The sequence below is a fragment of the Bufo gargarizans genome, chromosome 2 (assembly GCF_014858855.1).
Source record: "Bufo gargarizans isolate SCDJY-AF-19 chromosome 2, ASM1485885v1, whole genome shotgun sequence".
Classification (NCBI taxonomy): domain Eukaryota; kingdom Metazoa; phylum Chordata; class Amphibia; order Anura; family Bufonidae; genus Bufo; species Bufo gargarizans.
This window is the reverse complement of record NC_058081.1, coordinates 42,159,518-42,447,875: the sequence shown is the minus strand read 5'-3', so window position 1 is coordinate 42,447,875 and position 288,358 is coordinate 42,159,518. Positions and strand designations below refer to the sequence as shown.

Sequence of the window (288,358 nt, the reverse complement as noted above, 5' to 3'; positions counted from 1 at the left end):
ACTTTGCAGCCCTTGCAAGAAAGGTTGAGATTTTCAGAAGCGCACTTCCTAGGAGTAGGCTCTTCATTAGAGATCCTGCAGTTGTACAAAATGACCACAGGGAGGCAGAAACACACTAGTCAATAAATAGGGAGCGCACATCAAATAGAGAAACGCTCAGCGAGAGACCCTGTCGGACTGGGGTGCCTAGGGCCCACCAGTAAAATTTATTTTGGGGGCCCACTGTACGGATACATTCAAATATTACCTGCTCACACAGCAGCAAGATGCTACCAGATGGTTGAATAAGGGGGTCCCTGCAACAACTTTGAGAAGGCCCTAGGGAGAAGAGGACACTGGTGTTTTTCCTCTATACCTAGAAGTCATCTCAGCTCTGATCGTGTCTATAAGTTTCTTTAATCATCTTATCAAGTTTTTTTTTATATGAACACAGGCTGGTTGTGGTGCTGTACACTGAATATATGTATGTAGTGTAGTAAGTCTACTGTGTTAGGTGCCACTTGTGCAGGGCGTGGAAGAGGCCCACCTTGATCAGGGGCCCACCGAGGGATTCACCTGTATCTCTGTGGGCCAGTCCAAGCCTGGTGAGAGATTTGACTGAGCCATATATAACCCCGAGCAGTCTCCCGGTGCTCAGACTGGATTGCTCGAATGAGCTTATGTAACTTTTCAGTGTCCAGCAGCTGAAGCCTTCTGCACTAGAGGGGTCTCAGTCAGGTCACTCCCGGGAATATAGCTGATTTATAGAAGAATTTATTGTCTAGCTGGAACTTGTGGTGCCTTTATCAAGGGCCTTAAAGCCATCTCTAATTTCATTAATAGAACAATGGATGAAGTCCTTCACTGACACGACCACATCTCTAGTAGAGGGTATTATTAGAAAGAAGTCAAGGAACACAGCCATGGCAATATGAACAATCATAGCCATCTGGAAGAGGAACCTCACATTCCCTAGAGGCCAGATGATGTTCGCAGCTCACAGGTGGAGAAATTCCCATATGTTGTGCTGCTGTTGGGGGACGTAATGGAAACTCCAGTCTATTCCTCCACACACATGCACACACAAAAAAGAGTGATCCTCAGCCTGAGAGGTCTCATAGCAATCGGTACAGCTAAAGTTATGCCCATGTGGCAGTACGGCAGAATCTGCAACTTCTTCCCCGCTCATACCAGGTCTAATAAATTTGGTGAGGAAGTCGCGGGCCGTTAAGCCCGTCTAATTCATAATTTTCTATGGCTGGTTTAGGCATAGAAAATGGTCTTAATTTAAGACAGCAAGGAAGCTGTCTTACTTTTAGAATCGGTGGTGGATACGCCAAAGTTATGTAGAGGCTGGCACCCCTACATAACTTCAGCATATCCAGCGCCTGTCTTAATGTAAGAGCTTCCTTCCCCTAACCACGCCCACTTTTTTAGACCTGTCGTCAGCAGGGAAAAGTCACAGATTGTGGCGCAACCAATGCGACCATCAGTGCTGGGAATTCAAGATGGTAGCTGCTGCATACTCACAGTGCGAGTCCGGAGTTTGGAACTGCCTCGACTTAATGGGGCTAGAACCTGAGATCTTTTGATCCCTTGTCCCATTTACCTTAATAGAGATCTGTCAGGGTGAATGGGATTTTGATGCATTCTAGCTGAGCTATGCCTAGTGCACAGCTTAGCAGGAAGCTTCCCATGGCAGGCCTGGGGACCTTCAGCAAGGCCCAGGCTGTCATGTTAACCAATCAGAGCCCCCTGATTGGAAGGCAGAGGGAGCCGCATCCCTCTGCCTTGCCTCACAGGTGCTGCATGTTGATTGCGGCATCTGAGGAGTCAAGTGACGGGGTGTGGGATCGCCGTTCCTCGTTATGTGGCCGGGTGCCTGCTGTATTATACATTCGACATCCACTGCGTCTGGAGCGGAAGCAATGCAGCAGCATGCTCCATACAAGCCTACAGCCACTGTGATGTATGGGTACGTCACGGTGGCTGAAGGTTTTATGGTTCAATTAGTTTTTATTGAAAACCATATGCATTTGAATATATGCAATATGAGAAAGTTACATTGAGCATATGCAATATGAGAAAATTACAAAATTACATATTAAATCAGCATACAGAAAATAGATTCAACAATCATCAATACCAGATGAATGGGGTAGGAGGGGGGAGACAAGACAAAGGATCCAGGGGGGAGGGCGAGGAGGGAAGGAGGGGGAAGGGATTGATCTAGCAATCCATACAAGATATAATTGCAGTCAGACTAGACAGGATACTTTAAGTAGTAGAACCTGAGGACCAGGGCCGGCCTTAGGTGTTCAGGCGCCCTGTGCGAGCTAACCTTGTGGCGCCCCCCCCCAAAAAAAAAAAAAACACTGCTTGTTGCTGGCATCATGGCATAGGCTGGCTGACTATCCAACCAAGTAGTTACCAGCCCTCACACCCCAAAGGCCGGTGTAATGTTATACTTCCCTAGTTCGTGAGATTTCCCTACCCTCGTCACTTCCGGTCGCACCGGACATGACGTGAGGAGGTGTGCAGCGCCGCGCAGGCGCACAACGACAGGTTAGGGAAATTTCACAGCAGAGTGCGCATGCGCCAGGAGCCTCGCCGACGGTTAGGGTAGGGAAAAACTATGGGCCAATGCGCAGGCGCAGTGATCGGATGGATGTTCTCAGCTGAACACCGGCCGACACTGCGCATGCACCGGGAGCCTCACCAGCGGTTAGGGAAGGGAAAAATTACGTACGGGCCAGTGCTTTTTCCCTACCCTAACCGCTGGTGAGGCTCCCAGCGCATGCGCAGTGTCGGCCGGTGTCCAGCTGAGAAAATTCGTTTCCAATGTAGTATTAATAACTAAACAATTAAATAATAAACATATTGCATTGTCTACTTACCACCAGGACAATAAGATGATCTGGACTCTGGCTGCAGTCTGGCTCTGGGGACTCCATTGTCACTCTCCCCCCCCCCCCTCCCTCTCTTGTCACTCTTTCCCCCCCCCCTTCCCTTGTCACTCTCATTATCCCCCCTCTCCCTTGTCACTCTCATTATTCCCCCCCTCTCCCTTGTCACTCTCATTATTCCACCCGCCCTCCCTTGTCACGCTCATTATTCCCCCCCATCACTCTCATTATTTCCCCCCCCATCACTCTCATTATTCCCCCCCATCACTCTCATTATTCCCCCCCCATCACTCTCATTATTCCCCCCCCATCGCTCTCATTATTCCCCCCCCATCGCTCTCATTATTCCCCCCCCATCGCTCTCATTATTCCCCCCCCATCGCTCTCATTATTCCCCCCCCATCGCTCTCATTATTCCCCCCCCATCGCTCTCATTATTCCCCCCCCATCGCTCTCATTATTCCCCCCCATCACTCTCATTATTTCCCCCCCCCATCACTCTCATTATTTCCCCCCCCATCACTCTCATTATTTCCCCCCCCATCACTCTCATTATTTCCCCCCCCCATCACTCTCATTATTTCCCCCCCCCATCACTCTCATTATTTCCCCCCCATCACTCTCATTATTTCCCCCCCCCATCACTCTCATTATTTCCCCCCCCCCATCACTCTCATTATTTCCCCCCCATCACTCTCATTATTTCCCCCCCATCACTCTCATTATTTCCCCCCCATCACTCTCATTATTTCCCCCCCCATCACTCTCATTATTTCCCCCCCCATCACTCTCATTATTTCCCCCCCCATCACTCTCATTATTCCCCCCCCATCACTCTCATTATTCCCCCCCCATCACTCTCATTATTCCCCCCCATCACTCTCATTATTTCCCCCCCCCATCACTCTCATTATTTCCCCCCCCCATCACTCTCATTATTTCCCCCCCCCATCACTCTCATTATTTCCCCCCCCCATCACTCTCATTATTTCCCCCCCCCATCACTCTCATTATTTCCCCCCCCCATCACTCTCATTATTTCCCCCCCCCATCACTCTCATTATTTCCCCCCCCCCATCACTCTCATTATTTCCCCCCCCATCACTCTCATTATTTCCCCCCCATCACTCTCATTATTTCCCCCCCATCACTCTCATTATTTCCCCCCCCATCACTCTCATTATTTCCCCCCCCCATCACTCTCATTATTTCCCCCCCCCATCACTCTCATTATTTACCCCCCCCATCACTCTCATTATTTACCCCCCCCATCACTCTCATTATTTCCCCCCCATCACTCTCATTATTTCCCCCCCCCCATCACTCTCATTATTTCCCCCCCCCCATCACTCTCATTATTCCCCCCCCCATCACTCTCATTATTTCCCCCCCATCACTCTCATTATTTCCTCCCCCCTCCCCCCTCCCCCCTTGTCACTCTCTTTCTACTCCCACCTCCACCTCTAATGTAGCGTGGCCGAGCTCTGTTCGATCCGCGGTACAGGAGCATTTGTTTCCTGTACCCGGCCGGACTGACAGGAAGTGCACACTAAGTGAGCACTTCCTGTCAGTCCGGCCGGGTACAGGAAACAAAAGCTCCTGTACCGCGGACCTAACAGAGCTCGGCCACGCTACATTAACAGGCGCAGGCAGGATTCTTTAGAGCGGCAAGCGCTCAGCCTCAGCCACTCAGGCGGCGCAGAATGAGGGGCGCCGCCAGCCGCCCCGAACTTATATAAGCAACTTTTTTTTTTTTTAAACCGCAACGGGCGCCGGGCGCCCCCTGCTGAATACAGGTGGGGGGGGGGGCCCGCCCCGTGGGAAAACATAAGTGCCGCCTCGCCTGCCCATATTACATTGCGGGCTGTCGGCCGCCCGGCGCCCCTGTTGCTATGGCGCCCTGTGCGGCCGCACAGCCCGCACACCCCAAAGGCCGGCCCTGCTGAGGACAACCAACCCGAGAAACCTGGAGATGCACGAAACTGGTACCAGGCCTCCCATTGTTTAGAGTGAGCAACTCCAAGACCCTGGTCTTCTGCACCCAGCTCTTCCAGGTGTGCCAAAGAGTCTAAAGCACCCACCCAAGTGACTCTGAGGGGGCTATCTGATGATCGCCAAGCTCTGGGAATTATTTGACGCATTGCTATGACAAAAAATCTAAGGATACCCTTCCTAACTATCTTAATTCTGCCCAGAAAAACTGAAAGGAGAGCAATCTGGGGCGACATAGGAACATGGATTTTGTATAGATATTCGTATAGCTTGAAGATGTCGTTCCATAGTGTTGCTACTCCCGTACACTCCCACCAGATGTGCAACATAGTGCCCCTATCTTTCGAACACCTCCAGCACGTGTCTGACACCGAAGGATAGAACTGGTTAAGCTTAACCGGAATCCTATACCACCTAGACCAGATCTTATAATTGAGTTCCTGAATCTTACAGGAGATCGAAGACTTATGGATGAAAAGGAGAGATCTCTTCCATTGATCAGGTGTAAGAGGGTATCCCAGTTCAGATTCCCATGAAAGCATAATTTTCTTAGTTGGGGAAGAGAATTCTTCTGTGTCATCCCCGATCTCTCCCGAGTTCAGAATGGCATATATAAGAGATATAGAATGCCCAGGAGCAGAAGTAGCTAGGCATAATTTCTCAAAATCAGATAATGAGGACTGTAGTTGCATACCGGGTGCCAGAGATCCAGTGAAACTGCGTAATTGTAAGTAGTGAAACCATCGCCCAGGTGAGTCAGGGATAATATGGCCTAAATCTTTAAGATCTTTAATCCCTCCTGCCGAATATATATCTTTGACCCTGATCTGGGGCCTGGAGTATAAGCCGAGAGCCGGTAGAGCTAACAGTGTGGCTGGCATCAACGGATGACCAGATATGTTTGTGAGAGGGCCAGGGATTGTAGCCAACCGGGTCGTGGAGGCAAACTTGGTCCAAATGTGTACTAAAGAAGATAGGAAAGGTGATGACCTTTGAATAGGCATCTGGGTCAGTGTATTTGTCGGAAACCAGAAAACGCTTGGGATAAGGCCAGGAGCTAGAGCGTGTTCTAATTCAACCCAAAGCTTTCCCTCAAGATTATGGATTAGGTCAATCACGCAATTGGCGACCGCCGCTCTGTAGTATGATAGGAAGTCAGGCAATCCCGTGCCTCCATGTTCCCTGGACCTGACCATAAGATTGTAGCTCAACCTGGCTTTGGATCTACCCCATATAAAACGGGAAGCGAGTTTCCTTAGACGTGCAAAGTAAGAGGCTGGGATCCGACAGGGGATTGTCTGGAATAAATAAAGAAGTCTGGGCAGAACGTCCATCTTTAAGGTGTTTATTCTGCCAAACCACGAAACATTTAAAGCTGACCAAGCTTGTAAATTATTTTCAATGGTGTGAAGTATAGGGAGGTAGTTGAGCTTGAACAAGTGGGAAGTGTCAGAGGAGACGTAAGTTCCCAGGTGTTTAAGCTGACTTGGGGCCCATTTAAAAGCGAATGCGTCTTTGAGTGCAGTAACATCTCAAGAGGGGAGAGAGATATTTAAAAGTTCAGACTTTTGGACATTGACCTTGAAGTTGGATAACGTCCCAAAAATCAGAAATTCCTTCAGTACCGAGGGGAGACCAATTCTAGGGGCTGTTAAGTACATCAAAAGATCGTCGGCAAACAGTGACAGTTTATGTTCTATATTGCCAATGTGTAGGCCTCTAATTGCATCATTGGCTCGCAAGGCATTCGCTAGGGATTCCATAACAAGAATGTAAAGAAACGGGGAGAGAGGACATCCCTGCCGCGTTCCATTTGATATAGGGAAGGCATCCGACAGGACACCATTGACACACACCCGAGCAGTAGGGCCAGAGTATAAGGCCATGATTCTATTTATCGTCTTGGGACCCAACCCAATATGAATCAAAGTCCTTTCCAGGAAGTGCCAACTGACCCTGTCGAATGCCTTCTCCGCATCCACCGAGAGAAGACACATGGGGATCTTTAATTGTTTAGCTTTAGAGATCAGACTTATAGATTTAATGGTGTTGTCACAGGCCTCTTGTCCTGGAACAAATCCTACCTGTTCTCTATGAATACATTTCGGTATGTGGGGGTGTAATCTTAGGGCCAGTATTTTGGCATTATTTTCAGGTCGATATTAAGAAGGGAGATGGGCCTATAATTGGAGCAAAGGGAATGGTCCTTGTCTGGTTTGGGGATGACCGAAATATGTGCTTGTAGGGTTTGAGAGGGGAAGGGGCATGTGGCGGATATAGAATTAAATGCATCTAGGAGTATGGGGGCCAGATCCTCCGTAAAGTATTTATAGAAACGAGCGGACAACCCATCCGGGCCGGGACTCTTCCCATTCTTGAGATCCTTAATGACATATAGAAGCTCTGATGAAGAAAAATCTTCCTCCATACCAGTAGATGCATCGTCCGGGAGAATCGGGGGACCAAATTGAGATAGATAATTTTGCACGTCTTGGAATGACGATCTCCGGACAGATGTATGTGTGTGATCTAAATTATATAAGTCCGAGTAATATGACCGGAACTCACGGGCGATTTCAAGTGGGGCATGTATCTGGCCCCTCGAGCCTCTGTTTAATGAGGGGATATGTGTGAGAGGAATACGCGGATGTAAAGCTTTCGCCAGCCATTTACCACATTTGTCGCCAAACTCGTAGTAACCTCGCTTAACTTTATCTCTCATACAAAGAGATTTCTGATCTAGGATTTTTAATATCTGCTGCCGAATGGAGGAAAGTTCAGCTTTAAGAGAATCTGATGCAGAGGCTTTATTAATGGACTCCTTGGCTTCAAGTTCTGTAAAAAGAGCAGCTAGCTTATGCGTCCTCTCTCTTTTAAGATCAAGGTCCAAGAAGCTCTGCGATACGAAGAGATGGTCCAGTCTGCTGTATGTGTTATGTGCCGCAGAGTAGTGGCTGTAATCTCTGACACCCGGATGCAAGATCCTCCAAAGATCAACCAACCTGAGGGATGTGAGTGCTGTTCTGAACTTACGCAATGAGGTGAGAGAGATCGTGGACTTACCCACCGAAGAATCAAGCTCGGGATTCATTGTCATGTTGAGGTCACCTCCTAAAATAATACGGGAACCCTCGGCGAAGCCAGCTAATCTTCTCAACAACTTGGTCCCAAAGGAGGCCTGGCCCTGGTTAGGAAAGTACATATTAGCAACAGTAAATACTTGATCATTAAGTGCAAGTTTAAGAAATATAAAGCGCCCCTTAGTGTCAATGTCAGAGGCTAAGACCTTGGGTTGGAAGGCTTTGTGGAAAGCTATGGAGACTCCACCTGCTTTTTTATCTGGATGTGGACTATGGAACCAGGCTATCATGATCCTCTTTTTATGAAATCGGTATAAGATTTGACTGCGTTTCTCAGGTTTGTTAAGGCCCCTGGCATTAAAGGAGCTAAACGATAACAATCCCGCCATGATGAATGGAAGGAGTAAGGGTTAAGGATGCAAGGAAAGACTACACGTAGGGGAGAAGCAGGGGGAAGACGTAGGACAAACAGACAATACAATTAGGGAACACTGAGGTTTCAGTGAACAGATAATGATAATCTATGAGGTAACAGGAACCAAACAATCGGTTCAACGGGCACTAAGTAATGACTATTCGTCATATACAACACTCAGTAGGTGTTGTAGAATCTAGTGGGGGTAAGAGAAGACAAGGGCATCGCGGCTGCCTGACTTGTCTCCGGGTAAGTAATGGAGTTAGTGGTTATAACAGGTCACAATTAAACTGTCAGAACATTTGGTAAAATATTAGGAGCATTCTAAAGAGCCTGTGCAACTAGGCTTCCTTAAAGAGAAAAATAAATCGTAACTAGAGGCTGGAACCTCTCAATAACTAGACAGTTCATTCTGTAGGTGAACGAGAGCTTCTAGGTGGTCTCTGTTGTTTTGGGAGCGCCGTCTGCCAGGGGTCTCTGCGCGGAACAGGAATCAATTCCCTTTGTCGGGGCCAATCCGGAAGGCTGACAGTTGGTAGGTTGAAAATGTCCAATATCTTCTGTAGGTCAGTGATGTTCTTGAAAGTGGCAGACTTCCCATCTTTTCTGGCGAATAGCTGGAAGGGATAGCCCCAGCGGTAGATAATATCATTGTCCTTAAGGAGGATCAATAAAGGTTTGAGGGCTTTCCTCAGCATGAGTGTACGCCGAGCCAGATCTGGTAAAATGAGTACTCCAGGATAATCCGGAAGACTGGACGATATATTTCTTGAGGCTTTAAGGATCTCTTCCTTCTCTTTGAAGAAATGAATTCTGCACACTATGTCACGCGTGCGAGCTGGATCTGAAAGTTTCGGACCCAGAGTTCTGTGAATTCTGTCAATTTCGACCGGGGTATCTGGGCTTCTGTTAAGTAGCTTGACAAATAGATCTTGAGCCCAATGTTCCAGGTCCTGTGGGAGAACCGATTCTGGGACTCCTCTTATGCGGAGATTATTTCTCCTGTTTCTGTTTTCAGTGTCATCAAGATGACTTAGTATGTCCTGGATCTGACCTGTATGGTCTTGCAGGATCTGCTGGTAAGACTCCAATGTCTGGAGGGTCTGTTCTTGAACGGCTTCCACATCCTCCACTCTATGGCCCACTTGCTTGATATCTGTATGTAAGCCAGCAATATCTTGCTTATGCGACGCTTCAAGCTTAGTGAAAAGAGCATTCAGCTCATGTTTTGTAGGCAAAGCTTTAAGATGGACCTTCCAGTCCCACTCCTCCTCCTGTGAGGATGGTGTCGCCTGTGTGTCAGCGCCTGGACGCCCCGGTGAGCGGTAAGACTGAGGTGAGGAGCCGGGTGAGGAGAGCCTGCTTTCCGTCATGGCAGGTGAGGATGGAGCCGCCGAGGACGGGCTGTGAACCGCTCCTGCATATGACTGAATACTCGGTGCATCAGGCGGTGATCTGCTGGGATCAGGGGATGTTGTTGCTGCGGCGGCCGGCGCTGCTATCTTCTCACCATGAGGTGCGTCCGCCATCTTGGGTCGCGTGGACGTCTTGGCGCCACTCGCCGGCTGGGAGCTGGATGCTAGATATCGCTCCATGGCGCCTGATTTTCTGTCCACCGGAGCTGGCGTGGACGAGGTTCTTTTCCCCCTGCTTTTCATGGTGGAAGGTGAGTCGCTTGTGACCTGGGCTCTGAAAAACTACCGGAGATGGTCAGGAGCTCTGAGTGCGCGCTGCTCACTCGGCCATTGGCAAGCTCCGCCCCTGAAGGTTTTAAAAGAAAATATGTTAGACAGTCTGCTAGTCTATCTGTCCTGCCAACGTTAGGACAGAAGAAAACGCAGTGTGGGTGAAGCTTGGGGATCTATTAGGCCCTGTTCAGACAAGAGAGTGTCTGACAGCATTATGTCAGTGTCACTGTCATCTGATACATTCCAGAACTGTAAGGGTTACACAGCATCTTAAATCAATATAATGTTATGTGACCCTGGCAGTGGTGGACGTTCAGGCCGTGTTGTGCTTCTGTTCCGGACGTAATGGAAACTCCAGTCTATTCCGTCGCACACACAAAAAAATACGGGTGGTCCTTTCAGAGTCAGGGGCCTCGTAGCATTGCTACAGCTAAAGTTCTGCCCATGCTGTTATCCTGTGTGTACCACTGACCGCCTCGCTTTCTGTGTCCTCCATGTAGTAACACACCTTGTTGCAGTTCTTTCTCGCCAGCCATATGGAATAAGTCAGGGTCTGCTGATGGTTTTGCACGCAAGTTGAATCAGTTTTGTCTGCAATTGTGTCAGAGTTTCAGTTTTTTCCACCCAGATGCAGTTTTTTATGTTTTTCCCATGCATAAAGAAAACTGAAGAATATCACTAAACATCTCTGAGCAACCATCAGTGAAAAAACACATTTCACAAAAGCACTATTGATTTCTATGGAGCCAGGTCTGAAAAACGCCAAAAATAGAACATGCTGGGAATTTTTCCGGAAAGTAGAAATGATCAATGATAAACAAACCCATTAAAATGAATAGGCCAGAATTCAGTCCGGAGCTCACAAAACACATTGCAACCGGACAGAAAACTCACTTGTGCAAAAAAAAAACTAATTGTTCGGCCGAATGCACACGACCGTGGAACACAGACGTGAGCGGTCCGTGGTATCCCGGCCTAGCATTCTGCTGAGAGCAGGAGCGCACGGCGTCATTGTTTGCTATGACGTTGTGCGATTCGTGCTGCCGCTGCACTACAGTAATACACTCTTATAGATCATACGAGTGTATTACTGTACTGCAGTGGAGGCACGAAGCGCTCAACGTCATAGCAAACAATGACGCCGTGCGCTCCTGCTCTCAGCAGAATGCCAGGCCGGGATACCACAGACCGCTCACGTCCGTGGTCGTGTGCATTCGGCCTTCTCCAGAGGATGTGTAACCCCTCCTTGTTCAGAGGTCAAATACAGATCACAGTATACCGCGGAAACCTTATATCTCGGGCAGGATGTCGGCCTGTTGCCTGAATGATGCGGCGCCTATCAGAAAGCTGTGTCATTGTGCTGCTGTACAGTTACATTCAGTTACCATTTCATTCCTCTGTTTCCTTGATAGTGTATCATAGGTTTACCCGTACTCTCAACTATTGTTGAGCGAATCGAAGTTGACTAAGTGGAATTCGATCCAAATTCCAGGAAAAATTTAATTTGTCACGAATTGTGGTAACGAATCAAATTTTTTTCTAAAATGGCTGCTGCACATGTTACAAAGTGAAAGTAGGAAGTCCAGGAATGAGGGATCACCCATAATGCCGTGTGGATAACCAGCCCCTGTGATGTCACAGTCCTATAAAAAGCCTCATCCTGCCCGGTCTCCACCATTATCATTAGAAAAGACTTTATTTGAAAAATATTAGTTTTCAACAGTTCCGGGAAAGCACATAGTGTAGGGAGATAATAGGGAGGCTTTATCCACACTATAGGGAGAGAGCAGGGGCCAATAGGAGAGTGTAAAGCTTGGCTAATAGGAGCGATTCTATTACACCTTGCTGGACTAGTTGGGGCTTACAAAGCGTTCTGATACGAGATTTTGGGTGTTCACGTTCTTTTATACATAAGTAAATCCGTTAATCCTTAATTCTGTAATTAGGGTGAAATTGCGGCCTGATACTACTGATTTTGCGGAGAACAGGTTCTGTAGAAATCTAAATGAAATCAGCTGACGGTGTAAAAGTAGTGCGCTCTTTCACTCTATAGTAGAATCTTGGGCCACTGGACGGTTCTTTATACCTGACGCTAACATGGACCTGTAAGGCTGAGTACACACTTGAGTATTTCGTCAGTTTAGGACCCGTAACTGCCGAAATAAGTGAAGTGATTCTAAGGCTACTTTCACACTGGCGTTTTGGCTTTCCGTTTGTGAGATCCGTTTCAGGGCTCTCACAAGCGGTCCAAAACGGATCAGTTTTGCCCTAATGCATTCTGAATGGGAAAGGATCCGCTCAGAATGCGTCAGTTTGGCTCCGTTCCGCTCTGAAGGCAGACACCAAAACAGTGCTTGCAGCATTTTTGTGTCCGTCTGATGAAACCGAGCCAAACGGATCCGCCCTGACACACAATGTAAGTCAATGGGGACGGATCCGTTTTCTATGACGCAATCTGGCACAATAGAAAATGGATCCGTCCTCCATTGACTTTCAGTGGCGTTCAAGACGGATCCGTCTTGGCTATGTTAAAGATAATACAAACGGATCCGTTCTGAACTGATGCAGACGGTTGTATCATCTGAGCGGATCCGCACCAAACGTGAGTGTGAAAGTAGCCTAAGTGTGACGCCTGTCATACTGACACACAGTAACTGTTTCACTACCACAGCAGACTCCCTATGCAGGTTTCTGCAATGCACAGTGTTGTACACTGATATACAGGCTCTCTGCAGCCAGGAAATAGCTGTTTTTTCACACACTTTGTTACTAATTAATTCAGATCAAATGTAATTTTTTTTTTAAATTCGGCAAAGCGTCCAAATTTAATTTTTTTAAACTTTGCTCATCTCCACTCTCAACAGTCCCCATTTACACAGATGGGCTTGTGTACATTGGTGTACCTTCAATGTAGGCAGACCATGAAACTGCTATGGGGCACGGGTGAAGGGAATGCCTGACGCTAAACTCCTTCCTTTTTTCTGGGTAACAAAACAATGTTTTTTTTTCATGTAGTGGCCACTAGGCGGAGCTCAATGCAAAGAGATCAATGCTAGGTATATAAAATCCTATGCACTGAGCTCCCACTAGTGGTGGCTACAGGCAAACAGCTTTTAATAGAGGAGAAGCAGATAGTGAGAAATATAGTGCTCAGAATGAGCCCCATAGTTGTGGAGCACCCATTCCACTTTTTCCACCATAAAAGCCGGATTAAGCGGAGGTCAATGTTTTTTATTATAATTTTTTTATTACAATTTTTTTCCCTGGGAGTGATTGACGCACACGTATTGGGAATCTGCATGAGGCAGGGGACCCAAAGTAAGTTTTGCTATGGGGCCCCGTGAGATCTGTGTATGCCCTCGCTTGCATACTTCTGGAGTTATTTTTATTTTAACCATACATGTTGCACTAGATCAGCTCAGTAATTGTATAGATTTATCACTCACTTAATTTTCATAAAATGAAATATCAAGGGTTCTGCCCTGTCAGGCCCCATATACTCAACTATATCGAAATACAACTACAATTCCCTGCATTCTGTGGTGTGGACTTTTATGCCTGTGTTTTTACTCTCTCCCTGTATGTCTCACTATGCTCAAAAGGAGGCAAAGGGGCTTGAGTTAAACGAGATGGAAAGAGAACCCAGGGAATATACAGATGAAATCACACAAAGCTTGTAATCTGATAAAGGAGACCAGTAGACCAGATTCAAGCTGTATGAGACCTCAAGACAGGTTGTCCCAGCCCTGACTGGTGCATGTGCAGCAAAGCTGGCTGTACTTGCCCTAGCTTTAGTGTGCATGCAACAGAGGCCACCGATTTGTCAGAAGAGTAATAGAACTAGAAGACAACGATGCATGGGCAGCATTTGAGACCAGATTGTCATTATGTACCTTGTCTTCAGGGACATCAACTAAGCACTTTACATATTACAAATACGTGTGTGTGTGTGTGTGTGTGTGTGTGTGTGTGTGTGGGGAGGGGGGATGGGTGACAAATCGTGTGGTGATTTTTCCTGTTACCTCTTGTAAACATGAAATATTTGGGGCTAAATCAACATTTTTTTTAAACAAATTTTTCATTTTCACAGCCAGGAAACATCTGAAAGGTCAAATCACTCATGACACCCCTTGATAAATTCCTTCAGGGGTGTAGTTTCCAAAAGAGGGTCACTTCTTGGGGGTTTCCACTGTAGGGGTAACCTCTGAGTCTCTTTAAAGGGGTTGTCCGGGTTCAGAGCTGAACCCGGACATACCCTTATTTTCACCCCGGCAGCCCTCCTGAGCCTGGCATCGGAGCATCTCATGCTCCGATGCGCTCCCATGGCCTGCGCTGGATCGCGCAGGGCACAGGCTCTTGTGTTTACAATAACACACTGCCGGGCGGTAACTTCCACCCAGCAGTGTGTTCGGTGACGTCACCGGCTCTGAGGGGCGGGCTTTAGCTCTGCCCTAGCAGTTTTACTGGCTAGGGCAGAGCCAAATCCCGCCCATCAGTGCCGGTGACGTCACCGGGGTTCCTGTCAGCCCCATAGAGAGCCCGATATGTCACCGGAACTCAGAAAAATGCCTTTGCCCTGCGCGATTTAGCGCAGGGCAAAGGAGAGCATCGGAGCATGAACTGCTCCGATGCTCATGTCAGGGGGGCTGCCTGGGTGAAAATGGAGGGATGTCCAGGTTCAGCTCTGAACCTGGACAACCCCTTTAATGATACATGGTGCCTGAAAACCATTTCAGCTAAATCCAGCCTCCAAAAGCCATATGAAGCTCCTTCCCATCTGAGCCCTGCAGTGTGCCCATACAGCAGTTTACAACTACATATAGGGTGTTTCTGTAAACTTTAGAATTAGGGTCATTAAAGGGGTTCTTCAGTTTGTTTGTTTGTTTAAACTGATGATCTATCCTCTGGATAGATCATCAGCATCTGATATCTGATTAGTGTGGGTCTGGAACCCGGGACCCCCGCCAATCAGCTGTTTGAGAAGGCAGCGGCGCTCCAGGAGCGCCGCGGCCTTCTCACGGTTTACCGCAGGCCCAGTGACGTTGCGACTAGTATCAACTGGCCGGGGCACAGCTAAGCTCTGTTCACTTGAATGGAGCTTAGCCGCGCCCAGGCTAGTTGATACTAGTCGTGATGTCACTGGGCCTGCGGTAAACAGTGAGAAGGCCACGGCGCTCCTGGAGCACCGCTACCTTCTCAAACAGCTGATCAGTGGGGGGTCTTGGGTGTTGGACCCAGCCGATCATCAGTTTAAACAAATTGGAGAACCCCTTTAATATTAAGGTTTGTTGTTAACACTTGCTGTGTTACAGGCAAAAAAAAAAAGTCTGAGAAAGTTAATACAAGGCACTTACTAATGTATTGTCCATATTGCCTCTTTTGCTGGCTGGATTCATTTCTCCATCGCATTATACACTGCTCATTTCCACAGTTGCGACCACCCTGTAATCCATCGCCGGTGGCCGTGCTTGCACAATATAGGAAAAAGCGCAGGCCTCTCTGGTGGCTTGGACCATGAGAGTGCGCATAGTCCAACCTTTTTTTTTTTTTTTTTTTTTTTTTATATAGTGTGCAAGCACGACCACCTCTGCTGGATTCCAGGGTGGTCGTAATGGAAACAAGCAGTGTATAATGTGATATAAAAATGAAACCAGCCAGCAAAGAAGGCAATATGGACAGTCACTGTACATTAGTAAGTGCCTCGTATTAACTTTCTCTACATGATAAATGCCACTTGGCTAAGCGAGACAACCCCTTTAATTCTTGTGGAATACCTAAAGGGTTAACACAGTTTCTAAAATCAGTTTTGAATAGCTTGAGTGGTTTAGTTTCTAAAATTAGGTAATTTATGGGTGTTTTCTATTATGCAAGCCGCTCAAAGTCATTCATTCTCTATAGGACTGCTGGAGATGGCTAGGCGCTGTACAGTACAGGCTTCAAAAGGTGCCCCAGGTATATAAAAAATGTGTGCATGCAGAACACAAACAATAATGTCAAATCCTGATGAAGCAGCCTCCATAATAAAGACATTTACAGCGATGAGTAAGAAATCTTCTCCTCGTTATGAATCCTCGAGTCACATATCAATGTGAACAGATTGGGGAAGGGGAATAATATGAGATCACTGCACGTGGCACCACGATGAGATCTCAAAACATTAGCTCTGATGTCTTACATGTAGTACAACCCTCCAGCACCCTCTAGTGTCACATACAGGAGAGTAATTCTGGTGATAAAGCGATGTGGGGATGTGACACGTGTGAAATAATACAGTATATGGAAAGGAAGATAAAAGACTGAACAGAACTGAAATAAAAATTTTAGGCTACATGCATCCGATGCATTTTATGTGTGGAAAATCCACAGTTAATCCACTACTAAAATAAAAATCTAATTTGCACAGTGGAGAAATTTTTACATTTTTCATTAACATAGCCATATGAAGGCTCCCTTTTTGAGGAGCAAATTGTGTTTTTAATGGCATTTAATTTACCATAGCCTCTTTTGGAAAATGGGAAAATTCTTTGTGGGGTAAAATTGAAAAAAAAAAAAGTTCTCAAGCCTTTTTTTTTTCTTTTGCTTCTATGGCATTCTCACTGTGTGCTAAAAATGCCTGGACAACCTTATTCTGTGGGTATGCTGATATAAAAACAATTGTATCATTTTTTATTATGTTATACTACTCTTAAAAAATAAAAATAAACATTTAACAAAATTAAAATTGTATTTGCATCGCTATATTCTGACAGCCATAACTTTTTATTTCCATCTACAGAGCTGTGTAACGCTTCCCTTACGTCCTAACCAGCAGCACAAGTGGGGACCTAGCAAGTAACCCAAAAAATTGGGAGGGCCTTTCCCAGGTATATAATACCATGCCCCCTTTTTTTTTTTATGAGAGGGCGGCAGACAGAATGGTACGTCCGAATGTTACCCCCTCCGAACACCTAGAGTCTAGGCGATAGTGTCTAATGAAAGTGCTGTGGGAGCTCCAGGAAGCCGCAGCACAAATCTGTTCAAGTGGAACGAGATTCCTTTCTGCAAAAGAAGTAGATATTGCCCTCGTGGAGTGGGCGGTGACAAAGGATGGAGGAGCCAAGCCTTGGGATAAAAAGGCTTCCCGGATTGCCTCCTTTACCCATCTACTTAGAGAGAGTTTGGAGGCTTTTAGACCTTTGCTTTTACCAGAAAAGGAGAGCAGCAGGTGTTCCGATTTCCTAAAGTTCGCAGTCCTGTCCAGGTAGATTTTTAGATTTCTGGAAATGTCCAAGGAGTGAAGGGCTTCCTCTTCAGGAGATGATGGAGTAGGACATAGTACCGGCAAGGAGATGGTTTGATTTCGGTTACCGAATGAGGGAACCTTAGGAGCAAAGGTTGTTAGAAATCTCAAGAGGACAGAGTCCTGGAGAAAGAGGGTATAAGGCTCAGTGGCGGCTAGGGCCTGTAACTCTCCAATCCTTTTGGCCAATGTTATGGCCAGAAAAATGTGACCTTTAAGGACAGAAACTTAAGGTCTACATTCTCTAAGGGTTCAAAGGGGGGAGAGGATAGCCCCTTTAGAACAATGGATAAATCCCATTTAGGGATAGGTCTCGGGATTCTAGGTTTTAATCTTTTGGCTCCCTTGAGGAACCTCCTGAGTAGGGGGTCTTGAGATAATGGTCTACCTAAAGAGCCAGAGAGAGCACTGATATGGACTCTGAGAGTAGACGGGCTTAGACCCTTGTCCAGGCCGTCCTGCAGGAATTGTAAAATAGCTGAAAGAGGAGAATCTGAGGGTACTACCTCTTTACCAGCACGCCACTGAAGAAAGATCTTGTGAATTCTTGAGTATGCCTTGTTTGTAGACTCCGCACGGGAGTGTGAAATAGTTCTCAAGACCTCCGCAGAAAGCCCTCTAGCTTCTAGTAGGGGCCTGTCAATCTCCAGGCTGTCAGATTGAGTTTCCTCAGATCTAGGCAGGGGCCTGTGTCCTGATACACAAGGTCCTGCATTAGGGGAAGTCTCCAATATGTGCCCTGACTCCTCTTCATGAGCTGGGTGAACCAAGACCTCTTCGGCCAGAATGATATTATTGCAATGACCGGGGTCTGGTCTTGTCTGATTTTCGTCAATACCCGTGGTATCATGGAAAGTGGAGGGAATATGTATGCCAGCCTGAACCTCCATGGAATGGACAGAGCGTCTATCGCCAAAGGGTTGTCCTCCTTGTAGAGGGAGCAGAACTTGTCCACCTTCGTGTTCAACCGGGTCGCCATCAAGTCGATCCCTGGACTACCCCAACGTAGAGTGATCTGGGAGAAGATGTCTCTGTTCAGTGACCATTCGCCTGGAACTGGTAGACCCCGACTGAGTCGATCTGCAACTATGTTGAGATCTCCCCTGATGTGAACAGCGGATAGGTGGGATAGACTGAGCTCTGCCGAAGAGAGAACTAGACCAACTTCGTGGAGAAGAGGTTGAGATCTCGTACCTCCCTGTCTGTTGATGTAAGCGACCACAGTCGTGCTGTCCGAACAGACTCTCACCGCCTTCCCGCGGATGAGAGGAGCAAAGTGATAAAGAGCTAGACGTACATCTCTTAATTCTCTCATATTGGACGAGAGAAGCCTCTCCTGTAGAGTCCAATTACCTTGTACTGGACTGTCTTCCAGATGGGCTCCCCAACCTAGAAGGGAGGCGTCTGTGGTCAACGTGATCCAACGAGGTTGAATCAAGGACCTCCCATCTGACAGGTTCCTCCACCATTTGAGTGAGGACCGGACTTTGACAGACAGGGAGTGAGTCTTGTCCAACCCCTTTGGGTTGTGGTTCCAGACTGCTAACACTTCTTGAAGTGGACGGAGGTGCCAAAGGGCCCAAGGAACTGCTTCTGCAGACGCTGACATGTGGCCCAACATCTTCATGAAGCGACATCTGATGAACACTCGACGAGGTGCCATGAGAAATTGAGCGGCTCTTATGACTCGGTCTTTACTTTCTGGGGAGAGAAAGAGAGTCATCCTTTGAGAATCCACTATAAACCCCAGGAATACCCTGGAAGTGGAAGGCAGGATCTCAGACTTTTCCCAATTTATCTGCCAGCCTAACTGCTGGAGAGTCTGAAGAGCCAGATGAAGATGGGTTTGAAGAACGTCTAGAGACGCAGCATTTAAGAGCCAGTCATCTAGTTATGGCACGATTTCTAATCCTTGAGCCTGAGCTTGGCAACAACCGGAGCCACAACCTTGGTAAAGGTGTGGGGAGCGGAAGAGATGCCAAAGGGTAGAACAGCAAACTGGTAATGCTTTACCACACCCCTTATGGAGACCGCAACTCTTAGGAACTTTCGGTGAGTTGGATGAATAGGGACATGAAGATGAGCGTCCTTTAGATCTATGGTGACCATGAGGTCTCCGGGATTTAGAATATTGATTAAGGAACGGATGGTCTCCATTCTGAAGCGCTTCTGCCTTATGAAGCGATTTAGGTAGCGCAGATCTATTATCATGCGCCAGTCTCCAGAAGGCTTTGGGACTAGAAATATGGGGGAATACACCCCCCGCCCTCGTTCGTGGGAGGGAACCTCCTCTAGGGCTTTTTTGTGACGGTAAAGGAGGACTGCGTCCTCCAGGATCTTTTGTTTGATTTGGGGTAAAGGTCGGGTTAACATAAATTTTTCCTGAGGGGGTCGCATAGAAAATCCGCTCCTAAAAGGAGGGTCTTAAATTGGTCCAGAATGTCCGTTCTGGCCACTCCGGCCTCTAGGTCAGCCTGAATTCTTAGGATGCGGGAACGTACAAAGTCCGCGGTCTCAGAGGAGGCGACAGCTACTGACGCGGAAGCTGCTGCAGCAGAATAATTGCGCCTTAAGGTGCATTCACCCTTCAGTCTAACGGGTCCTGGAGATTACTACTGACAGGACTAGGGTCCTTTTGGACAATTTGGATATCGCCATGTCAACCGTTGGAGGCGGTACCCAAAGGTCAGACTCAGATTTATGGAGGGGAAACATGAGTTTAAACCTCTTGTTGAGGACTGGACCCTTCTCTGGATGTTTCCATTCCGTAAGCATGAAACGCTTAAGATTTTCATCCACTTTGAAGGTTCTTAACCCCCCTAGAGGTGGACGGCCGGAGCTTCCCCTTGCTCAACATCACGATCCCTTGACCAGATGGAGCGTAAAAGCCTTTGAGTTTTTTCAGCTGGGAACAGGAACAGTGAGTCTTCGTCGTCCGAGGAAGAAAAAGAATGGTCGTCCACGGAGATTGCTTCCAGCATAGGCATCGGACCCGAAGATGATTCTCTTGGTCTCTTTGAGGCGAGGGCGCTCTTAATTTCAGAAATGGAATTTCCCATAAAGTCCTTCATCCACCCAAACATGTCGCTTACAGTGGGTTGCGACGGAGGGGGACGACCTAACGGACACCGATTGTACTCATAGGAGTCCGGCATTGGCATCTCGCAGGAAGCGCAGACTAAATGTCTCTGCTTGTGGGCGGATTTGCCGCGCTGATCACAGTTAGGGGACGCCATCTAGAAGAAACTTTCAGTTTAGTAGTAATAGCCACAGACTGTACCCTTAGCTCTCAGTAGTAGTAGCAGCAACAGAACTGTAGCCTTAGCTCTGCTCAGAAAGAGGAAGTACTCCTTTTGTTGTGGGCTTATATAGGTGGAATAGCTCCACCTCTGACCTTAGCTCGGTCCCCTCTGCAATAGCTCCGCCTCACTTAAACCTTTCCCTGAAAGCCTAGGAATATTAGCTTTTAAAACATATATATATATATTACATATATCCTAAATTCTGGAGCCCAAGGGGGTCATATTACCAAAATACACCTGCGTTAGGATAAACAAACCCGGCGCGGAAACCGGAAGTCTTCGATGACGCACTTCCTGTCGGCCGTGCAGCAGGAGCCGGCGAAGAGACACCGGCGATCCAAGCCTTGTAGGCGGACAGAGTGCCGATAGGCTCCGCCCCTGTAGCCTGGAACTGCCGCTACCACAGGTGCAGCATGCGGCGGATTGCAGACCAACGATACCGTAGGCAAAGGGGACCGAGGGCGACTTTTGCCCAGGAGCTTCAGTCAAGCGGTAGGAAAATCTTTATCAGAAACTAAAAAATAAAATAAATTAACAGGCAGCAGCCTGACCCCGTCCTACTGTCCACAGGGACAGAGAAAAAAAAAAGCACTGAATTATGGGCAGCGTGCCCTTTTATAGGGGTGGGTTTTCTACTAATTATTTAATTATTACTTGGTAGGAAATGTATTGTCATAAAAAATTCCACCTGTCCTAGTTTCACAGGGGAGAACTCCCCACTTGTGCTGCTGGTTAGGACGTAAGGGAAAGGACGGTCTTCACAAAAATGAAAAAAAAAAAAAAAAAAAAAAGAAGGACTTCCTACATCCTATAATATATTTTTGCAGAAGCAGGTTTCCTATCTTTTCTCATGGTGCGGATTACCCTGTCAGAACACCCATGGCGCCTCAGGATAGTGGCCTCAACAACCACGCCGTTAAACGTAGTGACTCTAAACGCTGGTGGAATACAGGCCCCTTAGAGAGAAGATCGTTTCTGAGTGGCAGGGGCCACCGAACATCTCCTAACAGAGGGACGTGGTCTGTGTACCACACTCAACTTGGCCAATGTGGAGTGATGACAATTGTCGGAATGTCCTCCATCGTGATCTTGTCTAGGAGTCAAGGCAGAAGAAGAAGAGGAGGAAAGAAATACAGAAGATTGAAGCCGTCCCAAGGAGCTACTAGGGCATCTACTGTACAGTACATGCTCATGGGTCTCGCATCCGCGACCTGAAGGTGGGGAGCTTCAAGTAAACATCTGGATGGCACCACCACATATTGCTCAGACGCAGAGACCACTTGCCTGGGTCTTTCCTGACCGAGAAGGTCCGCTGTCCAATTTTCTACACCAGGAATGTGGACAGCCGACAAGTCTAACATTGCCTGACTGAACCCAGATTGGTAACCAATGCAGGAGGGGAGTACAGTGCAGTGCAGTAGAGACGAATAGATGGCTCTCAGAGTTCCAAGATGTTGCTTAGCAGTTTGGATTCCAACACTGAGCATTTCCCTTTGAGTATCCGAAGAGGGGGCGGGGAAGACTCTGACACACCCATGGAGACTCTCGTCAGTGGTGATGACTGTCTACGAAATGGGGAGCGCTGGATGGGGCGGATGAGCAATCAGGAAAATGAAATTGTCTCGATGGAGGAGAGCATCGCTCCCAAGATCTGTATGTAGAGAAGGATCGACAGGCATTTCATTCAGAGAAGGAGCTTAACGTTCCGTTGGAGAGACAACCATTTGTCCTAGAGGAGGAAGACTTTGCGTGGTGAAGGACATGCCGAGGAAGGTCATCAGCCTGCAGGGATGAAGCAATGACTTCTCAAAATTTACCATCAAGCCAAAGTGTGTCAGGATGGTGCCCAAGGTGATGTCTCTGTTCTGTGAAAAAGTTGGAGCCTTAATGAGAATGTGATCCAGATAGGGGACTAAAGATATGCCTCTGGGGCGAAGGAGAGCTAGAAGGGGGGCCAGAACCTTTGTGAAAATGCACAGAGCCGTCACCAAACCAAAAGGTAAAGCGGCAAACTGGTAATGAGACACCACCACGAAGCAGAGGAAACAATGATGCGCTGTAGCAATGCAGATGTGCAGATAGGCACCCTTGATGTTCACAGAAGATAGGAATTCAGCCCTTTTCATAGAGGCAATCACGGAGCAAGGAGACTCCATCCTCAAATACTGGACACGTATGAAACGATTTAGCAATTTCAGATCCAGAACTGGATGGAAGGACCCATCCATCTATCCTGGGGACAACAAATAAGTTTAAATAAAAATCCATGAATTGTTCCACTGGAGGGAACAAGGAAATGCAATCCTGAGAAATAGCGAAGGCCCGAGCCTGAACCTTTGGGGGCTGGGACACGAAGAAGCAGTCTGAAGGTATGGAAGAGAACTCAATCTTGTAACCAGAGGTTATAATTTCAATCACCCAGACTTCCGAAAAGAGGAGTCTGCCCCCTACCCAAGACGGTGGGGGCACCCCTTCATGAGGAAAATTGCCTATTAGAGGTATTGCGCAAGGGATGGAACTGGGGCCATCGGGCAGGTTGGGATTTGAAGGGCTGCTTCTTAAGATCCGTTGCTGATGTCCTGGAGGGCGTCCCTCCCAAAGGCCAGGAGCTGAGGAGGCAACGAAAGGACTGGAAGAGAGTCCCAGAACTTTTGAGACTAGATTGGCGTCTAGGCTTGTTTTAGGGAAGATGGGTACTTTTTCTGCCTGTGGCCTCAGAGATTTTTTCGTCCAAACTGCCGCCAAACAGATGAGAACCTGAAAAAGACAAACCTGTAAGGGAACTCTTAGAGATAGTCTGGGCAACAGATTCTGTGAGCCAAATCTCCCAGCGCATAGCAACTCAAAGCGGTTAAGCGGGCAATTAGAGCGCTCGGGTCCAGGTAGGCTTGACAGAAGTATTTGTCAGCTTGTGAAATTTTCACTTGTAAATGAACACAACCTATAATAGGAAGCTGGTCACACTTGTATATAATGACGCCCAAAGTATATAAACGTTAATTGAATTATGGATAGTCTTAAAAGATAAGTCTTTAATTAGGTAATATTAAAATGATAGGCTCAACAATTAGATGTGTAATAAGACAGACCTCTCATGGAAGACAAAAAGAAGAAAATTATTCCCTGCCAACTACAGTGAACTGGTCAGGTTTGAAAAAATGTGGAGCCAGGAGGTGTGAACACTGGCCCACTCGGAGGAGTGAGTTGGAGAAAAAACAAAGGTGATAGATATATAGAGAGGGAGACAGATGCTGGGTCTCAAACCCTACATTTATCCCTGTGTTCAATCATATGTACTCCTACCGTCTGACCCTAGATGGCCCTCAGACCTAATGTTTGACTGCCCAGCTTCGTCGGACGTAAAAAGGACCAGTCACTTCTAGATCAGATGCAAAGAAAAAAATGACGACAAAAGAAATTTGTCCCTGTCCCTACGCGTTTCACTGGCTTGCGCCAGATCATCAGGGGACTCAGATATCACCAGGACCTCCGGTGAATGGTGACAGGCAGTATGTGCCTATCTCACTTGCACTTGCCAAGGACTGCAGATCAGTAAGGGGGCACTCCAGGGGAAATGTCCTGATGAAGACAGAGCCCATTCAGAAACCGCTTTAGCAACCCAAGGCGAAGTAAAGATGGGACAAAAAGCAGAGTCTCCTGCTGCAAACGTACTTGGCAAAGGAATCCACAGGATCTTGAAAAGAAGCCACATCTGCAACCAGTATAAGCGGTGTGTTTGGTAAGGCGCACAACCAGAGGGTCCACCTTTAGATGGACTGACCATTTGGCAACCAGATCCACTAAAAAAGGATATTGGAGGTTGGGGTGCTTTAAAGGAGGTAGAACGGCTATTCAGGGCTACCATGTTTTAGCAATGCCAACTGAAAAATCATCATGTAGGGGAATAGCCTTAGGCCTCTTGCACACAAACCTTTTTTTTTCCATGTACATTCTGTTTTTTGCGTTCCGTATATGGAACCATTCATTTCATTTAGTCCACAAAATAAAAAAGGAATGCACTCCGTATTTCCGTTCAAAGATAGAACAGTACTATCCTTGTCCGTTATGCGGACAATAATAGGACATGTTCTATCAGGGGCCAGCTGTTCCATTTCACAAAAAACGGAATGCACACAGACGTCATCCATATTTCTTGCGGATCCATTTTTTGTGGACCTCTGAATACTGAAAAAGCCATACGGTCGTGTGCAAGAGGCCTTAGGAACAGAGAAATTCTGGTGGCTGGTCAAGGGGAAGTTGTCCTGGACCAGAAAAGTGTTGCGAATTGCTGCAACTAAGCTGTCCAACATAGAAACAATCTATTGTTGGGTCAAGGATTGCTTGAGGGTCAAGATCCGAATCAGAATCCAGTAGTTCTCCTTCGGACAAAATCTCAACTTGAAAGGAGATGTCCGAATAGACTTCTGGCAAAGGTGGAGTCTGCCTCTGGGTTGGTCACCTGACGAGAGAGCTAGTTGTGCGGGTGGTGTTTGATCAACCAGCCGACCCATTAGGGTGATGGTAGACTGAGACTTTAGATAGGTGGTCACGGCTAAAGACAAGTTATGGGCCCATTCCAGTTCAACTGCTCAGGTGGAGCTGGTGGCGGTCTGGGCACATGGCACGCAGGGAACAAGGGGGTCTAGCTGACCGCAGGGGAACTTGAGATCACACTTGGTACAGGCGTAATGGATGGGGGCAGATGCTGGGCCAAGGTATGGATATGGCCGAGTGATAGATCAATAAAAAACTGCAGAGAATAGTAGCTAGCCATAGGAACAGAGGGGGGCGGCAGGAAGAGGAAGGAATGATACTGTTCTACCAGGAAGGAAACTAGAGAAGGCAGGCTGTATCCAGGTCCCCCAAGAAGATTATGATGCCTCAAGCTGCAGATGGAGCGAGAGGAAGAAAAAGGAACTGGCCCCTCACTGAAGCCCTGGGAAAAAGATGAAATTCCACCCCCAGGGAAGGCATCATGGCAGGAAAAAGTGGAGATCCCACTTACAGGGAATGGCCCAAGGGATGTGGCCTAGCAGGCTGCAAAAGCCGGGGGCTCGATTAGTGTGGCAAGGCGACCGGAGGGCACTTCTGGTCAGCTGGAAGGAGTGGGCACAAACGGAGTGCACATTATGGAGTAGGCCGCGAGGTCAGGGGCTCAGTTTGTCAGTGGGGTCGATTGGAAGTGAATTACCATTGGCCCAGATAGCAATGGGGGAGAAGAAGTGGGGTGGGCATTATAGGCCAAAAAAGCCTAGGCCTGTAGTAGCCGGCAGGAGCCTTCAGGGGCAGAACTTAGATACACACCTTCTGTTCAACAATGAAGTAAAGCCATGTAGGAGTGAATTCACATGCAGCAAATCTGTAGCATTTATCATTTAAGCATGGCTTGCAGGAAGCCATGAGCTTCCTGCAGAAACAATTCAGGTGTATGGAATGGATTTTTAGTTGAAGAAATTTGAGCAACAATTCTGCCCTGTGTAAATTCACCCAGAGGGTACCCAGACATGGTGCAGGTTTGTGCGCTGTAAAGCAGCACTATTTATAGCAGTCTTTGTGCGTTTTTTCTGTTGATTAAAGGGCATCTATCATCAGATTTGTACCTATGGCACTGGCTGACCTGTTACATGTGCACTTGGCAGCTGAAGGCATCTGTGTGGGTCCCATGTTCATGTGCCCGTATTGCTGAGATAAATGAAGTTCTAATACATGCAAATGAGCCTTAAGGAGAAACAGGGGCATTACCATTACACCTAGAGGTTCAGCTCTCTGTAACTGCCACATTCTCTGCGCTTTGACCGCACCAGCAGTGGAAACTAGGGATGAGCGAATAGACTTCGGATGAAACATCCAAAGTTGATTCGCATAAAACTTCGATCTAATACAGTATGGAGCAGGAGCTCTGTACAGTATTAGAATGTATTGGCTCTGATGTTTCATCCGAAGTCTATTCGCTCATCCCTAGTGAAAACGTCAACACTAGAGATGAGAAAATTTCAGGTTATGAAATTCGTTCACGCTTAGTTTGGTTTTTAAAAGCCAAATTGCGATAGATTCCGGTATCACGGACCATAACTAAAAGCCTTTAGAGGCATTCTGTTATTCATTCCGTCATAATAGAAGTCTATAGGCTGCAAAACGGATGCATCCCATTTACGTTATGCAGCCTATAGACTTCCATTATGACGGAATGAATAACCTTTAGAGGCATTCCGTTATGTATTCCGTCATAGAATTGCGTTATGGTCCACGGTAACAGAATCCATAACGCAAGTCACCTTTTACCAGTAAACAAATTTAAAAATATGAAATTTGCTCATCTGTAGTCACACCTGGTCCTGTCAAAGTGCAGAGGGTGCAGCAGCTGCAGAGAGCTGAGCCTCAAGGTGTAATATAGTAAGGGTACTTTCACACTAGCGGTTTTGTTTTCCGGTATCGAGTTCCGTCACAGGAGCGCAATACCGGAAAAAAAACTGATCAGTTTTATCCTAATGCATTCTGAAAGGAGAGAAATCTGTTCAGGATGCATCAGATGTCTTCAGTTTAGTCACTGAACGGCGTTTTGGACTGAGGAAATACTGCAGCATTCTGCTGTATTATCTTCGTCCAAAATTCCGGATCAGTTGCCAGAATGCTGGATCCGGCATTAATTTACAATTAAATGTATTAGTGGCGAATACAGCATTAAAAATACCGCAATGCCGGAGCCTGCGCAGAACCGGTAATAAAAACGTGGGATAGATTATAATATATATATATATATATTTTAGAAACCGATCCATCTGTCCGTATGACAAACAGAGAGACGGATCCGTTCCTGCAATGCATGTGTGAGACTGATCCGACTACAATGCTGTCCGTTTGCATGCAGATTGCCACAACGGAACTGCTTGCGGGATCACTCTGCCACAAAGTGCGAAAGTGGCCCAACGCCCCCATAAAATTCACGTCAGGTCAATTTCCACATGGAAGATGAAAGCAAAGTGTACATAAAATTGGTCAGATCTTTTCATTTTGCTGGTACTTTATTACAAATGTGCGCAGAAACAAATGCACGTGATCTGCATAGTGTGCCCACAGCGCCATGCACTGCTCACGTCTTGACTCCCCTCCTCCTGTTATACCAGAATGAAGACAGACGGCTCGGCAGCTCCGCTCTTTACGAAGACTTCATCATTTTATTTAAATTTTGTCCCAAGACATAAAAAAAAAACAAAAAGGAAATGTGTACAGAAAGATACAAGTCAAACTGGGCGAGGTATTTCATCTGGTTTTAATTTATAACTGTTTGAAATCCAGTGACACTGACACACATACATACAGCTACCACTGCCGGGCCCCTCCCTGTGCAGTGCGAGAAGGGGGGAGGGGGGCGCGGCTTTTATTTTGACCTGTTTTTTTTGTAAAATACAGTACTAATGAGTGGATTGCTACCTGCATGCATCCACGGCTGACACTACAGTGATTCCCATACTGTAACTCAAACAGTACTGCCATAATAAAAAAAAAATATATATTTATATATAATTAAAAGTCAGATTCCTCTTAACCTATCCTGAGAGGCCTAGTGGCGCGGCCAGATAGTTAATGCTCTTAGAAGATGCTACAGGCGGACACTTCCCTACACTTATATAAATATGGAAGAATTTTATTTTTGTACAGTTCACTACATTTCAGGCTACCCGTTAGCGTCCTACGGAAAGAGAAGAGGGTGAAGGGGGGAGGTGGCGGAATAGGCGCTCAGGTGGCACGCAGTGGAATGAGACATGGAGCGATACGTTGGAATGTTCGGTATCAGTCTTCTTCAGTGCCGCTTCCAGAGCGGTCCTACAAAGAGAAGAAAAATAATAATTTTTTGTATTAAGAAAAAATAAAAGTGTGGAGCATTAAAGGGGTTTTCCAGGCTGATCTAATTAGGGTACTTTCACACTTGCGTTGTTTGATTCCGGCAGGCAGTTCCGTTGCCTGAACTGCCTGCCTGATCAGGCAAACTGTATGCAAACGGATGTCATTTTTTCTGACTGATCAGGCATTTTTCAGACTGATCAGGATCCTGATCAGTCAGAAAAATGCCTGATCAGTCAGAAAAATGCCTGATCAGTCAGAAAAATGCATTGCAATACCGGATCCGTTTTTCCGGTGTCATCAGGCAAAACGGATCCGTTTTTTTTTTTTTTTTTTCATTTTTAAAGGTCTGCGCATGCGCAGACCGGAATGACGGATCCGGTATTCCGGTATTTTGAATGCCGGATCCGGCACTAATACATTCCTATGGAAAAAAATGCCGGATCCGGCATTCAGGCAAGTCTTCAGTTTTTTTCGCCGGAGATAAAACCGTAGCATGCTGCGGTTTTCTCTTTTGCCTGATCAGTCAAAACGACTGAACTGAAGACATCCTGATGCAAACTGAACGGATTACTCTCCATTCAGAATGCATGGGGATATGCCTGATCAGTTATTTTCCGGTATAGAGCCCCTGTGACGGAACTCTATGCCGGAAAAGAAAAACGCAAGTGTGAAAGTACCCTTAGCGCGGCCGACACCCCATAACCATCACTGTGAATGGGGAGAGAACCACAGCTCCGTTCAACGTTCAGTGGTTGTGCTTGGGACAAGTTAGAACAGGTCTTATTCTTGTCAGTTTTCCCACAAGGGTTATGCACATGGCCAGGACCCACGATTTGTGGACTAAAGGTGTTGTCCAGGATTTAGAAAACCATGGCTTCTCCACAGTCCGTGGGTTGTAAACTGGTATTGTAGATCAGTTCAACTGACATGAACGGATCAGAGTAGCAATACCTCACTACTGTGGAAAGAAAGCCAATCCTGGACAACCGCCCCCTTTATGCTTTAGACAAGATAGATTACAGCGCAGCGTTGTGCCCAACAATATAGTTGCAATAAAAAGTATGTGAACCCTTTGGAATGATATGGATTTCTGCACAAATTGGTCATAAAATGTGATCTGATCTTCATCTAAGTCACAACAATAGACAATCACAGTCTGCTTAACCTAATAACACACAAAGAATTAAATGTTACCATGTTTTATTGAACACACCATGTAAACATTCACAGTGGAAAAAGTATGTGAACCCTTGGATTTAATAACTGGATGAACCTCCTTTGGCAGCAATAACTTCAACCAAACGTTTCCTGTAGTTGCAGATCAGACGTGCACAACGGTCAGGAGTAATTCTTGCCCATTCCTCTTTACAGGACTGTTTCAGTTCAGCAATGTTCTTGGGATGTCTGGTGTGAATCGCTTTCTTGAGGTCATGCCACAGCAACTCAATCGGGTTGAGGTCAGGACTCTGACTGGGCCACTCCAGAAGGAGTATTTTCTTCTGTTTAAGCCATTCTGTTGTTGATTTACTTCTATGCTTTGGGTCGTTGTCCTGTTGCAACACCCATCTTCTGTTGAGCTTCAGCTGGTGGACAGATGGCCTTAAGTTATCCTGCAAAATGTCTTGATAAACTTGGGAATTCATTTTTCCTTCGATGATAGCAATCCGTCCAGGCCCTGACGCAGCAAAGCAGCCCCAAACCATGATGCCCCCACCACCATACCTCACAGTTGGGATGAGGTTTTGATGTTGGTGTGCTGTGCCTCTTTTTCTTCACACATAGTGTTGTGTGTTTCTTCCAAACAACTCAACTTTGGTTTCATCTGTCCACAGAATATTTTGCCAGTACTGCTGTGGAACATCCAGGTGCTCTTCTGCAAACTGTAAAGGGGCAGCAATGTTTTTTTTGGACAGCAGTTGCTTCCTCGGTGGTATCCTCCCATGAAATCCATTCTGTTTAGTGTTTTACGTATCGTAGATTTGCTAACAGGGATGTTAGCATATGCCAGAGACTTTTGTAAGTCTTTAGCTGACACTCTAGGATTCTTCTTCAGCTCATTGAGCAGTCTGCGCTGTGCTCTTGCAGTCATCTTTACAGTACGGCCATTCCTAGGGAGAGTAGCAGCCGTGCTGAACTTTCTCCATTTATATACAATTTGTCTTACCATAGACTGATGAACAGCAAGGCTTTTGGAGATACTTTTATAACCCTTTCCAGCTTTATGCAAGTCAACAAATCTTAGTCGTAGGTCTTCTGAGAGCTCTTTTGTGCGAGGCATCATTCACATCAGGCAATGCTTCTTGTGAAAAGCAAACCCAGAACTGGTGTGTGTTTTTTATAGAGCAGGGCAGCTGTAACCAACACCTCCAATCTCATCTCATTTATTGGACTCCAGTTGGCTGATACCTCACTCCAATTAGCTCTTGGAGAGGTCATTAGTCTAGGGGTTCACATACTTTTTCCACCTGCACTGTGAATGTTTACATGCTGTGTTCAATAAAAACAAGGTAACATTAAATTATTTGTGTGTTATTAGTTTAAGCTGTGATTGTCTATTGTGACTTGGATGAAGATTAGATCACATTTTATGACCAATCTGTGTAGAAATCCATATCATTCCAAAGGGTTCACATACTTTTTCTTGCAACTGTATATCATTTTATGACAACTCCAAATAACGTCTGTAGTATTGAAGTAAATAAAACCATCTCACCACTAGGGGGAGCTTAGCGGTATAGAAATTCTACAGTGAACTCCAAAATACAGCAGTAAGCTCAAACTCCACCTGGTGGCGGGTCAGCTCCATCTATCTGAATGGGGTTGTTTTGGCATTAACAACACACAGGTCTATTTATGCAAGTCCTATTCAGATAAATGAGACAATTACAGACATGTAACTATATCCTTATGCTCCAGAGCTGCATTTACAATTCTGCAAGCCTGTCAGACATGGCCCTAAAAGCTGCAATCACTCTTGTGTTTTTTTTTTATTTAATCTATACTGTACTCCATTTTTAAAAAGTGATGAATAAATCTAGAACAATCCAGCAAACCCCTTTCTAGATGACTTCTGGGAAAGCCATCCCTTCTGTGCGCCGGCCGGAGAGAACACTCATGTACAACGCGCTCACCTCTTCTTGGTCCTCTTCACTGTCATCATCGCTGACTACAGGCTTGGCCCTGCAACCTCGGCTGGTGCGCCTGCGCCCCTTCATACGCTCCTGCATCTTCTCCTTACGTCCCAGTTTAATTTTCACCTTGACTGAGCGAGCTGTGTGACAGGAGATGTGGGACATACATTACTGCATATAAACACAAACTTAAAGGGGTTCTCATTTTGCAGTTGCCAAGCAGAAAAACTAAGCTCTGGCCACCAGGTGGTGCTCTAAGCAGGCTACTCTAGTAAAGAGTGCTATGTTGTTTTCCAGCCACGGCAGCATGAGAAAGCCCTTTAATGGCCTGAAGAATGGTGGCACTGTATGGGAAGCATGGTCCAGAGGTCAGGCCACATGCACATTTTCCATGCCTCAGGATCATCACTATGATACTGCACAGACAAATGTATAACTTAGACAGTTAACATTCACCAGAGGGCAGCACTCCAATAACAGCTGTGTTCATTGTCTGCAGCCTAAAGGAAACTTTAGGAACAGGGCACTTACACTCAGATTCTGACCCTTCCTCCTCTGCCTCCTCATCTTCCTCACTCTCATCCCCCTCACTCTCCTCTTCTTTCTCAATCTTCTGCCTAACACTTGTGAAGACTGACTGCAGCACGATGGAGTCTTCATAGATCTGCAAAACAGATAGGATCAATATGAGACAAAGCAAAGACCCCGAGGTTCGTATGGACAGTACTTAAAGGGCCAGCAGACCCCCTGGAACACCTCGTGAGGCCTGAAGACATATTAAAAAGCAGTAAATGAGGGCTATGCACATTAGAACATAGTACTGCTTAGCTGGGGCTTCCACAGAAGAATGAAGATATTATAGGGGTTCTCAATGAGTGAAACATTGGGGTTCCGCTGTAGTATAAGGTTCAGGAATTACTGACAGACATTGGTTTACACATCATCAGCTCCCAGGTTATGGCAGTTACGGAGACAGCTGAGTTTCGGCTGTTCGGCCGTTTCCATTAACTCCGCCTACTCGCCCGACGCTTCTTGCGGATATTTCCCTCCGGCCATGAAAGGCTGAGACGGGCCAACCCTTTAACTAGGCCTCATCATTAGGGGGTTACACAGCAGGGCTGAGAGAGAGAGAAACTCACCAGAGACCCCTCCAGGTTGAAGGTCTGTGCGTTTTGACAGAGCAGCATAACATCCTTCTCCAGATCATTCAGACTGCGGTACTTGTGATTCCTGATCCTCTCCTGAAAAAAAAAAAAAAAAAAACAACATCTGGATTATATTCATCTGCTGGCAAGGGGGAAAACAAAAACCGCAACAGTGACCAGGGGGCTCTTCTGCTGACCTTGATCTTTCTGAAGTCCACCGGCTTCCGGATCAGCTCGTAATACTCTGGGAGTTCTTTACGGGATGGAAGCTGGATGAAAACTTCACTCAGCTGGCGCCCACTGCCACTAAAAGGAGAAAGGCATTAGGTCTGCTATATTTCTTGATGTACCCTAGTAAAGTTGAAGAGGATAAAGTCCTCACCTGTCCTTATATTTGATGACTGCATCTACGATTTTCTTCATTTTCTTGGTCAGGTTGGGAGGATTGGGGGACAACTTTTCTGCCGGAGGTCGTCCTCTCTTTTTCTTTCTGCCATCATCCTCCTTCTCCTTGTGTCGTGTAGTGGAAGTTGAGGTCCCGGGGTCCACATCTCGTTTCCGCTTACGAGTGGTCTTCTTCTGACGTACCTCTTCCTCAATCTCATCCAACGTACCTTCCTCAATGGCCTGCGGAAAATAAATGACTACGTTATGGACAAATGAAGCGGCAAATATTTGCTCAAGAAGAAGTTGCTGGAATGGAGTGAAACTTCATGTGTGTGACTCATGACGATAAATGGAAGATTTCTCGTTCACAAAACCACTGCAAATAAAGCCCAAAAAGGTGGCTGGCTGTCAATGGCAGGAAACGTAATAGCACCATGCACCAATTTCCTTCTGCCAAGTTCCTGGAATAGGTCCAGAAAGGGGTGTAATGACCAGTAAATCGGGGGTCTGACTGGGCTGTCCGCAGCCCGCTTGCCATGTGCGTATACCCTCACTTAATCACTACTCCCACCACCACCTAACAGGTCAGAGAGGCCGAGGAGGAGGGAAATTCATCCAAACTGCCATCCTGCTTCTCAGTCCAATGATATCCCCCTCAAAGTCTGTCAACTGTGCAAAATGTCGATGGTGTCATAAGGGCATAGCAACACCCAGTGTCTAACCAGACCACACCTGTAATCATTTACATATCTGTCCGACAAGTTTAGCAGGACGAGTTTTGTGGCAATCCATTTCTATCTGGGTGCGTTGTTTTTTTTATGAGGAGGAGTAATTTAGTCAGTATGCACCTTGTGCTCAGTAAACCATGTTGCTTAGGCATTAAAGGGAACCAGTCACCAGGATTTTGAGTATAGAGCTGAGGACATGGGTTGCTAGATGGCTGCTAGCACATCCGCAATACCCAGTCCCCATAGCTCTGTGTGCTTTTATTGTGTAAAAAAAACGATTTGATACATATGCAAATTAACCTGAGATGAGTCCTGTACGTGAGATGAGTCAGGGACAGGACTCATCTCAGGGTAATTTGCATATGTATCAAATCTTTTTTTTTTTTTTTTTACACAATAAAAGCACACAGAGCTATGGGAACTGGGTATTGCGGATGTGCTAGCGGCCATCTAGCAACCCATGCCCTCAGCTCTATGCACAAAATCCCGATGACTGGTTCCCTTTAAACACTGTAAAACATACAACCCAGAACAAACCTTCAGCCACTGCTTCTCTGTGAGGGAGTCACTGTAGTCCACTTCCTTCCGGTTACGGGACCCACGACCAAACATTTTCTCCTCCTCCTCTTCACATGTCAGGCGCTCAACCTCAGCATCGTCTTTAATGATCCAGGATGGAAGCTCATCCTCCTCCATTAATCGGGGTTTGCGTTTTGGATTTCGGGCTTCTTCTCGTCGCCTGTCTAGATCCATCCTCTATAGAAAAAAATAAAAAAACATTACCATTAGAGTTAGAGAACCCCTTTAAGATAAGGGACAGAAGCCCCAGAATGATGTCATAACTGAAAATTCAGTTTTCGACGATCTACTGCTAGCAACCTCTAGGTCCTCCGATGAGGCCGCGAGTAAAGGGGCCACAGCTCTGATTCAGCGCTACGTCCCTTCAGAGCGGCACTCCTAGCCACTTGGCTGTGCAGTACAGCTGGCTGCGATTCCCCTGCACAGCAAGTAGTCAGGTTCCATTGTAGAAGAAAAGCTCGATCAGTGCTATAGACCCTTTATTCTAAAGATTGGCGAGGAGCCTAGAGGTCAGACCCCACAATCATAATGTGATTGCATATTCAAGCAATATAGCAGTCCTTCATGAGATGGGAGGCTCAGCTGCACCCAGGAGGTCGCGCTATATTTTTTCCGGAAGAGTAAAAATATACCCCTCTTACCATTTTTAAGGAGTTTTATTTTTTTAGCCGATGAGGAGTGCAAAAGTTACAGCAATTCAAATAGTTAATATGAAGGCCTACATAACATTAAGGGGTTGCTATTTATGCAGGGAAACCATTACTAGTACTCCAGAACTGTCTTCCATGCATAAATAGCAAATTTAGACAATTTTAGAAAAATTTAGCTGACACCATATACTAAAACATAAGACCACTGCCACTTAAACCGTGCCACCAGTTTTTGCCGGTATAGATGCGAACAGTAGACTCCGTATTAGTTATTCCTCCAACACCTAAAGCTGGGAACACATACACTCAGCGGAAATGGAGTTTAGGGGCAACTTGGTACAAAGCACCGCGCACATGAGAGCTTCCCCCTCTGCAGCAGTCTCAGATTGCATGCTAATGCTATGTAGGCTTAGGGTGGCACAGTATGAGGCTATGTAAGCTTGGGGTGGCACAGAAGGGCTCTGCAGGGTCAGGTTGGCACAGTAGGAGGCTATGTAGGCTTAGGGTGGCACAGAGCTCTGCAGGGTCAGGGTGGTAGGCTTAGGGTAGCACAGTGTGGTAATGTACTTTATGTAGTGCACATAGTGGGGTTGTGTACTGTTATACTACTATACTATTATAGTGTACATAGTGACACAGTATAGAGCAGGCAGCCTCAAACTGCGGCCCTCCAGCTGTTGTAAAACTACAACTCCCACAATGCCCTGCTGTAGGCTGTTCGGGAATTCTGGGAGTTGTAGTTTTGCAACAACTGGAGGGCCACAGTTTGAGGATGCCTGGTATAGAGTACTATAGTGTCCTGGACTATAGTGCACATTGTATAAGTGTACGGTATATAGTGGGACAGTGATCCTTTTCCTTGGCCATTACTGTGTGTGAACCCGACCCTACCCCTCATGCAACCTCCTGTTTCATGGTGCTTGCAGCATCCTCTTGTCTCCCCCTGCCATCTCCAGGATTTGCATTGGCAATGAGAGTAGGGGTATCTATAAGTCGGTCATGCTGGGACATCTGTGTATCAGCCAGGAAGCTTGTGTTGGGCCCCGCACCGGGTACACAGGCACACCACACCGGGTACACAGTCCTTTATTTTCCTGGCTACGGGACAATAGAATGACCTGCCCTGAGGGTCTCCCTCCCGTGTCCTCGCTGTCTTGCAACTGGCAGTCAGACCCAAGTCTGAGGTTGGTGCTGCTTGCTGCTGGTCGTCTCCTGTTGGCGTGTCCAGCGCCAGGACCCCCACTGACTTCTATAAGCAGGAGTCTGAAGCGTTCAGCCTCTTTTCCTCACTGCTGAGCGAGGTAGTGAAGACGGTCCCCTAGACCTTCTAATGAGGCTGTCTTCAGTACTGCACTCAGCAGGGAGGAGAGACCGCGCTCGGCTGAGAGCTTCAGACTCATCATTATAGAGAAAAACAAGGCGCTCAGATCCGGGACCCCTGCTATATTTCACAGCAAGGCCACTTACCCCGCCAGTGACGATCGTGCGCCTCCTTCCATAAGCTCTGTCATTACGCTCAAACTGACCAATAGCTAAGGCTCCTTACTGTAAGGATCTTTGTTATTGGTTGTTTCAGGCAGCAGAAACATCGCTGCGCTGCCTGTGCCGTTCAGAGCTCACTGCGCTGATGAATGGCAGATTAAAGTCTAAGGTGTATTGGTACGCTTTAGACTTTTTCCAGGGAGCAAAATGGCCTGTACAGGCGTCTATGACGCGTGTACAGGTGCACCATTCTACTGACATCACCCTTCATCTAATGCATCCAGCATATAGAGTATAGGAAGCATTAACAATTGTCATGTGACTTACCATAAACAAATCAAATTCCTCCTCGCTTCTTGCAATCATCTGATTGACCGTTTCATCATCCGGTACCTCATCTTCCTCCTGTCGGCAAACAGAATACCATAGTGGCTGAAAACAAAGACTTGGCCTCCTTTTACTCTGCATGACCCTAAAGAAGTCGATAACACGCCAAGGCCCTATTAAACATGACCTTATTTTTGGTTCGCATCCTATCCTCATTTTTGGTCAGATTGGATGCGGACCTATTCATTTCAATGGGTCCACCACAAAATGCGGGCAGCACACAGTGCGTCAGTTCCACAGCTCCGCAAAAATGATAGAACATGTTCCATTCTTGCCCGTTTGCAGACAAGGATAGGCATCATTACAGTGGGTCCACAAAAAACCGGATGCAACACAGACGTTACCCGTATTTTCTGCTGACCGCAAAACACATATGGTGTATGCACTCTAAAGATAATAAAAGGTTCTATAATCTGTCAAAAAAGGGAAACCCACCATTCCCTTCTCATCCGTAGTGGTGACCTGGAGCTCACATTCCATCTTGCCGCCCCTCACCTCATCCTGCTCCTCATGCTCCAAGATGGCCTGCAGGAAGGCTTTCCTCTCGTGGCTGGAGGATTTCTGGTCGAACATTCCAGCCTGGATGACTTTCTGGTCCACATTCAGCTTGTACTTGGCTGCTGCCAGAATTTTCTCCTCCACGCTGTTCACTGTGCACAAGCGCAGCACACGTACCTCGTTCTGCTGTCCAATGCGATGAGCGCGATCCTGGGCCTGCAAATCCTACAAGAGCAGGTGGAATAAGCCATTCACAAACAGTCATGCGTAGAGGCAGCCAGTTTGTTATAGAATGGTCTTGGGTACGGTACCAGACTGAGCCACACATGTATTGCATCGTGTAACCATAGACATGGCCTCCTACCTGATGTGGATTCCAGTCACTATCAAATATGATAACTGTGTCTGCAGACTGCAGATTGAGACCCAAGCCACCGGCACGAGTACTGAGCAGAAAGATAAAGTATTCTGATCCCGGCTCGTTGAACGTCTTCAGTAACATACCACGGTCTTCTGCTTTCGTGGTTCCTGGAGGGAGTAAAAATAAAAAAACTGTGTAGCCCATGGGAGAAAAACCACTGACAAGCGTGCACATGAGCAACCGCAAAATGTAGCAGCACTGGGGCAACAAAAATACTGCAGCCTGCTGAGGGGCATACACAGGGTCGCGTTAGGACTATTAGTAACGTGTCTTATTCAGAGGTTACTATTGGGTCAGTACACGAGCTGCACATATCCGTTACCCCAGCCTCCACCTGTCACGGTGCTACAGCCTGGTTTAGGTTCACGCACCATCTAATCTGAGGTATTTAAAGCCACGATAAGCAAAGTAGTCTTCCATGATTGTCATGAGTGTTGTCATCTGACAGAAGAGCAGAACTTTGTGGTTGGTGGCTCGGAGCTTGGGAAGGATGCGGTCAAGTAGCTCAAACTTTCCAGAGGCCCGGTAGAGGTCCTGCCTAGGAGTGAGAATGAAAAATAAAAAATAAAAAAAAAAATGAAAAAAATAAATAAAAAAAGGGTCAAAGTCTAATAGTCCAGATCTATGTAATACAATAGAACCTTATTGCGTGTTATACTCACCCCTGCACAATGCCTCCTGTGAAACCCAAGTGTTCAGAAAAGGACTCCTAGGAAAGAAGAAAAAAAAACAAAAACAAAAAAAACTGTAAAATAAGTGCCTTCTACTGGCCGACTAATTCATCACGCACACAGCTGTTGTGCGGCCGTCCCATGCACGGGCAATATCTGTGCGGCGGCCTGGACAGATTGAGACCCATTCAACTTAAATGGGTCCGTGATCCGTTCGCACCGTAAAAAAAAAAAAATAAATAAATAAATAAAAATATAGAACATAAGTTGCAGAGGCATGGACAGAAAACACCACGGGAGCACTCTTCTGCACCACACCTCCCGGATTGCGGAACCATTCAAGTGAATGGGTCCACATCCGTGATGCGGGGTGCACACGCCGGTGTCCGTGTATTGAGGACCCACTGTATGCAGGCCGCAACACGGCAACGACCATGTGCATGAGGCCTAAGACTGTAGATTTCCAGCCACAGGTACTAGTACAATAAAACATTGGAAGATATTGGCTTAAAGAGGTTCTTCACACTTAAGTTGGGCATACACATTGACAGCCAGCTCTCGTGACTATGTGCATTTAATGGAGAGAGGGGAGAAGGCTGCTTCAAGACACCTCTGGCGGCAGCTTATCTCCTGGGAGAATAGGATTGGGCAAAAAATATCCATTTTGCTCCACCTTCTGTCAGATTGAGGAGAGTCGGAAGCTCCCAATGCACATTAAACTGTTGGCCAAACTCGCTGATCTCGGCAGGTTTGGCCAACATTACGTTAATGTATTTGTTGGCCTTTACTACTGATAATCTATCCTCAGGATAGGCCGCTAATATCTGATTGGCGGAGCCTGATACCCTGCCAGTCAGCTGTTCTACAGTAGCTCCCTGTGCTGGACATTGTAGTGCGACTCCTACTGACGAGACTCCTACTGGAACAACTTAAACAACTGCTTGGCGAAGGAGGGGTGTTGGACCCCAACTGATCAGATATTGATGGTCTAGCCTGAGGATAACCCATCAGTGGCGACGGGATGTACATTTACGCATGTTAACTGAATACATGAGTGGCATGGTAGTCAGTGCACCATGTACTATTACGATCAGGTGATCATGCAACTGCTTCCACTGGCGGAAGGGCGATTTTAATACATAGCTGTTCTTCTGCTTGGATCAGAGAACTGATCCTGGTCATTAACCACCCCAATGCCACGTTTAAGCATCAAACCAGCACTGAAGGGGGAGGTGTGAGACCCCCTTGTCGCTGCGATCACCAGGCACTTTCATATGATCGTTGGGACCAGCATCACTATCATGTGTTTATCATACAATTTCACAAGTGACCAGATTCTCTAGCGCTTACATCAGACAGCTCACCTCTATGTGCTGGAACATGTACGGGTGGTTGCAGATCTTCCTAAGCTGCATGATGGTATTCATGAGGGTCTTAGTACCACCTTTACCCTGTGAGATGAAGAGTCATACAGCCCATCAGCATCACACGGTGCACATCTATGTACGGATAAAAGCACAGAGGCAGAACACTTACCTTCTTATCCTTCTCTGATCCGTCCGTGAGGAGGATGCCCTTTGCCTGCATGTGTCTGTATAAGACCCTTTGTAACGAAGACATGTCACATTTGATCACATATTCCACCTGAAGAGAGAAGACGATAGTCATCCATATACAAATGCCTCTAAAATCAGATCCTATTGATTATTAATTCAGCACTAACAATTCTAGAAGACCTGGTAGAGCGCGGACACATGGGACTGGGATTACGCTGATGCATTAGAGGAGCTGCCTGGCTTGGAAACCCTTTTGAGAAGATGCACAGGTGCCCCAGGGCTTTGACCTCACCACCACATGATTGTAGTAGTGACTGTCACACATACGGTTTGCGATGGAAAAAATGACTACTTACCTTCTCTGGCAGCTGAGCCTCCACCTCCTTCTTGAGCCTCCGCAGCAAGAAAGGACGTAGGACTTTGTGAAGACGACGAATGATCAGGATGGTTTCTTCTTCATTTAAATCCACCTGGAAAACAAGAGCTGGGGTCAGCCAACCATATGTACCCATATCAAACGCCTGTGTTTTTATACGGAGCAGCATCATTTTCCCTTCATACTTCGACAGCACGTGCCTCTTGACCAATCGACAGCACAGAAAAGGCCCACCAGTACAAAGCAGCAGTCTACACTATATGTTCTGTCCACCCCCGTAATTCAGGACTCCTGGGTCCTACTAGGGCATGTCTGGTCACAAGTCTTGGTGGATAATGTCCAGATTTGAATGTAATTCTTGATGCAATTCAGGTCATATGGACTCAACTCTCAGAGGAGCCAAGATGTCGCCAGTGAAGCGATCACCGTCATTGCTGCTTACAGAACACCGAGCCTAATTGAAGACCAGGAGCTGATCATAGGGTTCAGTGCTGCTCAGGAATTCTGATGCTTGCAAGGAGGGCCTCTCATATAAGGCAAGTACACTATGAAAAGCCCTAAACTTTCCAATATATTTAGTTTCAACTTTCACCGAATTCAGTCCTGGATTCTAGGATCATTGGGCCCAATCATAAATTTCATGTTTTCAGGTGACCTAAGGCATTCTATACAGAAGGACATTTCCTCTGCATTTTCAGCATTACAAAAAGATATAAGCCAGATCGGAGAAAGAACTTCCCATATTGAACAAAAGATGGAAGAATTCACCAACGCCCACAACCAGCTAGTGGACGCCCACAACGACGCAGATGATGAAATTTCTGCCCTAAAACTTAAACTAGCGGACCTTGAGGACCGTTCAAGACGCAACAACCTAAGATTTAGAGGAATCCCAGAAACCGTCGAACCTGACAAAATCAAGGACTTCCTCACAGATTTCTTTGTGGCCCTAATGCCAGAAGCGGAACAGAAAGATCTACTAATTGACAGGGCGCATAGGATCCCAAAACCTAAAAGCGCCCCTAACGCCGCTCCCAGAGACATCATCGCCAGACTGCACTTTTATCACTTCAAAGAATTAATCCTCAAGACGGCGAACTCAAAACAAGATCTCCCGGATCGTTTCAAAAATATATCAATATTCTCCGACCTCTCTGCAGTCACCTTAAACAGACGCCGAGAATTCTCAACCGCCACTAAAATCCTCAGAGACCACAACATCCCTTACAAATGGGGATACCCAGTGAAACTCCTAATCTTCAAGAATGGGACAACACACGTAATCACGTCTCCAAGCGACTCGATGAAGCTTCTCCAGAAATGGTCCCTAGCTACGGTGGACGAAGACACCATCTCACCGCAGAAGAAAAGACCCCCTACCCTGATCAAAGAGTGGACCTGAAACTTCTTCCTGCAAGAAAAGAGCACTCCTACCCTCCAGAAGGACATATCCTTTCTACTGTGCAGGGTCACTAGACTGCTATAAATGTTTTACATTTTGTGCCGCAGGTTCTCTACGGAGATAACTCACCTGCTTTTCTAACACCACCCCCAAATTACCTGGATAAATTTTGGTATCCAGTTGGTTCTCTTTGAACCGGACTTTGTTGTTTCTACTTGTTTTAGATAAAGTGACTTAATTTGGTTTTACTTTATCTAACCCCTCCTATCCATCCTCCCCTCTATTTCTTACTTCCCTTACTCCCTCACACCACTATTACCACTTAAGTGACAAGTGAAATTGTTCTTCCTGTATCTCTATGTGATTTATGCTGAGGAGCATCTGCGGTGTCTCATTAAGACTGCGCGCTCTTGCTCTACAGCATATTCTACAATTTACAGCTTTATCTAACCTGCAACTTTTCATTACTGGAGATGGTCATAAAAATCTCTTCACTCAATGTTAACGGACTAAATAGTCCAATTAAAAGATCATTACTTTGGAAAGAAGTACTTTCTCTCAAAAGTGATGTGATCTGTGTTCAAGAAACCCACCTGAATGAGTCTGATACATATAGGCTTAAACATAAGAAATTCACTAACCTATTTGTTTCACCGGCTGTGAACAAGAAAAGAGGAGTAGTCATTGCTATAAAGGACTCCCTCTCTTTTCAACTAATTCAAAGTATCAGTGACAGTGAGGGGAGATATGTTATTTTAGTGTGTAACATTAATAATGCTCTATATACACTAGTCTCCCTATATGCACCAAACACAAACCAACTCACATTTATAAAAGAAGTTTTAACGTCTGCCTTAGCCATTAAACAAGGATCACTGGTTGTATGCGGGGATTTTAATTTACCTCCTTCACCAATAATTGATAAATCTAACCATGTCACCTCTCAATCTCCCTCACAATTTGCACAATACTTGCTATCTGAGGATTTATATGATACATGGAGAGTCCTACACGCATCAGAACGTGACTATACTTTTTACTCTCATCCTCACAAACAATATTCAAGAATTGATTTGATACTAGTGGACAAATGGACTCTTCAAAATGTCACATCCTCTAATATAGGATCCATAACATGGTCCGACCATGCCCCAATATCTTGTCAAATTTCAGAACGTTTCAACCATCGCTCTTTTATTCCTTGGCGTATCAATAACTACCAAATATCCCTACCTTCTACTCAATCACAAATTACAGAAGCACTCCTGGAATATTTTAAACATAACTCTACTTCAGACGTCCAGCCCACCACAATATGGTGCGCCCATAAAGCCTTCATAAGAGGTCATCTCATTCGTATTTCATCTTATATAAAAAAGCAAAAACGCATACGTACAGAACAGTTATGCGCAGAGATAATACGGTTAGAAACTTTAAACAAAGCAAATCCTTCCCAAACTATTAGTAACCAACTCAGAGACCTAAGATTCGAACTTTACCAACTCTACCAAAATACATTTGAACACAATTTGAGACGGTCAAAAGCGAAATTTTATGCGCAAGGAAACAGAGCAAGTAAAGTACTAGCCTACAAAGTCAAATCCCAATTAAATAGGAAAAAACTACCATATGTATATAATTCCAATAAGGAAAAGGTAATTAACCCTCAAGGAATAGCTAACACTTTTGCCAACTACTACTGTAATCTATACAATCTTAAAGACCACAAACTAACTCCGCAACCAACTCCGGATTTAATCGATAAATTCCTAGCGGATATTTCATTGCCCAAACTCTCCCCAGTACAACTAGAACAGATCAACAAACCAATAGATATCAATGAAATACTGCACGTTATAAAATCATCCAAAAGTAATAAATCCACAGGCCCGGATGGACTATCCAATGAATATTTTAAAACCTTTGGAAATATTTTATCTCCTTTCCTTTTAAACACATTTACCCATATATTGTCCACCGGAAATATACCTCAAGAAATGCTCCAAGCTACTATTGTAGCTATACCCAAACCAGGGAAATCTCCCGATGTCCCAGAAAATTTCCGTCCGATCTCCCTTTTGAACGCCGACCTCAAACTTTACTCAAAACTACTAGCCAATAGATTATCGTTACTTATTCCCCATCTTATTCACCATGATCAAGTGGGTTTTGTCAAGTCAAGACAGACCCTAGATGGCACCAGACGTATAATTGACCTCATCTATTTTTCCAGGGCAAATCGGATGCCTTCTCTGCTTCTGTCTCTAGATGCGGAGAAGGCATTTGACCGAGTGCATTGGGGGTATTTGAGAGCAGTCCTAGCTAAGTTTGGCATACATGGGCAAATTAACAAAGCAATAAGTGCATTATACTCCAAACCATCCGCTAATGTCCTTATAAATGGAATGCTGTCTAATCAGTTCTGGATTAACAACGGAACAAGGCAGGGGTGCCCCCTATCTCCCATCATTTTCGCACTTGCTATTGAACCCCTAGCAGAAAGTATCAGGACCCATACACAAATAACAGGTATAAAAATTGGAGAAACAAACCACAAAATTGGTTTATTTGCAGACGACATAATACTGGCACTAACCAATCCAACAACATCCCTGCCTATTGTCATGCAAATATTAAAATCCTTTAGCTATATTTCATACTATAGCTTGAACGTAGCTAAATCTCAAGTCCTCAATCTAGGGCTAGAGGCTTCGGACCTTAATTCGCTGAAATCTAAATTCCCCTTTAAATGGAATTCTGAACATATCACTTACCTCGGAATTAAACTAACCCCATCACTCTCTGATCTCCTAACAGTAAACTATAACATCCTAAAAGAAAAAATCAAATTGGACCTAAACAAAATGAAAAATTGTGAAATTTCTTGGATGGGAAGAATAGCGGCCCTAAAAATGTTCATCATCCCACAAATACTATACCTATTCCGCAACCTCCCAATCTCTATTCCCATAAAAAACTTAAAAGAAATCCAAACACTACTTCTTAAATTTGTATGGCAAGATAAAAAACCAAGGATTCAGGCAGATGTAATGTATCTACCCATTGCCAAAGGAGGACTGGGATGCCCCTCTATAATCAAGTACTATAGGGCGTGTATTTTAGAACAACTGAGATACACTTGGTTAAACCAGACTAACAAGCACTGGGTCACAATCGAAAACTATATCATGGGTGTTAAAAACCCCCAATTATTTTTCTTCTCCAACTCCCTATTGGGAAACATTCGCATCCCAAATTTATGTCCCACAATTCAGGCCGCTTTTGAACTCTGGATCCTATTGACGACAAAACTAAAACTTATTAATGTCTCATTTACAGACATCCCCTTGGGGACATTGGAGAGATGTATCCCACACTTAAGGATCTCTAATTGGACCGACCTAGGGATTAAGAACCTAAGTCAACTCTACACCAATAAGACTTTAAACTCCTTTACAGACCTGGCAGGAAAATTTAAGGTTCCCCATAGAGATTTTTATAAGTATTTACAAATCAGACATTTTTTGTCTGGGGTAACCCTCCCCACTTCCTCTGACACTTGTAAAATAGTGGGAATCTTACGAAACCCTCTAAGTACCCTCAAGGCCCTATCTCTCAGCTATCACCTTATGGCGGAGAGATCGGACTCACCACTGACCCCTTTACTAAATAAATGGGAATCAAAATTAAGCTTGAAGATTTCCTCAGAACAATGGGAAACTGCATTCTCTATTATACGGGCTTCTTCTAAATGTATTAACCATCTTGAAAACTCCAGGAAAATGCTTTATAGATGGTACTATACACCCTACAGATTATCCAAGATGTACCCTCTATCATCCCATGTCTGCTGGAGATGTTCTGCAGCTGAAGCCGACATGGAACACATATGGTGGGAATGCGGAGACATCAAACCGGTCTGGAACTCAATTAATCGTATCCTTACTCAAATATGTAATATCCCAATCTCACTATCTATAGCTCAGGCCTTACTCTCCGTGGATTTAGACTTATTTCCTCATACTATTAGAGTAGTTGTTACTCATGTAATTGTGGCCACTAGAATGAAAATTGCCTACTTTTGGAAGAATCCAAACCCCCCTCCACTAGCGGAAATTATAAATGCTGTTAATAACAACTGTCTATGTGAGATGTTCAATGCTTCCATATCCAATAAACGAGCCAAGTTTAAACTTGCATGGGATTGTTGGCTTCACTCCAAATTTAACACAGTCCTAACAGATAGGTAAAGCTCAGATGTACTTAACACTCCTTGTCACTCCCCCCCCTCCCCCCCCCTTACTCCTTTATATCCATTTCCTTTCCTCTATTCTCCCAATGTTACTTATAGTAATGTTTATATAACCTGCTCTGTTAATTATTATGTTAAAAATGATGACACCATACAGAGTATATTAGAAGATTTATAATGATTCTTAATGCTGCAGACAAAACATACATTTTGGGCTCTGTATGTGACACTTACCTGTTCTTTTTCTTCTGAAAACAATAAAAATTATGTTCATAAATTTCATGTTTTCTGCAAACTGCAGGGGGGGCCGCACTGAACACACGAGCAGGGGGCCGCACCGCCCCTGAAATGAACAGAGCGTCATAAAAACTCTTGGGCCACTGCAGCCAGTGACAGCCTGCAGAGGCGACGTGTCCCCAATGCATCATGTCACTGCTAAGCTCTGCATGTGACCACATAGAAGTGTGGTGCCTAGTGTACCCTATTAAAACGGACATTTGTATCTGCAATAGTATGGTGGGAAAGTTCAGGCCGACTTGTTAGGAAGCAGAACAGCTTCTCCCTGATATGGTATAGGTCACTCCTACCTTCTCTCCAGTCATTGCAAAGGGGGCGTTGAACCACTGCTCAAACGTAGTGCAGCTTTTGAAGATGGTTGGCAGCAGGAAGTTCAGAAGAGCCCACAACTCCGGGAGCTTGTTCTGCAGGGGAGTCCCGGTGAGCAGCAAGCGTCGCGGGGCGACATAATGGGTGTTTAGGACCTGTGTCAGTTTACAGTGATGGTTCTTCATGCGGTGACCTTCATCCACAATCATGTACTTCCAGCGGATCTATACAGGATGTAAATGTGAGGATCCAAGTCATGAGAGAAGGACACTTTCACGCAGGCACATTTTTGCGTTGTACTACGACCGAGCGTCCTAGCCTGATCGCAGCTCTAATTTGCAGCTAAGGCTACTTTCACACTAGCGTTCAATCGGATCCGTTCTGAACGGATCCGATCGTAATAATGCAGACGGAGGCTCCGTTCAGAACGGATCCGTCTGCATTTTTTTAGCATATAAAAGCTAAGTGTGAAAATAGCCTCGTACGGATCCGTCCAGACTTTCAATGTAAAGTCAATGGGGGACGGATCCGCCTGAAGATTGAGCCATATTGTGGCATCTTCAAACGGATCCGTCACCCCATTGACTTACATTGTAAGTCTGGACGGATCCGCACGCCTCCGCACGGCCAGGCGGACACCCGAACGCTGCAAGCAGCGTTCAGCTGTCCGCCTGTCCGTGCGGAGGCGAGCGGAGGCTGAACGCCGCCAGACTGATGCAGTCTGAGCGGATCCGCATCCATTCAGACTGCATCAGGGCTGGACGGCTGCGTTCGGGTCCGCTCGTGAGCCCCTTCAAACGGAGCTCACGAGCGGACCGACGAACGCTAGTGTGAAAGTAGCCTAAACCGATAGCATTATATGGAGATATGATGCTGTTAGTTCAGATCATTAGACCCCGCTGTCGAGCTAGGACACTTGACCGCAACGCACTTGTGTGAAACTGGCCTATCACAGCTGAAGCTATGAAGGTTTTCCGACACGCGGCAGCATTTACCTTGGCCAGGATGTGCTTGTCCTTAATAATGTATTCATATGTAGTGAGGAGAACGTTAAACTTGCCACTACGGAGCGTAGGAACAAAAGCGCGGCGAGCAGCGGGAGACCCCTAGAAGCAGAAACAGGAGGTTACTTCAACCTATGGACCAGCAGTAGATGGCATGTAAAACGCTTGGACAGTCTGAGTTACTGACCTTGTATGACACCTTGACCACTGATGGCCCCCACTTGTCAAACTCATAAACCCAGTTAGACAGTGTTCTTAAAGAGAAAAGAAAAGCAGAAATCAGTGTGCAGAGTTTTACTTATCAGTCCCATCAGCTGATGGCTTCTGTGAAGCCCTCTCTGATTGTGTGAGGTGTAGAGGTCACAGATAAGGCTTTACATGAGCCAACTCAGGAGCACCAACTTGCAAAGACTTGTAACCCTTGTATCTCAAAAACAGCTGAACATTTTAAATAAAGATAAATAAAAAAATATTTTTTGCCCAAAAGGAGAAAAAACGCAGTCCTAAAAAAAATGCCCCAAAAGGAGTCTATAGCCTTAAGAAGGGTTGTGTCACTTGAGCAAATAGCATTTATTATGTAGAGAAAGATAATATTGTGTATTGTGACTGTCCATATTGTTCCTTTGCTGGCTGGATTCATTTTTCCATCACATTAAACACTGCTCGTTTCCATGGTTACGACCACCCTGCATTCCATTAGTTGTGGTCATGATTGCACACTATGGGAACACACACACTAGTCTATGTGCGGTGCCGCAGTCCCAGCCACCAGAGAGGCTGGCACTTTTTCCTATAGTGTGCAAGCACGACCACCACCGCTGGTTTACAGGATGGTCGTAACCATGGAAACGCAAAGTGCACTGCGGTTTTTGCTGCTCCGGATTTCATTTTCTGCGAAGGTTTGAAATCCGCAGGATAAATACACATGCTGAATCTATCAAGTCCTCACCGCAGGTCAATTTATGCTGCAGATTTTTTACGCACTGTGTATTCTTAAAGTCGTATCCACTTTGCCGGCACTGGATTTGCTGCACACAAACCCACAGCGTATTTGCCATTCATACAATTAAAAGGGAAATTCCAGACCTTAACATTTCACCTAGCCACGGTATAGGCCAGTGGTGGCAAACCTTTGGCACGGGTGCCAGACGCGGCACTCAGAGCGCTCTATGTGGGCACCCACACCCTGTAAAAAGTCTACGGCGTACCAATATGCCTTTGACTTTTCCTGCCATTTATCAGCTCAGGGCGCACTATGAACGGCACAGGCAGCGCACTGAATGTAGGTAGGATATTGTAGATAAATGATAAAGTACATGGAAGATATTCTAGATTGGACTGTAAGATTCAGGTTAACTTGCCGTGTTGGCACTTTGCGATAAATAAGTGGGTTTGGGTTGCAGTTTGGGCGCTAGGTCTCTAAAAGGTTCACCATCACTGGTGTAGGCTATAAACCGGAACCTCCGCCAATCACTATATTGAGTAACCATCTTCACCAGGAAGGCTGCAGTGGGAAGCCACAGTATTGAGTGCCATACGCCCTGCAAGTCATCTCCATATTTCCCACAGAGTTGTACAGAGCAGATGCCTGCATGTTCAGCAGCGCTCTACCACGACTAACCTGGTGGAGCGCTGAACAGCCAGAGCCGCTGAGCTAATATTTCTCACGTGAAAATTTGAGACCTACACGGTGTAGACTGGAGAGGATACTTGTAGATAAGACAACTACTTACGACAGTGGCACTATGATGAGGAAGGGTCCGTTGATGCGCTTGTGTTCCATGAGGTATGTAATCAGAGCAATGGTCTGAATAGTCTTCCCCAGACCCATTTCATCAGCGAGGATCCCATTCAGGTTATTGTTATACAGAGAGACGAGCCACTCCAGACCCTTGATCTGAGGAAGGATAAGATGTGCGGGAGGTCGGTGAGATCAGGAGCAGCAGAGCACGTACTGTAATGAACCCTCACACCGATTTACCTACCTGGTACTGTTTGAGGATGCCATTCACCAGCAGAGTAGACTGCTTGTCCACCCTCTCAGTCACAGCATGCGCCACAGCGTAGTAGGACCGCAGGCCGGCCTCTGCCTGCGATATACTGTACTCGTCATCCACATCCTGCCTGGCATTCCTGGGCAGCGGGAGAGTCAAGTCATGAACCGATGCACAGAAAACAACAAAAACACTAAACCCCTGCAGAAAGTGGCTGCTAAATATCCCTGGACGTATCCTGCCTGGACAGAATGACCTTTTCCTGCAATCTGCACAGTAATTCAACCCTCATCAAGCCTGGCCTCACTAACCAGTCACATAGACGTATTCGCCACTGCAGATGACTAGGTCAGAGATAGCCATGTTGCAGCCATACTTGAATCCTGCACGTAATTATCACTCCACTGAGGAACTAATTTAATGTGGCCAGCAGGTGGCAGCATCACACTGACCACGAGAGGAGATCTGCAGAGAGGAGGGGGAGCGTGTGGCTGGGACAGTCTATGTGAGCAGGTAGCCATCCTAGTAGAAGGTACCGTGGCCACGACGCAGCATCCTCTATGTCAGCGTTTCCCAACCAGTGTGCCTCCAGCTGTTGCAAAACTACAACTCCCAGCATGCCTGGACAGCCTTTGGCTGTGCGGGCATGCTGGGAGTTGTAGTTTTGCAACAGCTGGATGCACACTGGTTGGGAAACACTGCTCTATGTGACAACTATGGGGAGCTACATAACCTCAAAAGGCAGGATTACATTTCAACCCATCGTGTTGTGGGCTCGCGTTCTGCCGTTTCCATACCATGCATAATAATGGACGACGATCAGGAGTGACCTGGCCACTACAGAGTACACCACGGTCATAAGATCCCACTGACAGAGGACTAACACCGCCATGTTACAATGCAAGACGTAAGACTCACTCGATAATCTCTCGAGCATAAATTTCCGAAACCTCATCGCTATCTGGGTCAGGAATCTTCTTCTCCTCCACTGCAGGTAAACTGGCCACAGGGGGCACTGTCTGCTCCTCCTCCTCTTCCTGGAATGAGAAAGCAAATTTATCTCAAACTGCAACATGAAAGAACAAGGAAAAAAATAAAAAATCTCTTACACACAGAATAATTTCATCTCTCACCTCCTCTTCCTCATCTGATCCGCTCTCCTCGCTGTCTGATCTCGGCGCAACTTCATATCTATTTAGAATAAGAAATTTATCAGCGCATATTCTGAGAGAAAAATACCAAACACTCATGTGCGTTCTATGGTTAAAGCCTCATGCACACAGCCTTTTTCCCGGCCGTGGCTGTATTGCGGCCAGCAATCAGTGGGTCCGCAATATGCTGAACTTTGCAGTGTGGACAGATCACGGACCCATTCAAGTTGAATGGGCCTCGATCCTTCCTGTCCGCTGCACGGATGTTGCCCGGGCATTGGGGACCGCAATGCACGGAACGGCAGCACAACAGCCTTGTGCATGAGCCCTAAGGCTGCCTTCATACATAGCTGCATCTTCAGAACCTGAAGATTTTGTGCCAAGTCAACCTCAAGGGAGGACCAGGATCAGTGGTTTATCTACCATACCACAGCAGATACGGGCAGCCACCACTAAGGGGAGATCACTGCATGCGGATATAGCTCCCACTGTACTGAAAACTAGCTGCATACAGCCATATGCAGGGAGCTCCCCCTAGTGGTGTCTGCATTCAGACAGACACGGTTTATCAAGTTTCCATATAGATATAGGCGGAAATTCATCAGCAAAGGATTTTGGGTGTAAAAACAGAACGGTGTAGTACATTAGGGAAGTGTGTACTGAGAACTGGGGTGTTGCGGTAGCAGTGCTCCATGAGCTATGCCGGCCCCTCGGTGCTCCAACTGCCTGATGTGCATGAAGATAAAAATCCTCATATCTTCACAATGCTGCAAGCAACAAAGAAAAGATACTGTTTTAATCAGCATGATCAACCCTACCAGTCAATATGCCTGCTTTAATAGGGTTGATCGTGCTGACAGACTAAGTGCCACTTAGGTATAATGGCTGAGAAAAATTAAAGCAACAAGCCGATTGGTTGCCAGGCACTTTTCTTTACTTTAATAAAGCCGCCACCACCTTCAAACATACCCAGGATTCATCTCCAGCCAGGTGTCCAGCTGTCCTGCCTTCGGAGCATCTGCACCGGTTAAGATCTTCCCGCTCTCTACATGGATAACTTTGACCAGAAGGTCGCTCATCTGACTGGTCTCATCCAAAGGCTGTGGAGGAAAGAAACTGTTACCCCATGATAAACAGGAGATATGTGGATGCCGCAACATCCTATAGACGTCTCCTGTCCTTACCTCGCCATCTGGCCCAAGTGTAGGCTGCTGTCCTTCTGTGTTCTCCTGTGTCTGGAACATACACGACATACGGTATAACATACGTTTTAGGACACATTTACAGTGATTGTTTCTCAAGCACCTGGTCTCACCTTTTTCTTTTTCCTCCTCTTCTTCTCCTTTAGTACCTGGGCCGCCTTGTGCTGCCTCACCAGCTCCGTCAGGTTTGCCACGTACTCGTCCGTCTGCTGCAGGAGATAGGCCAAGCGCTTGTCCTTCTTCTGGTCAATCAGCTTCCTGTAGCCCTCTTCATCTTCTGCCTGGAAGGAGAAGAAAGAAAGCACCCATCTTCAAGATATGCATTACTGAAGCTACATGTGTTTAACCCCTTGGTGACCAAACACACACATTCTGCATACATGGTGCTTTAACGGCCTTAACTTTTGTTTGTTGGACTATAAAAGGGGATTTGCTAAATTTTTAATTTTAATTTTTTATGATGACCTATCCTCATGATGAATAGGTCATCGGTATCTGATCAGTGGAAATACAACACCCCCACACATCAGCTGTTTGATAAGGCACCAATGCTCACAGTAGCGTTGTGGCCAGCTTTGTCTAGGCCAGTCTAGGTCACATGGTCTAGGTGCAGCTCAGCCCCACTGAACTGAATGGGGCTGAGCGAGATACCAAGCATGGCCACTATACAATATACGGAGCTGTGCTTGGTGACCTCTGAGCAGGCCACAGTGATCACAGGAAAACAAAAACTCTGGGAAAGCCTATTTAAAGAGGACTTTTCATCGGTCCAAACATTGTGAACTAAGTATCATGACATATGTAGAGCGGCGCCCAGGAATCTCACTGCACTTACTAATATCCCTGGGCGCCGCTCCGTTCTCCTGCTATGTCCTCCGGTATCTTCGCTTAGTAAGTTATAGTAGGAGGAGTCTGCCCTTGTTCTCCTGGGAGTCTCCTTCTCCTAGGCTGTGAGCTCTGCGCTGTGATTGGCCAGCACTACAGCCTAGGAGAAGGAGACGCCCAGGAGAACAAGGGCAGACTCCTCCTACTATAACCAAGTGACCGAAGATACCGACGGGCATAGCAGGAGAACGGAGCAGCCGATGAAAGGTCCTCTTTAATCTTTGTATTGTATTTGGAAAAAAAAATAAAAAGTTCTTTATATTTGCAATTGACACTACAATAGCTCATTAGAATGGGTTAGCAATTTTGCTTTTGGTTGTTTGACCATTAAATACGTATAATCTTATATCTGTAAAGAATAAATCAAGGCAACTGGACGTAATTTATTCTTTACAGATATATACCATGACCTGGATAAATGAGAACCTTCACAGACACGTTTAATCTTAGGTAAAGACAGATTGAGTTTATATGAGCTATACCTTTTTCTCCTCTTTTATATATATATTTATATATTTTATGCTTTATCCTTTCACCATTTTTTTATGGGTACATCAACAATTGGGGGGGGGGGGGGGGGGTACCATCAACCCCGTACCCCAGAAAACTGGCATAAAAGTTGTACAAATTGCTATTTCAACACTGCCTTTGCCAGATTTTAAAAAGGGGCAGGAGCATGGGTCAGACCATCAGCCCCCAGATCTATCATATCGCCACTTTTCTGGTCCAGAGGGCACGCAGTTGCAGAGAGCAGAGCCTCTAGGTGTAATGGCAACGCCCCTGTTGATCCTAAAGGCTCATTTGCCTATATTAAACACCACTTTTCTCAGCAATGCGGACACATATGAACATGGGACCAACACAGATGTCTTCAGCTGCCAAGTGCACATGTAACAGGTCAGCCAGTGTCATAGGTACAAACCTGTTGACAGATTCCCTTTAACTGCCTTGAAAGCAAAAGCGGTAAGACAGATCACCACAGACAACATGTAAAGCAGCAAAAACACTGGCAAAGGTCAGAAACTACCACGGCTACGGAGAGGCAATAAACCTACCATGAGACGACGCATTCTCTCTTTCTCGATCCTCTCATTCTCCTTCTTCTGTTCTCGCTCGGTGTTGGCGTGATACGTGGCCACAGCCTTAGTCAGTTTCTGGATCTTCCCCGTGACAGAGCGGTGGAACTCCTTGAAGTCCTTGGCGTGCTGGAGGATGCTATTTAGGTATTCCTGAAGACAGAGGGCATGCAGTGAGAAACCCTGGTGCAGCCACCTGAAAAGTGACATCTGATGAACCTCTCCTCACCTGGTGCTTCTGCCGCCTCTTGCGTTCCTGCTCAATCTTCTGCTGTTTCTCCAGTTTCTCTGTGATCCTGGCCTCACGTAGAGACTGGCGTTTGCTGCGTTTGTAAGCCTTGGAATTCAGAGCCGTCTCCAAGGCGGTGTCTCTCCTCATACAGACTACAACCTCTTGTCGGAGCTGGAAAGAATTCATGAATGCTTTGGGTCTGTCCAGTCAAGGAAACGCAGTCACCTACAACAGAGGTCTCCGCTTAGGCACCTACCTGTCTCTGGAAGTTTAGGAGTCTAAGAGCTTTTAGTTCTATAGTAGCTTTGGTCCTAAGGTCACCAGCTAAAGAGCCTGGGAGGTTCTCCAGTTCCTGTATCCTGTGTGCAATTCGGGCCTGAAGTCTAATATGGAAAAAAATAAATATATATGGAGACATGTTCTTGCCTGTATTAAACTGCAGCTCCCCTTTAAAGAGCCAGTCAGGAAATGGCGTACCGATATTCACGCTCTTGTAGCACTTCCACAGGATCCAGGCCCCTGGGCTTTTGGATAGGAGTGATACGGTTGCCTTTGGGATGATACTGGACCATAGGTGGAGGTTGGGCAGGCTGACCAGGTGACTGGGTCTGGGGTGGCATGACAGGAGAAGCAGCAGGTGGCACTGAAGGAGGTGCAGGAGAAGGGCGACCAGTTGGTTGTGGAGGAATCAGCTTCAGAGGTGCAGTTGCTGGAGCTGCTGCATTGGCCATGGGACCTGAGAGAAACAGAATAAAAAGGTTATTCTCATGTCCTTTTCAGGATGACTGACGTGCTTTACACGAGACAGTACTGCCTGCGACTCAACTAAATGTCATTGTCTTAAGATGTCACCACACATGACCACTAGTCAAACTTAATCGTTACATACGGCAAATGTATTTTTAAAATCAAGATCCCCAAAAAGCTCTGCAAATGCAACCTGCACATGACCCAATGAAGCTACACATGGGGGGATGTATCACCACTGCAGCGACCATGTAACCAGCATAAAACAAGATGTTCACTCTTGGGGACCCGAGTGAGGCCACCGCAGGGGGTGGGAAATGAAACCCAGCGGCGGGGGATCAGGTAAGTATGCTTGCCTCCTCAGGACTGACCACATGGAGGAGTCTTGCAGAAAGGCCACCCCTGAAGATAAACAAGCCCTTTAAAGTTTACCATAAATGAATTAGTTATGGCACATACAAAGGGGCTTACACTAAACAACTCCGTGAACCTTAGTCCCCAGGCGGGCAGTATAGAACTGTCAGAAATGACAAAGGGATAGCCCTTCCCATGTCAGCACTATGACCTGCATTGATTATGGTGAACATAGGGTTAAAAGGGTTATCCGAGAATTTAACACTGATGGTCTATCCTCAAGTGCATGCTGGGAATTGTAGTTTCACAACGGCTGGAGTGGAGTGCGACAGGTTGCCCACCTCTGTCCTAGGGGCTGCTTAGTCCCATTCAAGTGAATAGGGCTGAGCTGCGATTCCAAGTACAACGTACAGCGCTGTTCTTGGTAAACTACGCGGAGACGGAATGCTAAACGGAGCTCTGGCGAGTGCCATGGACCCTTCAAAAGGCTGATCAGCGCCGGGAGTTGGACACCAAATACCGATCTGATATTGATGATCTATCCTGAGGATAGGCCAGCAATATCAAAATCCCAGATAACCCCTTTCAAATAGCCAGGATCAGAGATTTCTCCACTGTAAGCCATCGGAGGGTGCTGTCAATCACAGCCGTCCCGCATCAGTCGATCACGTAAACATCACGCGCGCGCTGATTTACAGGAAAGGGGTTAAGGATTGCCAGGTGCTGTTTTATCCAATACACACTGCGAATAGTCATAAAATCGCCAAATCATACACCTTATTGAGGAGTGTGACGGCATCCTAGATCCGCAGTCTTTGGTCTTAATATAATGGCACTTTAAGATTACACCCAAGACTCCAAGCATGGAACACAGTGGTGTACTAATGCATAGCATCACGTTATCGCAAAATTACCTTCAGGCCAAGGTTTAGGTGGTGCACCTGGGGGATGACCTGGCATTACAGGAGCACCCGAAGGTCCTGGAGGCGGCATGGCTGGTCCAGCCATTCCTACAATGAGAAGGAAACATCAGTCACAAAGCACAGGACATTGAGTATAGAGTCCTGAGCTTATACCGAACCTTCCGGCCAAACAGAACAGTGGGCAGCAAATGCCAGTAAACGACCACTACAAATGGCAGAGCCCTAGGTTTAAGGATTGTTCTCACCATGAGGTCTGTTGTAGCTGGGTGGTGCTGGCCCTGAGGCAGGCACAGGTCCAGTCCCGGAAGCTGCAGGTGGAGGTAGTGTTGTCATCTGTGGCTGCATGCCTGGCATGGGCCTCTTGCCTTGTACAGCCATCTGTAGTTGATCGGGTATCGGTTGCCCTCTGGCCAGCATCTTGTACGCCATTATCTGTGCCCGTAACTGATGCAGCTGATTCTGATTGAACGGCGTGGGGCTGCGGCTCGTCTGCTGGGGCTGCTGCTGCGGCGGTGGCGGCTGCTGCTGCTGAGGGTCTGCATTCTCCATGTTCACCCCTCCTGAACCAGATGGCATTGGAGGTCCGGAGGGTGGGCCATTAGAGGGCACAGGGCTTTGTACATGTTCAGAGCTGCCCAGGGGTGAGGGGTAACCTGTGGGGGAAGAGGAACACAATATACTATGTAATGCTTTCCCAACAGGAACAGTGCAGCCCAATTGGATTTCTTCTGTGACCACATACCTTGTGAGTGCTGGTCCATCGGACTCGGTGGAGGCCCCATTCCAGAAAGACCACCAGGCCGCATAGCCATACCCTTCATCTGGTTATAACGGGGGTCATCCGGCATAGGCTTCTCAGGCATGGACTCCATGGGCTGCAGCATGAAAAGAAAATATCTAATAAGCCACGAGCAACGTGTAAACCACAAACCGGGTCCTTTTTATCACAGACTCCATAATACTTTTTCAGTAAATAACCACCTTATGCATCTGGTGCATGTTTTCAGGAGGATATCCGCTGGGTCCTTGAGGGGGAATCGGTGGCCCAGGGCTTGGTCCCATCATGCTGTGTGCCGATCCAGGAGATGGTCCAGGACTAGGGCCCAGCATAGCACCAGGGGAAGGGCCGGGCCCAGGGGACTGGACAGGCCTAGGGGTGCCGCCCATAGGCGGATCAGGGGTGGACATTGCTTTTGGTCAAGAGGTTCACTCAATGCTGATCTCTGAAAAAGAAAAGTTGCCGTTAGTCCTATACGGGCACTAAACCAGCGATCAGCAACCTTCGGCATTCCAGCTGCTGAGAAACTACAACTCCCAGCAAGCACACTTACTTGGCTGCTCTTGTAACTACCATAGAAGTGAAATGAGGATTCTGGAAGTTGTAGTTTCCGAACAGCTGGAGTGCCGTAGGTTACTGATCCCTGCACTAAACCATCTATACCACAGGCAATGCTCAATCCCAACGTCGGGGATACCTGGCCCTGATGGCAAGAGACACGTATAAACGTGGCACAGGGGCCACGCCACACACAGTCACACCACATAAGCAATGCCCAATTACCCCTCCATTAGACAACATACGGGCTGCAGAGCATCTACCGTCAGGCCGCAATCCCCTGCGGGGTTTCAGAAACCAAGTCATAAGACCACGGAGGGAAAAATCATTAGAACTGCTGCAAAGGAAGGATGGATTCAGCTCGCACAGGGGCGATATTTAACATTTAAAGGGGTTTTCCGAGATGTTAATACTGATTACCTATCCTCAGGATAGGTCATAAATATCTGATTAGTCTGACACCCGGGACCCCCTGCCGTTCAGAAGTTGAAGAGAATGGAGATGTATGGCGCTGTGTGAGCTGCGAGAAGACCGTGGCACTCACAGGAGCGCCGCTACCTTCCAAGACCCGGGACCCCAGCCGATCAGCTACTGTTGACCTACAGGTCATCAGTATATAAATCTCAGAAAAACTTTTTAAGGCTACATCCACGTCCATAACTTTTGTTCTTCTGAGTTTCCATGGTAACAGACAAACAAATCCTCTGTAGTCTGGTGGGCGCACTCCCTTTCTATTCGTCCCCTACTTCTAGGTTGGCCTAAGCTGGGAACAGATGACAGAACGATCATCAGACTACACCGATTGTGTGTTGTCTGTTACCGTGGAGATACATGGGTCTGCACAGAACAGGAGGTCCTAAAACAATAGCGAATGTTTAGATTTTCAAATTATTACACAATAGGACAATAAAAAATATTGTGAAGGCAGACATAACTCTTAAAGGATCGATCTGATTGGCTGCAGTGGACGCCGCATAACCCGTACCACATTATACAGCAGCGTACTGACCACACGTACATGAGACCAGAGAGGACCCATCTCACAGACAAGCTCTCCGCAGCCGCCGGGTGCTCCTACAATCTGCACCGTCAGCGTTCCTAGAGGAATATAATTGACCTTATTCCATAGTACATGGACCGCTGCATCACACCGAGCATACAAATCAAGGCAAGAGAACAGAAGGCAACAGCGACATCCTCTGCCGCAGCCACGCCCACGTAGAGAGCTGGCCATACAGGTATCCGTTCTGGGGTCCGCAAGTTCCCCGTTCAGCACATCTGCCTGATGCTAAAAATGCCTATTCTTGCCCGCAAAGCGGAGAATAGAAAATGTTAAATTTTTTATTTTTTTTTGCAAAACGCACATATGAAGGCAGACTGGACAGTGTGCTGTCTGCATTTTTTTTCGCAGCCCCCACTGAAATAAATAGGACGACAAAAAAAACGCAGATCAGCTGCGGACCAAAATTACAGTCATGTACATGGGGCTACTTTTACACTTGCGGCAGAGTGATCCAGCAATCTGCATGCAAACGGACAGCATTTGTAGACTGATCCGGATCACATATGCATTGCAAGAATGGATCAGTCTGTCAGACAAACAAACAGATCTGTTTCTATTTTGTCTTCTTCACATTTTTAAAGGTCTGCGCATTCGCAGAACGGAAGGACGGACCCGGCATTGCAGTATTTTTAATGTAAATGAATGCCGGATCCGTCATTCAGGCAAGTGTTCCACAATTTTGGACGGAGATAAAACCGTAGCATGCTGTGGTATTTTCTCTGTCCTAAAAAAGTCAAAAAGACTGAACTGAAGACATCCTGAACGGATCGCTCTCCATACAGAATGCACGGGGATGAAACTGATCAGTTATTTTCCAGTATTGAAAATATCAGCGAGACTGACCAACTAACGCAGCGATGGCCAACCTGCGGCTCTCTGGCAATTGTGAAACTACAACTCCCACCATGCCCTGCTGTAGGCTAATAGCTGTAGACTGTCTGGGCATGCTGGAAGTTGTAATTTTGCAACAGCTGGGGGGCCGCAGGTTGGCGATCCCTGAACTAATGTGTATGTCTGCATCCCAGCCCCCACATTAGCAGATCAGGATGGGGCAGCTTGATTTCAACATGCCTGAACCGTTTAATAAGCCCCTGCCCGAGAGGCTTGGAGTGGGAGCAGCTTCCTCTCCTCCATCTGTTCAAGACACATGCATGCTCGTCCCAGAACGCATGCATATTAATACGTCAGGACAGATAACAGGCTGACGGCTATGCGATCCGCGTGGCCAGCCTTACATTCCTATTTTTTGTCACTCCTCCTGCGCATATAACACAGGTTGTCTACTGTAAAGGGCACCACAAACCCATCACCAACTTAGGCCTCATGCACACGACCGTATGTATTTTGCGGTCCACAAAAAAAACAGTCCTGCCAAAAATACGGATGACGTCCATGTGCATTCTGTATTTTGTGGAACGGAACAGCTGACCCCTAATAGAACAGTACTATGCTTGTCCGTAATGCGGACAATAATAGGACATGTTCTATTTCTTTGCGGAAAGGAAATACGCGCACACGGAAACGGAATGCACACGGAGCAACTTCTATTTTTGAAATGAATGGTTCCGCACACAGTCCGCATAAAAAAAGAAAAGAAAAAAAAAAAAAAAAAACACAGAAAGAAAATACGTTTGTGTGCATGAGCCCTTACAGTCCATCGTGAACCCCTGGCCCAAAAGAGCCGCCGTATACGGGGGCACATTAGATTGTCGGTGGTCCTGATAAAAGTGTGGGTTCATCCGATGAGAATATGGGGGCTTTTAAGATGAGCAAACCCACCGATCCCTGTAGCAGCAGCTAATTCTCCCTCATGCCGCTGAAATAAGCATGCATGCGCCGGTTAAGGCCTCATGCACACCCCGGTAAGATGCGGACCCATTTATTTCTACACCACGTGCTGTCTACATCTGCATGGCCGTTCCGCGTCCTATAGGCATATGCAGAGCGGGCCTGCTAAGGGGAAAAATGCCAGATGCACCCGGCTGGTATCCAAGTTTTGCAGAAATGAAACTTGCAAAAACGGATGCAGGACACCTAAGGCCTCAAGCACAGGGCCGTTCAGTGCATTGGGGACCGCAATTTGCAGTCCCCAATGCACTGGCAACATCCGTGCGGTGGCCGGGACGGATCGAGACCCATTAAACTTGAATGGGTCTGTGATCCGTCCAGACCGCAAAAAAATAGAACAGCTTAGAGCTTCCGTGGGGGTCCCGTGCCTCTGTTCAGTGCATGAGGCCTAAAAGGCAGGGTTACAGACGGTCTCCATGGTAACAGACTACAAACAAACCCTCCGTAGTCCGATCAGGCGGCCGTACTCTTCCACTACTTCCTAACACACAGTCAGTGGATTTTAACAAGGATGAGAGACGGGGACACGACTGCAGAGCAGACCGTTACCATGGAGACGCATGGCTCTGCATGAATGCTGTAGACGCAAAATGATGGATTTTTTTTATTAATTTTTTTTTAAATCAAGACAAAAAGCAAGTCTGCTCCTCTTTATGTGCAATGGAGCCGTAACAGAGGTTGTCACGCTATTTAGGCGACCCCTCCGGGAAAACATCGCCTATGGCAATCAGCCTGACTTTGCCGGGGAAGCCGCAGCCAGTCCAGCGGAGACATGTAGTACCGCATAGCGGTTCGATACCATGAAGGCTGGAGTCCTCCAGAGCGGCCCAGCTTGTGAGGAGGGCGACCCCCTTCTATATGATGTCCAATAGCCATCAGAAGACTGATCACTCCCATCATGCTCTATTCACTTGTATGATAGCTCCATAGATGCCCTGCAAGTTTACGCTGGCTCACATTGCTTCGATTCATTAGACATTACCGCCATCTAGGCACGCCACCGTATTTTTGCACCGCGGAGAAAATATCTGCATCCACAATGCAGAGGTGACAAATTAACCCAGAACAAAATAAAAAAGGAAAACGATGGAGGCAGAAAATGAAATATAAATGGAGCTGTCAGGTTCCATGCAGACGCCCACGCCGTAGACCGTCAGAGGAACGTTTCATAGGTGCGGGCTGTTCTCCGCCAGCAACGCTAGAATTTATGGCGCGCGGGGGGGGGGGGGGGTACGCTTCCTGGCAGCTCCTTTTAAATGGCACAGAGAGATTTAATTAAAGCAAAGAATCTGATTAACGCCTCGCTATGGCTGTAGCGGGAAATTACTTGCACTTTGATGTCTTGCCTGCGTTAATTACAAGGCCAGGCCGGCCGCGTCCAGGTACAGCACCAAATAAATTCAATTAGGATGGAGGAGAGAGATAAAACGCAATCTGCTCTTCTCAAGGAGAGCGCGCCAGGCATTTCTAGGACAAGACGCCTGTTTCCCAGATGAAGAGGGAGAAAAAAAACGAAAAAAAACATAGAAGGAGCTTCAAAAGCAAAATGCATTAATTATTGAAGGTTTTTCATCTGTGCCACGGAGAGCGGCAGCGCTGCCATCAGACTGCACACATCACATCTAATGTGTATGGGGCCCCCAGGTCAGCAGAGAATAGGATCAGGCTGCTTGATCTCAACATGCCCAATCCTCTTGCTCCTAGCCACCACTAGGGGACGCTCAACCGCCACGTCCTTTCTGCCTCCCTTTCATCTCAATGGGACGCAGTGCTGAGAATCTCGGAGACGGGTGACTTATAGACGCAGCCATGCCGAGAAGGGACGCGTCTTCCCGCAGTCAGCGCGACTCCCATTGAGAGGAATGGGAAGGAGAAAGGACGCGGCCGCCGGTTGGTTTTCCGAAATTCCACAGTAAAACTCACCGTGTGTGAAAGGCCCATAAAAAGGTAATTTCCCACTTATGGACTAAACTAACTCACAGTATTGTGATTTATAATGCAGCGGTCTTCCTGCCGGACCTCGGCGGTAATAAGCTGTACTGACGGCATTGTGCGAGTACAATTCAGTAGAGTCGAGGTCGGGCAGGAACACACTGCATTAGCATTATAAATCACTGGGCGTGTCACAGGAGCAGCGTTCAGTCCGAGAAATACTCCGCACATTTCATAAACTGGATACACATGCATATGGGGGACTTTAGCAGGGAAAGCCGCTCATCTGGCAGCCAAGAAACACACAGAACCTAACTGGGCCACATTCACATGAATTCCTAGTGTCCATGTATCTGCAGACCACCATTCGCCCAACGCAGGCCAAAGAGTTTCCTTTTTGGCTTAGGTCGGGACAGTAGACATTGGTATGGTGGGATATCCTCCACGTGGGATATATCCCACTGTACGGCTCCCAGGCTGGAGAATGGGTCATGAGCTCCACAAATCGGCATTACCATACAACGTTCAGCCCATGGTGACCAAATGACACCACCAATGCGAGAAGTGTGGCCATCTGCACGTGGCATGGACATCTTTGCATATGAACGACCACGTCGGTCTGAGAGCTCTACCTGCCCATCCTGCACAGTGGAATACAATCCGGTGCTCCCTGTTATCAGCCACTACATGGCGGGTGGTGGTCCTCTGCAGGATGTCTAATGAGAGACCACTTGAAGAAAAAAAAAAAAAAGATTTGCGGATATTTTAAGGGAAACTCCGTGATGGAAGAAGAGCGGACCTGTGCAGTATATGGCAGCTAGCAAGAGGCAAGCAAGTTATCCCTGGCACTAAGGATGTTTCTATCTGGCAATGGGACACAGAGGCTGCGGAAAAAACAAAAAGTGCTCAGTCCAGAGGTGGCCATAATACAAGATGATCTCAGAAAACCGGCGCCACCACCAAGATGGCAGACTGCCTCCGTGTACAACCTTCTACTGTTCAGAAAGACGGACACTTGGCTGGAAAAGAAAAGGAGGAAGACAGTCTTTCCCATCAATACAGGACAATGGTCCCATTGTCCCAAAACCAGCTCGGTCACCTCCATTAGTCATCCTCAGGGATTGCTTTCTGTGAACTTCGAGGACACGCAACATCCAAGGTCTACAATGCTGGCACGTGTAGTCCAGTAATTCTCTGTGCACGCCTGGAAAGGTTCCAAGCACATGGGCACATAGGATGAGCCTGACCTCTGGGACCCCCATCAGAATGGAAGGGCCCCATCACTGATTTAGCGCTGCACTCCCTTCACAGCAATGTCACCCACCACCCTGCAGCAAGGTCCCATTTAAATGAATGCACATCAGTGAAAATGTGGAAGGGGGCACGGCAACAAATAATCACTGCAGACCCTCCATTCTGACAATCGGTAGGGTTGCCAGAGGTGAGACCCCCCACCATTCATCCCGCTGAAGAACCACCACTGGAAATATATAGAGTCTTATGAAGAAAGGCAAGATCCATCAGCATTACATTGCCATCAGGTGCTGCGGGAAGGGAAGAAGTTTCCCCCTAACCACATCTTGATTTTGAGAAAGCGTCTAGGTCAGGGCTGTTCAGAAACTACAACTCCCAGAATGCTTCAATCACTTCTATGGGAGTTAGAAGTGCAGCCGAGCATGTTTACATGCTGGGAGTTGTGCTGTCACAGCAGATGGAGTGCTGAAGGTTGCTGATCCCTGGTCTAGATAGTTCAGATCAGAAGACAGCACTCCACGTCTAGTCCGAGACCTTTAGAAAACAACTCAAAAAGTTGGGCAACAACAGCAAACTTCTAGGCACCTGTCCGCAAGGAGTGGCTGGATGAGCAGGGCGCTAACAATCACTATGGACAATTTTTGGTCAAACTAGCGACCAGCAGAAGAGGACAAGAACAAGGATGGGGTCCTGCAAGAATTTTGGCCAAATGCCAAAAGCAAAATCATAAGGATAATCGGTCCTGTGCTGCACCTGGCAAGAACGTCACCCGAACTCATGCCATCTGATGCCTGAAGCCACCACAGGCCGATCACCAGATTATTATGGACTTTTTTTTTTGTTGATTTTCATTCATTGGTTACAGAGGACAATATGGGCATCAGGCAGGCAAGACACACTCAGACTAGGGGTCCAGATGCACAGCAGAAGTCAATTGAACTCAGAAACCATGAGGAACCATCTATGATCCTCTTCCAAATTCCAACTTGGTTGCCAACAGCATCATTGCCAAGGCGCCCCCAATACCCCTACAAAAGGTGGAAGGCAGTCAGGCCATCCCTTTATACCAATCAGTGGGTCTGAAGTACCACATGGCATACAACACGCATCACTTTCCTGCCCCCTTACCGGGGCTTTACAGAGGGATTCAGTGCTCTTCAGGTTAGGCACATCACGGGAAAGATTTCTATTAGTGCTGCCCATTTAACGTTAGCTGTCAACCTAATGTGTAGAGGGGGCTTCCTGTCTCCAGGACGTCCAGTGCGGGGGATAAACCAATGACACCCGTTTCTCGCTGAGGGTTGCTCCCCTCTCTCCTTAATAAATCAATCACTAATAAATGTACATGGGGTAGGAGAACGCTCCCAGATCTGAGGGTTTGGCCCATCAGGGTCAATCCTGTGACTATAACATATCCCCCACACCGGATCAGCCTGATAACTGGTCACTATACAGCAGTCTAGGCTGCCCCCGATCGGGCCATATATTGTACCTCCAGGTACAGAAGCATCGATATTAGCAATGTCAGCAATGTGTATGGGCATCAAGGGAAACCCAAAAACGTAGGGACCTGCAGCAAATTTCAAGATTCATCATCAATCACCTGGTCCCTGGGCTAAAGCCACAAAAAAGACTGACCCCCCTGGAAAGAGCGATATCCAAGTGTGACAACAGTACCAAGTAGCCTGCCCCCTGTGGGCATCTGCAGAAAGTGGCACGATGCCGCCACATGGAGGGGATCAGTCAATTCACATGGTCTGTAGGCAAACCATGACCACCTTTCTCCTGAAAACAAGTGCACAGAGCAAGTGTACCCCAGTATGCCACAATCCTGTACAAGGTATGATGGAGGACCAGATGGCAGTGCCACGCGGGGCATCATACAGAAGATGAGCAACGACGCATCCCATGTTCAGAAGCATCCTCTGCGCCATCCCATAAACAACTTCATGCCAATCAATGCACCATTGAAACTTCCTAGGATGTTCCCACAGCCTCCTATCAGTTTACACCTGCCATATTTAGACTTGGGGTCCAGGAGGTGCCCGGCAATGTCTTCCTACCAAAAAAATCCTTACCCAGTAAAATGCCACCATGCCTCATTACCACAAGCTGCGAGGACTGGCTGCCCGGCATGAAGACACCAACCTCGTCTAATAGATGGCGACCCTGGCCGGGAGCTCCACCTGATCTAGTCGGTCTCGCCAGCCTGTGCCCACGGGTCTAGACCGGACAGCAAGTTATAGAACCGTACCCCGGGGGGCAGCATACATCTTCCCATTCATGAAGCACAGGCTCACACTGGCACTGCCACATGCCACCTAGAACACAATCACTGCACTGTGCCCAGAACCATACTCAGACAGCTGGCAGACCTATGTACCCAATAACAGGGGTCCATCCATTGACACCCACAGTAGGGCGCTCAGCGCCAAAGTGACCATCATTAAAAAAAAAGTTTGGCCAGGGAAGGGGAACATAGCAACTCGCCCAAACCTAAGGCGAACCGCGGAAGACTACGATGTGACATCTGAGGTCAACATCCACACAAACACCATTGACTTCTATGGTCGCCCATGAGGCAGGGGGTGGCACAGTGCCTCAGGGTACCCACCTGCTATGCCCACACCCAGGGGCTGGACTACTCCCTGGAGCACCCCCGCCCCTCACAGGTCACAGCCCGCACCCCTCCACTGCTCCCCCCCAGCACCCCAATACCTGGAGCTCCTCGCTGCTATCAGGCCCCTTTGTCCCCGCTGCGCCTCCCACTACCCGCCCACTTCATTCAGTGACTGCCCGCTCCCCTCCTCCCCTATGCCCGGGCTCCCTCTGGCCGCATAGCTCTCCCCGCCACCCGTCCTCACCTCTCCACACCTCCGGCCGCCACCGTTCTCCGGGACTCAGCCAAAAGCAGCCCCTTTCCCGCCGCCAACACTGCTCAACTAAGCGGCTCTCCCCTCCCCCTCTGCTTTATATACTCCAAATGCGGCATGGACGTCGTGACGTCACGGCGTGGCTCCTTCTTTGTCCTATGGCAAAAGAATGAGCTTGAGGGCTCCTTGGGTTGTCATGGAGACGGCTGTGGGGGGGGGGAAGGAGCCGCCATCTTTAAAGAGGGCAGATGCCACTTTTTGCATGAGCTAGCTGCTAGCGTCTGTTTATGACTGCAGTCTGTCTTCTGCGGTGATTTATTAGGAAAATCAGTAATTAATTGTGTATTATTAGTCACTAACATGTTCAAATGTGAGAACTGCATGGTATTTGGTAAACTTGAGTCACATGAGGTGATTTTTATGTCGTTCGAGAATTCTGCATATAGATAATTGTTCACACATGAACAATTTTTGGTGTATGTGTTTTTTTTTTTAGTTCCACTCATTTCTATGGTGTTTATGCAAGGCTTATGGAGCATGTGTATCTTACTCTAGGACTGAGTGTCCTGTCGCTCGAAACGTGTCAGCGGAGTGCTTCCTAATTAGCTTTTTCAGCTTGTGTCTCTTGTTTAGTGGTTTTATGGCCTTGCAAGGGACTACAGCTGGCCCCACACACCCAAATCGGGCCCCGCCAGGGTCAGACCGGTCCACCAGGGTGCCTCCGATGGGCCATAGTGGGCCCCAAAGGTCCAGGAGAAAAATCCCATTTGGAGCCAGTCACTTGCCACTTTGATTCTAAACTTTATTGATGGCGTAGAGGTTTGGCCCCTCTAGGGGACCCCAGTCCGACACCGAGCCCCTCTGCAGATGATCACTCAGTGGTTGTCAGGGTGGAAGGTGATGGAGCACTAAATCAGCACTGCGACCCCTTCATTGTCAGGATCGGTGGTGGCCCCAGAGGTCGGACCCCACAATCATAAAGTCATGGCATATCCTTGGGCAGGCATCCTCAAACTGCGGCCCTCCAGCTGTTGTAAAACTACAACTCCCACAATGCCCTGCTTTAGGCTGATACCTGTAGGCTGTTCGGGCATGCTGGGAGTTGTAGTTTTGCAACAGCTGGAGGGCCGCAGTTTGAGGATGCCTGTCCTAGGGATATCAGATGGACACACCCTTTAAATGGGTTGTTCAGAGGACCTGCCTGTGATCAGCTGGTTGCTGCAGGTCCTTCAGCTAAAACCATGGGTCCGGGACTCTTGCGGGCCGCCGCACAAACGGTATGTCATGAGGCTCATGCCGTATAATACACGGTCGTCCTCCAGGGATGGCAGTAAAATAGAAAAGGGTAAGCGGCCATTTTACACCAACTAAAAAAAGGGTCCAGTGGCGGTTTATGTGTCGGTACCGTGAACCCGTGTAAACACCGTCATGCGTCCGTTTTTAATTTTTGACACTATTCATCCCTTTTAAAGGGAACCTGTCACCGGGATTTTGGGTATAGAGCTGAGGACATGGGTTGCTAGATGGCCGCTAGCACATCCGCAATATCCAGTCCCCATAGCTCTCTGTGCTTTTATTGTGTAAAAAAAACGATTTGATACATATGCAAATTAACCTGAGATGAGTCCTGTCCCCGACTCATCTCACGTACAGGACTCATCTCAGGTTAATTTGCATATGTATCAAATCAGTTTTTTTACACAATAAAAGCACACAGAGCTATGGGGACTGGGTATTGCGGATGTGCTAGCGGCCATCTAGCGACCCATGTCCTCGGCTCTATACCCAAAATCCCGGTGACAGGTTCCCTTTAATGTTTTATCAGCACTTATGTATAATTATGACCCTCCCCTGGAGCTAGTTCAGAAGTGAACACGTCTTTATTGCAGGACTGTGCCTTGTGTTTCTCTCTTTCACTTTTCCTCCCATCACTTTTTTCTTTGTTCCCAGATAGAATGGACCAGCCGGCCTTACCAAGATGGCGGCGCCAGCCTCAAAGGCGCGGGTCACGTGACACCGCTGGGCGGGCCGAAGACTGGCGATGGGAGAAAAGAGGGGGCGTGGTCTCTCATTCAGTCGCCGGATGCGGCGTCTCAATCTCGGCGAGGCTTGAACCGCACTGGGAGACAAAATAAAAATAAATAAAAGGGCGGCGCGTGCGCAGTAAGTGCTCCACTGCGGCGGACGGGGATCACGTGACCGGCCTCCTAGTAGGCATTGCTTGACATGATGGAGCGAGCTGCGCTGGGATAGTTCCTCCTGGCAGCCGCTGTGAGCTAACTTCCATGAGTTGCACCCCACTTTTATTTTTTATTTTTTTTATGAAGGTCGTAAGCAATCAAGTTATGCCAAGGGCATCTTTATTCTGGGTGCACCTCTGGTGCCAGCTTCAGCCATTCACAGTACTTGCTTTTTTGCGGAGCGCAAAAATGAATTATACACCTTTGCTCTGTGAGAAAGGGAAAATCACCAGTACGTACCCTAAAATGGCGTCCATTCTGGTTGTTGCCTCCAGTATCCGTGCTCTGAGTGAGGTGCATAAAGACATTTTGGGGTCACTTAATAAGGTACTTGCGACTATTCCGTTTTTTGACCGAGCGGGCAACCATATTTAGTTGCACTGCCCATTTTACGCTCTGTTTGACATTTGGGTGTGACTGTGACAGGGGCGGGAAATTTACTAACAGTTTAGGTAGAAAACTACTCCGGACAGGGGCCGCAGCCGTTTTTACACCAAGAGCATGACTGCTGTAGATTTGCCTAATTTATGAGGAGGCGCATGCGTAGAGGGGGATCTAAGACCAGCATAAAAAGCCATTCTTAGAGACTGACCCCCATGGTGTGATGAGTTTAGGTGCTGTTCACATCTGCGTTGGTTAGTTCCATAGTCCTGTTACCGTAAAACAATGGAAGCGTGCAGCCCTGACGTGACGGACCCCACTGACTACAAGAGGGTCAGTCCAGCTATAGGAGGGGTGTGTTGTCCTGCAATTTGTGATGCAATCTGCCATGCGGGCTCCTAAGGCCGCGTTCACACGTGTCAGTGTTTGATCAGTGATTGTGAGCCCAAACCAGGGTTGGAGCTCCCACAGACATAAGGTATAAGGGAGAGATCTGCGCCTGTTCTGTTTAGAGCCGCACCTGGTTTTGGCTCAAAATCACTGACCGAACACTGACGTGTGAATGATGCCTAATGGAGCCTCCAATGCAGATGTGACCGCAGTCTTTCAGGCCTCTTTCACGCAGTCAGTGTTCGATCAGCGATTCCCTGGATGGAGCCTACACAGAAATATGGTAAAATGGAGAGTTGGTAGGAACACTCGTTAGTGGTGTAAAGGTGCGAAACGCTCGTTCATCGGGCAATCACATCTTTCATGTGGTCACAAAATCGTTTGCTGGCAGCAGATTGTGCCATCTAATCATCTGCTGGCAACAAATAATTCTGTATGGGGATTTGTGATGGCATTAGTGATCACCGCTCCTCACACTGTGGAGGAGATCACTGCATGTAAGTACCGAGGTCTCACTGACGAGCAGGCGAGTGTCGGGAAGGAACGCTTCCTTCCAGACAATCGTCTGCTAAATATAGCAGTGAGGATGAGCTCAAGAAGCTGCAGACAGTTCTGACCTCATCCCCGTCCAACAGCTTAGGCCTGTTCACTGACACTTGGGGACAGGACATTGACACTGACACGGGGTACAGGATAATGACAGTGACACTTGGGGACAGGACATTGACACTTGGGTTACAGGACAATGACGCTGACACTTGGGGTACAGGATAATGACGCTGACACTTGGGGTACAGGGTAATGACGCTGACACTTGGGGTACAGGGTAATGACGCTGACACTTGGGGTACAGGACAATGACGCTGACACTTGGGGTACAGGGTAATGACGCTGACACTTGGGGTACAGGGTAATGACGCTGACACTTGGGGTACAGGGTAATGACGCTGACACTTGGGGTACAGGGTAATGACGCTGACACTTGGGGTACAGGGTAATGACGCTGACACTTGGGGTACAGGGTAATGACGCTGACACTTGGGGTACAGGGTAATGACGCTGACACTTGGGGCACAGGGTAATGACGCTGACACTTGGGGCACAGGATAATGACGCTGACACTTGGGGCACAGGATAATGACGCTGACACTTGGGGCACAGGATAATGACGCTGACACTTGGGGTACAGGATAATGACGCTGACACTTGGGGACAGGACAATGACACACTGACACTTGGGGACAGGACAATGACACTCAGGGTACAAGATAATGACGCTGACGCTCGGGGTACAAGATAATGACGCTGACGCTCGGGGTACAGGACAATGACACTTGGGGTACAGGATAATGACGCTGACACTCGGGGTACAGGATAATGACACTTGGGGTACAGGATAATGACGCTGACACTTGGGGTACAGGATAATGACGCTGACACTTGGGGTACAGGATAATGACGCTGACACTTGGGGTACTGGATAATGACGCTGACACTCGGAGTAAAGGATAATAACACATTGACACTCGGGGTACAGGATAATGACACTGACTCTTGGGGTACAGGACAATGGTACTCTGACACTTGGGGTACAGGATAATGACATGCTGACACTTCCTCCTCTCTGGTCTGCTTCTCAGGGATTATGATCCTGAACACAGATGATAAAATCTTCAGTTGAATCTCATGAGAAGACATGAAGTACAGAGAGGACGGACAAGACAGACTGTGGTAATAGAGACTGCATACAAGTGCTGCTGCTCATTACCACAGTCCGTCCTCTCTGTACTTCATGTCTCCTCATGAGCTCCTTTCCTACAGAGATTCAGCTTAAGATCTTATCATTTGTATTCAGGATCATAATCCCTGAGAGGAGAGGGGGTCAGGTCAGAGAGGAGGATGAGGCGGCTCTTTACCTCCGTGTCCTGAAGTAACTGCTGTGTGATTAGGACAGGTTTTGTGTGTACTAATAGGACGGCGGCCTTTTTTTTTCTCCTAATGATTGCTCCCCACACAAAACAAGACGTTATTACTAATGAAAGGTATTTGCGAATATATTTATAATAATGTAATGTTTAAGTATTTTCATGTGACGTGTACTGATATATGACATACATGTGACGTGTACTGATATATGACATACATGTGAGGTGTACTGATATATGGCATACATGTCACGTGTATTGATATATGACATACATGTGACGTGTACTGATATATGACATACATATGATACTTAATGCCCAGAGGTGGGGGCTGATAATGACTTTGAGGCGAGTTCCAAATGTAGCAGTACAATGGCCGCCGAGATACATATCACATGCTGTAAACCTGTGTGATTTGGGATACCTGCTCCATCAGAGGCTTTTTCAATATGATGTCTAATCAGGGTCACCCTGGGGGGGGCGCTAGAGCCGCCGCTGGACAGCTCCCCACACTGGAGCCATGGTGATTAGTCAGTGAGTCACTTCCCCAAAGCGTCCCTTTTAGTCGGACACCGGGCCCTGTGCACGGCCCAATACAATCCCATACAGGGGATCCATGGTGCCCGTGATTAACCCTATATAGCTGTCTCATGATAGAGCGGCACAAAAAAACAGCAGAACCAGATTGGTTGCTAACGGCAACAGCAGATTTTCCTCATGTTTTCTATGGGCAGGGCGGTGTCCTTCGATCCGGAGCAGGGATGGCACGGACGATAGACAGGACCGATAGCGTCACTCGCAGAACACAGTGTACACGGACACCACACAGAAGAGGCTGTCGTTCTGGTACACGTGCGCTGCGTAATTGTCAGCATGGGGGTCCCAGAGGCAGCGGCTAACCACTTTAATGTCTTCCTGACCTCTCTCGCCCATCGTGGCCACGCAGAGCGTCTTGTAGCGCGCCGGCAGGACCTTCTTCACCTGGCTTTTGATCTCCTCGCTGATCTCCTTCACTAGCAACGGAACTTTCTTGGGGTCGTAGGTGGTGTTCTCCAGCCGCAGCGGGAGGTAGCCTTCCAAAATGTGCCTTATGGCGGAGAGCTGGACCTTCTCCGGCGGCCGAGAGGCAAAGGATGGAGGCTGGAGGAACAAAAGAGGTCAAAAGTATAAAAAAAAAAAACACAGTAGAAGGAGAGTGGAGCGGCTGACATGTTGACAGCCACTCCATTCTCTGTAATTGAGCAGATCACATTACAATTAAATATCCATGTTCCCGGGTTTTGGGGTGTATAGGTCCGGGCACCCAGACTTGGCTTGGTTCACCGTGGCCCCATTAAACTCTTAGCAATAGGGTGTTGACGTGTAGCAGCGTGGTTGTCACCCGTCAGCCCCAGCTCGTCAGTGTTTATAATAATGGGGCCCTTTAAATGAAATTTGAATGTTTTCTTTTCTTCCCATCTGCAAAAAATGTCCTCCCGGTTACGTGCTGTTGTTGCCATGACAACAGGACTTGATGAAGCTGTAATCAGAACGCCAGCACATCCTGTCACCATGGCAACGGCAGCAAGGGCCCGGGACTTGTGCAGCATGTACCGTGTCAGCGGTCATAGAAGCGTTCATAACACATGGAATCAGGCAGAAAAAACATGTCTGCACAGTCTGAAGGTGTACGAGTCCTAGGGCCAGGCGGGGGTCTGTGGAGGTCTGGTGCTGTAAGGAATGGTGGTCACGTGTGGTATCGAATGTGGGCGCAAAATCATTCCTGCACCCCTCATCCATTATACACCCCCAAAATGGCCTCGCTCACCTGAGGCTCCACAATCTCTGTCTTCTTCACCAGCGCCACCTTCTGGGCTCTCCTCTCCTAACGGGACACAAGAGAGTGAGTGTAAATGGCAACTCAAAGACTTAGGATCTAAGAAGACATTTTTTAAACCTTCCTATAAACAGTGCCAGTCAAAGAGTGCCCCCATGAGCAGTAGTATGCCCCTATAAATGGTGCCAGAGTGCTCCTATAAACAGCGCCAGCCAGAGAGTTCCCTATAAGCAGCGCCAGCCAGAGTACCCCATAAAGAGTGCCAGGCGGAGATTGTCCCATAAATATTGCCAGTCAGGGTGCCCCATAAATAGCATCAGCCATAGTGCCCCATAAATATTGTCAGCCAGAGAGTGCCCCGTAGTGCCAGCCATAGTGCCCCATAAACAGTGCCAGCCAGAGAGTGCCCCATAAATAGTGCCAGTCAGAGAGTGCCCCATAAATATTGCCAGCCATAGAGTGCCTCATAAACAGCACCAGCCAGAGTGCGCCATAAAGATTGCCAGCCAGAGTACCTCATAAATAGTGCCAGGCGGAGATTTTCCCATAAATATTGCCAGTCAGGGTGCCCCATAAATATCATCAGCCATAGTGTCCCAACCCGAGTGCCCCACAAATATTGCCAGCCATAGTGCCCCATAAACAGTGCCAGAGAGTGCCCCATAAATATTGCCAGCCAAAGAGTGACCCAAAAATATTTCCAGCCAGAGAGTGCCCCATAAATATTGCCAGCCAGAGAGTGCCCCATAAACAGTGCCAGCCATATTGCCCCATAAATATTGCCAGCCAGAGAGTACCCCATAAACAGTGGCAGCCAGAGAGTGCCCCCTAAACAGTGGCAGCCAGAGAGTGCCCCATAAACAGTGGCAGCCGGAGAGTGTCCCATAAACAGTGCCAGCCAGAGAGTGCCCCACAAATAGTGCCAGCTATAGAGTACCCTATAAATATTGCCAGTCATAGAGTGCCCCATAAACATTGCCAGCCGTAGAGTGCCCATAAATAGTGCCAGCCATAGAGTGCCCCATAAACAGTGCCAGCCAGAGAGTGCCCCATAAATATTGCCAGCCATAGAGTGCCCCATAAACATTGCCAGCCGTAGAGTGCCCATAAATAGTGCCAGCCATAGAGTGCCCCATAAACAGTGCCAGCCAGAGAGTGCCCCATAAATATTGCCAGCCATAGAGTGCCCCATAAACAGTCCCAGTCAGAGAGTGCCCTATAAATAGTGTCACCAATAGAGTGCCCCATAAATATTGCCAGCCATATAGTGCCCTATAAACAACGGCAGACATATAGTGCCCCATAAACAGTGCTGGCCAGAGAGTGCCCACATGAGCAGTACTAAAGTGCCCCATAACCAATAGTTGCCAATATGTTTTAGTAAGGACAAAAATAAACAATTTCCCCTAGAAATAGGTGTCACGTGTGCAGCCGATAAGCGGTTTTTCACACGGTGATACTATTTATTGTACCGGTGCACAAAGCAGTGAATATGGGCGCAGCTCCTGCACCTCTATGTAGCAGGTTCGCAAGTAAATGTAGCGCCCCCTGCAGATGTCTGTCACCCCATGTCACTTGTGTCTACAGCGACAATATATTATTCATTTTATGTGGTAGCTCGTGGCATTTCTATATCAATGTTTCTTTATTTTTCTATTTTATCTCTTGCAGGTGTCGCTGTTTCTAAATGGAGTCCTGGAGAAACTGATTGCCTGTAGGCAGCAACTGACCCCTAGTGGTGGCATGGTGGTATTACAAGGGGGAAAATGAGTATCATTAAATGTAATATAGGTTGAGTAATTGTTTATTTTCAGATGCTCGTTATCAGTGAATGGAAGCATCCAGAGGCTGTAAACCCGATCGGGCTAATGTCCCGATCTGATACTGCTGACCTATTCTGAGGATAGCCCATCATTCTCTAATTAATGGGAAATCCCTTCAAACAGGATATCCGAATGTATATTGCTTTACATCAGTTCTTTTAGAAAACTTAGGAATGACCTATTTTTTTTAAAATCACTTTTTATGTAAAAAAAAAAAAGTTTAAGGCTAGTTTCACACTAGAACCAGACATCTATAATGTGGATCGGCAGAGATCCGGCCGCAACTCGGCAAATATGCTGAGAATTGCCGGCACAACTTCCAGTCCAGGTAACTTTTCAATAGCCGTTATCGCCACAGGCAGAATTACACCTCTATTAGAGAATATTAGATCCACCATTCACAGCAGGTGATATCACAGCTTATCTGCTCCCTCCTGACCTCTTCCCAGGTCACAGAGCATGCCTAGAAAAAACTCTCCTATAGCAGTCAATGAGCTCCCCTCCTGTCCTTCCGGTCTGTGGACCATGGAAGCTGCTCTTAAACAAGCATATTTTAGACCTAGTGACCATGTTGAAAACAACAGGATTTTATACATATTTACATGAAAAAATTTAATAAAATAAATCACCAAAAATTCTAAATAAACGTGTTCAACATAAAATATTATTCAAACAATAGGTCATTTTTGGATGACTCATTCCCTTTAAGGGGGGGTTTCTCCAATTTTGTTAGTAGGACATGCCACTGATGAGATAACCACGAGGTGTCTTGATACTGTGGGCCTCAGCGATCAGCTGCAATCTAGCAGAAAGTGCTTGTTTTCCCTGCAGCGCCACCACAGTGGAATATGAAGTATTGCATTCAGATCCACTGGGTGTCCATATAATGCACGGACAGCCCGGGTCCTCCAGACCGAGAGACACTCTTACCAGCTGTTCTTTTCTCTGGCTAATAGATGAGGATTCTGTACGGAGGACCCCCTACCCTTATAAACCCTCTTCTATTTTGGACGCAGGATTGTATATGTTATTATAGCATACGGTAGCCTCCGTGTACTACATACATACATACAGGACTTACCTTCAGGTTCTTGGTCATCCTCTGGGCAGCGAGCAGACCAGATAGACTCCAGGAGGCTTGGTTACTGATCGACACGTTACCCAGAGACGGCTTACTTCTTATAGGCTAGACATGGGAGAAGCGCTGCATTATTATACATTATAACTGCGGTGCTCATATCACCAGATGAAAGATCCACTAATTATAATTTATATCGCAATGTGGTCGTTATGGATGTAATAAGGTGATAATGCTTCAGTAGTACATTCTGGTCTATCTCCAGCAGCACTCAACACGAATCTGGTGTTTTGCACCCTTAATGTGTGATATGATTATTATATGTAATACGGTTATAATGCTATAGTATTACATCGTAGTCTCTTCATTACCTTGTAATGGTTTGTATTGCATTCGGTTCTATTATTATTGCTGCACTCTGCGTGTTTCTTAGATGTTTATGCTCATAATTTGCCTCCTCAGTCCATTGTTACCATACTGCATCGCAGCATGCGTGTAATAGGGTTATCAATTATAATGCTACAGTATTGCACTGTAATAAATGATAATATATCTCTGTCATCAACCTAAAAATGTCATCAATATTTCACTGCAATCTTAAATATTACAACATGCTGTAATAAGGTTAGAATGCTCCGGTACTGCATTATATTATAATATAGCTCCAGTAATCTGCATCTTTCTCCATGTAATAAGGTTATAATGCTCCGGTACTGCATTATAATATAATATAGCTCCAGTAATCTGCATCTCTCTCCATGTAATAAGGTTATAATGCTCCGGTACTGCATTACATTATAATATAGCTCCAGTAATCTGCATCTCTCTCCATGTAATAAGGTTATAATGCTCCGGTACTGCATTATAATATAATATAGCTCTAGTAATCTGCATCTCTCTCCATGTAATAAGGTTATAATGCTCCGGTACTGCATTATATTATAATATAGCTCCAGTAATCTGCATCTCTCTCCATGTAATAAGGTTAGAATGCTCCGGTACTGCATTACATTATAATATAGCTCCAGTAATCTGCATCTCTCTCCATGTAATACAGGTTAGAATGCTCCGGTACTGCATTATATTATAATATAGCTCCAGTAATCTGCATCTCTCTCCATGTAATAAGGTTATAATGCTCCGGTACTGCATTATAATATAATATAGCTCTAGTAATCTGCATCTCTCTCCATGTAATAAGGTTATAATGCTCCGGTACTGCATTATATTATAATATAGCTCCAGTAATCTGCATCTCTCTCCATGTAATAAAGTTATAATGCTCTGGCGTTGCATTATATTATAATATAGCTCCAGTAATCTGCATCTCTCTCCATGTAATAAGGTTAGAATGCTCCGGTACTGCATTATATTATAATATAGCTCCAGTAATCTGCATCTCTCTCGATGTAATAAGGTTATAATCCTCTGGTACTGCATTATATTATAATATAGCTCCAGTAATCTGCATCTATCTCCATGTAATAAGGTTATAATGCTCCGGTACTGCATTATATTATAATATAGCTCCAGTAATCTGCATCTCTCTCCATGTAATAAGGTTATAATGCTCCGGTACTGCATTACATTATAATATAGCTCCAGTAATCTGCATCTCTCTCCATGTTATAAAGGTTATAATGCTCCGGTACTGCATTATATTATAATATAGCTCCAGTAATCTGCATCTCTCTCCATGTAATAAGGTTATAATGCTCCGGTACTGCATTACATTATAATATAGCTCCAGTAATCTCCATCTCTCTCCATGTAATACAGGTTATAATGCTCCGGTACTGCATTATATTATAATATAGCTCCAGTAATCTGCATCTCTCTCCATGTAATACAGGTTAGAATGCTCCGGTACTGCATTATATTATAATATAGCTCCAGTAATCTGCATCTCTCTCCATGTAATACAGGTTAGAATGCTCCGGTACTGCATTATATTATAATATAGCTCCAGTAATCTCCATCTCTCTACATGTAATAAGGTTATAATGCTCCGGTACTGCATTATATTATAATATAGCTCCAGTAATCTGCATCTTTCTCCATGTAATAAGGTTAGAATGCTCCGGTACTGCATTACATTATAATATAGCTCCAGTAATCTGCATGTAATAAGGTTATAATGCTCCGGTACTGCATTATATTATAATATAGCTCCAGTAATCTGCATGTAATAAGGTTATAATGCTCCGGTACTGCATTATATTATAATATAGCTCTAGTCTGCAGCTCTCTACAATACACAAGATAACATTACAGCTTAGAAAGGTTTGTTACCATTTTCAGTGCCGATTTGTCAGGGGCGTCCAGGTTTATCCGGACACTGGCCACAGAAGCTCTCTTTCCACTGGTCTTGGAGGTCATGGTGGCCGAGATGAGGCGACGCTGTGTTGGAGGCACGGGCTCCAGGTAAATATCTTTGTTAACTGCTCCAGCGACCGAGCTGTGTACCTGGACGAGGAGAGTTTGTCATGTGTCACTTGTCCAAAGGCAACTAAGCCTTTATGTCAATACATAGAGTGCAGAAATGTGGCGCTCGTATAGGTGTGTTCCATTCACTGGGGAAAGCCCAGGACTACAAAGGGTAACCCGCCCGCCCGAAGCACGAAAGAAAGGTATATCTGTTCCTGGGAAAGCTGGGTCACAACCAATATGGCCGACGTTCCTAGATTTCTAAGCGGAACATTTGCCTAGATATGTCACGATACATGATGGGAGAACAGCCATCTCATATGTATCTATCTGCACTTATTTGTCTCAGGCAGATATGTAAATTATTACAGGTGTGGTCTGATTAGACACTGGGGCTTGCCACAAGAGGGCGTACAAGTGCCCCCCTCTCTGCCTTATTAAAATGCCCTCAGAGGCTACTTTTGGGTAGTGTACCCCTTGGTGAGAGATCGTCGACTACTAGACATGCCTCTACAGTGCCCATTATATGTCCTGAGATTGACAGCCAACCACCGTCTCCTTTGTTTGCAGTGGAGCCATGGACGAGAAACCTGGACTGCTCCGGAGTGGAACCTGTATCATCTTAAGTGATGAATCCAGGTTCTGTTTGGAATCCAATGATGGTTGGCAGGGGCGGACTGGCCATAGAGTCTACAGGGAAATTTCCCAGTGGGCCGATGCCCAATGGCCTACGGTGGGATAGATAACGGTCTTATGCCTTCAGCATTAATTAATGCTAGGAGCATCTGGTGGTGACCTCCTGAATTCAATTGTATCATCGTCCTCCAGACAGTGACACAGCTGAATACTGCGGTGGTGCCAATATTTTGTGCTGCACTGTGGTATTTGGTTCTTCTGGGGCGGTATATTGTTCTGCACTGTGGAATTTGGTTCTGCTGGGGCGGTATATTGTGCTGCACTGTGGTATTTGGTTCTGCTGGGGCAGTATATTGTGCTGCACTGTGGTATTTAGTTCTGCTGGGGGCAGTATATTGTGCTGTACTGTGGTATATGGTTCTGCTGAGGCAGTATATTGTGCTGCACTGTGGTATTTAGTTCTGCTGGGGGCAGTATATTGTGCTGCACTGTGGTATCTGGTTCTGCAGGGGCAGTATATTGTGCTGCACTGTGGTATTTAGTTCTGCTGGGGGCAGTATATTGTGCTGCACTGTGGTATATGGTTCTGCTGGGGGCAGTATATTGTGCTGCACTGTGGTATATGGTTCTGCTGGGGCAGTATATTGTGCTGCACTGTGGTATTTGGTTCTGCTGGGGCAGTATATTGTGCTGCACTGTGGTATATGGATCTGCTGGGGCAGTATATTGTGCTGCACTGTGGTATATGGTTCTGCTGGGGTGGTATATTGTGCTGCACTGTGGTATTTGGTTCTGCTGGGGCAGTATTTTGTGCTGCACTGTGGTATTTGGTTCTGCTGGGGCAGTATTTTGTGCTGCACTGTGGTATTTGGTTCTGCTGGGGCAGTATATTGTGCTGCACTGTGGTATTTGGTTCTGCTGGGGCGGTATATTGTGCTGCACTGTGGTATGTGGTTCTGCTGGGGCAGTATTTTGTGCTGCACTGTGGTATTTGGTTCTGCTGGGGCAGTATATTGTGCTGCACTGTGGTATTTGGTTCTGCTGGGGGCAGTATATTGTGCTGCACTGTGGTATATAGTTTTGCTGGGGCGGTATATTGTGCTGCACTGTGGTATTTAGTTCTGCTGGGGTGGTATATTGTGCTGTACTGTTGTATTTGGTTCTGCTGGGGCATTATATTGTGCTGCACTGTGGTATTTAGTTCTGCTGGGGTGGTATATTGTGCTGCACAGTGGTATTTGGTTCTGCTGGGGCAGTATATTGTGCTGCACTGTGGTATTTGGTTCTGCTGGGGCAGTATATTGTGCTGCCCTGTATTATTTGGCTCTGCTGGGGCAGTATATTGTGCTGCACTGTGGTATTTGGCTCTGCTGGGGCGGTATATTGTGCTGTACTGTTGTATTTGGTTCTGCTGGGGCGGTATATTGTGCTGCACTGTGGTATATGGTTCTGCTGGGGCGGTATATTGTGTAGCACTGTGGTATATGGTTCTGCTGGGGCAGTATATTGTGCTGCACTGTGGTATATGGTTCTGCTGGGGCAGTATATTGTGCTGCACTGTGGTATATGGTTCTGCTGGGGCAGTATATTGTGCTGCACTGTGGTATATGGTTCTGCTGGGGCAGTATATTGTGCTGCACTGTGGTATATGGTTCTGCTGGGGCAGTATATTGTGCTGCACTGTGGTATATGGATCTGCTGGGGCAGTATATTGTGCAGCACTGTGGTATATGGTTCTGCTGGGGCAGCATATTGTGCTGCACTGTGGTATTGCTGGCCCCACCTACTTTTCTTACTCCACCTTCTGGTAATCTGAACCCATCTACAATATATTTTTTCCCAGGACCACGGTCAGGTATGGAGCCTGGTACTTCAGTTCTGCCATTGCTGTGGAGTGACACATTGCCCCAGCTGCTGTATGATGATCTGTGGAGCCATCACATACGACAGTCGGTCACCCCTAGTGGTGATACGAGGGACACCCAGTGATCTGTGCAGGACATCCTGCCGCCACATGTGCTCCTCTCATGGCAGGGCTTCCAACTGGCGTCTTTCAGCAGGATAATGCTCACCCAAAAACAGCAAGGGTTCCCCAGGAATGTCTCCTCCAGATTATAACACCTCCTTGGCTGCCGGTCACCAGATTTATCATCGATCCAGCATTTATGGGACAAGCTGGGACACCGGCTTTACCAACCTACGAGTGCCCAGCATCTACAGGCTGTAACATCTGTGGGCAAATGTGTCCCAGGAACCTGTATGCCTCCATGCCCAACCGTATCTCATACGGCACCCAGGCTAGAGGCCGTATCTCATCGTGTACCCAGGCTAGAGGCCGTATCTCATCGTGTACCCAGGCTAGAGGCCGTATCTCATCTCGTACCCAGGCTAGAGGCCGTATCTCATCTCGTACCCAGGCTAGAGGCCGTATCTCATCTCGTACCCAGGCTAGAGGCCGTATCTCATCTCGTACCCAGGCTAGAGGCCGTATCTCATCTCGTACCCAGGCTAGAGGCCGTATCTCATCTCGTACCCAGGCTAGAGGCCGTATCTCATCTCGTACCCAGGCTAGAGGCTGTATGTTGTATTTAGACTAGAGGCCGTATCTCATCTTGTATCCAGACTAGAGGCCGTATCTCATCTTGTATCCAGACTAGAGGCCGTATCTCATCTTGTATCCAGACTAGAGGCCGTATCTCATCTTGTATCCAGACTAGAGGCCGTATCTCATCTTGTATCCAGACTAGAGGCCGTATCTCATCTTGTATCCAGACTAGAGGCCGTATCTCATCTTGTATCCAGACTAGAGGCCGTATCTCATCTTGTATCCACTTGTACCTCTTGGGGTGACTGATTTGTGCCCCCCCCCCCCCCCTTCGGGTGCACACTCCATGGACTGCAGTAAATGGTAACGGTTGTGAGCACACGATAACCTGAACAAACAGTCCTGTCCAGGCATGACCTGGATAATCAGCAGAGATCAGAGCAGAGATACGGCTGATCTGCCGAACAACAAGCTATTCACGCAGCGGGATCTACTGTGCCTGCTAGTAATCCCGGCCTGGACGGCCCGCCGCCGCCGCTATGGACAACCTTAACATAACGGGCGGGGGGCAGCCTTACCCACTGCTTACATAACATAACCCCCACTGATAGATCATACACTGTAGTCTAGGATTAAGCCCTATCCCTGCATAGTGGAACCTGTTCATCCTGTGCTTCCTGGTTCATGCAGAGAGCTCCAGAGAAGCCCAGCACAGACAGAGACGGGAGGGAAGAGGCTGAGGGGGATGTGTCCCTACGACAATGCAGATATATGGACCATTCCGATGGACATTATCCGAGGTCACACTTAGGGATTCAAGGTGGGCAGTTCTCTTTAAGGAGTGTCCTATTTACTTCATCTCCCTAGTCTGTGTCTATGACAAACCTGCTGTGACCGATGGCTCATTTTAAGGCCATGTCCATTAACAACTCATTTTTAATGTTTCTATCCACTAAAAATTTAAAAACTTTTCCATAGTCATCAATATTCAGCTGTATGTCTCCACGGTAACAGACTACAAACAAACCTTGTGTAGTCAGACCCTGGAACTGTGCTCTCTTCCATCTGTCCTCTACGTCATGTGGCGCAGTAGCGGTGTGACACAGGAATGTTTGACGGTTTCTTGACTCATTAAAGGGTCTCGCGACCACCACTCTGCAAGCCAAGTCCCCTGGGGATGCCACATACAGTGGGAGACTCACCAAAGGGGTTACCCATGCCTGTGCCCATTTTCCTCCATTAACGTTTATGGGGCATTCAACGCGTTTTGAGTTGCTTCATCATTCTCTTCTAATCTCTCAAAATCAGGCCATGGTTTGCAACCCGTGGCACTCGCATGCAACTTTTAGCATATGATCAAGGCATGCCAGTGTTCCGTGATATTTCCGCGGCCGCGTCACAACAGAAAGTGATGAGGGTAGGGAAATATCACGAAACACCGGCAGCCAGGAAACCTAAAGTGGCCCTGGGAAAAACTCAAAGAGGCCCCAAGTTGTAGGCAAGTCCAAATTGACAGAAGGCAGGGCCAACACAAGTAGGCGGAGCCAGCGTTACCATATTGCGGCAAATAATACCGCACTATTAGAGCCAAATAGCACAGTGCGGCACAATTTACTGCCCTGCAGAACCAAATACCACAGTGCGGCACAATTTACTGCCCTGCAGAACCAAATACCACAGTGCGGCACAATTTACTGCCCTGGAGAACCAAATAGCACAGTGCGGCACAATTTACTGCCCTGGAGAACCAAATAGCACAGTGCGGCACAATTTACTGCCCTGGAGAACCAAATACCACAGTGCGGCACAATTTACTGCCCTGGAGAACCAAATAGCACAGTGCGGCACAATTTACTGCCCTGCAGAACCAAATACCACAGTGCGGCACAATTTACTGCCCTGCAGAACCAAATACCACAGTGCGGCACAATTTACTGCCCTGGAGAACCAAATAGCACAGTGCGGCACAATTTACTGCCCTGGAGAACCAAATAGCACAGTGCGGCACAATTTACTGCCCTGGAGAACCAAATACCACAGTGCGGCACAATTTACTGCCCTGCAGAACCACATACCACAGTGCGGCACAATTTACTGCCCTGCAGAACCACATACCACAGTGCGGCACAATTTACTGCCCTGCAGAACCACATACCACAGTGCGGCACAATTTACTGCCCTGCAGAACCACATACCACAGTGCGGCACAATTTACTGCCCTGCAGAACCAAATACCACAGTGCGGCTCAATATACCGCCCCAGCAGAACCAAATACCACAGTGCAGCACAATTTACTGCCCTGGAGAACCAAATACCACAGTGCGGCTCAATATACTGCCCTGCAGAACCAAATACCACAGTGCGGCTCAATATACTGCCCTGCAGAACCAAATACCACAGTGCGGCACAATATACTGCCCTGCAGAACCAAATACCACAGTGCGGCACAATTTACTGCCCTGCAGAACCAAATACCACAGTGCGGCACAATATACTGCCCCAGCAGAACCAAATACCACAGTGCGGCACAATTTACTGCCCTGGAGAACCAAATACCACAGTGCGGCACAATTTACTGCCCTGGAGAACCAAATACCACAGAGCGGCACAATTTACTGCCCTGCAGAACCAAATACCACAGTGCGGCACAATTTACTGCCCTGCAGAACCAAATACCACAGTGCGGCACAATATACTGCCCTGCAGAACCAAATACCACAGTGCGGCACAATTTACTGCCCTGCAGAACCAAATACCACAGTGCAGCACAATATACTGCCCCAGCAGAACCAAATACCACAGTGCGGCACAATTTACTGCCCTGGAGAACCAAATACCACAGTGCGGCACAATTTACTGCCCTGGAGAACCAAATACCACAGAGCGGCACAATTTACTGCCCTGCAGAACCAAATACCACAGTGCGGCACAATTTACTGCCCTGCAGAACCAAATACCACAGTGCGGCACAATATACTGCCCTGCAGAACCAAATACCACAGTGCGGCACAATTTACTGCCCTGCAGAAACAAATACCACAGTGCGGCACAATTTACTGCCCTGCAGAACCAAATACCACAGTGCGGCACAATATACTGCCCCAGCAGAACCAAATACCACAGTGCGGCACAAAATAATGTCCCAGCAGCATGGTCAATCTCTCTGAACATGTGTCAATACCCATTTCCCCTCCCCATTAGTCTATTCTTTAGGGAAGGGGGCTGTTCATTATAGGACCCCCCGACAAGCAGAGACATGAAGAGCGGGCACTGTGCACTCACCAGCCTGGCGGCAGCAGACCCTTCCTGGTTCTCCTGGTGTTTGCAATGAATATACAAGATGTTTTTTTTTTTCTTCTTAAGCTTGTAATTGGCGTAATTAATTACTCCTAATCTAATGACATCACCTGTTGCCGCGGTAACGCTTTGTCCACATTGTCCAGCTCATTACAGGCTTTTCTTGCTCAGGTGCCGATCACGTCATTGTTCTGAGGTATCAGCCATTTCAGGGAGAGGGCGGTCTTGTTCTTCTGTGGTACTGGGGTGAATTCACATGGAGCAGAATATTACACGGGGCGTCCTGTGGCTGGCATGTTGGTATGGGTACATGGACTGGCACTGCTGCAGCTGACACCTCTGCATGGGTCCTGCTATGGCTGGCCAATACCTTGCAATTCTCAGTGCCCGCAGAAGTAACATGGAATGCATGGGCGCTGCAGACTGACTGGCACAGTAAGAAGGTAACATCTCTGCGCTGGCACCCCTATTTGCTGTGTATTACTGCATGGGCACCACAGTGGGGAGTATCTGCAAGCTGGCAGGAAGGTGCAATGTGGCCATTAACAGTTGCTCAATGCAATTTGGCATCTTCCATAGTCACTAGTCCTGGCATCAGGCAATTACACTGTGAAGGCGCCAACTCTGGTACACAACATATGGTAGCTGCCATGGCACTGTAAGAGGGAGATTTATATACATTTTATATTAACCTTTATAGGTGCCAGCTACAGACTGCCCTCTAGTGGTGAGAACAAGTAGATTTCTATAAAAGTGCCAGTGTTACTATTCTGCAGCAAAACTGATAGATGAGGGGTAAAAGGGGCAGCTGTTTATGGCGGCCTGCAGGTGTCACTATCAGAATACAGGCTGCCATAAACAGCTGCCCCTTTTTTGCCCACGTCTATTCCTACAAAGATAACATAAGGCTGCGGCTACACTGCACCAATGAATACTACAAGCGACCATAGATGACGGTGGGGCGCAAGTAGTGAAAGTGAACCGACCATGCGGGATTTCCTGCGACCGTCTGGTCACATGAGCCTGTTCACTTTAAAGGGGGTTGCCAGACTCCAAATCCAATGCCGTTTCAGCGCCAACTCCAGTCCCTGCCAATCTTTGAAATTTTTTTTATAAAAAGACATTTTCTTCACATCGCCAGAGCTGTAGGAGGACTTGTTTCTTGCGGAGCGAGCGGTTGTTTTAATTGGTATAATATTTGGGCGGGTACATATGACTATTTGATCACTTTTGATTCAAATTGGGAGATGGACCAAAAGGTGAGCAAAATAGTTCGTAATAGTTATTTTTTTCTGACCCAACAACACCAATGATCTCTATTTTTATATGTTACATCGGGAAAGGGGGGGGGGGGGGGATTTTTTTTTTTTATATTTGTCCATGTGATCCTCTGATCGCTTATACCATAGACTGCAATACAATGCTATTGCAGTCTATGGGATTTTCACAGGCTGTGCCTCAAGCCTGACTTACTAGGACAGGCCTGGGAATCTTCACAAGACCTCAGGCTGTCAAAGCAAACAAATCGGAGCCCCGTAATTTCCCATGGGGTACGGAAAGGAGGGCAGAGGGAGCCCCCACACCTCTGTCTACCTCCTCATGCTCATGGCATCTGAGGAGTTAAATGACCGGGATTAGAGTGATCTGATCACGGTTATTGCAGCCAGGTATCCAGAATTCAGGTTTAGGGCTCATGCACACGGCAGTGCCCGCATTACAGCCCGCAAGCATCGGATTTGCAATACCGTCCATGTGCTCATCGCATTCACTTGAATGGGTCTGCAATCCAGAAGGTGCGGTGCAGAAGGGAGGCACAGGACCCCACGGAAGCACTATGGGCCCCCACTTTAAAATTGCGGTCCCCAATACACAGAGAGGCGGGCACACGTTTGTGAGCCCTTAAGAGGCTAACTACTTGCAGTGCTGGCTGTGCCGTCCCATGCAGCCCCAGCCCAAATGTCTCCTGTCCACACCATTTGAGGAACGGGAGAGCCACAAAACTTACTACAACAAATCTGCCGTCTCTCAATTCACCTGACACAGAGGTCGCACTAGAGTAAAAATATATCCTCTATTTTTGAGGAGTATTTTTAGCAGAGGAGAACGGAAGTTGTAGTTATTCATATATATAATACGTAGGCTTATATAACATTAAGGGGTTGCTATTCATGCAGGGAAACTATTACCAGTCTTCTCTATAATGTCTTCCGTGCCCATTTTAAGTTTCTCTCAGAAGACCAAATCCCTACCTTTCTTTAAGCACCAAATCTGTCACGTAGGGATCGGAGCGGGAGACTGTGCAAAACTCAATGCAATAAGAATTGAACAGGGACGCCTGCTGGTTGTGGCAGGGAGCAGTTGACGTCTGGTGGTTGTGGCAGGGAGCAGTTGACGTCTGGTGGTTGTGGCAGGGAGCAGTTGACGTCTGGTGGTTGTGGCAGGGAGCAGTTGACGTCTGGTGGTTGTGGCAGGGAGCAGTTGACGTCTGGTGGTTGTGGCAGGGAGCAGTTGACGTCTGGTGGTTGTGGCAGGGAGCAGTTGACGTCTGGTGGTTGTGGCAGGGAGCAGTTGACGTCTGGTGGTTGTGGCAGGGAGCAGTTGACGTCTGGTGGTTGTGGCAGGGAGCAGTTGACGTCTGGTGGTTGTGGCAGGGAGCAGTTGACGTCTGGTGGTTGTGGCAGGGAGCAGTTGACGTCTGGTGGTTGTGGCAGGGAGCAGTTGACGTCTGGTGGTTGTGGCAGGGAGCAGTTGACGTCTGGTGGTTGTGGCAGGGAGCAGTTGACGTCTGGTGGTTGTGGCAGGGAGAAGTTGACGTCTGGTGGTTGTGGCAGGGAGAAGTTGACGTCTGGTGGTTGTGGCAGGGAGAAGTTGACGTCTGGTGGTTGTGGCAGGGAGCAGTTGACGTCTGGTGGTTGTGGCAGGGAGCAGTTGACGTCTGGTGGTTGTGGCAGGGAGCAGTAGTAGTCTGGTGGTTGTGGCAGGGAGAAGTTGCAGTCTGGTGGTTGTGGCAGGGGGCAGTAGTAGTCTGGCGGTTGTGGCAGGGGGCAGTAGTAGGCTGGCGGTTGTGGCAGGGAGCAGTTGTAGTCTGGCGGTTGTGGCAGGGAGAAGTTGCAGTCTGGCGGTTGTGGCAGGGAGAAGTAGTAGGCTGGCGGTTGTGGCAGGGGGCAGTAGTAGGCTGGCGGTTGTGGCAGGGGGCAGTAGTAGGCTGGCGGTTGTGGCAGGGGGCAGTAGTAGGCTGGCGGTTGTGGCAGGGGGCAGTAGTAGGCTGGCGGTTGTGGCAGGGGGCAGTAGTAGTCTGGCGGTTGTGGCAGGGAGCAGTTGTAGTCTGGCGGTTGTGGCAGGGAGCAGTTGTAGTCTGGCGGTTGTGGCAGGGAGCAGTAGTAGTCTGGTGGTTGTGGCAGGGGGCAGTTGCAGTCTGGCGGTTGTGGCAGGGGGCAGTAGTAGGCTGGCGGTTGTGGCAGGGGGCAGTAGTAGGCTGGCGGTTGTGGCAGGGGGCAGTAGTAGGCTGGCGGTTGTGGCAGGGGGCAGTAGTAGGCTGGCGGTTGTGGCAGGGAGCAGTTGTAGTCTGGCGGTTGTGGCAGGGAGCAGTTGTAGTCTGGCGGTTGTGGCAGGGAGCAGTAGCAGTCTGGTGGTTGTGGCAGGGAGCAGTTGCAGTCTGGTGGTTGTGGCAGGGGGCAGTAGTAGTCTGGTGGTTGTGGCAGGGGGCAGTAGTAGTCTGGTGGTTGTGGCAGGGGGCAGTAGTAGTCTGGTGGTTGTGGCAGGGGGCAGTAGTAGTCTGGTGGTTGTGGCAGGGGGCAGTAGTAGTCTGGTGGTTGTGGCAGGGGGCAGTAGTAGTCTGGTGGTTGTGGCAGGGGGCAGTAGTAGTCTGGTGGTTGTGGCAGGGGGCAGTAGTAGTCTGGTGGTTGTGGCAGGGGGCAGTAGTAGTCTGGTGGTTGTGGCAGGGGGCAGTAGTAGTCTGGTGGTTGTGGCAGGGGGCAGTAGTAGTCTGGTGGTTGTGGCAGGGGGCAGTAGTAGTCTGGTGGTTGTGGCAGGGGGCAGTAGTAGTCTGGTGGTTGTGGCAGGGGGCAGTAGTAGTCTGGTGGTTGTGGCAGGGGGCAGTAGTAGTCTGGTGGTTGTGGCAGGGGGCAGTAGTAGTCTGGTGGTTGTGGCAGGGGGCAGTAGTAGTCTGGTGGTTGTGGCAGGGGGCAGTAGTAGTCTGGTGGTTGTGGCAGGGGGCAGTTGTAGTCTGGAGGTTGTGGCAGGGGGCAGTTGTAGTCTGGTGGTTGTGGCAGGGGGCAGTTGTAGTCTGGTGGTTGTGGCAGGGGGCAGTAGTAGTCTGGTGGTTGTGGCAGGGGGCAGTAGTAGTCTGGTGGTTGTGGCAGGGGGCAGTAGTAGTCTGGTGGTTGTGGCAGGAGGCAGTAGTAGTCTGGTGGTTGTGGCAGGGGGCAGTAGTAGTCTGGTGGTTGTGGCAGGGGGCAGTTGTAGTCTGGAGGTTGTGGCAGGGGGCAGTTGTAGTCTGGTGGTTGTGGCAGGGGGCAGTTGTAGTCTGGTGGTTGTGGCAGGGGGCAGTAGTAGTCTGGTGGTTGTGGCAGGGGGCAGTAGTAGTCTGGTGGTTGTGGCAGTAGTAGTCTGGTGGTTGTGGCAGGGGGCAGTAGTAGTCTGGTGGTTGTGGCAGGGGGCAGTAGTAGTCTGGCGGTTGTGGCAGGGGGCAGTAGTAGTCTGGCGGTTGTGGCAGGGGGCAGTAGTAGTCTGGTGGTTGTGGCAGGGGGCAGTAGTAGTCTGGTGGCACTGGGTGGGGTCTGGGACGAATGTACAGGAGGCAGTTATAGGACAGTCTTATACACAATATATCGGACTGTTGCACAGTATAATGTACCCTATAGTCTTCTCTGTGATCTCGGGAAAGTGTGCTCCATACGGGAAAATAGACCTCTGGTCCAGGGTACTTACATAGATAAACTAATAGCCAAGAGGCTAAAGAAAACCCCGATTCTGACCCTTATGTTAAATCATAACTTTCATTTATTGCTCCGATACCTAAACACCAAAAGGAAGACAAGAATTTTAAAAACCTGCCGTTTCTCTAGACGACCTTATGTTGATAGTAGTGTTAAGAGCGTCCCAAAGGCTTATAGAAGTAGGGTACCTGCTTTTATAGACCCCTGAGACTCTCTTAACACTACTATAAACATAAGGTCGTCTAGAGAAACGGCGGGTTTTTAAAATTCTTGTCTTCCTTTTGGTGTTTAGGTATCAGAGCAATAAATGAAAGTTCTGAAGTAACATAAGCAGCAGGGTTTCCTCTAGCCTCTTGGCTATTAGTTTTCCATTGATAAACCTCCACATGGAGCAGCAGATAGACGCCCGCAGGGCACTTCTGGTGTGGCGTCACCTGGGCACAAGCCTGGCACTTCTCTCATTGTCTTTGCTCCGCAGAGGCTCCATTCCCGCCATGCTTTCCCTTCATCAGCAGCCGGCAATGGCGCAGAATGGGTGCCGCTCTGTGTTCAGCGCGCGGGAGAAGGGGGGGTGTGAGAGGATCGGCCAATGGCACGGCAGCCTGTGGATACTGACAAATCAGCAGCCTCCTCTCTAATACCAAAGCTTTGTACTGTGAGGAGCTTTGTGATTGGATGGCTGTGCTGCCTGTGCCGTTCACAGCGCTCATGAATGGCAGTGAAATCATTGTGCGTATTCATACGCATCAGGGAGTAAAAGTGTCTGTGCAGGCGTCTATGACGCTTGTACAGGCGTTATTGCAACCTCTGCCTGACAGCAAGCAGAGATTTTGTAAATCGCAAAGAATGGAAGCAGAGTATATAAGAACGTTTCAAAACGTTTCCTTTTTGTAAGGACTCTTTATAAGGACCTGCAGGGGTCTGCCGACACTGGGGAGCCATCATGCAGTGTCCAGCATGGTGGCATGACACCAGTGTGAGCAGAGCCTTCCATGTACAGGTCATGTCACACTGGCACCGACACAGAAGTATACAGCAGTCCCTCCTATTCCAGCTGCTCCTCCGACAAGACGACCGCTTGGAACTTGCTCTCATAGAGTCTTTCATTCTCCTCCGAGTGCAGGTCGTTACGGGAGATGATTCTCATACTCGGAGAAAGCTGGCTGAACTCGTCTTCATTGATATCAAAGTCTTCCATCTTATTCTTAAGAAGCCACCACTGTCCTAAGAAGCCAATGTCCAGAAGCCGGCTAGGAAAGTCCACCACGCGCGGCTGCAGGTGCGGGCACTGGGCGTTGTACAGGTCACAGTCCGGGTCATATGGAGCCTCATACACTACTGACAGGACCAGGAGGTTGATGTACCGCAGACGGCCCTGGTTGCTCAGGTCAATGAGTCGCTGCACGTGACGGTCAGATGTCCCGCTCCGTGTCCAAGGGGAAAGCAGGAGAAGAGAGGCCGAAGATTCCAGGACAGAACAGCGGAAGGAGTCCTCAGATGGGGCCCTGGACGAGCAAACCCCCACACCTCCCAGCAGGGAGAGATACAGGCCGGCCTTCACAGGATGCTCCTTGGCTCCCACCACAATATCCTTCACCGCTTCCTTATAATCATGCAGGAGGCTCTTCATCCAGACAACTGAGGAGAAGGAAGAGGACACAACGTAATGGACGGAACATTGACAGATTATATAGTACATGGGGGGGGGGGGGGGGGGGCAGTATTATAGTAGTTATTTTCTTGTACATAGGAGGCAGTATTATAGTAGTTATATTCTTGTACATAGGAGGCAGTATTATAGTAGTTATATTCTTGTACATAGGAGCAGTATTATAGTAGTTATATTCCTGTACATAGGAGCAGTATTATAGTAGTTATATTCTTGTACACAGGAGGCAGTATTATAGTAGTTATATTCTTGTACATGGGAGGCAGTATTATAGGAGTTATATTCTTGTACATAGGAGGCAGTATTATAGGAGTTATATTCTTGTACATAGGAGCCCTGTTATAGTAGTTATATTCTTGTACATAGGAGGCAGTATTATAGGAGTTATATTCTTGTACATAGGAGCAGTATTATAGTAGTTATATTCTTGTACATAGGAGGCAGTATTATAGTAGTTATATTCTTGTACATAGGAGGCAGTATTATAGTAGTTATATTCTTGTACATAGGAGCAGTATTATAGTAGTTATATTCTTGTACATAGGCGCAGTATTATAGTAGTTATATTCTTGTACATAGGGGGCAGTATTATAGTAGTTATATTATTGTACATAGGAGCAGTATTATAGTAGTTATATTGTAGTAATACTGGGTGATAGTATTTTTGGTATTTGGTGTTACTTTTCTGAGCTGAGACCATTCTGATCCCTGGTAGAGCCGAGTACTCACCCTGTAGGGTACTATAGCCCTTTATACATACAGACTAGGTGGACAGCGCCCCCTATGGGAAGGCAGTGACTTGTCAGTGACCTGAGCTGTCAGCCTCAGCCGAGCCCCCCGTACTAGATCACACACCGCCCCTCTATGCACTCACCCATCTTCCTCTCCTTCATTCTCTCCCAAAACCCCGGCTTCACCTCCGCCGTCACCTGAGCCGCACTGCCGGAGCACGACCTTCGCAATAAGACCCTCACACACCGCCCGGCCATGGCTGTCCTCCAGCACTACTGAAGCCACTTCCGGCTTTCTGACGCTGAATGGCTGCAACTTGAAACCTCTTCCCTCTAGGAATCCGGGCTCCTGCTAGAGGGTTCCGTTACAGAACTTCTGACGACTGTACCATTACATAATGGAAGAAGGGGTGACTTTGGAATGATCTATTGTGAATACTAAGAAAAACCTACATTGCTTCCACTTACAGGGCAGGAAAGTATCTGCTCAATATGATGTTTCTAATCACAGCTAAGTTTTCTGGAGGCGGCGCTCGTGGTCTGGCAGTAAACCGCCCCTCATGCAGTTGGTACAGTCCGGCGAGTGGTGACGCGGCCGCTCTGTGCTGGCGGTGAGGTAGTGTCACTGTCCGGGGGTCACGTGATCCGGGAGATGTCGCTCCGATGAGATGGCGGCCACCGACCAACTTCAGTTCCAAGGTAGGTGTAATGTCGCAGGGTAGACACTTACCCCCTGTACACTCAGGTAGGTGCAGTTCACAGGTTCCCCTCGTTGTAGTGGCCCCTGGTGACTAGAGAGGGGATAACACCTCAGGCTTGTACAGGACATTGCATAAGTATGTGAACCCCACCAGTCATTCCACAGTGCAGGGGTTTGCACCGTTTTCCAGCTGTCGTGTGACCGCGTCCTATTGCGCGACAAAAATCCTCAGCGTATTCCGTGGGCGATCCTGCGGTGGGTTTTCACGGAGATCCGCTCTAGGTTTATCTCCAGGGAACGGCGTTAAACTGCTGTGACTGCGAGGGGGTCCTTGGGGTAACCGCACAGGTCCATGCTTGAAAACCGCGCAGCCTCCCATTGAAAACAATAGGCGGTGTTTTCAGCGTAGATTTGGCCTGGTTTTCGGCTTCGAGTCCGCGTTGAAAATCTTCCATGTTAATGGGATTCCAAATACACGTCAAAAATCTGTGGTGTGAACAGGACCCTATACAGGTGATCCCTCACGTTACAGTATTGGTTCCAGGAGTCCATTACTGGTAATTGGGTCAAAAGCCCTAAAATATCCAGTTCAGTTTCAAGTTTTAAACGTAGCCACACGCGACGTCACAAATAACTAACTTCGGCTCCTCGGAGCCCATCCATTCTAATACAGTACGGAGACGGATCTCTATACAGTTTTATTCTGAAGTTTTGAACGAAGAGACTTTGGATGTAGTATCTGAAGCTCTCATGACAGACAATGGGGGGCCTGTTGCTAGGATATGCCCCCGTTGTCTTACAGGTGTGGGTCCCACCGCTTGGACCCGCACCTATATCAAGAACGGAGCCCCGAAAGTGAAGGAGGCTGCACTGCGCATGCACAGCCACGCTCCATTCATTTTCTATGGGGCCGTCAAGCCCCTAGGGAGCGGAGGCCGGTCATGCGTGGTGCTCTCCCATTAACATGTATGGGCAAAGCGCTTGGTGGTGGCCGGACCAGAGTCCTCCAGCCACCACTATAGTTGTGGGTGACCCAGCAGGACCTGCACCTATCAGACAACGGGGGCATAGCCAAGCGATATGCCCCCATTGTCTATGATGAGACAAGCCCTTTAACACTATTGTTGACCTATCCCCAGGATATCAGATCGGCGGACTTCCGACACCCAGCACCCCTGCCGATCAGCTGGTTGAGGAGAAGGCACAGCTTTCCCTTCATTGTTTACCCGCTCGCCGTCAGCATCGCAGCGGTGAGCAGGTGTAAGAAGCCGTCCCATTCGCTTCTATGGACGGCTCTGTAGCATACACTTCTATAGGAAGGAGCCGCCCCATAAGGGTCCATTCACACGTCCGTAGAATGTGTCCGCACCCGTTCCGCAATTATCCGCGTTCCCGTTCATTCTCTATGGGGCAGGAATGGATGCGGACAGCGCACAGTGTTCGGTTCGCATCCGCATTTCCGGAGCACGGCCCTGAACTTCCGTCCTGCAGCTCCGGAAAAAGAATAGGCAGTTCTATGGGGGTGCGGGCCCGGTGTATTGTGGATCCGCAATATACTACGGACGTGTGACTGGGGCGGCTTGTAATTGCACCTGCTCACTTCTGCAATGTCGAGCAAGTAAATGAAACGGATCGCGGCCTTCTCTTCAACTGGCTTATCGGTGGGGGTGCCAGGGTCTGATATTGATGACCTAACCTGAGGATAGGTCATCAATAAAAAATATCCCAGAAAACCCCTTTAACAGTGGGAAAGACCATGAAGATTTGGTGTCCTGAGGCCATTGTATCTACAGAGACCGCTGTATTTGCAGTAGGACCTGGAGTTTTCCACATGGCTCCCAATCCCCTGCCTGGGCATAGCAAATTCTGCCTGCCTGCAGCCACCACTAGAGGGAGCTTCCACTGAGCTCAGTAGTCAGTCAGTTGTTTTCAGTTCCCCCTAGTGGTGGCTGCCAGAATTCAATTACCAGACGTCCTACCTTCCACATTGCGTCATTGGCTCCCATTAAACACAGGGAAACGCTCCTGATGTGTACATTAAACGGAGGCTGTGACGGATGCGTTTCATCTGCCGGCCATAGATTGTGGGTGTGGTGTCCATAGGTCTCACACAGGTTATGTTAGCACCATTTGCAGGCTATGACCAAACGTCTTTACTTCAGGACACCCGATCCTGGTCTATGGTGACCCCAGGGACAGCAGAGACTTTCCTAGATCCATCCGGAGCAGAGCTCGGTGGGTGTGGTGACCCTCTCTGTGAGGATGACCCCCCCCCCCCCCCCCCCCCGAGGACCAATGCTCCACCTTGCACTCAATGTTAACATAGAGCTCCCTTGAGCAGTGGCTGCGGGCACTCAGGACTTCATTGTGTATTATTTCTATACCTGCGCAGGGGATTTGGAGCTTTGTGTTAGAAATTTAGAACCCCGGCCCCTATGAGGATATATTGGGGAATTACATGGTAACGGTAATTGTGAAGGGGGTGACATGTGCAGACAGAGCTGCGGTTGTACGTCCGCTTAGGAGTGTCTCTGAAGATCTTGCCCTGTTCCTCTCCGTGCAGAGTTTGATGAGGCGGCGGACCTCCTTGCTGCCACTCCGAATGCCACCACAAGGAGTGTGACCGAGGAAGGACGACCCCAGCATGCCACTCTACAGATGGGCGGTGACAGCGAGGGGGAAGAGGGTGAGACGGATCAGACTGAGGTAGGTAGCTGCCTAGGTACCACCCTGATGTAATGAGCACACTGCATATATCAAGGTGATCATTCTCCTCCCTCAGCTCCTCGCTCCTCAGAAGAAACCCTCTGGCTTCTGGACCTTCCAGTACTACCAGGACCTCTTTGATGTAGACACCTCCCAGGTGAGTCCTCTAGTCCTGTAATGAGCGGACTTCTACATTGGACTGCAGAGCCTGATGATAAAGGGGGTGCTTGTTAGACCACCCCTGTAATAAATGTACAGTTATTAAAGGGGTTATATATTGATGACCGATCCTCTGGACCCCGTCCAATCTGCTGTCGCTCCGTGAATGCCGTGGCCTATTCCTAGGCCACGTGATGCCACCGTACATCGGTCACATGGACTAGGTGCTGCTCAACCCTGTTCCTCTGTCCATGGCATCTAGGATTGCTCCAAACAACATTTCATTGTATTGTACATTGTATTGTACAGTGACAATAAAGGCATCTTACCTTATATCTAAGTCAATGGGGCTGAGCTGCAATACCAAGCACAACCACTATACAGTGTACGGCGCTGCGCATGGAGAGCTGCTGGTGCCGGCCGATGTGATATTGATTACTTATCCTTAGGATAGGTCATCGTTATCATTTCCTGGATAAACTCCTTTAGAGCAGAAACCATGTCCAACCTAATAAGGCCTCTTTCACACTTGCGTTGTCCGGATCCGGTGTGTACTCCACTTGCCGGAATTACACGCCGGATCCAGAAAAACGCAAGTGTACTGAAAGCATTTGAAGACGGATCCGTCTTCAAAATGCGTTCAGTGTTACTATGGCAGCCAGGACGCTATTAAAGTCCTGGTTGCCATAGTAGGAGCGGGGGAGCAGTATACTTACAGTCCGTGCGGCTCCCGGGGCGCTCCAGAATGACGTCAGAGCGCCCCATGCGCATGGATGACGTGCCATGCGATCACGTCATCCATGCGCGTGGGGCGCCCTGACGTCACTCTGGAGCGCCCCAGGAGCCGCACCGACGGTAAGTATGGTGCTCCTCGCTACACTTTACCATGGCTGCCGGGACGCTATTCAGAAAAAGCTAAACGTTGGATCCGGCAATGCGCCGAAACGACGTTTAGCTTAAGGCCGGATCCGGATCAATGCCTTTCAATGGGCATTCATTCCGGATCCGGCCTTGCGGCAAGTCTTCAGGATTTTTGGCCGGAGCAAAAAGCGCAGCATGCTGCGGTATTTTCTCTGGCCAAACAACGTTCCGTTCCGGAACTGAAGACATCCTGATGCATCCTGAACGGATTTCACTCCATTCAGAATGCATTAGGATAATCCTGATCAGGATTCTTCCGGCATAGAGCCCAGACGACGGAACTCTATGCCGGAAGACAAGAACGCAGGTGTGAAAGAGCCCTAAGGTCCACAAAGGGGCCCCGCACTAACTCTTCTACTGTATTGTTCAGGTGCTGGACAGGATCAGAGCTTCCTTCATACCAATGCCTGGAAAGAACTTTGTCAGACATCACCTCCGAAACAATCCAGATCTGTACGGTAAGTGAGCAAGACGAAAGAAGAAACAAAGTCCGTCTGCGATCTTATCATTTATCCTGATAATTAAGTGATGTCAGTATTTATAATGCCACAAGTAATAGACCCCAGTATTCTTAATGTGACACAGATAGAGTTCCCCTTTAAAAGGGCATCTGTCAGCAGTTCTGTACCTATGACACTGGCTGACCTGTGACATGTGCACTTGGCAGCTGAAGGCATCTGTGTTGGTCCCATGTTTATATGTGCCGCATTGCTGAGAAAAATGATGTTTTATTGTATGCAAATGAGCCTCTAGGAGCAACGGGGGCGTTACCATTACACCTAGAGGTTCAGCTCTCTCTGCAACTGTCGCGTCCTCTGCATTTTGATTGACAGGACCAGGCAGTTTAAACATGATGTGGCAGCTGCAGAGAGAGCAGAGCCTCTAGGTGTAACAGTAACGCCCCCATTGCTCTGAGATTATTTGCATATATTAAAACATCATTTTTCTCAGCAATGCAGACACATATGAACATGGGACCAACACAGATGCCTTCACCTGCCAAGCGCACATGTCACAGGTCAGCCAGTGTCATAGGTACAAATCTGCTGTCAGGACATAAGGCCCTCGGTTTGTGGGGTCTGCGTCCTGTGACACGGCTGTCATCTCTTTCAGGACCTTTCTGGATTTGTGCCACGCTGGTGATCACTGTCACAGTCGTGGGGAACCTGGCGACCTTTATTCAGCTGCACGGCCGGGCGGACTACAATTACAGCCCACAGTTCCACAAAGGTCAGAGTAATAAATGATGGGGGGTAGGGGGACATCACCCTGTGCACTGTGACTGACCCCTGTCCTTCTCTCCTGCAGTTACAGTGGCGGGCATCGTCATTTACAGCTATGCCTGGCTGGTACCTTTAGCCCTGTGGGGCTTTCTTCAGTGGAGGAAAGGGGCGAGCTCCGCAGCGGGCAGCTACAGTTTTATGGAGACTGTTTGTGTCTATGGATATTCCTTGGCTGCATACATTCCTTCCACGGTGAGTACCAGCTAGACCCTACATAGGAGTATCCTAATCATTGGCTGCAGCGGAGCATGTGTCCATACCCACACTGCACCGCACACAGCACTGCGGGGACTGCTTGACAAATGTCATCTTCCGGGAGAACCTTGGATGTGATGCCCACTAGTGGCTGTAGCCAGCATTGCAAAGCTATTGCCCAAACATCTCCAGAGAGGATCTTGTATTATCCATGATTGGAAATGTAGTTGACCATTCTGTCCAGAAGGGGGCACAGTTTGTTTTAGGCTGGGTTCAGACCTGAGCGTACTGACCTGAGCACTGTGTATGCGCGATTCTCCGGCGTCTCACATACGCGGCTCCGGTAGTATGCGAACGCCCATTGTCGCGCGTTCCCGCTGAAGTCTATGTACGGGAACGCGTGACAAGACGCCCCAAAGAAGCTCCTGTACTTCTTGGGGCGTCGGGCGTTTTACAGCGCGATCGTACGCGCTGTAAAACACTCAGATGAGAACCATTCCCATAGGGAATCATTGGTTCTTGCCTGTTGAGCGTTTTACAGCGCGTAGGAACGCGCTGTAAAACGCTCAGGTCTGAACCCAGCCTTAAGGCCAGAGGCGAGCTTGCATTGTTCCTGCTGTGTAGATTAATGGAAAGGCTTGGAAATTGATAAATTATTAGGAGCCATGGATTTTGAAAGTTGGTCAAAACGGATGATTGGTGGAACCACCAAAAATGTCAAAGTGACTGCTCGCTGAAGACAGAAGATCCCTTAGATGCGGCAGTTCCAAGTGACTGCTGAGGAGTTTGACAGAGGGAGGGCGCTCTCTTTTGTCAACCCACATCCCAAAAGCGAGATGGCAGTGGCCTCGATGAGTTATCCTGGCCTAACAAGGGTTAGACAGAAATGTCTGATATTGGTTGGAAGAGCATGACCAAGACTTAAATCCAGTTGAGCATCTGTTGGACCACCTCAATGGTTGTGTTCGCTCTATGGATTCTCCCCCCATGCCCCCTCCAGCAGCTGTGGGATGAACTGCAGTCAGCATAGCGCCACATACCTGTGACCACCTACCAGGACCTTACTGAGTCACTCCCAGCCCGTCTCAGAATAATGGGGCTCCACTGTGTAATAGCAATGAATAGGGCATTACAATTGAATTATAATTGTAATAAATTTGTGGGGGCATGACATACTACATTCTATACAGAGGAGGAAGAGGTTAACAGGCGCTTATTGCCGTGTATCCTGGGAGATGCAGACGCTTGATTCCCATGTGATGAGCTTCTGCCCACCCACAAAAAGGGCAGAAAGTCCTTCACGTAAGTGGGTAAAAAGAGTTTTCAGTTTGTGGCATAACCCCTGTAATGTGTTTCCCCTGCCAGGTCCTGTGTGTGATTCCGAACGAGATCTTCCGCTGGATCATCCTCCTGCTGGCCATGTGTCTCTCTGGCTTTGTCCTTGTCCTGGCCTTCTGGCCACACGTTCGACGAGATAACAAAATGGTGGCTATTGGCCTGCTAGCAAGCATCGTCCTGCTGCACGTGCTCCTGGCTGTGGGCTGCAAGGTATGGAGAAATGCCACCTCATGCAGTTACACTGGTGGTGGTAATATGGGCACTAATCCAGGGCCGACCACGGGTGTGACGATTACTTAGTCCGAGTCATGAGACCCGCAGTCGGGCCAGAATTTGCGGCTGTAATATGGACATTGTACGGCACAAGACTGCTTTCATACAAGCTTATTTCAGGTTTGTGCTGGAACTGTATAATTGGCATACAGGGTGAGATTGGAAAAGGTCCAGTCCGATGCCATCCTAGACCACACAGCTCCAGCACAGTACCCTGATGTGAACCCAGCCCAGTCCTGCAGAATGGAGTAGGTTGTAGCGGTACAGCCCGACTTACAGGTTACAGTCACATGATGACCAAACATTTCCTCCTAAATTATATATGTTTTTGCTGTGTGTATATCGCTTACATACAGTCCTTAATGGTAGAACTGCCTAGATAGATATTACTCGAAAAGGGGAGCGTAAATGGGTAAGCGGGAAGAAGGGGAAAAATGAAGGGAGGGAAAAGGAAACTGTGTTTGGAATAAAGGACTGGGTAGGAGGGGCGCAAAGGATGCCAAAAGCAAAAAAAAAAAATAGATGGATCGGATGCTTACACTCAATTGAACCAAAAGGTTCATACAGCGGCCCAACTAGCAGGTCTTGTGAAAAAGAACTGGTGGAGCGCCAGGGTATAGAGAGGAGGAAGGCAAGAGATAATGGCCCTCAGGAGTCTAGGGTCTCCCTAAGTGGCGTAGAGGCAAAAGACCCATGTGAGGAATCCAAGTATTAGACAGGACTGAAAAAGTCCACAGTATGGAGTGATCGAGATAATAGGTGGGGAGGGGGGCCCCTAATGAAAACAGCGGGCGGGATAGATATACAAGTGAAGATAAAAACAATTACATCGAACTGATAAATTGTGTGGAGGTAAAACCCAGTAGGGTGTATACACACACTTTACCAGGGAGGTAAACAAGACGGGTTCCACTCAGAACAGACCTCGCCAGGGTCGACCAAAGAAGTTGAGTGCCCGTGCTCAGCGTCCTATCCAGAAGTTGTATGAGTGCTGCTGGCATTGCTAGAGAGGTTACAGGGGTGGGGGTCAGCCTGTCAGTGCTCAGGCCATACACTGCACCACACTGGTCTGCATGGCTGTCTGAAGCCTCTTCTAAGTTCTCATGCACACGACAGTTGTTTTTCTCGGCCTCCGTTCCGTGTGCATGAGGCCTAAAGATGATACACAAGAAAGTGCAGAAACAGTTTGCTGAAGACAAGCAGACTAAGGACATGGATTACTGGAACCATATCCTGGGGTCTGAGGAGACATAGATAAACTTATTTGGTTCAGATGGTGTCAAGTATGTGTGGCGGCAACCAGGTGAGGAGTACATAGACAAGTGTGTCCTGCCTACAGTCAAGCATGGTGGTGGGAATGTCATGGTTTGGGGCTGTATGAGTGCTGCCGGCTGTGGAGAGCTACAGTTCATTGATGGAACCATGAATGCCGACATGTCCTGTGACATACTGAAGCAGAGCATGATCCCCTCCCTTTAGAAACTGGGCCGCAGGGCAGTATTCCAACATGATAACGATTCCAAACACACCTCCAAGACGACCACTGCCTTGCTAAAGAAACTGAGGGTAAAGGTGCTGGACTGGCCAAGTATTTCTCCAGACCTAAACCCTACTGAGCATCTGTGGGGCATCCTCAAACGGAAGGTGGAGGAGCGCAAGGTCTCTAACATCCACCAGCTCTGTGATGTCGTCATGGAGGATGGAAGAGGATTCCAGTGGCAACCTGTGAGGCTCTAGTGACCTCCATGCCCAAGAGTTAAGGCAGTGCTGGAAAATAATGGTGGCCACAAAATACTGACACTTTGGGCACAATTTGGCCATTTTCCCTTAGTGGTGTACTCTCTTTTGTTGCCAGCGGTGGACACTAATGGCTGTGGTGAGTTATTTTGAGGGCATAACAAATGTACACTGTTAGGCTACATTCACACGACCATATGTGTTTTGCGGTCCGCAAATTACGGATCAGCAAAACACTTATACCGGCCGTGTGAATGTAGCCGGCCCTATGATAGAAATGCCTATTCTTGTCCGCAATTGCGGACAAGAATAGGACATGCTCTATCTTTTTTGCGGGGCTCGGAACGGATCTACGGATGCGGACAGCACATTGTGCGCTGTCCGCATCTTTTGCAGCCCCATTGAAATTAATGGGTCCGCACCCGTTCTGCAGAATTGCGTAACGGATGTGGAGCCAAAAATACGGTTGTGTGAATGCACCCTAATACAAGCCATACCCTGACTACTGTACATTGTATTAAAGTATCAGATCTTCAGTGTGGTCCCAGGAAAAGAGATTTTTTTTTTTTTTTTTTACAAAAATGTGAGGGGTGGAGTCAGTTTTGTGAGATACTGTATATATACACACACTAGAGGACAGTATACTGTGTGTGTGTATATATAAAAACGGACAGCACATCCAGTAGAAAAAAGGTAGAAATGTATTCAGCCACAGTGGCACAGGGAGGCGACGTTTCGGCTCAAAACACAGAGCCTTTCTCAAGCTTGAGAAAGGCTGTGTTTTGATCCGAAACGTCGCCTCCCTGTGCCACTGTGGCTGAATACATTTCTACCTTTTTTCTACTGGATGTGCTGTCCGTTTTCATCTATATTTTCATGGGTAAGCAGTGACAACCCTGGACATAGCACCTGCTACGCCTTTTTTTTTTTTTTTTTTTTAATTGGTGCTGCCACACTCTTCCTTAATATAATATAATATAATATATATATATATATATATATATATACACACACACACACACAGTATACTGTGCTCCGTAAAATATATATATCTACATCGGGGATGAAAAATCTGAAGTCGATTCGTATAAAACCTCACTTCAATACTGTATGGAGCGCTCGCTCTGTACATTATTAGAATGTATTGGTTCAGATGAGCCAAAGTTATTGCTTTGCGAGACTTTACGTAATAACTTCCTAAATTGATTTCTACTGTAAAAAAAACATTTCCCGAATTTTAAACTGGTTTTCCACTTTTTAAATCAATGACTGAAGTTATTCAACGAAGCCACACGCAACTTCGTGAATAACTAACTTTGGCTCATCGGAGCCCATACATTCTAATACTGTACGGAGACTAATCCAAAGTCTGAAACGAAGAGACTTCGGAAGAAGCATCCACAGCTCGCTTTGCTGAACACTAAATATTATCACGTTTCCTGTAGTAAAATGATATCAGGCCTCATATGTTTATTGGCATACAATTTCAGAAATGTTCTGTACATATGTAATGCACTAGGCATTTAATAACTGGAAAACGCTTTTCTCCGGGCTGAATGTAACCTGTGGAGGGAAGTAATGGCTCTTTAGTACTTACCTTCCACAGCGCAGGCGTTTCCAGGATCCTCTTTATGATCATGTGACCTCTTCCTGCAGCATTTATAGGTCTTCAGCAGGAGATGGCTTGTCATCAGTGACGATGCCTGCGCCATAGGATAACACTACTATTGTGCATGCACGGGGTCATTGCTGATGTCGGTAAACACGCTTCTGTGTGAAGCCTGTGCTTTATTGACTCGGGCGCAGTATGATGTAAGTACTGTGTATGAATCAATGGTCCGCCTCTATGCTGGTGATGCCACTGTGGGGCATTATAATGGCATTATGGAAGTCAATGCGCAGTATAACGGGACGTTCACAGAACTGATTTTTACAGCAGAATTTTGACCCAAACAGCCGCGCTAAAAACTCACAGCAGAGTCCTTTCTGCATCGATTTTTTTGGTATTTTGGTGCAGCCTAGATACATACCAGACACTGTGAGGAAAGAGCCTGTGGACCATTACTCTGGGTTCACACCTGAGCGTTCGCGATGGAGCGCTCTGTATGCGCGATTGTACCGGCGTTTGCAATTGCGCATACAGAGATAAGCGAACGCCCATTTTCACGCGTTCCCGAAAGTCTATGTACGGGAACGCGCGACAAGACGCCCCAAAGAAGCTCATGTACTTCTTGGGGCGTCGGGCGTTTTACAGCGCGATCGTACGCGCTGTAAAACGCCCAGGTGAGAACCATGCCGATAGGGAAGCATTGCTTTCTCCTTGTTGAGCGTTTTACAGCGCGTAGGAACGCGCTGTAAAACGCTCAGGTGTGAACTCAGTGATGTGATACAGCAAGAGACAAAGACTACACTAGCAGGAATCATATATGGGTGTAGTAACATGGCCACAGGAGTAGTGTTGAGCGAACTTGTGTCTAAAGTTCGGGTTATCCCGTTATGGATTGTAAATTCCGTTATGGTAGCGGAATCCATAACGCAATATTTCGATAACCCGAACTTAAAACACAAGTTCGCTCAACACTACACAGGAGGTGTAGCTGCTGGTGCTGCAGGCGGGGTCAGGCAAACAGGAAGTGCTGAATGTATACAGACCTGCCATAAAGCCCAGACAGGGGAAGGAAAGAGCAGACATGAAAAATTTATTTTTGTGGGGTATATATATATATATATACACACACACACACACACACGTTGAGGGGTGTTAGGAGCACACACAAAGAATTTTGATTTTGGGACCAGACATCTTTTATAATTTGTCCTCAGAAAAAAAAATGTATGTGCTGGAAATGCAGCAAATCATGTGCAAGTCTGAATGGGAATAAAAAAAAAAACCCAGTAGCTGCCATGGGTGTAACTATAGCACTTGCTGTGGGGCCTAAAGGTTGAGGGGCCCCAATTACATGTAAGAACATTGTACCTTTTTTTTGGCAGAGAATACTAATATGGTGGCTTTTTGCTATAATTTGGTTTTCTGATACATGGTTCTTTTATATATACCTTTTTAATTACTGCTGTTTATGTTAATGTTTTATTACACTAGTTAGTGGGGGCCCCATCCTATTTTGGTATGAAGTATATTTACGCCCCGGTATACTCGGCGCTTGTCATATAAAAGTTGTCTGGGAATAAATAACCTTTCAAAGCAGCTGGCAGCATGCCTCCACTATGGAAAGATTCATACTTACCTGCAGCTCCAGTGCTGTGCACTGGCTCCCATGTGTCCATCTTCTGGTCTGTGGCTGGTTTACTTCCTCTCCACCATAGTTATGATCGGCTGCAGTGGAGCAGATGCCCATGCTGGTGAAGATGGACACATGAAAGCTGGTGGGTATAGGAAGGTATGAATCTTGCCATTGCAGAGACAGGCTGTGGACTTCTGTGAAAAGTTACTTTTTTCCAGACAAACCCCTTTAAAGGGGGTTTTCTCCTCTGACAATGGGGGCATGCCCGCATGGTCTTAGAGGTGTCCCGGACTTCTATTGGGAACAGAGCCTTGAAAAGTGGTGGCTGAAGGAGGCAAATTCGGCCACCACCAAGCACTCTCCCCATAGAATGGGAGCACACTGCACATGACTGGCCACTGCTCCCATTCACTGCTATAGGCCCGACGGAAGTAGCCAAGCCAGTGCTCAGCTATTTTCGGTGTCGCCCATAAAAAATGAATGAAAGGAGTCTACGCATTAACAGGGCGTCCTTCGCCACTTTTGGGGCTCCGTTCCCAATACCTGCACCTATCAGACAATGGGGGCATATCCTAGCAATATGCCCCCCATTGTCCAAGATGAGAATAACCCTTTAATACTGTCTTCCTGTTCTGTCTGTCTAGCAGTTCTGAAAGAAGCGTAGGTATACCCAGTAGTGAACTCCCTCCTCTGGTCTTCACTACTGAGCATTTGCAGCACAGTTTCAGGCATAGTCACTATGGGCCTTGGAGCATCATTCAGATACCTAGTATAATAGGACAGGAGAGAACTGATTATCTATCACCACTAGAACACCCTGCCTATCACTGTTTATAGTTTAAGGACAGGAGAGAAAACACAGGAGAGGTGAGAACTGATTATCTATCGCCACTAGAACACCCTGCTTATCACTGTTTATATTATACAGACAGGAGAGGTGAGAACTGATTATCTATTGCCACTAGAACACCCTGCTCATCACTGTTTATATTATACAGACAGGAGAGGTGAGAACTGATTATCTATTGCCACTAGAACACCCTGCTCATCACTGTTTATAGTATAAGTAAATGAAGAACAGACCGTCCCTCACTGATCGATGCTATAGTGCTGTGATGGCTAACCTTGGCACTTCAGCTGTGGTGACACTACGACTCCCAGCATGCTCCATTTATTTCTATAGAGTTCTGAGAGCAGCCAAGCAAGGGGGACATCTTGGGAGTTGTAGTTTTACCACAGCTGGAGTGCCAAGGTTGGCCATCACTGCTATAGTGTATTTCTTTATTGTCTGTTCTGCATATATCTGTGGGGCACCTCTCCTAGACGCGAGCACCACATCTCATTGATACCGGAGAGCCGACCTATCAACACTATATGTGTATAGTATAAGGGCAGGAGAGGTGGGAACTGATTATTACCACTAGAAAACCCTGCTTATCACTGTGTATAGCAGGGATGCTCAACATGAGGCCCTCCAGCTGTTGCAAAACTACAAATCCCAGCATGCCCTAAAAGAGGTAGGCTGTCCAGGCATGCTGGGAGTTGTAGTTTTGCAAAAGCTTGAGGGCCGCAGGTTGAGCATCCCTGGTGTATAGTATAAGAACAAAGAAGTGAGAACTAATTACTGTATCTATGATCACTAGAACACCCTGCTTAGCACGGTTTATAGTATAAGGACAGGGACAGGAGAGGTAAGAACTGATTAGCTATCACTACCCTGCTCATCATTCGCTTTGATAACTAAGGGGCTCAGATTGATAGAACATAAATATATTTTTAACAGTTCTACCCTTTTCTACATTTATATCAAAGTTAATAAATTTAAAGGGCATCTGTCAGCAGATTTGTACCTATGACACTGGCTGGACTGTTACATGGACGCTTGGCAGCTGAAGGCGTCTGTGTTGGTCCAATGTTCATATGTGCCGCATTGCTGAGAAAAATCTTAATATATGCAAATTAGCCTCTAGGAGCAATGGGGTGTTGCCGTTACACCTAGAGGCTCTGCTCTCATTGCAACTGCTGTGCCATCTGCACTTTGATTGACAGGACCAGGCAGTGAAAACATAATCACTCCTCGCCTGGTCAAAGTGCATGGGTGCAGCAGTTGCAGAGAGAGCAGAGCCTCCAAGTGTAACTGCAATGCCCCCGTTGCTCCTAGAGGCTTATTTGCATATATTAAAACTTTTTTCTCAGCAATGTGGGCACATATGAACATGGGATCAACACAGATGTCTTCAGATGCCAAGCGCACATGTAATAGGTCAGCCAGTTTCATAGATGCAAAACTGCTGACAGATGCCCTTTCAATTTTAAGCCACAGTCAGTACTGTTCTATCACTTCCAACTCCACAGCCCTGGTGTTAATTCTTCAGTTTTTTCCATGCCCCTCTAATTCTCCTGTCCTGTAACAATACCAGATAGATAGATAGATAATATATATATATATATACTTACCTGCGTCATACAAAAAAAAAAAAAAAAAAACTTGTATAGTCATGGTCACTAGGGGGTCTTACTTCCACCTAATTTACAGTTTACTGTCTGTTGTCAGGTAAGATCAGTCTCTGGTAACACTGGAACTGGGGCGGTGTCAGAGCTAGCAGTGATCCTGGTAAAACAACTACTTCTACGCTACTACTGAATTCACAGGAGCCTCCGGCCTTTCTGCAAGTGTCATTTCTCTCTCCTTATCTGTTCTGTGAACTTCAGAGCTGAAGACAACCATGATGGGAAGTAAGGGAAAGGACGTCACATCAGTACAGTTGTGGCAGATTCCACTGAAGGGAGATTCCACTGCTTTTGAGAGAAATGCATGTAGCTGTGCAGCTGGAGGCAAATTAGGCTGAAAAAGACATTGGGGAAGCTCAAAAAGGACCTATTGCTTCACAGTTATGATTGTACAAATGAAGCAAAGCCCCTATGCAAACTTATTTTTTTCTGTAAATGCACACTTTAAGTGTACCTATACTTTTGTCAGAATGTGAAATAAAGTTTTGGCTTCTAGTATAGAAGGACCTGTAGGTTTAGAAAGAGGTGTTGTCAGTCTTACCTTTTTCTACTTACAGTTCAGTTCTGGGGACCTGTCCTCAGCATCTCCATGAGGTTATACCCCACTTACTGTCCAGCTCATGGCATAAGGAGAGCCCACCTCTGTCATGTCTGTACGTAGACAACTAGATAATTTTGTACTCCGCACACCTTTTAGATCCAGTGTGGGTGCCTGTGAGAGTGGTTTAGACAATATAAGTTAAATCCACGGCACTCCAAAAGTTTTTTTGCAAAATAAAGTTTCACATTTTAATTTTCAGTATACAGAATATCGTTCATGTACATCCAGTGCAATTCATAGTGCAACTCATTTATAAATGGCAAGTATGTGCCATATCAGAAAATTCCCGAACGTTTCGGTCTGTACGACCTTCTTCAGCGGGCTCTAGAGAAATATATAACGTGCATATGATGTAATTACAGTAAATTTTGGAGTATAATAGATATTCTGTAGGATCATAGTCATTTAGGGAGGAAAAACATTTAAAAGAGGGAATTTTTTAATTCGTTTGAGTCCTAAAGGGGAATATATAATGGAAAAAGGGGTGTAAGAATCACAGGAAAGGGTTAAAAAGCGAAAATCCTATTGCCCAGTTGATTGGCCATGAGAGATATGGTGAGGTCGGTGCCATAGTTTAGAGAAAGTCTGGTCCAAGGGGATACATATCACTAGTAACGTTTCAGTCATGTATGGTAAATATTCTCTAAGTCTCAATGGGTATAGGCGTGCTGGCATATCTATAGGCAGGGTCAGGAGGCCGGCGCAGAGATATGGTTAAGTAGATGTCACAGTTGAAAGAGACATATCACTAAAAGCGTTTCAATCAGATATGGTAATTATACTCTAAGTCTCAATAGATATTGTATCTCGGCGTACTGGCATACCTGTAGGCAGGGTCAGGAGGCTGGCGCTGGATGTCAGTGTCTCTGAGTTTTGGCGCTCTATTTATGGTACTAGACGGCGCTGTAGTGTGACGTGCTGGGAGGTGGATGCACGCGCCGGAGGTGAGCAGTCAGGCCGGGGCGCTCTATGATGACGTGAGCATGTCACGTGTGTATGAGGTGAGCGCTCCTAGCATCACGGCCATCGCGAGGAGGTGCGTGCGTCATGACGTAGTGTGCGCGCATGCGCTCTCTGCCTGTAGTTCCGGTGATGGCAAAAATTGTGGGCAAAAAGTGAATGAGGTGCCAAGGAGGAGGGAAGCACAAACGGGGGTGGTACATATCAGAGGATGATAGTGATGTTCTGGACAGATGAGGGTGGTTGTGATACTGTGGTTTTGGGACATTGCTCCGTTGGATATGTGCAATTCTGCGGTTGTACAATCTAGTGTTACATCATACAATAATAACATCAAGGGTCAGAGTAAGAAGGCATATAAATACAGAAGGAAAGATATCATAGTGAGCAATGACAGATGGCAAATCAATTGAACTTATGATCTGGAAATAAGATTCTGGAAAATATTTTTGCTAGCATGGGATGAGATGGGATAGGGGGAGGTAAGGGTGGGGAAAGGTTAAGGGAGGGAGGAGGGAGGGAGGGTAAAGGGGGGGAGGGGAAAAAGGGAGGTTGAGGGTTTTTTTGAATCTCACCCATGTTCGCCTAGTCCTCATTAGCGAGCCTGGAACGGAGAGACAAACAGTAAATTATAATCATGTTAGTATACGAAAGTCACATTCCCTATTAAGACCTTTCGGTTCAAGTGTGTCCAGTTTATGGATCCAATAAGACTCTCTTTGCTGTAGAAGTGCAATTCTGTTCCCGCCGCGTCTTGGTTGGTGTACCTGTTCAATGACCTGGTACCGGAGTTGTGCGATTTGATGTTTGCATTTTTCAAAGTGTGCCGGTAGCGGTAAAAGTAATTGTTTGGTCCGTATTGTCGATTTATGTTTACAGATGCGATCACGGATGTGTTGGGTGGTTTCTCTGACGTAAACTAAGCCGCATGGACATTTTATCATATAGACGACAAAGGATGAGTCGCATGTGAAGTAATCCTTAATGTGGAACTGTTTACCCGTTCGTGGGTGTGTAATCCGGTCGCCTTTCAAGATATTGGAGCACTGACCACAGTGCAAGCATGGGAAGGTTCCATATTTTGGGTTCTGTAGGAAGCGTTGTTTGGGGGTCTTTTGTATCCCTCCGAAGTCCGCCCGAATGAGTTTATCCCGTATATTTGGGCTTCTTTTATAACACGTCCGTGGGGGATTTTTGAATTCTTGTACTGTTGGATACGCATTTTGTAGAATGGACCAGTTTTGGCGCACTAAACTGTGTATCTTGGGCATGAGAGGATGGTATGTGGTGACACAGGGGATGCGAGGTGTGTCTATCTTGGATGTTCTTAGTAATGGTTTATTTTCCTGTTTCGTTAACTCCGGTGGGTATCCCCTGTTTGTGAATTTCGTGCTCATTTCAGAGACTCGTAGTGAGCGTGTTGTTGGGTCTGAGACTATGCGTTCGACCCTCGTGATCTGTGATAGTGGGATCGCTTTTTTTGTAGTGTGGGGATGGCAGCTAGAGTAGTGAAGAAGACTGTTCCTGTCGGTTGGTTTTGTATATAAATCGAATTGGAGCTGATTGTTGGTGTCTTTTTTTACTAGTGTGTCCAGAAAGCTGACTTCATTGTTGTCAATGTGTATAGTGAAACCTAATTCCGGGTAAATGTTATTAAGATGGTCGTAGAGTGTTTCTAGGTGGGTTTTGGGTCCATCCCATACAATGAAAATGTCGTCTATAGGATTTTCGCTTTTTAACCCTTTCCTGTGATTCTTACACCCCTTTTTCCATTATATATTCCCCTTTAGGACTCAAACGAATTAAAAAATTCCCTCTTTTAAATGTTTTTCCTCCCTAAATGACTATGATCCTACAGAATATCTATTATACTCCAAAATTTACTGTAATTACATCATATGCACGTTATATATTTCTCTAGAACCCGCTGAAGAAGGTCGTACAGACTGAAACGTTTGGGAATTTTCTGATATGGCACATACTTGCTATTTATAAATGAATTGCACTGGATGTACATGAACGATATTCTGTATACTGAAAATTAAAATGTGAAACTTTATTTTGCAAAAAAACTTTTGGAGTGCCGTGGATTTAACTTATATTGTACGTAGACAACGACCGCTCAGAAACCTGGTGCATTCTCCATCTTTGTTATGGGCAGTGCAAGGTGTTTGTATTCAGTAAAAGCTCACTGAAGTCCCAGCACACACCTGTATTGTTTCTGGAGATTTACTCTGCAGTGGTGGGTGCAATAAGACAACCCCTCACCTTCCAAATCAAAGACCCGCCTCTGCCGCTAGAGATGTATTTCACCCAACCAGCAGTGGGCAGAAACATGGCAAGAAGGGCGCAGCTTAGCGGCATCAGATGAGCAGAGAGTTACAGTGACCATTTAACAAGTGAGAGAGTAATAGACAGTTTTTTTTTTTTCTTGTGCAGGAATATTTCTTCTGGAGAGTGGAAGAAGAGCACGGACTACCACCTACCATCCCTACAACTACGAAGCTCCAGAAAATCTCCACACACAAGGCGTGATCTGCCTGGAGGCAGGGACTGGGTGATCCTGGCCTGTTGTAAGGTCAACGATGCTATGCCCGGGAGGACTGGCACGGTTCTCCTCTGGTTATTGATAGAGATTATTCCCGGGTGAAGTGAATTATTCTTCTCGTAATAAAGAGCTATTCTTTTTCTCTTGTACATCTCGGCTTTTAACCCTTAATACTCTGCTTTCAAGAAGCTCCAACATCAACCACAGAGGAGCGAGCCAAGGCTTTATTCAGACTGCAATAGTCCAGGCCACACTACAGTACTACTGCCAACATAGTAGACCCCCGTGATACTGTTAGGATATGGAACCGCAGCTTGTCTTTCCAAAACCAGGGGACGTCCCTTTTCCACACACATTGGGACTGATCTGGGAGCGACAAACCATATCCACACCACAAAAAAAATGTCAGCCAAAAACTTCCGACCCTACCCCAACAGATGATGTCTGGGAAGACAAGGATCAGGAAAAAAGGAATTATTTTCACCTGATCCTTCTGTTCTGCTGAGAGATAAACCATCCATAGAATGGGAGACCTAGCTATTGGCTGACAGCCGTTAAATGTGTATGGGCAGCTTTAGTTTGGGTCACAGACACAATAAGTCATTTCCTGATGACATATCCCCGTTAAGCTGAGCAGTAGAATCACAAACACCCCCTTTAGCCTATGTTCACATAGCACCGAAATCCACGTGGCTAAGAATAATAATGTGGCAAATCAGTGAAAACGTTAGCAGAATAGGGCGAGTTCACCCTTCTGTCCTTATACTATACACAGGGATAAGCAGGGTGTTCTAGTGGTGATAGATAATCAGCTCTCACCTCTCCTGTCCTTATACAGCACCACCATCTACTTCCATCAGAGGAGCAGACTAGTGGAAGCGCCAGATTCCGCACATAGAGATGAACAGGGCTGATCACTGACTACAATGGAGTCTGTAGTTTCTGTTCAAGATCTTGTTTTTTGAACCAAATAAAAAAAAAAAGTTTGTGCTTTTTGGTAGACTCTGTGACAGAGGCCCTTAGTGCCATCGAACAGAGAATGGGAAGGAACTTAAAGTTGTAATTCAATCAATAAAACCAAAATTGCAGGAAGTGGGGTCCGTTCACTTTAAGTAATGTCTAAAAGAGAAAACCGTGCTGCTCCTAATTAGGCTACAGGCACAGGACTATGTTTTTTGGGGTCCACCAAAAATACAAACCCTGTCCTAGTGACATCCGTTTTGTTTTTTGTTGTTGATCCTTTGTAACAATGCCTATCCTTGTCCACAAAATGGGCAATAGGACATGCTCTATTTTTGGCGGGGCTATGGAACGGACACAAAATACGTTTGTGTAAATGTAGCCTTATTCTGAGCAAGTCTTTCCAGGGTGGATACCACATGAACTCAAAGATCTTTCCCGTGTTGTAATCAATCGATTGGTGGCAGACCAATGTCTTATCTTGATACGCTTGACCTTTTCAACATTTTGTAAGTCTAATAAATCTGCTGGATAAGGATTTGCAGTGCTTCACGATCTGTGCACCATCCCCAATCAGTTCTAGAAACGAGGCCGGAGATTTGGGCAGAAGCATGTGTATGGAGCAGAGATCACACCACAGGAAAGATCTTGGAGTTTGTGTGGTATCCACCCTGAAAGACTTGCTCAGAATAATTAGGAACAACAACGCAGTTTTCTCTTCTGGACATTGTGAAAAGTTGTGTTTTTCCCTAGACAGACATGTGCTGCAAATACATCACAGTAAAGGATTGTTCACACAGCTGTATTTTCAGTCTCGAACCTGTCGCCATGAAAATGCAAATTAATCTGCAGGCAGCAGGTTATAGAGCAGGAGGAGCTGAGCAGATGGATATATAGATTTATGGGAAAAGATTCAGTACAACTTGTGTTTTATTCATTTATATCTCTGCTCATTCTGGGCTTTGTAGTCCAGGAGGCGGTCCTATTAGTGATTGACAGCCTGCCCTCTATGGCTGTGTATACAGAGAGCTGTCGATCACTGATGGGACCACCTCTTGGACAGAATGAGCAGGGATATAAATTACAAGTTATACTGAATATCTTCCCACAAAACTATACAGTTGCAAGAAAAAGTATGTGAACCCTTTGGAATGATATGGATTTCTGCACAAATTGGTCATAAAATGCGATGATCTTCATCTAAGTCACAACAATAGACAATCACAGTCTGCTTAACCTAATAACACACAAAGAATTAAATGTTACCATGTTTTTATTGAACACGCCATGTAAACATTCACAGTGCAGGTGGAAAAAGTATGTGAACCCCTAGACTAATGACATCTCCAAGAGCTAATTGGAGTGAGGTGTCAGCCAACTGGAGTCCAACCAATGAGATGAGATTGGAGGTGTTGGTTACAGCTGCCCTGCCCTATAAAAAACACACACCAGTTCTGGGTTTGCTTTTCACAAGAAGCATTGCCTGATGTGAATGATGCTTCGCACAAAAGAGCTCTCAGAAGACCTATGATTAAGAATTGTTGACTTGCATAAAGCTGGAGAGGGTTATAAAAGTATCTTCAAAAGCCTTGCTGTTCATCAGTCCACGGTAAGACAAATTGTCTATAAATGGAGAAAGTGGCCGTCCTGTAAAGATGACTGCAAGAGCACAGCGCAGACTGCTCAATGAGGTGAAGAAGAATCCTAGAGTGTCAGCTAAAGACTTACAAAAGTCTCTGGCATATGCTAACATCCCTGTTAGCGAATCTACGATACGTAAAACACTAAAAGAATGGATTTCATGGGAGGGTACCACAGAGGAAGCCACTGCTGTCCAAAAACAAGATTTTTGTATAACTTGCCAGTAAAATCTTTCTTGCTCTTCCTTGGGGGACACAGAAGACCTTGGTATAGCTCAGCTCCCTAGGAGGCATGACACTAAGTGAAAACTGTTAAGCCCCTCCTCCAGCAGCTATACCCTCAGCCTGGAGAGAGAGACTGACAGTTGCATGTCCATGTAGTGAGAAAAGGCAATGTCCAACAAGCCAACTACCCAACGGGGTAAACCAAGTCCGGAAACCGTGTAGAAAAAAAAAAACAATGAATGGGTGGGTGCTGTGCCCCCCAAGGAAGAGCAAGAAAGAGATTTTACTGGTAAGTTATACAAGAAGCTGGCTTTCTCACCAATTTTCATTGGGACGTCCGAGAGCAGTCCAAGAAGGGGAAGGGGGGGACCACAGCTCCAAGGCGTAGCACCCGAAAGCATCAAGGAACCGCCGCGGCCCAAGTATGCACCCTGTAGAACTTGGTAAGGCGTGGAAGGAAGACCGGTGGCCGCCTTGCACAATTGCATGGCCGAAGCCCAATTCCTCTGGCCCAGGAGGCACCGACCGCTCTAGTGAACTGAATGGTGACACCAAAAGGTGGAACCCTGCCCTTTGTGCAGTAACTTCAGCAATAGACATTCCGATGAAGCGGAGGAAGCCACCCTGGAGGCCGTCAAACCTTTGCACGGACCTCCTGGAACCACAAGAGACCGAGCGTCGACAAGAGTTGGAGATCTCCAAGTAAAACTGCAAGATCCAAACAACATCCAATCGGTGAAGTGTCCATTCACGGGGGTGGGAAGGGGAGGACGATAGCCTCGCTGAGATGAAAGGCAGATACCACCTTCAGAATGAAGGAAGGGACGGGATGGAGAACAGCCTTGTCCTGGGGAAGGACAGAAGGCTCGGAACAAGAAGGGCCGCCATTCAGACACCTGTCTGAGAGACACAATGGCTACAGAAACTCAACCGTACAGGACAGAAGAAGGAGTAAAGAGAACATCTGTAACGGCTCCAAGGGAAAGCTTGGAGCGGCGAGAGCTCAGTATGTAGTTCCCAGGGTGGTACCGGGTGACGATACAGAGGAACCAAAGAGCCACTCCATAGGAGGTCTTAACAGGCCCAAGAGGGGCCAGGGAACGCTGGAAGAGGATGGACAGCGCCGACACTTTAAGGAACAGAGTCCCATTCCCAGGCCGGACTGGATAAAGACAGAACCATGGAGAGAGAAAGGCAGAGTTGGGGAAACTAAGTCTGATAAAAGGTCCTGGACGAAGCACGGCCAGGAGCGAACACTAGCGTGCCCGCTGGAATCGCCTGGGCAAGCAGGAGAAAACCCAATGTGATCAGGCGCAGACCAGTAACACGGGCAGAAGAGTCAGCAAAACTGGTCCCGTCGACCCGAGCAATGTCGTCCCGTATCCACCCGGAGTGGGGGAGCAGAAGGACAGACTGGAGGAACCGAAAGGGTCCGCCCAGCATCCAACAGATGCCAGGACAAGACAGGCTAAAGTCCATGTCGATGTTGCCACCACAGGAAGGGGTTCTACAGTCCCGATGTGGGAGATCTAAGGATAATCTTGACTGAGGGGTAGTCCTCCAGTTACCGAGAAGGTAAGTCCCCAGCAGGACCATTGTCTAGAATGGAAAACGCAATCTGCACCCAGCGGGAGGACAGAACGTGGTAGACCCGGTAAATAGGCACACAGCTACTACAGCCAGTGTGAACGAGGGAGAAAGTACGAGGCCACAAGGAACACCAGAACCATCCATGTGAACAACCATGCTCTCCCCAGAGGGAAGGGCAGTGAAGGAAGAGCCCCAGAAGCCTGGCCAGGGCAGAAGCCCCATCGGAGATATATGCCCCGAGTGGGAGCCAAAACAGAGTCGGCGAGAAAAGGCAGTCGAGACAGAGGCCAGCATAACACCTTCCAACCGAAAGGAGGAGTGGGCAACAGGGAAGTCCTAGTAGGACAGCCCAAAAACAGAACACCCGCTACTCTGTGAGACGCCCGGCTTTCCGCCTCGCAGAAGGCGAATACCTTGAAGAACCCAAAGTGGACATCCCCCGGACCTGGATAATCGAGCACCTAAGAGAAGTTGGGTGACCTTTCAGAGAAGAGCGGCCCGAACCTGGTAGCAGAGCAGAACTGAAGCGTGGAGGGCGCCAATAGGAAGGACTCATACCACACTGCATCCGAAGAGGAGGAAATGGTAGTAGGCGAGGGAACCGTAGTCCCGCCAGAGCCTAGAATTCAAGGGGCGCTGCAGACAGCACTCTCGTCCATGTGACCACTTGCACAGGGAAGCAATGCCGCGGGGGGACGAATGGGTACGCATCTAGGAACCACAAACGCTTCCCAGATGGAAGGGCCAACGAACATGGTGGATACCGTCACAACGGAACCGCAATATACAATAAGAACCCGAGAAGGAGTACCACCTAGCTCGGTGCAGTAGCGAGCAAGTAGAGCCCGTCCGGGTCAGGTGGACAGAATGATCTCTTCAGAGAAGAGTGCAAGGCGTGCAGCAAGCATCGTATCCAAAGAGAAACAAGTATGTCGCAGGAGGAAGGGAGGCATATGTACGAGCAGCCCCGTAAGAAGTGAGAAGGCCAACCCACCTACGGGAGGAGAGGGCATACACGGCCCAAACAACGCATAGAGCGCACAAGAATGTCCGCTCACTGCAAAAATAGTCACTCAGCTAAGGAGGCCAGCCACAGAGTCCCGCAGTATCTATGGAAGAGCAAAGTGCCGCCTGAAAGGGAGTTATGCACAAGACTAGTACGGCATTCGATGGAACGCAAGCAGTCCGCCCAGAAAGGGGGGAAATGTACCTGGCAAACACTGCAGTCGGCAAGAGTGCAAAGGCCCGCCCCAAAAGAGGGTGATGCCCAAGGCCAGTAAAAACTTCAGAGAAGTAGGACATACCATATTCCGCCCAGAAGGGGGCCATGCACATGGCCGCACAGTATCCAGCAGGGACGCAGGGGGTCCACCTAGTGAAAGGGGAACATGCACAGGGTTATCCTAGCATTAAGCGATTGTGCAATAATCCACCCAACACCGAATTTCGTGAGTGCAACTACTCCGCCATGTACGAGTCCAGCACAGCATATTCAAGGACAGCTGTGAGAGTCTTGTGAGCGTGCAAAATTCCACCCATGGAATGATGGGTGATCATGCACAAGGCCAGCACTGTATCCAATGGGAGTACAAGCATTCCACTCCATGTTTGAGGGCCATGCTCATGGCCAGCAATGTATCCGGTGAGAGTGCAGTATGCAGCCCAGAAAGGGGGGGGGGGGTCATGCACATGGCCAGCATCGCATCCAGTGTGAGTGCAAGCACCCCGCCATGGATGGGGGGTCATGCATATGGCCAGCAACGTACTGGCGAGAGAACAACCACATTGAGCGAGTATGTATGCTGCCTGAGGAAAGGAGGCATGCCCATGGCTGGCAGCGAATCCAGTGAGTGCAGCACACCGCCCACGGAAGGGGGGGGGGGGGGTCATGCACATGGCCAGCAGTGGGTCCAGTAAGAGTGGAAGGGGGTCATGCACATGGCCAGCAACTTACCGGCGAGAGAACAACCCCAGTCAGCGAGAGTGTATGTATGCCATCTGAGGGAAGGAGGCATGCCCAAGGCCAGCAGCGAATCCAGCGAGTGCAGCCTACCGCCTATGGAAGGGGGTCGTGCACATGGCCCGGCAGCGAATCAAGTATGAGTGCAGCATTCCACCTATGGAAGGTCATGTATATAGCCAGCAGGGAATCCAGAGAGTGCAGCATTCCGCCTATGGAAGGGGGTCATGCACATGGCCGTCAGCGAATCCAGTGAGTGCAGAATTCCGCCTAAGGAAGGGGATCATGTATATGGCCGGCAGCGAATCCAGTGAGAGTGCAGCGTTCCGCCTATGGAAGGGGGGGGGGGGGGGGGGGGTCGTGCACGTGGCCAGCACCGTATCGGTGAGAGTGCAGTATTCCGCCTAAAGAAGGGGGGGGGGGGGGGTGTCATGCACAAGGCCAGGCGGCAGCCAGGGAGAGTGCAGTATTCCGCCTAGGAAGGGGGGGGGGGGACATGCACATGGCCAGCACCATAATTGGAGAGGGTGACGAAATCTGCCTATAGAAGGGGTGCATGTACTTTGTCAGTGCCGTATCCCGGGAGAGGGCAAGAAACCGCCTAGAAGGGGACAACATGCCGCCTATGGAAGGGAGGCATGCGTACGGCCAGCACTACTGAGATCAGGCTGCAAGAAATCATAATTATTATTTTTTTAACAGCCTCTCTGAGACAGGAAGGGGGCCACCATACAGGCCCATGGGAAGCCTAGATCCGAGAGGGTCTCCTCTAGATGGAAGCCGGCCAGTACCCAAAGGGTTAACAGGGATCCGGCCTGGGGGCGGCGCTGCGATCCAATGGGGGCAGGGGAACCTCCAGGCGGGAAGAATTCGCGCCTTGAGAAGTTCCCGCCCCCCCAACCAAGGCCGGAACTTTGCGGCCTAGTAAGTTGCGAAGCCGGGGCCTAAATTTTTGCAGCGCCCAGTATCCGAGGTACCGGCCGGGACCTGAGCCAGAGTGGCGCTGTACATACCGGCCACGGGTGCCCACCCCGCAGGCCAGAGGAGTCAGGGGGCCGAGAAGGAGCGCCAGAATTGCGGCACCCGGCCGACCGGAATGCCCCATGCTGGCCGCGGGTGCCCACACTGCGGGCCAGAAGAGTCAGGGGCCCGGGAAGGAGTGCCGGAGTTGCAGCTCAGCAGGCCACAAAGCCTGGGCCAAAATTTGCGGCGCCCTGCCGTCCGGAATGCACTGACGGTCGGCCGGGGCCTAGTATGCCGCCCAGAAACATCAGGAGCGGGCCCCTGGCCCTGAGCAGCGCACCGGTAAAGGGATGGAATACCCTGAAGGGGGGACCCTGAGACCGGGTGGTCGTGTTGCGGGACAATAACAATGTTAGCTAAGGATAATATGTCACCTCCCTCACAGGGTAGCAGGGACTCCGGCAGGAGAAGGGAGGAAATGCGGCTGAACCTATTCTGCAGCTAGCAGTGGGGAGACAGCCAGCTGCAATGTCCTATGGAGGCCAGGAGGGGAGCAGATTCTCGCCCTGCTGCACCCCAGGGGCCAGCCTAGGTCCAGAGGCACTAGTATGGGGTCAGGCACGCAGGAGACCGGGAAGGGGGCGACGTAGGGCTGGAGAAGCCACTCTCTCACCATCAGCCGTCTTCACCCTCGGTCCGTTCCAGCAGGGTCGCCCCTTCAGCTACTGGCACCGTAGTGGCAGGAAGCTGGAAGAGGGACTTGGCGTGCGGGCGACCCTTGCGCTGCCGGGATGCAGGGGAGCTGGGCTGCCCTGGTCCACCTTGCCTTCTGTGGGGGAGGCAGCAGTGCGGGTGACCGCAAGAGAACTTAAGGCCATCTGTCCACCAGCTGAAGCTCAACAGAAGATGGGTGTTGCAACAGGACAACGACCCAAAGCATAGAAGTAAATCAACAACAGAATGGCTTAAACAGAAGAAAATACGCCTTCTGGAGTGGCCCAGTCAGAGTCCTGACCTCAACCCGATTGAGATCCTGTGGCATGACCTCAAGAAAGCGATTCACACCAGACATCCCAAGAATATTGCTGAACTGAAACCGTTCTGTAAAGAGGAATGGGCAAGAATTACTCCTGACCGTTGTGCACGTCTGATCTGCAACTACAGGAAACGTTTGGTTGAAGTTATTGCTGCCAAAGGAGGTTCAACCAGTTATTAAATCCAAGGGTTCACATACTTTTTTCCACCTGCACTGTGAATGTTTACATGGTGTGTTCAATAAACACATGGTAACATTTAATTCTTTGTGTGTTATTAGGTAAATAAATAGGATAGACGGCTCTACCACTTAGGCAAATGTTAGAGGTGCAAGACTGCTTGATCTGACTCACCCAGTCAGGAGCATATAATCACAGGGAAAACAAGGGTAAGCAGGCACACTCTAATCTGGGTACAATTAAATCATTTATTTATAGTTGTAGGATGGGTAAATATAGAATAAAATAGGTGTGAAAATTTAATAGTAAAAATGTAATTAAAGGAGTATTTTAATAGAATGGTAAAGATGTACTTGAAAGAGTAGTATTTTAATAGAATAGTGGGTGATCACCACTCGGTAGTGAGTACACTAAAAATAACAAAAATATATATCAAGGAAAAAATCAAGAGAAAAAATGGAATAAAAAATCTGGAAAAAATGAGTCTGTAAAGTCTTTCATAAACTGTTTTCCATATAATGGTGGCCACTGTTTAAATGATAAAATTAATAAAGGACAAAGGACTACCTCATCATACAAGATACCTTTATTAATTTTATCCTTTAAACAGTGGCCACCATTATATGGAAAACAGTTTATGAAAGACTTTACAGACTCATTTTTTCCAGATTTTTTATTCCATTTTTTCTCTTGATTTTTTCCTTGATATATATTTTTGTTATTTTTAGGGTACTCCCTACCGAGTGGTGATCACCCACTATTCTATTAAAATACTACGCTTTCAAGTACATCTTTACCATTCTATTAAAATACTCCTTTAATTACATTTTTACTATTAAATTTTCACACCTATTTTATTCTATATTTACCCATCCTACAACTATAAATAATGTAATTGTACCCAGATTTGAGTGTGCCTGCTTACCCATGTTTTCCCTTTGTGTGTTATTAGTTAAGCAGACTGTGATTGTCTATTGTTGTGACTTAGATGAAGATCAGATCACATTTTATGACCAATTTGTGCAGAAATCCATATCATTCCAAAGGGTTCACATACTTATTCTTGCAACTGTACATCAATCTGCTCAGCTCCGTGTGCTCTATAACATGCTGCCTGCAGCTCAGACTCCATTTTCTACATGATACATTCCCTTTAAAAGGAACCAGTCATCAGAAAATGACCTATTGTTTAAATTATGTTTTAAACTTTTTTTTTAAGAATTTTTGGTGATATTCCATTTAATTTTTCATACCTAAAATCCTGCCGTTTTCACATCAGCTACTAATCCCAATAGGTGTCACTTATTGGTCTGTGCAGAATGCTTTTGGGCAGTCATCTCCTTATTACAGGCAGGAATACAATGACAGATATCACCTGTATACAGATAAGCTGTGATATTGCTTATTGTGAATAGTGGATCCAGTGATATCTTCTCCCTCCTGACGTCTGCACAGATCACTGAACGTGCCTGGTCCATTTGTGTCTATGGCACCTGCTGTAAGGCATCTCTCCATCTTGTCAGGATAGGCCATCACTATCTAATTGGTTGGGGGGGGGGGGGGGTTTGGAGCCCCACCAATCAGCTGTTCTGTATAATGTATCATGCTGTGGCCAGAGGTGGTTACTGCAGCAGTGCCTCCACTGGAGCGAAACACATAACCAGATAGGTCAGCCATAGCGGGTGGGGATGGCCCAACAACCTTGCAGATCAGCTGTTTGAAGGTGCCTCCTCCTGGGCCTGTGACATCACCTCCATCAGTCACATGGTCTTTCTGCAGCTTAGTCCCATCCAAGTGTAGGACTGAGTTATAATACCAGACACAGCCACTCTACGATGCATGGCGCTAGGCTTGGTATACCAAGAAGATGCCTCAGCGGTCATCTGAGTGTTGTGGTACCTGCAAAAGGCCAATTTCTGGGGTGCCAGACCCCCACCAATCTGATGTTAACTATCCTGAGCAGGGCAGAGATACACTCACCGCGGTCCACACTCCTTGCGGTGCTTGATGCTCATAGGATAAAAGGACCTGTGATGAGGTCATCACTGTGACCAGTAACATCCACTGGTCATATAACAATGACATCATCACAGGTCCTTTATCCTCCACCATCCAGGAGGATATTGCTGCAGAAGTTTCCTGCTGTTTTTACATGGAGCAGGTCACAGATACTGCTGTATTAATGTGAGGAACACAGAGGTTTAAAATTATTAACATCATGTGCCTCACATTAATAGTAACCCCATCATGTACCTCCTCACATAATAGGAAACATGGGGTTAATGTGAGGTACATGATATTATTAGTGTGGGGCACATGGAGGTCCAAACTGATAAAAACCATGTGCCTCACACTAAGGGTCCGTGGTGTATTGCAGATCCACAATACACCTGGCCGCCTGCGGGGCCATGCTCCGGAAATGCGGAGAGAACATAGTGTGCTCTCTGCATCCATTCCTGCCCCATTCAGAATGAATGGGTCCGCACCCGTTACAGATATTGCGGAACAGATGCAGACATGTGAATAGACCCTAATAATAAGCAACTTAATCATGTAACTCCTTGCATAATGGGCAACACGGGTTTAATGTGAGATACATGAATGGGTTATATACTATAATGTAAGGCACATGGTTTTACTTTAGTGTGGCGGCCAGGCCCCGTAGTGCGTCCGCAGTATACAGGCCCCGGCCATTTGTGCACGGCATCACAGATGCGGACCTATTCACTTGAATTCGCTTCTGTGGGGTTTTTCTCCGTGCCTCCACACTGCAAAAAATAAAATAAAAAATAGAAATTTTTTTTTGCAGTGCGGGCAGATCACGGACCCATTCAAGTTAAACGGGCCTGCATCTGCCTGTGGCAACCAAAAAGATGTTGCCCCCGTCCCCAAATCAAGGAACGGCCGGCACATATTCATGTATCTGAGCCCTAACAGTAAAAACCCCAACATGCCTCTCACAGCGCATCAACCCCATGTGGTCCAGTATGTGAGGAGGTGGTAGATGGTGTTCGTATTAATGTGAGGCACGCGGTTTTATCAATGTAGACTGCCATGTGCCTCATATTAGTAAGTAACCCCATCAAGTATCCAACTCAAAATTCTGCCAACTGTAATCCTGAAGACAATGTGCCACGATGACCAGGAAGCCTTCAGTGTAGTTTCAAAATAAAAAAAATAAAAAAAACTCAAAAAAAAAATCCCTCCCAACTTTATTATGGAGCACTACAGGCAGAAATAAGACCAGCAGCTGTGTTAGCAATGGTTTCCTATGCGTCTTCAGACATTACCTCTGAAAATCCATCCTAAAACGACAGTCTGCCATCCCACAGATGACACAGACAAATGACAGGTTACACAGAACAGGGGACAGACCCCCAAAAAAAGAAACCGAACATTAAGGGTGTGCTGGCCTCCCCCGAATACTAGAAGGAATTGCTGCAGAAAAGGCCGAGCACATCCAAAAGGAGGGGGATAAAAATAATAATGCACAGACACGATGCGGGGACGGATGCATACAGGACATGCTTTATCCACTCCGCCGCACGAGTGGAGAAAACAGAGGTAGGAGAAGAAGGGAGACTGAGGAGAATCCAGCTTAACGGAATCTGAGGAGAACACAGAGACTGTCAGTCCAGCAAGAGAGATTCATTTCATACATTTAACAACCTGATAGCCCCCACCCAGGGGAACAATGGCCGACGCCGCTTCGTCCCGCCCTGACCCAGGCTTCCAGGACTTGAAGTTTCCAGCAGTCTCCGGTCTATCCAGCCTCGGATGAACCCAGACACTAAGGAAACGGACCATGAGGACACCTGATCTGCGTAAATACTGACGACATGGTCAAACAGCGGCACAACAAAATGTCTTCCCATCTAGAGAGAAAGTTCAGACTGAAGAGAAAGGCTTCCCACACACGCACTTCGTATTCCCCTCCCCCACCCTACACCATTAAACCGCACACTCTCCGGACTATATACGCATGCCGATACTAACTCAAAGCCCTAGGTTGGTTGTCAGATCCATCCCGGCCCTGATATCAAATGGAGAACGAAGCAAAACGAGGGGGGTTAAAAAGAGGGGTTTATCCCGCATCTCAGTCATTGGCACGGTGTACCCACTGCCCCACAAAAGGGAGGGGTACAACCAGCTGCCAACCATTCATTAGGAGGTTAACAAGGATCAAGCATAAGAAGCGACAGTGCTTCAGGCCACCATGATGTCTTCAGTCCTTAACCAAATCAACAAGCCGGCAGTTCATAAGTGGACTGCCACTTTTAAGGCTGTCCGTAGACCTGAGCGATAACATTTCGAGTGGCGTCTAAGCAAATGAGACCATTCCGAAGAGCAGCAAGACGAGGGGGCTTCCATCTCTTCTCTTAGCTGCCCGAAACAAGGGAACATGCACAGATGTAGTGTCATAGGCGCCGGTGGTGACGTTTTGGGGTGGGGGTTATGCACGGCCCTGAGGATCAGGTTACTGCAAATTTTTTTGTTGTGGGGAGAAAAAAAATAAAAATAATCTATCTACGAAATACCGACTACACGCAAATGTGAGCGACTGTCTGGCAGGAAGAGGCGTAGCAAATCTCATGATGCCGTATGGTCTCTTGCCTCCATAGTGTCCCTTTACAGAATCAATACTAATTCACAGCCATGTGGAGCGGGAGCATACAAGTCCATTATGCCACCAGCACGAGCAGAAGGGAGCGATACATGGTTCCCCCCTCTCCTCTATTACAGCGTAGTCCTGATTCTTCACTCCTCTAACTTCTTATATGACACTGCGTGAAATTTATTTTACTTAAAAAAAAAAAAAAATTATAATAAATGTACAAGTCCATTGTCAGAAAGCGTCTTGCTTCGAGTTATGATACAAATCGGGAGTTAGAAGAACACTGGGCGGGTTACAAACCAAGATGGCGGAGGAGCATCGAAGGAACCCAGAGCAGCGGGGTCGAGATTCTGCAGAGGAGACGCAGAGACAGCTCTGCATCATTTGGTATCCTGTTGCTGTTGGTTTAGAGGCAGAGAGAGAAGAGGCAGGACGGGCAAGGGTGGGCAAATTTTAACTCCCGTAATGCATTGTGTTGGTGTTGATGGACATGGGGGAAGCCATGGAGATGGCGGGGCCGCCCATGGTGAACTGGTTGTTGACTGGGTAATGGGAGGAGGAGGTGGATCCAGCTTGTCCTGTGGCCGATCCTATGAGAGAACAGAGAAAGAGAAAAGAAAAGAAAAAAAGTTTTTACACGGGCCAGAAAACTCTGAGACAATAAGTGGGCGATAGCGTAGCTGGCGAGCCTCACCTTGAACAATCCCTGTGCTCATGATAGATCCCATTCTGGAGTGGGTGTGATTAACGATTCCTGTGTTAGCTGCAAGGAAACGGGGGAGGAGGTGGGGATGGAGACGGGAAGGTTATAGGACAGACATTTCCCCACAATAAGATGACAGTGTAGAAGACTGCGATAAGGCAGGGGCTGCAGAGTGGGGGTGGCCGAAGCCCAAAGACTGGCACAGCACCCAAAACATGGATACAGGCAGGTGAGGAACCACTATGCAGCCTGGGCCTCATCTGAAACGTCCTCGGGGGGGTTATACCCAGGATACTGGGAAACCCGACACTAGATGAATTCACCCCGTCATCACATAACCCATCAAGGCTGGGAGGGTATTAGTGCTCCTACATAACCATCCCCTCAAAGAATTCTAACAGGGCGGGCAGCTGAGATATTACAATAATTGGCTAACAGCAGGAAATGTGATACAATAAGGAAAATGACCGGTGCTCACTGCCAATGTTTTACTTCCCTGCACGCGAGGACATCACGTCCAACCATGTGACCGCTGCAGCCAATCACTGCGGATGCTAGAGCGCTGAAGCCAGTGATTGGCTGCAGAGGTCACATGGCTGTACGGGATGTCATCCATTCAAGGATGTATACAAACAGTCAGCACCTGTCTGCCGGAGGGGGAAAATTGACCAGGGAAGTAGCAGTTATTTTATCACATTTTCTGCTATTGACCAAATGACTAAACACCGATAAAATATGACAAGTACAAAACCAACGGAGGGCCCCGTGAAACCTAAGGTGGAAGAAAGGGTAGGGTATTCTCAGGTTCTACCATTTCCTTACATTGTGGGATCACCACCAATACTCTAATGAAAGGGTGCGGGCTATGCTCAGGAACCTTCCAATCAGCAGCGTCCACCCTACTAACACCAAACGGGCCCCATCCAGCTACAGAGACGCCGGGGACCCCTTTCACTGAGAGCACCAGTGCAGATCCCACTCACTGATATTACAGGGGTTTCCCACCGATCAGACCCTCGGGGTGACCAGCAGTGGATAACTATTTCAAGAAGAGAATACAAGACAAAGAACATCTGACATGTATCACAAGGCAGCGGTCTCCAGCTGCTACAAGACTACAACTCCCACTATGCCCTGGAGTTTTGCAGCAGCTAGAGAGCGACAGGTTGGAGACCACAGCCATAGGGAACAACCCACCCCCCCCCACAGTGTAAGAAACACAGGGTATGAGGGTAATGAGCGTCGGGGGGCTCCTTCTATCCTCATGAGTCTCCAGACAGAAATCCCATCATGCGTTACATGGTTAGTGCAGTCACAAAGGAAGGGTCAGTGTTTTATATGATGAGGATGACGTGGTTGGCGAGTCTGTAGTACACACTGGCGAGGGGCAGAGACGTCTGGGGACAACCTCCACCTCATGGTCACAAGAAGATAGCAAGGCTGGGGATGGCTGGAGTCAGATCTGTCAGTGAAGACTCCAATGGTCCTAATACTGCATCATACTGAAGAGTTACCAATGACCTTTCCTACAGGGGCAACTCTAGGATGATTCTAAGCAGGTTCTAGGACCCTCATGCAAAGTGGCTGCAACCAGTAAACCTACTCTACTGAAAGTGAACCATGATGCAAGTCATTTCTTGCACTGCTACAAATCCCCTAATAATTTCTGCAAATATGTTTGTATTTTTTTTAAACATATGTTTTATTGTTTTCAAAAAGGAATGGCCGGTCTACAGCGCACAAACAATCCATACACTGTATGTATGTGGTGTACGGGTCCGGGAGCCCTCTACTGGCGGGAGCACACATCACCGCTCCTGCCGGGCAGAGCACAATGGGGAAGGGGAAAAAAATTAGGAAAACGGTAGCAGTTTTAAAATAAATTAATTAAAGGTTTAGGCAGACTTTAATCCAAGGGCTGAGGGCTAATGAATTATTGTAAATTGAGTTCAATAAAAAAAAAAAATATAATAATAATACCTTTGAACACCATTTCAACTAACATACAATCTACATAAGACCAGTCCTCGTGCAAGTGCATTCATTACTTATCCTGTACTGATCCCTCCTCAGTTACATCCAGTATTATACTCCAGAGCTGCACTCACTATTCTGCTGGTGCAGTCACTGTGTACATTCATTACTTATCCTGTACTGATCTTCAGTTACATCCTGTATTATACTCCAGAGCTGCACTCACTATTCTGCTGGTGCAGTCACTGTGTACATTCATTACTTATCCTGTACTGACCCCTCCTGAGTTACATCCTATATTATACTCCAGAGCTGCACTCACTATTCTGCTGGTGCAGTCACTGTGTACATTCATTACTTATCCTGTACTGATCCTCCTGAGTTACACCCTGTATTATACTCCAGAGCTGTACTCACTATTCTGCTGGTAGACTTGCTATGTACATACATTACTTATCCTGTACTGATCCTGAGTTACATCCTGTATTATACTCCAGAGCTGCACTCACTATTCTGCTGGTGCAGTCCCTGTGTACATACATTACTTATCCTGTACAGAACTTGCTGTAGTGACTGTGGGGAGTGTCAAATTTACAGTAACTTAATCTAGAAAAACCTGCCTGCTCAGCTGTCAGCGCCTCTTAACAGCCTTGTTGACTGTTTCCAAGAACATCTAGAAAGTCTTATGCAGATTGACAATATGTTGAGAATAAAAGGGTGTTCAAAAGGCAGACATGCACCTTAAAGGGGCTGTCTCACTTTCTCACTTAAGTAAATGGCATTTAGCCAGTAGACATGGTTAATACAAGGCACTTTTCCTATAGTGTGTAAGCACGACCACTGCTGATGGATTGCAGGGTGGTCGTAACCATGCATACGAGCCGTGTACAATGTGATGGAAAAATGAATTTAGCAAAGGAAGCAATATGGACAATCACAATACATTAGTAAGTGCCTTGTATTAACTCTCTCTACATGATGCACGCCATTGGCTGATGCAAGACGACCCCTTTAGAGAGATTCTCTAATATCGGATTAATAAGGCAGCAGGACGCTTCCTAGATGCTGACCACATAAGCCTGCGGTAGCACGGCACTGCATTCATAGCCACCAGTCGGACTTTTATGACTTTGCTATTAAACTGGAAATGCGCCGCCAGCGGTGAGGGGAGGAGTCTGGCAGCAGTTGCGTCATTTTACCCTATTAATCAGATATTTTCTAAAAAATTAATTTGTGAGCTTTTTAAACAAATCACCAATTTAATGGGATTACTGGGACTGTTGAAGACCCCCATTGCACTTGCCCTGTAGTCCACTCCACCTACAGATTGTGGGTCAGTACATGTGGATCCCTTTTCCCGACACTGTATTAGGGGAACTGAGGGTCGATGGGCCTAATGGATGGTAATGGGTTAGTCCTCCCAGGGGTGGTGACCTCACAATGGCTAGGAGGCACGTGTTAATGGATGAGGACGGTTAGGAGGTGAGGGGTTTGTTAATTTATGGCAAACCCTAAACGTTATCCCAGGACTGACATGCAGCAGAACAACATTTCGGACACCGATAAGTGAATGAAGACAGAATTTAAAGGGGTATTCCCGTCTAAAACCTATGGCGCGCGCGCGCCCCCCCCCCCCCCCCCTTCCCCAAACCACCTCTGGCTGCAGGACGAGAACGGGTGTGCCCCATTCGGAGACTGGAATACTCCTTTAAGCTGCTGCACTAGGGGTGGAGGGGTAGTTATGAGAAAATGGAGATTGTGGCATTACTGGAGGTTCTGTGTGTCAGGTCTTGGGGCTCCGTGCGCAGAGATGCAGGAGAACACATGACTGCTGGCTGCTCACCTAGAGGGATGAGGTTACTGTGACCGATGCCTGAGCTTCCACCTATAACACTGCTGAGGTCATACGCCGTGGGCATCCCTGAGAGCGAGAAAACAGAGAAGTTAAGTAAACTCATGTGGCGCCCCCACAGGCACAGCAAAAAGAACTCCTCCTGATGAGGGACAGCAGGGAGATTTAAAATAGGGGGACAAACTAAATTTTGCCCCCCCATTTATAAAAGACCCCCCCCCCCCCCCCCCCCGTCCAGCCTAGGACATCGGCTGCACAACAGTACATATATGTAGAGAGCAAACCTACACCTTTATACAGAATCCAGGCGTGTCAACCCCCACATGGAAAAACAGAAGTTCCCCTTCTTACTGGTCCCAGAACAGACCCCCAAACCTTTCAATATTCACCTATCCCTATTCCTGCACTTCCCTCTGCTCCGAGGCATGACATCCTGCCACCCCTCAGGAGCAGAGGGAGGAACACCAACAAGGAGGGTATGTTAGGCACCCAGACATTTGCCAGGGGAACCCCTCCCCCCCCCCTCCAAGAGCACATGTGCAGCCACATTTGAGATCACTGCTCCCATCATTTTCCTGAAGTAGCCCGCCCATCACTGACCTCCCATGCCCATTCCTGTGTTCATGGAGTATGCCCCCGCTGTATTCCACATGTTCTCAGAGGGGGAGCTGTAGTGTGAGCCGGGGGGAGGGGACGGCGTGCTGCCTGTGTACCTGTAATACAGAAAGTCTCAGCTACTCTGCTGCAAAGTGCAAAGACTAAAACGGCCAGAGAAGACGGAGGCACCAACCTAAAGAAGGGATTCTTCAGATCCAGCAGATTACTTGATTTGGATCCAGTCTGATCCACCTGAGCGACAATACTGATATCATAACTCTGCCTGCAGGAAGGACACAAACGGGCGTCACGTCAGCAGGGCACAAGACAAAGTGCGAGGAAGTGGATGTGAGGTCTGCGCTGCCTCTTACCTCTTATTAGCAATGAGCAGAACTGTTCCAGACAGCGTATCTCCAGCTTTGGTGAAGAGCGGGGACTGCAGAAGGCAGCGGACCTGGTACCAGTGGGTGAGGGGTTCAGTGGGGGCCGTGGACAGCCAGACGGTCATTCTGAGAGTAGAAGAAAAGGAGGATGATGAGACAGTGCAGTCTACAGGGGGAAGGGTGTGTTGACCACATGCCTTCACAGGTGCCCCATGACCATTCGTGGTAACGGGGTGGATGCACTTTAACAAGCCGGGCAGATGCGAGTCCATCACATGACCAGGACAGAAGGAAAACCATGAAGGTTTTCATTAATAAACAGCAAACAGTTCTTATAAATCAAGAGGAACTGAAACAGCAAAGGCTTAAAGAGGTGCCAGATGCTGCATGGACTGCACATAGAATGTGTCGGCAGATAAGAACCATTTGGCCCATCTAGTCTGCCCAATATACTGAATACTATGGATAGCCCCTGGCCCTATCTTATATGAAGGATAGCCTTATGCCTATCCCATGCATGCTTAAACTCCTCCACTGTATTTGCAGCTACCACGTCTGCAGGAAGGCTATTCCATGCATCCACTACTCTCTCAGTAAAGTAATACTTCCTGATATTACTTTTAAACCTTAGCCCCTCAAATTTAAAATGATGTCCTCTTGTAGCAGTTTTTCTTCTTTTAAATATTCTCTCATCTTTTACCTTGTTGATTCCCTTTATGTATTTAAACGTTTCTATCATATCCCCTCTGTCTCGTCTTTCTTCCAAGCTATACATGTTAAGGTCCTTTAATCTTTCCTGGTAAGTTTTATCCTGCAATCCATGTACCAGTTTAGTAGCTCTTCTCTGAACTCTCTCCAAAGTATCAATATCCTTCTGGAGATATGGTCTCCAGTACTGCGCACAATACTCCAAATGAGGTCTCACTAGTGCTCTGTAGAGCGGCATGAGCACCTCCCTCTTTCTACTGGTAATGCCTCTCCCTATACACCCAAGCATTCTGCTAGCATTTCCTGCTGCTCTATGACATGGTCTGCCTACCTTTAAGTCTTCTGAAATAATGACCCCTAAATCCCTTTCCTCAGATACTAAGGTTAGGACTGTATCACCGATTTTATATTCTGCTCTTGGGTTTTTACGTCCCAGGTGCATTATCTTGCACTTATCCACATTAAATTTTAGTTGCCAGAGTTCTGACCATTCCTCTAGTTTTCCTAAGTCCTTTTCCATTTGGTGTATCCCTCCAGGAACATCAACCCTGTTACATATCTTTGTGTCATCAGCAAAAAGACACACCTTACCATCGAGGCCCTCTGCAATTTCGCTGATAAAGATATTAAACAATATGGGTCCCAGAACAGATCCCTGAGGTACCCCACTGGCAACAAGACCTTGGTCTGAATATACTCCATTGACTACAACCCTCTGTTGCCTGTCCCTCAGCCACTGCCTAATCCACATCATGAGATACTTCCTGATCAGCGGGTACTTACATGGATCCAATGAAAGCCACATCAAACCAGAAGGCCAAGCCGTGTACCAGGCCAGAGTGGAGCATGTGGAAGGAGAAGGGGATCTCTATCCTGGAAGGGGAGAAGATAATTACCATCACTACAACCATCCACAACCAGTGCTGAGCTCAGATGAACAGTCACACGCTCCCCACCTGTGCAAATCCGTCTCTTTGGCATCCAGAAAATTCACTGTATATTTCACAGATTTGGCCATCAGGATTCTAATATCGAAGGTGTCCTGTGAAGTGGGGGGAGGGGAAAGGACGTGGTCAGTGGAGCGGAACAAGAAAACCATGCTCCCGCATCGGGCTGCACTACTTACCACAACGGGCTGCTTAAAATACTCATCTACAGCAGCTCCACGAAGAGCCGAGAGGTCCACACCGTGAAAAGATGGCTGATACCTGTGGAGGAGAGGCGATTAAAAGCAGTGCCGGGAAGGGACATTACCGGAGGAGGGGGGAGGGGAGAAAAACCTCACCAAAAATTGGCTTTTGTAAACTGTTCCATGTAAAGCTGCTCATCTGTAAATGGCGCAAGGTGGACGTCTCCAATCGTGGGGAACATGTTACCTGGAGGAGAGGATCCGAGATCAAGGTCAGAAAACAAACCAACATACATCACTGCTCAGAGGAATAAGTGTGACAATAGTTATATTCTTGTACATAGGAGGCAGTATTAGTTATATTTGTGTACATAGGAGGCAGTATTATAGTAGTTATATTCTTGTACATAGGAGGCGGTATTATAGTAGTTATATTCTTGTACATAGGAGCAGTATTATAGTAGTTATATTCTTGTACATAGGAGCAGTATTATAGTAGTTATATTCTTGTACATAGGAGCAGTATTATAGTAGTTATATTCTTGTACACAGGAGCAGTATTATAGTAGTTATATTCTTGTACACAGGAGCAGTATTATAGTAGTTATATTCTTGTACACAGGAGCAGTATTATAGTAGTTATATTCTTGTACATAGGAGCAGTATTATAGTAGTTATATTCTTGTACATAGGAGCAGTATTATAGTAGTTATATTCTTGTACATAGGAGCAGTATTATAGTAGTTATATTCTTGTACACAGGAGCAGTATTATAGTAGTTATATTCTTGTACACAGGAGCAGTATTATAGTAGTTATATTCTTGTACATAGGAGGCAGTATTATAGTAGTTATATTCTTGTACACAGGAGCAGTATTATAGTAGTTATATTCTTGTACATGGGAGACAGTATTATAGTAGTTATATTCTTGTACATATGAGGCTGTATTATAGTAGTTATATTCTTGTACAAAGGAGGTAGTATTATAGTAGTTATATTCTTGTACATAGGAGGCAGTATTATAGTAGTTATATTCTTGTACATAGGAGCAGTATTATAGTAGATATATTCTTGTACATAGGAGCAGTATTATAGTAGTTATATTCTTGTACATAGGAGCAGTATTATACAGGGCTCCAGATGGCGACCAAAATGGTCGCAAATGCTACATAGAATTGCAAAATGGCGACAAGACTTTGTAGTCTTGTCGCCATTTGCGCCTAGACCCTCCGCTGCTCTGCCGCTTTAAGAAGAACGGGATTTCATACAGCAGGCAGACAGCAATCCAATAACAAAGCTCTGCACAGTACAGAGCTCTGTTATTAGAGAGGAGGCTGCCAATCGGTCATATTATCCACGGGCTGCCCTGCCATTGGCTGCTCTCCTCACACCCCCATTCTCCCGCGCTGAACACAGTAGAAGCTTGCTCTTCAGTCATGAGAACAGGGAGCCGCTCCATGCCGAATGCTCCACAGAACAGGTTAGCTTGAGAAGTTTTTCAGCGCATACTTAACATTCCACAAACAGTCACAGTCTCCCCTGCGCTGCTAAAGGCTAATCCTTATGTCTTTACGACCCTGATAACACTCAGGGGGGCGCTGCTGGTGCTCGTGTGAGCTCCCTGCCAGGGCTCACAAAAATTATCTTAAGGGAAGAAAAGGGTTAATAGGAGCCCCGCGCTGGTCAAGACACTAAATAGCCAGTGAACCATATCTCTTTCAATAGTCCGTGCTTAGTAGGAGGAGATGAGCTCCCCAGCGTGGTGGGGAGGTTAAGTGTGGCTGGCAGTGAATGTGTTAAGGCTGCAGTGCTGCCGGTAGTTAAAGTAACGAGCCTGGTATAACAGGCTGATATAAGGGGCAGCCGCGCGGCCACCTACTCCTTGCAGGACTCCGATTATGCACCCTCCCTATCCGCCCTTCTCAAACTATGGGCCCACTTACCGGCTACAGCCCCCCCCCACTACAAACCCAAGGGGCCCTATTGGAAGCTTCCCTACAAGGGGGCCCCAGGGCCCATGAAGTCTGCCCTTCCCTTTGACTGCCTGGATAACTACCGATGGGCTCAGTTATAGGCCTTGCTCAGCCAGCTGGGGCCAGAGTTGGGGCTGACTGAGCCGCTCTTACACCAAAGTAGGGGTTCAAGTGAACCCCAGAGTGGACGCATCTGTGCAGTGTTCACTGGGGCACCGTACGCTGAAGAGCCGCAAGGGATGGCCCCTACTGTGCCGTTTGTACTATGCACAGAGCTGCAGGGAGAGTGTGATGTCCTATTCACCCTGATAGAGCTCTATCAGGGTGACTAGGACAAGGGATGAAAGATCCCAGGTTCTAGCCCCCAAGGGGGGAAAATAGTTATTAAATGTTAAACACCAAAATATTAAGTTTAAATCACCCCCTTGACTAATTTTACATATAAAATATATAGACAATACAAAAAAAAAAAATACATATCGCCATGCCCGAAAAAAGTGCGAACTATTAAAATATTTAAAAATTTCTATTAAAATGTGGGGAAATCTGGAATGCACGCGGCTTTTTAGTGTGTTTTTTTTTTTAAACGTGGTATCTAGTATCGCAATACTTTTTTTAATGGCATCAAAATAGAGTCAAAATTTTGGTATCGTGACAACCCTAGGTGAGACCTGTTCTAAAATGTTTTAGTCTGGAGCCCTGTTATAGTAGTTATATTCTTGTACATAGGGGGCAGTATTATAGTAGTTATATTCTTGTACATAGGAGCAGTATTATAGTAGTTATATTCTTGTACATAGGGGGCAGTATTATAGTAGTTATATTCTTGTACATAGGAGCAGTATTATAGTAGTTATATTCTTGTACATAGGAGGCTGTATTATAGTAGTTATATTGTACATAGGAGGCAGTATTATAGTAGTTATATTCTTGTACATAGGAGCAGTATTATAGTAGATATATTCTTGTACATAGGAGCAGTATTATAGTAGATATATTCTTGTACATAGGAGCAGTATTATAGTAGTTATATTCTTGTACATAGGAGCAGTATTATAGTAGTTATATTCTTGTACATAGGAGCAGTATTATAGTAGTTATATTCTTGTACATAGGAGGCAGTATTATAGTAGTTATTTTGTACATAGGAGGCAGTATTATAGTAGTTATATTCTTGTACATAGGAGGCAGTATTATAGTAGTATATTCTTGTACATAGGAGGCAGTATTATAGTAGTTATATTCTTGTACATAGGAGGCAGTATTATAGTAGTTATATTCTTGTACATAGGAGGCAGTATTATAGTAGTTATATTCTTGTACATAGGAGGCAGTATTATAGTAGTTATATTCTTGTACATAGGAGCAGTATTATAGTAGATATATTCTTGTACATAGGAGCAGTATTATAGTAGTTATATTCTTGTACATAGGAGGCAGTATTATAGTAGTTATATTCTTGTACATAGGAGCAGTATTATAGTAGATATATTCTTGTACATAGGAGCAGTATTATAGTAGTTATATTCTTGTACATAGGAGCAGTATTATAGTAGTTATATTCTTGTACATAGGAGGCAGTATTATAGTAGTTATATTCTTGTACATAGGAGGCAGTATTATAGTAGTTATATTCTTGTACATAGGAGGCAGTATTATAGTAGTTATATTCTTGTACATAGGAGCAGTATTATAGTAGTTATATTCTTGTACATAGGAGCAGTATTATAGTAGTTATATTCTTGTACATGGGAGACAGTATTATAGTAGCTATATTCTTGTACATATGAGGCTGTATTATAGTAGTTATATTCTTGTACATAGGAGCAGTATTATAGTAGTTAAATTCTTGCACAGCTAATTCGTGAAAAAGTGATGTACAGGATGCGCTGCCATATTCACTTACCATTGGGTTTCAGAAACTTCTTTGCATGTAGGTAACTCTCAAGCATCCGCTCATTGAAAAGCATGTATCCCATGGGCTCAGAGATGATAATATCCACCTGTTCTGGGAGAGCCACTTCCTCCACCTTCCCTGGGATGACCACTATACGATCAGTCAGGTTGTTACTCTTCACCAGTAGCTGTACAGGACATATGACAGTTAATAAGGAGGACCAGGCACATCACCAGTGTGCATTCCCTGTGCCACCGTACTCTGCCCACCTCAGCGTGCTGCGCCATGCTGCTCGCTTCCACGGCATACACCTTACGGGCACCGGCTTGAACTGCAAAGAAGGACAGGATCCCTGAGCCGCAGCCAACATCCAAGACAACCTGATATGGTGAGAGGACAAGGCGTGTTAAAGCATATCATAACTGCGTAGTTGTGATTGAGTGCTAGCTCTTATGACTAGCAGCAGGCTGCTCACCTTGTCCTTGAAGTCTGTGTGGTTTTGCAAGATAGCTCTTTGATACGTGCCAGTCCTGACGTAATCCTGCATCATGTTCTGCTGCTGGGACAGGTAGCCATAGAACTAAAGGACAAGAAGACACCGTCCATCACTACTAGGACAGCACAGAGTTCTCTGACCGACAACCCTTCATTCCCGATGATAAACCAGAGAATCTATTCCAACAGAGCTTTCATTTAAAGGCCTACTTGGGAGCCTGCGTGGTTGGCCAATTATAATCAATGGACGACCCGAAAAATATCCGTTCTGAAGTCTCCCTCTAAAGCTATGTCCACCTTAGTGGCCAAAGTTCTCTCTTTGCACCAAAGAGTCTAAAATGAAAACTAAACCCCCTCTGATAACAGTCTTGATTAACAATTTCCTACCGTTCTGTGTCCACAGCTGCCATGCAGACTTATGCCTCTCCACGGTAAACTCAGATCTTGCAGTCCTACTTATTTCCATTTGTCCCCTACCAAGTCCCAACGTATATTTGGTGTATTAGTGGGAAGAGGCCAGCGGATGAAAGTATGACCGCAGGATCACACTACACAGGTTGTGTCTGTTACCTTGGAAACACATCGATCTACAGTGAAGCTGCAGATAGTCTTATTAAAAAAAAAAAAAAAAAAATATTTTCAAAGTAGCCTTATTTTTCATTTAGCCCCGATTACACATCGTCTTGTCAGAGCTACATGGAGTGAAATTCCTTAGAGGCGCTGTCTTATCTGAGACACTGGTGGCGTGTCGCGGGCATAGGCCACCAATGTCAGATGTGTGGGTCCCAGATGAGGGGCCCACACCTATCTCCAGAACACAACCCTCGAAGTTAGAGAAGAGAATTCACACATGCGGACTGCTGAAAACATCCGAGCACCGCCTCGGCTATCTGCAGTAGTCCAATAGAAGTGAATGTAGTGGTGGCTGCGCTCGCCATTTCTTTCTATGGGACTTCCAAAAATAGCCAAGTGCACATTGCTCAGTACCTTCCAACTCCCATAGAAATGAATGGAGAGCAGGCCTGTTATGGAGATAGGTGTGGGTCCCAGTGGTGGCATATCCTAGTGACATGCCACCAATGTCTCAGATGAGACAACCCCTTTCAGACATGAAATTTAATACAGACTGCACATTTTGTGGATTAAAAATCTGAAAAACGGGCAGCAATGGATCTGGAACTAAGAAGGGATCAATGTCCATGCGGTGGATCGGACATTACCTGGAAGTACTGCACCGCTGAAGACTCCTCCGTGCGCTCGCTGAAGACACTTTTGTCAGATGAACCCCGGCAGCTCTTGATGATGTTGTAAAATGAACAGAAATCTACAGAGGGAGAAGTAGAGAGGGGCACAAGTTGGATTTTACAGTTGCCTCATTAGAAGTATTGTCAGCCACTGGCCACTAGATGGCACCGCTGTGCTGCCAATGCTACTCATTTATAGCTGAGAAATCCTGAGACAAAGGGACGCACCTGCCGGGGTGGCGAACTGGACCAGGACGCTGTTACAGCCCAGGGTGACGATGAAGGATTGCTTCCCCACGCGGCTGCACTCCGTCTCTGCAGTAACTGTGCACTTGAAGACACACATATTTTCTGGAGGAGACAAAAATAAATAAATAGATAAGGCTATGTTCACACTTGCATTAGAGATGCCCAAGACCCTCCTGATAGAGTCCATATCAAGCAGAGCTGTTCAGCCTGAGAACCCTGCTTTGATATCTGATAGCGCGGCTAAGGTGTGAAACTAGCACGATAAAAAAAATATATATATATAAAAAATTTATTTTTACAAAAATAGATATCGTCTCATAGAAGCGGGCGCTGGAGGGCGAACTATCGGACATCTATATGCCATGAAGGTCCCAGATGGAAAGCAGGACACATTTCAAGGAGGACTTCACGTTAAAGGGGTTATCCCATGAATGTAAAAAAAAAAAATTAAAAAAAAAGATAAGAATCTGACATAGGGCTGCAGTAAACGAATATTTTAGTAATCGAGTATTCTATCGATTATATTTCTCGATTCAGAGTAATCTAATAAGAAAAACCTTCTTAAAATAACGTACGCAATTACGTTTTTCTTTATAAAAACTATTTTTTATTTCTTACAGTGGTGGTATGGTATAGCAAATAATTGCACACATATGTTGGCTTGGCTGTATAAAGTTATTGGTTTACTTTGGAGGGGTTAATGGAAGCACCTTGGCAATGGGCATTTATAAAGTTATTGGTCTGAAGGGGTTAATGGAAACACCTTGGCATTAGGCATGTATAAAGTTATTGGTTTGGAGGGGTTAATAACTTTATACATGCCCATTGCCAAGGTGCTTCCATTAACCCCTCTCTAAACCAATAACTTTATACATGTCAAGGTCGTGCCTCCATTAACCACTCTCCATCTGCTTTTCAATATCAATTTACAGTGAGTGCCCCGATTCCCCCCTCCCCTGGCGTGCCTCTAGTGCTGTTAAATTACCTAATGGCACTGGCACTAGTGAGGAGGGCGCAGCCGCAGACAGAGTCCGAGACCGTCTTCATCCCAGCATGCACTGGGACATTACGTGACGTCACACACACACATCGTTAGCCAGCGTGCTGACGATATATGTGCGCAACTGCGCATTACGCAAAGTCCTGCCTGCAGGGCGGTGCCATCTCTCTGGACTCCGGAGGACGCGGAGCGGTGAGTGAGACGCTTAATTTCACTCCCGCTCCGTGATCATGTGATGTAAACGATTCCTCGATGCAGGGAAACTGCATCACAGATTTTTTTGACTTGATTTAATCGAATTATTCGAAGAATCGTTTCAGCCTTATTCTGACATCACTCAGTACATGACAGCCTCTTCCTAACAAAGCTAGAACCGGCCCTGTACCTCACATGGGTCCAGAGATCTCCCCATTCATTGCTCTGCTAGATTTATATCTCCCCCACCACCGCTCAGGGGGCGTGCCCCGGCGCTCTCCCCCCACCACCGCTCAGGGGGCGTGCCCCGGCGCTCTCCCCCCACCACCGCTCAGGGGGCGTGCCCCGGCGCTCTCCCCCCACCACCGCTCAGGGGGCATGCCCCGGCGCTCTCCCCCCACCACCGCTCAGGGGGCATGCCCCGGCGCTCTCCCCCCCCCACCGCTCAGGGATGCGTGCCCCGGCGCTCTCCCCCCACCACCGCTCAGGGGGCGTGCCCCGGCGCTCGCCCCCCCCACCACCGCTCAGGGGGCGTGCCCCGGCGCTCTCCCCCCACCACCGCTCAGGGGGCGTGCCCCGGCGCTCTCCCCCCACCACCGCTCAGGGGGCTGTTGAAGGATGAAACTGAGAATGTGCGGCCATCTCAGCGAGCAGGTCAGAGAAATAAAGAACAAACAGCAGGTGGCGCTATACAGATTTTTTTAATAACAGTGTCTGCGCTAAATTTTTAATTACATGCAATTACAAAAATATTTTAGTATTAGTTTGAAATCTGTAGAATATTTTTCATGGGACAGCACCTAAAAGCCTGTGCCGAGGATCAGGTTCCAGCCTATGAAATCACAGCGCCGCTTTTGCCTGCACTTCCCCTTTAAGGCCATCCAAAGAAAAGACACAAAGGGTTATTGATCCCATCTTTCTGGGGGTCTGAACACCAGAACTGAGACAAGAACAGGGGCCCTCACCCTCAGATGTGGCTGTGAACCCTCGATTATAGTCTACGGGGTAAACGAAAGCAGCGGATCATGTATTTCTACCAGCTCTCTCCTTTTGGGGGTTGCTCCACACGGCATCTGTGCCAGGTAGTATGGGGGGGGCAACCAATCACCCAGCTGAGCCGCATCTGTGCTCTGTGACACAGAAATAAAGACCCGGCTCATTACCATCACAATGGCGGCTTCTTTCTCGCAGCCAGTTTGTAGGTTGGCCGGAGTCATTGATCTCCAGGGGCACGGTGAAGAAAAGCTATTGTGAGACCACCACAAAACCCCAGCGAGGGGTCTCTATCCCCAGGCAGCTGACAATGGGGGATGAGGCTCCCCCCCTCCTCACAAATCCCCCCCGATTTCAGGCCTGCGGAGGGGGACAATGGGCAGGCAGTACACAGGGAGAGCGGCCCCGCACACAGGGCTGTATATACTACATCTGCAGGGGGTCCGGCAGATCTATCCGTACCCCCCAAAAAAACTCAAGTTAAATCTCAGCCGTCAATCTTCTATATCTGTTCCTCAGTGACAACCCCTGTAAGCCAGAACGGTGGTCCTACTGGTTGTCACTCCGACACAAGGCCGTTCTTTAACAATCAGTGGGTCCTTCTCGATAGATCGGCAGATGCAGGGCGCCCACATAAAAGGCAGGGGTCTCCATGATGGGAGTATTACTTACAGCCAGAAGGAGCCTACGTAAAGGCGATGGTAGACTGGGCCGAGTTGTACAAGATCCCCCGCACCATTGACAGATCACTTTTAAAGGGGCCCCCCCAACGCACGGTGACAGCAGGGCCCTTTAGCAGTACACCAGTTGGATTTTGCCAGTTGTAGGTTGTGTGAATTAGGACAATGCTTGCCGGCGACAGGAGAATCTGAGAACGTGGGTCATCTATAAGGGCGTGTTCACAAGGCGCAGGCAAACATTGCTGTTTTGCCACAATTTTACCTTCATTCTGGGGCAAAAATAAATAAAAAATATGACTGCAAAGTGTGAATGCATCCCAACGCCGGCCTTACACTCAGCCGAGCGAGCACGGGTAGTGAATGGGGAGAAACCTGCAGCCAGCTGAAAGCCAACACGCCTGATCCTTAACCTCTCAGACAGGAGCTGGAAGGCCAGCCGAGCCCCACATACACGACCGCATCCGGTTTGATGTCTGCAAATAGCGGAGCCACAAAATAAAGATGCAGTCCTGCTCTTTTTTTTTTTGGTGTGGAACCATTGACTCCAATGGGCCTGTGGTCCACATCTTGCAGACAAGTACAGGACGTGTCCGCGGAAGGGACATATGGATGCAGATAGTACAAGGATCAGCCGTGTCACGTCCTATACTTGGCTGCACAATGCGGACCACAGATCCCAAAAGGGTCCACAAAAAAACACAGAGGCCACGCGGACGGTATATGGCCGAGTGCACGAGGCCTGAGGCGCACGGTCAGTTGTGTTCCAGAAAAAGCTAAATCTTTGTACAGAAGTTCTGCAGCTACACAGAGCCGCTACAATGTGACGACCCTGCACCTCCTAAGGGACTCACAATTTAAAGGGGCATTACCTGATCGGGTGGGGGGTCCAACTTGTAACTGGGGGGTACTTTGGGGGTCACCTTCAAGGCAAGTATTCCGCCACGAAGCTCTGTACATCACCACACCTCGCTTGTGAAATTCAGGCCCTCAGATGTTGAGAAATTCTTCTTTTTATTTTTGGGTGCACTGTGGGTGGGGCTGCTGCATTCGGTGCACCTGGCTTCCCCTGCCCCAAGAATCTAAGGGGCCATCACTCCAGGGACCGGGAGGTAATGGGGGCGCATTATGATGGAGGGATGAGTAACCAAAAATAAAAAGAATTAGAGGAGTGGGCTGTCACCAGGACAGCGAGGCATCGTGCGGCCACCTACCTACCTGGAGGGGAAGATAGTGAAGTGAAGGACGCAGGAGAACAATTATAAACTGAATTCACACTTTAATGCTGCAACACTGCGGCACCCTGTTCGGAGGGGGTCGCCCACCCGGTGCACCCGCATTTGTTACCTGATGACTGGCGGTCAAGTGTGGTAACATGGTACAGATGCCGACGTGGTCACCCACAGGTACGTTGTTCTCATCTTCCTCGTTGTTCCCGATCACTGTGCCCCCCCCCCCCCAAATCAGCCGACGCTCACATTGTTTATGGGGGGTATAGAAGTACCCCGTCTCCCCGCCGAAACAGGAAGCAAAGTGTGTGGGGACGAATGATTGCAGTCCCATTACAACTCGTCACAGATAACAGGAGCGCCACTTCCCACAGCGCAGCAGCCTGCCCCGTGTACCCGTCATCAGGAGATGCCACCAGACAGGGGAGGGGGTCCCAACGAGGCATCTTTAGTGCACTAGAAAAACCAAATTCAGGCAATTCCCTAACAACAAATAACCCCCCCGCCCCAAAACGTTAGGAGGAATTTTGGGTATGAACGGCCAGGATGGGGGGCATGCTCAGAGGTTTCCTGCCATTAGGAAGCACCACTCTGCCCGGTCGTCCCTCGCAACAGGACCCCGCTGGCATCACCTAATGCTACCACGCGTGTTCTTAGGAGGACCCTCTACTTCTACCCATCACGTTACCCCTCTGACCCTACCTCCAGCCCCCCGTTTGTGGTACACATCACCTCCGGGGGGTGGAATCACCCCCTTTTCAGGGTTTGCAGCAGATTTACGGAAAAGAAAAGGCATTTCTATTATAGCGGAACGGACCCCTATACGGTACTGAGCAGTGTAGGGCTGCAGGGGGTACGAGGCCCCCATTCTCGTGATTGGTGGGAGTCCCTTCGGATAGGGGATAACTATCAGATCAGTGGGGATCCTATTGATGGGACCCCCATAATCACAAGAACGCGAGGCCCCGTACCCCTATAATGAACGGAGCAGTCACTCCCTCCATCTCTATAGGCGAGTACAGCGCTCGGCTATCTCCAGACTTCCCATAGAAATCAATGGAGCGACCACACACATACCTGACCGGCTACTCTGTTCTTTTCTGGGGGGGGGGGGGGGGGCCATTCTCAGGACCCCCTCCGATCTTTTACTTGTAACAACCGGACCCCCCCCTTTAAGGTTCTGATTGCTCCTCTGGTCTCCACAAGGCAGCTGTTTTATGGCAGCCTGTACTCTGCATCCCCCTCCCTCACCAAACAATGGGCAGGGAAACTGCTTAGGAGACAATTCCATAATCAGCCCTGAGGACATTAATAAGGTGATTTGCGCACATTTCGCAGACACCAGAGAGAAAAGTGCCCCCGACACCAGAGGCGTGCACTGTGTGCTACTGCCCCTCTGTAATAAGCCGGGCCCCTCCTCCCACATAATACCGCTCCGCCGCGCTGTGTGCACTGCGCCCACTACCGCCCGCCACTCACCGTTATACAGCGCCAGCTCGCCTCCCCGCGCCTCCAGCCGCAGCTCCCGCTGCTCCGCGTGTCTCTGAATCTCCCCGTTGGCGTCCCCGATACTGAGGAGCCGCACGCCGGGAAACACCGACACCGCCGCCATCTTTACAGAGGCGGGCTGAGAGGACGGCGCGAGGAATTATGGGGAAGGGAGGGATCAGAGCGGGGAGTTTGTGGCAGCACAGCGACGCGCACTGGTCAGGAGGGGGAAGTGGTGGAGGGCTGTCGCGGGAAATATGGTAAACCAAGGCGCCTCGCGGGAGACATCTCGCGGTAGGAGAAGGGTACTGCATTGATGGAAGGGAGGAAAAGCGACAATAAAGTCAATGTCAATTAGACAGAAAAAAAAAATCTATGAAGAATCAAATTATTGATAATCTGTCAATAAGAAAAAAAAAGTACCGACTGCTGGGACCCTCTTTATTCACCAGACTGGCTGTATGATAATAACTCTTCAGGCGATTCCAGTCGTGTGGATACCTGATACCGGTACGTTTAAAAAAAATAATTCCCGCAATGTAATGTATGTGCCACAAAATGTATGCAAAATAATAGCTTTTTTTTTATTCCATATTTTTGTCTATCCCATTAACCCTTAGGGGAGTTTTGTTTTTTTTCTTTTTTATGGCGTTTTTATTTTTATTCCCTGTCTTCCTGGAGCCATAACCTTTTTATTTTTCCGTTCACATATCCTATAGGAGGGCTTGTTTTTTTATGGGATAAGTTGTACTTTCTAATGCCACCATTTAATATGGCATACAATAGTGTGGGAAGCAATTAAAAACATTCCAAATGGGGTGAAATTGGAAAGAAAATGCAATTCCTCCACATCTATCTATATCTCATATCTATCACATATCCATCTCATACCGTCCTGATCAAAAGTTTAAGACCACTTGAAAAATGGTAAAAAATCCTATTTAGCATGGCTGGATCTTAACAAGGTTCCAAGTATAGCTTCAACATGCAACAAGAAGAAATGGGAGTGAGACTAAACATTTTTTGAGCATTCAATTTAATGAAAACAACGAATAAACTGAAACAGGGTGTTTTTCAGCTGATCAAAATTTTAGGACCACATGCCTTTAAAAGGCCAAATCTGTGCAAAGATGTGGATTCATTGTCATTCTCTGTCAGGTAGTCACACGTTGTGATGGCAAAGGCAAAAACACTCTCCCTTTTTGCACGTGATCGGGTTGTTGAACTGCATAAGCAGGGTCTCTCACAGCGCGCCATCGCTGCTGAGGTGGGACGCAGTAGGACATAAATTTGGAATTTCTTAAATGATCCTGAGGGTTATGGAACAAAAAAGTCAAGTGGAAGACCCAAAAAATGTCACCAGCACTGAGCCGTAGGATCCAATTGGCTGTCCGTCAAGACACTGGACGATCCTCGACCCAAATTAAGGCCCTTACTGGTGCTGACTGCAGCCCCATAACCATCAGACGGCATCTGAGACTGAAGGGCTTCAAAAACAAAAAACGTCTTCAAAGACCTCGTCTCCTTGAACGCCCCAGAACTGCTCGTTTGGACTTTGCAAGAGAGCACCAAACATGGGACATTCAAAGGTGGAAGAAAGTTTTATTCTCTGATGAGAAAAAATGTAACCTTGATGGTCCTGATGGTTTCCAACGTTACTGGCATGACAAGCAGATACCACCTGAGATGTTTTCTACGCGCCACAGTGGAGGGGGCGCCATAATGGTCTGGGGTGCTTAATATCGCGCCTGCGCCGATTGAAGACAGGTACGGCGCAGGCGCGAGATTTTGAATTCAAACAGGGCCAGCAGAGACCGATCCCGTTCCCTGGCCCTGTCAATCAACATGCGGAGGGGGCGTCTTTAGGATCGGAGGATGCGGCTGCTACCAGCAAGTAGCCGCCCTACTTGCTGGTAGCAAGGTAATTTGCATATTTTAAAATTACGTTTTTAACAAATTCTACTGAACCAAAATGCTTATTTAGCTTATGTATGCAGAAATCGCACTATAGGGATTATAAGTAAACCAAAAAAAAAAAAAAACGGTTTAGTGGGGTGACAGAAGCCCTTTAAGTGTTTTCTTTCCCTTTTGTATTTTGTTTGGCTTATTTTGTGTGTTGCATTTCCCTGTCATTTGTATTAAGGCCTGAGGGAGACTCCTGTTTGTCCTTCCTTTTGGAGGAACAGGTTGTCTCAGTCCTGACATTAGTACCAGGGTCCTATAGGGTGAGTTAGGACACTAGGCATTCCGGTGTATAAACTCACCTACCTCTGGGGTCAGTTCATACTGGCAGTTAGTCAGGACTTTTATTAGGGTTTTACTAGGAGGTGTCCATCTCCTTTCCCTAGTCTCCAGACCTTATTTCCTTACCCCTTTCTCTCCTATGTTCGGTGTGGTGTTACCCTCCCGAACGTGACACCTCTGTCACGGACGGTGTACAGGAAACAAGACAAAGCAACATGCATATATGACTCACTGGATCCAAAGCTAAGGAACCATAAGGGAGACCCCTGCACAAGACCTGAGACTTTCCCTGGCTGCTCAGCCTATGCAACGATCCCAGAGGTGGATGGTTGCATATCCACGTACCTCGACTATATAACCCCTGAACACCCTACAATAGTGAAGGGACACGACCACCGGCTCCCTACACCAGACACGGAGGGAGTCAGGGTCACCTGGGATCCAGCAAACAGAAAATAACAGATAAATGTTTAGAATTTAACTTTGTAGCAGACTGGAAAACAAGATCAGCATGCACACACACTCCAGGAAGTATTATAAGCCGCCCAGTAATGCATTATGGGGCGGAATTTAAAGGGATGCAATCAGTCCAACCACATGACAGCTGAGAGAGGCTAACGAGATGAGGAACTGAACATCATAACAAAGAAACTCAAGGAGGAGGTTCTGAAAGGCTTCTGTCAAAGCTTCTCAGCTGTCTGGTTGTGACAGTACCCCTCCCTCTACGAGTGGACTCCGGACACTCAGAGCCCACCTTCTCAGGATGGGACCTATGGAAAGCCCTGATGAGACGAGAGGTCTTAATGTCCGTCACTGGGACCCACATCCTCTCCTCAGGACCATAACCCTCCCAATGAACAAGGTACTGGAGAGAACCGCGGACAAGACGAGAATCCACAATCCTAGAGACCTGAAATTCAAGATTCCCATTAACCATAATCGGAGGAGGAGGCAAAGGCGAGGGTACAATGGGTTGAACATAAGGTTTCAATAAGGACTTATGAAAAACATTATGGATCTTCCAAGTCTGAGGAAGATCAAGACGGTAGGCAACAGGATTGATGACAGACAGGATTTTGTAAGGCCCAATAAACCTAGGACCCAACTTCCAGGAGGGAACCTTCAATTTGATATTCTTGGTAGACAACCACACCAGATCACCAACATTCAGGTCCGGACCAGGCACACGTCTCTTATCTGCCACACGCTTATATCTCTCACTCATGCTCTTTAGATTATCCTGAATCTTTTGCCAAATAGATGACAAAGACGAGGAGAATCTGTCCTCATCAGGTAAACCAGAAGACCCATCTCCCGAGAAAGTCCCAAACTGCGGATGAAACCCATATGCACCAAAAAATGGTGACTTATCAGAGGACTCCTGACGACGGTTATTTAAAGCAAACTCAGCAAGGGACAAAAAAGAACACCAATCCTCTTGATTCTCCGCCACAAAACAGCGCAGATATGTCTCCAGATTCTGATTGATGCGATCTGTCTGGCCATTCGACTGCGGGTGGAAAGCAGAAGAGAATGACAACCGAACCCCCAAGCGAGAACAGAAAGCCTTCCAGAATCTGGAAACAAACTGCGTGCCCCTATCAGAGACTATGTCTGAAGAAATACCATGCAATTTGACAATGTGATCAATAAATGCCTGCGACAGCGTCTTAGCAATGGGCAAGCCAGGAAAAGGGATGAAATGCACCATTTTGCTAAAACGGTCCACCACCACCAGAATCACAGTCTTCCCTGAGGAACGAGGCAGGTCCGTTATGAAGTCCATGGACAGATGTGTCCAAGGACGGGAAGGAATGGGTAAGGGAAGGAGAGGACCTGATGGCCGTGAATGAGGGACTTTGGCACGAGTGCAAGTCTCGCAGGCTGCCACAAAACCCTCAACCGACTTACGAAGCGCAGGCCACCAGAATCTCCGAGCGATGAGATCCAGTGTGGCTCTTGCCCCCGGGTGCCCAGCAAGGACCGTATCGTGGTGTTCCTTAAAAATCTTGTGTTTTAAAGCGATAGGCACAAACAACCTCCCAGGAGGACAAAGATCAGGAGCCTCTGACTGGGCTGCCTGCACCTCTGCCTCCAATTCAGGAAAAAGAGCCGAGACCACCACACCTTCAGCCAAAATGGGACCCGGGTCTTCAAAATTCCCGCCTCCCGGAAAACAACGTGACAGGGCATCTGCCTTCACATTCTTAACTCCAGGGCGGAACGTGACAACAAAATTAAACCTAGAAAAGAACAAAGACCATCTGGCCTGTCTCGGGTTCAGACGCTTGGCTGACTCCAAGTAGGCCAGATTTTTATGGTCAGTAAATACGGTAATAGGGTGTCTGGCTCCCTCTAGCCAATGGCGCCATTCCTCAAAAGCCAACTTGATGGCCAACAATTCCCTATCTCCCACATCGTAATTTCTCTCTGCGGAGGAGAGTTTTTTCGAGAAAAAGGCACACGGTCGCCATTTGGCAGGAGAGGAACCCTGAGACAAGACCGCCCCCACACCCACCTCAGAAGCATCAACCTCAACTATGAAGGGTAAAGAAATATCAGGTTGCACCAAGATGGGAGCGGAAGCAAAACTCTCCTTGATATCAGAAAAAGCCTTACGCGCCTCTACTGACCAAGAAGAAAAATCTACCCCCTTTCTGGTCATATCAGTGAGTGGTTTAACAACAGAGGAATAATTCAAAATAAACTTCCTGTAATAATTGGCAAAGCCCAAAAAACGCATCAGCGCCTTCTGATTCTCAGGAAGCTCCCACTCAAGCACAGCACGGACCTTCTCGGGGTCCATGCGAAAACCAGAAGCGGAGAGAAGAAACCCCAGAAATTGAATTTCTGGAACCGCAAACACACATTTTTCCAGTTTCGCGTATAATTTATTCTCCCGCAGGATGAGCAAGACCTGACGTAAGTGTTCCTTATGAGTTTTGAAATCAGAAGGAAAAATCAAAATGTCATCCAAATACACTAATACAAATTTTCCCATCAAATGATAAAAAAATGCTGTTCACAAAATGCTGAAAAACGGCTGGGGCATTCATCAAACCAAAAGGAATAACCAAATTCTCAAAATGGCCCTCAGGGGTATTGAAGGCCGTCTTCCATTCGTCTCCTTCTCTGACCCTGACCAGGTTGTATGCCCCTCTTAGATCTAATTTGGAAAATACTTTAGCCCCAACAATCTGGTTAAACAGGTCCGGGATCAGAGGAAGCGGATAAGGGTCACGAATTGTGATACTGTTCAGCTCCCTGAAATCCAGACAAGGTCTTAAAGAACCATCTTTTTTCTTAACAAAGAAAAAACCAGCGGCAACAGGTGACTTCGAGGGTCGTATGTGTCCTTTTCTCAGACTCTCAGAGATATAAGCACGCATAGCGATCCTCTCAGGTTGGGAAAGATTGTATAAACGAGATTTAGGCAGTTTGGCGCCTGGGATGAGATTAATAGGGCAATCGTACTCCCTGTGCGGGGGCAAATCCTGAACTCCACTGTCAGAGAAGACATCCAAGAGAGAAAAGACAGAAAAGATGGTACAGTCTTAGTAGTAACCTCAGAAACAGATGTCGTGAGGCAATTCTCTCTGCAAAAGTCACTTCAACCATTTATTTGCCTCGCTTGCCAATCAATGGTGGGGTTATGTTTAGTGAGCCAGGGTAGCCCCAACACTAGAGGAGTAGGCAAACCGCTAAGGACGAAACATGACACATCCTCAACATGAGCATCACTCACAATTAAACGGATATTGTGAACTATGCCCTTTAATGATTTCTGAGAAAGTGGAGCGGAATCAATAGCAAAAACAGGAATATCCTTTCCCAAAGTGCGCACCTGGAAACCATGAGTTATTGCAAACTGATTATCAATGAGATTGACAGCTGCTCCACTATCCACAAAAATCTCACAAAAAATGTTCTTGCTCTCTAGCGCCACCCTAGCAGGCAGGACAAAACGGGAACTACAAGCAAACGGAAAACCTTCAATCTCCACCTCAACCCTGCCAATAGTAACAGACGGAACATTTTTAAAAGATTTTTTCCTGTTTGTTTCTTTATTACTCCCAGAAAACTGCCTGAATCTCCTAGAAGGACAAACATTTGCCAAATGATTTATACCTCCACAACAAAAAAAAACCCTCCCATGCGAGCTGAATCTTCTATTGTCAGAAGCAATCAACCCCAGCTGCATGGGCTCCTGCTCAGAAGGGGCTGACAGCGACTGAGACCCCTGCGCACAGAGCGGGACCGCTGCACTGTCCTGGGACTGAGTATGACAGGAAGGAGAGATCTCTCCTCTCTCTCTATGACGCCTGTCAATACGAACGGCCTGAGACATAGCAGAGTCCAAAGAAATAGGCCTCTCATGAAAGTCAAATGCATCTTTCAATCCCTCTGAAAGACCATGGCAAAATTGACTTCGGAGTGCAGCATCATTCCAACCAGTATCAGCTGCCCATCTCCGAAATTCTGAGCAGTATATTTCTGCGGATTGTTTACCCTGGCATAATAGACGTAGTCTAGACTCAGCCAGAGCAATACGATCCGGATCATCATATATCTGACCCAGGGCTAAAAAGAATTCATCCACTGAACGGAGAGGCCGTGCCCCCTCCGGCAGCGAAAAGGCCCAAGACTAAGCGTTACCTCTGAGCAGCGATATAATGATCCCCACCCTCCGTTCCTCATCACCAGAGGAATGGGGAAGAAGGTGAAAATGGAGTTTGCAAGCCTCTCTAAAGCGCACAAAATTCTCACTACCCCCGGAGAACGTGTCCGGGAGCGAGATCTTAGGCTCAGAACAAACTCCATGAACGCAAGCTGAACCGGTCACTTGAAGCTGAGAAAAAGTCTTACGGAGATCAGCTACCTCCAATGAAAGACCCTGGAAGCGTTCAGCCAAAAGTGAAACCGGATCCATGCTTGAGACGGTTTTGGCGGCTTATAATGTCACGGACGGTGTACAGGAAACAAGACAAAGCAACATGCATATATGACTCACTGGATCCAAAGCTAAGGAACCATAAGGGAGACCCCTGCACAAGACCTGAGACTTTCCCTGGCTGCTCAGCCTATGCAACGATCCCAGAGGTGGATGGTTGCATATCCACGTACCTCGACTATATAACCCCTGAACACCCTACAATAGTGAGGGGACACGACCACCGGCTCCCTACACCAGACACGGAGGGAGTCAGGGTCACCTGGGATCCAGCAAACAGAAAATAACAGATAAATGTTCAGCACTTAACTTTGTAGCAGACTGGAAAACAAGATCAGCATGCACACACACTCCAGGAAGAAGTATAAGCCGCCCAGTAATGCATTATGGGGCAGAATTTAAAGGGATGCAATCAGTCCAACCACATGACAGCTGAGAGAGGCTAACGAGATGAGGAACTGAACAGCACAACAAAGAGAACTCAAGGAGGAGGTTCTGAAAGGCTTCTGTCAGAGCTTCTCAGCTGTCTGGTTGTGACAACCTCTGGCTGGAGGTAAGGCGTTTAAATTTTTGCCTTAGGCCGCAGGAAGGCCCCTGGCAACAAAGCACTGAGGGAAGGGGGGCCCCAAGCTGAACTTTTGCACCAGGGCCCATGAGCCTTTAGCTAGGCCCCTGCCTACTGACTAACAGATGGAGCCTCGTCACATCTTTGAACCAGCCGGGATCATCTCAGTCGCTCTTGTCCTGTTAACTCTTAGATGACCGCTGCTGTACATGTATGGCAAAATTTATCTGTTTAAACATGGCACCCGATCACAAGTGAAGTAGGCTTCATAGCCACCGGGTTTGTGCTGTTTCAAACAGCAAAGGCCCGGATAATGTCTGCCTTCGCCGATCGCAGACATTTAATCCTTTAGATGCCGTGGTCAAATGTGCCCACAGCATCTGAAGGCTGAGAAACCGGAAGTTCTGCGCTTTCAGGCCTGGAGTGGCTCCCTCTAGTGGCAATCTGGGGAGTTGTTCATTCCATGCGGCAGCGCCAGTCCTTCTGAATGATCCAAGGCTAGCATAGATGTTCCTGTGGAGAACTTGCCTGTTGCAGGGCTCCATAGAAACATAATGAAATTCTCATAGACTCCAATACTAATGCATTGGGATCTTTGAGAGAAGCAATCTGAAGATCACATGTGCAAGTTCCGTGGGGGAACTTTTAAAAAGAGGTAAACAACGTTTTTTAAAAATCTGGGCCTCTGCAAAACTTTGAACCTCATTTCACAACATTACTGGTGGCCTACTATTTCCCAACACATCTGATGTAGCCTCCTGTACCAAATGCACATAGAACAGATCCTCTAAGCAAAAGCCAGCAGGGCTGTTACTTCCCATGTCTGATTCTCCGTGGAAAGAAATAGCTTTAAACTGGATACCGATCTACCTCCATCCTCAGGAGATACTGAGATCTGGGTGGTGGTAGACCAGTTCTCCAATATGGCCCACCTTCATTCCTTTAACCGGTCTTTTTTCAGCAAGTCAGCTTGCCAACTTGTTATAAAACACATTTTTCGCCTACAAGGCCTGCCCCTACCCATCGTGTCGGATCAAGAAGTGACGTCTGCAGTGTGCCAGCCCGCAGAGGAGGTATGAGGTGGACAGGATAGGGGTGGTAGTACTCACAGTGGCAAATCCTACTCCAGCGCTCCCCGGGCCAAGCATCTATGGATGAGAGTGGTGTACCCTTTCTTCTACTCAATGCACACCCTGGACTCTCTAACCAACCAGACGGGGCCAGACTAACCAGTCTCCATGATCACATTTAACTTTCAGCAAACAATGAACTTTTAGCAGTGATCCGCTGGGTCACTGCATATCTACTTTCAGCAAGCAGGCACAGTTTAGAGGTATTCCAGCAAACATTTTTTTAAGGCTGTGTATAGGGGTAGACAGTATGGTGATCCCCCTCTACCATACAACGCAATCTTCCCAATTGTGCAATTTTCCTTTCTATTTCTGCAATGTCCACTGTGGGGTGCAGTCCTTTATCAGATGGCCGATCCATCTCGGCAGTGTGGAAGGGCAAGTAAAGCTAAAAAAGCCAATCCACATGCAGTGAAGTCTAGTTAAGTCATCTTAATCCACGCACTGTCCCTTTTACTGGTTCTCAACCTTCTGTAAGGGTTCTATTCTTCTCTCCCTCAGAGGCTTCCATCAATCCCACAGGGCTGGAGTTTTCTCTGCTGCTGCTCTCTCCAACTTCCTCACTCTTAAAGAGGACCTTTCATTACAAAAAAAAATCTAAACTAAGTATACAGACATGGAGAGCGGCGCCCAGGGTTCTCCCGGTATAGGCTCTGGTATCTTCAGAATTTCGGCTCAACTGGGAGGAGCCTGCCGGCGTCTCCTTCTCCCAGGCTGGAGTGCTGGCCAATCGCAAATTCTGAAGATACCGGAGCCTATAACGGGAGAACGGAGCGGCGCCCAGGGATAATAGCAAGTGCAGGGAGATCGCTGGGCGCCGCTCTCCGTGTCTGTATGCTTAGTTTAGATTTTTTATTGTAATGAAAGGTCCTCTTTAAGACAACAACTCGGGTGGGACCAGCCCACACCTGACAACAGTAGCTAGGACCTGACAGCTCCCCAGTGCTCCCCCTACAGGCAGCCTGTGAGATACATCCTATCACATTAATCCCACTGGGTCACTGCATTTCCAAGTTCTGGAGGTCTGTCTGTAACCTGTTGGCTAATCTCATTACGCATCCCTAATTCCTTCCATGTCTTTCTTTTCAAACAGTGGTGCTAAACTGTTACTCCAGTTCTTCTTTCTCTACTCCCACTCCAGTTGTCACTGACGATGAGTACAAGGTCATGATTATTTTCTATATGTAGAGAGAGTCAGAGGTAAAACCTTTTATCTGGTGGGCTGGAAGGAGTCTGGTCCTGAGGGAAGATCTCTTGGGAACCCATGGACAACATCAAGGCACTTGCTCTTCTCAGGAGATTCTACAACTGTCTACTTCAAAGACAAGGGAGATAAAGTCAGCACTCTGTGCCCACCGGAGCATCAATGTTCTTGGTGGCCATGGCTGCTTGGTCACCCACCAGTCTACTGCTGGTGGTCTGTGCCTGTCGTTGTCCTCCTCTACCTCCCTGGTGGGCCGCCCAAGCACTCTGTTCAGGTCCCTGCCAGATCTGTGCATTCTGTTTGCAGTATTTATTGGTGTTCCTAGGATGCACTTTTCTCTCTGGCCACTTAAAGGTCCAGTGAGGGCACACCTGCTGTTGCTTCCAGCCAAGGACAGCCTTCCAATTGGGTATATAAGGCATCCTCTGCCAGGGGTAGGTGCCAGTGCAATAGGCTCTAGTTTCGGCAAGTGTGTGCCACTGTCCTGTTTGCTTTCCTGTGTACTGATCCATGCCAGATTTGCCTGAATCAAATCCCAAAAGAAAATGACCCTTAAAATGTTGATTTTTTATTATAAACACTTAAAAGACCTATAGACACAGGTCATATAATCTTCTTATATACACCCCAGACAGTTACACTTAACAATAAAGCCAATAAGGGAGGGAGACAAGATAAACAGGGGAAGAATCAATCAAAAGGGGTATCTTTCCCTAGGAACACCCTATTTCTCTCTCCTAAAGCCCAGAGGTATCTCCTGGTGGTGGAGACCCTCCGTCCTTGTACCTGCCCTGAAATACCCTAGTAAACCCTAACAAGTGAATTTCCCTTATAACCTAACGCGTTTCCCCCTACAGGGTTGTTGAGGGGGTCCGTATGGGAAATAACGCCACAGTGGGCAAAGTAAATATAGGTTTATAAGTAACAATACAAAAAGTAAATAACTCACTGAAATAGATAGCACGCTACACAGATTGATGCTGGGGGAGATGAAAACAGTACACACAGCAAATTTTCAGAGAGTATAGATGACAAAATCGACCTATAACAAAAAATTAAAACAAAGTCTAAATAAGAAAGTAAGAGAAATAGGTACTGTAGCATCAAACAACGATGCTGCAGATCATTACTCATGTGTACTGGTCCCCATTGTGTAGATGACTGCATCGGCGGTGCAAGATGGTGCGGGCATATTAAATGAAGAAACCCCCATGTTTAAATAGAGAGACGCCGCTCAATTGCCTCCCGCCGGGACACACACTTCCGGCGGGGGGACCTCATCCAGAGTCGTGGAAGGCATTTAGTGGAGCGCACTCTCCACTTCCAGTCTGGGCCGTGGAGCGCAAGCGGTGGAACGCATTGCGCACTTCCGGTCTGATCACAGCTCTCCTCGGCCGGCCAATAGATAATGACAGCCCGGCATATCAGATTACTATGAGGTAAACGGCCCAGCTATGAAACGGTCCAAAAATGGACTCAATAGGAATAAATGATAATAGACCATAATGGGAGTAGGCATTAGAGCTCATACAAACTAGATTTTAATACATGATATCAAAATATAAAGAAGGAGGTATGGATCATGATCCATACCAGGGAATAAAATACGGATATACACTGCCTGTCCCAAAAAAAAAGTCGCCACCTGGATTTAACTAAGCAAATAGTTATGAGCCTCCTATTGGATAATTACTGCATGGGCGATTATCTTTCAGCTGGCAAGAAGTTATTTACCTGGTGCAATGAGTTGCTTCTCATTTCTTAAACAACCATGTCGAAAGACACATCTCGTGGTCGTGGAAAAGATGTTTGTTTGAGAAGGGTCAAATCATTGGCATGCATCAAGCTGAGAAGACATCTAAGGAGATTGCAGAAACTACTAAAATTGGGTTAAGAACTGTCCAAGGCATTATAAAAAACTGGAAGGATAGTGGGGACCCATCGTAGTCGAGGAAGAAATGTGGCGGGAAAAAAACCCTGCATAATCGTGATCGGCGAATCACTTAAATGTTTGGTGAAATCAAATCGAAGGAAAACAACAGTAGAACTCAGGGCTATGTTTAATAGTGAAAGTAAGAGCATTTCCACATGCACAATGCGAAGTGAACTCAAGGGATTGGGACTGAACAGCTGTGTAGCCATAAGAAAACCACTAATCAGTGAGGCAAACCAGAAAAAAGGCTTTAATTTGCTAGGGAGCATAAAGATTGGACTCTGGAGCAATAGAAGAAGGTCATGTGGTCTGATGAGTCCAGATTTACCCTGTTCCAGAGTGATGGGCGCATCAGGGTAAGAAGAGAGGCAGATGAAGTGATGCACCCATCATGCCTAGTGTCTACTGTACAAGCCTGTGGGGGCAGTGCTATGATTTGGGGTTGCTGCAGTTGGTCAGGTCTAGGTTCAGCAACAGTATGTGCTCCAAGAATGAGGTCAGCGACTACCTGAACATACTGAATGGCCAGGTTATTCCATCAATGGATCTGTTCTTCCCTGATGGCACGGGCATATTCCAAGATGACAATGCCAGGATTCATCGGGCTCAAATTGTGAAAGAGTGGTTCAGGGAGCATGAGACATCATTGTCACACATGGATTGGCCACCACAGAGTCCAGACCTTAACCCAATTGAGAATCTTTGGGATGTGCTGGAGAAGGCTTTGCGCAGCAGTCAGACTCTACCATCATCAATGCAAGAGTTTGGTGAAAAATGAATGCAACACTGGATGGAAATAAATCTTGTGACATTGCAGAAACTTATCGAAACAATGCCACAGCGAATGCGTGCCGTAATCAAAGCTAAAGGCTTATTTTTGTGTGGCAACTTATTTTTTGGACGGGCAGTGTATGTCAATAAATAGATACCATATATACCCCAATAAAAAAAAAACGATGAATGTGCTCATCCTTCCGCCCTCAAGCTAAATGCACTCACCTACAAAAACCCACTAGATAAATGTGGATTTGGGAAAGAAAAGAAAAAAACAATAATAATGTGGCAAAGTCTACGCCACAAAATATGTTCGGATGCTTCTCGCATCACCGGCTAGTAAAAGGCAACCTAATCCTATTATCAGAAGCTAAAGCAAAATAGAGAAAGGAAAACAACAGAAGATTAATTCCATCATAAAAAAACAACTGATGGTTAATCTCTCATTTAAACCACTAGGGGATTGAACTTATAAATCCATTCTGCTTCTTTTTGGAGAATCCTCTTATCCCAGTCTTCTTTCCTTGGTGACTGGAGGATGATTTCCAGAACCGAGAAACGCAGAACACGAGGATCACCCAAATGTCTCTCAATTACATGGTTAGCTACCTACAGGAGTAACATTTTTCAATGTAGTCTTTTGGGCACGAACATTGACAAATGTAGCCCAAACCTCTAGTTTTGCAATTAGCAAACCCGTTAACTAGAAAGCTCTGATTGGTGACGGAGCAGATGATAATTTTTTTATGTAGAGATATATTGACATGCTTTGCACGTTCCACAACGAAACATGCCTGTTGGTCTCCGATCTAGCCATGTGCCTGTTCGCAAGGGGGCTGTATAATGGCTGTGCACCAGACGATCTCTGAGGCTTCTACCTTTTCGATACGTAATACTAGGATGAATAGTAACGGCACTTGATAAGTCGGGGTCTATTTAAAGAATGGGCCAGTACTTTCTTCATTGGCCCTATCATAGGTAGAAATTAGGCAAATCGGGGCTTGTGTATTAACCGAGGATTTTTTAGGAGCGAGGAGATCAGTTCTCTCCTGTATCCGTTCTTCTTTAGAAACTTTCCTCAAGACGCGGTGGATCATATGATATATATTTATAGAGCCGGTCGTTACGGACACGGCAATACAAAATATGTCTATTTTTTATTTTATTTTTTAAATGTTTTTAATTACTTAATTGGGGTTTTATTTTTTTTTACATGTGAAACCTTTATTTATTAACAAAAATAAATAAATACACTTTATTTTTATTATTTTACACTTTGCGTTCCCCATAAGGTCATACTAGACCTCTGGGGGACATTTAATTTCATTTTTTTTTTTTCACTCTTGATTTCTCCTGTAACTGGGCCTGACATAGTAGCCCCAGTTACAGGGGAAATACAGCCCCCAGAGAGGCTGTACAGCAGAATACAGCGCTGTACAGCCTCAGTGCAGGGCTGATTGAGGTCTATGGAAGACCCAACAGCTCCTGCACTCTCCTGGCCCCGGCGTTCACATGACCACCGGGCCGGGACAGGAAACGCATAGCGCTTCCTGATCTGTATACACAGCGCTAGCTGAGCAATCTAGAAGGCAGGGACACCTGGGAACTGTCCCTGCCTTCTCTCTGGGGTGGCCTGCTGTCACTGACAGCGGGCCCCCCGCTCGGCAGCTGAACGAGTAGCGTGCAGCTGCCGTCTCTGAATGGACGTTCCAGAAAGTCCATTCAGAGATAAACATCCACCCATATATACTATGGGTGGATGTGAAATGGTAAAGGATATCCAGACACATCTTTTGATACTTCTCATGGTTCAAGATAACCAAATTGCCCCCCTTGTCAGATGGCTTAATCACAATCGACTCGTCCCTCAGGGCTTTTAAGGCCTCTGCCTCTTTCCTAGATAAATTATACTCTGATTTTCAGATTCTCTAAATCGGATGTAACCAACTGGAGAAATATGTTGATATTTTTGTAGTTGAACAGGAGGGGGGGGGGCATTTTGGTACTTCTTGGGCACATATCAGTGAAGGGACCTTGCCCAGGGTTCCATGGGCCCTCTTCCCAGAGTTCCATAAATAATTATAGATCTGGGAAGTCACTTTTATTAATCCCTAATTTTTCACAAGATTGTCTATTGGAATTTTTAAAAAATTTATGCCACTTAAATTTTCTACAAAAAAGATTTAGAGCTTTAACCCATGTAAACAACCTAAATTCCGTAGTAGGTACAATTATGAGAGACCTTTTCTCAATACATAAATTTCTGTCTCACGTGAGGAGAGATTTATGACTTGTAAGTCGTCACTGGTGCTCGATTCTCGCTGTCTCTGTTCCGGTCCCACAATTGATAGGGAGTCTGATTCTCTACTAAAAAAGATGGATTGGTATTGCCCAAGGGAGTAGATGAGGAAGAGGAGTTGCCTTGATAGCCTCCCCCCTGTAAATTTCCCATCTCTCTGCCCAATCTTCGCCATTTTCTACCTTGTCTCTTAGGGAAGGGTGCTGTCACGGCTGAGGATGGGGAAAACCCTCAGCCGTGCGATGCCAGAAGATGTTATGCGCTGCTCGGCCAGGACGACAGGATTAGGGAGCAGGTCACCTCCTAAAGCGTCCCTAACCTGACCCTAACTCCTAGCAGCATGGGCCGACCTTTAAGGTAGGAAGGCCCATGCTCAGGAACCTCGGATCCCTAACTCACCCTCCGACCGGTCCCTGGACTAGGAGTCAGGGTAAGACGGCCTGTTCCTTCTGGACACGGAGGAACAGGGGTCTCACTGGCCAAGCTGCAGGGAAAAGGGGAACACTAACAGTCTTACGGATATGGCAGGTGAACCGAAGTAGTTCCACCTACCTGCCACAGCCTAGCTGACTGGATCCCTGTGCACAGGAATCCAGATCCATAAGCTGCACCAAACAACAAAGGAAAATCCCAACTGAACATCACATAGACATCACACATAAATATGACATAAACTTAATGTGACATAATCTTTATTACCACAAGGGTGGCCCCCACTGGCAGGTGTAAAACACAGGAGGCTGCTCCAGCTAAGCATGGCTGAAGCAACCCACTGAGCCATGCCAAACACTGAGGCTTTATAGGCCAAGAAGCCACACCCAACAGTCAGACACACCCAGTGACTCACACACACACTGGGAAGGGAGTTAACCCTTCCAGCACCAGGGAAGGGAAACACAAACTTAAAGGGAAAGTGTCCAACCCAAGAACACACTGTGGCTGTTGCCGCCGGCAACATGGGTGGCAACCATGTCCTGGGAGTCAGCCCGAAGGCCGGGACACTGCCACCACATGTACACCTACAATCAAACGTTGCCACGGGCAACCACAGTGAAGGGAAGATGTCAGTGCACACCACACATAAAACAGAGTGCACATAGACATACAAAAGTGCATACATACCCGCACACAACTCCAAGGAAAACCGCACACATACCTGTTGTCCGCGGCAACCGGACCTGAGGCAAACAGCAAAATGCCTCCAGCTGCGGTTGACACAACAACCCAAACCGCGGGCAACTGTATGCGGCTCCCAAGGAGTCACGGCCATAAACATGGTCGTGACAGCTGCCCCCTTATTTTGGCTCCCCTTATTTGACACCTGATGGGTATCCGTATCTGAGAAATCTGCATCCGATGATGAAACCTCCGATAGAGATGGGGCCCCCACTCTTTTTCTCAAAATGATATGCTTTATTCTCCCTCAAATCACTCAAGTCTCTCACAAACAGCCTATGTCTGCGTTCCTTCAAGAGATTTTTAAATCTTTCAACCAACGTCTGTAGAGATGATTCACGCTTATTAAATTCTAAGTCGGTTTTGAATTTCAAAGTAGTCTCTATAAGTTCACGCAACTTTTCAGATGTCTTCTCAAAGAGGTTTTTTTCTTCCTCCAAGAGAATGTTCATTAAATATAGGGAATTTAGTTAATTCCTCTTCCCACTGTTTCATTAAAAGTGGGGAGAAAATACATGCAGCACTATGTGCGGAACTATGGGGATACGCAAACCTTTAGATACTATCTTATGTTCCAGATAGCTCTCCAAAGACTTGATCTCCCACCAAGACTTTGATATTTTCCTTATAACCAACTAAGTACTGAGGCAGGCCGCGGGAATTTCCTTCTCAGAAAAGATGTCCTTCGCTTCATTGATTGAGGCTTCCGTAAATACAGTGCCAGTTAAAAAACTAGCCATATTTGCATTTAATTACTCATCAAAAGCTAATAAACAATTTTACATGATGGTATACATGAGTCTCATTGTTTAAAAAAAAATACAATAAATCCTAAAAGAAAAAGACCCTTAAAATGTTTTTTTTTTAAAAATTTTTATTATAAACACTTAAAAGACCTATAGACACAGGTCATATAATCTTCTTATATACCCCCCAGTCAGTAGTACAGTTATACATTAACAATAAAGCCAATAAGGGAGATAGACTTTAAAAACAGGGGAAGAATCAATCAAAAGGGGTATCTTTCCCTAGAAACCCTGTTTCTCTCTTCTAAAGCCTGGAGGTATCTCCTGGTGGTGGAGACCCTCCGTCCTCGTACCTGCCCTGAAATACCCTAGTAGACCCTAACAAGTGAATTTTCCTTATACTCCAACGCGTTTCCCCCTACAGGGTTCACTGCCTGATCTCTGCCTGTTCCTCGCTCTGACCCTGTGCTATGCACTCTCATTGTCGGACTGCTTACTAGATCGCTCCTACACTGCTTGTCCTGACCTAACCTTGTTTCCTGATTACGGTTTTGCCTGATCCCTAGGAGCTCCACACCAGTGACTCTTCACCCCCGTGGGTCAGCCGTCAATTAGAGAATACTCCAAGAGGTAGCAGCCTGGTGGTTCCCCTGCAGTGGAGTCCAGATCCCTGTATAGGGGTTAAAGGGTGAAGACCTGGGGAGCCACTTAGATAACACCCTTTTTTTTATTATTATTATTTTTTTATTAGAGTAAGACATATACAGTCTATTTTTAATACAGAATCAAAATTATTATACTTTATTTCCCCCATAAACCACCTAGTCGTCCCCCCCCCTACTCTTGTGATGCGTCTCAAATCCCTCTATCACTCATAAAAAAGCCAGAGAAAAAAAAAAAAAGGTAAGAAGGAAAGAACAAAAAAAGAGAAGTCAAAGAGAAAGAGAATCAAAAATAAAGATGAGGGGAGGAAGCCTCCGATATCTTCGTCCACTTCTCTTGAGCATTTCTTTGATTGTAAAGAATATTTTCTTAGTTTTTTTTACCTTATTAACCAAGTTTATCCATGTGTTCAGCTCTGGAACATATTGTGAAAACCAGGCCCGAGTAATCAGGAAGCTCACCTTATCATATGCTCTCAGGAACTCCAACTGAGAGCTGGTAGGAATTTGTGAACCCTTATGCAGTCTCCTCCTAATTAAAATCACCTTGGTCGAATGGGAGGAGTGCTAATACCAGAGTGCAAAAACAGGAAAGGAACTATAAAATATATAAAAAATATATGAATGAACCTGGATCACACCTCCTCATCTCTTATTGGTCCAGTGTCCTATTTATTCCTGATAAGACAGTAGTAAATTATTGCATTTTACTCATTTTGGCTACAAATCATTTGTTTCAATTAGTCTTTACAAAGTTTTCAGACATTTCTGAGATTCAGGGTTAAAATCAGTTAGTTTGCAGGCTGTTGTGTAGCTCTTATCTGCTAACCTCATAAACACTCATTATAGGTCACTTCTTATCAAACTGATAGGAATATGGCTTAAACAAGTGTTTATGAGGTCAGGAGATCATAGATAAAAACTACACATGAGCTGTCAGATGACTAGAGTCAAAGAAAAGAGAATGTGACAGTGTGCAAACAGACTGATTATTAACCCATATGTCTCAGAAACGGATGAACATTTTTTAATAAAGACCAATTGAAAACAATGATTTGTAGACCAAAATGAGTAAAATTCAATATAAAAAAAATACCCTGAAGGCATCCATCGCTACACATAAATAAATTTATAATTAAAAGAGCTTGACCCTTGTAACCACAGAGAAGAACCACAGATGAGTAGCTTAATTCCAAGGCTCCTTACTCCCAAGACTATCACCCAAAATACAGCAACAAGTGTTGTTCAAAAAATAATTCATGTTTTTCTACTGTAACCTATAATGTCTTGGAAAATGGGTCCATGTTCACATTGGGGTATTGTAGACACGAGGCTCTAGAAAAAAAAGGTCAATGAGAAGATGCAAAGGATTGAAGCTCATTTCACGCTAGGAGCAGTGGGTGCTTGATATGAACTTGGGATAATGCTTGAGGGCACATGGCAAGTTGTCTCATCCATTGACCCAATGGTGTCATAACGAGAGATAGCAGAGGCGACATCAGTTCTTGCACTGCCCTTCCATGGAAAAGTTTCAAGTCCATGGTAAAAATATACACAGGTATAATTCCAGACAGGAGTTCGGTGGGCTGTACTTGGTCCAGACAGTAAATAACGTACAGGCCTCCCATTTATAACACCTTGTAGCACAATGCTGTAGGACATGATGATGTCACAGGTCGGTACTGCAATACGTTGACCTTTGAGGAACTTTCTTGGACTCTTCCACCATGAGGCCAAAGTTAAGGTTCCCAGTCATGGAAGTCACAGTTATTACTAAGCTGAGAAGTCTGGTGGCTCATATTCTGAAGGTGCTGAAAGGTGTGGCCGACCCACTTTCTGTCTGAGAATCCATATTGTTCAGGTGGGTATGAGAGATGTCAGTCTTGGAGGTAGAATTCTAACCCAATGAGAAAGACAACACAAGTCAATCATGAAGAAGATCTGATTCTGAAAAAAGAACTTTCTTGGTAGAGTTTCTACCCTAAGACAGATGTATTCTCAGTTTCCCTGGTAAAACGGGTCATCCTATTATGACAGTCTCTATCCATATACTCTATTAGGTCATATGGATGTCATAAAGGGGAGCCCCTCAGTCAGGACCCTCCTCTACAAGCCAGAGCAAAGAGCTTCAGCTTCTGAAGCCTCAAGACAACCATGTAAATGGTTGCCATTTTATTTAGTATGGGCATCCATACAAAGCTTCCTTAGCGATAAGAGCAGGGGTCGAGTGGAGGGGGAACGCATGGGAACGGCGTTCCTGCACTTTTTTCATGGCAGGAACGCCGTTCCCTTTCAGCCTCAAGTCAGGAGAACACGGCTGAATCAGATTCACAGGGGGAGACGGAGCGCACTGTGCAGGGCAGGCTAAGGGAGGAGGGGCGGCTTCAGTTGAGAGGAAGCTGTCTGTGTGGTGCCGCTGCCTGTGACTCCTCTCATGGCGCCCTGCCCCCTAATGACATAATCTCCTTCACTACGAGATCATTTAGAATGTCTTTTAGAAAAGTTTGTCCTGGGATTTGAACTCACGACCTCTACACATCAGAGGAAGGCATTTAACCTCACAGCCATGAAAGCTGTCTAAGTAGTTGCTTAAAAAAAAAAAAAATATAAGACTTCTACTTATACCTAGTGTACTGATACCTAGTGTACAACCATACACATGACAGCTGCCCACTGTGTATGGATGTAGCAGAGCTGGGTGTGTTGGGGCAGCTGTCATGTGTATGGTTGTACACTAGGTATCAGTACACTAGGTATCAGTACACTAGGTATCAGTACACTAGGTATAAGTAGAAGTCTTATTTTATTATTTTTTTTAAGCAGCTACCTAGACAGCTTTTATGGCTGTGAGGGTAAATGCCTTGCCTCTGATGTGTAGAGGTCATGAGTTCGAATCCCAAGGCAAACTTTTCTAAAAGTGTTTTTTTTTTTTTTATAAGACTTCTACTGATACCTAGTTTACTGATACCTAGTGTACAACCATACACATGACAGCTGCCCACTGTGTAAGGATGTAGCAGAGCTGGGTGTGTTGGGGCAGCTGTCACGTGTATGGTTGTACACTAGGTATCAGTACACTAGGTATAAGTGGAAGTCTTAGTTTTTTTTTTTTTTTTAAGCAACTACCTCAACAGCTTTTATGGCTGTGAGGGTAAATGCCTTGCCTGTAATGTGTAGAGGTCATGAGTTCGAATCCCAGGACAAACTTTTCTAAAAGTGTTTTTTTTTTTTTTTTTTCTGATACTTCTACTGATACCTAGTGTACTGATACCTAGTGTACAACCATACACATGACAGCTGCCCCAACACACCCAGCTCTGCTACATCCATACACAGTGGGCAAAGTTACCTACAGTAGAAGTCTTATATATTTTTTTTTTTTAAAGTAACAAGCTAGACAGCTTTCATAGCTGTGAGGGCATATGCCTTGCTTCTGCTGTGTAGAGGTCATGAGATCGAATCCCAGGACAAACTTTTCTAAAAGTGTTATTTTTTTTATTTATTTTTTTAGTCCGCAGCGGCACAAATTACAGCATGCTAGATTTTCTGTGCTTTTTTATTTTTTGGAGGGGGGGGGGGGGGTTGCAGTGGATCTTGGGTGAGTTCCCACACTTTTTTTCCCAGGACTTGACCCCTGGATAAGAGGTGATCTGCAGGGATAAGAGAAGCAATTCTGATTGGGATGATCCCTTTAATACCAGTTTCCCAGTAGGCTAGGGTAATGGAGGGGTTTATACCCGACATCTAGTGGTGTATTCACAAAAACACAATGAGGCACAATAAACTCACCAAAGAAAAGACAACGTTGTGGTTCCCATCTGACCAATCTGTGGAGAGACTAAACTTAATGTAGACTCTAATGAAGATTTCAGAAAGAAAGAAAAATAGGAGAAGGAGGGGAGACATACTGGAAAAAGAGAAAGGATTATGATTGGGGGAGATGTGAGTAAGGAAGGAAAGGATTTGCTCGCGAAGCCTAATCTTTTTGATCTTAAAGAGGATCACATGGGGGTGATATTAGGATGGTTATTTCACAGGTTTTAAAGTGAAACTGGTAAGCGAGGAACACAAAAAAAAAGGAATACAACATTTATAAGCACCTGTGGTCATATTTTGGTCAATCCAGACTGAAGATTCTCTGAAGAGAAAAAAACACACAAATGTTACACAACCGGTTTTTATTATATCCTGCAGGGCATCACCAACCTCCTCCAAATCTGTAGAGAGGAGATCACTGATCCATAACACAAGACACATCTGTAGAGAGATCACCAATCCATAACACAAGACACATCTGTATACAGGAGATCACCAATCCATAACACAGGATGCATCTGTAGAGAGGAGATCACCGATCCATAACACCGGACACATCTGTATACAGGGGATCACCAATCCATAACACAAGACACATCTGCAGAGAGGAGATCACCAATCTAAAACACAAGACACATGTGTAGAGAGGAGATCACCAATCCATAACACAAGACACATCTGCAGAGAGGAGATCACAAATCCATAACACAAGACACATCTGTAGAGAGGAGATCACCGATCCATACCACAAGACACATCTGTATAGAGGAGATCACCGATCCATAACACAGGATGCATCTGTATAGAGGAGATCACCGATCCATAACACAAGACACATCTGTATAGAGGAGATCACAAATCCATAACACAGGACGCATCTGTAGAGACGAGATCACCGATCAATAACACAGGACACATCTGTATAGAGGAGATCACCGATCCATAACACAAGACACATCTGTATAGAGGAGATCACCGATCCATAACACAAGACACATGTGTAGAGAGGAGATCACCGATCCATAACTCAAGACACATGTGTAGAGAGGAGATCACCGATCCATAACACAGGACACATCTGTAGAGAGGAGATCACCGATCCATACCACAAGACACATCTGTGGTGAGGAGATCACCAATCCATAACGGCAGATACATCTGTAGAGAGAAGATCACCAATCCATACCACAAGACACATCTGTAGAAAGGAGATCACCAATCCATAACACAAGATACATCCCGTAGAGAGAAGATCACCAATCCATAACACAGGACGCATCAGTAGAGAGGAGATCACCGATCCATAACAGAAGACACATCTGTAGAGAGAAGATCACCAATCCATAACAGAAGACACATCTGTAGAGAGAAGATCACCAATCCATAACACAGGACGCATCTGTAAAAAGGAGATCACCAATCCATAACACAAGATACATCTGCAGAGAGTTTACCAATCCATAACACAGGACGCATCAGTAGAGAGGAGATCACCGATCCATAACACAAGATACATCTGTAGAAAGGAGATCACCAATCCATAACACAACACATATGTATGGAGAGGACACCCCCAACCTCCACATAAGAAGGGTTAATACAGAACAGACATATATAAAGATACTTTGGGGGAGCTTTATGAAAACTGGTGTGAAGGAAAACTGGCTTAGTTGCCCACAAAAACCAATAAGATCCGACCATTCATTTCTCAGAGCTCCTCTCAAAAATAAAGGTTTAATCTGATTGGTTGCTATGGGCAACTAAACTCTTTTTATTTACACCAGTTTTGATAAATCTCCCCCCATATGTTCCTCACCTCTGTTCCTGTTTCTTCCTTTTATCTATAAGAAAGGACACAGGTTATAGAAGCAATGCAAAGACCTACCACTGGGGGCAGATGATAGTAAAGCCTCGATCCCAGTGATCTATGATGCTGTACATTCAGACTATTAGACTAGTGGTCGGGCCAGAACTAACACACATTTCCGCTGCCTTAATGAGCTTCGGGTGTCACTTAAAGGGGTTATCTAAACCCTATAATGTCCCCCCCTAATGCCCGGGCCCCTCATATTGATTATAGTTACCCCGTTCCCTGCTGCATCTCCCCGTCGTGCGGATGAAAATATTCGGCGATGAGGGGGGGCAGCCAATAGTAGGCCGTGATGGGAATGAGCCTCCCTCCCATCGGCGGCCGTGCAGGCATCAGGAACGATGCAAGTGCCGGGGAGCGGGGTAAGTATAATCTATATAAGGGGCCCGGGCATTTGGGGGGTCATTATAGGGTTTGGATAACCCCATTAAGGCTTATTTTGGTTCTTGAGTACACAGCCCTTATAATTGTCTTCTCTCTGGCCACATGCCACGAGGCATCACTTTTTTTTATTTTTCCATTAGCCCATCTGTATGAGGGCTTGTTTATTTTTGGGGGGCAGTGATGAATAGTTTTCATTGGTACCATTGGGAGTACAATTATTTTTTGGGGGGAGAAATGTGAAAAAGATCTGAAAATCTACAGATTTTTCTTCTACAACATTCACCATAATTTTAAGTTACTTCATTTTACGTAATATTACATTTTTTCTATGGGATGTTACGACTGCTGTGATACCAAATAAGTAGGTTTGTTCGTTATACTTTTTATTATAATTTTTTTTATTATAAGTTCCTGTGCCTAATCCATAATTTATTTATAACTTTTTTTTATGTTTTTATTTACCATGTCATTCCGTTTCAGTCCCACTAAGAGATTTCAACACTTTCCAGTCCCTCATATGATACTTCGCAATACTCTGGTATCACAATGTTTAGTACCTGTAAGGGTATCGCTGCCAAGCATATAGCCATGCAAACACACTGGCACCCATTATAAATGTACTGCGTGGTGCGGGAACGGTTACTGTTTAAGGAGTATTTGGCAGGAGCTTGTCATCTTCTGCCTTGTCGACCATTGGGCTTCTTCTAGTTGGCAGTACCGACCTTCTGCACCTTCAACACTTAGGTAGAAAATCTTATAAGTGATGGAGGCCTTTAGGCAAATACCCCTTTTGCCCACCCTAGTCCTAGTCCTAATCCACTTATCCCCGGTGAATTCGGAACCAGATATTTGTTTAGGCCCGATTGTTTAGACCCACTTTCCAAACCTGCAGCTGATCTCCTAGCGGTGTTTCCCGCGGGGGCACGCGGTTCCTCCCTTTTCTTGGACGGCATTTCAGTTCTCACCAGTTTTTTTGTTTTTTTTTTGCCTTTTTTTTTTTTTCCTTCCCTCCTCCCTTCCTTTTCCCTCCCTTTTCCCTCTCCCTCCCTCTCTCAATACCAACACGGTTTATGAGCCCGAAGGAACAACTGCAAATATAACCCCCCCTTCTAAATTAATCACAATCAAGATGTAAACAATAAATCTTTTTCAAACAATAATAAAGGAGATCGATTCAATATCCGTCCAATACAGGAAAAATCATTTCAGAAGGAGAAAACATTAGTAATATTAGTACTGTTAATTAAAGCTTTGACCGGGAGAGGTGGATTTCTTGCAAAGTTATAACACACGCATTAGCATCCGGCGTATCGGAAGGTGCAAAAAGTTAGTTAGTTCGTTAAATCCGGAAAGAACAATGTCATTAATTATACAACCAGGGTGGGAGCGGGGTCATATATCCTTTTCTTTTATATATATATATATATTTTTTTTTCCCCTTTTCCTTTCCCCTTTTTTTTTTTTCCTTTTCCTCCCTTCAGTCGACAGTATCTTCAAACCGCATATCCATCCGTGCAACCATAATCACCGTGGGAAACCAGCCCTCTATCAGCTGCCATCACCGGGGATATCGCCCCCACTACTTGTATACCTTCACAGTATACCTTCACGGTAGAGGCAGACCTAAGGGCAAAGGCTAAGTATAGGTTGCGGTGGGAGGCAGTACAAACTGTACCCCCCAAGTTAGTCACTCCTGGCGGTCATATATTAAAGTTAAGAGGACCTGTCATTCAACGATATCGTCGGACAGTGCAGTCCAGGTTAACCGGGTCCGCCTCTCCCACAGAGGCAACTGGGGCAGCAGGAATCCACTTCAAAGAAACTGTAGCGTCCTGTGAAGCCCTTTATGCACCCTTCATTTCTCCAACATCCCAGCTCCTCCACAACAACTCACAAGACAGCCGACACAGCAACTCACCACCCGATATCCCCTTGCCTTGCAGAGTGAAACGGAGGTCAGTATGTAAACTCCGGCATTAAGGTGAGGGCAACCTCGGCATTGCGGCGTCTCGGACTTTCAGCCCGTCAGCTGTTCAGCTGTTCAGCTGTTCGGCAGTTCCATAATCCAGCGAGCAGGGGCGGAACGGTAGCAGCGGAAGCAGGGGAGAGCAGGGAAAGCAGGGCAGGCTCAGCATAATGGTGTCTCCGACTCTCGGCCCATCAGCTGTTCGGTAGTGCGGGCTGCAGGCGGCCAGCGAGCGGCGGCGGGGCAGAGGCAGGGGAGGAGGAGGAGGCGGAGCCCTAGCGTCCTACGTCAGACGCTCTCTCATGCTGCTCTGTGCACGTGGACTTGATGATACTTACTTCTTCTCACCAGGCATAAAGTCACCAATACCAAAGCCACAAGGATCAGAAGGCCAACCAGTCCGACCAAAACAAAGACCCACACCGGAACTGTAAAAAAAAAAAACATCAAATACAACAATCACTGTTTAAAAAAACTGTAAGAACCTAGATCCGCCCATAGATGAGCACATATATCATCAGTATTGAGACATCTTTCTACTCTGCCACAAACAAAAGAGAAAGGAGAAAATAAATCTCTATGTTATCTGTGGTTCTGAACATAGGAAACACTTGATATGTAACCCAGCTCACTGAGGAATTAAGTTACAGTTGCCAATAGAACTTTATGGAGAGGCGATAAAGAGGAGGAGGAGGGAGCTGCTGGAGAGAGACAGATGCACAGACAGAGATGTGGCAGTTGTCTCTAGTAGGTTTTGTATCTACCCCAGAGCTGGATTTACAGCTACACTGCTCAATACAGATGTATGTTGTGCTCCACGGCTGCTTCCGCTTTTGTTAAGGGGTGCTACATAGAGTTAGGGGGGCAGGATCTCATCTTCTCTGGGTTCTGTGTATGGGAGACATCATAGCAGCTAGGAGGAGGGAGCTGCTGGAGAGAGACACATGCACAGACAGAGATGTGGCAGTTGTCTCTAGTAGGTTTTGTATCTACCCCAGAGCTGGATTTACAGCTACACTGCTCAATACAGATGTATGTTGTGCTCCACGCTGCTTCCGCTTTTGTTAAGGGGTGCTACATAGAGTTAGGGGGGCAGGATCTCATCTTCTCTGGGTTCTGTGTATGGGAGACATCATAGCAGCTAGTCTACACCCAATAGCTCAGGAAACACTGAGAATTAGAAAAATGGAATACAAATCATATATTGGTCAGAAATAGTGTTATTCCTCATGTACACACTCCTGAAAAGCAATAGTATACCTTTAATGGAGGCAGACCACACGACCATGGGGCCAATTGGAAGGAGGGGCGCGGTGCTGAAACCCTTCTTCTCTTCCCAATGTGAAAACACTGCATTTTCATTCAGCGACAACCATAGGGTGCTCAGTGCAAAGAGATGATTACAGTATACGTTGCAGACAGTGGTAACTGTATAAATTCCTATGTACTGAGCTCCCCCCTCTCAAATCTCAAATCTTGGGCACTGCGGTTTGTGTTCCACCACCAGACCCATCTAATTCATCATTTTAGACACCTGTTTTAAGCGTAGAAAATGCTCTAAATCTATGCCAGCAAGGGAGCTGTCTTGCTGAATGCACCGGTAATGTGGAGGCCGTGCACCTCTACACTGCCAGTACAGGGCTATTCAGGCCAGCGCCTAACACGACGGTCTTAATAAATGACCCCCTTAATCTCTAATCCCAGAAGAACAGCTTGTAACTTTACCAGTGGGTAAAATGTAACTACTACAAGGAGCCTGATTTCCTTCTCTGTGTCTTTTGAATATTCTTATGTTAACCCTGAGAAACAAATCATTGTCTATAAATAGAAAACAGAAATTTCTATAAAATTCTGTACTCACTTCCCCCTGAAACTGAAAGGTTTGCAAATAGGCAAATCATACAGTAGTTATATTGTTGTACATAGGAGCAGTATTATAGTAGTTATATTCTTAACCAAATTTATTTTTATTCAAAGAGTAAGGCATATCAATTGATCACAAACCATCGTAGCATCACTGGTAAGGCATAGTCACAAATCGGCCCTGGACGTGACCACAATTGCATGTCAGTGCAACACATGTTGTACAAAATGATACATCAAATGTGACAGACAATAAAAATCTAATATAACACAAATAAGAGGAAAAGAGAGGGAAAGGAAGGGAAAGGAAGGGGGGTGGTGGTAGGGGAGTTTTCCCCAACTCCGTCAGGGGAACTTCCTATATGTCTTCCAGGGTGACCAGATTTTCAGAAAGCGGGAACGCGTGCAAGATTCCCAGTGGGCCAGCTCTTCAAACCTGTAGATCTGATCCACCTTATCCCTCCACATCGAAACAGTGGGAGGTTCAGTATCCTTCCAAAGCAGCGGGATGAGCAGTCTCGCCGCCGTGATGAGCATAGTAGGAAGATCAGATCTACAGGGGGAAAGCGAGTCATTAGGGCACCAAAGCAGGATCAGTTTAGGATCCAGCTTAACCTGCTTAGCACACACCTCATTTATCAGAGCTTCTATACTGGTCCAGAACGCTTTAATCTTTTCACAGTGCCACCAAATGTGTGACAGAGAGCCTACGTCTTTTCTACACCTCCAGCACTCACTTGGGAAATCTGCGTTAAGCCTATGCAAGAACTCCGGGGACTTGTACCATCTCGTAAGCAGCTTATACGAGTTTTCTTGTACCTTAATACAGCGGCTAAAGCCGTGAGAGTGCGTAAGGACAAAAGCCCTTTCTGGGTCCGTAAGGTGGATGGACAATTCCCTTTCCCATGGAGAAAGGAAATGTAGCTCAGGAGGGGAGGCTGAGAGTAACTCCTTATATATGGTAGACAGCGGTTTAGGGATCCTACGGGCATCTGATAGTCTCCTAGACAGCCAAGAGGGGGTTCCAGAGGTGGTGGGGGGTGGTAGCTTAATCATCTTAATCTCCTTCTGCAGGGCAAAACTCTGTAGGAAGGAAGCTTTTTTGACTTTAGGGTAATTCAAGACCGTGGACCAATCCAGGGACCCATCCGGGGACCGGATCTCACTTAAAGGGATCTCGGCCAAAAGAGGCCAGATACCTGAGGGCTTCTCAGCTTCCGGATGGACATAAAACTGTAAAGAGGAAAGCGGAGTACCCGGTATGGGAAACTCAAGTGTTCTATCCTTAAACTGCTTGGCCCACTCAACAAACATACCCTTCCATAGGAGTGGCAAAGAGGAACTACCCGGAGAACAAGGGGACAGCCCCCAAAGAATCCGCTTCATTCTAGTGTAGAGCAGGGAGCGCTCAAGACACACATATGGAGCACTATAAGTGCTATTGAGGAGGGATAGACCTCTAAATAGTTGAAAGGCCACATAGTAGGAACGTATGTCGGGCAGACCAAAGCCGCCAAACCTCCTCTCTCTGGTCAGCACCGAATAAGCAATTCTGGAGGGTTTACTTCCCCACAAAAAGAGGGAGAAAGCTCTGCGGATGTCTACAAAAAATGAGTGCGGCAGCCAGATAGGCAACACCTGCAGAAGGTACAAAAATTTAGGAGCTATAAAGGTCTTAAGGTAGTTCCTCTTGCCACACCAGGAAATAAACGGCAGTTTAATAGAGTGCAGCTGCTTCCTAACTAAGGACAATAAGGGGGCATAATTCAGAGCAAATAAGTCCTTCGCCTGAGCCGGGACGTGCACACCCAAAAATACTATGTCTTTTGTAGCCCAGTGAAAGGGGGTAGTATTCTGAAGGGCCTCTGTAACCGATTCTGGACAAGTAACGTTTAGGGCCATTGACTTGCTATAGTTGATTTTAAAGTTTGACACATAGCCAAACTCCTCAAAAAGAGACAAAAGCCTAGGGAAGGATGTTTCGGGATTGGAAGTCATAATAAGTAGGTCATCTGCAAATGCGGCTGTCAAGTGGGTCCGAGAATCAATGGTCAAGCCCCTAACCGCAGGATCCTGCCGGATCTTACACAGCAATGTCTCCATCACTATGACAAACAGAGATGGGGAGAGGGGACACCCCTGCCTTGTCCCATTGGATATGGAAAAGGAGGGAGAAAGCGTACCATTTATTTTGAGTCTGGCAGACGGGGCTGAGTACAGAGTGAAGATCGCAGATATAAACAAATCTGGGAAGCCAAACCTCGACAGGGCCCGTGACATGTAATGCCAACCGACCCTGTCGAAGGCCTTCTCCGCGTCCGTGCTCAGCAAAGCCAGAGGCGTGGAGGAGCTTCTAGCCCAATCCATAAGATGGAGCAAACGTATCGTGTTTTCACAGCCCTGTCTGCCACGCACAAACCCCACTTGCTCGCTATCAATAAGATCCGGCAGGATCAGCTGTATTCGCTGCGCCAGTATCTTGGCCCACCACTGGACGTCCGCATTTAGCAGTGAAATCGGGCGATAACTGCCACAGTGGAGGGGGTCTTTGTTTTCTTTATGGATTATAGTTATGTGGGCCTCTAACGTTTGGGGGGGGGTAGAGAGCCTCCAGACAGGAGGAAATTACAGAGTGCCTGAAAATGAGGAGTCAAAACGTCCTTGAAGGTCTTGTAATACGATATAGGGAGTCCATCCGGGCCTGGACTTTTGCCTGAAGGAATGGAGGAAAGGACTTTGCCAATTTCCTCTCTTGATACAGGGCGACTAGTTGGGAAGCTTGCAGGGGACTAATAGAGGGCAGCTTCAGAGTGGACAGGAACTCATCTGTGGCTTGCTCAATAGAGGCTGAACCAGGACGTTCTGGGGTGGAGAGATTATATAGATCCGCATAAAAAGCACTAAACGCTTTTGCTATATCGTGAGTCGACTTGTGCTTATTGCCTTTCGCATCTAGAATAGCAGGGATAAATGAATCCATGTGGCGTTGCTTAGCCATGGCAGACATCAGTTTATTCCCTTTGTTCCCATGGGCATAAGCTTTAAACCTGGAGCGGAATATACGTTTCGCTGATTTGGCGTTGAGCAAGTTTTTCAGTCCCGTCCTGGCCTCCGCTAATTCAGCAGCCACAGCCTGAGCCTGGGTTTGCTTATGGGTCAGTTCAAGACTCGCTATGCGGGACAGCAGGTCATCTACAGCCTTGGAGCGCAACTTTTTAACATGCGAGCCCAGGGAAATTAATTCTCCTCTGACCACAGCCTTATGAGTCTCCCACAAGATGGAGGGGGAGGGAGGAGGGTCGCCCACTGCATTAAGAGAGAAGAATTCAGACATAATCCGGGAGATTCTAGCTGCATTGGTAGGGTCGGAAATCAATGTGTCATTAAGACGCCATATTCTCTCACGTTTAGGAAGAGCTGTCATAGACACTCGGAGAAATACTGGGGCGTGATCAGAAAGCGTAATGTTCCCAATCCTCGTGTCTACCACCTGAGAAATATGGGGGGAGGATAAAAACAAGTAGTCCAACCTATGGAAGGATTTTTTAGCGTTTGAATAAAACGTATAATCCCTACCAGAGGGATGCATAGTGCGCCACACATCAATAACCCGCAACTTCTTCAGCGCAGTCTTCAGACGTCGCAGAAGTTTGTGGGACAACTCAGACCTCTGAGAGGACGAGTCAAGGCCTGGCTCCATAGTCACATTAAAGTCGCCTCCTAGTATAAGCATGCCCTCACTAAAAGCCTGTAATTGCTCAAGAGTCCGGACGAGCCAGGGGATCTGACCCCTATTAGGGGCATATAAATTAGCCAGGGTAACAGGCGCGTCAGCGATGTGCCCCTTAACGAATAAGAAGCGACCATCAGTGTCCGCAAGGACAGCGGAGTGTTTGAAGGGTAGGCGCTTGTGGACGGCCACGCTGACGCCCCTGCTAGCCGAGGCAAAAGAGCTATGAAACCATTGTGGGAATGCGTTTTGGGACAATTTCGGGATCTTCCCTGATTTAAAATGAGTTTCTTGGAGGAATACAACGGAGGCCTCATCTTTCAGTAACAAAGAGAGCACCTGAGACCGCTTACATGGCTCGTTCAGACCCTTGGCATTCAGTGAGGCAACTACAACAGAGGCCATAGTGAAGACAGAGGAGGCCTGTCGGCCCAGAGCAAGAGGACATCCAGTCTGGAAAGCCACGGACGGAGTAAGAGGAAGAAAGGGAGGAAAGAGGAGGAAAGGAAAGTCAAAAGAAAAAACATAACAAATGAGACAGTAACACAACCCAAATAACAAAGAATGTCTCCCCATGGACAGGGAGCACGTGACCCCACCCAGCATCTGACACAATGGAGATCCTTTCTTATAGCGGCAAACAGCCGGGATCTATCAGAGGGGGCTCCTGTGGGGCCACCGGGGGTGGAAAGGAAGGGGGTGAGGGAGAGGACATAATCAGTAACATAACTGACAATAATGCAGACATATAACCCCCGCATAACTAACAGTGCAATCAGTGCTCTAATGCACAGCTCGTAACCTGCGTCTCATGCAGGCAAGGTAGTAAAGCATAGGGTCAGGCCCAAAACCCATGAGAACGGGGCAGTGGGCCAAGACCTAAAATAAGTCCGAAACCAATGGACAAACGATGAAAATTCAGCTCAGACAGAGCCAGACAGAGCTCCTACGTCTTGGGACCCAGCAAAGTCACAGAACATTGAACTCAGTGGAGAGTGAACAAAAGCGCCTTCAGCGCTTCCCGGAACAAAGTCAGGTAACAGGTGCTGGTGACCGGCCTTTTCCTTGTTTCCCAGCTCTGGAAGGTGAAACTTGCTGCCACAAATCTATACCCGGAGGGGTAAGCAGGGGGTCCCCTTGATCAGCCGGCATCCACGAGGGAACTGTGATGGGTTCAATCCCAAGAGGGCCCCAAATAGCGGAATGGCGTAGCTGTGGCTTTAAGGGCCTCTAGGAGCGGCTTCACGATGCGCCTCTTGGCTAAGGTGGAGGGGACCAGGTCCTGGAAGAAAAGGACTGGAGTCTCACCGTACATGATGCGGTCGGCCTCCCTTCCCGCCTTGAGCAGTGCAGCAGTGTCCACATAGCTTAGGATGCCGCATACTACATCCCGCGGCGGCTCCCCAGGTTTTGGCTTGGGCCTTAAGACCCTGTGGATGCGCTCGATCACAATCGGAGCTGCTCTCTCAGCTCCCAGCAGGGAGGAGAAAATTTTGCATGCGACTGAATGAAGCGCGTCAATCGCAATATTTTCGGGTAGGCCGCGGATGCGAATATTTCGCCGCCGGCTCCGGTTCTCCTGATCCTCTATGCGCATCAGCGCATCGTTTAGCAAGTCTCTGTGGGTTTGCAGGGCTGCGCTGGTCTTACCCTCATGCACCAGGATGGCGTCCTGTGCTAGCTCCAGGGACTCCACACGATTCCCAATCTGCCGCAGGTCTCCTATTATCTCCTCCAAGTCCTTTTTAAGAGGTGCAAGAGCAGATTCCAGAATGTCCCTGAGATCTGCTTTGGAAAGTGAGGAGCTCTTTCGCAGTGGTCTGCAATCAGAAACATCAGAAGTGCTTCCTGCCTCAGAGCCTTCCTCTGCTTCAGAGAGCTGCCGCGCCTTCTTGGAGATTTCAGCAGCAGGAGCCCTGGACTGTTTCTTAAGGAATTTATCCATCTCAGGTTGCCTGGAACGGGCCCCAGTCGGCTCTGGTGTCTCAGGGTGACGGTCCTTGCCTGGTTTCCCCATTGGCACCGAGTAAATAGCTAATAATAGGGGCTATAATAGCTGCCAGGGAGAGGAGCTCAGGAACAAGCAGCCATGCAGCTCCAAGGTCAAGCTCCGCCCCCTATAGTAGTTATATTCTTGTACATAGGAGTAGTATTATAGTAGTTATATCCTTGTACATAGGAGCAGTATTATAGCAGTTATATTCTAGTACATAGGAGCAGTATTATAGTAGTTATATTCTTGTACATAGGAGCAGTATTATAGTAGTTATATTCTTGTACATAGGAGCAGCATTATAGTAGTTATATTCTTGTACATAGGAGGCAGTATTATAGTAGTTATATTGTTGTACATAGGAGCAGCATTATAGTAGTTATATTCTTGTACATGGGAGGCAGTATTATAGTAGTTATATTCTTGTACATAGGAGGCAGTATTATAGTAGTTATATTCTTGTACATAGGAGGCAGTATTATAGTAGTTATATTCTTGTATATAGGAGCAGTATTATAGTAGTTATATTCTTGTATATAGGAGCAGTATTATAGTAGTTATATTCTTGTACATAGGAGCAGCATTATAGTAGCCATATTCTTGTACATAGGAGCAGTATTATAGTAGTTATATTCTTGTACATAGGAGGCAGTATTATAGTAGTTATAGTCTTGTACATAGGAGCAATATTATAGTAGTTATATTCTTGTACATAGGAGCAGTATTATAGTAGTTATATTCTTGTACATAGGAGGCAGTATTATAGTAGTTATAGTCTTGTACATAGGAGCAATATTATAGTAGTTATATTCTAGTACATAGGAGGCAGTATTATAGTAGTTATATTCTTAACCAAATTTATTTTTATTCAAAGAGTAAGGCATATCAATCGATCACAAACCATCGTAGAATCACTGGTAAGGCATAGTCACAAATCAGCCATGGACGTGACCACAATTGCATGTCAGTGCAACACATGTTGTACAAAATGATACATCAAATGTGACAGACAATAAAAATCTAGTATAACACAAATAAGAGGAAAAGAGAGGGAAAGGAAGGGAAAGGAAGGGGGGTGGTGGTAGGGGAGTTTTCCCCAACTCCGTCAGGGGAACTTCCTATATGTCTTCCAGGGCGACCAGATTTTCAGAAAGCGGGAACGCGTGCCAGATTCCCAGTGGGCCAGCTCTTCAAACCTGTAGATCTGATCCACCTTATCCCTCCACATCGAAACAGTGGGAGGTTCAGTATCCTTCCAAAGCAGCGGGATGAGCAGTCTCGCCGCCGTGATGAGCATAGTAGGAAGATCTACAGGGGGAAAGCGAGTCATTAGGGCACCAAAGCAGGATCAGTTTAGGATCCAGCTTAACCTGCTTAGCACACACCTCATTTATCAGAGCTTCTATACTGGTCCAGAACGCTTTAATCTTTTCACAGTGCCACCAAATGTGTGATAAAGAGCCTACATCTTTTCTACACCTCCAGCACTCACTTGGGAAATCTGCGTTAAGCCTATGCAAAAACTCCGGGGACTTGTACCATCTCGTAAGCAGCTTATACGAGTTTTCTTGTACCTTAATACAGCGGCTAATGCCGTGAGAGTGCGTAAGGACAAAAGGCCTTTCCGGGTCTGTAAGGTGGATGGACAATTCCCTTTCCCATGAAGAAAGGAAATGTAGCTCAGGAGGGGAGGCTGAGAGTAACTCCTTATATATGGTAGACAGCGGTTTAGGGATCCTACGGGCGTCTGATAGTCTCCTAGACAGCCAAGAGGGGGTTCCAGAGGTGGTGGGGGGTGGTAGCTTAATCATCTTAATCTCCTTCTGCAGGGCAAAACTCTGTAGGAAGGAAGCTTTTTTGACTTTAGGGTCATTCAAGACCGTGGACCAATCCAGGGACCCATCCGAGGACCGGATCTCACTTAAAGGGATCTCGGCCAAAAGAGGCCAGATACCTGAGGGCTTCTCAGCTTCCGGATGGACATAAAACTGTAAAGAGGAAAGCGGAGTACCCGGTATGGGAAACTCAAGTGTTCTATCCTTAAACTGCTTGGCCCACTCAACAAACATACCCTTCCATAGGAGTGGCAAAGAGGAACTACCCGGAGAACAAGGGGACAGCCCCCAGAGAATCCGCTTCATTCTAGTGGAGAGCAGGGAGCGCTCAAGACACACATATGGAGCACTATAAGTGCTATTGAGGAGGGATAGACCTCTAAATAGTTGAAAGGCCACATAGTAGGAACGTATGTCGGGCAGACCAAAGCCGCCAAACCTCCTCTCTCTGGTCAGCACCGAATAAGCAATTCTGGAGGGTTTACTTCCCCACAAAAAGAGGGAGAAAACTCTGCGGATGTCTACAAAAAATGAGTGCGGCAGCCAGATAGGCAACACCTGCAGAAGGTACAAAAATTTAGGAGCTATAAAGGTCTTAAGGTAGTTCCTCTTGCCACACCAAGAAATAAACGGCAGTTTAATAGAGTGCAGCTGCTTCCTAACTGAGGACAATAAGGAGGCATAATTCAGAGCAAATAAGTCCTTCGCCTGAGCCGGGACATGCACACCCAAAAATACTATGTCTTTTGTAGCCCAGTGAAAGGGGGTATTATTCTGAAGGGCCTCTTTAACCGATTCTGGACAAGTAACGTTTAGGGCCATGGACTTGCCATAATTAATTTTAAAGTTTGACACATAGCCAAACTCCTCAAAAAGAGACAAAAGCCTAGGGAAGGATGTTTCGGGATTGGAAGTCATAATAAGTAGGTCATCTGCAAATGCGGCTGCCAAGTGGGTCCGAGAATCAATGGTCAAGCCCCTAACCGCAGGATCCTGCCGGATCTTACACAGCAAAGTCTCCATCACTATGACAAACAGAGATGGGGAGAGGGGACACCCCTGCCTCGTCCCATTGGATATGGAAAAGGAGGGAGAGAGTGTACCATTTATTTTGAGTCTGGCAGACGGGGCTGAATACAGAGTGAAGATCGCAGATATAAACGAATCTGGGAAACCAAACCTCGACAGGGCCCGTGACATATAATGCCAACCGACCCTGTCGAAGGCCTTCTCCGCGTCCGTGCTCAGCAAAGCAAGAGGCGTAGAGGAGCTTCTAGCCCAATCCATAAGATGGAGCAAACGTATCGTGTTTTCACAGCCCTGTCTGCCACGCACAAACCCCACTTGCTCGCTATCAATAAGATCCGGCAGGATCAGCTGTATTCGCTGCGCCAGTATCTTGGCCCACCACTTGACGTCCGCATTTAGCAGTGAAATCGGGCGATAACTGCCACAGTGGAGGGGGTCTTTGTTTTCTTTATGGATTATAGTTATGTGGGCCTCTAACGTTTGGGGGGGTAGAGAACCTCCAGTCAGGAGGAAATTACAAAGTGCCTGAAAGTGAGGGGTCAAAACGTCTTTGAAGGTCTTGTAATACGATATAGGGAGTCCATCCGGGCCTGGACTTTTGCCTGAAGGAATGGAGGAAAGGACCTTGCCAATTTCCTCTCTTGATACAGGGGCGACTAGTTGGGAAGCTTGCAGGGGACTGACAGAGGGCAGCTTCAGAGTGGACAGGAACTCATCTGTGGCTTGCTCAATAGAGGCTGAACCAGGACGGTCTGGAGTGGAGAGGTTATATAGATCCGCATAAAAAGCACTAAACGCTTTCGCTATATCGTGAGTCGACTTGTGCTTATTGCCTTTCGCATCTAGAATAGCAGGGATAAATGAATCCACGTGACGTTGCTTAGCCATGGCAGACATCAGTTTATTACCTTTGTTCCCATGGGCATAAGCTTTAAACCTGGAGCGGAATATAAGTTTCGCTGATTTGGCGTTGAGCAAGTTTTTCAGTCCCGTCCTGGCCTCCGCTAATTCAGCAGCCACAGCCTGAGCCTGGGTTTGCTTATGGGTCAGTTCAAGACTCGCTATGCGGGACAGCAGGTCATCTACAGCCTTGGAGCGCAACTTTTTAACATGCGAGCCCAGGGAAATTAATTCTCCTCTAACCACCGCCTTATGAGACTCCCACAAAATGGAGGGAGAGGGAGGAGGGTCGCCCACTGCATTAAGAGAGAAGAATTCAGACATAATCCGGGAGATTCTAGCTGCATTGGTAGGGTCGGAAATCAACGTGTCATTAAGACGCCATATTCTCTCACGTTTAGGAAGAGCTGTCATAGACACTCGGAGAAATACTGGGGCGTGATCAGAAAGCGTAATGTTCCCAATCCTCGTGTCTACCACCTGAGAAATATGGGGGGAGGATAAAAACAAGTAGTCCAACCTATGGAAGGATTTTTTAGCGTTTGAATAAAACGTATAATCCCTACCAGAGGGATGCATAGTGCGCCACACATCAATAACCCGCAACTTCTTCAGCGCAGTCTTCAGACGTCGCAGAAGTTTGTGGGACAACTCAGACCTCTGAGAGGACGAGTCAAGGCCTGGCTCCATAGTCACATTAAAGTCACCTCCTAGTATAAGCATGCCCTCACTAAAAGCCTGTAATTGCTCAAGAGTCCGGACGAGCCAGGGGATCTGACCCCTATTAGGGGCATATAAATTAGCCAGGGTAACAGGCGCGTCAGCGATGTGCCCCTTAACGAACAAGAAGCGACCATCAGTGTCCGCAAGGACAGCGGAGTGTTTGAAGGGTAGGCGCTTGTGGACGGCCACGCTGACGCCCCTGCTAGCCGAGGCAAAAGAGCTATGAAACCATTGTGGGAATGCGTTTTGGGACAATTTCGGGATCTTCCCTGATTTAAAATGAGTTTCTTGGAGGAATACAACGGAGGCCTCATCTTTCAGTAACAAAGAGAGCACCTGAGACCGCTTACATGGCTCGTTCAGACCCTTGGCATTCAGTGAGGCAACTACAACAGAGGCCATAGTGAAGACAGAGGAGGCCTGTCGGCCCAGAGCAAGAGGACATCCAGTCTGGAAAGCCACGGACGGAGTAAGAGGAAGAAAGGGAGGAAAGAGGAGGAAAGGAAAGTCAAAAGAAAAAACATAACAAATGAGACAGTAATACAACCCAAATAACAAAGAATGTCTCCCCATGGACAGGGAGAACGTGACCCCACCCAGCATCTGACACAATGGAGATCCTTTCTTATAGCGGCAAACAGCCGGGATCTATCAGAGGGGGCTCCTGTGGGGCCACCGGGGGTGGAAAGGAAGGGGGTGAGGGAGAGGACATAATCAGTAACATAACTGACAATAATGCAGACATATAACCCCCGCATAACTAACAGTGCAATCAGTGCTCTAATGCACAGCTCGTAACCTGCGTCTCATGCAGGCAAGGTAGTAAAGCATAGGGTCAGGCCCAAAACCCATGAGAACGGGGCAGTGGGCCAAGACCTAAAATAAGTCCGAAACCAATGGACAAACGATGAAAATTCAGCTCAGACAGAGCCAGACAGAGCTCCTATGTCTTGGGACCCAGCAAAGTCACAGAACATTGAACTCAGTGGAGAGTGAACAAAAGCGCCTTCAGCGCTTCCCGGAACAAAGTCAGGTAACAGGTGCTGGTGACCGGCCTTTTCCTTGTTTCCCAGCTCTGGAAGGTGAAACTTGCTGCCACAAATCTATACCCGGAGGGGTAAGCAGGGGGTCCCCTTGATCAGCCGGCATCCACGAGGGAACTGTGATGGGTTCAATCCCAAGAGGGCCCCAAATAGCTTTCAGGTCACCCGGGGTCCGCACCGTATACTGCCTCCCATTTTTCAAAATGGCCAGACCGAAGGGATAGAGCCATCGGAATGGCGTAGCTGTGGCTTTAAGGGCCTCTAGGAGCGGCTTCACGATGCACCTCTTGGCTAAGGTGGAGGGGGCCAGGTCCTGGAAGAAAAGGACTGGGGTCTCACCGTACATGATGCGGTCGGCCTCCCTTCCCGCCTTGAGCAGTGCAGCAGTGTCCACATAGCTTAGGATGCCGCATACTACATCCCGCGGCGGCTCACCAGGTTTCGGCTTGGGCCTTAAGGCCCTGTGGATGCACTCGATCACAATCGGAGCTGCTCTCTCAGCTCCCAGCAGGGAGGAGAAAATTTTGCATGCGACTGAATGAAGCGCGTCAATCGCAATATTTTCGGGTAGGCCGCAGATGCGAATATTTCGCCGCCGGCTCCGGTTCTCCTGATCCTCTATGCGCATCAGCGCATCGTTTAGCAAGTCTCTGTGGGTTTGCAGGGCTGCGCTGGTCTTACCCTCATGCACCAGGATGGCGTCCTGTGCTAGCTCCAGGGACTCCACACGATTCCCAATCTGCCGCAGGTCTCCTATTATCTCCTCCAAGTCCTTTTTAAGAGGTGCAAGAGCAGATTCCAGAATGTCCCTGAGATCTGCTTTGGAGAGTGAGGAGCTCTTTCGCAGTGGTCTGCAATCAGAAACATCAGAAGTGCTTCCTGCGTCAGAGCCTTCCTCTGCTTCAGAGAGCTGCCGCGCCCTCTTGGAGACTTCAGCAGCAGGAGTCCTGGACTGTTTCTTAAGGAATTTATCCATCTCAGGTTGCCTGGAACGGGCCCCAGTCGGCTCTGGTGTCTCAGGGTGACGATCCTTGCCTGGTTTCCCCATTGGCACCGAGTAAATAGCTAATAATAGGGGCTATAATAGCTGCCAGGGAGAGGAGCTCAGGAACAAGCAGCCATGCAGCTCCAAGGTCAAGCTCCGCCCCATAGTAGTTATATTCTTGTACATAGGAGGCAGTATTATAGTAGTTATATTCTTGTACATATGAGCAGTATTATAGTAGTTATATTCTTGTACACAGGAGGCAGTATTATAGCAGTTATATCCTTGTACATAGGAGCAGTATTATAGCAGTTATATTCTAGTACATAGGAGCAGTATTATAGTAGTTATATCCTTGTACATAGGAGCAGTATTATAGTAGTTATATTCCTGCACATAGGAGGCAGTATTATAGCAGTTATATTCTAGTACATAGGAGCAGTATTATAGTAGTTATATTCTTGTACATAGGAGCAGTATTATAGTAGTTATATTCCTGCACATAGGAGGCAGTATTATAGTAGTTATATCCTTGTACATAGGAGCAGTATTATAGCAGTTATATTCTAGTACATAGGAGCAGTATTATAGTAGTTATATTCTTGTACATAGGAGCAGTATTATAGTAGTTATATTCTTGTACATAGGAGCAGTATTATAGTAGTTATATTCTTGTACATAGGAGCAGCATTATAGTAGTTATATTCTTGTACATAGGAGGCAGTATTATAGTAGTTATATTCTTGTACATATGAGGCAGTATTATAGTAGCTGTATTCTAGTACATAGGAGCAGTATTATAGTAGTTATATTCTTGTACGTAGGAGCAGTATTATAGTAGTTATATTATTGTACATAGGAGCAGTATTATAGTAGTTATATTCTTGTACATATGAGCAGTATTATAGTAGTTATATTCTTGTACACAGGAGGCAGTATTATAGTAGTTATATCCTTGTACATAGGAGCAGTATTATAGCAGTTATATTCTAGTACATAGGAGCAGTATTATAGTAGTTATATCCTTGTACATAGGAGCAGTATTATAGCAGTTATATTCTAGTACATAGGAGCAGTATTATAGTAGTTATATTCTTGTACATAGGAGCAGTATTATAGTAGTTATATTCCTGTACATAGGAGGCAGTATTATAGTAGTTATATCCTTGTACATAGGAGCAGTATTATAGCAGTTATATTCTAGTACATAGGAGCAGTATTATAGTAGTTATATTCTTGTACATAGGAGCAGTATTATAGTAGTTATATTCTTGTACATAGGAGCAGTATTATAGTAGTTATATTCTTGTACATAGGAGCAGCATTATAGTAGTTATATTCTTGTACATAGGAGGCAGTATTATAGTAGCTGTATTCTAGTACATAGGAGCAGTATTATAGTAGTTATATTCTTGTACATAGGAGCAGTATTATAGTAGTTATATTCTAGTACATAGGAGCAGTATTATAGTAGTTATATTCTTGTACATAGGAGCAGTATTATAGTAGTTATATTCTAGTACATAGGAGCAGTATTATAGTAGTTATATTCTTGTACATAGGAGCAGTATTATAGTAGTTATATTCTTGTACATAGGAGCAGTATTATAGTAGTTATATTCTTGTACATAGGAGCAGTATTATAGTAGTTATATTCTTGTACATAGGAGCAGCATTATAGTAGTTATATTCTTGTACATAGGAGCAGTATTATAGTAGTTATATTCTTGTACATAGGAGGCAGTATTATAGTAGTTATATTCTAGTACATAGGAGCAGTATTATAGTAGTTATATTCTTGTACATAGGAGCAGTATTATAGTAGTTATATTCTTGTACATAGGAGCAGTATTATAGAAGTTATATTCTTGTACATAGGAGCAGTATTATAGCAGTTATATTCTTGAACATAGGAGCAGTATTATAGTAGAAACATAGAATGTGTCGGCAGATAAGAACCATTTGGCCCATCTAGTCTGCCCAATATACTGAATACTAGAAATATCCCGTGGCCCTATCTTATATGAAGGATGGCATATATTCTTGTACATAAGAGCAGTATTATAGTAGTTATATTCTTGTACATAGGAGCAGTATTATAGTAGTTATATTCTTGTACATAGGAGCAGTATTATAGTAGTTATATTCTAGTACATAGGAGCAGTATTATAGTAGTTATATTCTTGTACATAGGAGCAGTATTATAGTATTTATATTCTTGTACATAGGAGCAGTATTATAGTAGTTATATTCTTGTACATAGGAGGCAGTATTATAGTAGTTATATTCTTGTACATAGGAGGCAGTATTATAGAAGTTATATTCTTGTACATAGGAGCAGTATTATAGCAGTTATATTCTTGAACATAGGAGCAGTATTATAGTAGAAACATAGAAACATAGAATGTGTCGGCAGATAAGAACCATTTGGCCCATCTAGTCTGCCCAATATACTGAATACTATAAATATCCCGTGGCCCTATCTTATATGAAGGATGGCATATATTCTTGTACATAAGAGCAGTATTATAGTAGTTATATTCTTGCAAAGGAGGCAGTATTATAGTAATTATATTCTTGTGCATAGGAGGCAGTATTATAGTAATATTCTAGATACAGATTGGTATTATATGGTTTAATTAGATTCTTCTACATAGGATGACTGTTATAGCAGATAAATTGTGCTTATGGGAGTAGTACAACAGTTATATACTTAGAGCAGAATACTCACCAGAAAGAGTCATGGAGAGGATATTGCTGAGTTCGGATGTCTGGATCTCTGTTCCCACATAGCACTGGTACTGACAGACATACTCTATTGACTTCAGGGTGTAAGAACTTTCAATAGTAAAGCTCACGCTATTCCTCGTCTCAGGAGCTTGTACTGTCTGGAGATTCTGCCCACTGCTGTAGGCTATCAGGAAGAATCTGCCTTCTGGGAGATCTGCTGGCGCTGTGCATTGCATTTCTACGTTTTGGCCCATATAGATGGTTCCTGAAGTCATCAAGGATAATTGCGGTGGAGGTAAAACTTCTGTGTTATTTGTGTAAACTGTATAAGAAAAAAAAAAGTCTCCTTAAGTTACTGAGCATTGCATTGTGACTTATTACATTAAAAGAAATGCTACAGCCAAATATGTTATCTATTCATCAAATAGTAATGTATAGACCAGGCATCCTCAAACTGCGGCCCTCCAACTGTTGTAAAACTACAACTCCCACAATGCCCTGCTGTAGGCTGATACCTGTAGGCTGTTCGGGCATGCTGGGAGTTGTAGTTTTGCAACAGCTGGAGGGCCGCAGATTGAGGATGCCTGGTATAGAGGGTACATGGCAGCGCAGTTAGTTTCCTTTCCCTACACTGAAGCTCTTATAGATATACACAGACTAGCAGAGGTCCTGTCCAAAAAGAAGAGACTCTGTGAACCGGAGAGTCTGTGCGGTCACGTGGGAGAGCCGAGCAGATAATAAAAAAAAGGGGCATAAAAGGCGTAAAAAAGTGAACTACATTGCTACTTACTACATCTACATTACTATAAGACAATTTCTGCTATAAGTGATTCTTAAAAGCCATGTACACCTTCGGAGCATTTTTTGAGATTGCATTTTGGGCTAAAAAATAAAATTCTATTGGTTTTTATTAAAAAAACATATTGAGACATTCTGTCACAAAGAGTTAACTGTTTGATTAGCTGTGTGAATAGCACTTTTTGATAAATAAACACAGTGATGTCACAGTACAGGATAATAAACACAGTGATGTCACAGTACAGAGATAATAAACACAGCGATGTCACAGTACAGAGATAATAAACACAGTGATGTCACAGTACAGAGATAAAATACACAGTGATGTCACAGTACAGGGATAAAATACACAGTGATGTCACAGTACAGAGATAATAACACAGGATGTCACAGTACAGGATAAACACAGTGATGTCACAGTACAGGGATAAAAACACAGTGATGTCACAGTACAGATAATAAACACAGTGATGTCACAGTACAGGGATAATAAACACAGTGATGTCACAGTACAGGATAATAAACACAGTGATGTCACAGTACAGGATAAAAACACAGTGATGTCACAGTACAGGATAATACACAGTGATGTCACAGTACAGGGATAAAACACAGTGATGTCACAGTACAGGATAATAAACACAGTGATGTCACAGTACAGGGATAATAAACACAGTGATGTCACAGTACAGGATATAAACACAGTGAGTCACAGTACAGGATAATAAACACAGTGATGTCACAGTACAGGATAAAAACACAGTGATGTCACAGTACAGGATAAACACAGTGATGTCACAGTACAGGGATAATAAACACAGTGATGTCACAGTACAGGATAATAAACACAGTGATGTCACAGTACAGGATAATAAACACAGTGATGTCACAGTACAGGATAATAAACACAGTGATGTCACAGTACAGAGATAATAAACACAGTGATGTCACAGTACAGAGATAATAAACACAGTGATGTCACAGTACAGGATAATAAACACAGTGATGTCACAGTACAGGGATAATAACACAGTGATGTCACAGTACAGGATTAAATACACAGTGATGTCACAGTACAGAGATAATAATACACAGTGATGTCACAGTACAGAGATAATAACAACAGTGATGTCACAGTACAGAGATAATAACAACAGTGATGTCACAGTACAGGGATAATAAACACAGTGATGTCACAGTACAGAGATAATAACACAGTGATGTCACAGTACAGGGATAAATAACACAGTGATGTCACAGTACAGGCTACTAAAACAGTGATGTCACAGTACAGGATAATAAACACCGTGATGTCACAGTACAGGGATAATACAACACAGTGATGTCACAGTACAGGGATAATAAACACAGTGATGTCACAGTACAGGATAATAAACACAGTGATGTCACAGTACAGAGATAATAAACACAGTGATGTCACAGTACAGAGATAATAAACACAGTGATGTCACAGTACAGGGATAATAAACACAGTGATGTCACAGTACAGGATGGCCACAGTAAGATAATAACACAGTGATGTCACAGTACAGGGATAATAAACACAGTGATGTCACAGTACTAGGGATAATAAACACAGTGATGTCACAGTACAGGGATAATAAACACAGTGATGTCACAGTACAGAGATAATAAACACAGTGATGTCACAGTACAGAGATAATAAACACAGTGATGTCACAGTACAGGGATAATAAACAGTGAGGTCACAGTACAGGGATAATAAACACAGTGATGTCACAGTACAGGGATAATAAACACAGTGATGTCACAGTACAGGGATAATAACACAGTGATGTCACAGTACAGGGATAATAACACAGTGATGTCACAGTACAGAGATAATAAACACAGTGATGTCACAGTACAGGGATAATAAACACAGTGATGTCACAGTACAGGGATAATAAACACAGTGATGTCACAGTACAGGGATAATAAACACAGTGATGTCACAGTACAGGGATAATAAACACAGTGATGTCACAGTACAGGGATAATAAACACAGTGATGTCACAGTACAGGGATAATAAACACAGTGATGTCACAGTACAGAGGATAATAAACCACAGTGATGTCACAGTACAGGATAATAAACACAGTGATGTCACAGTACAGGATAATAAACACAGTGATGTTCACAGTGCAGGGATAATAAACACAGTGATGTCACAGTACAGGATAATAAACACAGTGATGTCACAGTACAGGGATATAAACACAGTGATGTCACAGTACAGGGATAATAAACACAGTGATGTCACAGTACAGGGATAATAAACACAGTGATGTCACAGTACCGAGGATAATAAACACAGTGATGTCACAGTACAGGGAATTAAACACAGTGATGTCACAGTACAGGGATAATAAACACAGTGATGTCACAGTACAGGATAATAAACACAGTGATGTCACAGTACAGGGATAATAAAACAGTGATGTCACAGTACAGGATAATAAACACAGTGATGTCACAGTACAGGGATAATAAACACAGTGATGTCACAGTACAGGGATAATAAACACAGTGATGTCACAGTACAGGGATAATAAACACAGTGATGTCACAGTACAGAGGATAATAAACACAGTGATGTCACAGTACAGGGATAATAACACAGTGATGTCACAGTACAGAGATAATAACACACAGTGATGTCACAGTACAGGGATAATAAACACAGTGATGTCACAGTACAGGATAATAAACACAGTGATGTCACAGTACAGGGATAATAAACACAGTGATGTCACAGTACAGGATAATAAACACAGTGATGTCACAGTACAGGGATAATAAACACAGTGATGTCACAGTACAGGGATAATAAACACAGTGATGTCACAGTACAGGATAATAACACAGTGATGCACAGTACAGGGATAATAAACACAGTGATGTCACAGTACAGGGATAATAAACACAGTGATGTCACAGTACAGGATAATAAACACAGTGATGTTCACAGTACAGGGATAATAAACACAGTGATGTCAAACACAGTGATGTCACAGTAAGGGATAATAAACCAGTGATGTCACAGTACAGAGATAATAAACACAGTGATGTCACAGTACAGGATAATAAACCACAGTGATGTCACAGTACAGGGATAATAAACACAGTGATGTCACAGTACAGGATAATAAACACAGTGATGTCACAGTACAGAGATAATAACACAGTGATGTCACAGTACAGGGATAATAAACACAGTGATGTCACAGTACAGGATAATAAACACAGTGATGTCACAGTACAGGGATAATAAACACAGTGATGTCACAGTACAGGATAATAAACACAGTGATGTCACGTACAGGGATAATAAACACAGTGATGTCACAGTACAGAGATAATAAACACAGTGATGTCACAGTACAGGATAATAAACACAGTGATGTCACAGTACAGGGATAATAAACACAGTGATGTCACAGTACAGGGATAATAAACACAGTGATGTCACAGTACAGAGATAATAACACAGTGATGTCACAGTACAGGGATAATAAACACAGTGATGTCACAGTACAGGATAATAAACACAGTGATGTCACAGTACAGGGATAATAAACACAGTGATGTCACAGTACAGAGATAATAAACACAGTGATGTCACAGTACAGGGATAATAAACACAGTGATGTCACAGTACAGGAGATATAACACAGTGATGTCACAGTACAGGGATAATAAACACAGTGATGTCACAGTACAGGAGTAATAACACAGTGATGTCACAGTACAGAGATAATAAACACAGTGATGTCACAGTACAGAGATAATAAACACAGTGATGTCACAGTACAGAGGATAATAAACACAGTGATGTCACAGTACAGAGATAATAAACACAGTGATGGTCACAGTACAGGAGATAATAAACACAGTGATGTCACAGTACAGGGATAATAAACACAGTTGATGTCACAGTACAGGATAATAACACAGTGATGTCACAGTACAGGGATAATAAACACCAAGTGATGTCACAGTACAGGGATAATAAACACAGTGATGTCACAGTACAGGGATAATAACACAGTGATGTCACAGTACAGGGATAATAAACACAGTGATGTCACAGTACAGGGATAATAAACACAGTGATGTCACAGTACAGAGATAATAAACACAGTGAGTCACAGTACAGGGATAATAACACAGTGATGCACAGTACAGGGATAATAACACAGTGATGTCACAGTATAGGGATAATAAACACAGTGATGTCACAGTACAGAGATAATAACACAGTGATGTCACAGTACAGAGATAATAAACACAGTGATGTCACAGTCCAGGGATAATAAACACAGTGATGTCACAGTACAGAGATAATAAACACAGTGATGTCACAGTACAGAGATAATAAACACAGTGATGTCACAGTACAGAGATAATAAACACAGCTGATGTCACAGTACAGAGATAATAACACAGTGATGTCACAGTACAAGAGATAATAAACACAGTGATGTCACGTACAGAGATAAAAACACAGTGATGTCACCGTACAGAGATAATAAACACAGGATGTCACAGTACAGAGATAATAAACACAGCTGATGTCACAGTACAGAGATAATAACACAGTGATGTCACAGTACAGGGATAATAAACACAGTGATGTCACAGTACAGAGATAATAAACACAGTGATGTCACAGTACAGAGATAATAAACACAGTGATGTCACAGTACAGAGATAATAAACACACGTGATGTCACAGTACAGGGATAATAAACACAGTGATGTCACAGTACAGAGATAATAAACACAGTGATGTCACAGTACAGGGATAATCAACACAGTGATGTCACAGTACAGAGATAATAACACAGTGATGTCACAGTACAGAGATAATAAAACCACAGTGATGTCACAGTACAGAGATAATAAACACAGCGATGTCACAGTACAGGATAATAAACACAGTGATGTCACAGTACAGGGATAATAAACACAGTGATGTCACAGTACAGAGATAATAAACACAGTGATGTCACAGTACAGGGATAATAAACACAGTGATGTCACAGTACAGGGATAATAAACACAGTGATGTCACAATACAGAGATAATAAACACAGTGATGTCACAGTACAGGGATAATAAACACAGTGATGTCACAGTACAGGGATAATAAACACAGTGATGTCACAGTACAGAGATAATAAACACAGTGATGTCACAGTACAGGGATAATAAACACAGTGATGTCACAGTACAAGGATAATAAACACAGTGATGTCACAGTACAAGGATAATAAACACAGTGATGTCACAGTATAATAGTGAGTGCAGCTCTGTAGTATAATACAAGATGTAACTCAGGATCAGTACAGGATAAGTAATGTGTGTATATAGTGACTTCACCAGCTGAATATTGAGTGCAGCTCTGGAGTATAATTATCACGGTCCCTCCAGTGACAGAGGTTAGACGATCTGAGAGACTGGCTGCACGTTAGGTTATCTGACAGCCTATCTGTTTTCACTCATTGCAGTGTTGTTGTTGGTAATGACCACACCTCTTATCTCAGGTGTAGCTTGTGGTCATTACTGCTCCTCTATTTAGTTTGGTCTCACACTTTATACCATGCGGTTGATATTCTCTGCCTGGAGTTGGAAGAGCTGGTGTGTGGTCCTCATCTGAGTTCCTGCTCATCCATTTTCTATTTAAGACAAGTGTGCTTCTCTTGGTATTTTGTTGCTCCTATTTGCTCGTTGTTTACTAGGCTTCAGGGAGACGCTGGTTCGATCATCTGGGAATGAACCAGTAGTCTCGGACCCTGTCACTAATCTTAGGGATATTCAGGGTTACTAGGGCCTAGGTTTCCGGTGTATGAATATTGCCACCTTCAGGGTCTATTCATACGGACAGGAGTCAGGGTTAGGTTTAGGGTTTCCTTAGGTGGTCACCATTTCCCTTTCCCCAGCCTTGAGGCCTAGTTCCTGGTCATTTTCCTTCTGTTGTCCTTCTGGTGTTCCTCCCCTCCCCCTACACTGTGACAATAATACAGGATATAACTCAGGATCAGTACATGATAATATATTTACATTATAAATCTACTGTTTATGTAGATTAATTCTGCATGTAAATGGTTTCAGAAAGTGAATACGGTTGTACATGTGGTGGTATCCTGGTCTTACTGTAGATAAAAACTCTGCAGGTCTTACCTGAGGTCACCACAACAAGCTTCATTCCAATCAGACCTGAGGGAGTAAAGAACACAAATAAATCATCTGATCTGGTTACTGGCCATAGATGACCTCACTTCATTGGACACCAGCTGGTATATCCTGGCCCTTCCAACCTCCTGACCGGACACCAGATGATATAGACCACCTTAAAGAAATATTACCACCTATGGGCCCTGGACACCAGGGAATATCATCAATCCCACTACCACCCCTGGACATTATATATTATACAGACCACTGCCCTGGGCACCAGGGGCTGCAATCTATACCCCCTCCTACCACTGGTTAACCAGTAATGTAAACTAATCCACAGACCCACCAGATCTCAGGTAGAAATCCTTTCTAGAGAACCTTCTGGAGAGCATAAACCCCTACCACCAGTGGACATCAGGAATGGATCTAACTGCTCGCCTAACTGGAGCTCTCTTCATATAGTCAACGTCAGAGCTGTAATAACCACTCCTTCCTTCTATTCACCAGAGATTGCCAGCCCGCTGTCCCTGTGGCCTACCAAGGGCGACCATAAATCCATACCCCCATCATCTACAGTTATAAAGCACCAGATCCTGAGAACTCTACGGCTATATGTGACCGTGGTGGACAGGTAGCAGTCACACCCTGAGGCCACACCTACCACTCAATGAGACACCACTTACCTAGTGCTATCAGCAGCCCCATGCCTCTGCTCTGGCTGAGATGTGAGTCTCGCAGTCTTCGTCACCACACCCAGGAATAGGGAACTATAGGTGACCACAAAGTTGTGAAAAAAACCGACTTGTAGCAATGAGCAGGATCACGTGGAGATGCCTGACGGCGCCAACAGCCGAGTACAATACAGCCTGTGTGCACCAGGACACCTCTCTCCACCACCGCTCACACCCCGCAGGTCTTCACGTTTTTATACTTTTTTATATATATTTTATATTATTACTTTTTAAAGGTAGGTCACAATATCACCTGACCTACATGCCCATGCCAGCGAGATGGAGAACGGCTGTGCGGTACCAATCCATCCCAAAACATTTTAGTTAACAATTTTGCCCCCAAAATGCTTCCCTAGACCTCTACAGTAACATAAAGGCTCACACTTAACTGCTTTCCTGCTTTTACTTGCAGCCACCACCAGGGGGAGCTCACTACACGCAGATTTATACATCTCCCATTGAGTTCAATACTAGCTGAATAAATCCATTCGCAGTGAGCTCCCCCTAGTGGTGGCTGCGTTCAGTCAGAATAGTATCATTTTATCGCCATATATTTTTATAGAACAGTGGAATTCCTTCATTTCAGCAATGGATAAGCCAGAACGTCTGATAAATCCAGCAACTGTCCCAGCAGAATGCTGAGAACCAGTTTTTTTGTAAGTAGTGGGTGCGATGACAGGGAGTTATTGTACCCCTCAGATACCGCGTTTATAGCTGATCGCGGCATCTGACCTTGATAATACAGGGTAAAATAAAAAACTGAATAAAATCATACTTACCCTCATCCATTTGATCGCGAACGTCCGGCCGCCGCCATCTTGATTGTAGATCCAGCGTGAAATCTCACACAGCCCGTAATGACGTCATAGAATTTTGTGTGGGATCTTTATTCAAGATGGCGGCCAGCTCTTCGCGCTCCAACGGATGAGGAAACTATGATTTATTGATTTATTTTACCGCCATTCAGGGAAAATCGATTCGTTACCACAAAGCACGAGGAAATTTGGCTTTGCAGCCACTTGGATTCTTCCTGAAATTCGGATTGAATTCCACTTCGTGCAGTTCGATTCGCTCATCACTATCTGGAACGAATCAGCGCAGCGAGACTTCATATATAATGATTAGAATGGGACAAGCTGCAGTACCAGACACAGCCACTCATTGAGGAGGGCACCACAAACCTTTCATCGGTCGTCATCAATGTTCAAGTCATCAAGTATTGATGGCCGAGCCTCAGGGTTAGATCAGTGGGGGCCCGGTTTCTGACAGCGTGGCTGAGGCCTCCTAATAGTACACCGAACACAGCGCCGCACAGTGGCTGTGCTTGGTATTGCAGCTCGATTTAAAGGGGTTGGTCAGCCTAGGAGCCAATAATGATAATAATAGGCGGCCCGTGACCGCTGCAGCCAACCACAGGCCGCAGCGGTCACCTCAGCTTGAATGGTACATGCGCAGTGAATCCAAAGGAAATGGTTACTGCGCACGCGCTGACTATAGATCCATGGCGCCGGCGCAGAATAACAGGGCCAGGCAGCCGCGCAATGACTGCGCATGAAAGGGATCGTTCGTGGATTTCCCGCTGAAATCCGCCCCAAATTCTCCACGTATGAACTGAGCCTAACACTATTTTTTTATGGTTCAATTTGTTTTTATTGAAAACCACAGTAAGCATAGATATAACGAGTCACAGGATAATTACGCATTCAAGTATCATAGCTCCATACAAATATAACTAACACTATTTTTTTATATATTTTCAATGGTTTTACCTATTTTCCTTATTTTTTTTTATCATTCTCTTATTGTATTATTGTTATATTGATTGTTTTGAGTCATGTTGGGTTGCAGTCGGACGTACACCCCCGGCCCCGGGAGCAGAGGTCGCTCGGCAGCAGACGTGGACACACCGCTGTCTCCGCCACCAATCTCATTGGTACAGGTCAGCTTCTTGCCCTTACATGGACCATCAACCGATGGGCGGGGATTACCTTCGCCGTCCAATAAGAGAGCGCCATCTCTTGAGCCGTCTTCTCGCGGGCCAATGGGGAGTGAGCGCGAGGTGACTGACGGATGTCGAGACCAATGAGAGGCGGAGCTGTGTGTGCGGAAGCCGCCTCAGAAGTGGGAGCCGAATCTTAGCCGAGCTTATGGCTTCGGTACGCGGCCTGTTGCTTGTGCTGCTGCCCCTGGTCTCCGCGGGGCTGAGCCAGCCTCAGGACTCGGAGCTGACCTTCCTGCTGCCGGCCGGGAGGCAGGAGTGCTTCTACCAGACGGCGCTGTACAATGTCAGCATGGAGGTGGAGTACCAGGTAATGGCATAGGTGTGTGGATGATGGGTGTAGTAGTAGTGCAGTATGGTGGATACTATATAGCTGTCATTTGGGTACACCTGGTACTATCAGATATATGGGGACCAGCCAGAGAATACATGGCAGACACTGGGGGTACGCGGCAGTAACATGGCATATACTGGGGGGTACACGGCAGTAACATGGCATATACTGGGGGTACACAGGAAGCACACAGCAGTAAAATGTAACACCAGGGGTACGCGGCAGTAACATGGCATACACCGGGGGGCACACGGCAGTAACATGGCATACACCGGGGGGGCACACGGCAGTAACATGGCATACACCGGGGGGGCACACGGCAGTAACATGGCATACACCGGGGGGGCACACGGCAGTAACATGGCATACACCGGGGGGGGCACACGGCAGTAACATGGCATACATCGGGGGGGGGGCACACTGACGCTGCCCTCTATACAGATTGAGACCCGATGGGTGCATGGCGTTAACCTGGCATGAATATAGGGCTGACCTGGTGAGTACACAGGGACCACCCCACAGGCGGGTACATGGGCACCAAACACAGACTCCAGTGGGACAGGCATATTCAGTCACTGAAGGGGCACCGCCTGCTCCCTGCCCAAAAAAGGCATGGCTGCCATCTTCCTTCTAGTCAGGACCCTGTGTCCCCACAGCTCACATTATTGTATGTAGCAGACGTGGACATGCATCACTTATACTGAGGCTCATTCACACCGCCGTATCCGTTTTGCAAATTGCAGATCCACAAAACACGGATACCGGCCATGTGGCTTCTGCATTTTGCTGAACGGAACGGCCAGTCCTATGATGCAAATGCCTATCTTTATCCGCGGACAGGTATAGGACACGCTCTATCTTTTTTGCAGGGCAGCGGAATGGAAGTACGAATGTGGACAGTACACAGAGCGCCATTTGTGTCTTTTGTGGCCCATTGAAATTAATGGGTCGGCATCCGACCCGCAAAATTGCTGAAGGGATGCGGACACAAATATACGGTCTGAATGAGCCCTTTAATCCTGCGTTCCATCCTGTATTATACTCCAGAGCTGTACTCACTATTCTGCTGGTGGAGTCACTATGTACATACATTACTTATCCTGTACTGATCCTGCGTTCCATCCTGTATTATACTCCAGAGCTGCACTCCCTATTCTGCTGGTGGAGTCACTATGTACATACATTACATTACTTATCCTGTACTGATCCTGAGTTATATCCTGTATTATACTCCAGAGCTGCACTCACTATTCTGTTGGTAGACTTGCTATGTACATACATTACATTACTTATCCTGTACGGATCCTGAGTTACATCCTGTATTATACTCCAGAGCTGTAATCTCCCTGTATTCTCCGCTCTGATGTAATCACTTTCTCACCAGGTGATTGGAGGAGCTGGACTGGATGTGGATTTCTCGGTCACCACCCCATCCGGGATCCTTCTTATTATGGAGAGGAGGAGATCCGATGGTGTCCACACGTAAGTGAACTACTGTTGACCTCTGGCTAGGTTAAAGGGGTTATGCAAAGTTTGAAGTTAACCCTGTCCTAGCGCTTGGACCCCCACCAAACTAAGAACAGGGGGGGGTCCCATTCCTCTGTGGCAGGTCGGGCATGCACCCTGCTTCTCCATTCATTCTCTATGGGACCATCAGCAGGATTATCTCTATTAAATCAGACACGCTGCATGGTGGGGTTGATCCTGCTGATAAAATTACACCTGCGCTGTGAAAATCGGTTGTAGTATCACAGAGGGAAAACATTCAATTTATGCAAATGAGGGCTTCAGTGCACCATGGGGTGGAGCCTAGCCTCTCAGCTTTCCAATGCTGGTCACGCCCCCTCAGTCCACTGAAGCCGTTATTTTTTTTTTTTTTTACTGGGAACACTGCAACCAATTTTCACAAGACGGGTATCATTTTACTCAGCAGGATCTACCCCCTCAGGTCGTATGTCCGGTTTCATAGGGTTGACCCTGCCGATGGGTGCAGTGTGGGTGGTTACCGATTGCAGGTATTATACCATAAGAAAGATACACCTTCTCCTACAAAATTTATCGATGGGTGGGGGGGGATTGTCCATGTCTGGGGGGGCCTTTCGGCCTGATTCCCACCCCCCACCCTGTCATCAGGTCTGTGGAGGGAAGCAGTGACTACCCACATGGGGAACACGTCCCCACTGCGGCCAAATATTGACCAGTGGCACCGAAGGAGCAGGCATGTGTGCTTCGCTCTGTAGAACCGGCGTCGTGGGTGGGTCAGGCCAAACCTGGGCAACGAGGCCACGTCCTTAAGGGTTTAATATGACTGGTGGTTCAAGGGGGTCTTTAGGGTCATGAAAGACCCAGTAAACGGGTTGAAATCCTGATTCCAATTATATATTTATTGCATTCTTATATTTTTGGTGTAGACTAGTTATGTGTTTTTTTTTTTTTTTTTTTTTCTGTCCTGTAGTTTTATAGCTTTTTTTTTTTTTTTTTTTTTTTTTTGCTTTTGTGTTGCACAGGGTGGAGCCCACAGAGGCCGGGGATTACATGATCTGCTTTGATAACTCCTTCAGCACCATCTCGGAGAAGCTGGTGTTCTTCGAGCTGATCTTTGACGGCCAGCAGGTGGAGGACGAGCCGGACAGCTGGGCGGATATAGTGGAGCCGGATGAGCTTTTGGATATAAAGATAGAAGACATTAAGGTAAAGCTAAAAATAAATCCTCACGTCGGGGGAACACCTCAACAAGCCGAGAAGAAAATGGGGACACATTAATAAAAATAAAGGCCAAGAATATTTAACCCCTTCCTGACATGGTCATTTTCCAGTTTTTGTGTTTTTAGTTTTTGTACTCCTGGCCTTCCCAGAGCCATAACTTTTTTATTTTTCCATTCACATAGCCGTATGAGGGCTTATTTTTTATTTATTTTTTTGGCAGGACAAGTTGTACTTTTTATTGGATCCATTTAATATTCCATAGGATGTAGAGGGAAGTTGGAAGAAAATTCCAAATGGGGTGGAATTGGAATAAAAATTAAATTCCGCCACAGTTTTATGGGTTAAGTTTTTACGGTGTTCCCTATGCAGTACGATTACAAAGATACCTTATTTGTAAAGTTTTTCTTGTGTTTTAATACTGAAAAAAATTCTGACCGCCAAAACTTTTTTATTGTTACGTCTATGGAGATGTGTGAGGGCTAATTTTTTGCAGGGCGAACTGTAGTTTTTATCGATACCATTTTGGGGTGTGTGACTTTTTGATCAGTTTTTATAAAAAAAATTTGGGGGTAGGTGAAGCGATGAAAAAACAGAAAATTGGCCATATTGATTTGATTTAGATTTTTTTTTTCATTACGCCATTATTTTTTTAATATTTTGATAATACTGGTGTTTCTGGATGTGCTGACGCCTATGTTTTTTGTTTTTTTTATTGTTTATTAACCCCGAATTTCTGCTGTATGAAACTATTACAGCAGATGTGATGCTGTGAACAATTTGATTACCCCCCCATCGTCAGTCCCAGCAATAGTTATCACTGACTGGGGCTGAAGAAGCAATAGGTCCATTAGTAGTGTCTTTATTTTTGTTCATGAACCATTTCCGAGACCCCCCCCCCCCCCCCCCCCATCCTTGTAGACCTCATTGTCTTCTCTTCTCTTGATAGGAATCCATAGAGAGTATGAAGTCCAGGCTGGAGAGGAGTATGCAAATGCAGACTGTCCTCAGAGCCTTTGAAGCAAGAGACCGCAACCTGCAAGAGAGCAACCTGGGCCGGGTGAATTTCTGGTCAGCCGTCAACCTTGGGGTGCTGGTCGTTGTGGCCTTCCTCCAGGTTTACATGTTAAAGAGCCTCTTTGATGATAAGCGTAAGATTCGGACGTAGTACGAGGAGATTCTCTACCTTCAGCCCAGTCACTTAAGATCTTATAGAGTCTTCCACCAAGGACCACAAACCGGCAAATATTCAGACCCACACAACGGCAACTCTACAAAATTACTAAAAAAAAATGTTTAAGAAGCATAAGGACATCCAGGATGGCAGTAATGGCCTTGAGTGGTGCAGTAAAATCTTAGCCTGGAAGCTCTCCTTTACAAAGTCTTCTCATTTCATCACTGTGATAACTTCAACCAGAACAAACCTTACAAGATGAACCGCACAACCAAAAAGTAGCTTCAGGAGGACCATTGACCAGATGTCCCCAACCCCACCTTTCCCATAGTGTAGGGATGAGCCATTGCTTTGTAGTCATCTGATCTGGTAGATGCACCTCTCCTCATTTAGTCAGACATAACTTGATCCATAACAATGAGATATCTTGATTGACACCCTATTTCAGCCTTTTAGTAGTCATCCCCCTATATTTAATGCATATGGGTACCACTCTAGGATCCCTGCAAACATGTCAGGATTGTCTTTCTATTCACAGTATGTGATTTTTATGGCAGCTGTGAATAAGGTAGCTCTTTCTTCCCCTCTCCTAGCAGGAAGTCCCAGCACCATCTCAAACCACCAAAGGCTGTATCTGGCTAAACCCTTGTTTCTTTCTCTCTCTCTTTTTTTTTTTTTTTTTTTTTTTTAAATCTCTGAAGTCATCCTCTGCATTGGCCATGTCCGCCCTGAAGAGTCTACTGCGTGCCGACGTTTTTACATACAGCGATGCTGTGGTCTTAATTGACGAGGGGTGGGGCTTCTAAAAACCTATGCAAAAAAGAAATACTCATCTCTGCACTCTAGAGTGAATGGTATTGGCTTGCTGTCCTCAAATTAAGCACAGGCCTTTATATAATTGGACATTGGCATGATGTGAAGAGTGGGCAGTGGGAAAGTTACAGATCCAAAGCAGCACAAAGTGTTTCAGGAGAGTCCCTGGTACAGAATAAGGTACAGTAAAGAGCTAAAAAGAAAACCAGCAATAATAAAACAAGGCTTTGCGATCCTGCTCACCATATCTGCAGATCTCAAAGTAGTCAACTGTACCGCACCAGCCGCCAACTTCAGTCCTCAGGATGTGAAATTGCTCCCCCGGTGGGGATTCTAGCAGTACTGCAGATAAATCTCAGCAGTGTGGTCCACCTGCATCAGCCTCGGGCTCCACCCCGGGTGCGAGTACAGGACTGCTGCCGCGATGAGAGTGATCTTTTTATAAAAACTGTGACGTTCTCAACTTATTACATTTTGTTTTATGCAACCTTTTATTTTATGTTCCTATCGTCATAGTCATAATTTGTCTTTAATGGAATTTTTTTGGGGGGGAGGGGCAACTTTTTACTGGTTGGTTATCTCCCTTTTTATATTACCATAAACCACATTGCTGCTATGAAGAAATTTTGTATTTTTATAGTGATTCCTCAGTGCCTCGACCCCCAGTTATTTTTTGAATGTGGGTTTTGATAAGCAATGGAACTTATTGTGTTATGTGAAGAGAAGACACGAGCCGCGGGAAATGCTACAGATTTAGTATTCATTATATTTGTTTTTGTGTGTATATCTGGCCAGAGTAACAGGAATTAAAAGAAAATTACCAAAACATTCAGAGGGAATTGTTCTCGTCATTTACAAAATTGTGTGACGTCACCAGCTTTCCCCAGATGCCCCTGCCATGTGTCTAGATATCGCTCTCCTCATTGTGACACCACCAGCCATCTCAGACAATTGTATGAGATGACCAGTCCATCATAGATGACCTTGTCTGCGTGTGTGACATCACCTGTCCTCTCCAGATAACTCTGCCTCCTCATTGTGACATCACCTGTCCTCTCCAGATAGCTTTGCCTCATCATTGTGACATTGGTGCCCCCCAAAATGACCCTGTGACATCACTAGTACTCCCCAGATGGCTCTACCTCCTCATTGTGACATCACCAGTCCTTTGCAGATAACCCTGTCTCCTAATTGTGACATTGGTGCTCGCCAAAATGACCCTGCCTCCTTAGTGTGACATCACCAGCCCTCTCCAGAATAACCCTGTGTCTTCATTGTGACATCACCAGCCCCCTCCAGAATAACCCTGTCTCTTCATTGTGACATCACCAGCCCTCTCCAGAATAACCCTGCCTCTTCACTGTGACATCACCAGCCCCCTCTCCAGAATAACCCTGCGTCTTCATTGTGACATCACCAGCCCTCCCCAGAATAACCCTGTGTCACTACCAGAGCTTTGAGACGTTCTCACAGCTCTGTTTCCACACCCCTGTGATGAGGTCACTACTAGAGCTTGGAGGAGTTCTCTTCCCTGTTTCTCCGCCTCTGTGATGAGGTCTTTACTTTCGGTTTCCTTCCTCCTGTGTTTGATTTCGCTGCCTTTAAATCACCCCTCCTCCTTTGTAGAGGTGCGGATTATACTCTTCATTTTGAGCTGTATCTCTCGCTTGAGTATCTTCACCTGTGTGACTTCTCTTCACTGGATCTGTGTTCTGCTGATGCAAGTACTTCGGATATCGTCTGCTGACTTTGGATCTGTCTTCACTGCGGCTGCAGCACCTCAGTTAAGTGTTCAGACATTGTGTGTTTCTGTGTCACTTGCTGACTGGATCCGAGGCGACCCCGGTTCCGTCCATATACTGAGCAGGGCACCGGTGGCCGTGCCCCTTCCACTATTGTAGGGGTTTCAGCGGTCTTCAGCCTCAGGTACGCGGGCATGTCTCGATCCACCATTTGGATCCGGACATGGGCATAGCAGCTTAGGGAGAGCTTTTAGGGTCTGGCAGGGGGTCACCCTTTATCCTCCCTAGTTTGGGTCCGGTCAGTTGCTATTCTCTGTGTACGCTCTTGTTGCTCACTTACAGCCGTGACACCCTGCCTCTTCACTGTGACATCACCAGCCCTCCCCAGAATAACCCTGCCTCTTCACTGTGACATCACCAGCCCTCCCCAGAATAACCCTGCCTCTTCAGTGTGACATCACCAGCCCTCCCCAGAATAACCCTGCCTCCTCATTGTGACATCACCAGCCCTCTCCAGAATAACCCCGCCTCTTCATTGTGACCTCACCAGCCCTCTCCAGAATAACCCCGCCTCTTCATTGTGACATCACCAGCCCTCCCCAGAATAACTCCGCCTCTTCATTGTGACATCACCAGCCCTCCCCAGAATAACCCCGCCTCTTCATTGTGACATCACCAGCCCTCTCCAGAATAACCCTGCCTCTTCATTGTGACATCACCAGCCCTCTCCAGAATAACCCTGCCTCCTCAATGTGGTATCACTGTTCTTCTTGCCTCCCTCATCATTGTGTGACATCACCAATCCTCATTTAACCCTCTCTTTTTTGATCACTGCACACTGTCAGTGGTCTACAATCTTTCCTTTGGTCATGAGTGTGAAGGAGGTGTATCTTGGCTCATGCAGCACAACAGAACTCACACAATCATTCATCAACTCTATGGCCTCCTTCACACGAGCGATATGGATTGGCTCCGGATGCGTTCAGTGAAACTCGCACCATTTTGCAAGCAAGTTCAGTCAGTTTTGTCTCCTATTGCATTCAGTTGTACCGTTTTTCCCGTGCGGGTGAAATGCGTTGATGCGTTTTTCACACGCGTGATAAAAAAAACTGAAGGTTTACAAACAACATCTCTTAGCAACCATCAATAAAAAACACATTGCATCCGCATTTCCGGATGCAATGTGTTTTTCACTGAAGCCCCGTTCACTTCTATGGGGCTGCGTGAAAAACACAAAATATAGAACATGCTGCGTTTTTCACGCAAAGCAGAACTAATGTGGGAAAAAAACGCTCATGTACACAGACCCATTGCATTCACATCATGCATTGCACCCGCGTGGAAAACGCGCTCGTGTGAAAGGGGCCTATAGCTAATAGTTTTCTTTCACGGAGGGTCACCCCTTTAAAACCGTAGTGGGGTCCATGAACTGGTAGTCCTCAAAATGGAGGATAACTGCGGAAGGCATTGGGCACCTGATCAAACTGATTATCGTCCCACTGGTTCTTTTGATCGGTTACAACATATGTGAAGGATGTCGTCAAGAAAAGCAAAAGGTACCTTTACCCCCCCCCCCAGCTCAGGGAGTTCTGGTAGGTGACAGTTGACGATTTAAACTGAGCACGTGCGACCTCAATGAGGTGGATAAAAAAATAAGTTAAAGAACAAACAGCAGGTGGTGCTACAGAGATACATTTTATTGAATAGCTCACTGGCTATGCTAAATTGTTAATTATAAGCAATTACAAAAGTATTTAAATCCAGGTACTAGTTTAAAAAAAGTATTTTTTATTTTTTATGGTACAACCCCTTTAATGAGGTTGTGAAAGAATTGGGGGGGGAAGCAGAGTTTTGACAAACTCCCCCTCTTGGCCTGACCTGTAAAGGGAAGCTTACTTGCTTCCTGGCTCATTCTCCTCCAGGCCTGCGATGCTTCGCTGGGCTCCCTAGCTGTAAACATCTGGTTTGACATCACCGCAGCCAATCGCTCACCGCAACGGTGACCAGATCCCTTTAAGTCATGACAGTCGCAGCGAGTGATTGGCTGTGGGTGATGTGAAACACGGATTTTGACATTAAAGAAGCCCAGCAGCGCATCACAGGCCAGGAGGAGATGGAGCGGGGACCAAGCGCCGTGAAGTTACCTAAGTAAGCTTCCCTTTACAGGTCCGGCCTGGGTGGGGGGTTTGCCAAAACCCCTCTATTCTTGCACAACCCCTTTAACCTGTTACGGACACAGGGCGTACAGGTACGCCCTGATGTCCTGGTACTTAAGGACACAGGGCGTACCTGTACGCCCTGTGTATTTCCGATCACCGCCGCGCGGCGGGTGGTGATCGGAACAAGGTGCCTGCTCAAATCATTGACCACAGGGGGGTCCTGTGACCCCCCCCCCCCCCTCCCCCGTGTCAGCAATCGCAGCAAACCGCAGGTCAATTCAGACCTGTGGTTTGCTGCATTTCTAGGTTATTCGTGTCTCTGGTGATCCAATAACCCAGAATAGGACGGTGATCGGTGGTGTTATAATACACGACCAATCATCGTCCTGAGAGGTGGTGGTCACGCCACCTCTCAGGATCGCTTCTGATTGGTCGGCTGGGCACGTGGGCGGGTTTCATCAGGCACAAATCTGTGTTTTTTGGTGAGGTAGGGAGAGGTAGATTAGGCAGGGATAGTGAGGGAGAGTTGGGGGGGGAAAAAAAAAAAGTTTTTTTTAGTGGGTTGTAGCACCGGAACTGGTGTCTGGGGTCTACAGTACTCAGCTGTGTGACCCTAGACCCCCCAGGGGTCCTGCAACTTGCCTCGCCCCCCCCCTGACTCTTAGCGTCCGGCCACTGTTAGTGCATTGCCCACCCCACCGCTGATCAGAGTGTTTATATCTTTTTTACACTTTTTGGGATTTTCAATATATATATTTTTTTGTGTAAGGCAAAGTCCGTGAACACCCGTCCCCCACACACACGCACGCTGAATAAAGTTTTCCACGCACACTCCCTTATGGCCCACCGGATGTTCTTAGCCAAGGAGGCATACTCTGAGAGCCCGAGTGAGGACGAGGATGACCCCACTTTCCTTTTGTCATCCGCGTCCTCCTCATTATCTAGCGATAATGAGCCCCTAAGGCGGCGGAGACCACCATGCTAGGGACCCTGTGGCCCACACTAGTACGAGCCGCTCTGGGGCTCAGACCAGTTTTCCGGCCCACCAGATAAGTCCACCTGAGCCCCCTACCGGTGAACTTGTCTGGTATACCCCAGAGCGTTTTGAGCCCGTGATTCCTGATTTTGTAGGCCAACCAGGAATCCAGATTCCCACAGTGGGCTTCACTGAATATGACTATTTTAGTCTTTTTTTCAGTGACCACTTTGTGAATCTGATGCTGGTGGAAACGAACGTGTTTGCCCAACAGTTCATTGCTCAACACCCGGGCTCCTTTTTGGCTAGGGCCGGTGGCTGGACTCCGGTCAGTGCAGCCAAGATGAGGACGTTTTGGGGCCTCGTGCTGCACATGGGCCTAGTCAAAAAGAACAGTGTCAGACATTACTTGAGTAGGGACGTCCTCTACCAGACCCCACTTTACAGTACGGCCATGACACGTACCCGGTTTGAGGCCATCCGGAAATGCCTGCATTATGCAGATAATGCAGCATGTCCCCTCCAAGGTGATCCTGCCTATGACCGCCTGTACAAAATCAGGCCGGTCATCGATCACTTTGAGGCCAAATTTTTGGAGGCCTATGTACCTGGCAGGGAGGTCGCGGTTGATGAGTCTCATTGCTTTCAAGCGGAGACTCCTTTTCCGCCAGTATGTTAACTCTAAGCGGACGAGGTATGGCGTGAAGCTGTACAAACCTTATGAGAGTACCTCAGGGTACACTTACAAGTTTCGTGTGTACGAGGGGGAGATTCCCGTATTCAACCCCCAGAATGTCCCCCCACTCTGGGTGTTAGCAGGAAACTTGTGTGGGACCTTATGCACCCACTGCTAGATAATGGTTACCACTTGTACGTGGATAACTTTTATACTAGTATCCCCTTGTTCAAGTCCCTTGCCGCCAGATCTACGTCCGCTTGTGGGACCGTGCGGAAAAATCAACATGGCCTCCCTACCCACCCCCTCCAGGTACCTATCCCCAGGGGTGAGACCCGTGCCCTTACCAGTGAAAACCTGTTGCTGGTCAGATATAAGGACAAGAGGGATGTCCTTGTACTTTTCACAATTCACGGTAACGGCATCACCCCTGTCCCTGTGCGAGGTACCGCAGAAATGGTCCTCAAGCCAGATTGTATCGTCGACTACAATCGGTATATGGGAGGAGTTGATCTCAATGATCAAGTCCTCAAGCCATATAATGTCATGCGCAAAACCTGGGCATGGTACAAAAAAGTTGCGGTCTACTTGGTGCAGGTTGCCTTGTACAACTCTTTTGTGCTGTCCCGGAGCGCTGGCAGCACAGAGCATTCCTCCAGTTCTATGAGGCAGTCCTCAAGGCCCTGATTTTTTCTGACCGGGAAAAAGCAGGCCGGAGTACCTCCGGAACAGGAGGCGCCTGGATTGTCCCTGGCCTACACTTTCTATGGTCCCTCATACTGGAAAGAAGGGACGGACCCAAAAAAGGTGCAGAGTGTGTCACAGGAGGGGGATACGGAAGGACACCACCACTCAGTGTGACACGTGCCTCTGCATTATTGGTTGCTTCAGGGAGTACCACACTTCCGTTGAGTACTAAATTTATAATCCCCTTCCCGCATTTTAATTCCATTTAGCCACTGACAATCGAAAAAAAAAAAAACTATGGTTCTCAGACTTGACAAAAATATTATTTCGTAAAACTAAAATAAAGAAAAAAATATTAGGTATCACCGCGTCCATAATAATCTGCTCTATAAAAATACCCCATGACCTAACCCCTCAGATAAATATGGTCAAAAAAATACAATAAAAAAAGTGCCAAAACAGCTATTTTTTGGCAAATTTTCCATTTTAAACCATTTTTTCAAGTAACAAAGCAAGGTATAAAAGCCAAACAAAACTTAATATTTATTACCCTGATTCTGCAGTTTACAGAAACACCTCATATGTGGTTGTAAACTGCTGTATGACCAAACGGCAGGGCGCAGAAGGAAAGGAACGCCGTATGGTTTCTGGAAGGCAGATTTTGATGGCCTTTTTGTTTGGCATCATTCCCATTTGAAGAACCCCTGATCCACCCCTAGAGTAGAAACTCCATAAAAGTGACCCCATCTAAGAAACTACACCCCTTTAAGGTATTCAAAACTGATATTACAAACTTTATTAACCATTTAGGCAAATGGAGATGAAATTTCAGAATTTCTATTTTTGGTAACCTTGGCTCACAAAAATGTAGTATAGAGCAACCAAAAATAATATGTACCCTAAAAATAGTCCCAACAAAACCTTATCCCGTAGCTTCCAAAATGGGGTCACTTTTATGGAGTTTCTACTCTAGGGGTGCATCAGGGGGGCTTCAAATGGGACATGGTGTAAATAAACCAGTCCAGCTAAATCTGCCTTCCAAAAACCACACGGCGCACCTTTCCCTCTACGCCCTGCCGTGTGCCCGTACAGTAGTTTGGGGTGTACAGTAGGCCACATATGGGGTGTTTCTGCCAACTACAGAATCCGTGCAATACATATTGAGTTTTGTTTGGCTGTTAACCCTTGCTTTGTTACTGGAAAAAATGGATTAAAAATGGAAAATTTGCCCAAAAAATAAAAATAAAATCGAAATTCAGAAATGTTATCTCCATTTGCCATTAACTCTTGTGGAACACCTAAAGGGTTAACGACGTTTGTAAAATCAGTTTGAATACCTTGAGGGGTGTAGTTTCTAGAATGGGGTCATTTTTGGGTGGTTTCTATTATGTAAGCCTTACAAAGTGACTTCAGACCTGAACTGGTCCTAGAAAGTTGGTTTTTTTTAAAATTTCTGAAAAATTTCAAGATTTGCTTCTAAACTTCTAAGCCTTGTAACGTCCTCAAAAAATAAAACGTCATTCACAAAATGAGCCAAACAAAGTAGACATATGGGGAATGTAAAGTAATAACTATTTTAAGAGGTATTGCTATGTATTTTAGAAGTAAAGAAATTGAAATTCGGAAATTTGCTAATTTTTCTAAATTTTTGGTAAATTTGGTATTTGTTTTATAAAAAAAATAATAATAATTTTGACTCCATTTTACCAGTGTCATGAAGTACAATATGTGACGAAAAAACAATCTCAGAATGGCCTGGATAAGTAAAAGAGTTTTAAAGTTATTCACACATAAAGTGACACTGGTCAGATTTGCAAAAAATGGCCTGGTCCTGAAGGTGAAATATGGCCGTGTCCTTAAGGGGTTAAACGGGTTGTGAAAGAATGGGGGGGGGGAGTTTTTGCAAACTCCCCCACTTGGCCTGACCTGTAAAGGGAAGCTTACTTACTTGCTTCCTGGCTCATTCCCCACCAGGCCTGCAATGCTCCGCTGGGCTCCCTAGCTGTAAACATCTGGTTTGACATCACCGCAGCGGTGACCAGATCCCTTTACGTCATGACAGTCGCAGCGAGTGATTGGCTGTGGGTGATGTGAAACCCGGATTTTGACATCAAGGGAGCCCAGCAGCGCATCGCAGGCCAGCAGGAGACAGAGCGGGGAGCAAGCAAGTGCTGGGAAGCAGGTAAGTAAGCTTCCCTTTACAGGTGTGGCCTGGTTGGGGGGTTTGCCAAAACCCCTCTATTCTTGCACAACCCCTTTAAGGAATGTTTTCTAAAATCAAATAATGCCCAATAATATAAGATGGTCTGAGTTGGCCATATAAGTTATCATCAAGCTTTCACTTATCGAGAGTATTGGGGTCACATAACTCCTCGCTGACCAATTCTTACCATCTGCATTCCACTTACAAGCCAATAGCTTATTGTATAAGAGCCACATTTTCCAAGGGTTTCCCAGAAGTGGACCCTCCCATACTGAGAACTGATGGCAAATATGGTAAATAGAATTAGTAAAAACTTGATGGAAAAGCATGACTTGAAGACTTCTATTTAGTGACAGTTTCTAGCTCCTTATAAGACATAATACCGATAGATGGTGGGTAAAAGATTTTATTAAGAAGAGACTCTCTAATTTAACCATCTTATACATTATACAGAATTTGTTAGTTTGTACAAGCATCTTCTCCCCAGGATTCTCATAATATAATCTTAACTACAATATAGATCCAGTGGTCTCCAACCTGTGGATCTCTAGCTGTTCCAAAACTACCAGCGTGGAAGTTGTAGTACTTCAACAGCTGGAGACCCGCGGGTTGAAGACCACCAATATAGACATTGGTTCTTGATGGATTTCCTGGTCGAGGAAATTCAGGCTGCTCTTGATATCCATTGTTCGGAAATTAGAATAACCACCAATCCCCAGTTTTCTGAGCCAAAATAGACACTAGTGCCAAGTACTGCATCATAAAAACAATCTCCCAGTATATATGGTGTATGCTGACTCATTTTACAAATCCCACCCCAATGTAGACTGCACCACAAAGGCAGCCTTGGGTAATGTCTCCATTTTGAGATCCCCAAAAATACAGTGTACACCTGAAGGAAGCAAACCTACAGTCATAAGTAGACACCACCAAGCCTCCATACTAGGTGGGCTTCTGGAAATGATGGCATCACATACCAGTTTCTTATATACCTGGGCGACCAAAGAAGTATTTGGTCATATAGGTAAAAGTGGAAAGAAATGGACAGAGTGGAGGGTCACATATGACGGCCATACTGGTCTAGCCCCTTGACTTGGACAATGTTGACGTTTCATGGAACCTCAGGTGTTGGTCCAAAAAAGTTCATGCATTCCTTGAGTAGACCGAGATGGTCTCCTGTAAATCCATTTGTGGACACTGGAAGGCTAATAAAGCAGACAAGGCAAATCCATAGAGGAGACCCGATGTATCCCTTACAGGAGGATGTTGTCACCAAAACTGATTCTTGGCTGGAGCTGTCGGAGGTGGTCTTCTGCATAGAAACAAAAATGTAGACTCAATAATGGTATATCTAGAATAAACCATGAGGCATGTAACCAAAGCAAATTCATTTCTTATAGGAAACATAGGAATATTAGATCCACCCCAGAGGAGAGAAATGTTTTAATGGGTTTGCATCTTTTTGTATTATAATTTTACAATTATTGAAGACTTGGGTGACAGGGAATGGGCAATGGTTATTGTGGCTTGTTTTCACTAATAGGCCTGACATTTCTGGATAGTATACTATGGGTTCAAGAGACTATAGTATGTTGCATGTGTGAAATGTTGCACACCTGATCAGGAGTAGCAGCTCAGTTCATTCCATATTTTATACTGATGAACCATCCTTTCTCCTCCCCCAAACATAGATCACCTTAAAACCTGCTGTATGGCTGTGTGAAATCAGCATAATTTATTATTTTCAACCAAAACCAGGACTGGATCCCATAATCAGTGGTGTTATAAAAAGGGTTACAACTTAGGCTGTTAGGCAAATAATTAGGTGTCAACTGCAGCAATGACCCTGAGGGGCAAAACACTAGATAATGCTACACCTCTAAAAATACACTTGGGGGTCCACTTTTGTAAACTTTGATAACAAGTAACTATCAGTTACATGTCCACCAATGCTCACACTAAGACTCCGCCCCTGAGGAACTTGCTAAAGGGAGAGTAGCTAATAAAAATGATTTATAGTAATTTGAATACTTCAACAAGGAACAAGTTCTGACAAAAAATTGTCAATCTTCATGGCAGTGGTATTTCCTAATGTCTCGGCCACAGCAGCACAAACTGTTCAGGAATGGCTTGAGGAACACGGCATGAATGTTCACAGTGATGACTTCTCAATCACATCTATGGGTTTTTCTGTAAAAACAAGTCTGAACCATAGAGGCCACACCTCACAACTTACAGGACTTAAAGGATCTGCTGCCAACATCTTGGTGTCAGATACAACAGGACACCATCAGAGGTCTTGCAGAGTTCATGCCTTGATGGGTCAGAGCTGTTTTGGTGGCACAAGGGTGAACTACACAGCATTAGGTAGCTGGCTTTAATGTTATGACTGATCTGTGTATTTGCTGGTCCTGGGATACCTCGTGGAGGCCTCTAGTTTTTGCCAGAGCTGCGTAACCTCACCTACATATAATCAGACCTGGTTGCCAAGAATGATGGAGTAGCCTATAATTATGTATATCTAATGTCCTACCCTTAACAAGAATGTAGGTCTCCATGCAAGTAGATGAGGAAGAAACATATTAGTGTTATACATGAACTTAAAAGGCACACGGGGAAAGAAACGATCATCTTACCTCTGGCAAGAAATATGGACTGAGCGATTGATCACGCAGTGAATAATTTAACATTATAGGGGGGGGGGGGTCACCGTTCTGTTTTTCTTATATAAAGCTCCAAAACGATGTAATTAATTAAATTATACAATTCAGACTGGCGGCAGTCACCACTAGGGGGAGCTCACTGAATACACCTGCCAAGGTGTTCACATAAACTCATCTTCAGCAAGCTCCCCCTAGTGGAGTCTGCAGGCAGTCCCGATTATCACTTTATAGTCATGTTCACCTCCCCCTCTAGTCAGCATTCTAGAGGAACTTTAGCGCCAGTTCCAGCCTTGATCGTTAGCAGTCATATGATTCGTTTCCCCAATATTGCTTCCTTCTGAACAACCTCTTCAATGGGAGGCTGGCGAAGAATTAGAGATTGGTGAAACCCATCTTGGACAAGGAAGCCGTCCTTACATCTCTGTCCTGTTCCTTCCATTTTTGAACAAATGATGGACACCCTCCATGGTGGGGGTTGGCATTCAGAAAAGTTTGGGTTGGAGGTGGCGCGGACGGACTGGTCCCAGCAACAGGCTATAACTGTCTCAGATGGGACAAACCCTTTAAGGTCACTTTTCTGCTGTTCGATGTGAAAGAATGTCTCTCCTCACTCTGGAGGACCCGGCCTGTTCATGTATTATACAAATAGCCCATTGATTATATTGGGAGATTGTGTAATGCCTCATGTCTTCCTGTGGTGGCGCTGCCAGGTTCCCTCATTGATTTACAGCCGATCACTAGAGGTTTAAGCAGAAGGGGGGACATCCTGCAAATATCCTATTGTTCGGGGACTCTTCCAATACAAATACAGTAGTGCAACACGTCTCACTAGGGTCGGCAACAAATGTCCAAGTCTCCACAGAATGACCACTTTTTGGTGGCGGTTTAAGGCTTAATGGCAGCAAATCAATGGAGGTTAAAATGGGGGTCACGGTAAACATAGGTGGTACAGGGGCAGCAGCGCCTCTTTGGTCTTAGGCTTGGCCTGGTATTGCATTCACTTGAATGGAGTTGCGCTCCACTTTTGCAATTCCTAACAGAACGTGCTACATGTGATCTCAAATTTGGTGCCTGCTTGGACAGGGTAGAGATTTTTGGTCAGAAAGACTACAATATAATGGCGGCCGGCCACCCCCCCCCCTCCCCCCCCCCAAAAAAAAACCCACTAAGGCTGTTCCTTGTACTGGCTAAGTGTTCAAACTTCCTGCAGCGCCACCACAGGAAATAATAAGTAGTAATAAGTAGGGCAGCACGGTGGCTCAGTGGTTAGCACTGTTGCCTTGCAGCGCTGGGGTCCTAGGTTCGAATCTGACCAAGGGCAACATCTGCATGGAGTTTGTATGTTCTCCCCGTGTTTGTGTGGGTTTCCTCCGGGTACTCCGGTTTCCTCCTACACTCCAAAGACGTACTGCTAGGGACCTTAGATTTGTAAAGCGCTGCGGAATATAGTAGCGCTATATAAAATAATAATAATTACGTTACCCATAGAAATCGATATAAATGGATCAGGTCTTCCAGCTTTATAATGGTGGTCCTGAGAAAGGACTTACCCTCCCTATAGGTGAATCTAGGGCATCCGACAATCACCTTTCATGGATAGAGGTAGCTAGATGTGCAGTGTCGTCTAAGGGACATTGTAAGACTTCACATCCTGACCCTTGCTGCCATACATGACGTGAACATGGGTTTGGACGGATAAGGAAATTCACGTCTCGCTGAAGGCCTCTTACAAAGCCTGCACTGTCAGCTCTTGGGCAATGATTTTCACAGAGCGCAATTTCACAAGGAATCTGTGCAGGAAATAACTCATGTCTATGGCACTTCCCGCAGAGAAAGAAAATGCAGGATTGATCTGCATCAAGACACCGTGTACAGAAGTGCCCCCTGCTGGTGGTATGGAGCGGGGGGGGGGGGGGGGGGGGGAAACGTGGACAAAGCATCAGCTCATGCCCAGAGAGTAGCTATAAATGCAACGTTCATATAGGTTATAGACTACGCTGAACTGGTGAGGTGTAATTTCAGGATACGTCAACAATAATGGCCTCGTCCTAGTCAAGAAAGGAAATAAACTTTGGCACTCCTTAAGATTTGTTTGAAGTGTTTTGTTTTTTTTGGTTTTAATATGCTTTGCATAAAAATAAGCACAATACTTCAAACAAATCTTGAGTGCCGAAGTTTATTTCCTTTATTGATCACTGCAGGGTTGGGACCGCCAAGGCTTACTAAGACTAGTCCTAGTCAAGTCAATGGGCTGAGCAGCCATACCAAGCACATCCACTATACAAGCTGCAAGGAGGCCGCAGACAGCTGATCGGCAGGGGTCCCAGGTATCCACCTCCGATACTGATGACTGATCCTGGCGATAGGTCACCAATAGTAAACACCTGGAAAAAATAGTGCTATGAGGAGGGGGTCACATGGAGTAATACAGTAGAGAGGTTATATGGAGTAATAGGGAGACATATACAGTAGAGAGATTGTATAGAGGGAGACATACAGGAGAGAGGTTATATGGAGTAATAGGAGAGGTTGTATGGAGTAACAAGAGGAGATATATGGAGTAATAGGAGAAGATATAGGAGAGGTTGTATTGAGTAATAGGAGGAGATATAGGAGAGGTTATATTGAGTAATAGGAGGAGATATAGGAGAGGTTATATGGAGTAATAGGAGGAGATATAGGAGAGGTTATATGGAGTAATAGGAGGAGATATAGGAGAGGTTATATGGAGTAATAGGAGGAGATATAGGGGAGGTTATATGGAGTAATAGGAGGAGATATAGGAGAGGTTATATGGAGTAATAGGAAGAGATATAGGGGAGGTTATATGGAGTAATAGGAGAGGTTGTATGGAGTAATAGGAGGAGATATAGGAGAGGTTATATGGAGTAATAGGAGGAGATATAGGAGAGGTTGTATTGAGTAATAGGAGGAGATATAGGAGAGGTTATATGGAGTAATAGGAGGAGATATAGGGGAGGTTATATGGAGTAATAGGAGAGGTTGTATGGAGTAATAGGAGGAGATATAGGAGAGGTTATATGGAGTAATAGGAGGAGATATAGGAGAGGTTATATGGAGTAATAGGAGGAGATATAGGAGAGGTTATATGGAGTAATAGGAGGAGATATACTGTAGGAGAGGTTATATGGAGTAATAGGAGGAGATATACTGTAGGAGAGGTTATATGGAGTAATAGGAGGAGATATAGGGGAGGTTATATGGAGTAATAGGAGGAGATATACTGTAGGAGAGGTTATATGGAGTAATAGGAGGAGATATAGGAGAGGTTATATGGAGTAATAGGAGGAGATATAGGGGAGGTTATATGGAGTAATAGGAGGAGATATAGGGGAGGTTATATGGAGTAATAGGAGGAGATATAGGGGAGGTTATATGGAGTAATAGGAGGAGATATAGGGGAGGTTATATGGAGTAATAGGAGGAGATATAGGGGAGGTTATATGGAGTAATAGGAGGAGATATAGGGGAGGTTATATGGAGTAATAGGAGAGGTTGTATGGAGTAATAGGAGAGGTTGTATGGAGTAATAGGAGGAGATATAGGGGAGGTTATATGAAGTAATAGGAGAGGTTATATGGAGTAATAGGAGGAGATATGGGGGAGGTTATATGGAGTAATAGGAGGAGATATACTGTAGGAGAGGTTATATGGAGTAATAGGAGGAGATATAGGAGAGGTTATATGGAGTAATAGGAGGAGATACAGGAGAGGTTATATGGAATAATAGGAGGAGATATAGGAGAGGATATATGGAGTAATAGGAGGAGATATAGGAGAGGATATATGGAATAATAGGAGGAGATATAGGAGAGGTTATATGGAGTAATAGGAGGAGATATAGGAGAGGATATATGGAGTAATAGGAGGAGATATAGGAGAGGTTATATGGAGTAATAGGAGGAGATATAGGAGAGGATATATGGAATAATAGGAGGAGATATAGGAGAGGTTATATGGAGTAATAGGAGGAGATATAGGAGAGGATATATGGAATAATAGGAGGAGATATAGGAGAGGTTATATGGAGTAATAGGAGATATACTGTAGGAGAGGTTATATGGAGTAATAGGAGGAGATATAGGAGAGGTTATATGGAGTAATAGGAGGAGATACAGGAGAGGTTATATGGAATAATAGGAGGAGATATAGGAGAGGATATATGGAGTAATAGGAGGAGATATAGGAGAGGATATATGGAATAATAGGAGGAGATATAGGAGAGGTTATATGGAGTAATAGGAGGAGATATAGGAGAGGTTATATGGAGTAATAGGAGGAGATATAGGAGAGGATATATGGAATAATAGGAGGAGATATAGGAGAGGTTATATGGAGTAATAGGAGGAGATATAGGAGAGGTTATATAAAGTAATAGGAGGAGATATAGGAGAGGATATATGGAATAATAGGAGGAGATATAGGAGAGGTTATATGGAGTAATAGGAGGAGATATAGGAGAGGATATATGGAATAATAGGAGGAGATATAGGAGAGGTTATATGGAGTAATAGGAGATATACTGTAGGAGAGGTTATATGGAGTAATAGGAGGAGATATAGGAGAGGTTATATGGAGTAATAGCAGGAGATATAGGAGGAGTAATTGTTGGTATGTGATATAGTAATAGCCACATGAAACACATGAGAATAAATACACCCATAGTAAGGAGACACAGAAGTGAAAATCACCGACCACCAGGAGGATAAAGTTCCCTTTATTTTAGTTTATTAATAAGGTACAGAATCAGGGAGGTAAGTTGTACACAGTTCTTCTCGGGGGTAACAAACCAGCGGCTCCTTTACAACTATATAAAGACTCAGAGTCCAGGGCGCTTCCTCTATCTCTGGTGAGACACGGACTGGATCAGAACCTCCCCTGCAGGTGGCGGCAGTGCTCGGCCCGTCCAGTAGCATCACTGACCTCCACTCCAGCAGCCTCTGGTACTGGACAGCCCAAGTCATAGCCCAAACCCCCATGTGTTCAGCTGACAGGTCTGCTGGAGGGGCTGGTGTGTGACTGTACAAACTGCTTGTACTCAGGGAGCAGGGACGTGCAGTTGCCTGTGCACGTTAATTTGTCACCCCCATCGGCCCAAGAACAGTTAAAACGAATATTCCGACTTTCTGACGACTTATGTAGTGGGCGGAGCTTAGTTGTCACAGGAAGGCACTGCCATTAGCTGCTGCACTGTAGAAACTATACCGTAACAGGGAAAACAGGCAGCCTAAAGATCTTTACACTGTGCAGGTGAGGGGCACGTTCCAAGATGGAGTAACCGTGGATCACCAGAACTTTCCTTTAAGTGCATGGACAGTGCTCTTACCGCCCCTCTTAATGGCCGTGCTGGGGTACAAGGGTGCTCGGAGCCATGTCTAGCAATGATAGATGAAGGCATGAGGTCAGGTTCCTGTACGGTCCATCTATAGGAACTAGACCAGGAGATAAGCAGCACCTTTTAGACACTTATCCTCACTAGAGCCAATTGACGGGTAGTTGGGGTTCATCTTCATCTTATTCCTTGCTTTAGCAGATTCAGTGCTCTTTCACTAATTTCTCTGTCCAGCTCACGGAGGTGGACGCACATGCTCAATTCTTTCAACTGCCACCAGATGCAGCAGAAAGGACATGCCCCCTGAGCTGTCAGCTTGAAATAAATGTAGTGGAACAAATGGAGCAATACATGGGCAGATCGCTGGTCCCATGTGACGTACAGGGCTGGTTCTAGCTTTTTTTTTAAATTTATTTAGAAAGAGATTGGCATGTACTATATGATTTTCATTTTTTACGTTGTTCATCCCCCCCGCTGCTATGATATGCCGCCCAAAGCTGCACCAGCAGATCCTGCCCCAGTTCCAAGCAGTTTGCAAAGTCTAGACACCATCATCTTCATGGTGGCGGATGATTCTGAACTCGCCCTTCTCCTCTACCCCTCACACCCGTACAGTATACAAGGCACTGATTTATAGAGAATTCAACTCTAAATTCTGGAGGAAAGAAAAAATAAAAAATCTTCACAGGATATAGGTTTTTTATAGAGACTGTTAAATATATATGAAAATGAATGCAATTTTTTTTTAAAGATCCAAAAACTGTACACTCATCTCATGAGCATAGATCAGTATATCCCGTGCTTGGAATAGGGGGAGAGGGGTGTTAAAACCGGGACTTACCGGCGGTCACATATATATATATTACACACTGTGGATGCTAAAGGGGATCTGTCAGCAGTTTTGTCCCTATGACACTGGCTGACCTGTTACATGTGCGATTGGCAGCTGAAGGCATCTGTGTTGGTCCCATGTACATATGTGCCCGCATTGTTGAGAGAAACTATGTTTTACTATATGAAAATGAGCCTCTAGGAGCAACGGGGGCGTTACCATTACACCTAAAGGCTCCGCTCCTGACACAGCCAGGTGTGATGACTTTTACACTGCCTGGCCCTGTCAAAATGCAGACTGTGAGGCAGGTACAGAGGGCAGAGCCTCTAGGTGCAACGGCAACGCCCCCATTGCACATAGTAAAACATCATTTTTCCCAGCAATGAAAATATGAACATGGGACCAACACAGGTGCCTTAAGCTGCCAAGGACACATGTAACAGGTCAGCCATTGTCAGAGGTAAAAAAAACTGCTGACAGATGCCTTTTAAGCAGTCTTCCCCCCCCCCCCCCCCCATTAACGTCACACTTTTTCCGCTCGACACCAAATTTAACGCTGTAGTTCACTGATCTGACTACAGACAGAAACAGACTCCGCTTCTCACTGAACCCTTGCAATGCAGTGGGCTGCCACCAGTGGCGCTCTCGCTGTTGGGGCTGAAAGAGCTACAGATGGCAGATCACTGATGGTAAAGGAAATACTGAATGGCCGCCATCGAACCTGCAGCCGCCTGCACACACAGTCATTCGCTCTATGCGGATCACGTGGAGGTGTATAAAGTTTATTCCTAGCGGCAGTGGTGACGAGAGCGAGGACAGATTCGGCACCCGGGTGGCACGGCATCTGTGATAATGGAGACCAACACCCTGCGCATAAATCCCCTCTCCCAAACAAGGATTGCAATGGCAGAAAAACTTTGCTCTAATCGCCCCCTCCCGAGGCTTAGTCTAGTAAGGAGGGCTCTGCTGGTCGGATTATGGTGGGACGATTTGGGGCGGCGGGAGGTCTCCGGCTGCAAAAAGGAAGAAAAAAAAGGAGCGAAAAATAAAAAAAGGTGAGGCGATAGGGAAGTGACAGAAAGAGAGAAAGATGGTTACGGTGCGGAAGTCACATATCAACAGATCAGCTTCAGAGATCACGTAGACACTGCAGGTCTCTGTACATGAATCATCAGATACATTGTCCATGTTAAAGGGGTAGGTACGGTCAGACCAAAGAATGTTCTTATTCACTGACAGCAAGCAGAGCAGCATTCCCTGTCAAATCAATAACTGCACAAAGCCCCCTATGCAAACTCTGGATCTGTTGTAATAAAAATGTTTTCCTGTATTACAGGAGCTCAGACAAGCAGGATAAGTAATGTATGTACACAGTGACTCCACCAGCAGAATAGTGAGTGCAGCTCTGGAGTATAATACAGGATGTAACTCAGGATCAGTATAGGATAAGTAATATATGTACACAGTGACTCCACCAGCAGAATAGTGAGTGCAGCTCTGGAGTATAATACAGGATGTAACTCAGGATCAGTACAGGATAAGTAATGTATGTACACAGTGACTCCACCAGCAGAATAGTGAGTGCAGCTCTGGAGTATAATGCAGGATGTAACTCAGGATCAGTACAGGATAAGTAATGTAATGTATGTACACAGTGACTGCACCAGCAGAATAGTGAGTGCAGCTCTGGAGTATAATACAGGATGTAACTCAGGATCAGTATAGGATAAGTAATATATGTACACAGTGACTCCACCAGCAGAATAGTGAGTGCAGCTCTGGAGTATAATACAGGATGCAACTCAGGATCAGTACAGGATAAGTAATGTATGTACACAGTGACTCCACCAGCAGAATAGTGAGTGCAGCTCTGGAGTATAATGCAGGATGTAACTCAGGATCAGTACAGGATAAGTAATGTAATGTATGTACACAGTGACTGCACCAGCAGAATAGTGAGTGCAGCTCTGGAGTATAATACAGGATGCAACTCAGGATCAGTACAGGATAAGTAATGTATTGTACACAGTGACTGCACCAGCAGAATAGTGAGTGCAGCTCTGGAATATAATACAGGATGTAACTCAGGATCAATACAGGATAAGTCATGTATGTACACAGTGACTACCAGCAGAATAGTGAGTGCAGCTCTGGAGTATAATACTGGATGTAACTCAGGATCAGTACAGAATAATGTATGTACATAGTGACTGCACCAGCAGAATAGCGAGTGCAGCTCTGGAGTATAATACAGGATGTAACTCAGGATCAATACAGGATAAGTCATGTATGTACACAGTGACTGCACCAGCAGAATAGTGAGTGCAGCTCTGGGGTATAATGCAGGATGTAACTCAGGATCAGTACAGGATAAGTAATGTAATGTATGTACACAGTGACTGCACCAGCAGAATAGTGAGTGCAGCTCTGGGGTATAATGCAGGATGCAACTCAGGATCAATACAGGATAAGTCATGTATTGTACACAGTGACTGCACCAGCAGAATAGTGAGTGCAGCTCTGGAATATAATACAGGATGTAACTCAGGATCAATACAGGATAAGTCATGTATGTACACAGTGACTACCAGCAGAATAGTGAGTGCAGCTCTGGAGTATAATACAGGATGTAACTCAGGATCAATACAGGATAAGTCATGTATGTACACAGTGACTGCACCAGCAGAATAGTGAGTGCAGCTCTGGGGTATAATGCAGGATGCAACTCAGGATCAATACAGGATAAGTCATGTATGTACACAGTGACTACTGTATTTAGGTTATATCTCTATGTCAGGTAATGGAGACAGAGTGATGAATACTGTATATTAGGCAGAAATCATTCAGGGTATCCAACATGAACCCCCAAGATCCACAGAACAGAATACATGTAGCATACATGTGCTCATAGAAGGGGGAACCACGGAACTCGGAGATTCACTATGGATCATGAGTGGTTGCTTTGTGCAGATCATTCATGTACAGAGATACAACACTGCAATGAGCTCAGTGCCTAAGCTTCACATTGTCCATAGCTCATGCATTACCAGTCTGCAAAACAGAGGGGTGCTCCTTACCTGGGCACACCGGGAGGTACACCAGGGGGTATACGAGCTGGCCGGTTTGGGATCTGTGGAGGTGCAGAGAATGGGTCATTGTTAGCAGCAGGGAAAGGAGCCACAGAACCAGGGCGGGATGGGATAGGTGGATACGCAGCGCCTCCTGCAGGTATAGGGATGAGTGGGGGCCCAGGAGTTGGGCCCCTCACCGCAGGCGGGCGGCTTGGAGGCAAGATGTTGGTAGCCGGTCTCCTCTGCACATTTGGACTGGAAAAAAAAAAAAAAGAAATGCAAAGATAAGGTAAGTGCGAGTTTCCAGAACATGCTGCACCTTTAAGGAGTTCTCAGAGACCAGGAAGCAAGGGTCAGGGGCCCGGCCTAGTGCACAGTAAAGAAATATAAAAAAAGACTCGCCTGCCACAAGCCGGGTCTAGCAGCAGGGTGCCCTCTCTGCCGATTCTCAGTGCAACGGGCCATCTACATGTGGCTCAGCGGTCAAGCAGGGGCTGACTGCCCATGGACCCCACAGGGAAACTTCCAGGTGGGCCAATGCCCAGAAGGCTGCCCACACCCTCCCCTCTACCGATCACCTGGTTCGTAGTGATATGATACCCTCAGCAGTAATAAATACTGGGAGCATCAAGTACTTATGTACCCGGTCAGTGGCTGCAGATGCCCTCCTTAGTTCAACTGTATGGCTGTCTATGAGGCAGCAGCAGAGATGGTGACTTGGTATGGGACTCGGGTAATTTATTTTTTCTCCTTTCCTTGGCCACTGGGGGGCGCTATAGCGGTCATTACTTGGGGAAGTCCAGGCGTGCTGCTGTGGGCCAGATCTCACAGAACATGGCAGCCATTGATGACCACCGGGGAGTGACAGCTTCTGGGGCAGCCTATCGATCTGCACTGTGGCATTTGGTTCTGCTAGATGGGTTTTTGTGCTGCTTAATGGTATTACTGACCCCGCCTACTTGTGCTGCCCCGCCTCCTGTCAATTTAGACCCGCCTACAACATAATCTTAAAAGTGGCCCTCTTTTCTCCTGAGCTTCTGTAAGTTCCCAGGCCGCCCCTGTGCACCGGTCACTGCTGAGGCCAGTGGCTGGCATCTGGGACTAGCAAGTGGACACGTCACGCTTCCAGTCCAGCCAGGACCTGACACTGCACAACGCTAACAGGGGAGGCTTTTTTTCTTCTTTACTTTGCACCAACCCCAGTCCCCTGACCCTCCAGACTCAGAACCCCTTTAAGATTCCTACAAGAAGAGTAAAACATTTGCAAAACTACTCAATAAGTAAAGCAGCCTGATAGCCTGACAGCAAGCAGAGATCTTGAAAAACAGTCAGGAATCAATACAGAAAGTATAAAAAGGTCACATACAAGTTTATACGTTTTGGAGTTTTTTGTTGTTGCATTAATTCCTCATGGGTTTTCAAGACCTCTGCTTGCTGTCAATCAATAGGAACCTTCATAGTTTACCCCCGGGAGGCTGACCACAGGGTGCACTTACAGCAGTTATCAGAGCTCTGCTATAACAGGCCTAGCACCTGGGCCTCCATCATGTGACCAGGGAAGATTTTTACCCGCTGGATTTTAACAATGACAGCAAGCAGGGATCTTGAAAACCTTCAAATCTTGGAAAAATACTTTTAACTGATGACCTATTCTCTGAATTGGTCATGAGTATCTGATCGGTGGGGGCCCGACACCCGGACCCCCACTGACCAGCTGTTTGAGAAAAGGAGATTTTTGTGAAACTCACCTGTAAAATCTTTTTCTCGTCTTTTCCATTGGGGGACACAGACCATGGGTATAGCTTAGAGGTATTAGTAGGAGGGACACTATGCAAATGAAAGAGCTCCTCCTCCTCGGGCTATACCCCCAGACTCCACCAGGAGGAACTCAGGCGTTGCACAAGCAGTAGGAGAAGGAGCAAGAAAAAATCATGGAAACCATCGGACCAAGCCATAAGGTCCAACCAGAAACAGAAAAACTGAACTAAAGACCCCTCCTGCAACAGGAATAATGGGTGGGAGCTGTGTCCCCCAATGGAAAAGACGAGAAAAAGATTTTACAGGTGAGTTTCACAAAAATCTCCTTTTCTCGTGCTTTTTTCCATTGGGGGACACAGACCATGGGACGTCCAAAAGCAGTCCATGGGGTGGGAAAAAATACCAGCACCGCCAGGAGGAACGCCCCAACGGTCAAACAGGAACCACAGCCTGCAAAACCCTGCGGCCAAAGCCGCATCAGCCGAAGCCAGTGAATGCAACTGACAAAAATTTGCAAAGGTTTGCAAGGACGACCAGGTGGCCGCCGTACGCAGCTGAGACGCAGAGGCACGACTGCGTCTTGCCCAGAAAGCCCCCTCCGCCCCAATGGAGTGAGCGGCAATTCTAGCCGGGGGAACTCCACCACAAGCGTGACAAGCCGCGGAAATAGCCAAGCAGATCCAGAGCGCCAAGAACGGCGGACGGAAGCAGTAGCCGCGAGACACACCTCCAGGACCCGTACAACATCCAGGGAATGCAGAGTGCATTCCTTGGGGTTAGCCGGAGAAGGACAAAAGGAAGGCAGGACAAGATCCTCATCAAGGCGGAAGGGAGAGACCACCCTGGGCAAAAAGAAGGGGACTGGACGGAGCACAACTTAATCCTGGTGGAAAACCAGAAAGGCTCCTGACAGGAAAGAGCGGCCAGCTCCGACACCAGTCTGACTTAAAAGCTCGTGATGGGACGTGAACTCACAGCCACTGCATAATAGCCCAGAACTTTAATCACTACGCTATATAGCTGTATCAGAAGCTATGGTCACAAGGAAGTCCAGATGAGAACAGTCAGAGAGACCCTCCTCAAAGGCTCGAAGGGGGCCGACTGCAGAGCGCGCAGAACCAAATTGAGATCCCAAGGAGACAAAGGGGGAACATACGGGGAACCGAATGCGCCACCCCCGAAGAAAGGTCACCACCGGACCCTTAAGAGCAAGGGACCTCTGACGGCCCGCGCCGAAACCTGACCTTACAGGGAACTAAGCGACAGTCCCTGCACAAGCCCAGACTGAAGAAAAGACAGTACCGTCAAGATGGAAAACCGAAGGGGAGGGAACCCCGAACCCTCAAAAAAGGATAGGAAGGCCATCCAGGTACGATAGTAAATCCGGGAGGAAGAAGACTTCCCCGGACTGATCATGGTCCTAACCACTGAATCCGAGAACCCCATCTTTATCAGGATGGCGGTTTCAACAGTCACGCCGGTAAACGAAGAGACCGCAAATTCCGGTGGAAGAACGGGCCCTGAGACAGTAGGTCCTGTCCGGCGGGAAGAGGCCATGGGGCGTCCGCCAGCAACCGAGCCACGTCCGAAAAAACCACGCGCGGCGAGGCCACTCTGGGGTGATGAGAACGGTCGGAGTCCCTTCCGCCTCGAACTGGCGTAGACCCTTTGGTAGGAGAGGAAAACAGAGGAGGCTGAAGTCCTGCCACGGAGACACCTGCGCATCCATCCGTACGCCCCCGGATCCCGGGCGCGAGCCAGGACCACTGGGATCTTGTTGTTGAACCCGGACGCCATTAAGTCCACATCCGGACGGTCCCATCTGTGGCAGATTTCCTCGAACCCTTCTGGATGCAGAGACCACCCGCTTGGATCCACCGTGTTGTGGCTTAGAAAGTCCGCTGTCCAGTTGTCCACTCCTGGAATGCAAACTGCTGACAACACCGGAACGTGCGTCTCCGCCCACGTCAGAATTCTCTTCACCTCCTGCATCACCATCCGGCTGCGGGTCCCGCCCTGATGGTCGATATAGGCCACGGCCGCGGCATTGCCCGTTTGAACCCGCACTGGGAGGCCCGCAAGGAGAGAGGTCCAATAGGAGAGAGAGAGCGGAAAAAATCGCCCTCAGTTCCAGAAAGTTGATTGGAAGGCGAGACTCTGCCGCCGACCAAATTCCTTGAACCGTGCGAGACTGGAAAACGCCCCCCCAACCCAGGATGCTGGCATCGGTGGCGGCGATCGTCCAGGAGAATGCGAGAAAGGAACTCCCCGACCTCAGGTTCTTTGGGAACAGCCACCAAGGGAGAGCTGCCCGAACCCGCTGAAAGGTAAAGGATCTCCTGTTGCGCCAGGCGAGTGTGAAACTGGGCATATGGAAGGCCTCGAAAGAGGCTACCATAAGACCCAGGACCTGCAAGTATTCCCGAATGGAGAGGCACGGGGAGCGCAGCAGATGCGACACTGCCCCCTGGACCTGGGAGGACTTGAAGGCTGGTAGAATACTTAGGCAGCCGAGGTGTCCAAAATCACCCTCCGGAAGGAGAGCCTCTGGGACGGGAAGAGGCAGGAGTTTGGGAAAGTTACCAGCCAGCCGAACCGTTCCAGGGTCTGAACAGTGAACCGGACGCTGTCCGTGGTCTGCGGTAGAGAGGGGGGCCTCTATCCGGATATCGTCCCGATAGGGCAGCAAAGGAATGCCCCTGGTACGAAGAAGCGCCATGAGCGGTCCAGGACCGTGGCAAGGACCCGCGGGGTGGTCGCCAACCCGAAGGAAGGGCGACAAACTGACAGTGTCGACCCATAATGGCGAAGCGCAGGAATCGATGGTGGGATTCCGCAATCGGGACATGTGATAGGCCTAGGAGCAGCAGGGCGGGCTGACTGGGCCCTCTAGTGCCGGGAAGGCTGGTGCAAAGGAAGGGCTCTTTGCGGGCGACCTGAGACCCCCGGCGGAGGAAGCAGGCGACGGCCTACCAGATGAGAAACGGCAAAAGGCATGCAGAGATGAACTCGTCCAGCTGATCCCCATAAGGTCTGGAAACCCCAAAGGGGAGATTAGCAAGGGGACGCTTGGTGGAGGCGTCAGCATCCCACACCTTCAATCAAATCTCTTCGCGCTGAGTGACAGAGATGGCCAACCTGCGGGCAAAGAGGGAAACAATGTCCCTAGAAGCTTCGCAAAGAATCTTAGAAGCCTGAGACATCTGGAGAACCAACTCCAGTGTGTTAGTAGCCGCATCTCGTACCGCCAGTTCCTGGTGGTGGTGTTGTAACCACACCGAGAGAGCACTGGCTACCCCTGCTGAGTGAAAGGTAGGTCACAGGGACGCGCTGCCAGCGAAAAAAGGGACCTGGAAGAGAGTCTATGCGTCTGTCTACAGCATCCTGGAAAGAGGAACTGACTAAGACAGGAAGGGCCACATAATTGGCTAATCCGGCCACCGGAGGATCCACCTTAGGGGGAGGAGACACCTCTCCTCGCCGTCAGCAGGGAAAGGAAAGTATATTCATGCGCTGGGTGGTCGAGAACCTTATTAAGACCACCCCAGGCCCTGGACATGACCGCGGAAAAATCCCTCATGGACCGGGAACATGGTAGTCTCCGACTGCCTGGACGGAAAAAGGGGGAACTCCTGACCAGTGGAAGGAGGAGAATCCCCTTGGAGAATAAAGGTGTCTCGGACAGTCACCACTAAGTCAGCCACCCTGGTGGAGAGCTTAGGCGAGGGGTCCCGCTCCATGACCTAATCAGAGCCGGAAATTCTCCTTCAGACTTGCGCTCCCTAAGGGAGGGGAGAGTCGCCCGAACGCGCCTCTAGACGAGGGGGGGGGGGGGGGGGGGAGAGCCAGAGCCATCCGAGGAGGGATGCTGCTGCTCACGCTCCCTGTTAGTAGTCGGGCGTCTTCTGTGGAAAACCACTTAGAGAGGTGGTTGGCGTCACAGGATTTGAAAATGCCCTATAGTCCAAAAAGGACCTGGCTCGTTCGAGCCGGATAATTCTCCTTCGGATTACTCTCCCTAGGGAGGGGGAAGAGCAGTCCGCAAGCGCCACCGGCGAGGTGAGGGGGGTGGAGAGACGGAGACATCCGAGGTGGGATGCTGCCGCTCACGCTGCCTCTTCGTAGTCAGTCACCCACTGTGGGGACCACTGAGAGAGATGGAGTCGTTAGCGCCACAGGATTAAAGGACATGGTTGCCTTGGCGACTAAGACCAATTTAGCGGCCGCGCCGGACATGGCAGATGCCCAAGCGGGGACCGCAGGCCCCCAGGGACGTGGAGGAGGGGTGGAGGAGGGGGGTAAGGCAGGGATGCAGGTAATACTTATCTGCTCCTGCAGAACTTCTCCTGCAGAACTTCTCCCTCGACTCCAGGACCAGCAGGGATGCACCTCTTCAGGCGTCTGACTCCTTGTCCAGGAGTGCAGTGTTCTGGTGGAGGGTGGCAGCAGGAGACCCAGTAGCTGGTGGGATACCGGAGCTGCAGGTCGAGCCCGGATCCACTTGTCTTCTTTGGGGGGCAATGGAGGCAGCCAGGCAGCGTCCAAGGACGGCAGCGGGCATTCCACGGGGGACCAGGAAGGCGCCATGCCGACCTGTGTCCCCATCTAGAATAATATAAACAATTTTTGAAGGCTGAAAGGGGCTTTGAACTCAGAAAGCCTGGACATGGGGCAGCAGCAGCAGTACCACTGAGCTACCAGCTTGCCTGGCACAAAACGGAGTAGAGTGATGAGGAGCTGCACGGCCATGAGCAAACAGAGTCTCCGGTGTAAGGAGAGTCAGAGCGGCATGCCGAGGCTCCGCCTCCCCGAACGCGTCATTATGGCGCGAAAAAAGCGCGCAAAAAATAAGCGCGCGCGCGAAAATATGCGCGCGCGCGAAAATATGCGCGAAAATAAGCGCACGCGCGAAAATATGCGCGAAAATAAGCGCACGCGCGAAAATAAGCGCACGCGCGAAAATAAGCGCACGCGCGAAAATAAGCGCGAAAATAAGCGCACGCGCGAAAATATGCACGAAAATAAGCGCACGCGCGCGGAAATAAGCGCGCGCGTGATTTAAACAAACACCACGTGGAGGAGCGGCCTGCCGGCGGGCGCTGAGGGAGCGCAGCAGCCAAGGCCCGACGAGAGAAGCGCTGAAGCCCACAGTTTAAGGGGGAAGAGATGCCAGTACTCCAGTGCCAAAATGAAGAAAGTGCCCCATCAGGATCCTTCTTCAAGTTCACCCAGGTAGCCACAGACAAATAGACACAGAGGGAGGGGGAGGGATTGGGCAACACTTATCTGCTCAGCATGCTCCCTCGATGTCCAGACCAGCAGGGATGCGCCTCTTCAGACTTCTGACTCCAATCCAGGAGAACAGTGCTCTGGAGGAGGGTAGGCAGCAGGCGTCCCAGCAGCTGGTGGGATGCCGGAGCTAACAGGTCGAGCCCGGGTCCACTTATCTTCTTGGGGGGAAATGGAGGCAGCCAGGCAACGTCCCAAAGACGGCGGCGGGCACTCCACGGGGGACCAGGAAGGCGCCATGCCGACCTGTGTCCCCATCTAGAATTTGCATAGTGTCCCTCCTACTAATACCTCTAAGCTATACCCATGGTCTGTGTCCCCCAATGGAAAAAAGCACGAGAAAGCAGCGGTGCTCCTGTGAGCGCCACAGACCTCTCGCAGCTCACCAAGCACAGCGCCGTACATTGTATGGGGCTGAGCTGCTCCTAGGCCGCGTGACCGATAAACGTCACATCACGTGGCCTAGGAAAAGCTGGGAGCACCAGTACCTTCTCAAACAGCTGATCGGCGGGCGTCCCGGGTGTCGGACCCCCAATGATCAGATACTGATGACCTATCCGGGGGGTAAATCACGTGACAAGTGCGTGACATTCGCTGTTTACAGACTGGATCCATGGGCCCCATGAACCAGGGCGCTCAGGTATTTCCTTGGCTAGTGCCCACAAGGTTAGGGTGTAGGATTTTTATTAATTTTTTTTAGAAAGTGGCTCCTTTAATACAAAAAGCGTACAGGAAAACGGAATAACCTTGGTGCCGCTTTACAGTGGACAGGGCTACAGATGTGAAAATGACCCTATGGCACAGACCTGTGTCCGCTGCTGGAGTTCTGCAGCCAGGCGTCGTCCACCGGTGGAGGGACAGGGGTGGTGATCGTGCTAGTGGTAATGTCACCAATGATATTCAGAGACTCCTTCAGTGCATGGTACATCTTGAGCATTTCGTCTCGTCGCTGAGCCTGGTCCGCAGACTCCTCCATAAGGCTGTTCTGGTCAGTGGAGGAGTACAGAAACGCCAGCAGCTCCGAGTGAATGAAGTCTTTTGTCTGCAGAAGAAAAAAAAACGGAAAGAGGAAAATGACTAAATCCTGGGTCACTGACCGGGCCCCGGACCAGCGTGCCATGGAAGTGCACGACAGGACTGGTAGGAGTCAGCGGCGCACACCGGAAACTCACATTATTAATCATGAGGTGCATTATGGTCTTTGGCATAAGATCACGGATGGACTTATTGATAATTGCCATGTAGGAGTCCACCAGGTTTCGGATGGTCTCCACCTGTCTTTCCAGCTGAGGGTCCATGGAGAACGTGTTTTCCTGGACTTCATCTTCATTTTCTGTCTGAGGGTCAGAAGAAGAAAAATACTAAATTTGCAGTAGTGCCTCACAACCCTCAAAACATCACACACTATATCTAATGACAACCCAGTGCACCCATACCACTCCCTCTAAATGTCACCGACTACCCAGTGCATCCATAGCACTCCCTCTAAATGTCACCGACTACCCAGTGCATCCATAGCACTCCCTCTAAATGTCACATGACTACATAGTGCATCCATAGCACTCCCTCTAAATGTCACCGACTACCCAGTGCATCCATACCACTCCCTCTAAATGTCACATGACTACATAGTGCATCCATAGCACTCCCTCTAAATGTCACAGACTACCCAGTGCATCCATAGCACTCCCTCTAAATGTCACATGACTACATAGTGCATCCATACCACTCCCTCTAAATGTCACCGACTACCCAGTGCATCCATAGCACTCCCTCTAAATGTCACATGACTACATAGTGCATCCATAGCACTCCCTCTAAATGTCACAGACTACATAGTGCATCCATACCACTCCCTCTAAATGTCACAGACTACCCAGTGCATCCATACCACGCCCTCTAAATGTCACAGACTACCCAGTGCATCCATAGCACTCCCTCTAAATGTCACAGACTACATAGTGCATCCATACCACTCCCTCTAAATGTCACCGACTACCCAGTGCATCCATACCACTCCCTCTAAATGTCACAGACTACATAGTGTATCCATACCACTCCCTCTAAATGTCACCGACTACCCAGTGCATCCATACCACTCCCTCTAAATGTCACCGACTACCCAGTGCATCCATACCACGCCCTCTAAATGTCACAGACTACATAGTGTATCCATACCACTCCCTCTAAATGTCACAGACTACCCAGTGCATCCATACCACTCCCTCTAAATGTCACCGACTACCCAGTGCATCCATACCACTCCCTCTAAATGTCACCGACTACCCAGTGCATCCATACCACTCCCTCTAAATGTCACCGACTACCCAGTGCATCCATACCACGCCCTCTAAATGTCACAGACTACCCAGTGCATCCATACCACGCCCTCTAAATGTCACCGACTACCCAGTGCATCCATAGCACTCCCTCTAAATGTCACAGACTACATAGTGTATCCATACCACTCCCTCTAAATGTCACCGACTACATAGTGTATCCATACCACTCCCTCTAAATGTCACCGACTACCCAGTGCATCCATACCACTCCCTCTAAATGTCACCGACTACCCAGTGCATCCATACCACTCCCTCTAAATGTCACCGACTACCCAGTGCATCCATACCACGCCCTCTAAATGTCACAGACTACCCAGTGCATCCATACCACTCCCTCTAAATGTCACCGACTACCCAGTGCATCCATAGCACTCCCTCTAAATGTCACAGACTACATAGTGCATCCATACCACTCCCTCTAAATGTCACAGACTACCCAGTGCATCCATACCACTCCCTCTAAATGTCACAGACTACCCAGTGCATCCATACCACTCCCTCTAAATGTCACAGACTACCCAGTGCATCCATAGCACTCCCTCTAAATGTCACATGACTACATAGTGCATCCATACCACTCCCTCTAAATGTCACCGACTACCCAGTGCATCCATACCACTCCCTCTAAATGTCACCGACTACCCAGTGCATCCATACCACTCCCTCTAAATGTCACCGACTACATAGTGTATCCATACCACTCCCTCTAAATGTCACCGACTACCCAGTGCATCCATACCACTCCCTCTAAATGTCACCGACTACCCAGTGCATCCATAGCATTCCCTCTAAATGTCACCGACTACCCAGTGCATCCATACCACGCCCTCTAAATGTCACAGACTACATAGTGTATCCATACCACTCCCTCTAAATGTCACCGACTACCCAGTGCATCCATACCACTCCCTCTAAATGTCACAGACTACCCAGTGCATCCATACCACTCCCTCTAAATGTCACAGACTACATAGTGCATCCATAGCACTCCCTCTAAATGTCACATGACTACATAGTGCATCCATACCACTCCCTCTAAATGTCACCGACTACCCAGTGCATCCATACCACTCCCTCTAAATGTCACCGACTACCCAGTGCATCCATACCACTCCCTCTAAATGTCACCGACTACCCAGTGCATCCATACCACGCCCTCTAAATGTCACCGACTACCCAGTGCATCCATAGCACTCCCTCTAAATGTCACCGACTACCCAGTGCATCCATACCACTCCCTCTAAATGTCACAGACTACCCAGTGCATCCATACCACTCCCTCTAAATGTCACAGACTACATAGTGCATCCATAGCACTCCCTCTAAATGTCACATGACTACATAGTGCATCCATAGCATTCCCTCTAAATGTCACCGACTACCCAGTGCATCCATACCACTCCCTCTAAATGTCACCGACTACCCAGTGCATCCATACCACTCCCTCTAAATGTCACCGACTACCCAGTGCATCCATACCACTCCCTCTAAATGTCACCGACTACCCAGTGCACACATAGCACTCCCTCTAAATGTCACATGACTACATAGTGCATCCATACCACTCCCTCTAAATGTCACAGACTACCCAGTGCATCCATACCACTCCCTCTAAATGTCACAGACTACATAGTGCATCCATAGCACTCCCTCTAAATGTCACATGACTACATAGTGCATCCATACCACTCCCTCTAAATGTCACAGACTACCCAGTGCATCCATACCACTCCCTCTAAATGTCACATGACTACATAGTGCATCCATACCACTCCCTCTAAATGTCACAGAGTACCCAGTGCATCCATACCACTCCCTCTAAATGTCACAGACTACATAGTGTATCCATACCACTCCCTCTAAATGTCACCGACTACCCAGTGCATCCATACCACTCCCTCTAAATGTCACAGACTACCCAGTGCATCCATACCACTCCCTCTAAATGTCACAGACTACATAGTGCATCCATAGCACTCCCTCTAAATGTCACATGACTACATAGTGCATCCATAGCATTCCCTCTAAATGTCACCGACTACATAGTGCATCCATAGCATTCCCTCTAAATGTCACCGACTACCCAGTGCATCCATACCACTCCCTCTAAATGTCACCGACTACCCAGTGCATCCATACCACTCCCTCTAAATGTCACCGACTACCCAGTGCATCCATACCACTCCCTCTAAATGTCACCGACTACCCAGTGCACCCATACCACGCCCTCTAAATGTCACCGACTACCCAGTGCACACATAGCACTCCCTCTAAATGTCACATGACTACATAGTGCATCCATACCACTCCCTCTAAATGTCACAGACTACCCAGTGCATCCATACCACTCCCTCTAAATGTCACATGACTACATAGTGCATCCATACCACTCCCTCTAAATGTCACAGACTACCCAGTGCACACATACCACTCCCTCTAAATGTCACAGAGTACCCAGTGCATCCATACCACTACCTCTAAATGTCACAGACTACCCAGTGCACCATACCACTCCCTCTAAATGTCACCGACTACCCAGTGCACCCATACCACTCCCTCTAAATGTCACCGACTACCCAGTGCACACATACCACTCCCTCTAAATGTCACAGACTACCCAGTGCATCCATACCACGCCCTCTAAATGTCACCGACTACCCAGTGCATCCATACCACGCCCTCTAAATGTCACCGACTACCCAGTGCACACATACCACTCCCTCTAAATGTCACAGAGTACCCAGTGCATCCATACCACTCCCTCTAAATGTCACAGACTACCCAGTGCACCCATACCACTCCCTCTAAATGTCACCGACTACCCAGTGCATCCATACCACTCCCTCTAAATGTCAGACTACCCAGTGCATCCATACCACGCCCTCTAAATGTCACCGACTACCCAGTGCATCCATACCACTCCCTCTAAATGTCACCGACTACCCAGTGCATCCATACCACTCCCTCTAAATGTCACCGACTACCCAGTGCATCCATACCACTCCCTCTAAATGTCACCGACTACCCAGTGCATCCATACCACTCCCTCTAAATGTCAGACTACCCAGTGCATCCATACCACGCCCTCTAAATGTCACCGACTACCCAGTGCATCCATACCACTCCCTCTAAATGTCACCGACTACCCAGTGCATCCATACCACTCCCTCTAAATGTCACCGACTACCCAGTGCATCCATACCACTCCTTCTAAATGTCACCGACTACCCAGTGCATCCATACCACTCCCTCTAAATGTCACCGACTACCCAGTGCATCCATACCACTCCCTCTAAATGTCACCGACTACCCAGTGCATCCATACCACTCCCTCTAAATGTCACCGACTACCCAGTGCATCCATACCACTCCCTCTAAATGTCACATGACTACACAGGGCACCTATATTGCTTCCTCTAGAGGTCACATGACTACCCAGTGCATCCATACCACTCCCTCTAAATGTCACATGACTACCCAGTGCATCCATACCACTCCCTCTAAATGTCACATGACTACATAGTGCATCCATACCACTCCCTCTAAATGTCACATGACTACACAGGGCACCTATATTGCTTCCTCTAGAGGTCACATGACTACCCAGTGCATCCATACTGTTTCAGTTAATGGTTCCATGACTAAGGATCCCAATCAGACCATCCCTTGCAGGTCCAATACAGTTTGAGACCAGGGCTCCACTACAAGGTCATCTGTGGCTTGTACCTGGTCTTTTTCAGGATAGACCCCGGCTCGGAGGAAAGAGGCCTTCCAGCTGTCCACATCCTCCTGGGAGTCACAGGCAAGTTCTATCTGACGCAAGTCCTTATATACGTTCCTGGAAGGACAGGAGAGGAAGCCGTTCAGTCAGTCTCCATATAAAAGTACCCAGTACACATGCCGCCTGCTTCCTGCTAATCTACCGCACAAAGCGCGACACAGACATGACTGCAGGATCACAATACATAGGGTGTGCATTCAGTAACCATGGAAACACATCGGTCTGCATAAGAGCGGTACATACAAAAACGGCAGATTTGTATTCAAGACTATTTGCTAAATTGCTTCAGGTCTTATTTTCGAAGTAATGGTTGTAAAGGCGGACAGACCGGGATGTGGGCACAGAGGGTTAAACTCAAAAATCTCAAAGACGACATGTAAATGCCATAGACTACAATGGAGAGAGCTGCAGGCATGGGCATGCCCAGCTCTACTAGCGTCTAAATCAAGAGGCGTGGGGGTCATGTGACCCCGAATGATCAGACATGTGTATGTCATAAATATCTCTTATCTGACGACTTCTTAAAAGGGCTCCACTGAATTCAATACTGTCCAAGCAGTAGAATTAAAGGGGTTCTCTCACGTCAAGTGACTTATCATGTAGACAATACAAGGCACTTACTAATGTATTGTGACTGTCCATATTGTCTCCTTTGCTGGCTGGATTAATTTTTCCATCACATTATACACTGCTTGTATCCAGTGTCACGACCACCCTACAATCAGGCAGTTGGTGGTCGTGCTTGCACACTGTAGGAAAAAGTACCAGCCTATACATACTCCCATGGTCCCAGCCCACGCTTTTTCCTATAGTGTGCAAGTGCGACCGCCACTGTTGGATGGCAGGATGGTCGAAACCATGGAAACGAGAAGAGTATAATGTGATAGAAAAATGTATCCAGGCAGCAAAGGAGGCAAAATGGAAAATCACAATACATTACTATTAACTTTCTCTACATGATAAAAGGTCATTGGGGCGAGAACCCCTTTAAGGCCTCATGCACACGAACGTGTTTTGCGATCCGTGTTGCACACACATATTTTGCCGACCCGCGGACAATGGGTCCGCATTTTGCAAAAAAGTCTAGGACATGTCCCATGCTTTTGCGGAACGGACACACGGATGCGGAAAGAACACGTATACTTTCTGCATCCGTATGTCCATCCCACAAAAATATAGACTATGTCTGCAGACTGGGGATCATAGACCCTTCGAAAACAACAGGTCTGCAAATATAATGGCGACGACAGCACACAGACCACAAAACAGAAGCTGTTGTGTGCATGGGGCCTTGTATTCTAAATTCCTTTTCTATAGGTGATGGCGCCCCCTATCTTTTTTTTATATATAGATATATATTGTGCCCTCTGTGTATAACCTACTGCCAAAATGGAGGCTTACAAAAAAATAATAATTGGGGTAGAACTCCTCATCTCCTAGGAACTACTTACCGCTGTTCAGTGTTGAAAATGCCAAAGATGTGTTTTGTGGACATGAACCCCTTCTCCACATCTCTGATCTTCAGGTTGTCCAGCGGCAGCATGTACTTCTTCTCTTTCTCCTGCAGGGGGCACAGAAGAGCCGGTCACTGTGTGAAGGTATAACGGTGCAGATCTCTCCGAGACCTTAATACTCAGCATTAGCGGGGAGGGAGAGGGCGGCCTTACAGACGAGGGTGCATTACAGTTTTAGGGTGCTCCTTGGATTTCACATGGTTCTAACTGCGGGAGCGCATCGCCAGAGTTATGGACACTTTGGAGGCCAGTGCTGGCTCCACTTGGACTGCCGAGTGAGGGGTTAAAGGAAGGGAGCATGTGCTTCGGCTGGAGATGAAACATCTGGAATAGTTTAAGAGTCTGGGAGGATTTTTTGGCCCAAGAAGGGTGATGGAGGCAGGCCCCCCCCCCCCCCCCCCCCCCCCCAAACAGCCTCCTAACCCCTCCTCTCTCACTTCCTGCATAGCCACAAATGTGATCCCGAAGCTCCAAGCATTTCAATGCCACGTCACGGGCAGCCCGGACGACCCTGCGGATGCTCGTCTGCTCATCCATTCTCTGGGAAGGCTGGTAAGATCTGGGGTCTGCAAGTGGGTGGTAGTGCTGATATGAAGGGGGGCTTACCTGGGGCAGAAAATATCAGTTACACCAGGGAGGTCTGCCAGGAGTGGGCGCGTGGCACGACGCAGGGGAGATGCAGTGATAGATCACAGCGATTATGCATAGAAACTGGCCTGCACTGAGGGCGAATTGGGTCTGGTGTCTGAAGGGTTAATTGTCTTGTATATGGGGGGGGGGGGGGGGGTTTGCATTAATGCAATATGGGTGTACAGGTAGAGAATCGGGGGCGGGGGGTGTTCAGGGGCACCCGCATCGACAAGGAAGAACGAGGATTCAGATGGAGCCCTGCGGAGTGAAGAGCCTGACCGGCCCAGTTCTCCCAGTGTTCAGACTACGTGTTCGTGGACAGTAAGTGAACAGTAGTCTACACACTGGTTAAACTGGGATGGACGAGCACGGAGGAGGACGATGCAGCCGCCACCGCCGAGTATGTGCACATGTTGTGTCCTTGATGGAAACCATATGGAAGTGAAATAAAACATTCCCCCCTCCGTCTTTGTACCTCATCATCCTTATACCAGGACAAGGACTCGGCGGTCAGCACGAACCAGTACTCCTTGGAGCCGCCCTTCATGATGCTTATGTTATTGATGGTTAACCAGCCTCTCCTGATGACCTGCCGAAAGAAAAAGGGGGGGAGGGAGAGAAAAAAAAAGTAGAAGATGGGGGATGGGAGGAAGGAACACAAAGAGGCCACCACCATTGTGGGGATCCCTATGCGGTGGGGGGCAGCCACTTACACAAAAAGAATCCAGGCGGCCATTTTGTTGAATACCTGTAGATTTGAGATGATTTATACTGGTCGCCCATGCAGCAAGTGATGGGTGCACTGGTATCACATGTACTGGGTCACCAGATAAATACCAGGGACTGGGCATTTATGTACTATTTTCACCCCAGCGACTCAAACACGTCACAAAGACCGCTTATTAAAACAGCTTGCAAATGGCAGGTAAGTTCTGGTGTCCGACCTACATGTGTTACTCACTAGGGGGCACCACGTGCACCATGTATCAGGGGCCCCTGCCCACAGCAGCCAATCAGAGCTCAGCTTTCCAGGCTAGGAAAAGCAGACGTGATCTGACTGGTTGCTATGGGCAACAAGGCCACCTCAGACAGAAGAGGCCTCTCACCGGGCTGTCAAGGACATCTATATTTGGAATTAAAGGGCATTTGCCCTCCTAAAACAACATTGGGACAGATTCAGGAGGCTGACAAAGTGAAACTGCCTTTGTTGCAGCCGGCAGCCATATATGTGGTCACCAAGCTTTCCCAGAAGCAGATAACTGATGTAGATTTATGTAAGTTTTTGTTGTCCATGGCAACCAATCATATCACCGCTTTCATTTCATATTCTGAAAGCAGTTGCCCTACCCAACCAATGACAGCATAGCTTTCATTTTTTATAGTGTTCTAGAGAAATGAAAGCTGCGCTGTCATTGGTTGCTATGGGAAACTGCTTTCAGAAGACAAGATGAAAGCTGTGATATGATTGGTCACTATGGGTAACTTGAAACGAAAGCTGTGATATCATTGGTTGCTATCTGCTTCTGGGAAAGCATGGTGACCACAAATATGGCTGCCATTATAGAATACATAGGGGTTGTCCCTAAGCTTTCCCAGACTCCTCAATGACAACCCTGCCAAGTCTTGCATATCTCCAAATAAGATGGGAACACAAGCAGGGAATAGGCAAATGTATGGCTTTAGGAGACTGGGTGACAACACCATCTTGAGCTATCATGGCGGCCATACTTGAATCTGATGCAAAATGGCCACCGCGTATGTTTCGTAGGCGACAGGATCACCATGATCACGATGCCAACCTGCAGCGTACATGCTGACCAACGGGCAAAGCAAGCACTGAGCAATTTCAATACATTCCTGGGATGCCAACCTGCAGAAATCTCACCCGACACCATGCCCTTCACATGGATCCACAGCAAAGAACCACACAATCACTCTCCCGGCCCTGATACTCTCTCATTGCCCCCTTGATTGGCCGTGTGATAATCGGTAACGGCAGGTGACGGTTGGCACGCGGTAACCCAGGTAAGACAGCGTAGAGGACGCAAGCCAGAAAAAGCCACAGACCCAAAGCAGTTCTGATCTCATTTTGCGACAAGACGAACCATTCCTCCACCATTGAAAGGAAACCAGGCATGTATTGGGCAGATGACTGACCCACTGATTGTACGGGTACAACCGCATGAGTTACAAGGGTTAAAAATCTGTCAGTTTCATGTGCAGCTCTTATCTCTGATCTCCTGACCTCAAACACATAAAGCCATAATCTTATCAGATTGATAAGACCTGAGCTGGAAAGAGCGTCAGGAGATCAGAAATAAGAGCTGCACATGAAACTGATTTTTAACCCTTGTAACTCAGAAACGGCTGAACATTTTTTTTTTATAAAGACCAATAATTAGCCCAAAATGAGTAAAAGGCAATAAAAAAATAAATAAAAAAAAATAGCGGCTGAAGAACTCTACAGCCTTTAACAAATCTCCTCCATATGATGTGGAAAATATATCCACAAGAAAATGGGGGGGGGGGGGGGGGGGGGGGGGGGGGGAGTTGAAATCCACAAGTGCAGATACTGCGGGCAGCAACCATGACGAGCTTCAAGAATGCGTCCCCTCAGTTTAGGATGTGGAAATATAACCAGCAGGGGGCGACATCAGACAGAGAAGCTGTTTCCTGGCAGTAGAATTTAAGAGCCAGATGGTGAACATGTGGCTGAGGCATTTTTTCATGGAGGGGGGGGAGAGATGGTGCTGCGATACTGAATGCAATGTGTGACCCTCAAAAGGGCCGCATGAGAGGCCCTCATGATGCAGCGGGCTGCCAGCACCCCTCATTTTAACCCCAACCTATAGGAAGCTCTGTCCCGTGGGAGCCGACCTATTGCAGACCGTAAGCCATGTGAGGCGTTTGCGAAAATTTACACCCCCCCCCTCCCCCCCCTCTGCTCGGGGGTGTGTCATGCCACTACTTGCTGTGGTTTCCATTTCGTCCTGGCCAAGGCATGGTTACTCACACTGAGCCAGTACTTACCAGAATCTCTCCCTGAGTTAAGAGTAGCAGGAGGAGCCACAAGATTAAGGTGAGGCGGGAGGAGAGAATGATTTTTTATGACCCGACAGAGTTATGGAGGGAGAATGGGGGGAGGGGAACATATGAATGGAGAAGTACACACAGAATGGAACAGCAGCAAAAACAAAAAGAAGAGGGGAGAAAATTACATGCAATTAATATACAGTTAATAGTAAAACTCCCATCATCCCACAATAACGTCGTCAGTGGCAAAATTACGTCTCCATGCGAATTGTAAAATTACAGATGCACATGCATGGTGCACAGAGGGCACAGGGGGGGGGGGGGGGGTGAGCAGGTCAGAGACAGGACAGAGTGGGCGCGGCTGTGGGCGTAAGCGCCTTCTTTAGGAACCGTGACGGCAGGACGGTGGCCTGCAACCTTGTGGTTCCACGACAGCCACAGAAGGGGGACCAGAGGACTCCAATAAAACTGGGTGCACATGGTTGATGGACATCAGCTACCTAGGGTGCGGTTTTGTGACCCGGTCCGGACAAGTGTGGCTCTTGCTGGAAGTGGTGGACAGTTACCTGGTTGGGGACGGTTCTCTTCTTGTTGAGCTGGGTGCTCCTCTGCTGCGCACTACAAAAAAATGTAAAAAGTGGGTGAGTAACGAGGGGAGCTGAACTAGTAGTTTCACCGACAGGGCTATCCAGGCCACTGACGACCAATAAAAGATCAGTAGGGGCCCGACTCCATGATGTGTGTGCCTTTCATTGTTTGTCAGGCACAGCGCTGTACTTTTAGTAGTGGCTGTGCCTGGTACTGCGGTTTAATTCCATTCAGTGCAATACCTGGCACATCCACCAGCAAAAGTGTGGCGCTGTGCCTCACAAACAATTAACTTGTCAGTACAGGGCCCCAGCCTGTTAGATGATCGGTGGGACTGATTTAATGTTGATGGTAGGTCCTAAGGACAGGCCATAATTTTTGTAGTCCTGGGCAATCCATTTAATAGCGTTGTCAGATAAGTCCACAATACTAGGCAGGGTACGCAATATTTTAATAAAATTCAAAAACATTTGTTCTTTTTAATATCCGCTGCATAGACAGAGAAAAAGAAAAAAAAAGTCGCTCTGCCTGCAGCCGCCACTAGAGGGAGCTAACCACATACAAGAACACAATATACAGCTCCTGAGCTCCCTCTAGTGGAGGCTGCACGCAGCCAGCAAGTTCTTCAATGTCTATGCAGAGGATATGGAGCAGGGTAGCAGTACAATGGAGATCTGACGGCTACAAAAAGACACAGATAAGCGCTGAATTTTCAACGCATTAAATAAAAAATAAACAAAATGATCATCAAAAGGGAAGGATGAAACAGTTCTTTCTAAAGACATACTGCCTCATTTTACATGAGGAACGGCTCCACTGGCCACAGTATTACCCCTGAACAGATAGTCACCCTATAACATGAGGGATCTGCACAAAGCACTCCATATCTCAGCATCCTGGACAACTAGGAGCAGGAACATAAGGAATACTGAGTTGATCTGCTTTCCAACTTAGTTGCATGGCATGTTTGGAGCCTGCGTTACACTGAAATCCAGCTGCTCTTATGGAAGGCTTAGACTGCTGCTCTGGCCTCTCCTTACTTTACACTGCAGCTCTGCTTGTAAATAAAATTAAAGCACCAAGGGAACAAAATGGAGATGATCAAATAGCTGCCACACATATACCAGACTTTATAAGGAGGATACTGGAGAAATCCTATAACACTGACATATGAATATCTAGGACGTGAAGAGGGTGACGCACACAACACGCACTCAGACAGACAGACCACCACACGGAGGTGGTACGCTGTGAAATACCCACCCTGGGACGAGCTGCTCGGTATAACAGCTGGGAGGCGACAGAATGGGGGAGCAAGTGAGCGATGGTCGAGAAAGGGTCAAAAGTGACAGCGAGAAGAGAAACACAGGAGAAAAGTTACCGAGAGAGGAGAGAGACGGCTTGAGACAGGCAACACCACAAGCGTGAGGAGGCAGGCCAAACATGGAGGTAGCAGACAGCATGGAGGCAGCAGACAAGCACTAAACCTAAGCACAGACAACACCTACAGTCTGCAACCCGGGCTGTCAGGACATGCTGAGAGTTGTAGTTCACCTACAGATCGACAGCAACAGGCTGCAGACAGCTGGACAGTAACAATCGGGACACAACATTCCTTATCACAACACCCAGGGATTGTAAAAGTCAAACCATGCTGCGAGGCTTCATCTGGACACAATGTGTATTGAAAAAATAAAAAACACACGCATTAGTGACACGTTCCACCCTCTGGTGATGTAGTCTGGCATCAGATTTTATTTGTTAATATGTATTGGAGCTTTATTATTTTTTATTTTATTTTTCTAATACACAGCTCCAAATGCCCTGCATTTACATCTGTCGATTACATACTACCTGCAGCCACCACTAGAGGGAGCTCTGGGGCTTACTGCATACACAGAACTCAGGACAGTGCACAGGAGTCACCTAGGCTCCCCCCAGTGGTGTCTGCAGGTTATGTATTACATTTATGTCTATGTAAGGGATTTTGGAGCTCTGTATCAGAAGCGATTAATCAGCAAAGAATTTTGGACCTATAGTCACATTAAAGGCTACGTCCACCATCACAGCCATTTTTCCCCCTCACTGTATGACGCAACTTTCCAGCAGGTCTTAATTAATATTTTTTTTTTTTAATTACAATTGTTCTGCATCTCTTTAACTTGTGCATCTCCATGGTAACAGACAACAACCCCTGTAGTCTGATCATGTAGTCACATTCCCTGTTCTTTATTTCTTGCTCACCTACCAAAAATATTTTACATATTTTTTTAGTACACAGATATTGATGGCCTATCCTCTAGATAGTTCATCAAAATCAGACCATGGTGGTCGAATTAGATGTTTTGGGCAGCCATAGGGGCTGGAAACTATACAGTGGGCGAAGCCAGAAGCACAAAGTTCTGTTCGCTGTACAGTGGCCATGCCAAGGTACTGCGGCTCAGCTCCCAATAAAGTGGACGTAGGCCGACCTGCAGCACACCTGCGTCACGGACTACACTTCTGTCCACTGTATAGTTTCCAGTGCCTGACAGAAATACCTGACTGGTGGGGGTGCGATGGTGTAGGACCCTCTCCCATCTGACCTATCCTGAGACTTTAATGTCTAAGTACTGGAAAACCCCATTAACACAAGTAGGGGACAAATAGTAGGGAATCTGACTGCAGGATGTTTGTTGTCTGCTACCATGGAGACATAGAAGTCTGCACAGGAGATGCTGAACCAAAACGAGAAGACATTTTTTATTTTATCCTTATTTTCCCAAGTGCGACTTGCCCATACAATGTTAATAGGAAACTAACGCCTGCGCAGTGCTGTGTGCAGTGTTAGGCCTCTTTCACACGGGCGTCCAGGATTTTCTCCGGATGAGACGCATGCGCATTGCGGGAAACCCACGCGAGTAGGCACGCAATTGCAGTCAGTTGTTTTTTTTTCGCGCGAGTGCAATGCATTTTGCACGCGCGTGAGAAAAAAACGGAATGTGGTACCCATACCCAAAACAAGTTCAGGTTTGGGTTAGGTGTCCTATTCATTTTATTATTTTCCCTTATAACATGGTTATAAAGGAAAATAGCATTCTTAATACAGAATTATTTTAATTATTTTATTTTTTAACCCCTCCAGCGCTATTGTACTATGCATTCTGTATTAAGAATGCAATTATTTTCCCTTATAACCATGTTATAAGGGAAAATAATACAGTGAATACACTTTAATGGTGTCCTGGGTTGCTTTCATCCCTATCATCTCCTAGCAAATATGCGTGAAAAAAATAAATCACACCACATCCGCACTTGCTTGCGATTTTCACGCAGCCCCATTCATTTCTATGGGGCCTGCGTTGTGTGAAAATTACCGCTCATCTGAACAGCCCCATTGAAATGAATAGGTCCGGATTCGGTGCGGGTACAATGCGTTTACCTGACGCATTGCGTCTGGATTCAGTGCGGGTGCAATGCGCTCACCTCACGCATTGCACCCACGCGGCATTCTCGCCCATGTGAAAGGGGCCTTACAAGATTGACTGGTCCGGACTAATGCTCCTTCATAAGCGGCCATGTTGGGACTGCAGCGCCATACAATGACTGTTTAACATGATATCAGCAAGTGGCTTTATGTGCCTTTTCCAGCACGTTCGGGAAAATAATCATTTTAATTAGAAAACAGACAATGAGTCTCCATGGTAACAGACAACAAACAAACCCCATGTAGTTTCCTCTGCAGTTATATTTCTCCCTATTGGCCTCCTGCTTTATGCCAACATATATTTGGTGGGTTAGCAAAAAGTAAAGGACAGCTAGAAACGAGTATGGCTGCAGGATCAGACTACACAGGGCTCGTTTGTCATCTGTTACCATGGAGACACATACATATGTATAGGAGCTGTAGAAAGGAAACAGTAGGACAATTTTTAATCAAGACCTACAGCAAAGCTACTTTATTGCTTAAGGTAAAGGCACTGATAAAATGAAAAAAATAATTGTTATGCAGGTGGGCACAGGTTATTAGGTGGCATACTGGCTGAGGATTTCTCTCTGAAGAACTAGCCAGTGAGAAAATGCACGTATCAAAAGAAGGTTATAAAACATCAAGAGGTTTATTCACACTCAACATCACTTCAAGAAACCGGAAGTCATTTATAAAATCAGAACCACAGCAATCCCATGCTGTCAGGACATGGCTTTCACCTTGCGGATTGGGGTCTGAGCTCATGAAGTGGGCGAGAGGGGGGCACTTACTTGGCAAATCCAATGAAATCTTCATGATTGGTGTTGATGTAAGACAACTCAATGTCTATCAGTAGAAGTATCTGTGGACACAGCACCACATGAGTATAAAATGTACCTCCAACTTTATTAAAAATGTTCAACAGTTTGTGTCCTATGGGGTTAGAGTATTTTACATTCATTTTCACACTGAACTGTCCGGCTGCTGCTCCGATAGCTTGAGCTTTATCCCTGAACTCCTGACAGTTCATAAACACTCATTTAAGGCATATTGGTGAGCTATCAGGAGTTCAGACATAAGGGATTACGATTGAGCCATCAGAGCAGCAACCTGACGATTCAGTGTGAAACTGAAAGTAAAAAGACAGTAGCTGACTTCTCCACTTACTGAAGTTTTAACTGGAATCGATATGGCGGCCAGCCTGGGACATAACTCCGTAAAATACAGGTTGAGAGATAGTGGTAATCACTTACCTGATCTTTCGTTTTCCCTTCCCTCTCCCGGACGTACGTTGTGACAATCCTCTCACTTTCTTCTCGAAGTCTGGGATAGGAGGAAAGCTAGGAGGAGTGGAAGAAAGACTATGGTCACAATCGTATGGACTCGGCTCACAAGCTAACACTCAGCTGTATCAGCATGCATGAGTGAGATGATGGATGGCTGGTATTTATGCATGTTAAAGGGGTTCTCCGCTATGTATAATTCCTAACTTATAGAAGGGTCCCACTGCAGCAAGCTGATTACAAACTGTTCTGGTGGGTCCGCAATACATGGGCACCGACCCTGTGCACCCCACATCACGGATGCGGACCCATTCAATTGAATTGGTCAGTGCGGAACAGATGCCCAGAACCCCCACGGAAGCACCATTTTTTGCGGTGCAGATGGACCACGGACCCATTCAAGTTGAATGGGTCTGGATCCATCTGCAGAACCCGCACAGATGTTGCGCGTGCATTGGGGGCTGCAAATTGCGGTCCCCAATGCACGGAATGGCCATTCAACAACCGTGCACGAGGCCTAACATTTACATCTTAAAGGGGTTATCCACAACCAGCACCATACCGGTCAGCGGATTGACCAAAAAATGGGAAGCTAATTACTAAGCACTAATTACTACAAGGGGGGTCATTTGGACATCCATAATAGAGAATTAGGGGTCTCGTCAACATTTTCAGTGAACAGTTGACCACATATACATGATCTCTCGCCACTGAAGTTAGGAAGAGTTTTAACATTTTTGAAAAGTGGTCTACCCCTCACCAATTCTGCTGACTTTTTAACCCGTGTCAGAATGAAACTTTAAAGAAAGTCAGACAACCCTAGAGATTCCCCCATCTTGTAACGTGGTGGCATATCCACCACTCATTATCGGTGGGGGTCCAGCCTTGGAGACCCTCTGATCCTGAGAATGAAGGGGCCGCAGTGCTGTGCACCCCTCTATTTTTACCTGCGGCCACTTGCTGTGCAGGAAAAACCTAGGCGAGACAGAGCTAAATCAGCAGTGCAGCCCTTCATTCTTGGGATTGGTAGGGGTCCTAGAGGTTGGCAATAGCACATCATGGCCATGCGTCATCACTTTACTAGATAGAATCTCTTTCCCAGGATTAGAAATACGGCCCTGCTCTCTTCCCTCAGGAAGAGCGCTGCTCTTGTGCATAGGCTGCGGCTGGTATTCACATGCAGTACCAGACACGGGCCACGGACAGGCGCTGTTGTACCGGAAAACCTCTTTGAAATGGTCAGTAAAGTGCTGGAGGTTCACATGGTCAGACAAGAGGCGGCTATGCACATAGACGTATGTTCTCTGTCGTCTATATGTATCAAGACAGACCAGGACAGTGCAGCAGGTCTCCCCAGACTCCCATGTACGAGGCACAGGCTGATCGCCCGCCTGTATAATCCCACTTAGCCCCCTTACCCTTTGTACAGGGCATGGCAGGGACCTAGGCAAATAGCTGCCGTCATAAGTAGTAGTTTCACAGTTTTTCTATGGCAAGGTATGCAATGGCCGAGTCAGGAAGCTGCCACCTACAGGTCAGATACAGTAAATACAGCTTCTTTAGTTCACACTTCTAGACTGGGGAGTTGTCCTCTAATGTGTCTTGATACATATAAATATATATCTTAGATCACCAGATCTGACTACGTTGTGAAGATGGAGACCACTTATCGAGCGTTTACCCTCCGCCTCGGGCGCTGACCTCTGAACCAGCGGAGGGAGGAGTGAAGAAGAGGTTAACGTTAGAGGACAATAAGGCAACAGATCACACATCCCCCCGCCAAACTCCGCACATTCATTATCCTCTCTGCTCATTTTTGGTCTTCAGGACCAGAGAGAATTCTTCACTCTCATCTCGCCATTCTGGACTAATAGCTTTTATACTTTTGCATCAATCCACCAGGTTTACACGAAGACAGCCCCGAGGACCCCTTAAAAGGGCATCTGTCAGCAGTTTTGTCCCTATGAAACTGTCTGACCTGTTACATGTGCACTTGGCAGGTGAAGGCATCTGAGTTGGTCCTATGTTCCTATGTGTCTGCATTGCTGAGAAAAATGATATTTTAATATATGCAAATGAGCTTCTAGGAGCAACAGGGGCGTTGTCATTACACCTAGAGGCTCTGCTCTCTCTAACTGCCGCGCCCCCTGCACTTTAATGGACAGGGCCATGTTTGATGTTTTCACTGCCTGGTCCTATCAAAGTGGACAGAACGTGGCAGTTGCAGAGAGAGCTGAGCCTCTAGGTGTAATGGCAACTCCCTCGTTGCTCCTAGAGTCTCATTTGCATATATGAAAACATAATTTTTCTCAGCAATGAACATGGGCCCAACACAGATGCCTTCAACTGTCAAGCGCACATGTAACAGATCAGTCGGTATCATAGGTACATATCTGCTGACAGATATCCTTTAGGGTCCATTCACACATCCGCAAACAGGTCCGCATCCGTTCCGCAATATAGGGAACGGGCGTGCACCCATTCATTCTCAATGAGGCAGGAATGGATGCGGAGAGCGGCCCAGAAAAAAAATTGCGGACAAGAATAGGCAGTTCTATGGGGGGTGCCGGCCGGGTGTATTGAGGATCCGCAATACACCACGGACGTGTGAATGGACCCTTAATTTGGGTCTCCAACCCACCCCGTCGGGGCTGGACATCAGAGCTACAGGTGCCGTGATCAAGCTTGATCGTGGCACTTCGAGGGTTAACTGCCAGGATTGGAGGGCTTTTTTTTTTTACTGATCCTGGCAGTCACAGTAGAAATGGAGATGTGGCGTGCCGATGGCCATTACAGCCTTCTCCGGGTGACGATTGCTCGGGCACAAGTAGCAGTGTACAGGGGGCGTCCTAAAACCCAGAGCATGCCGGTCACAGCGTAGAGTTAGATTAGCTACAAGGATGGCACCAGGAGAGCCCCACATGACCCCCACTAATTTGCTTTGTCCATATTAGACCTCAGATAAACGGATTGTGAGGTCTTATGAGTTCCTGTTCTGAATCATCACTGGCCTAATAGAGTTACAGTATGTCTGGACCAAAGGCACATCACGACGCCATTAAAGGAGGCTTACCAGATGGCAATGCAGAAAGCTCCCTTTAAAAATGTGAAAACCATTCTGTAATACCTTACTTCCATGCAGAGCTATAATCGCTGGAAGCGACATGCCGAAAGCCTGAGGCTGCACTACTGAGGCTGCACCCTGTACCAGGACACAAGCAGGCTCTGCCAGACTACAGGACCAGTACTGGTTTACATCTCCCTTACGTCCTGCTCAAGCCAGGACCCTGCTACAGTGTAAGAGCCCTGGACAGATCTGTAGCCTCTGGGTGTGAAAAGGGACATTTCCCTTTACTGGCCGAGATCTTGAAGGTCTCCTGACACAATACACAGGAGGCGGTGGAACTACTGCCTGCCCTTCTATCCGGCAGGAGCAGCACTCTCATCCGGCTGCCGGGGCTCACCTTGACTGTACATTGCCTCACAGTGTTGATCAGCTCCTGGATGACCAGATCCACGCATTTCAGGCACGGTTCCTTCAGTTTTACCACCTGCTTCTTCACTATGGCCTCAAAGGCCATATCCGGGGTAAAGAGACCCGTCCTGTACGGACGAGACAGAGGAGTCAGAGAGAGTGGCGGCGGAAATGTGATAAAACCTGGAGGACGAGGTGACCGGGAGAGAGCACTCACCTCACGCCGTGGATGTTCTTAATGGCGTAGCTGATTTCTCTCCGCAGATCTTTCTCGTCAAACTCCATCTTAAATGGATACAAAGAATGGGGAGAGTTAACCCTTTATTAAAAAAAAAAATATATATATATATATATATATATATATATATATATATATATATATATATATATATATATATATATATATATATATATATATATATATTCTTTTAGACCTTACGCCTAATTGTTTGCATCTACCCATCAAATGACTATCACCTTTTTCATTTCTTTTTGGGTTATTTTAGCGCTATTCTTGCCACAGAGCTTTATTTATATAGATTTTAATACTACTTTTTGATTCGAGCTATTTTTTTCTTTCTAAGACGTAATAAAAACTTGAAAATAAAAATGTTATATTCTTTCCTACCATTTAACGATGGTTATTTTGAAGCACTACATCACCCGCAGGGCATTGCACACAACTGGCGGTCACTTATTTATGAGGATTTTTGTTTTACTGTTATTTTTTTATGAAATGTCCACCAAAAGACCAGAAAATTGTTCTATAAATGTTTTTCTTTAAAGGGGTTGTGCCATACACTACCTTTCACTACCAGTTTGTTTCCGTCAAGTACTCTAGCTGCCACTCTTCTTTGGATTGTTTTTTTTCTATTTCGATTCAGATTTACCCGATTTGCCGTTTTCTCTTACCCCCCATGCTTGAATCCTCCTACTTCCTGGTTTGTCGTGTGACTGCTGCCCCTGGGCAGTGAGATGTGTTGTGACATCAGCAGGACATGTGACACTAACCAGTTAATTTTCTACCTTCACATATTCAAAATGCCCTGTGTAACTGGATTTACAAGAGGAGCAACTTGAACGCCCATCATTTGTCAGAGCGAAATACTCCCCTATGTTTATCTGTCTGTCCGTCTACTGTCCGTCCATCCACAACTGACAACACTGCACATGGAGGAGCGGTTATTGAAGGGAAGGAGAAGAAGCGCTGTGAGCATGTGCGTCCTGTATTACAAGAGACCACTACAGGACGTAACCAACGGCAACTGGAATCTAAACTGATTTGCTACAGGACACAATGTGGTTGGAAGATCATTTTGGAATAAGGCAGTTTTGATAAATGGTGGTATTCAGGGAAAGCGATACAACGGTGATATCTGTTGGGCGGGATACATTTATATTACGGGCACAACCCCTCGTCAGTTTTCCCCTGTAATTGGGACAGTTATGGCAGTTCCATTTACAGGTGAAAACGGCCCCGACAAGTGTCAATGTTGTGAAGGGTCTAGTTAGACCCAGCAGTGTGGTCATGTGACCTGTCACACAGTGATCAGGTGATCCCTGGGAGCAATGGAAGAGGAGGAAGAGCTGCGGCAACCCTACTGCTCCTGTCCTCTCTTGTAGATGTCTGGCTGTCACTAACAGGGTGCTCTTGAATAAGGCCTATTAATCGATTTCAGATGTTTGGACGGCAGTCGCACATGCTCATCAGATGGAAATTAAATAAGCCACCTGCTCCTTAACTTATCTCACAATTGACTATTTAGTTACTATATTTCGGGATGTCTTTTTTTGGCCCAACTCCTCCTCAATTGTAAATGTATAGAAATTAACTCTTCACAAACACACCACTTTTGATATTTCAGAGCTTTGCGTCCCACTTTTCTTATAAAACATTGAAACTGGTTACCCGAGTAGATTTTGGGAGTAAGACCCATTAAAAGGGGGTTGTGTGGTGTTAGGATAGTGATGATCTATCCTCAGGATAGGCCATCATTATCAAGTCAGCGAGGGTCCGACTCCTGGCACCCTGCCGGTCAGTTGTTTGAAGGGGTCACAGCGCTTGTGCAATGTTTCACTGTATGTCGTCCAGCTTGTGGTCCCATTTATGAGCGCCTCAACCAATAGTGAAATCCTGGACTAGCCCTTTAAATGCAGAAGGCCCCCATCCCCCAAGCAGTAATCGGTGGCAGATCTCCTGCAGTGACCCCACGGGTGATATGGAGAATGTAAAAAAAATATATCATTATAATCCACTAACTAAGAGCAAGTAGAGCTGAAACGCAAATAATTCAAACAGAAAAGTATAATAGAACGATGCAGAGCTCATTATACGGGGAAGCTTTCTGCATCCGGCATAGACGAGACATAAATGCATCTGAAAGCCTCGGCACTGATATCTGAGGCTGGCACTACCTTCACAAGCTCAAAGGGAAAACGTTCATGGAAAATGCGGTTAATCCTGGCACCTCCAGAGAGCTCCAGCGTGTCCACCTGGTCGCCCGATCCTTCAATTCTCTTCTCAAAATCCACTCCAAGCTGCTGCACCATCCTGAAGGAGGAAGGAGGACCTCAAAAGGGTTGTCTGGGGATAAATGACTTTTCACTGACGCCTGCCTCCCATATGGGCAGTATCATACATACCTGGTTCCTTTGTGCCCATTTTCAGGTCCGTCACTTGTTTACTTTAGCCCGACCACGGTCACCTGCTCCACTGCCATCAATGACTGGCTTCGGGGCCGACACATCCACAAGAAAACAAGCGGCGGACAGGAAGATGGACATGGGGGAGCCAGCCCACAGGACTGGAGCGGCGGGGAGCAGGAATGTATGATTCTTTGAAAGGCAGAAGCGGGCTGTCTGTATCGCTACAAAGTCATTCATTCCCATACGACCCCTTTAAGGGTATGTCAGACACTCGGCACCATTAACATACAGAAAGCCAGTGTGTAATCCAGAGCTGCACTCATTACTGACATGTGTCACTGGAAACAAGCTTAGCCCCTATAATGTGGTGGGACTGCTTGTTCTTCATCAATCGATTTATACTGCAAAAAAAAACATTTCTTGAACTCGAGTTCAATTCCAAGTGGTTCCTTGGAAAAGAACCCGAGTTTGGGAAATGTTTTTTTACAGTATAAATCGATTTATGAAGTTATTATGCAAAGTATCGCAAACTAAAAAACTTTGGCTCATCGGAGCCAATACATTTTAATACTGTAAGGAGTGCTCGCTCCGTACAGCATTGGAACAAAGTTTTATGCAAATTGACTTTGGATGTTTCATCCGAAGTCGACTCGCTCATCCCCGACTATAACACAGGCTGTAGATCTTTCTGTAAATACACTGCATTCACTTTTCATTGCGCTGCACTGCAAAAGCATCAGAGACAGATATCCTCTCATTTACCAAGCAACTGACGTGAACTTTACTTTCCAGGCAGCAAGGGGTTATATTTTATTTCTAGGACATCTCATCACAGAAGTGCTGCCACCTACAGACGGGAGGACCTGTAACTTACTGAAGGAGAGCTTTCGTCTTCCTAGTGGGATCATCTGGGCGGAAGTTTTTATACTCCTCTACCTCCTTCTCCAGGGAAAGCATCTGACTCTGCAGTTTGCTCCTCAGGGCAGGCAGAGTCTCCCGGATGTGGTTGGTGAGTTGCTGGTAATGAAAGAAAGGGGAAATAGGATGTAATGATAACTCACAGCGATGCTGCAGGTCAGGGGCGGACTGGCCATAGACCCTACAGAAGGGGTAGGCAACCTCCGGCACTCCAGCTGTTGGAAAACTACAACTCCCAGCATGCATACTTGCTCTGCTCTTTTAAGAAATATCATAGGAATGAATGGAGAATGCTGGGAATTGTAGTTTCACAACAGCTGGACTGCCGAAGGTTGCTGACCCTTGCCCTACAAGGAAATTTCCTGGTGGGTCGATGCCCATTGGGGCCCCTGAGCCCTCCTTACAGCTGCTGGACAGGTACATTGCAATCTGAAACTCTCAGTATTAATGTTAGGAGCATCGGGTACTTATGCACATGGCCTCCTGAATTCAACTGTATCACCGTCCTCAGTATTGAGATATGGCAGTATTTTATGCTGCATTGTGGCACTTGGTTTTGCTGGGGCGGTATTTTGTACGGCACTATAGTATTGCTGGCCCTGACAAACTTTTATTGTCCCCCTTCACCTTTCATTTTTTTCCCAGGGCCACTTTAAGTTCCCAGTCCGCCCGCGCTGAAGGTACAGAAGCTGTGCCCACGAGATCCATGCAGAAGCTAGCTGTGATTGAAGGAAACCCTGGACCTGGTGGTTTAACACTCACGGTGGTCACAATTCACCAAGACACCCCCTGTCAGCCATCAACACTACACAATGTAACCTGAGGGTGTTGATGGGTTATCATAGCAGTCACAGGCCTAAGAGAGGTCCCCTCCAACCCCCGTCCCAAAAATGTCCTTTTTAGGTGCAAATAAGAAAGCCAACAATCCCTTGGCCCCAAATCTGAAAGATATTGCAATGGTTGCTACAGGAGAATTAAGAGACCACCCATAGAAACATCTGGTCAACCATGTACTATATGATTGAAATAATTTAGGCTGTCTCACAGTATTTTTGCACACATCTATTTATTCCTCATTAAAATACACTTACATTAAATGGAACCTGTCACCGGGATTTTAGGTATAGAGCTGAGGACATGGGTTGCTAGATGGCCGCTAGCACATCCGCAATACCCAGTCCCCATAGCTCTGTGTGCTTTTATTGTGTAAAGAAAACGATTTGATACATATGCTAATGAACCTGAGATGAGTCCTGTATGTGAGATGAGTCAGGTACAGGACTCATCTCAGGGTAATTTGCATATGTATCAAATAATTTTTTTTACACAATAAAAGCACACAGAGCTATGGGGACTGGATATTGCGGATGTGCTAGCGGCCATCTAGCAACCCAAGTCCTCAGCTCTATACACAAAATCCCGGTGACAGGTTCCCTTTAATGTCAACATAATAGCATAATTGTATAGACATAAATAGTGCGGAGCTCACGCACACACCTATACGACTGGAGTACTCCAAAATGTATATGACCTTTGGCTAATATTTGTGTTTTTGCAGACTTCAAATATGTAAAAAGTTTAGTACTATGTACTGTTTTACCAATTGTTGGAACCCAATGGTTCTAGGAACGTCCTTTTAGCAGCTGTTGGTGTGAGTCATGCTCTATTCAGATGTCGCCCGCTGGTGTTAATCTCACCGCCTTCACCTGATGTTACTCCACTGGCTATCTTTGCGAAATGGGCTCCGACCTCTCTCCACACAGCGTCCCACGTGACCTCCCGGAAGCTAGCCTCTGATCGATGGCGTAGTGGAAGCTGGTATAGCAGAGTTGTTACAGTGTGTGGTCCGATTTTAATTGCAAAGTTGGTTGCCTTGGTTGGACATATGAGCATAGATTAGTCCGATTTGCCGATAGCTTAGCTCAAATAGCTGTTTGGTTTGTTCCTTTTGTAGGTATATAGCCTGTTGTTCTTGATGAAGTCCTTTTTTTTTTTTTTTTTTTTTTTTTTTCTCTCTTTTTACTTTAAATATTTTATTAATTATAATACAAAAAAATACAGATCAATACAACATTTGTAGTACTATAAAATCCACAAGTCCGTCTATTCCAACCCTGAGCATACTCGGCAATAATTACATAAAGACAAATGCCCATAACCATATGAGTATTGAAAATCAAATGGAGATCCCACCTTCTGGGGGAGAGGCCAGAATCCCCCAGCATCCATCATTTAATGCCTGAGGGACCTGCCATCCCCCAGCATCTCTACGGCTTCTGCAATACTCCAGAACAACTGCACATTCTTTGCCGATACAGACAAGTAGAAAAGACCGGACTAATGAGATCTTCCCCATCCCGCCCCCCAGACCCCCCACCTTGCAGGGAAAAAAAAAAAAAAAAAAAAAAAAAAAATAATAGTTCCCAATTAATTATCCGTGTCCCAATCTTCCCACAGCTGACTCCACTTTGCGCAGGATCCTCTTTGTTTGTACAGAATCCTCTCATAGTTTCTCACTTTCTCAACCAGACCCAGCCAATTACTGCAGTCTGGAGTAGAAGAGCAAAACCATGATCTGGAGATGAGAAGCCTAGCCAAAAACATCACCTTGATCAACAAACAGCGTTTTATAGGCTGGTAATCCACCTCCGATAGGTCTCCCAGGACCCATATCCTGGGAGACAAAGGAACCACAATACCGAGTTTACGAGCCAGATTGGATTGGACCTGTCTCCAATAGCTGCTCACCATTGGGCAGTCCCAAAACAGATGTAAGTGATCTGCCTCGGAGTCACCACAGCGTGGGCAGTCAGAGGAGGCTCTAAGTCCCCTCCTATATAACCATACAGGTGTCACATAGATTTTATGCATAATATTAAATTGTACAACCGTGTGATTAAAATTATGTGAAACCAACTTTAAACTTTCCCCTATATTCTCCCAATTTGGAGGGCCCACCTCTGAGAGCAAAGAAGACCAGGATTTCTGTCCTGGAGAGAGAACATCTAAAAAAAAATTCTTCATTAAGTGACTATAACAATGTGATATTTTAATTCTCGTGACAGTTTTCTTACAAATTAAATCGTGTAAAAATTCAGGAGTGTCTATAATAAAGACGTGACTATTCGTAGTGCTAGAGAGTGCTGACCTCAATTGAAAGTATGCATACCAAGCCGCCTCATCTAAATTTGCCCTTTGCTTTAGTTCCTTAAGGGGCAGGATTTGTCCATCACTAACCACTTGATGTAAATACTGAATATTTTTGGTCCTCCAGTACTGGCTACAGCTCAGATCTCTCAGGTTCATAAGCTTTGAATTATGCCACAATGGGGTACAAACGAGTGATGCCTTGACTCCGCACCAACTCCTTATGGCCGCCCAAGTCTTTGTAGCCATTCTGCAGAAAAGTGTATAACCACCCAGTATGTTTAATAAGTAGTCAGATTCCAATACGGTAAAAAAATCCGAAAAACCTGAGTCCTTCACCACTCTGCTGCAAAAATGGCTATTTTCCCAATCATTGAAAAGGCAGAGTTGGGAAGCCACAAAGTAGCCCTTAAAATAGGGGAGGTTAAGACCTCCCCGATTATAGGGCATAGAAAAATAAAGTGCCTTCAGTCTCACGCGCTTCCTCCCCCATACTAAGTCGTTAAGCATCCGCTCTATCAATCTAAAGTATTTATCTGCAATCCAAACAGGTGAGTTACGCAGGACGTAAAGAACCTGGGGAAGCACTACCATTTTTATTAAGGAAATTCTGTCCGCTCTTGCAAACAGAATTTTTTGCCATATCTTAATTTTAGCCCTCAGTTTTATCAGCAAAGGGATCAAATTGAGTTGTAAATATTCCTGTGGTTTAGCAGAAACTATTATCCCCAGGTACTTTATTGAGTCCGAGATCGTTAACTGGTTATCCCATTCGCCCCGCAACTCGTCTATAGGGAGAAGAACGGTCTTGTCCCAGTTGATCTCCAGACCAGATGGATCAGAAAAGAGACCAACCAGGTCCATTATACGAGGGAGAGTGGTATCTGTTTGGTGAATAAAGAGCAGAATATCGTCTGCATAGAGGGATACCCGATCGTGCTTCCCCATTATACCGAAGCCGACCACCTTCGGATCCTGCCTTATACTAGCCGCTAGGGGTTCGATGTAAATGTTAAATAAAAGGGGGGAGAGGGGACAGCCTTGACGGGTACCTCTTTCTAGAGCGAAGCTCTCTGTCGTCATATCATTGATCCTAATCCTAGCTATTGGAGAGTTATATAATAGCTGAACCATCGCCATAAATCTTGGGCCAAAGCCCATTTTTTTCATCACCTCCCAGAGGAAAGTCCACTCCACCCTGTCGAAGGCTTTAGTAGCGTCCAGCGACAGGATGGAGCGAGTGCCACACTCCGGGGACTGAATATTCATAAATAGCCTATGGAGATTATGCTGGGTGCCTCTTTTTGGCATAAAGCCATTTTGATCTGGATGAATGATAGTAGATATTACTCGCGAAAGCCTCCTAGCCAAAACTTTTGATAGTAACTTAACATCAGTATTTAATAAGGAGATTGGCCTGTAGGAGCTCAATTCTGCCGGGTCCTTATCCTTTTTTGGGATTAAAACAATGAGAGCCTCCATCATAGAGCATGGTAGTCCCCCTCCCTTTAATGCCTGAGTAAAAACCTCTAGCATCTGAGGGAGAGTCACCTCACTGTACTTGCGATAAACCTCATATGGAAGGCCATCCAGTCCTGGCGATGAGTTCCCAGAGATAGACCCCAGGGCCTCCTGCAGCTCCGAGAGAGACAACTCCTCTTCCAGACATTCTATTTGAGCTTTATTTAAAGTAGAGAGAGGAATTTTCTCCAAGAACCGCATCGCCAGTTCGGATGACAAACCAGGTGAGGATCTATATATCTGAGTAAAGTATTGTAAAAAAGTATCTCTCATTCCTTCTAAATCTGTTATAATTACCCCCTCTGTGTTGCGAATCAAAGTAATAGATTGTTTTTTCTTATCTTGTTGTGTAATAATTCTGGCTAAGAGCTTACCAGGGCGTCCAGACTCTGAAAAATATTTAATCCCCTTAAAAAATACTCTATGGTTTGCTTTCTCAGTTACATATTTCTCCAGAGAACAACTGGCCTTCTGAAGCTCTTCCCTGTTGTGCTCAGTGGGTTGACTGATAAATCGCTCAGTTGTAAGTGCGACAGTCTTGACCAGTTCCTCCTCTTTTTTCCTAAATGTTCTCTTTACTGCCGAGATCTCACTTATAAAAACCCCCCTCAGGTATGCTTTCATGGAGTCCCACACTATATTAATGTTAGCAGAGGGTAAATTCACCTCCAAAAAGGAGGATATCAGTATCCTGATGGGCTGTGGATTGTCCAGAATAGTGAGCCAGTATGGATTCAACTTGAATCCCAACCCCCCACCATCCTTATTCTCCCCAGTGCGCACCTCAATTAGTACGGGTGAATGGTCCGAGACGGTTCTTACTCCATATCTTATCTTCCGAAGACATATAGTATAGACATAAATAGTGCGGAGCTCACGCACACACCTATACGACTGGAGTACTCCAAAATGTATATGACCTTTGGCTAATATTTGTGTTTTTGCAGACTTCAAATATGTAAAAAGTTTAGTACTATGTACTGTTTTACCAATTGTTGGAACCCAATGGTTCTAGGAACGTCCTTTTAGCAGCTGTTGGTGTGAGTCATGCTCTATTCAGATGTCGCCCGCTGGTGTTAATCTCACCGCCTTCACCTGATGTTACTCCACTGGCTATCTTTGCGAAATGGGCTCCGACCTCTCTCCACACAGCGTCCCACGTGACCTCCCGGAAGCTAGCCTCTGATCGATGGCGTAGTGGAAGCTGGTATAGCAGAGTTGTTACAGTGTGTGGTCCGATTTTAATTGCAAAGTTGGTTGCCTTGGTTGGACATATGAGCATAGATTAGTCCGATTTGCCGATAGCTTAGCTCAAATAGCTGTTTGGCTTGTTCCTTTTGTAGGTATATAGCCCGTTGTTCTTGATGAAGTCCTTTTTCAAATGTAGTTGAAAAAACACATCTATAGCCAGGTCTAGCTTACACTAGACGCGTTTCGGAACTATGTTCCTTCCTCAGTAGCTGTGAAATGCTGAATGTGGACATGTTGGTTGTGTCTTTATATATCATTTTAGGTTTAGTATAAAACATGGTGTGGATTCCGGATCGGGTTGTTCCACATTGTTTTTCCACCTGTGCGATCCTGATCTATTCTCTTGGCCGCTATATTGCTTAAAATATAAAGAGTTTTTGGCCAAAGGTCATATACATTTTTGAGTACTCCAGCCGTATAGGTGTGTGCGTGAGCTCCGCACTATTTATGTCTATACAATTATGCTGATAGGTTGACATAAATAGATGTGTGCAAAAATACTGTGAGACAGCCTAAATTATTTTAATTGTCTTTTCTATCAGTTGGTAACTGACAGGCTGGGCTCCAGTAGTTTGCTGGCTAGAGCTTTTCTTATTATATATTATCATGTACTATATGAGCATCAAGCCAGTTGCAGCAGTTTCTAAATCGAGACAACAGAATAGACTCAGAAGACATATGGGAAGGAGAGGACAAGTTAGGACAACCCCTTTAATTACACCCTTGATATGTTGATCATCAGGAACAATGTGAAAGCAATGACTACAAGATGTACATTGGAGCCCATCCCCTGAAAAACTGCTACAAAGGCTTGTATACGCTCCACATCACATCGAGAAAAGGTCTACCTGATTTAAGGTCTTCTGTAAATGAGGCGTTCCCATTTTGTCAGCTATGTGCCGATACCCAGGATGAGACAGGAAAAACTTCCTTTCTGCTGCCAGAGCTGCCCGGATATCTTTTTTACCATCTATGTCCTTCTGACTTCTGTTCACAACCCCAATATAACCTAAATGGGAAACAATCAGCCTGGTTAAGTCACCGAGCAAAGAGTAGCCACAACTTAGCAAATGTAACATAATATAACTACTATAATACTGCTCCTGTGTACAAGAATATAACTACTATAATACTGCCTCCTATGTACAAGAATATAACTACTATAATACTGCTCCTATGTACAAGAATCTAACTACTATAATACTGCCTCCTATGTACAAGAATATAACTACTATAATACTGCTCCTATGTACAAGAATATAACTACTATAATACTGCCTCCTATGTAAAAGAATATACCTACTATAATACTGCTCCTATGTACAAGAATATAACTACTATAATACTGCTCCTATGTACAAGAATATAACTACTATAATACTGCCTCCTATGTAAAAGAATATACCTACTATAATACTGCTCCTATGTACAAGAATATAACTACTATAATACTGCTCCTATGTACAAGAATATAACTACTATAATACTGCTCCTATGTACAAGAATATAACTACTATAATACTGCTCCTATGTACAAGAATATAACTACTATAATGCTGCTCCTATGTACAAGAATATAACTACTATAATGCTGCTCCTATGTACAAGAATATAACTACTATAATACTGCTCCTATGTACAAGAATATAACTACTATAATACTGCTTCCTATGTACAAGAATATAACTACTATAATACTGCTCCTATGTACAAGAATATAACTACTATAATACTGCCTCCTATGTACAAGAATATAACTACTATAATACTGCTCCTATGTACAAGAATATAACTACTATAATACTGCCTCCTATGTACAAGAATATAACTACTATAATACTGCCTCCTATGTACAAGAATATAACTACTATAATACTGCTCCTATGTACAAGAATATAACTACTATAATACTGCCTCCTATGTACAAGACTATAACTACTATAATACTGCTCCTGTGTACAAGAATATAACTACTATAATACTGCTCCTATGTACAAGAATATAACTACTATAATACTGCTCCTATGTACAAGAATATAACTACTATAATACTGCCTCCTGTGTACAAGAATATAACTACTATAATACTGCTCCTATGTACAAGAATATAACTACTGGCGGAGCCTGGCTGTGAAGCTGAATGGCAGCAGCTTCCTGAGCTCCTCTCACACACCGGTGCATAAACCCCTTAAGAAGCTATAATACTGCACACCTAATGGGGAAACTTGGCAAGGATCATAGCAGGGATCACCTGGAATCGACTCCTGCTCGCTCCAAACAGCCGGACATGGAGAAATATCTTAAAAAGCAGGCGAAGCAGCACACTAGTGATACTCCTAAGATGGCGCCGCGAGCGCCTCAGCCCTCAGACGCAGAGGAGCCGTCTGAAGCGGGCAGTGCATCGGAGGCCTCGGAGTGCCGACTCCCACGGCGGCGCTCACATCTTTCTAAAGAAGTGCTCAAAGAGCTTCTGGACGCCGCTTTAGCCCCTCTGAAAAGGGATTTAGGAGACATAAAAGAAGATCTCCGTGGCCTCGGCCACAGAGTAATGGCGCTCGAAAATGCCCAGGACGCCATCTTTCACCATGAAGGCAAGACCTGTCAAGCCCTACAGTGGCATCAAGATTTAATTAATGAGGCCGACCTCCGTATAGAAGACCAAGAAAATCGGAGCCGGCGCAAGAACCTACGAATTAGAGGCCTGCCTGAGTCCATTGCAGCAGAGGCCCTCCGCAAGGTGGCGGCTGAAATCTTCACGCAGCTGCTAGGCCCAGACAGAGCAGCGACCATAGTGGTGGAGCGCATCCACCGAGCACTGCGCCCAAGGCCTAAACCCACGGAGCCGCCGCGCGACGTGATCTGCGGCCTTCTCAGCTTTATTGACACGGCCGACATCTTGAGATGCAGCAGAGAGGCCGAAAATCTGAGGTATGAAGATGCCCCCCTTATGTTCTTCCAGGACCTGGCGCCTACAACGCTGGGAAAGCGGCGCATCCTCCGGCCGTTGCTGGACGCTTTGAGAGCATCAGCCACTCAGTTTAAGTGGCTGTACCCCTTCGGCCTGGCCATAATGAAAAATGGCAAACAGCTCACTGTACGCAAGCCGGCCGACCTGCAATCTATCTGGGGCCCGCTGGGACTGGCTCCCATAGAGATCCTGTCCTGGATGCCCGCGGATCAGGGCGACCCTTTGCCCACTCCGCCGAAAATGGATGCCTGGACGGAAGTGTCCCCTGGGAAAGCTGGAAGGGCCAAGAGAGATCGGCGGATTACCTGAGGTTGCTGTTTCACCATTTTCTGCTGTCTCTTTAAGGACTCTCTCCCTTGTCCTGCACAGTAGTTGAGTTTGTGCCTTATATTGCAGGGTTGTGCCCCTGCTTCTCCAAGTTCAATCTGAATAGCAGAAGGAGATACCTATGTTCTGAGTTTATTTTTTCTCACCCCTTGCAGTTTTTGGGGTTCTTATTCACTACAGAGGACGCTGACGCTGTAAAAGTGATCTTTAGCACTTGCAAATCACCTTGGGGTTGTCCTGGAATAGATCCTACCACCCGCATAGTTACCTCACCCCAATTGGTCAAGACTTGGGGCACTCCGGTTCTTTACCATATGATGGCCGACCCCCCTCTGAAAGCCTTTCAGTGGCTCTCAGCTGTCCTATGGGAGCCCCCCCTGATGGATCCCGGCTTGTCGCCGTGATGCGAAAGGATCCACTACGTGTCAGGTGTTCCATGGGACTTTTCCAATGCGCACTAAAATATTTGTGGCGTATGTTTTTCTTTTATATTGCTGTCCAAATGTCTTCCCACCTTCTATGTCTGGTTTTTCTTTCCCTTTTGTCCTCCTTCCTTGCTCAGTCAGGATTTGTTTTAAGTATTGAGAATACATGCCTTCAAGGGTTAATGCTCTGCTCTTCCTTTTCTGATAGATCGCCATGACTTCCCTTGTTGTATCATCACTGAATGTCCGGGGTCTGAACGAGCCATGTAAGAGATCTCAGGTATTGTCACTCTTGCAAAAAGATAAAGCTTCGATAGCTTATTTTCAGGAAACACATTTCAAAGCGGGGAAGATACCAAAATTACCATCCGCAAAATTCTCCCAATGGTACCATAGCACTCATTCGTCAGCCAGCAGAGGGGTCAGCATTGCGATACATAAAAGCATTCCATTTACTCAGAAGGCGACCTCTGCAGACTCCGAGGGGCGCTTTCTGTTTGTAAAAGGCCTCATTGCTGATACCTCTGTCACACTGGCGAATGTCTACGCCCCCAATAGGGGACAGATCCCGTGGCTCGTTCAGACCCTTAGACAATTGGGCTCCTTTACGGAGGGATTGCTTCTGCTTGGCGGGGATTTTAATGTAGCCTTAGAACCTTCTTTGGATTCCTCATCAGGCAGGTCATCTATTACCCACAGGCTTTTGAGACGCCTTAAGGTTTCTTTGAAAAGATTGGGGGTATTAGATATGTGGCGTACATTGAATCCTTCTGGAAGGGACTATTCATTTTATTCTCATGCAAAGGATTCTTACCACAGGATTGACTATCTCTTCCTTTCAGGTGCCCACGCCCCTTTGGTTTCTAGTGCTAAAATAGGGAGCATTGTACTTTCAGACCACGCCCCAGTCTTCCTGACCCTCTCGCTGACCGGCCTCCCAAAGAGGGATTGGACATGGCGACTGAATGAGACCCTAATCCAGGACCCTGACAATATATCCAAACTATCAGCCTCACTGTCTGAATTTTTTAAGATTAACACATCTGTGGGCTTGGGAGTGGAGAGGTGAATAGGGAATGGGTTTGGGAAGGTATGGATGAAACGCTAGTCTAAGAAGTGTCTGAGATTAATGTTTGCAAGGGGCCAAATGTATGTTAAATTCTTTGTATGATTGGGTACATGATTGCCCAGGAGTTTATGCACATCTACAAAGCCGTATTGCCATGTTTTATGCTTTCTGTCATGGATTAATCTACACACTGAACTGAGCTTTTCAGGATAACGAAACGTGGTGTACTGCTCTTGCCTTGAAGGGGAATGTTGGGGGGGGTGGGAAGGGAGGGGGGGGGGGGGGGTTTGGGTGTGTTGGCACCTATTGTACTGTATTGAAAAACTGCAAATAAAAAATTATCTGATTTAAAAAAAAAGATTAACACATCTGGTTCATCCCCCCCACCTATCCCCATTATTTGGGAGACACATAAGGCCGTGATCAGAGGTGAATTGATCGCCCTGGGCTCTTATGTAAAGAAAAAGCGTTCAAGCTCAGAACCTGTTACTATCCCGTATCACGGCTCTTGAACTTACCCACAAACAGTCCCAAGCTTCCCGGGTAGCAGAAGAATTATATATAGCCAGGAACGACCTAAAAAACCTTTTGAACGCTACTTCGGCCAAATTACTGTTTCGGTCTAAGTTCAAGTCCTATGCTCATGGTGATCAGGGAAATAAGCTGATGACGGCACTCTGTAAACAACAACAACAAATTCCTTTATCCCGGCTATTAGGGACGCGGCGGGTAATGAGCACAAGACCACACCTGAGATAGCAAAGGCGTTTTGCGCCTTTTATTCTAATCTGTATAATTTACCTTCTCTGAACAATGCTACCCCAGAGTCCATAACTAATGCGACAGATCAATTCCTTAAAACACTCAATCTCCCCTCCATAAGCTCCTCACAGGCCTCCCAGCTTACTTCTCCAATTACTGATGAAGAGATATTAAAAGTTCTATCCTCCATCCCTTCTGGAAAGAGCCCCAGCCCTGATGGCCTGAATATTTCATACTACAAAACTTTTAAAGATATCCTGCTCCCGCATTTCAAGTCCCTTTGCAATTATTTATTGAATGGAGGTTCCTTGCCTCCACAATCCCTGATGGCCCATGTAACTATCCTACATAAAGAGAATAAAGACCCTCTTGAGTGTGGCAGCTACCGGCCCATTTCTTTATTGAATGTAGATGTCAAGTGGTGGGCAAAGATTTTGGCCCAGCGCCTTCAGCTACTGCTTCCTGACATAATATACGGTGAGCAAGTTGGCTTTGTCCCTGGCAGACGGGGCAATGAGAATACCATACGTCTACTGCACTTAATGTCCTGGGCACGAACTAAGGGGCTACCTGTGGCGTTACTAAGCACTGACGCAGAAAAAGCATTTGACAGGGTGAGTTGGCCTTTCATGTCCAGGACATTATCACGGTTTGGTATACCAGAGCAATTTATCTCTGCTATTTTCTCATTATATCTAGCCCCCTCTGCCAGAGTCAAAGTCAATGGGACCTTATCCCCAACATTTGACATTTCTAACGGTACGCGTCAAGGGTGCCCACTTTCCCCAACCCTCTTTATTTTGGTGATGGAGACCCTGCTCAGTAAAATTCGTCAATCACCTGGGATTGAGGGTGTCACCATTGGCTCTCATGAACATATTACAGCAGCTTTTGCGGATGATCTACTGGTGATAACCTCAAACCCTAAGGTTTCCTTCCCTAAACTGCTTACTATTTTTGAAGATTTTGGCTTTATATCCAATTTTAAGATTAATTATTCCAAGTCTATGGCTCTTAATGTATCCTGCCCTGGAAATATAGTGCAGCACTTGAAAGACACCACTCCTTTTAAGTGGGCTTCAAAAGAAATTCCTTTTTTAGGTATTAATGTAACTGCAGACCCTAAGGAATTATTCCCCTCTAACTATCTTTCTTTACTACAATCTGTTAAAACAGCTCCATTCACTGAAAATGCCTTTCATCTCCTGGATAGGGAGGAAGAATTATTTAAAAACTTATATACTCCCTAGGTTCCTGTACCTCCTACAGACTCTACCGATTTGGGTCCCACAGTCCTATTTTACGGAAGTCTGCCGGATGTTGTCCCTCTTTCTTTGGAGGGGCCGGTCCCCGAGAGTGGCCTACAACATTTTAATCAGGGAAAAGAGGTTTGGGGGGTTTGGGATGCCTGATGTCCACATGTATTATAAAGCCAACCTTATGTGCAGAGGCATGAGCCTTCTCTCAGGGCGTCCTGAGAACATATGTTCACAGCTGGAGCGAACGTTACTCACTGATAATGAGAATCTGATTCTGTGGGGTATCCGCCCATGTTCTCCCACTGCTTCTAAATTACCTTTACTATGGAGAGGGATACTATTCATCTGGTCTACGCTATATAGCTCCAAGACGCTCAATTTCCCGAGTCCTGAGCTCCCATTACATCTGCTACAACGATATGTTCATCCCGACATGCATAGTGTCACAGGGGTTTGGGCCCTGCTTAAGAACCACACGTTGCAAGATGTGTTATCACTAGAGGGGAAGCTGGACTGGAAAGAGATCCTTGATTTGCCTAGAGTTAAATCATTAGCTTTCCTACATCTCCACAGTTTTAAGAGAGACATAAAAGTCCTGCAAATGCAAACATCCCATCTTGCCTCCCCCACCTGGTTAGAACAGAAGCTGAGGTCGGCCCGACCCTCTAGCAGACCCTTTTCCACAATGTATAAGGAGCTATTATCCTCTACCTGCTCTGAACCTCATTTCCTGTACTCCTGGGAGAAAGAGTTATCCCTCAAACTGTCAGAACCGGAAAGAGCTTTTATTCTGGCCCAATCTCATGGCTTTAGCCGTTGCATTAAAATTCAGGAGAACTCTTACAAGTTGTTGACCAGATGGTACAAAACTCCCGAGTTTCTCCAAAAACTCAACCCAGAAATCCCTGAGGTCTGCTGGAGGTGTGGGGCGGGCATCGGTTCTCTCTCGCATATTTGGTGGGACTGCACGAATATACGTCCCTTCTGGAACCATGTGGAGAACTTAGTTAACAAAATATGCACCACATCTATAGCTCTGGATCAGAAACTGATCTTACTGTGGTGTCCTAATACCTCATTTACCCCAGCCAAATTGGATTTGCCTACCATATTAATAACAGCCGCCAGGCTTTTGGTCCCTTTGTTGTGGAGACAAACTTTACCTCCTACTATTCCACGTTGGTTGGAAAAAGTAGACCAGCTCTATAGGTTTGAGGAGTTGGCCCACTGGGAGTCCCACACCCGGACGAAATTTCTCAGGATATGGCTTCCTTGGAAGAAATTCAGGTTTCCTGACAGTTAGAGCTGAGTCCCCCCCCCCCCCCGGCCTCCCCCACTTTCCTTTGTCTCTGTACCCCCTTTTTTGCTTTAATGTCTTATTAGTACTATACTGTATTTAATTCGGGCACGACCACGTGCTTAGATAGAGTTAACATTGTCGCCTGTTTAACGACAATACAGACTATTGCACATGAGTATTGTTTTGTGCTTTACTGTTGCTTATCATAATGCTCCTTTTATGGTGGAAAATGTCAAAAATGCTATAACTCAACTTGCCTGTATCTTTTTTATGACATAACCAATAAAAAGAGATTTGGTTAAGAATATAACTACTATAATACTGCCCCTACGTACAAGAATATAACTACTATAATACTGCCTCCTATGTACAAGAATATAACTGCTATAATACTGCTCCTATGTACAAGAATATAAGTACTATAATACTGCCTCCTATGTACAAGAATATAACTGCTATAATACTGCTCCTATGTACAAGAATATAACTGCTATAATACTGCTCCTATGTACAAGAATATAACTACTATAATACTGCCTCCTATGTACAGGAATATAACTACTATAATACTGCCTCCTATGTACAGGAATATAACTACTATAATACTGCCTCCTATGTACAAGAATATAACTACTGTAATACTGCCTATGTACAAGAATATAACTACTATAATACTGCCTCCTATGTACAAGAATATAACTGCTATAATACTGCTCCTATGTACAAGAATATAACTACTATAATACTGCCTCCTATGTACAGGAATATAACTACTATAATACTGCCTCCTATGTACAGGAATATAACTACTATAATACTGCCTCCTATGTACAAGAATATAACTACTGTAATACTGCTCCTATATACAAGAATATAGCTACTATAATACTGCCTCCTATGTACAAGAATATAACTACTATAATACTGCCTCCTGTGTACAAGAATATAACTACTATAATACTGCTCCTATGTACAAGAATATAACTACTATAATACTGCCCCTATGTACAAGAATATAACTACTATAATACTGCCCCTATGTACAAGAATATAACTACTATAATACTGCCCCTATGTACAAGAATATAACTACTATAATACTGCCTCCTATGTACAAGAATATAACTACTATAATACTGCCTCCTATGTACAAGAATATAACTACTATAATACTGCTCCTATGTACAAGAATATAACTACTATAATACTGCCCCTATGTACAAGAATATAACTACTATAACACTGCCTCAAGGGAATGTAATGCAGAATCAGGGTAGAGCTTTACCTCTTCTTAATGGCAGTAGTTTGTTCTCCAGAATGTCCCTGGCGTCTGTGCCTTCGTCCATTAAATCCAGCTTGGTTATAACACCAATAGTCCGTAAACCTGGAGTAGAGAGAGGCGTACACTGACGACCACACAGTAAGAAAACAAGTGCCTGACGTGGAGTTTATTGCTCGGTATGATTTATCTGCACTGTCAGTCGGACATAGTGTGCGCCATCCCAGCTGAAGGACGGTAACACAGCAGGAATAATCGCGGCCTTCTTACCTTGTGGATCCACCTCCTTGGCCATTTTCAGGGCGTCCGAGTTTGCCAGATCGGTATTGGCGGGCGTGACGGCCAGGATGAGGCAGCTCTCCCGGGAGATGAACTGCAGAATCATGTCCTTGATCTGGTATTCTATGTCCTGTGGTTGGTCACCAACAGGGACCTTGGTGATACCCGGGAGGTCAATCAAGGTCAAGTTCAGAACTGTAGAAGGAGAAAATAGAGAGAATATTACCAGTATATATTAAATATAATGCACTGAGCAGAACTGGGGATATCGGGGGACCGTAAACGTATCTACAGCAACCAGTGTCAGGCAGCTGGCGTAAAGGGAAACAAAACCATGGAATGCATCAGGCGAGTCATAGACGATTATGACAGGAACACAGCTCTGCACTACAGAAATCACCGGTCAGATACATAGAGTATGGTGGACAGATGAGGGACCCTGCAGACAAGGACACGACCCGGCTATAAGGAGAGGAGCGCTCTCTGCACGCTCGCCTCTGATTCCGAATCTGACGAGTACACAATGAGAAGTGCTGACCCAATTAAGGCTGCGGTAAATGGAAGTTACGGTAATGCATGTATTCACAAGACTGCACACAGCGATGGCTACCAGGACAGAAGTGCAGCTAATGGCTTCTGTGTATTTCCCGAGGACCAATCTGTTCCCCTCGTACAGTCCATTAATAAGAAGAGATTGCAAAGATGAAGTCAACATCTAAAAGACCAAAACCAGAGCACAACAACGGAAAAGAGCTTATAAAGAGAAAGCTGGTATCACTGGTGGGTCCTCAGGACTTAGGCTGGGTTCACACCTGAGCGTTGCGCAAACGCGCGTTTTAGTCGCGCATTTTTATGCGCGTTTTTTGTAATAGTAAACGCGCGTTTGTGTGATTGACTACAGTGTCCTATGGCCACAAACGCGCGTCAAAACGCCCCAAAGTCGCTCATGTACTTTTTTGAGCGTCGGGCGTTTTACAGCGCGATCGTACGCGCTGTAAAACGCCCAGGTGTGAACCATTCCCATAGGGAAGCATTGGTTTCGCCTTGTTGAGCGTTTTACAGCGCGTAGGAACGCGCTGTAAAACGCTCAGGTGTGAACCCAGCCTTAGAGTCTCTGTAGATCGAGCGGAGCTTTCTGCTGTGATCACCATCACCCCTGGTAATAAACTTTGTACGAGTGCTGCAGTTTTTATCAGGAGAGGAAGGAGACAACTACTATAATACTGCCTCCTATGTACAAGAATATAACTGCTATAATACTGCCCCTTGTGGACTACTTCTGCAGTGAATCCCCTGATGACGCCCCCGCACTCACCATGAGGAGAATATACCCGCAGATTGATGGGTACTGGTGAGATGCCTTTGTTTGATCCAGTTACTCTCTCAGTTTCCGCTTCGATCTCCTGACGAACCTCATCAAAGTCTGTGAATTTCTTGGATTTGCAGTGAAGGAATTCAGCGTATTCTATAGAAAGAGGAAACGGAGGTTTATATCCGGCAGAGGTCACAAACTGCCGCTGTGGGTGGCAAAATGCTCCTCCCTCCCGCCCGTGTAACCCCGCGGTGGGAGGAGCAGACTCCACGTCACATAGCTCCTCCCTCCTGTCACCCAGTGGTGGGAGGAGCAGACTCCACGTCACATAGCTCCTCCCTCCTGTCACCCAGTGGTGGGAGGAGCAGACTCCACGTCACATAGCTCCTCCCTCCTGTCACCCAGTGGTGGGAGGAGCAGACTTCATGTCACATAGCTCATCCCTCCCGTCATAGCACAGGTTGACACAGAGCACCATCAATACTGTCTACCCACTTCTCAGCTGACAGCAGGAGAAGTAATGTACAGGTTTTCTGCCTTTGAATGTTAACAACAGTGTCCTCATTCACTGACAGCAAACATATTGAAAATGAAAAATATAAACACATTATTGAAGAACGTTGATTGATTTAACAGGAGGGAGACTATTCAGCTACACTGGGGGGCTGCTGCATACTGCACCACACACAGGTGACTGCCAGGTGGCGCTGCAGATGAGGACACAGCAGGTCGGGTTGTGGTGTGCACAGCTCGGGGCGAGCCGCAGGGCGGTGCAGCACCTCAAGCCACAGGCTGCAAACCCTCACCCCGGGTGAAAGTGCCCGCAGCACAGCTGCAGTAAATAAGCCTGCATGGGGCCTGTCACCAGATCTATACCACCGCCCCACGAGTTGCAAGATCCCTGCCCTAGCCAGCGACCACTGAACGCAGGAGGACATCCCAGCGGAGGCAGGCTGACAGGAAGCCACTACTGACTGCAGTTTGCACATGGTACTGCAGGTGTGGAATAACTGGGGCGCGGAGGGTTAACCACGGCACAGTCCGACTGATCTTTCTTTTGAAGTCTAATCAGTAGTCACAAAAACCTAAGGGAAACCGTCAAACTGGTTCTACCTGTAGAGAGGGCCTTTAATTGCCCTGTAAAGTAGACAAGAGGTAAAGGTTTAGGGTTCCCGCCCCAGAAGAGGAATAGGTCCTGCGTGGATCCCAGGCGGTAGGGGAACTACAAGTCCCAGCAGTCAGAGCAAGCGATAGGTAGATGCAAATGGTAGACATGGCTACTGGGTGACAACTCTAGATCTCAGGCTGCCAGGAGGGGAAGGATGATAGCTGGGCCCACTGCTGGATCCTCGGCGTTACAGCAAGCGATTCTACACCTGACAAATACCAATCCTTTAGGAGTGGCTTTACTGAACCCAAACGTCCCCCTGACCTCTGTCACAGGGGTCGAGGAAGCTGAGATATGAGGAGCTGTTTGTGCGGTCCACCGTAGAGCTGCCTTCTGCCCTGTTCACATCACGTCGGGCTACAAAATAAAACCGTATGCAGATATAAATGAAGACACAATATACCTCTCTGGAATAGATTGGACCCATTCATCCCCTTTAGAGGGGTTGTCCAGACCATCAATATCTGATTGCGGGGTCCAACAACCCACCCCTCTGTCAGTCAGCTGTTCTGAAGTAGCCCTGGTGCTGGAGGTAGGTGCGGGAAAGATCTGATCCATTGTGTAGCAGGATGGGAGCAGCAGCCGGCACCCTCCACCACATGCAATGGATGGAGCAGTGTGGGGGCTGTTTTTTTTGTTGGACGCGTTGTAGCTTTTACTGGGGCCATTATGAGGTACTTCCGACTAGTTGATCACTTATTTTTTACGCTATTCAGGAGGTGTATACTTCTGTATTGCAGTGTACTAGATCATTCACAGCAGATCTAAGGCAGGGCGTAATAGGCATATCAGGTCTGAAGAGCATTGTTAGGTCCTGGGCCACAGTAACAGCCCCTTGACGCCCATCAATCATATATTGGGGTCTCTGATGGACAGAGGGAACCCCCCTCCTTCTCACTAATCACTTAGATGCCAGGTAAGCACTGACCGCGGCAACAACAGGGATCGGAGGTCTTTTTGACGCTGGGTGCCAGTTGTAATGGTGTGGGGCTGGGCACGTCGCCTGAGCAGTCACCGCACCACGATAGTACATCACTGGGGTGGCACAATCCCTACCTAAGGCCTCATGCATACGACCGCCTTTTGCAGCATTTTTAGTGGATAACATATGGAGCCATTCATGGATCTCATCTGTGTGCCGTCCACATTCGTATTTCCGTTCTGCAAATTACAGAACGTGTCCTATTCTGGTCCGTATCGAGAGCGGGAGTGAGAAATATGGGGGTTTGTATTTATGGATGCCGCCATATGGTACAGACACTGTACCCCAGCTGTGAAGTAGAAGGCCCCGGCAATGTCGGCACAGCAGCTCTGAATTTTCAACGGCCATAGGACAGAAGATGGAGGTGGTCACGGGCTGTTCTTTGCTTCCTCCACTAGGACAGATGTCCGGCGCATGCGCAGATGTAGGGGGTTCCGCTGCTTTTATCTACGCATGCACCAGACGCTTCCCCATACCATTCAGGAAGCGGACATGTGGACAAGTCATGGACGTGGCCTTGACATTATAGGTTATGGGGGGGTGTAGACGCTTAGGTAGAGATTAGTCAGCCCTTTATCTTACTACCGGGGACAGAACGGGGAACATCTCTAATTAGCAACTATTTAAATACCAACAGGTCCTAACCTGCCCTGCACTGCCGGCAATGTAGAGGGACGCAGAAGCCATCTGAGGATTTTATTTTTTATGGTGTCAGGACCCATCAAACAGCTCCTCATATCTCAGCTTTCCCCCTGCAGTTTTTTTTCCTGTGTGCGTGAATAGGGTACAAACCTGTTTTAGAAAATATGAGCTGGAGGATGAGGGGACGACGTGTGACGATGCCGGATCCACGGGGCAAGAAGTCTCTGCGAAGAAATAAGAGAAAGGAAGAGTCAGATCTGCATCATTTCAGACCACGCGACTACTACTCCCCCCGTATCACAAGTGCGGGACCACCCATCCCACCACGAATACAAAATCCATGCACAACGTCGCTCTTTTCTACGGTGTGGCACTGCACGTAGGGCCCGGTCTGCCGTGTGCGAGTGACAACTGTCCGGTTTGCGGCCCCCTACCAGGTGTACACGTTAATCCGGCTCACTCCTCACACACGGTTTATGGGAAGTGACTAATGCCCTGTTTATTGACTCTTCACAAGCCATGGAACATACAGGACTCTCATCATCCCCCACGTCAGGCGGCTGATCCCAGAGCACATACGGGAGATTGATGGTTTACAAACTTTACACACGCATGTCATCAGGTGAACCTGCCCGAGACTCCTGTCCGCTGTCACAACAGGACGCAAGGCTGAGAAAAACCAGGACTGTACGGAGACTACAAAGAGCAGCGCTCAACAGGGGGGCGACACCCAGAACTGGGGGAAGCTCCTCCCCGGGGAATCAGCCTATGAAATCTGGCCTCAGTCCTGATGGGGGGGGGGCGTCATTGTGTGAGCCATAAGTGGAGAGTCGCTTCACGAGAGAAGATCCCCCTTTAAGACTAGAATGGGAAAAGTTAGGAACAAATGTATGTGCTCCAGAGCTGCATTTATAATTCTGCTGGGGGCTACCAGGAACAAGCTCTTCGTCAGACATCCCCAACAGCTCAGTAGGCTTCCTATAACGTGTGATGTGAACAGGATACTTCCTGCGCTGTGTACTCATCAGGTCATTTAGGATTACTGGGAGATTTCAGCTCTGAAGCCTGCAGAATTGTGACAGCAGCTCTGGAGTATAATACACCGTATATAAGGGATTCTCTCTTTTAAATTGTGGTCCCCCTCAAACCCCTAGACTTGGCACAGTGTATTCTGCATCGTTCAGGATTAGAAAAAAACTTTTATTTTTAAAAATGCATTTTCTTTTAAAAACAGCGCCACCCATGGCTACAGGTTGTACGTGGTACTGCAGCTCAGCCACATTCACTTTAAAAGGGATTTTCCAGGACTTCGATATCGACGACCTTTCCTTCAGGATAAGTCATATCAGATTGGTGGGTGCCTAAGACCTGGCACACCCAGCAGTCAGCTGTAATACCTGGCACGACCGCTACACGGCGTACAGAGCTGTTGTCGCCTTCCGTCTCCAACTCACTGTATAGTTTTCGGCTCGAAGCAGTTGATTGGTGGGGCTGCTGGGAGTTTGAGCCCCCCAATCAAAACACTCCAAGTACTGGGAAACCCCTTTGATGGAACTGGGCAGCAATACCGCATACAAGCAGGGGTGGCGCTGTTTTTGGAAAAAGTGGCCATGTGTTTCTAATCCTGGACAATTCCTGTAAGTCAGACTGTGACAACACGCCAGTACAGTATAAGAAGTGACGCAGTGGTCACTCATGTATATACCAGTACGTATATATAGCTCCACCGCCGGTCACCGGAGAGGAAGGAAACAGCAAGGTTAATCAACAAGCAGACATGGCTGGTTCTGGTGGCATGTGCTGCGTCAGCCTCTAGTAATCAGTGCACTACGGGCATCGGTCAGCCGGGCAGCCGGCCAACAGGAAGCCGATGCACAGACACATAGGAAAGGCATTGTGTCGTCCCGCGGCGAATCAGCCGCACAGCGAGGTACACATGAGCTCAGCACTTTGCCCCAGGAACAAAGCAACGGCTGGATCGCCCTCGTACATAGCCTCTGACGTGCTTACGCGCAGCCTACTGGCGTTAAAGACATAACAATTCTCACCCAGTGAGATCTATCAGATTTTGGATCTCCAGATAATAAGCCATTCACAAAGCCTGTTGGGACCTGGCAGCAAGTGTTCACTTTCCCTGCAGCGCCGCCACAGGAGAACCCAAGCATTACACAGTCTACATTCTCATCTATAGGATGTCCGTGTAATGCAGGACAGGTCAGGTCCTCCAGAGCGGGAGACGCTCTTTGTAACCTCTGACATGGGCTACTCCTTCCGCTGCAGCGGCCACTACAGTAGAAATGAAGTATTACAAGCCCATGGGCAGGTGAAGGGCATAGCGGCTGCTCGTTGGTGGGTCTCTGCTCTAGCCAATGGAGGGGCGGCACCCCCCCCCCTCCCACCCCCATCTATAATGTCCATTAGGTTCGAACAGGCCACACAGAGAGTTCATCTTTTGCCTCTGGTCTGGGGGATTATCATACTAAAATTTAGCTACAAGAGGGTGGACAGACGAGAAACACAAAAAAAGGGCCAAAAAGAAAAAATGAGAAATTCCCAGAATAGATAACATGCGGCAGGAGAGGAAGGAAGCGCTCGCTCGGGACGCTGTGTCCAGCTCCAGTGAGCGATGCTCTGCAGGGATGCTTCCCGGAGGTCTGCACAAGGCCGGCCGCCTGATGTCACCGCATTGTGCTGCACGTCCCTATCACGACGGGACATGAGACGGCTGAGATTTCTCAGATAAGGAGATTCCTCACAGTTGAGGAGGAAACCAAAGTGAGGACGGCTGATGCGGGCTCATCGCCGCCGTGCCTTTAAGAGCGGAGGAAGAACCTAACTACAGACCAAAGTATAAGACATGACGTGTCGGGGTTAGAACCCTGTCCACACTGTACGATGACCCTATAGGCCCGAGGACAGGTCGCCAGATTTCAAATGGTCGCTACTGTTTGAACAAAATGTGCTAATTTTGTCATATATCTCGTCAGAGAAAAAAAAAAACGCCTCTTTCTCCCACATCCTAAATGGACATTCTCTGCTAAATCCATTTAGAGAGAGGCGACGAACTGCCAGCTTACTGCAGGATCAGAATACATACCGCCCATGGAAGTCTACGGAGAGGGAGGGAGTGAGCTGCTAGAGGGAGAAAGAGGCATCTTCTCTGATAAGGTGTATGATGAAGTGTCTTATATTTACCTGTACTACCAAGCCAAAGTCTTGAAGCTACAGTGACCAGGAGTCGGAGTGTGCGGAGCCCCTAATGAATATTCATGAGCTCTCCAGGGACATTAAGGGATCATTCAGACGGCCGTATGCTGTCCGCAAAAACGCAGATTGTTTTTTTTGCGGATTAGATGCTGTCCCATTCACTTCTATGGGGCCCCTTTTCTTCCATTGCACGGCTCAGCAAAAAAACATGTCCTATACTTGTCAGTGAAAATTAGGACATGGCCCTACTGAAGTCTATGGATCAGCAATCCGTTTTTTTGCGGACAGCATACGGCCGTCTGAATGAGCCCTTATACTGATGACCTGTCCTCAGGATAGGTCATTAGTATCTGATTGGTGGGGATCAGACACCCGGGACCCCCACCTGGGTATAAAGGATAGGTCATCAGTATGAAAACCCCTTTAACTTCACATATCCGGACTACCCCTTTAACACAGACAGTGACAATCCAGGACAGCCGCAGGGCACGGATCACTTGGTGTTTACAGCTCCTCTGCTGAGTGATGCAACAAAACATGGATATCCCCCTCATCATCCATGCCTTCCTGCTGGGAGTGGTGTGTGCAGGGCGATACGGCCGCTATCACCTAGGAGTGTGTGTGGGCTATTCTGGGAAGGGCGTGACCGCTGTATACCCAGCTTATCGGACGCTGCAGCAAACGCCATAAAACATTTACAACATATCACGAGCAGAGGACGTAACTGCAAGACTCAGAGTACAACTCCTATCTGGTTATGGTGGGCACAGCACAGGCACAACACTACACTCAGGTTACCTGGGGACATAGAAGACGTCTGTGCGACTGCAGACAAGAAGGAGAACGCCCCCTACACAAGGAAGTCTCCGGGAGCCTCATCATCTTCTCCATGATTAATGCTGATGTCCCCAGTCATCCAGTGCACCATGGATGATTACTCCACCCAGAGAGGTGACCACCCAGCAGCTCCAACACCCTGACCAGCACCGAAACGTTCCTGCCCTTAGTAAAACTACCGCCCAACACTGACTCTACAGCCTGGAACATCACATGTAGTGTCTCAGTAGTAAATGCTTATTACACCCGCCCCCCCGATGCGCCATGTACTTCTCTACTGACGAGCCTGCTCTCCAGCACATGCCCCACGTTCATGGGGTGATCGCGGCTGAGGCCTTACTCACACCTCCATATCGAGAAGCCATGGTCCATGTGGCGGTTCTGTGCGCTCCGGGTGTCACCTGTGCATCCATCATTTCCCCTACTGAGCACCACTGATGCCAGTAAGAAACAAGGACGTGATTTACTGACGTGTTGTGAGAAAACACCACATCTCACCACATGGTCTCGGCCGCAGCTAAAGAAACAAGGAACAAAACTCCAAGTCTAGAAAAAAAAACACATCTCCTTCCTTCTTCTGATCTTTTTCCTGAGAAATTACTTTTCATTATGAAGAAGGATTGGACTGAGACCTAAAAAGACAACGGGGGAAAGGCCGAACCCTTAGTAATAATGTGAGGTGAATACATGGCATTACTCCCCGGGAAACCCGCACTGAGCTACACTCCTGTATTACTGCTACCACTGGTACCAGGTCCTTGCCGAATGTTTTCTAACTCAACCTCTCTTTTCTTTGAGGTGTCAATTATGTGGACCTCGGTGGACACGTCTAAGCTCAGGCTCTTAGTCCTTCTGTGGGACTTAGTCCTTTCCGGCTTCTCCTATATGAACTGGTCGGATTATTTTACAATTAGCTATGTTGAAGCAGCCCCCAGGGACGATGGGTGATGTATGACCACTTAGCGGGTGTATATTGGGGCTTCTACAATAATTTATTAGATGTGCCCTTTATGAATATGTCTAGGCTCTAGGGAGTCCTCGGGTTCCAGATGTCTTCCACAGATCTGCATACATCAAGATATCTCACCATCAAAGGGGCTATCCAACCTTATATCAGACCTCCCCAGAGTGGACGACCTGCAGTGGTGGTCATACTTACCCGTGCCTCCCGTGTACAAGAATCTATCTACTATAATACTGCTCCGCGTGTACAAGAATCTATCTACTATAATACTGCTCCGCGTGTACAAGAATCTATCTACTATAATACTGCTCCGCGTGTACAAGAATCTATCTACTATAATACTGCTCCGCGTGTACAAGAATCTATCTACTATAATACTGCTCCGCGTGTACAAGAATCTATCTACTATAATACTGCTCCGCGTGTACAAGAATCTATCTACTATAATACTGCTCCGCGTGTACAAGAATCTATCTACTATAATACTGCTCCGCGTGTACAAGAATCTATCTACTATAATACTGCTCCTATGTGCAAGAATATAACTACTATAATACTGCCTCCTATGTACAAGAATATAACTACTATAATACTGCCTCCTATGTACAAGAATATAACTACTATAATACTGCCTCCTATGTACAAGAATATAACTACTATAATACTGCCTCCTATGTACAAGAATATAACTACTATAATACTGCCTCCTATGTACAAGAATATAACTACTATAATACTGCCTCCTATGTACAAGAATATAACTACTATAATACTGCCTCCTATGTACAAGAATATAACTACTATAATACTGCCTCCTATGTACAAGAATATAACTACTATAATACTGCCCCTATTTACAAGAATATAACTACTATAATACTGCTCCTATGTACAAGAATATAACTACTATAATACTGCCTCCTATGTACAAGAATATAACTACTATAATACTGCCTCCTATGTACAAGAATATAACTACTATAATACTGCCTCCTATGTACAAGAATATAACTACTATAATACTGCCTCCTATGTACAAGAATATAACTACTATAATACTGCTCCTATGTACAAGAATATAACTACTATAATACTGCCTCCTATGTACAAGAATATAACTACTATAATACTGCCCCTATTTACAAGAATATAACTACTATAATACTGCTCCTATGTACAAGAATATAACTACTATAATACTGCCTCCTATGTACAAGAATATAACTACTATAATACTGCCTCCTATGTACAAGAATATAACTACTATAATACTGCTCTCCTATGTGCAAGAATATAACTACTATAATACTGCCTCCCGTGTACAAGAATATAACTACTATAATACTGCTCCCATGTACAAGAATATAACTACTATAATACTGCTCCTATGTACAAGAATATAACTACTATAATACTGCTCCTATGTACAAGAATATAACTGCTATAATACTTCTGCTATGTACAAGAATATTACTATAATACTGCTCCTATGTACAAGAATATAACTACTATAATACTGCCTCCTATGTACAAGAATATAACTACTATAATACTGCTCCTATGTACAAGAATATAACTACTATAATACTGCCTCCTATGTACAAGAATATAACTGCTATAATACTGCTCCTATCCTTAGGAGTACTAATACACCATCAGGGACAACAACAAGCATGCAGACTGCCTCCAATAACAGCTAGCAGAATAGTGAGTGCAGCTCTGGAGTACAATACAGGATAAGTAAAGTATGTAGACAGTGATACAGATGCAGTTGGGCAGTGCCAGTTGTGCAAAGAAGATGACAAACCCCGATACCTGGATACATAACACGGTGAATAGAATACCAGACCTACAGTGAAGACTGACACGTAAACAGTCAGAGCACCTAACAGTGCAGATTTATATACCATTAGGAGGACACGCTCCTGTGTTCCATGCATCAGAAAGGTTGTCAGGAATAATTAACAGACCCCGGGATGCAGAGGAGGTTGCACTTTGCACGGAGCTGACAAGATTCACGTCCCTCCGGCCTCGTCTGTGTCGGCACCAGTTACATAAATCGATGGCTACTGGCTTCCACGTGGGCTGGCACCCATTTACGTACCCCGCACCCCTCTGTTTATCATGGTGCAGAGTCTGCAGGGCCGGAGTGCCCCATCCTAGGCGGCACAGCCTCCTGGTGCCCGGCCTGCAGTGCACGCTGCGTTGTAAACAGATGCGGGCAGGACTTGGCACCATGCCCCGTGTACCAGATAAAAGGGGTGAGAACCCAGTACACGGCGGGTCCGGTCATTGGCGGGCCCGGCGACAGGAACACGCATATCTCCCTACACGTGGGAGCAGAGCATGCATCCATCCCCTTGTGGGTACCATCGGCTTCCAGGTCATCTCAGAGAATCGCTTGTAGGACAATTCCCTTAGGCCTCATACACACTGTTCAGTTTTTTTGCGGTCTGCAAACCGCGGATCCGTAAAAAAACGGCCCATTGTAGAAATGCCTATACTTGTCCGCAAAATGGACAAGAATAGGACATGTTATATATTTTTTTGCGGGGCCACGGAACGGAGCAACGGATGCGGAGGGGCGGTACAGCACTGGTGTGTAAGAATGGGGCACATACAGGGGCGGCACACGTCACACACAGGCCTGGCAGGTGACATCGCTATCCGCCACCTGCATCCATGGATTATCTCCCTAGAAAATCCACGTCGCGCTCCTCTAGTGTTGGTAAGATCCCCGCCAGGGTGAAAGCCAATATGGCTGCCGCACGAGCGTCCTCTGATCTCCCAGGCTATGCCGCTATACGGCTGCAGTACTCCGAGGATTTACCATTCAGGGGTCTAGGAAAGCTCAGCGAGAACCCCCGTGAGTCAAAGAAGCGACTATACGCGTCGTCAGTCTGCAAATAAACTAACAAAAAAAAACGGATGACGTCCGTGTTTTCTTTTTTTGCAGATCCTTTTTAACAATGCCTGTCCTGGTCCGCAAGACGGACAAGATACGGAGCGTACACGCGTATACAGAATGTCCGGCGCGGAGTGATTTTTGTTTTTTTTTCCAAGCCCCATCAAAGTGAATGGTTCCGGCTACAGACCTGTAAAAAAAAAAAAACACGGAACGGCAACAAAATACCCGTAAAGTGATTGTCAAGAACTAGAAAAACAAAACATTGCTTTCTTCCAAAAAAAAAAAAACAGCACCACCACAGGCCGTGTGCGGTACTGCAGCGGTGTCCCATTGCCTACAATGGCGCCAAGCTGTAATACCAGACACAACCCACGCACAAGGGTGGCGCTTTATTTTTTATTCCTTTTAGAAGACGGCAGCCATGTTTTGTAGTCGCCCGGAAATGACCAGCCGCTCGCCACATAATGGGGACTGTACTGCTAGCGGTTTTTCCCGATAGATTGAAAGGAACGGGTTGGCGTAAAACAGGCGGGGGTCATTCTCTGTACAGCTGCGGATGAGAGTAAACAATCCGTGGCGCAGGGGCACATTACGTGGCGGTATTTGCTCCATGCTCCATGGGGGCGACGGTGGACTGTCCAAGGTCTGATCCTCCGGCAGTACGTCCACGTTGCGGTTTACAGGCGTGAGGTCATTATAACACGTCCTCTGTAGCGGGGCACGTGAGCCCGAGCGTATACGACACGGGGTCAGCAATCTTCGGCGCTCCAGCTGTTGTGAAACTACATTCCCCAGCATGCTCCAGAGTTCTGAGCAGAGGAAGTATACATGCTGGGAGTTGTAGTTTGACAACAGCTGGCGCGCCGGAGGCGGCCTACTACTGGTAAAGGAGGATGGGCGATATAATTATACACACATCAGTCTGCAGAGCTCCAGCTGCTGGGAAACTACAACTCCCAGCATGGCCTGACAGCCAATTGTAGTTTCCCAGCAGCTGTGGGCATGGAGACTATACAGAGCGATGCAGACATGGCACACACCTACAGACATGGTGTGTGACAGGTAAGTGGCCCTCGTCTCCATGGAGACGGCTCTGGGGTCTGTCAGCGCGCAGCACGGTGACGTCACTCATTGACCGGCCGGGAGGAAAAACTACGTCAAGTGCGTAAACTCCTTCCGTGAATAGCGGAGCCCCCGAGAGGAGGCACGAACCGCCGCCGCCCGGGGCTACTTACCGGCCGACGAAGTTTTCCAGCACGGAACTCTTGCCGGCGCTCTGTCCTCCCACCACGGCTATCTGCGGCAAGTCGAGGTTGCAGGATTGGCCTATGGAACTGAACGCGTCCTGGAGCTTGTTGACGAGGGGAATCAGCTCCTCCATCCCCCGGTTCCCCATGGTTGCTGACGGTCACTCGGACAGCTCTCCGTTACCGCTCGGCTTCCTCTGCCATCCACTCTGCCCAACGGCCGCCACCTGGCATACGCTATTGGTCCATGTTTATGTCACTCAAAATTTCCACCGCTTTGATTGGGTGCGGGCTCTCGGACGTCATCGTCAAGAAAGGGCGGAGAAGCCAGGAGGCGGTGCTAGGTAGAAAGGGCAGCCTCGCAGGCTCTGATTGGTTAGCAAGGCGATTTCCGTCATGGAGGGGAGCGAAGCTTATTGGATTAGCTCAGCTGTTGCTCAAAGCACGTGACACCGTGGCTTAACCCTTTGTTACACACCCGGAAGCCAAAAGTGCCTATAGCTCCAGCTGGTGTAGAACTATGGAGGAACATGCTGGGACTGTTAGTTCTCCAGCAACTGGATAGCAACATTAGACAGGTGTATACAGTGTAAAGAAATGTATAATGTATTATTATAGAAATATGTTACTGACTTTAAGGACAATAATAAAAAAAAATTAAAAAGTATATACAGATATAAAATACGCAAAAAAATGCCCAAAAAATAATAAAGACGATTTTGTGCACATCTCATGTGTTACTTCATGTGTATCATCCTTAAAAAGCCCATGATTTGCAGATACAAACAACATCTCTTAGCAACCATCCGTGAAAAACTTGCTTGCGGTTTTCACGCAGCCCCATTCACTTCTATGGGGCCTGCGTTGCGTGAAAAACACAGAATATAGAACACGCTGCGATTTTCACCCAACGCACAAGTGATGCGTGAAAACCAACGCTCGAAATGAATGGGTCAGGATTCAGTGCGGACGCAATGCGTTCGCGTCACGCATTGCACCTGTGCGGAATACTCGCTCGTGTGAAAGGGGCCTTAGAGAACTTGATTCGATGTTTATGAATCACTTGCAAATATTCTTATGTATTACGGCGGCCTCCTCTCAGCACCAGACGCGTTTCGGAGCTACTTGCTCCTTCATCAGTGGCGGGCAGTAAGGTGGATATTCAGTTGTGAGGAGCAGATTCTTATAATATCGGAGATATACGGACCAGAGTGTCGCAATCCTACGTATAATATTACATGGTTATTTATCTCCGTTATATCAGGCAACATAAAAGCGTAAGCTCTGCGTATATAGAAAAGAAGGCATGTTGGATTCAAATGATCTGTGGTTGTCATTTTCCTATAAGACAGTCGAAATTCCTTGTCTTAATGACCCTCCCTATATGTATAGAAAGGCCACATGGAGTTTCAACACCGTGTTAATAAGCGCCACATTGGGTACATGTATGAACCGCAGGTGTATTCATCAAAAAACGCATATGCGTTTTCAATGCGTTATTGGCGCGTTTTCTTCATTTTAGATGTCTATATATTGCTCCATGAATCATATACATACGTCAGTTACAGTGCTGCCCATAATTCTTCATACCCCAGGCAAATTTTGACTTAAAGTTACTTTTATTCAACCAGCAAGTAATTTTTTGACGGAAAATGACATGGGTGTCTCCCAAAAGATAATAAGACGATGTACAAGAGGCATCATTGTGGGGGAAAAACATTTCTCAGCTTTTATTTACATTTGAGCAAAAAATACAAGATGTTCCGCACTGTGGAAAATCTCAGAGGACGTGGTCGGAAGCCAAAAGTGACACCTGTGCTGGCCAGGAGGATAGTTAGAGAGGTGAAAAAGAATCCAAGGATCACCACCAAGGCCACCCTGGTGAATCTGGGCTCTGCTGGTGGCAATGTCTCAAGGCAGACAATCCAACGGACACTGCACACTGCTGGGTTTCACTTCTCCAGATAAGGCACACAAAAGCTCGCTTGGCCTTTGCAAAAGCTCATCTGGACAAAGAAGAAGACTTCTGGTCTTCTGTGTTATGGTCAGATGAAACAAAAATTTAATTGTTTGGCCACAATGATGTTTCCTTCACTTGGCGTAAAAAAGGAGAAGCCTTCAACCCAAAGAACACCATCCCCACTGTCAAACATGGTGGTGGGAAGCTAATGCTTTGGGGGTGTTTTTCAGCCAATGGACCAGGGAACCTAATCACAGTAAAGGGCACCATGAAAAAAGATCTTGCCACTTCACTTGCTATGGCTGCCGCAGCGCTGCCCAGTGCCTCCGTTCTCCCGCTCCTTGTGCTGCCTGGGTCCACCTTTCACCATGGTGGGCCTGCCTCCTCATACGTGCCACGCCGTGCCTGCGCTCCGCTCTTGCTGCATCCCTACGCACGCACAGGCTATTGTTGTATGTAGGGAATCCAGCCACTTGTGCTCCGCTCCCCCCCAGCCCAACCAGGAACAAATGAGGAGCTGTCGATCTGCAGAGGAACTGACAGCTCAACATGGCGGCTGCCCCAGCACCAGCCTCACCACAGCCTTCACCATCATCATCACTATAGGAATGTGTCACCTGCTCAGCCCCCACTACTACCACTCCCAGCTGACAGCAACGTGGGAGAGTAGTGACAGCCTGTGTGTGTTTAGCTGCATTTCTACAAGACTATTTATAATTTAATATGAACCCACTATAATGTCACCCCACTAGTAACCCTGCTCCCCCCTCCTCCTGTCCCCCCACTAGTGACCCTGCTGCCCCCTCCTCCTGTCACCTCACTAGTAACCCTGCTCCCCCCTCCTCCTGTCCCCCCACTAGTGACCCTGCTGCCCCCTCCTCCTGTCCCCCCACTAGTGACCCTGCTGCCCCTCCTCCTGTCCCCCCACTAGTGATCCTGCTCCCCCCTCCTCCTGTCCCCCCTGCTGGCCCTCCTCCTGTCCCCCCACTAGTGACCCTGCTGCCCCTCCTCCTGTCCCCCCACTAGTGACCCTGCTCCCCCCTCCTCCTGTCACCCCACTAGTGACCCTGCTCCCCCTCCTCCTGTCACCCCACTAGTGACCCTGCTCCCCCTCCTCCTGTCCCCCACTAGTGACCCTGCTTCCCCCCTCCTCCTGCCCCCCTACTGACCCTGCTCCCCCTCCTCTTGTCCCGTCACTAGTGACCCTGCTCCCCCTCCTCTTGTCCCCTCACTAGTGACCCTGCTCCCCCCTCCTCCTGTCACCCCTAGTGAACCTGCTCCTCCTCCTCCTGTCACCCCACTAGTGACCCTGCTCCCCCCTCCTTCTGCCCCCCTAGTAACCCTGCTCCCCCCCACTAGTGACCCTGCTCCCCCCCACTAGTGACCCTGCTCCCCCCTCCTCCTGTCGACCCACTAGTGACCCTGCTCCCCCCTCCTCCTGTCACCTCACTAGTGACCCTGCTCCCCCCTCCTCCTGTCACCCCACTAGTGACCCTGCTCCCCCCTCCTCCTGTCACCCCACTAGTGACCCTGCTCCCCCTCCTCCTGTCACCCCTAGTGACCCTGCTCTCCCCCTCCTTCTGCCCCCCTAGTAACCCTGCTCCCCCCCACTAGTGACCCTGCTCCCCCCTCCTCCTGTCACCCCACTAGTGACCCTGCTCCCCCCTCCTCCTGTCACCCCACTAGTGACCCTGCTCCCCCCTCCTCCTGTCACCCCACTAGTGACCCTGCTCTCCCCTCCTCCTGTCCCCCCACTAGTGACCCTGCTCCCCCCTCCTCCTGTCCCCCCACTAGTGACCCTGCTCCCCCCTCCTCCTGTCCCCCCACTAGTGACCCTGCTCTCCCCTCCTCCTGTCCCCCCACTAGTGACCCTGCTCCCCCCTCCTCCTGTCCCCCCACTAGTGACCCTGCTCCCCCCTCCTCCTGTCACCCCACTAGTGACCCTGCTCCCCCCTCCTCCTGTCCCCTCACTAGCGACCCTGCTCTCCCCTCCTCTTGTCAGCCCACTAGTGACCCTGCTCCCCCTCCTCCTGTCACCCCACTAGTGACCCTGCTCCCCCTCCTCCTGTCACCCCACTAGTGACCCTGCTCCCCCCTCCTCCTGTCCCCCCACTAGTGACCCTGCTTCCCCCCTCCTCCTGTCACCTCACTAGTGACCCTGCTCCCCCTCCTCCTGTCACCCCACTAGTGACCCTGCTCCCCCCCTCCTCCTGTCACCCCACTAGTGACCCTGCTCCCCCCTCCTCCTGTCACCCCACTAGTGACCCTTCTCCCCCCTCCTCCTGTCACCTCACTAGTGACCCTGCTCCCCCTCCTCCTGTCACCTCACTAGTGACCCTGCTCCCCCCTCCTCCTGTCACCCCACTAGTGACCCTGCTCTCTCCTCCTGTCTCCCCACTAGTGACCCTGTCCCTGTGTATGTGTGTGTCTGTCCCTCTGTGTGTGTCTCTCCCTGTGTGTCTCTCCCTGTGTGTCTCTCCCTGTGTGTGTCACCATCACCATGCCCACAGTGTTCCTATGTCTTGACACAGCTGCATCAGGACATTCTGTGCGGGGCAAGAAGAAGAAGATGGAAGAGGAGGCAGCTCTGCCAGCATGAAGTCCGTGGGAGAGGCACAGGGAGGCACACTAAGGACGTAGATAACACTACTACATGATCTACACTAGTGTTATCTGTGGTTTTACATAGGACTGCAGGTAACACTACCACATTATCAGCACTTTATTTGTGATTTTACATAGGACTGTAGGTGACACTACTACATTTTCTGTACTCAGATAGCCATCACTGTGTTATCTGTGTTGTTACATGGGACTGCAGGTGATATCTACTATATTATCTGTACTCAGAGAGTTATCACTGCATAGGGGGGCCCACTGAGATTTTATCACCCAAGGACCCACATGAGCCTGGAGCCAACGCGGCGAGATATGTGGGTGGGGCTGTGTGTGGGTGTGGCTTGAGGGTGGGCGGGGACACAGGGGCACCATAATCTCCTATTGCGCGGGGGCCCCATGAGTTGTCAGTCCGCCCCTGTGCGGAGATGGAATTGTTCGTTTTTTTGTAGTTATGGGATGGGTGCCAATCGAGGACGGGACATCAAGGTCCGGCTGTTTACCAGCACCAGATCTTCCCTCCTTGGTAGCCCCCTATCCCCTTTCCATTCACGCCTCTTTTCTTCCTTTCTTCTTTTTGGATACGGTATTTGTCATGTAAATAAGAAAAACAGACATATGAAAATAAATCAAGGAATGACACATGTCGGGTGCCGGACCTCCGGGATGTCATACGAGCAGAAAACATATGAACAGAACTAGGAACACCAGAACTTTATTACAAGATACCAAGAACATGACAAAAACAAAGAGACCTCAATGTACTGCCATGGAACAGTGGGTGAGAACCCACTGCACCACTGACCAGCAATAGTCTGGAAGGGCGTAACTAAGCAACACCCAGGTCTTCACTAGGGCCTCATATAGTGAGGATAGGCTTGATCCTAGGGTAGTTGCCAGGGGCTACTAAAGAGCGTAAACCAAATCAGTGGCAGCAGGAAAAGGCGGGCACGGAGATATGAACAAGGTACCAGCAGCACATTGAGCAGACAGGTATAAACAGGATACAGGCAAGGCAGAAAAAAGGCAGAAGCATTTACCTGCGCCGCAAGCAAATAGAAGCTAAGTGTCCCCATGCAGAGCTGCACACGGATGGAGATTCCCCCTCCGGGGAAGCCAGGAACCCCCTTTCCAGAGGATGACATGGACAGACATGAACAGAAGCAGTTAAGTGCTGCCAAACTATACAGGAATACCGACATGAAAACAGACGCAGTTAAAGAGTTTCTGTCCTGAGAAATAACGTTATGTAGCTGACTGACATTAGTCATGTGCTAATGTCCGCAGTACATAACAGTGTGCTTTCTAAGTCTCTGCCTGACACCGTTCTCCTAAAATAAACACTTTTATGCTAATGAGCCTCTAGGTTCTATGAGGGCGTTGCTTCAGCACCTAGAGGCTTGGTCTACTCACCCTTTGGCACACCCAGGTCCAGTTGATTGGCGAGTTCGCCTCCTTATCCAGTAAATCCCGCACCTGCGCCGTCCCGATTAGTATTTGGCGCCTGCACAGTGAGTCAAGGACGCACGCCTGCTGCCGGCCTCACTCACCGAGCCTGCGCTGGCTTCACTCACTGCGCAGGCGCCGTCCCATTTAGTATTCAGCGCAGGCGCAGTGAGTGAAGGACGCGCTTGGAGCGCTTCCTTCACTCACTGCGCCTGCGCCAAATTCAGTCTTTTTTAGCCGGAGAGAAAACGGCAGCATGCTGCGGTATTTTATCCGTTCTGAAATGGCAAAAAGTCTGAATGAAAGACATCCTGATGCATCCTGAACGGATTGCTCTCCATTAAGAAAGCATTAGGATAAAACTGATCAGTTCTTTTCTGGTATTGAGCTCCTAGGATGGAACTCAATGCCGGAAAAGAATAAGAATATCAGGCTGGCAATGTCATTTCACCCATTCGCCCCTAGGTGGTGCTGGCACCGGCGATGGAACTGCCTGCCGGAATCCTCTGCCGCAAGTGTGAAAGTATCCTCATAGGAAATATCATACAATGCAAATAAATACATAAATAAGCAGATGTTTAAGGTGTTCCTTTTAAGGTGTCATATGTGGGACGCTGCAACAAGATATGTGGGAAATACCCAACATTGACATAATTTCCAGTCATTATACCACCTTTATGTACTAAAATACGATATTAAAGATCTGAAAATCATGGGCTTTTTAAGAATGATACACATGATGTAACATATGAGATGTGTTTTTATTAATTTTTTGCATATTTTGGATATTTTGTATCTGTATTTTTTTTATATTATTTTAGATTTTTATTGTCCTTTTTGAGGGATTATTGCTATTATGTACTGAATAAATAATTATGGGTAATGACATATTGTACGGTTCCTTGCAGTGGCAGGTATTTGAGTGCCCTCCATACCATTACTTCTACAATTTCCTATATCAGCGGATGGTGTAACGAGGAGAGTGCACCTAATCCGTGGATCTGGGTCGGTAGAGCCACTGTTATCTACTACAAATCTCTATATTACTGACTTTAGTGCTAACTATTAGTGTATCTGTATGTGGGGGGTCATATGTGTCCATCTAAAAATTTACCCAAGTGACACCCAATGACTTCCTATAATACTGCCATCTATGTACAAGAATATAACTACTATAATACTGCCTCTTATGTACAAGAATATAACTACTATAATACTGCCTCCTATGTACAAGAATATATCTACTATAATACTGCCCCTATGTACAAGAATATAACTGCTATAATACTGCCATCTATGTACAAGAATATAACTACTATAATACTGCCTCCTATGTACAAGAATATAACTACTATAATACTGCTCCTATGTACAAGAATATAACTACTATAATACTGCTCCTATGTACAAGAATATAACTACTATAATACTGCTCCTATGTACAAGAATAT

General features: G+C 46.8%; 8 protein-coding genes and 1 long non-coding RNA gene across 22 annotated transcripts; 3 read left to right on the top strand and 6 right to left on the bottom strand.

Annotated features, from left to right (window-relative positions):
• Window positions 1-27,791: 27,791 nt before the first annotated feature.
• Window positions 27,792-66,715, bottom strand: SMARCA4 (SWI/SNF related, matrix associated, actin dependent regulator of chromatin, subfamily a, member 4). 3 transcript variants are annotated; one of them, XM_044278833.1, is made up of 34 exons: window positions 66,623-66,715; window positions 57,307-57,548; window positions 57,068-57,200; window positions 56,571-56,978; window positions 56,317-56,412; window positions 54,779-55,037; window positions 54,558-54,684; window positions 54,299-54,472; window positions 54,049-54,222; window positions 52,222-52,389; window positions 52,091-52,141; window positions 51,876-52,006; window positions 50,889-50,946; window positions 50,674-50,792; window positions 49,747-49,894; window positions 49,495-49,658; window positions 47,949-48,015; window positions 47,753-47,863; window positions 46,739-46,981; window positions 40,478-40,591; window positions 40,102-40,209; window positions 39,930-40,016; window positions 38,557-38,603; window positions 38,266-38,432; window positions 37,838-38,001; window positions 37,471-37,698; window positions 36,916-36,993; window positions 34,415-34,633; window positions 33,145-33,389; window positions 32,960-33,068; window positions 32,757-32,858; window positions 32,149-32,281; window positions 31,618-31,757; window positions 27,792-28,465 (listed from the first exon to the last, which is right to left on the bottom strand). In XM_044278833.1, exons 2-34 carry the CDS (start codon window positions 57,511-57,513, stop codon window positions 28,433-28,435), a joined length of 4,812 nt encoding a protein of 1,603 aa, XP_044134768.1. In that variant the 5' UTR covers window positions 57,514-57,548; window positions 66,623-66,715; the 3' UTR covers window positions 27,792-28,432. The 3 variants fall into 3 exon arrangements, with proteins under 3 accessions (XP_044134768.1, XP_044134767.1, XP_044134766.1); XM_044278832.1 differs by lacking the exon at window positions 66,623-66,715 and adding an exon at window positions 66,477-66,529 and having other exon boundaries at window positions 37,411-37,698; XM_044278831.1 differs by having other exon boundaries at window positions 27,793-28,465; window positions 37,411-37,698.
• Window positions 66,716-68,822: 2,107 nt separating this feature from the next.
• LOC122929308 lies at window positions 68,823-75,179 on the top strand. The gene is made up of 2 exons (XR_006387969.1): window positions 68,823-69,198; window positions 75,055-75,179. It is a non-coding gene; the product is annotated as an uncharacterized LOC122929308 (long non-coding RNA).
• On the bottom strand, window positions 71,495-78,889 carry LOC122929307 (dynein light chain Tctex-type protein 2B-like). The gene is made up of 4 exons (XM_044282827.1): window positions 78,577-78,889; window positions 76,288-76,392; window positions 73,375-73,431; window positions 71,495-72,707 (listed from the first exon to the last, which is right to left on the bottom strand). The coding sequence occupies exons 1-4, from the start codon at window positions 78,661-78,663 to the stop codon at window positions 72,360-72,362; spliced, it is 597 nt and encodes a 198-aa protein (XP_044138762.1). The 5' UTR covers window positions 78,664-78,889; the 3' UTR covers window positions 71,495-72,359.
• Window positions 78,890-90,983: 12,094 nt separating this feature from the next.
• On the bottom strand, window positions 90,984-92,828 carry TIMM29 (translocase of inner mitochondrial membrane 29). Its single transcript, XM_044278830.1, has 2 exons — window positions 92,671-92,828; window positions 90,984-91,765 (listed from the first exon to the last, which is right to left on the bottom strand). Exons 1-2 carry the CDS (start codon window positions 92,783-92,785, stop codon window positions 91,173-91,175), a joined length of 708 nt encoding a protein of 235 aa, XP_044134765.1. The 5' UTR covers window positions 92,786-92,828; the 3' UTR covers window positions 90,984-91,172.
• Window positions 92,829-93,073: 245 nt separating this feature from the next.
• YIPF2 (Yip1 domain family member 2) lies at window positions 93,074-111,850 on the top strand. Its single transcript, XM_044278829.1, has 8 exons — window positions 93,074-93,226; window positions 95,791-95,933; window positions 96,010-96,090; window positions 97,384-97,471; window positions 98,127-98,243; window positions 98,322-98,488; window positions 99,857-100,039; window positions 111,593-111,850. The coding sequence occupies exons 1-8, from the start codon at window positions 93,196-93,198 to the stop codon at window positions 111,686-111,688; spliced, it is 906 nt and encodes a 301-aa protein (XP_044134764.1). The 5' UTR covers window positions 93,074-93,195; the 3' UTR covers window positions 111,689-111,850.
• An 11,598-nt stretch (window positions 111,851-123,448) lies between these two features.
• CARM1 (coactivator associated arginine methyltransferase 1) lies at window positions 123,449-143,794 on the bottom strand. 4 transcript variants are annotated; one of them, XM_044278827.1, is made up of 16 exons: window positions 143,647-143,794; window positions 138,053-138,175; window positions 137,801-137,904; window positions 136,561-136,665; window positions 136,355-136,465; window positions 136,095-136,272; window positions 132,371-132,461; window positions 132,212-132,293; window positions 132,042-132,127; window positions 131,869-131,958; window positions 130,366-130,503; window positions 130,188-130,277; window positions 129,998-130,110; window positions 129,389-129,466; window positions 125,563-125,631; window positions 123,449-125,458 (listed from the first exon to the last, which is right to left on the bottom strand). In XM_044278827.1, the coding sequence occupies exons 1-16, from the start codon at window positions 143,777-143,779 to the stop codon at window positions 125,322-125,324; spliced, it is 1,728 nt and encodes a 575-aa protein (XP_044134762.1). In that variant the 5' UTR covers window positions 143,780-143,794; the 3' UTR covers window positions 123,449-125,321. The 4 variants fall into 4 exon arrangements, 2 of the variants coding, with proteins under 2 accessions (XP_044134762.1, XP_044134763.1); XM_044278828.1 differs by lacking the exon at window positions 125,563-125,631; XR_006387768.1 differs by lacking the exon at window positions 129,998-130,110 and having other exon boundaries at window positions 125,391-125,458.
• Window positions 143,795-160,802: 17,008 nt separating this feature from the next.
• On the bottom strand, window positions 160,803-193,967 carry LOC122927199. 2 transcript variants are annotated; one of them, XM_044278826.1, is made up of 8 exons: window positions 193,894-193,967; window positions 193,214-193,249; window positions 186,208-186,528; window positions 169,714-169,803; window positions 166,972-166,996; window positions 165,440-165,477; window positions 165,129-165,166; window positions 160,803-163,236 (listed from the first exon to the last, which is right to left on the bottom strand). In XM_044278826.1, the coding sequence occupies exons 1-8, from the start codon at window positions 193,913-193,915 to the stop codon at window positions 163,135-163,137; spliced, it is 672 nt and encodes a 223-aa protein (XP_044134761.1). In that variant the 5' UTR covers window positions 193,916-193,967; the 3' UTR covers window positions 160,803-163,134. The 2 variants fall into 2 exon arrangements, with proteins under 2 accessions (XP_044134761.1, XP_044134760.1); XM_044278825.1 differs by lacking the exon at window positions 193,894-193,967 and adding an exon at window positions 193,557-193,662.
• A 2,072-nt stretch (window positions 193,968-196,039) lies between these two features.
• On the top strand, window positions 196,040-201,796 carry TMED1 (transmembrane p24 trafficking protein 1). Its single transcript, XM_044282826.1, has 4 exons — window positions 196,040-196,250; window positions 197,659-197,756; window positions 198,782-198,965; window positions 199,927-201,796. The coding sequence occupies exons 1-4, from the start codon at window positions 196,089-196,091 to the stop codon at window positions 200,143-200,145; spliced, it is 663 nt and encodes a 220-aa protein (XP_044138761.1). The 5' UTR covers window positions 196,040-196,088; the 3' UTR covers window positions 200,146-201,796.
• Window positions 201,797-209,795: 7,999 nt separating this feature from the next.
• DNM2 (dynamin 2) lies at window positions 209,796-281,132 on the bottom strand. Of its 8 annotated transcripts, none has more exons than XM_044278823.1 (22): window positions 280,874-281,131; window positions 271,873-271,946; window positions 268,934-269,083; window positions 267,610-267,813; window positions 267,346-267,444; window positions 258,799-258,959; window positions 251,988-252,130; window positions 250,883-251,018; window positions 248,685-248,752; window positions 248,457-248,595; window positions 244,963-245,049; window positions 244,501-244,571; window positions 241,525-241,551; window positions 240,240-240,291; window positions 239,671-239,682; window positions 237,116-237,229; window positions 235,948-236,057; window positions 234,442-234,553; window positions 229,546-229,710; window positions 229,180-229,415; window positions 221,333-221,581; window positions 209,796-210,719 (listed from the first exon to the last, which is right to left on the bottom strand). In XM_044278823.1, the coding sequence occupies exons 1-22, from the start codon at window positions 281,032-281,034 to the stop codon at window positions 210,677-210,679; spliced, it is 2,613 nt and encodes an 870-aa protein (XP_044134758.1). In that variant the 5' UTR covers window positions 281,035-281,131; the 3' UTR covers window positions 209,796-210,676. The 8 variants fall into 8 exon arrangements, with proteins under 8 accessions (XP_044134758.1, XP_044134751.1, XP_044134753.1 ...); XM_044278816.1 differs by lacking the exon at window positions 209,796-210,719 and adding an exon at window positions 214,241-214,454 and having other exon boundaries at window positions 280,874-281,132; XM_044278821.1 differs by lacking the exon at window positions 209,796-210,719 and adding an exon at window positions 216,793-219,268.
• Window positions 281,133-288,358: the final 7,226 nt, after the last annotated feature.

Excerpts from the sequence above, each read along its gene's own strand:
- TIMM29 (XM_044278830.1), bottom strand. The coding sequence starts at position 92,785 with ATGGCCGGGCGGTGTGTGAGGGTCTTATTGCGAAGGTCGTGCTCCGGC. Across the intron at positions 91,766-92,670 it reads AATGAAGGAGAGGAAGATGG|TTGTCTGGATGAAGAGCCTC; the intron begins GTGAGTGCATAG and ends CCTTCTCCTCAG.
- SMARCA4 (XM_044278831.1), bottom strand. The coding sequence starts at position 57,513 with ATGTCCACCCCTGATCCGCCTATGGGCGGCACCCCTAGGCCTGTCCAG. Across the intron at positions 40,210-40,477 it reads AGGCTCAGCTGCCAGAGAAG|GTGGAATATGTGATCAAATG; the intron begins GTAAGTAGTCAT and ends TTCTCTCTTCAG. Across the intron at positions 36,994-37,410 it reads CTACGGATGAGAAGGGAATG|GAGGAAGATGAGGTACCGGA; the intron begins GTGGGTTTCCCT and ends GTTTGCCGACAG.
- DNM2 (XM_044278816.1), bottom strand. The coding sequence starts at position 281,034 with ATGGGGAACCGGGGGATGGAGGAGCTGATTCCCCTCGTCAACAAGCTC. Across the intron at positions 234,554-235,947 it reads ATTTTCAACACTGAACAGCG|GAACGTATATAAGGACTTGC; the intron begins GTAAGTAGTTCC and ends CTGTCCTTCCAG. Across the intron at positions 221,582-229,179 it reads AACTCCAGCAGCGGACACAG|TCCAAATGTGCAGAGGAGAC; the intron begins GTCTGTGCCATA and ends TTTTTTTTCCAG.
- YIPF2 (XM_044278829.1), top strand. The coding sequence starts at position 93,196 with ATGGCGGCCACCGACCAACTTCAGTTCCAAG. Across the intron at positions 93,227-95,790 it reads CGACCAACTTCAGTTCCAAG|AGTTTGATGAGGCGGCGGAC; the intron begins GTAGGTGTAATG and ends CTCTCCGTGCAG. Across the intron at positions 95,934-96,009 it reads GTGAGACGGATCAGACTGAG|CTCCTCGCTCCTCAGAAGAA; the intron begins GTAGGTAGCTGC and ends CTCCTCCCTCAG.
- TMED1 (XM_044282826.1), top strand. The coding sequence starts at position 196,089 with ATGGCTTCGGTACGCGGCCTGTTGCTTGTGCTGCTGCCCCTGGTCTCC. Across the intron at positions 197,757-198,781 it reads AGATCCGATGGTGTCCACAC|GGTGGAGCCCACAGAGGCCG; the intron begins GTAAGTGAACTA and ends TGTGTTGCACAG. Across the intron at positions 198,966-199,926 it reads TAAAGATAGAAGACATTAAG|GAATCCATAGAGAGTATGAA; the intron begins GTAAAGCTAAAA and ends TTCTCTTGATAG.
- LOC122929307 (XM_044282827.1), bottom strand. The coding sequence starts at position 78,663 with ATGACCTCCAAGACCAGTGGAAAGAGAGCTTCTGTGGCCAGTGTCCGG. Across the intron at positions 73,432-76,287 it reads GGATGACCAAGAACCTGAAG|GAGAGGAGAGCCCAGAAGGT; the intron begins GTAAGTCCTGTA and ends GTGTCCCGTTAG. Across the intron at positions 72,708-73,374 it reads CAGAGATTGTGGAGCCTCAG|CCTCCATCCTTTGCCTCTCG; the intron begins GTGAGCGAGGCC and ends TTGTTCCTCCAG.
- LOC122927199 (XM_044278825.1), bottom strand. The coding sequence starts at position 193,602 with ATGCTCTCCAGAAGGTTCTCTAGAAAGGATTTCTACCTGAGATCTG. Across the intron at positions 165,478-166,971 it reads AGGAAGAAACAGGAACAGAG|AGAATCTTCAGTCTGGATTG; the intron begins GTGAGGAACATA and ends TTTTCTCTTCAG. Across the intron at positions 165,167-165,439 it reads TGACCAAAATATGACCACAG|ATTGGTCAGATGGGAACCAC; the intron begins GTGCTTATAAAT and ends GTCTCTCCACAG.
- CARM1 (XM_044278827.1), bottom strand. The coding sequence starts at position 143,779 with ATGGCGGCGGTGTCGGTGTTTCCCGGCGTGCGGCTCCTCAGTATCGGG. Across the intron at positions 136,273-136,354 it reads GCATGGCGCAGCACGCTGAG|CTACTGGTGAAGAGTAACAA; the intron begins GTGGGCAGAGTA and ends TGTCCTGTACAG. Across the intron at positions 131,959-132,041 it reads AAAGAGACGGATTTGCACAG|GATAGAGATCCCCTTCTCCT; the intron begins GTGGGGAGCGTG and ends CTCCCCTTCCAG.